This window comes from Lissotriton vulgaris, chromosome 1_1, assembly GCF_964263255.1.
Source record: "Lissotriton vulgaris chromosome 1_1, aLisVul1.2, whole genome shotgun sequence".
Taxonomy (NCBI): domain Eukaryota; kingdom Metazoa; phylum Chordata; class Amphibia; order Caudata; family Salamandridae; genus Lissotriton; species Lissotriton vulgaris.
In genome coordinates this window covers 1,008,712,929-1,009,001,286 of record NC_141685.1, presented here as the reverse complement: position 1 = coordinate 1,009,001,286, position 288,358 = coordinate 1,008,712,929, and positions in this window count along the sequence as shown.

Genomic DNA, 288,358 nt, shown 5'->3' with positions numbered 1-288,358 from the left:
TTGTTCTATGTTGTGTTGTGTTTTGTTATGCTATGCTATGTTGTGTTATACTATGCTTTGTTTTGTTTTGCTATGCTTTGTTATGTTATGCTATGCTATGTTTTGTTATGCTATGCTATGTTCTGTTGTGTTGTGTTATGCTATTGTATGCTTTGTTGTGTTTTGCTATGCTATGTTTTGTTTTGTTATGCTATGTTTTGTTTTGCTATCCTATGCTTTGTTTTGTTATGCTTTTGCTATCCTATGCTTTTTTTATTATGCTATGCTATGCTGTGTTTTGTTATGCTATGTATTGTTATGCTATGCTGGTGAAGGTGTGTGGGGGTGTTTGAGGGTGGGTGAGGGTGTGTGAGGGGGTGTGAGGGTGAGGGTGTGTGAGGGTGAGGGTGTGTGAGGGTGAGAGGGTTGTGAGGGTGAGGGTGTGTGAGGGTGTGAGGGTGAGTGAGGGTGTGTGAGGTTGAGGGCGAGGGGGTGTGAGGGTGAGGGTGTGAGGGGGTGTGAGGGTGAGGGGGTGTGAAGGGTGTGTGGGTGATTGAGGGTTGTGAGGGTGAGGGGGTGTGAGGGTGAGGGTGTGTGAGGGTGAGGGGGTGAGGTTAAGGTTGTGTGAGGGTGAGGGAGTGTGATGGTGAGGGGGTGTGAGGGTGAGGGGGGGTGAGGGGGTTTGAGGGTGTGTGAGGGTGAGGGTGAGGGGGTGTGAGGGTAAGAAAGAGTGAGGGTGAGGGGGGTGAGGGGGTGTGAGGGTGAGGGGGGTGTGAGGGTGAGGGGGGTGTGAGGGTGAGAGGGTGTGAGGGTGAGGGGGTGTGAGGGTGAGGGGGTGTGAGGGTGCGGGTGTGGAGTTGTGAAGGTGAGGGGGTGTGAGGGTGAGTGTGTGAGGGTGAGGGTGAGTGGGTGTGAGGGTGAGGGTGACGGGTGAGGGTGACGGGGGTGAGGGTGTATGAGGGTGTGAGGGTGAGGGGGTGTGAGGGTGAGGGTGTGTGAGGGTGTGAGGATGAAAGGGTGTGAGGGTGAGGGTGTATGAGGGTAAGGGTGTGTGAGGGGTGGGTGAGGGTGTGAGGGGGTGGGTGAGGGTGTAAGGGGGTGTGAGGGTGAGGGGGTGTGAGGGTGAGGGGGTGGGGGTAAGGGGGTTTGAGGGTGAGAGGGTGTGTGAGGGTGAGAGGGTGTGTTCTTAGTATAGGTTGCATGATTTCTGGCTGCGAGGTGGGTCGCCAACATTTTGAAAACTTTAGTTAAACTCGCCAAGATTTCAAAAACTGCAGTTAACCAGGCAGAATGTGCTTATGCCAGTTAAACTCGTTTTCATTTACAGCGATGACAGCCTACTTTGAGAAATGCATCGTAGCACATTTAGTTTCCCAGTTTCCAACATTGTACCATTTATTGCTCTGGAGCATGTTCATTTACAGAAATACTGCAAGCAATTATAGTGAGTATTCAATGACAGGCGTGTTACAAAATGTCTCTATTGACCCCCAATGTATACTTTTCGAGTATATTGGCTCTGACATTTCTTTTGCCCCTTCTGTTAGGTCTGAACAAGATATATGGCCTAGTGTGCGGAATTACTAGGACTCTGACATGCACTACAAACAATATTTTGCCTTTTGACCATTCAAATTTATTTATATCAATATTTTGAAACCAAAAGTTATATTACATTTCTATGTTGTACTTTAATATATTTCTTCATGCAAAATCAATGCCGTAGTTCATAACAAATAATGTCAATTAGTATCAAAAACAACAGTGTATCATCAACCCATGTGAGAAAAAAACGAAAAAAACCCAATGCATTTCGGGGCATATATTGCCCCTTCGTCAGGGGTCTAGAAGAAAAAGAAAGATACAAACAAGGAGTATGTTATTCAACTGTTCTGCATAACTCATAGTCATTTATCCTATACATGTGTTTTGTTACCATGGCTTACCTATAAAACGCGAGTTGATGTATAGCCTGTGAAGAGGTTTACTTAACCTATTTATTGGCTTTCTGAAACAACAAACCACGAAACGTCATGCTTAATTGTATATTTTAAAAGATTGTGTATTATCCTACTGCTTTAAGCTAAAGGTTGTTACCTGTGGGTATAGAAAAAATCGCATCTGAAAAATAAGGGAATAAGGCAATCTTAGCTACTTGCCAAGCGAATATCTCTAGTAAAATTCATCGTTGCGGAAAAAAATAGTGATGAAGGCTCACCTGTGTTTTACATGGGTCTCACGGGCATGACGGAGACCTATTGCGAAATAAATGGCCTTAATTAATGAACTGAAACCTATTCAAATACTGACGTTTTGTTTGGGGAAATCAAAAGCGCCCATTACCTGCGAGCCTAGTGTAGTGAACGTCGGTCTCGCCGAAGTGTCCGTTCACGATACTAAAACAATAAAGAAACGACGGCTGTTAAAACTGTCTTTCAGTCTTAACAAAATATTTTGTACTCTAGTGGGAAAACCATGTGTTTGGCTTACCTTAAACTAATCTGCGTTCTACACGAAAAAAGGTGCTCGCCATCTCCTTCACCAAACGAGGACCGTGGTGGGTGTGATGGTCCTATGCCTGTTTTTACTGGCGTGTTGTGATCAAAGAACAGCGACGGCGGACTAGTCACACGTTACATTCTGCATCCGCTTTTTTATGAACTTGACAAACTTTATTTGTCTTACAATTTGTAGGACAAATCAAGGTGGTTATTCACTTGCGCGCGAAACGGCGAGGGAAGCATTTATGTAACTAAAACCCTGAAACTTAGAGCCTTCATCACACAAAAGTGTTTAATTCGTAAAAAATAACGCATGTTGGTACTAGTCATAGAGTCTTTCATTGTGTATCATTTTTCTTCGTCTCTCTAAAAAATATAATATGTCTCTCTAAAAAATATAAATTGCCACATAAATAGCCATGACAATGAGATATTCTTATCTGCCTTCACGTTCAATAGCGGACATTTTGCATAGACCGCATATGACTCTGGAGTGTAAACGGAAGTTTAACATGACGCTCCTAAACGGTGGGCACTATTGTATGGGCGAGAATCAGCCCAGAGCTCCTGAAGTGATAAATATTAGTATTTGAGAATTCAAAAGCCATTGTTTGGTAAAATAAATGTCAAAATTCAAACAAGAGGGATAAAGTTTCTATCTTACTTGTAATTTGTACATATTTTCAGTGATCAAAACCAGCAACTTATAAGTAGATCACAAACTAATACTGTGGATAACCCTGCCTATATACAATCTACAACAGTCATTCCAAGTAGATTTCCAAACATGAATACCTAGAGTCCCATCTCACTAAGGTTAAACCCTTGGTAGTATATGTGAGCGTGAACTTAGTGTGTGGATCCCTAGTGAGAATCTAAATGTTTTACAAGAAACATGACATTTCTAATTTATCATTTAATCCGAAGGGAATCATCGTCTGCAATTTCCGAATCCAATAAGTTTCTCTTTGAAGTAGTATTTTTGCGTTATCCATTCCAAGTCTCTGTGGCACTAGTTCTATGATTTGAAAACGAAGTTGGGCTATGTTGTGGTTTTTCTCTATCCAGTGTTGTGCCAAAGGGGATGTTAAATTCTTATTGCGTATGCGACTCTTATGTTCGGAAAGTCTGATTTTCAGCTTCCTGTCGGTCTTGCCAATGTATAAGAGGCCGCACGGGCACTTTATTGAGTAGACAACATGTTCCGCATCACAGTTCGTGGTGTGTCTCAGTGTTATTTTCTCTCCAGTGCGCGGATGTTGTACTGTGTTCCCAGTAATTACATTGTTGCAATTCTTGCAATTGTAGCACTTCATGGTTCCTTTGAAAGTTTGTTCTTGCTGTAATGGTATGGATTTACAAAGCAACTCTTTGAGATTTTGAGCTCTCTTGTATGCGAATAGTGGTCGTTCTTTGAATAGTGTACCAAAATCTTTTTCTGCCAATAAAATCTCCCATCTCTTTGATATTGTTCTTTTTATATCCCTGGATGCGGTCGAATACTTGGATACAAAGACCATTCTGGTGTTGGGAGTTTTTGGTGCTTTAGTGAGGAGATCAGCTCTCGGAATAGTTTTGATTTTTTCTAGATGCGCTTCTAGCAATTTCTTAGGGTATCCCCTGTCAAGATATCTTTGTTTCTGCTCATCAAGACTTTTGTCACACTGTTCTGTGTCAGACGATATACGCTTAATCCTCATGAATTGCGATGCTGGTAAATTGTTTATCAAATTTGCTGGGTGGAAACTGCTGTATAGTAATGCAGTGTTTTTGTCTGTTTGCTTTTTAAACAATTTTGCATGGATGGATTCATCTTTAATTTCAACTAACACATCCAAGAATGGTAATGCTGTGCTACTGATATTATGCGTGAACTGAATCCTTGGATCTGCAAGATTCAAGCTTTTGATGACGTTGAGTAGTTCAATTACTGGACGTTTCCATATGATGAAGATATCATCTATATAGCGCTTATAGTAGATGAGGCCTTGCTGCCAAGATGGATCTTCTAAGATATAGTCCAGCTCAAATTTTTCCATATAGATATTGGCGTATATACAGGCCCCAGGAAAGCCCATTGCTGTGCCTGTCAGTTGAGTGTAGTACTTGTCTTGCCAGATGAAATAACTATTCATAAGACAAAATTCTAGTAGTTGCAGTATCAAAATTTTCAATTCATTTGGTTTGTCTGTCCTGAGGAGAGCCCACTCCATAGCTTCAATCCCCTGTTTATGCGGTATGGATGTGTACAGCGAAGTGACATCTATGGTACATAGAGTCCATTCCATGCATCCAGTCATGTCAATATTCGAGAGACTTCTGAGGAAGTCCGAAGTGTCCTGCAAGTAGGTTGGCCAATTTTGTATGAAAGGTTGCATATGCGTGTCAATGAAGATACCCAAGTTTTCAAAAATAGATGAGCAGCCCGACACTATAGGCCTGAAAGGTGGGTTGTTGACATTTTTATGCACTTTGGGCAAAAAATAGATTTTAGGTCTTCTTGGGTAGATTTGTTTGAGATATCTCTTTGTTGGGTTGTCTATCCAATGTAGTTCTTCAGCCTTATTCAATATCTCGTCCAAATTCTGTGTGATATTATTCGTTGGATCTTGAGGGAGCCAAGCATAGGTACTCATATTACCATTACCATAGAAGGCAGATGTTTTGGTGTTGGTTACCCCTCTGGCAAACCATGGGTACAGAAGATTTGCACTGTGAAAATCATTACTAGGCAGCTTATTTTCCTTGTTTTTTGTTTAGCCAAGACATGCTGTTACCAATTCTTCAAACTATACATAAGAGTGGGCTTTGGCTGAATCCTGAGGACAATTTCTCTCTCACTTCATGCTGTTGTCCATTTGATGTATCATTCCTCCTTCCAGGAACTTTTTTCATTCTAATGAATCAGAGACAATTTTCCCTGTGAATGATACACTCAGTTACGACACTGTTTATTCCATTCTGTTCTTTATCTCTTATACGTTTTCTATACATAACCCATACTGCCGCGTTTCTGTATGTTTTTGTGTGTATTCTGCTATCTCAAGTGGACAGGCAAAATGCAGCTTTTTTCCCTTTTCCATTTCCCAAACTTGGGACCAGTATTTTTGCTATCAATAAAGAATTTTACGAACTGACCTATGTACTAATAGGTCAGTTCTTAAAATTCCAAATCATAGTGGGTTGCAATCAGACCTACCTCATGAATTTTAATTAAAGGTCATTATTACATCAAGTGTTAACATTGTGATTTACTGTGATTCGATGCCATCCCATGTATGATGGCCTGTTGAGGTCAGCAGACTACCATGTCTGTGATGGCTTTTAAAAAAAGCTACTTTTTTAATGCAGCCCATTTTCTCTAAAAAAAACAAAACATTGAATGCAATCGTTTTTTTAAAGTATACACACTCAAATGTGGTAAGTGTCATGAGAACCATGGTCTCTTAGGACTGTGTTCAGTGGGTACCTTCTCTTAGATACTCTTTGTGATTAACCAACACATGATGTCTTATTGACCTGTGAGCAAACTGTAGCATGATCATTCCCCCCAACCCCGAAGATGGCCTAGATCAGGCGCTGTTTGAAGATGCAAAGTTTAATGGTCTGCAACTCCGCATACATTTTTTAAACTTCGCAAAATTCTAAGTTGACAAAGCTAAAAAAAATGGTGTCCAACGTGATAGTGGAAAAGTGTCTCCACTACTGCCCTTGGGTAAGAGAGCTTTACCAAAGGTGGCTGTTGCTTCCCTTGGGTACAGCCCAGTGGGCAACTAAATACCGCATCTTCCAGAAGGCTCACTCTTTAGGGCGGTTCTACCAGCTGCCAGGGAATAGATGGTGTGCAGGCACTGCAGCATTTCCGTACTGCTCTGTAGGGCCAAGAACAACTCTGATTGGTAGTGGGGCAAACTGGGGACTCAATTCCCAGCAGCCTGATTTTTTTACTTTTCTCAGACACGGCAACGAGTGCTGAGAATGAATGCCAGAATAATGTTACCTTCGCCTCATTGAGGTTGGGAATCGTCACCCAAACACCTCACATTGCGGCTGAAATTAAGACGTCACACAACCCAAGTCCAATCATACCAGAAATAGAAGTTCGAGTACACGCTCTGCCAGTGATCTGCGCCGGAATCCTTGGGACAGTTGACCCCATGCCATGCATCAAAGCATAGCCAGGAGATCTATATGTTTAGGAGCTGTCTGAGCAGCTTACTGCAAGAAATAGAAGCCTTTTTGGGATGGTGCCAGCATGAAGGACAAGTTGTCTATGTCTCAGTAGGAAGACCCATGAGAACGTATTATAGAGGCTCATCATATTAATCAAGAACACTCTCATCACAGCCCCACAGTACAGATTTAAAAGAAAATGGTGGTATTGGTCAATGATGAATTTCACAACCACCCCCTCCACTATACCCAAGTACTGCCCTACACTAGAATGGGGGTTGGGAGCACACTGCCCCACAGTACCAGCACAGTTCGCCCCTTTGCATCCTGGTAAATGCGGTACACAGTTCAAACTTACTTCAAAAATAGCTGGAGTTTTTCACCAAAGTTGGTGCAGACATTGCTGTATATCTCTAGACAAGTGTTTCTGGGTTGAGCCCTTCATCAGTAGAAAGCAGCAGTTTTAGAGCGCAAAGAAAAACCATCTAGGGTGGCTGGAAATGCTGCCAAGTTCCTCTCAGGTCACAGTACCACTCACAGGCACACAGGTGCATCTCCAAAGCTCGTCAGCTTGCTGGCTCAAGGGAGCCATTTAAACAGAACGGGGGTTGGGAGCACACTGCCTAACAGTCCCAGCACAGTTTGCCCCTTTGCATCCTGGTAAATGCAGTACACAGTTCAAACTTACTTAAAAAATAGCTGGAGTTTTTCATCAAAGTTAGTGCAAACATTGCTGTATATCTCTAGACACGTGTTTCTGAGTTGAGCCCTACATCAGTAGAGAGCAGCAGTTATAGAGAGCAAAGAAAAACCATCTGAGGTTGCTGGAAATGCTGCCAAGTTCCTCTCAGGTCACAGTACCACTCACAGGCACACAGGTGCATCTCCGAAGCTCGTCAGCTTGCTGACTCAAGTGAGCCTTTTAAACAGAATGGGGGTTGGGAGCACACTGCCTCACAGTCCCAGCACAGTTCGCCCCTTTGCATCCTGGTAAATGCAGTACACGGTTCAAACTTACTTCAAAAATGTAAATGTAAATGTATGTAAATGTATTGCGATTTAGATAGCGCACGTATCACCCGAAGGCATCAAGGCGCTTGCCTTGGGAACCCGTCCTGGTATTCCCCTGTGAGATAACCTCAGCAGGGTACCCACAAGGTGAAAGCCAGGCATCCCGCCGCGAGGGGCCATAGTGGAGATTAAGCAAGCTATTGCCCAGAGTCGCAGAGTGTGAACCCATGAGTCAAGTAGGCACCGGAACGAGAATTATCGAGTCTGTGGAATTTTTGAGCCCAAGACCCGCCGAGGTGGGGAATTGAACCCTGGTCCAGGACCGATCTCAGATTCCGGGTCTGCCGCCTCTAACCCCTGAGCCACACTTCTCCACTCCAGCTTCTCCTCTCCAGCTGGAGTTTTTCACCAAAGTTGGTGCAGACATTGCTGTATATCTCTAGACACGTATTTCTGGGTTGAGCCCTTCATCAGTAGAGAGCAGCAGTTTTAGAGAGCAAAGAAAAATCATCTGGGGTTGCTGGAAATGCTGCCAAGTTCCTCTCAGGTCACATGACCACTCACAGGCACACAGGTGCATCTCCAAAGCTCGTCAGCTTGCTGGCTCAAGGGAGCCTTTTAAACAGAATGGGGGTTGGGAGCACACTGCCTCACAGTCCCAGCACAGTTCGCCCCTTTGAATCCTGGTAAATGCAGTACACAGTTCAAACTTACTTCAAAAATAGCTGGAGTTTTTCACCAAAGTTGGTGCAGACATTGCTGTATATCTCTAGACACGTGTTTCTGGGTTGAGCCCTTCATCAGTAGAGAGCAGCAGTTTTAGAGAGAAGAAAGAAAAAGCATCTGGGGTTGCTGGAAATGCTGCTAAGTTCCTCTCAGGTTACAGTACCACTTACAGGCACACAGGTGCATCCCCAAACCTCGTCAGCTTGCTGGCTCAAGGGAGCCTTTTAAACAGAATGGGGGTTGGGAGCAAACTGCCTCACAGTTCGCCCCTTTGCATCCTGGTAAATGCAGTACACAGTTCAAACTTACTTCAAAAATAGCTGGAGCTTTTCACCAAAGTTGGTGCAGACATTGCTGTATATCTCTAGACACATGTTTCTGGGTTGAGACCTTCATCAGTAGAGAGCAGCAGTTTTAGAGTGCAAAGAACAACCATCTGGGGTTGCTGGAAATGCTGAAAAGTTCCTCTCGGGTCACAGTACCACTCACAGGCACACAGGTGCATCTCCAAACCTTGTCACCTTGCTGGCTCAAGGGAACCATTTAAACAGAATGGGGGTTGGGAGCACACTGCCTCACAGTCCCAGCACAGTTCGCCCCTTTGCATCCTGGTAAAGGCAGTACACAGTTCAAACTTACTTCAAAAATAGCTGGAGTTTTTCACCAAAGTTGGTGCAGACATTGCTGTATATCTCTAGGCACGTGTTTCTGGGTTGAGCCCTTCATCAGTAGAGAGCAGCAGTTTTAGAGAGCAAAGAAAAATCATCTGGGGTTGCTGGAAATGCTGCCAAGTTCCTCTCAGGTCACAGTTTGGTCTGCCCTGTTCCCATGAGGCACTGGGTCAGACTAATTTGCATATAGCCAGGTTCTGAACTGGGGTGATGCAGTGAGCTAAATAACGGTGATGGATCAAGCCCTGATCTCTTGACTGGGTAAGAGTGGTCTGCTTAATTCAGACACTCTGTTCATCACCACACCCTTTTTTGAATCGTTTTTGGCCACCACAAGTGTGGCAGGGTATACTCAGACATGAGTCCCTTGCTCACTGCACCATCAGGATTCAAGCAAGCCGGGCCGACGACGGCTGAAATGCCAGAAACCGGTCCCCGGAAGCTTGTCTCCTTTCCGGTGAAGGATTGGCTTGGTAGTTTGGTCTGCCCTGTTCCCATGAGGCACTGGGTCAGACTAATTTGCATATAGCCAGGTTCTGAACTGGGGTGATGCAGTGAGCTAAATAACGGTGATGGATCAAGCCCTGATCTCTTGACTGGGTAAGAGTGGTCTGCTTAATTCAGACACTCTGTTCATCACCACCCCCTTTTTTGAACAGTACCACTAACAGGCACACAGGTGCTTCTCCAAAGCTCGTCAGCTTGCTAGCTCAAGGGAGCCTTTTAAACAGAATGGGGGTTGGGAGCACACTGCCTCACAATCCCAGCACAGTTCGCCCCTTTGCATCCTGGTAAATGCAGTACACAGTTCAAACTTACTTCAAAAATAGCTGGAGTTTTTCACCAAAGTTGGTGCAGACATTGCTGTATATCTCTAGGCACGTGTTTCTGGGTTGAGCCCTTCATCAGTAGAGAGCAGCAGTTTTAGAGAGCAAAGAAAAATCATCTGGGGTTGCTGGAAATGCTGCCAAGTTCCTCTCAGGTCACAGTTTGGTCTGCCCTGTTCCCATGAGGCACTGGGTCAGACTAATTTGCATATAGCCAGGTTCTGAACTGGGGTGATGCAGTGAGCTAAATAACGGTGATGGATCAAGCCCTGATCTCTTGACTGGGTAAGAGTGGTCTGCTTAATTCAGACACTCTGTTCATCACCACCCCCTTTTTTTAGTCGTTTTTGGCCACCACAAGTGTGGCAGGGTATAGTCAGACATCAGTCCCTTGCTCACTGCACCATCAGGAATCAAGCAAGCCGGGCCGACGACGGCTGAAATGCCAGAAACCGGTCCCCGGAAGCTTGTCTCCTTTCCGGTGAAGAATTGGCTTGGTAGTTTGGTCTGCCCTGTTGCCATGAGGCACTGGGTCAGACTAATTTGCATATAGCCAGGTTCTGAACTGGGGTGATGCAGTGAGCTAAATAACGGTGATGGATCAAGCCCTGATCTCTTGACTGGGTAAGAGTGGTCTGCTTAATTCAGACACTCTGTTCATCACCACCCCCTTTTTTGAACAGTACCCCTCACAGGCACACAGGTGCATCTCCAAAGCTCGTCAGCTTGCTGGCTCAAGGGAGCCTTTTAAACAGAATGGGGGTTGGGAGCACACTGCCTCACAGTCCCAGCACAGTTCGCCCCTTTGCATCCTGGTAAATGCAGTACATAGTTCAAACTTACTTCACAAATAGCTGGAGTTTTTCACCAAAGTTGGTGCAGACATTGCTGTATATCTCTAGGCACTTGTTTCTGGGTTGAGCCCTTCATCAGTAGAGAGCAGCAGTTTTAGAGAGCAAAGAAAAATCATCTGGGGTTGCTGGAAATGCTGCCAAGTTCCTCTCAGGTCACAGTTTGGTCTGCCCTGTTCCCATGAGGCACTGGGTCAGACTAATTTGCATATAGCCAGGTTCTGAACTGGGGTGATGCAGTGAGCTAAATAACGGTGATGGATCAAGCCCTGATCTCTTGACTGGGTAAGAGTGGTCTGCTTAATTCAGACACTCTGTTCATCACCACCCCCTTTTCTTAGTCGTTTTTGGCCACCACAAGTGTGGCAGGGTATACTCAGACATGAGTCCCTTGCTCACTGCACCATCAGGATTCAAGCAAGCCGGGCCGACGACGGCTGAAATGCCAGAAACCGGTCCCTGGAAGCTTGTCTCCTTTCCGGTGAAGAATTGGCTTGGTAGTTTGGTCTGCCCTGTTCCCATGAGGCACTGGGTCAGACTAATTTGCATATAGCCAGGTTCTGAACTGGGGTGATGCAGTGAGCTAAATAACGGTGATGGATCAAGCCCTGATCTCTTGACTGGGTAAGAGTGGTCTGCTTAATTCAGACACTCTGTTCATCACCACCCCCTTTTTTGAACAGTACCACTCACAGGCACACAGGTGCATCTCCAAAGCTCGTCAGCTTAATGGCTCAAGGGAGCCTTTTAAACAGAATGGGGGTTGGGAGCACACTGCCTCACAGTCCCAGCACAGTTCGCCCCTTTGCATCCTGGTAAATGCAGTACATATTTCAAACTTACTTCACAAATAGCTGGAGTTTTTCACCAAAGTTGGTGCAGACATTGTTGTATATCTCTAGGCACTTGTTTCTCGGTTGAGCCCTTCATCAGTAGAGAGCAGCAGTTTTAGAGAGCAAAGAAAAATCATCTGGGGTTGCTGGAAATGCTGCCTAGTCTCTCTCAGGTCACAGTACTACTCACAGGCACCCAGGTGTGTGAAAAGCAGCGAGTCTCCTAAGACCCCCGAAGCTGCCCGGCGCAGGGTCACCTTTAATTCACTTTGGATTCTCTACCAAAATAATGAGGCAGGCGCTGGAAACTGGAAGGCAAGGAAAAGGTTTATTACTCTTAAAAGGAGACCACGTCTACTGCAGACACCTGATGTCTCAGGGAGGTGTTTAAGCATGGGTGAATTTTGCGAATCTGGCGTTCGCGAATTTTGCGAATTTGCGAACTTGCAATCCGCAAAATCCGCCAATTCTCGCGAATTTGCAGATTTTTAATTTTTTTTGTGTTCTCAAGAGTTTCTGCCAGTTCGCGAGGATTTTGTACCAGTTCGCGATTGTGAACTTACTTGTCGGCACGCAACGGTCGCGACTATGTTGTTTCTACGTCTTGTTCATCATCACAGGTTCACAGCACCCTCTGTTTCAACACTGCCACCCTCTGTTTCACCCATGCCACCCTCTGGTACATCAATGCCTCCCTCTGGTTCATCATCATCACTGTAGATTATGGGGGGAAAAAGCAAGCACACCTGCCCTGTTTCAACTGACATGAATTAATTTGGGGTTGATTTATTAATGTGTCACTGTTTTAAAATTCCAGTCTGCACCTGCTTCGTTATCCGTAATTTGCTTTCTGTTGCAGTGCAATTTTTTTTTCCAGGACCTTTGTGGCCTACTTGTAGCTATTCTATGATCTGGCTGTGAGGGTCAGAGCAGGGTCATACAATTGTTGCAACTAGCAACTGAACTCTGGAGGGGCCCCAGTCAGGAAGCACTACAGGGAATGGTTACTAATGATGAATTTGAACTTTTGCACCTGCTGCTGAGTGCTTTCAGTTTAGCAAAACTCGTTTTTCTGCAGAACAGCAAATGTAATGCCAACAAACTTACTTGTGAAAGTTTATTTCTAATCCAAAAGTGATCCAAAGAAAGTCAAAAGGCCTCAAATCCAAACAAGCATTGGAAATGCAAACGGTCTCGCACCATTAGAGTTAGTGCTTTTAGAATTGTTTATGGGTTTTTTTTGTAAATGTTTAGCATTTTTGTTTCCTGTAGCCAATGCTAAAGTATTACAAATAAAAAAAAGCCATAAACATTTCTAAAAGCTCTAACTGAAATGGTCTGAGAACTATTGCACTGTGTGAGGGTGAGGGTGAGTGTGAGTGAGGGTGAGTGAGGGTGAGGGTGAGGGTGAGTGTGAGTGAGGGTGAGGGGTTGAGGGTGAGGGTGAGTGAGGGTGAGTGAGGGTGAGTGAGGGTGAGTGAGGGTGGCAAGATATTTCTGAATGTGCCTGTAGTGGAAGTTCTTTTTCCTCCAAGTCCCAGTCCATGGTGGAATGTGGTTGAAAAAAAGCGAAAGAGAAAGCAGGGTAACCTGACCCAGGAGGGGGGAGGAGGGAGGAGAAATGCGTCTCGGCCGGAGCAGGGGGCGGAGCAGGGAGAGCGGGCTTTAGCACGGCGTCAGTGTTGGCATTGATGGGGGGTAGGGGGGAAGTGGGGATTTAAAAAAAATAAACAAACAAGATGGAGGGAAGAGAGGGGAGGGGGGAGGAGAAATGCGACACGGCGGGAAGGGGAGGGGGCGGAGCGGGTAAAATAAACAACCAAACAAGACGGAGGGAAGAGAGGGGAGGGGGGAGGAGAAATGCGACACGGCGGGAAGGGGAGGGGGCGGAGCGGGTAAAACAAGACTTCAACGAGAGTCGCTATAGTTCTTTCACAGGCCCGTCATTTCAGAACTTAAGCATTTTCCGCGTTATATACAACGAAGCAATAGTGTTTGCATATTTGTCTTATGCAACTAACAACCATTGATTAAGCCAATAGTCCATAGACCTGGCTTGCTGTAGGTGCAATGTTACGTGTTGTATTATACATCTGGATGCAATGACAGGAGCAGAAAAATACCAGTTGGGCGGCGCGCTATGCTGAGCACAGATTTTTAGCTTATGTGCTATTAACCTACACCCTTAATTACATCAGACACGCCCCTTTGAGCCCCCAGTTTATTCATCCCACGTAAAGCCGTGCCGACGGGCCGTATATGAATTCTGTCAGGCCTCTTAAGAGGCGTGGCTCCGGGAGCACAGGTATGTATGTGCCATCAAGTCAACCGTAGCACCCCACAAGCACGGTTGGCAAGGAACGACTGGCTCAAGCAACGCAAAGAAATGACGCCAAAGATTGCTTGAAATGCGCCAGTAATGAGTCGGTCTGCGGGGATCTGCCTGCCCCAGGACACGGTTTTCACACAGCAAACAAAAAAGGAAAACATGGTTTTAGCTTCTCAGAGGAAAGGGCTGTTACGGGATAATCAATCTCCTGGTGTCTTATAAAAGGCAAAAATGCAGAACAGCAGTACTCGCTGACTTAGTAAACCGATGTTGAAAAGGTTTTTAAATTTTGTGAAAACAGTCATTAAGTTCAGATAGTGAGAGAGAAAAAGACGACTAGCGTCTGCAGTTGTTTAGCAAACAGGGCCAACCCTTTGGCTCAATAGCCTGTATGACTATTGTTGGGTTGAATAACAAAGGGCGGGTGGGTGGAATCCGCACACATATAGATAACAAATCACGAAGATGAAAAACTGCAAGTCAAGGTAGCTATGTTTCTTGTTAGCTTGCTTATAAAAATTGGCAGAGAAATAAAATCTAGCCTTCTTAAAATCACTTGTAAGATTGTAAACCGCCTCGCTGTATAGGTATCTATTGTAGGTCTCTAGCACACTCACCTGTCCGTCGGTACCTCAACCCCCTACTGAGTCGAGGGGAAGGTAACTCGATGGACAGGGAGGTCCGTGTAAGTACAGGTTCGGCTGACCTGGTGGGGAACATCAATTAAACCGGGTCGTCCTCGGTATGGTAAACTCCAGGCACACTCTCGCGAACCGAGAGCAAAACATTGTGCGCGATGAGTCCGGTAAAAGTGAAGCGACCTATGATAGGGTTACAGCGCATGTAAGCAGTCATGATTGGCTAGAGCGCTGGCCAATGGGGATGAAGGATGAGTCTCATCCTCCAATGGAAACCCAGTTGCGCCGGCAAAGTCACGTTTTTATCGTGGTGTGTTTCTTGTTTAGTTTATGTGGTACCGAAGTCGGAATTACGAACAGAGTCGTAATCAAAACTGAGTGTAAAGAAAATTATTATTATATATACTCAATGGTCCACGGAGGCGCTGCGCAATGTTGATTGAGGCCATGGGGGACCAAATGGGAGAGAGCGATGATTAATTTATGCGATGTTCGCAAAAAGTCTGTCAGTTGTGAAACGACTCGTGATTGGTCTACAGTGTGTGTAAACCCGCGCTATTGGTTAAGGCGCTGGCAAATAAGAATGAAATGTTAGCCTTGTCGTACAATAGGAACGCCAAACCAGGAATACGTGCAAAGTCACATCCGAGTCTGAGGTCGTGGTTTATGATAACGAGTTAAACAAGACGGAGGGAAGAGAGGGGAGGGGGGAGGAGAAATGCGACACGGCGGGAAGGGGAGGGGGCGGAGCGGGTAAACCAAGACGGACGTGCACGCGCCTTTTAAACAGAATGGTGGTTGGGAGCACACTGCCTCACAGTCCCAGCACAGTTCGCCCCTTTGCATCCTGGTAAATGCAGAACACAGTTCAAACTTACTTCAAAAATAGCTGGAGTTTTTCACCAAAGTTCAATCAATCAATCAGGAGTTTGTTAAAGCGCAACTACTCACCCGTAAGGGTCTCAAGGCGCTAGGGGTGGGGGGGGAGTGCAGGTTCCATTCCATCACGGAGGGGGTCTGTCGAAGAGCCATGTTTTGAGGTTTCTTTCGAAGATGGGGAGCGATGTTGTCTGTCTGAGGTGGAGCTGAAGGGCGTTCCATGCTTTGGCTGCGAGGAAGGAGAAGGAGCGGCCTCCCGATCTGGTCTTTCTGGTGCGGGGGACCTCGGCGTAGGAGAGCTGGGCTGATCGTAGGGTCCTTTGGGGTGCGTGGAATTTGAGCCGGCTGTTCAGGTATGCTGGTCCGGTGCCGTGGAGGGCCTTGTGTGCGTGGGTGAGCATCTTAAAGGTGATTCTCGCCTCGACGGGGAGCCAGTGGAGTGTGCGCAGGTGCTGGGAGATGTGGCAGTGTTTTGGCAGGTTGAGGACCAGTCTTGCGGCGACATTCTGGATGTTCTGTAGCTTGCGGATGAGGTTTTTGTTTATTCCGGCGTAGAGTGCATTGCCGTAGTCGAGTCTGCTGGTGACCAGTGCGTGAGTGACTGTCTTTCGGTGTTCGAGGGGTATCCATTTGAAGGTCTTACGAAGGAGGCGGAGGGTGTGGAAGCAGGAAGATGAGATAGAGTTGATCTGGCGGTCCATTTTGAGCTTGGAGTACAGGATGATTTCCAGGTTGTGTGCGTGGTCTGTGGGGGTTGGCGGGTTTCCGAGGGCGGTGGGCCACCAGGTGTCGCTCCAGGCGTCGGGGTTTGGGCCTATGATGAATACTTCTGTTTTGTTAGTGTTTAGTTGTAGGCAGCTGTTTTTCATCCATTTGGCGACGGCTTCCATGCCTTCTCGAAAGTTGCATCTGGCGGTGTTGGGCTCGTTGGATAGGGAGAGGATGAGCTGGGTGTCGTCTGCGTATGACACGATGTTGAGTCCGTAGGTTCTGACGATGGGGGCAAGTGGAGCCATGTAGACGTTGAAGAGCCCTGGGGGACTCCGCAGGTGGTAGGTGTGGGGTCTGAGAGGAAAGGGGGGAGTCTGACCCGTTGCGTCCTGCCGGAGAGGAAGGAGCAGATCCAAACGAGGGCCTTGTCCAGGATTCCTGCGTCGTAGAGTCTGCGTATTAGGGTGCGGTGGGAGACTGTGTCGAACGCCGCTGATAGGTCTAGGAGGATGAGGGCTACTGTTTCTCCTTTGTCCAGTAGGGTGCGGATGTCATCTGTTGCGGCGAGGAGGGTGGTTTCCGTACTGTGGTTTTTTCTGAAGCCGGATTGGGAGGAGTCGAGGATGTTGTGTTCTTCAATGAATGTGGCGAGTTGGCTGTTGATGGCTTTCTCAATGACTTTCGCTGGGAAAGGGAGCAGGGAGATGGGTCTGTAATTTTTGAGGTCGGTGGGGTCCGCTGAGGGTTTCTTCAGGAGGGGGTTGACCTCAGCATGTTTCCAGTCGTTGGGGAACGAGTCGGTCGCCAGGGAGCAGTTGATGGTGTGGCAGAGCATGGGTGCGATGGTGTCAGCGGCTCTGTTGAAGATGTGGTGGGGGCAGGGGTCCGTGGGGGCCCCTGAGTGGATTGACTTCATTGTCTTCAGTGTGTCTTTGTTGGTGAGGGCTGTCCAGTCATCAATCGCTGGTTTCCGGGTGTCGGGGGTGGTTGGTGAGGGTTCAGTGTGTTGGTTGTCTTCGTCAAAGTTGTCATAGATGCTCTTGATTTTGTGGTGGAAAAAGGTGCTGAGTTTGTCGCAGAGGTCTTGTGAGGGAGGGATGTCGGTAGACTCGCTGGTGGGTTGGGCGAACTCCTTGATGATGCTGAAGAGTTCCTTGCTGTTGTGTGCGTGGGTGGAAATTCTGTCTTCAATCGCTTTTTTCCTCGTTTCTCTGATGAGTTGATGGTGAGCGTTGGTGGCGGCTCTGAAGTTGTTGTGGGCTTCTGTGGATTTGGTGTTTCTCCAGGCCTTTTTGAGGCGGCGGCATGTGCGCCTGGACTCTCGAAGTTCGGTGGTAAACCATCTGGCTTTCTTGGCACGGGTATTGTTTTTCTTGAGGGGAGCTATGGTGTTGGTGCTGTCCGAGATCCATCTATGCAGGGTTCGGGCTGCGGTGTTGGTGTCGTCGTTTTCCGCGATGGTTGGGGTGGAGTTGTTGAGTGAGGAGATGAGCTGGTCGTCGGTGATTTTGGTCCAGTTTCTTTGTGGAAGCAGGTGCTGGTGTCTGTGGATGGTGGGTGTTCTGAAGGTGAAGTGGACGCAACGATGGTCGGTCCATGGGAGTTCGGTGGTGTGGCTGAAGGTGATGGAGTTTCCTGTAGTGAAGAGGGGGTCGAGGGTGTGTCCTGCGGAGTTCGTGGGCTCGGTCATGATCTGGCAGAGTCCAATGTTGTGGAGGTTGTCCAGGAGGCATGTGGTGTTGGGGTCCAGTTGATTGTCGAGGTGGAAGTTGAGGTCTCCCAGCAGGGTGTAGTTGGTGGATGCGATGGCCTGCGGGGAGATAATGTCCGTGATGGAGTTGGCGAAGGGTCCGCAGGGTCCAGGGGGTCGGTAGATGAGGGTTCCTCGGAGGGCGGCAGTGGGGCTGGCCAGTATCTTGAAGTGAAGGTGTTCCATCAGTTCTGTGGACTCGTCAGGGAGTGTGCTCAGGCGGAGGCTGGATTTGTGGACGATGGCGATTCCTCCTCCTGGGTGGGTGGGACGGTCCTTCCTGTAGATCTTGTATCCTTGGGGGATGGCGATGGCGATGTCTGGTCCTGAGGTGGCGTTGGTCCAGGTTTCAGTGAAGAATGCTACGTCCGGGGTGGTGCTGTCGAGGAGGTCCCAGATTTCTGTGGCGTGTTTGTGGAGGGATCGGACGTTGAGGAGGATGCATTGCAGGGTCTTCGGTTCGGTTGTGTTCTTGTGGGCGGGTTGTGCTGGATCCGTGTTCTTGGCGGTGCTGCAGGTGTGCCAGCAGCGGTGACAGCTGAAGGGTCCATGGGTGTCGGCTGGTGATGCTAGCGTGCAGTTGTTGTTGCAGCCTGGGTTGAGTGCGTGGAGTGCTGCTGGGTGGTAGCGTTGGCGGGGCGGAGGTCCAGGGTTCCTGGTGCTGGTCGCGGACGGGTCGCAGACGGGTGCAGACGTGCTTGCCTTTGATGCGCCTTCGGTGCACCAGCGGCGCGCCCGCAGCCCGCGGCCGCCATTAAGTAGGGGTCGGGGAGGGCTGGACAGCTGGGAGGCGGGAGCGGGGAGAGGAGCTGGATTGGGCCGGTCGCGCTGGGGGGGGAGCGGCCGCGGGGCCAGCAGCGGCGGGGAAAGGTAAAGGGAGGAAAGAAGGGATAAAGAAAAAAGGGAAAATAAGCAGAAATAAGGCACAAAAGGGCAGAGATGCAGAAAAGGGCAGATAGGTGAAAGATGGGAAGGGTAGACAAGCATTGGAAATGCAATAGGTCTCGCATTAGAAAAGTAGGAGCTATTGGTCTTGTAAATGTTTTTTTTTTATTTGTGTTTATTTGTGAAATAGCTAAATTGATAGCTTTGTCATTCACAACGCCAATAGTTTTAACTTTTGTGAATGTGACACCTATAGCATTTGGAATGCAACATGATTTGTATTTATGTGACTTTGATGGCAGCTTTTGTTGTTATGCCACATCTCTAGAGAGCAGGAGAGTGCAGCAGGGGAGAGAAGCACAGCCCTGCAAGCTGAGAGTCCTCCCATCGCACACCCATCTGTGGCTTGAGTGGTGTGAGGGTGAGGGGTGTAAGGGTGAGGGGTGTGAGGGTGAGTGGTGTGAGCGTGAGGGGTGTGAGGGTGAGGTGGTGTGAGGGTGAGGGGGTGTGAGTGTGTGTGATGGTGAGGTTGAGTGAGGGGGTGTGATGTTGAGTGTGTGTGACGGTGTGTGATGGTGAGCGTGTGTGAGGGTGAGTGAGGGTGTTTGATGTTGAGTGAGGGAGTTTGAGTGTGTGGGTGTGTGATGGTGTGAGGGTGAGGATGTGTGAGGATGAGTTAGGGAGTGTGAGGGTGTCTGAGTGGGTGAGTCTGAGAGTTAGGGGGTGTGAGGATGAGTGAGGGTGAATGAGTGTGAGGGGATGAGGGTAAGGGTGTGTGAGGGTGAGGGGTGTTGATGGTGAGAGGTTGCGAGGCTGAGGGTGGCTGAGTGTGTGTGAGTGTGTTTGAGGTTGAGGGTGTGAGGTGTAGTGAGTGTTAGAGTGTTGTGAGGGGTGTGAGGGGAGTGAGGGTGTGTGAGTGTGAGGGGGTGTGAGGGTGAGGGGGTGTGGTGTGTGTGAGGGTGAGGGTGAGTGAGGGGGTGTGCAGCTGAGAGTGTGTGAGGTGTAGTGAGTGTGAGAGTGTTGTGAGGGTGTGAGGGGAGCCAGGGTGTGTGAGGATGATGGGCTGTGATGTTGAGGGGGTGTGTGTGAGGATGAGGGTGAGTGAGGGGGTGTGAGGCGTAGGGTGTGTGACGGTGTGTGAGGGTGAGGGTGTGGGAGGGTGAGTGAGGATGATAGAGGGGTTGTTATGCAGAGCGTGTGTGACAGTGTGTGAGGGTGAGGGTGTGTGAGGGTGAGTGTGAGTGAGTGTGAGTGAGTGTGAGTGAGGGTGAGTGAGGGTGTGTGAGGGGGTGTGAGGGGGTGTGAGGGTGTGGGTGTGTTACGTTGGGTGAGGGTGAGGGTGTGTAAGGGTGAGTGAGGGAGTGTGAGAGTGTGTGAGTGGGTGAGTGTTAGAGTTAGGGTGTGTGAGGGTGAGGGCGTGAGGGTGCCTGAGGGTGTGTGAGGGTGAGGGTATGAGGGTAAGGGTGTGTGAGGCTGAGGGGTGTTGATGTTGAGAGGGTGTGAGGGTGAGGGGGGTCAGTGTGTGAGGTGTAGTGAGTGTGAGATTGTTGTGAGGGGTGTGAGGGTGTGAGGGGAGCTAGGGTGTGTGAAGCTGAGGGGGTGTGAGGGTGAGGGGGTGTGAGTGTGTGTGAGGGTGAGGGTGAGTGAGGGTGTGTGAGGGTGAGGATGTGTGACGGTTTGTGAGGGTGAGTGAGGTTGAGTGAGGGCGTTTTAGGCTGAGGGTGTGTGACAGTGTGTGAGGGTGAGGGTGAGTGAGATTGACTGAGGGTGAGTGATTGTGAGTGAGGGTGAGTGTGGGGGTGTGAGGGTGTGGGTGTGTGACGGTGTGTGAGTGTGAGGGTGTGTGAGTGTGATTGAGGGAGTTTGTGGGTGTGTGAGGGTGAGATTTAGGGTGTGTGAGGGTGAGGGTGTGAGGGTGACTGAAGGTGTGTTAGGGTGAGGCTTTGAGGTTAAGGGTGTCTGCGGGTGAGGGCTGTTGATGGTGAGAGATTGCGAGGGTGAGGGGGGTGAGTGTGTGTGAGGGTGAGGGTGTGAGGTGTAGAGAGTGTGAGAGGGTTGTGATGGGTGTGAGAGGGGAGCGAGGGTGTGTGAGGGTGAGGCGGTGTGAGGGTGATTGTTTGTGAGTGTGTGTGAGGGTGAGTGAGGGTGTTTGAGGCTGAGGGCGTGTGATGTGTGAGTGTGAGTGAGGGGGTATGAGGTTGTGGGTGTGTGAGGGTGATGTTGTGTGAGGGTGATTGAGGGTGTGTGAAGGTGTTTGAGATTTTTGGGGTGTGCAGGTGAGGGTATGAGGGTGTGTGTGTTTAAAAGTCATGTTTTTTTTTTTAATATGTGTTGTTTTAAATAAAATGTGATAGAGCTTCCCTTTGTAGTTGTCCTGCCTTATGTGTATGTTTTTATGTTATGAAACTGTGTTTTTTTTAATTAATATGTGTAGTGTTATGTGTGTTTGAGTGTCTGTGGACTCCCGTATTAATTGTATTAAATTTAAAATGGCCGACGCAATGCGTCACCTTGACGCTACCTACGTCAGCGTTCTAGTTTTTTTGTGTGTTGTCACTGTTTAATTTTGATTGACGTTTATTTGTAGCCGATCGGAGCGCTACGTTTTTGACGTAGCGTTCCGATTTGCTTACGTCGACGGTGGAATTCCCCAGAAGATCGCGATTTGTGGTGCGCGGAAGACGTGTGCTTGTCCGGGTGATGTTGCAGCGTCGTTTGACAGGTAAGAATTAATTTCTAAGTGTTTTTTAATCTATTGTAATGTAGTATCTATAGTCTGTAGAAATTAATTCATGTTTAGGAGTGTATTTATGTAAATCGTGAAAATTTTTGTTAGCGATTGTACTATGTGTTCCTCTTTTGTGTTATGAAAATGTAAATATTTTTTTGACGTTGATATGTAATGTTTATGTTAGCACCAACTGTAATTTCATGTTTTTTAGCTGTTGTTTGTTATTCGACGTACATGAACTGTTTTTTGAACTTCTAAGGGCGATTTCGTCTCGAGTATATTTATGTAAGCGTTTTATTTCCTTTATTTGTTGGAAAACTTAAATGCATTGTTTAGATTAGTTTTGTTACTTTGAGTGGAAGACTTTGTTGTAGTTTTAGACGAATTTCAATTAGGCTGTGAAGTGTCGTGCTTTTGTGATTACGCACTTTGTTTGTGGTTTTGATTTTCTTTGCATTGTTTAATGGTTTTTGTTCCCTTACTTTAGTAAGTGCTTTATGTTGTGAATTTTTTTCCTTTAGCTCGCTTTGCCCACTTGTAAATCATTGTATTATTTGCTGTGTATTCAGATGTTTGCATTTTTGTGTGCATTTATGATCTTTGTGAAAGAAATGTTGTATTTTACAATCCTTTTTTTCACTTGTGTGTATTAATTTCTGCACTGTCCTTGCGTTGCATTACGTTTTATTTGTTGAATAGCTAAAAGTGTGTATCCCTATTTTTACGTATTAAAATAAATGTTGCCTAACGCTATTTGTGTGTGGAGTAGGATCGTGGAGTTGTAGTTGGAGGGTAGAGTTGTAGGGTGGTATTGTAGTTATAGGGTGTAGTTGGAGGGTGTCTTGGACGGTGTGAGTGTGAGGGTGAGTGGATGTTAGTGTTTGGGTGTTTGAGGGTGTGTGATGGTGTGTGAGAGTGATTGTGGGTGACCTTTTTAGTATGAGTGAGGGTGTGAGTGTTGTGAGTGTGTGTGTGAGGATGAGGGGGTGAGGGTAAATGTTGGCTAACACTATTTACGTGTTGAGTTGGAGGGTGGAGTTGTAGTTGGAGGGTAGAGTTGTAGGGTTGTATTGTAGTTATAGGGTGTAGTTGGAGGGTGGACTTGGACAGTGTGAGGGTGAGTGGATGTGAGTGTCTGGATTTTTGAGGGTGTGTGATGGTGTGTGAGTGATTGAGGGTGACTTTTTTAGTATGAGTGAGGGTGTGAGTTTTGTGAGTGTGTGTGAGGATGAGGGGGTGATGGTAAGGGTGTGTGAGAGTGTGGGATGATAGTTGTTGGTGAGTGAGGCTGAGAGTTTAAGGGTGAGTGTTGCGAGGGTGTGAAGGTGAGTGAGGGTGTGCGAGTTTGAAGGTTGAGTGTGTGACTGTGGGTGAGGGTGAGGGTGAGGGTGTGTAAGGGGGTGTGAGGGTGATGGGGTGAGGGGGAGATGTTGAGTGATGGTGTGTGAGGGTGTGTGAGGGTGAGGGTGTTGAGGTTTTGAGTGAGGCTGAGCGTGTGTTGGTGAGTGATGGTGTGTGAGGGTATGAGTGTGAATGAGGGTGTGAGGGTGTGTGAGGTTCTGAGAGTGTAAGGGTGTGATGTAGGGTGAGGATGAGTGAGGGTGTGTGAGGCTGAGGGTGAGGGTGTGAGTTGTTGTGATGATGCCTATAAGTGATCATTTTCCCTCAGTGAATATTGTGCACTTGAAATGTCTTAATGTTGTGAAGCGTTGTTTCCGATTCGAATCAATACCTATGTAATGGTGATTGATGTCTGAATGCCAAATCCAACACATCATTTTCTTTTTTTTATATTATGCATGTAAAAAGTTATAATTTTTTTTGTAAGGGACACATCAATTTGCACTTTAAAAGCTTGGCTTGCATTAACATAGATGCGCACTCATATTGTCTGTTTTTGCTCATTTGAGACAATGTTTACCTCCTTTTTAATTTTGTACTACAGATGTGTATTAATTGTGGCAAAGTATAAGTATGAAGCTACCTTTAAAGATTGTTTTTTTTTTGTTTTGTAGTTTGAGTGGAATACTGTATTGTATTTCTGGAAGAATTGCAATTAGGATGTGAGGTCTCGTGCTCTTGTGATTATGCACTGTATTTGTTTTGTGGATTCTTGCCGCCATTGTGTAATTCTTTATTTATGTTCCCTTACTTTAGTAACTGTTTTTTGTTGTGAATTTGTGTCCTTTAGATGTCTTTGTCCCCTTTTAAATTGGTCTATTACTCACTGTGTATTCAGATGTTTCCATATTTTGTTTGGATTTATTGTTTTTCTTAAAAAAAATTATATTTTACAATCCTTTTCAGCATTTTTATGTATTAATTGGTGCACTGTCCTCGCGATGCATTAAGTTTTCATTTTTGAATGCCTACAAGTGTGTATTCCGATGTTTAGTTATTGAATTAAATGTTGCCTAATGCTATTTACGTTTGGAGTTGGAGGCTGGATTAGTAGTTGGAGGGTGGATTAGTAGTTGTAGGGTGGAGTTGGAGGGTGGTGTTGTAGGGTGGAGTTGGAGGGTGGACTTGGACAGTGTGAGTGTGAGGGTGAGTGGATGTGAGGGTCAAGGGGTGTGAGGGTGTGTGATGGTGTGTAAGGGTGAGTGAGGGTGACTGTGTGAGTATGAGTGAGGGTTGTGAGGGTGAGGGTGTCTGAAGATGAGGGGGTGATGGTAATAGGGTGTGAGTGTGTGTGATGATAGGTGTGGGTGAGTGAGGGTGAGAGTTTGAGGGTGAGTGAGGGTGAGTGTTGTGAGGGTGTGAGTGTGTGAAGGTGAGTGAGGGTGTGCGAGTTTGAAGGTTGAGTGTGTGACTGTGGGTGAGGGTGTGTGAGGGTGAGGGTGTGTGAGGGGGTGTGAGGGGGCGTGAGTGGGTGTGAGGGTGAGGGGGTGATGTTGAGTGATGGTGTGTGAGGGTGAGTGGGTGAGGGTGATTGAGGGTATGTGAGGGTGAGGGTGTTGAGATTGTGGGTGAGGGTGTGTTGGTGAGTGATGGTGTGTGAGGGAGGGTGAGGATGAGTGAGGGTGTGTGAGGCTGAGGGTGGGTGAGGGTGTGAGTGGGTGTGAGTGTGAGTTGTTGTGATGATGCCTATAAGTGTTCATTTTTTCTCCGTGAATATTGTACACTTCAAATGTATTAATTTTGTGAAGCGTTGTTTGAGAAGCTAATAGAGACCTCTGTAATGTTGATTGATGCTGTTGTTAGCGCTGAATCCAAAAACAAACACATCAGTAACTTTTTTTATATTATCCATGTAAAAAGTTTTCTTTTTTTTTGTAAGGTACACATCAATTCGCACTGCAAAAGCTTTGCTTGCATTAACATAGATGCGCAGTCATATTGGAGGGTGGAGTTGTAGGGTGGAGTTGGAGGGTGGAGTTGGATGGTGTGAGTGTGAGTGGATGTGAGGGTCAGGGGGTGTGAGGGTGTGTGATGGTGTGTGAGGGTGAGTGAGGGTGACGGTGTGAGTATGAGTGAGGGTGTGAGAGTTGTGAGGGTGGAGTTGGACGGTGTGAGTGTGAGGGTGAGTGGATGTGAGGGTCAGGGGGTGTGAGGGTGTGTGATGGTGTGTAAGGGTGAGTGAGGGTGACTGTGTGAGTATGAGTGAGGGTGTGAGGGTTGTGAGGGTGAAATGGTGAGGGTGTGTGAGGGTGAAGGGGTGAGGGTGTGTGAACATGAGGGGGTGAGGCTAATGGGGTGTGAGAGTGTGTGACAGGTGTGGGTGAGTGAGGGTGAGAGTTTGAGGGTGAGTGAGGGTGAGTGTTGTGAGGGTGTGAGGGTGTGAAGGTGAGTGAGGGTGTGCGAGTTTGAAGGTTGAGTGTGTGACTGTGGGTGAGGGTGGGTGAGGGTGTGTGAGGGGGTGTGAGGGTGAGGGGGTGATGTTGAGTGATGGTGTGTGATGGTATGAGGGTGATTGAGGGTGTGTGAGGGTGTTGAGGTTGTGGGTGAGGGTGTGTTGGTGAGTGATGGTGTGTGAGGGTGTGAGTGTGATTGAGTGTGTGAGGTTGTGAGAGTGTGTGAAGGCGTCTGGGGAAGGGGAGGAGAAATGCGAGCCTGGCTGTGTGCGTGGAGAGAGAGGGGAGGCGCTTGCGGCTGGAGGCTGGGGAACAGATGGCGAAGGCTGGCGAATTGAGTTGTGCATGCTCGCTTGGAGTCGTGGAGTTTTGCAAGTTGCATCCCGTTCCTTTCTACTGCTACTCCGTTTGTATTGAGTGCCGAGGCTGCATAGTTAAGACCAGGGCTTCAAACTGAGCCTGCAAAGGGAAGCCGCATTGAAAGCCCCCTCAGCCCCCCACCCCATCAAGGCACACGAAACAGATAGAGGGCTGCCATTTTATTTTGATTTTGTTGTGCTCACAGTGCCGAAGCTGCATAGTTTAGACCAGGGCTTCAAACTGAGCCTGCAAAGGGAAGCCGCATTGAAAGCCCCCTCAGCCCCCCACCCCATCAAGACACACGAAACAGATAGAGGGCTGCCATTTTATTTTTGAACGCTGCCGTTCACTACCACACATCTAGGGTAGTGTATTTTTTGTTTTCGGTACAAGGCTAATTAATGTGTGTTAGTTAATACAAATTCTTTTAAGAACATGATGCTTCCAACATCTTTTAGTATTCAATGCGAAGATGTCAAATGCGGGTTTAAGACGAGACACGGCCGTGAAACTGCAGGGAGAGAGAGGGGAGGTGCTGGCGGCTGGGGAGGGGGAGGAGAAATGCGAGCCTGGCTGTGTGCAGGGAGAGAGAGGGGAGGTGCTGGAGAGGGGAGGTGCTGGTGTCTAGGGAGGGGGAGGAGAATTGCGAGCCTAGCTGTGTCCGGGGAAAGAGAGGGGAGGTGCTGGGGGCTGGGGAACAGATGGCGAAGGCTGGCGACTTTTGTTTAAAAAATAGTCTGTTTCAGTGTGCAAAAAATGAGTTGTGCAGGTTTACGGGAGAGAGAGGGGAGGAGCTGGTGGCTGGGGAGGGGGAGGAGAAATGCCAGCCTGTCTGTGGAGAAATGCGAGCCTGGCTGTGTGCTGGGAGTGAGAGGGGAGGTGCTGGCGGCTGGGGAGGGGGAGGAGAAATGCGAGCCTGGCTGTGTGCGGGGAGAGAGAGGGGAGGTGCTGGCGGCTGGGGGTGGGGATAGCCGTGGGAGGGAGCCTTGTCGCTTTCATGTGCACGCGCTTTTAATGTCAATGCGCTTGCGCATTGAGCTTCAATTTGACGGGCACTGCAAGGAATCGCCATGGAATCGCAAGTTGGTTAAAGTCTGTTTAAGCCCCCATAGTCTCGCAAGCTCAATGCGCATGCGCATTGACAGGCGAGACCTAAAAAACGAGTGAAAACGAGTGAAGGAGCAGAGGGAGAGAAAGGGAAAATGGGCAGAAATAAGGCACAAAAGAGCAGAGGTGCAGAAAGGTGAAAGATAGAAAGGGTAGACAAGCATTGGAAATGCAATAGGTCTCGCACTAGAAAAGTTGGAGCTATTGGTCTTGTAAATGACAATTATTTTATTTATGTGTTGGTTTTTAAAATAGCTAAATTGATAGCTTTGTCATTTACAATGCCAATAGTTATAACTTTCGCGAATGTGACACCTATAGCATTTGTAATGCAACATGTTTTGTATTTACGTGACTTAGATATATTGATATTACAAATAACAATGGCTTTTAATTTTTTCAAATAATTAATACTTAAATAGAAGTGATTGTAATTTATAATGGCAATAGCTTAAACTTTTGAAAATAACTTGTGTATTTTATTGTTATGAAAATTCAAGAACAGAAGTGAATTATTAAATTTTTTTTGTGACATTTGTAATAAAGCTTGAAACATTGAGAGAACATATTTGAACCAGTGATGCTGTGGTGGTGCTGAGTGATGCTGTGGTTGCGCTGAGTGATGCTGTGGTTGCGCTGAGTGGTGCTGTGGTTGCGCTGAGTGATGCTGTGGTTGCGCTGAGTGATGCTGTGGTTGCGCTGAGTGATGCTGTGGTTGCGCTGAGTGGTGCTGCGGAGTGATGCTGTGGTTGCGCTGAGTGGTGCTGTGGTGGTGCTGAGTGGTGCTGTGGTGGTGCTGTGGTGGTGCTGAGTGATGCTGTGGTGGTGCTGCTGAGTGGTGCTGTGGTGGTGGTGCTGAGTGGTGCTGAGGTGGTGCTGAGTGATAATGTGGTGGTGCTGAGTGATAATGTGGTGGTGCTGAGTGGTGCTGTGGTGGTGCTCAGTAATGCTGTGGTGGTGCTGAGTGATGCTGTGGTGGTGCTGAGTGATGCTGTGGTAGTGCATAGTGATGCTGTGGTGCCCCTGAGTGATGCTGTGGTGCTGCGATAGATAGATAGAGTGAGGGCGATAGATAGCTCGAGGGAGGGCGATAGATAGATAAGAGTGAGGGCTATAGATAGATAGCGTGAGGGCGATAGATAGATATTATTTTGTTTTATCTAGGAACCTGAATCAATATTGCTATTTTATGCCCTTGTACGGCTATAATCAATAATATCCCTATAATGGCATAAGGAATCAGATCCATATTTAAGTAAATAGCCCTTGCAGTCCAAAGCACGGCAGAAGCTACTTCCTTGGATTCCTAGAAAGCACAACTAGTTCGTTCGACACACCAAACCTCCAGCAACCTGGGAAATCCCCATTTGCTTTTGTTTTGATTTGTCATTAAACTCCTGCGAACACTAAAGGAACAGTCAGTTCTTAGTGACATCTTTATTGACGTCTTATGTCCAAACCATACGTCAAACTCCGCACCTTTCAGGTATAAATATACCAACGTTGCCTTAAGCAAACAGACGGTGGTGGTTTTGGAGCCAAGCAGCCATCTACTTGCCCGAGAGCCCAGCTGATGCGAGAGCCCACGGACGCTGCCCCTCCTCTTTGACGCACTGAGAGAGACGCTGTCTTTTCTCCTGCCGAGAAAATCCAGCTCCGGTGTTCTCAGCCGCCTTCGCGGGCTGCTGGGATATCGAGTCCTGAAAGAGAGATACCAGACCTCCTGCATTCTATTACCCAGGTACGGAGCTGACTAAACCCTTGAAGAGAATTCTTGAGTCAGATTCTTGGCAAAACCAACTTAACTTAAACTGCTACTTACTTACTCCTTCCCATGTATTAGGCTTAGGTCAGGTACACCGGGGTAGGCGTATCTAGAAGCACCAGTTGAGTACGTTAGTCAATGTATATATGTATGTATATATTTTATCCATTTTAAAGTATCTTATGGCTAAGAAACCATATCAATGCTTTTACAGTATTATTTCATAATACTCTTTTTACTGTACGCACTTTACTTTACATTAAGTATTGCAATAATGGCAATTCATTTCTCTTGCATGAGAAAGAAGACTGCTCAATAAATTACACCTTTTATTGAAAACGCCCGTCTCTCTTTTCTCTGCACTCTGGTGAAACTAAGAACACACAATGACTGAGTGAAATAGCTGTCTATTGTTTTCACACGACTCTAGAGATACACTCTTATTCTGAGGGAGCAAAGTTGTCATGTTATATGGTTGTCGGAAGCTAATCCCTTCTTGTCTATCCAGGGAGGTTAAACTCCTCCTTGTTTATTCGAGAAAGTTTCTAGTGACTTCTGAGCTAGCTGACAAACCTTAAGTCTAATATAGTCAGTAGAGACCTAGTCGACCTCAGTCCTACATCTACACTGCTGAATATATTATTCCAATGCGCAGAGCCTATTGGGAATATAGGAACTACACTACATGGTGCCCAACGTTTGGTAAGACGATAAAACTAACGCAAGACGTTAGAGTAACTCAGTCGTGCTTTTTCACACAGACCCTTTTTCCCGTAAATACTCCAAAAGACATCTGGAGTGGGTAAAAGGTTAAAAATCCGCCGGAACTTAGTAGGAAGAGATTCCTATGTATAGTTTTTGGTTTAGTCAACGTTGAAGGATACAGTGTTCCAAAATATTGTGTACCTAATCTTTGTTTCCTTGGAAACCTGCTCTGCAAACTTTCATTAAAACAATGTCAATTAACGGCGACAACAACGAAACCGGTGAGGCTGCAGTAGATGCGAATCAACGGAGTTTCGATGTTACAGGGTTTAATGAAAATGAACCGGTGCAATTATCATCCTGGCAAATATAAGAAGAACTATAACTCTTAAACTTATAGAAAACGGACTGACACCACGAGGTGGTACAGTCATATTCGTGGTAGAGGCCCATGAATATCGGCAGACAGAGGTATTCTATTCATGGATAAACTTTCCAGAAGCAAACGCTGCAACACACGAATTCCACTATTACAAAATAGAGGAACCTCCGGATGAATACACTCCTTTCGAGGACGTTGAAATCCCACTAAATTACCAAGAGCACCTACTCTGGTTTAAAGGTGCCCTAAAACATAATAATCACATGACCATGCTCGGTCCAATAGGTAGACCAGAAGCAACGGCTGGTCTTATGCGACTATGCAACACACCCAGACTACAAAACAATGTCAAGCGAATAGAGGGAGATAAGACTAGGAAAGTAAGGGGTCTGTTTTGGTATAACCTTTCAAAAGGCTATGACATCCTATTAGCTGAGAAAGACTGGCCACCAGAGTTTGTCAGGGAGTGCCCCCTTGGCGACGAAATGATTATGCCTGCCTTCTCAAATCATATTTCAATCCATAGTAAATACATATATGCAAGAAAATGGGCAGTAGCTCAAGCTCCTGCATTATACAAAAATCATGTAGGATGGGATGAGGACTCTCCTCCTCACAAAATCCAGTTAAAATGTCAACCAACTGCACAAAGGCAGTACCCAATTAAGCAAGAAGCTAAAATACAAGTCAGGGAGATCTTACATCAACTTGAATACCAAGGGGTGATCGAAACATGCACCTCTCAAATGAACAATCCTTTGTTTCCTGTCTCCAAACCAGACGATTCATATCGTCTAGTCTTGGACTATAGACACCTTAACTCATGTTGCAAGACATTTGCTGTACAAAACTCACACAGTGCAGCACTAATGAATAACATCGTTCGCAAAAAATACAAAACAACATTAGACATCTCTAATGGATTATTTGGTCAAAATATTGCACCTGAAAGCAGGTATTGAACCGCTTTCTCAATAATGGGGTCACAGAAAAATTTTCTGTCGACTCCCACAGGGATTCAAGAATAGCCCAGGATTATTCTCAGCAAGGGTAACAGAGTTACTACAAATATATGATATCTTATGTCGGTGACATCTATCTCACAGATGATGACCTGGATACTCACTTGAAAAGAGTGAACACCATAATACTTGGGTTTGCAGCAGAGGGTTACAAATTCAACTTTAAAAAGTCACGAATTGCCCATCTAACTGTCCTGTTTTTAGGATATGAAATATCAAGTGAAGGCAAAAGCCTAGCAGACAACTTCTTAGAGAAGTGTGCTGTACTCCAAGCATCAAAAACGCTGAAGAACTTACAATCAATACTAGGTTTCCAGAATTTCGGAAGAACTTACATTCTAAATTATGCAGAGAGGGTTAAAACTCTCTATGAATAATAAAACCTGATTTTAAACCAATCAATTGGACTCAGAAACACACAGAAATTTTGAGATCATTGCAAACAGACATGTTAGCAAAACAAAATTACAAACTCGCGACAACTCACGCAACCTTGTAATCAGAGTCATCCCAGGAAGATGCGGATTCACGTACCTGACCTCTAATGAGGGAGAAACGGTACCAATAGCTTACAAATCACATTTGTACACAAAACCTGAAAAAAAACATTCGGTCTTACAGAGAATATTGTAAATACGGTTCAAACTATTGTAGCAAAAGAAAGAGCCCAAGCCCAAAGCAAAAGAATAACTGTTTTTACAGCAGAATCAGCCCTTGAGGCGTTATTAACCCCAGTTAATCTAAAAACGGTGGCATTAGATCCAAAATGGATACAGTGGGAAAATTCTCTTGCTGCAAAAGACGTGACATACTATTTTGACCCGAACATGAAAAAACTGAAAGATCTAAAATATGAAGAAGAATATCCTCTGCCAATCGAAATTCTGCCTCTCCAACAGTACTCTTGTGTAATCTATATGGACAGACTTGCACAACATTACGATGTGGATAATAAATCCTACAATGCAGCATGCGCGATTGTTAAAGGTCGCTGGCGCTGTAGTAAATTCAGACCAAAAATAACAAAAACTGAATCACTGAGAAACTGTTCGGCTCAGCGAGCTGAAATCAGATCTTTAAAGATGGCGCTTGAAAATGCTGATCGTGAATTCCCAACACTAATAGCGTGCGATTCACATTTCTGCGTCAAATCTTACAATAAGGACTTGCAGAGCTGGGTTCAAAACGATTACAAGGATGATACAGGTACCACAATAAAGCATAAGAAGCTTTGGGAACAGGTAGTTCTTTTGCAGAAAGAACTACGAAAGACTCACGTGATACATACACTGAGGCATCAACGTGATGGCGTTCACGTTGCAGGGAATTCATTGGCTAATACAGCCTCAGCGGAAGCAACTAAACCGGCTTCCGTAGCCACAAAAAAGCGTTCAGGAAAATACATAGACGGGGAAACCATGCTGGCAGTAAAAACGTCTTAAAAAAGCGACTGTGCAGCACTACCCGTGAACTTTCCACTCAATTATACATACATAATTGATGCCAACTCCGTTCCTTTTGCTCGAATCCCTGGAGTGGGGGATAGAGTAATTCCAAACACGAACAGGAGAGTCTTCTTAATAGCGGACGCACACATGGGATTGTGTCTAAGGCACCAAGAGATCAAAGAATCTCTGAAAGAATTACAATTGGAATACTGGTGGCCGGGGATGAGCCTGCAACATTAAAAATTTGTAAAGAGCTGTCCAAACTGCAACAGAAATCGCAGTAGCGAACCGACCGGAGTATTGCCATGGTCATTCTTGTAGTTAGCATAAGGCTATCTATACGTAAAATCCAGCGTCCCATTAATTTCCTTTTAAGACTAGATACACTTAAAAATTTAGACCCCAGCGCTCGGCTGACACCAGAACTGTTATAAAAGATTTGCGAGTCTATATCAGCACATACGCAATTGGCATGCTTCATTCTGACCAGGGTCCTGCTTTTAGCTCTCGAGCTTATAAGGAGGCCATGACCAGCATGGGCATTGCATTGCGGTACGCTTGTCCCTTCCATCCTGAGGGAAATGGGATTGTGGAAAGAAAAAACCGGGACATAAAGCAATCTATAACGGCGAGGTTATTAGGTTGGGGGTGATGGGTGGGTCCAACATTTAACAAGTGTCCAACGTAGTCTTAACAATCTGCCAAAAAATTCTCTTAAATGTTTCAGTCCGTACGAACTATTGTTCGGAACTAGAATGCATATTCAGGACTTAGATAGTCAGACTTCAGTGGTAGAAAGACAATGCTTTGACATCAAAGATCGTTTGGCTGTTTTACAGGACTTAAATGAAACAAGAAAAGACCTGAGCAACATAAAGTTAAAACAGCAGCCAACAGCCACTGAAGATAAACCACCTGTCCCAGCAAGGCCTGTCTGGATTCCAAAGATTGGGGATCTGGTCAGAGAGAAGATCGCGGTGAAGAAGGAATTTGGGCCTTCTTACAGAAAAGCAGTACCTGTCTTAGCGGTCAGCGGAACAAGATCAGTAGTACTACCGCCCCTTGCTGGTAAAAAGGAGAACCGAGTTGTATCCATCGACCTGGTAAAACCACAATCATGTGGCCAATAATAAGTAGTAGGCCCAGTGGACTCCCAAGAAATAGCAGAATACCGAAATTTGCTACAATCCAAGAGGTTCAAACTGAGAGACTAATCACATTTGATAAACCTGCAGTGAATAAAAAAGGACTATGTAACAATGCCATGGAACTTGTGCCTCTGGAAACCCAAATAGAAACAGTTCGTCAAGAAACACCTGTCTACAATGATGTAGCCTCACACTATGCTAATGAAAGAAAAAAGGAAAAAGCAAAATAAAATTCTGAAGCAATTCCAACAATTGACAGAACTTCATCTGGCTACTTCATCAATTTCGATAACTTTTCTGAAGATCCAAGCGAACCTAAAGAAATGCCAATAACAACTTTCAAAGACAAATTAACTGAACTTTTTCATCAACTCAAAGAAACCTATCTGATTTCTCCATGGATTGAATTTTGGATTGTGTTGGGTGTACTTTTCATCCTGCTTTGGCTCATCAAGGTACTTCGTTTGGGAAGATTCATTGAGGGAAAATACAGTACAATGGACACAGCAAGTCAGAACATCAACTTGGTCCTAAAGCCACACAAGTCGTCTCACATCGAGAAAAGAGAACTATCATCAGTGAATGTCACAGCCATTCCAATACCCGGTGGGGTAGCTTGGGACAAAACGGATTAGGAAATCTATGGCCCGGTTGAACTCTTGAAATATCCACATCAGTTCAAGGTTTCATTAAGTGACTTTGTAAAACCAAGCACATTCTCTGATGATTGGGACTTTGAAAGCATAAATAATATGATGTCAGATTTAGTATTGTCAGCAAAATTTACAGAACATGATTATTTACAGGGTTCATCGAATTATGAACAAATGTACTGCTATAACCACTTTGCACATCACTATTTACATAAATCTGCTCAACCTAGAAATGTTTTTAAGTATAAACAATGGGAACATTGTGCAACTCCACCAAAAGCCAGTTCAAAAACATTTTATGAGAAATTCCCATACTTCTCAGGGTTTAACACAAGTGATGCAGAAACGTTTTATTTTAAAGTGTTAAATAAGACAGGGATGAAAACAATGTTGTCAAATACTAAATTGATTTATTCTGAAACATTTTATGAAAAAATGATTACATTTGGTTTTGATTTCTGGAAAGACAACATTGAAACAAAAACCATATGGGGTACAAAAAATTGGCAGGTCCAAGGTTTAGAAGCATTATTTAGAGCCTGCATGATCCCCGAACAAATAATATTTCTGAATGACACCATTCAACAGACTACTTGTCTTGGCCTAGCTAAGATTAAAGACTTAAACAAACCGTCTATTCCAAAGCCAATACCTGATAGTAATACCACTACAGATGTTGAGATAGACGTATCCCATAATTTACAGCAAAACAGAACACATCCTGATTGGAAAAAATGGCTGATCTGGCCAACAGACACAAATAACTGTCAAGATAGATTCCTGAATAAAATACAGGGGTTAAAAATGACCAGACCAGACCCTAGATACTCCCAGAGACAACATCCAGGGATAGTAACAACATACAGTGTAGGGAAACTATGCCTTGAATGGCTACAGACATCCACACTGGCTGAAATTAAGCAACACTTGACTTTACTTAAAGACGGTGCTGACTTGCGTGAGTTCATAATGGGACCACGCAAACAGCGTCAAAAACGTTTCATAGCAGCCGGTATATACGCTGCGTACAACGAAGCTTGGAAAGTAATGCAAATTGAGACAGCAGAAAAAATACGAGAAATTGATCGTATTAATTTGGAAAAATCACTTTCTGTCGTGGACAATGGGTTAATGACTCTGTCCTCCAGAATATATTCACTGAACAGTATTGTATCCCCTACGAAAAACCTTCACTAAACATTGGCATATTCTCAGGGCGGACAGAAGCATCCAAGACTTTATAGGAGAATATCCACAGCTAACTTTCAGGAGAGGTAGAACCCTGAAAAGCAGACTGAGCCCAACAATTCCTCGCAGTATTGCTACTGACACCTGGCTAACCAAACGCAACACAGGTTTTTTCAAATGCGGGTTTTGTTCTATGTGTCGGTGGGCTAAACACAAAACGAATGAATTTTATGATACAAATGGAGAAAAATATGTTATCAGGACAAACATCAATTGTACCACACGTTTTGTAGTATATATTATTGAATGTGTTTGCAAGAAATTTTATGTGGGCAGCACCATCCACCCTCTCAAGGAAAGAATAGCTGAACATATTAGGGCCATTCACAAGAAAGACCCGAGGTACCCAGTTGCTCTGAATGCGGCCGCATGTTTCGACCAAACTGTGGATAAACGTATTTCCTTCTTTGGGATTGATACTGTATCACAGGGAATACGGGGCGGAAACAGAGAGCTTAAATTGAGACGCTTAGAGGCTATGTGGATACTCCGCCTTTGCACGGTGGACCACGGTTTGAATTTTGATCAAGAGATGCAATATTTCTTAGGCGATTAGTCTTTGGTTATTCTCTTGTTATTCCCTTCAGACACACGAACCAAGTAAACACCGACTATAGTTTCCAATGTATATGTTAACATCTGTCATCCTTGGTAACTGCAAATCTTTTTCACCCTGTGAAACATTGATTGTAATACACAACTATAATCCTACCACATCTCTCATATTAATGTATACCCTCAATGAGGCACATATGATGTGATGTTGTTTTAAAACAAATAGAATGTCCTGTATGGACATTTTCTATAACATAGCATATATTTATTGTGAATATAATGGTACAGCATTCACTACCATGATTCTGAATGACAAACGTTTGCCAATGTGTTATGCCAATCACATGAATCGTTTCACAAGAACTGTTAATTCATAATGAATGATATTACGATAGATTTTAAAATGAACGGTATGTAACAAATTGTGTACTTGTGTACAGACTACTTATGTACTTTAATTGCGTAATTGATAACACTTCATCGCGTAGATCCGTGCATGACCTCACTCACTGTGGATCCGCATGCGATGTGCATCAAGCATGACTATGTGATTATTTATTTATTAATGCACGCTTTTATGCTCGTCTTCAAAACGATTTTGCTCGGGCATTGCTTGCATGTTTCGCCGATACATAACTAGAGGAAATGCACCCTCTTCCTGCAAATTCGCCGGTCTAGTCTTCCTCAATACGGGCCACTTCTAGTCTACTTAATCACTTCCGGGCCGACATCACGTGTCCGCACCCGGAACCATTGCAGGAGCACTCGTCCTGCTTGTTTTCCCCGCGAATCGGGTAAGAAACTTGTAATAGGATTTTCGATCAATTGGATGACTCTTTATCTTACACATAAACCAGACTAAATCAGCGCCCATCACAGGTCGATGTTCGCTATGGATATGCAATGTCCAAAGTTTTTAATTATCAGGATTTCTTTCAAGTTTACGCACCAATAACCCATCTGGTTTTGGACATTAGCGAGTATAAAATAACGGTCATTAGTGATCTACGTTGGAGTTAGAGATACTAATTTCCTTTTGACACCAACCAGAGCGGGTAAACTAATGCTCTTGCCCCCGTTTTTTTCTCTTTTTCATTCCTGGATTAACCAACCTTCATCCAGGAATCCCATTGATGAGCCTTCACAACTCTTACTTTTCGGCTAAAGTGGATGCTCCTACCTTCCCCAGTCATTTTGCTACAGAAGTGGACTGGAACTACCACATACCGTATTGTCAAGGTGAGAGTTCAGTTATTTACTTTGCAGAACATGTGGAGATTGGAACACCACTTAACAATGGTCTGCGCACTAGATACAGTCCATTGATCTAGAATCCATTATTTTTCTTCCCCATAGTTCCCAAATTATATCGAGCATAAATTCAGACTGGACTACTCGTCTTGACATTTTTAACCATTTACCTGGTCTCGAGCGGGGCCGGGTTGGAATTATCACCGGCACAGCGGTGAGCTCCATATTTTATTACTACTCACCTTGAAAGTACCTATGTTCTCTCTTTGATACTCTCTGCCTCTCAATACCTCTCAATACTGTGTAGTTCTTATTTCCCTTTCCTCTCTTTTTCCCTTCCTTTTGGTAATGCTACAGACCTGTGGTTAAATACTCACCTACTACAGGTAGGAAGCGCACCATTATTTTTGTATAGGATCTGTCCCCAACTATGTAATTCATCAAGACTTGACTCACTCGCACCTGCCGTACGATTCCGACCTTTTAAATCACTTAAGAAAGAAACGAGTGCTTGCATTTCTCTTTCACTCCACTTCACGCCACTCCGACAAGACTCTTTGTAATTATACACCGGGTTACCACCAAAATCTGTGGCACAAACGCACTCACTTGCGAACCACCATCCTGCCTGCGTCAATACTAGCGTTCACATCCTGCCTGCGTCAACACTAGCGTTCACGCTTTGCGACAACCATTGAGGTAAGCGGGGACGGTGTTGTGTGCTTCCACAAATTTGTCGCTGCACATTGTCACCATATTCACTTTCACTCTGTACTCGCACCAGTAGTAGCTACAAAAGAAACGTAATGCTCAATGAAATGTTACATTGTACTCCATCTTGTATTTTGTATCCTCCCCAGCCCTGAGGAGTCGCCAAAGTAGTGTATTACTTGGCGACGAAACACGTGTCGGCTGGCTATCCATAACAATAAAAGAGGAGCCGCACTACCCATCGTCCTCCTTTTTCTTCAAATGTGGATACTTGAACTTTTAAATGTCCATTGAGACATCATTTCTGTACTCTCTTTATTTGGTGTGCAACAGGTTTTTCTTCATTTACCTAGTGTGTGTCTCAGCACACAATTTTGGAGGGGTTTAGGGCATTTTCCCTTCACCTGCATGCACCCTTACCTATCTGTACTTTTGTTACTACCGTGAGCAGTGTGCCTAGTATTTCCCTCATCCAAAAACCCTGGTCTCATTTGTTTCACCATTCAACAGACTACTTGTCTTGGCCTAGCTAAGATTAAAGACTTAAACAAACCGTCTATTCCAAATCCAATACCTGATAGTAATACCACTACAGATGTTGAGATAGACGTATCCCATATTTTACAGCAAAACAGAACACATCCTGATTGGAAAAAATGGTTGATCTGGCCAACAGACACAAATAACTGTCAAGATAGATTCCTGAATAAAATACAGGGGTTAAAAATGACCAGACCAGACCCTAGATACTCCCAGAGACAACATCCAGGGATAGTAACAACATACAGTGTAGGGAAACTATGCCTTGAATGGCTACAGACATCCACACTGGCTGAAATTAAGCAACACTTGACTTTACTTAAAGACGGTGCTGACTTGCGTGATTTCATAATGGGACTACGCAAACAGCGTCAAAAACGTTTCATAGCGGCCGGTATATACGCTGCGTACAACAAAGCTTGGAAAGTAATGCAAATTGAGACAGCAGAAAAAATACGACAAATTGATCGTATTAATTTGGAAAAATCACTTTCTGTCGTGGACAATGGGTTAATGACTCTGTCCTCCAGAATATATTCACTGGACAGTATTGTATCATCTGCTATCGATATAATAGATCAGGACTTACTAATGTTACAACACGGTCAGTCCCAATTACGTTCTATTGTACAGCTAGGCTGGACGTTGCAAAATCTGCGTTCAGGCTACGTGCCATGGCGTTTGATAAACATAACGTCTTTATTCTCTATCTTTAACCTTACTGATAAACAAATCAGTTTGGCACAAAAAGGAGCAGACTATACGATTCTGAGCTTTGAAAAACTTGAGAGATTACCATTGACAATGTCAGAAAGACCTGTCATTGAATGGATAATACACGGAATAATTACAATTCCGATAACAACTTTCCAATTTAAATACTGCCAAGAGTATATACCAGCGGGCCAGTATGAAAGGTTGGGTAAAGGGTACATTAAGTCATCATGGAAATTGCCTTACACACACACATTATAATGAAAGGAAACAGAATGTATTTCTTAGTGGTAACAATTGTAAACATTCACTAAGCGGTATACTTCTGTGCCAAGGTATTAATTTACATGGGGCCTGTGAGGGGACTTCAAATAACCTTTCATGTCACCAGCACGGCACACCTGCAGCCCAGATAGAGCCATTCTCTAGACAGCTTTCTAACGGGAGCTATATTCTAATAATGGAACACAGCTGTTGTGGCATGGTGCCAGGGAAAGCCTATCTCGTAAGCGTTAGTTTCATGGTCGCTTGCTGTATGCAAGTATTGTATCCAAACAGCTCTCCAGATACGGAGGCGAAGATTTGGTCTTCTTTGAAAATCTCTTCTATACGAATTGATACTTTAAGCAGAATGAAGTCTGTTCTTTTACAGACAACAGTGCATTTAACGTCATCAAAAGAAATGTATGATCTCCTAGTTGCAAGGACAACAGCAGAGATACATACCCTTTTATCAACAAATTGCTCCGTGCATTTCGTAGAAATGCTAAGCCAAATCCTAAATATGTCTGATGCCAGTGGTAGCCCACATATATTTAAAACAATTTTTCGGGACTACTAACACCCTTCGAAGCAGTTCGGGGCATTTTTCCCAATTTTTTCCATTCTGTCTTTGGTGACCTACCACTACCTTTGGGACTCATAGCAGGAATTTTATTTTTGACCCTTCTGCTCCGATATGGCAAGCCATGTCGCAGACAAGACTCCAGCAACGATGGAAGAAACGATCCTAGCTATACGCTATCGGGACCGCATAACTAAAGTCCTTGGATTAGCCCGGCTAAGAGACCTGAATATGGCCTGGTTTCTTTCATCAGACCTATCTGGCAAAATTGCATCTTACCTGTGCTTTGATGTATGCTATGCGGAGTAGAATGCGTGCTGGACGTCTGTCTTACACTACCAGCAGTACCAGTGGATACAGATACCATGCTAAGTCCTGTAACGGCTCATGCATCGTGTTGTCCCCAGCGGCTACCCATTCTGATGACGGCATTCTTTGAGACTTCACAACTACGATTAGGTGGCAGTGAAGTACGAGGTGAGAGCAGCATCACCCAGGTACGACCTTCTGTGAGCATTGCTGATCCTAACATCGATGATAGCAAGCATTCTCACGACTGCACTGTCGCAGCACTTTCAAACTTGATCGAACTTGATCGAACTCTGAATTCGGCCTTCAACTTTGATAAAGAAAAGCTACTGAAAACATTTGGAACTATTTTTTTCCCCTGAAAGCAAAAATTTTTTTTTAAACTTCCAAAATATTTACCTTTTTCTGGCACATGTACTCTGCTTAAAGTAGAACTATTCTTAAAGAACAGAGCTTCTATTTTTAGGAAACTCTAGAGACAATATATTACCTCAGCCTCTAGCACATTTACAGCAACTGTATTTATATGTGATGGAATGGTCTCGACCTACTTTTCTGTATTAAGAGCCATTTCATGTGTTATTTTCGCAAATAGTTCAGCTAATATATATAAGCATGTTTAACTGAATGATTACACTGCTTGAAAAGTGTACAGTACCAATAATCCTTTTCGTGTATTCTGCATACACCATTTCAAATGCATAAAATGTATTTTGGGGTGGGTTAAAATACACATGCACATGGGGGAGAAAATCTTGCTGCTCGCTACACGGAGCCATTTGGAGACCATCTCACCGCCGGACGCCACCTCGCACCTGGGGCCCTGACGCTGTGGTCTCGCCGCTCCACGCCATTGAGGCGGCTGGAGACTACAGCTCCCAGAGGGCAGTGCGACGACTTCCGGCCGGCCACTTCCTGACGCTGTGCGCCCGGAGGCGCTACTTAAACAGGGAGTCCCCTCCGCGTCGCGGACGCGCGCGGACGGCGCCGGGCGAAGCCCGGGCAAAGGGCGGGCCCTCTGAGGCCCTCAGAGGTCATCAGTGGTCGGGCGGGCCACCCCTCTAATATTTTCCTCGAACGGTGAGCATTCCATTCGGATAATAAAATCGGCGATTGTAACGCTATTAGCAACATCACTGATGTATTCACCCAGGGCGTTGAAACCTCTGTATCTCTCATTACATCTTTTGAGACATTGATAGACACTGCATTTAATGAGATCGTTGAAACTGAGAGGAGGTTTTCAATGGGTTCACTTTCTACTAACCAATTAAGTGCAACAGGCACTTCAAATGGTAACATGCACATAATCCCTGAAGTCTTCGTGGTCAAACCATCACATCCTGCTGTTAGTGTGCCCATTGTCCTTGAAGACGAAAATACTGTCACATATATAGCCCCAGCCGCAGCTCCAGACCCTGCCCCTTTATTACCAACTACTGAGGTCACTACTGAGGTCACTGAGAACACAGGAGCTAAGCGAAAAAGGGGCCCAGTAAAATTAACTCATAACAAAAGGAAGCAGCCCCTTACGAGTGCTAACCAACCAACACCACAAAGCATGTGGAACAGGGGAAAGAAACAGAAACAAAATCAACAGACAGTATCCGTGCAGGACCAATCTCATCTGGGTGATGTCGTAGTTATAAATAACGACGGTTCAAATTCAATGTCTATCTCCACTCAGACTGAATTCCCCAATGCAAATAGTTATCATTCCAAATCAGAAGGGAATCTTATTGAGACCATTGCGGATACAATTTTTAAGCAACTTGAAGGTCAAATGATCAAACAATTTAATAATATTTTTAAAAGACTTGACAGACTGGAAAATTTAATTAAAAATGATGATGCCAAGAGAAAAGGTACAGTGTGTTTGGATAAATTAAGAGTTGAACGTCTGCTAAAAGACTTGGAATCCACCACCCGCGCGCTTACCAGTGGCGATCACATTACCAATAGGGCTAAGGAACCACAGGCTGCTACCAATCTACCCCCGACCATAACATCTGCGGTGACCAAAAGCATAAGAGGAAGTAATCCGCCTGACTCTTTAACTAAATCTACTTTGCCTTCCAATGCTGTTACCAGCGCCCCTGATTCCTTGACTAAATCTTCCTCCTCTCCCAATGTCGTCAATGGAGCCTCAAAGAAAAATCACAAAAGTAACCCTGTTACAGGCACTACAATGCAGAAGGCTTCTACGAATTCCAGCCAGCGTCATAATAAGACCCCACATGAAGACACCAGGCCTGTCAAACATCAAGGCCCTGCCTTACATCTTCCTCCTGAGGCGTGTCCTTATGTCTTAGTTCTGGCTGGCATCCCACCTCTCAGGGAAGGGCAAGGAGAATCGTGGGTCCAACTGCATAACAAGTGTATCGACTGGCTAACGAAGCACAAGGGGGTGGGTTACGACATTTCCAAAGAGATCATATCCACGCGTCGAGTAACTTGGGTAGGTCCTCTTTTTAAAAACATTAATGGGGACTGTATCGTAATCAACTTCAGGAACCCGGGCACTGTAAAATTTTTGTTGAATAAAAACTTTGTTCAACATGGCCCATCTACTGTGGTGACTCCTTTCCTTTACCATTAAATTACTTTTACCGTCCCCCACACAAAATGATGCAGCCCCCACCTGTATTCCCATTACATAACAGGTTCTCAATATTCCATGACATGGGAACACTGGATTGACTGTCCCCCACTATTGAAGAACCTGTTTCTGTGTGTTTTGCTATTGACCATACAGTGGAAATCTTATCTGAGGTACCTCCGCTAACACCCAAGACCTTTTCACCTAAAACACCATGTGAACAACAGGGGCATATTACAGCAACACTTTCCCCAGGAATTGACCAGGGCCCTTGCTTGAGGCTAGATAAGAATCTGTCAATCCTTAGCTGGAATATTGCCGGCCTGATGGCCAAGATGGAAATTACCTCCTGGAAGGACTGGGTCAATTGCCATGATGTATTAATGTTTCAAGAAACCTGGTGTATCGATGACTTGTTATTTGAGGGGTACAGCTGCCATAATAGGATTGTTTCGGCCCCCCCTTTAGGTCGCCCTAGTGGGGGACTATCTATCTGGGTCAAAATATCTGCAGAAGTTAAAGTTGACACAATCCAAACCAATTGTCCAAGTTTCATGGCATTATCATATACCCAAAGGACAAGGCTATGTTTGATCAATTTCTATAATAACGACTTTTTGTCCCAACCTAATCGCAATTTTATTCTTTTATTTGATTTTATTGATGGGATTATGGATGGACAGAAACACAGGAAATTTGACGGCATCTGTCTAGGAGGGGACTTTAATGCCCATATACATTCGAGAAATCCCTCATGTAGAAGAGGTACAGAACTGTAAAATCTCCTTGCAACTAGAGATCTTGTAAACTGCATGGAATATGTTGGTACGGAAACTAGTGCCGCTCCATTTCCCACTTTTATTGGCCATGGGGGCGGTACTACAATTGATTATGTTTTTGTTTCAACTCCTGTCACTAATGCCTTAACAAAGGCTGAAGTTGTATGTAAAATTTATAGAGATCATTACCCTATTGTTTTTCACCTACTACTTCCGAGGGGTAAGTGCTCACGAAATGAAATAGGTGCAAGAAACCACGAGGTTTCAACTGATAAATTAAGGGTAATTTGGAGGGGCGTGGATAACAGGGGAATCCTAGCAAAAATCATTAAAAAACACCCAGTTCTGATTGAAAACTGTCTCACTACTGATGACCACGGGGTTAATATAATTACATCATTTACTGAACTCTGCTCTGTAATAAAAGGTGAGATTTCCAGACCTGCTTCGAGTAAAGCTGAGGAAACACCTAGATGGTTTGATGCCTCTTGTTCAAAGGCAAATAGGAAGTTGAGAGCTGCCCTAAAAGCCGAACCTAGGGATATCCCCCAAATAAGGTTACTCAGAGCAGAGTACAAACTTACCCTACGCACTAGATCTAATGAACTGCTTAAGACCCACTGGGGTTCCTTGGCACGCTCGGCCGAATTGAAAGACACTACTGGGTTTTGGAGGGAGGTAAAGAAGATAAGATCTATAGGTTCAAATTTAATGGAAATCAACTGTAACATCACTGGACCTACGTGGGTTGAACATTTCGCTAAAATTTATGCCACACCAGACAACCCTGCTTCAACCCTCCTCCCCTTGAGCCCCCTTAATATCTCTGTGTCCGAGGTTGAGGATGCCATATCTGAAAGCGCAGGAAACAAAGCGCCCGGCCCTGACGGGCTCTGAATTGATCAGTTAAAGTGTGAGCTTGATTTTTGGGCTCCACTGCTATGTAATGTTTTTAATAATTTAACGAGTGAACATATTCCAAAAACATGGTCTTGTAGTACAATCGTCCCCATTTTCAAGAAAGGCGATAGACTGTACCCTGGGTGTTACCGCCCCATTTCGTTAATTGATAACACCTTGAAAGTCCTGGGGAGGGTTATCTTTAAAAGGATTAGAACCTGGGCGGATGAGAGTAAGATCCTACATCCCAGCCAGCTCGGTTTCCGTAGCAATGTTGGTACGGTAGAACAATGTTTGAACCGGAGTCTAATTATGGCAAAATATAATATTGCTAAGAAATCCCCTCTATATTTTGGTTTCATGGACTTAAGTTCTGCATTTGATTTTGTTAACCGTTCCCGCCTATGGTCCTCCCTTCTTGATTATGGTTTGGATGATTACTTGGTCCACTTTTTAGCTTTTTTACATAGTGATCTAAGAGCACGTTTGCGTATAAATCAATCTGGCGAAGTCTCTGACGACATTAGCATTGGTAGGGGGGTCAGACAGGGTTGTGTGCTGGCCCCCCTCCTCTTTATTCTTTATATTAATAACTTGAGCTGCTCACTGAGTATTTTAACAAAAGATGTACCCCATGTAAATGGAGTCCCCATACCTACCCTCCTGTACGCCGACGATGCGGTCCTGATGGGCCGCACACCAAAGGCACTTCGCACTTTAATCTCAGGCTTCGTCCTTTTTATGGCAGACTTAGGCCTGACCACTAATTTAAAAAAATCCCTAATCATGAGTTGTGGCCCCAAAAAATATAAAATTGCCGAGATTAAATCAGGGTCAAATGCTTTGAAAAGCACTTGCACTTTTCCCTATTTGGGGCTGCTTTTTTCAAATACTGGTTCGTGGCAAGCACATGTATCTTATGCTAGGAACAAGTTGGGTAAAGGCATAAACTGTGTCACCTCCTTGAGACAACCCAACTATGCTGATGTGATTACACCACTAGTTAAGATTTACCAAACCCAATGTATTCCAACTGGCACTTATGGCGCCGAGGTTTGGGGCTACACAAACTGCACCCATATCCAAACTGAAGAAAACAGGTTTTGTCGGAAGGTGCTGGGTGGGGTCATTTGCTCCCCTCACTATGTATGTCACAATGAACTAAATATCTCATATATAGAAGACTTTGTAAGATCTAGACCAACACTCTTCTGGCTAAAGATATGGATTAACCAGGCTGCCACTCTGACCCGAGATATAATACTGGACTGTTTAAAATGTGATAGGGCACACTGTATACCTTGGTTAAAAGCGGTAAAAGATTGCCTTGATAGCGTAGGACACGGGTTTTTGTTTACTTCACCCAGTTTAATAAATCGTTCTCACAAGACCATTATCCATAGGGCACTATATCATTTGTATAGAGAAGAGCGGGAAAGGAAGAACTTGTCTAAATGCACTGTTATGAAATACATGGGCTATTCTGAACCTCACATTAAACATCCAGGCCCTCCATACAGGTATTTATGTTTGCATCTTGGCAGATGGAATAGGAGCTTACTGTTTCGCTTCCGAGACGGGAGTATAGTAAACTTACTAAACTTCCCCTTGGGTTACAACAAACACTTAGAAACCCTAAATTGTCCATGTAACCCTAACATGAAACAGAGCCTTATGCACTTTTTGTTCTTCTGTGGTTTTTACAAAAAGCTTTCCGCCTATTATTTAATGCCTTACTGTAGAAAACATGAATTGACTAGCTTTAGAATAGCACTGAGGTCTTTTTTATCACTGGGATCAGATGAAGTAATATTCAGGGTGAGCTGCTTCCTCAAAGCTGCCGTTAGATCACGAGCCACTTTATATATCGATGTATAACTACCGCACTCTGCACTCTTTTTATGCACTTTAAAACTCCTTTTTTGCACAGTTTGCATCTTTGCACATCATTAATGTGGACCTATTAACGATGCTGATATTATTCATCCATTTTTTAACTATGTTTGTTAGAAACCATTTTTAATTGTATATAATGCTGTTTTTAGTAAGGAGGGACAATCTGTGTGTAATTGTGAGATTGAAATTGATCCATTGGTCTTTAATTTATTTGCGAGATGTCATATTATTGTACTGTATTTGTTCTGATTGTATTTTGTCTGTACTTTTATGGATGTTTTTATTCCGAATAAAGATCTTTTGACTTGACTTGACATGCACATTTAAATGTTTACTATTGCTTAGGTCTAGTAATGATGGACATTAGATCGTGGAGTGGGTATTGTGTTTTATATAGGAACCTGAATCAATATTGCTATTTTATGCCCTTGTACGGCTATAATCAATAATATCCCTATAATGGCATAAGGAATCAGATCCATATTTAAGTAAATAGCCCTTGCAGTCTAAAGCACGGCAGAAGCTACTTCCTTGGATTCCTAGAAAGCACAACGAGTTCTTTCGACACACCAAACCTCCAGCAACCTGGGAAATCCCCATTTGCTTTTGTTTTGATTTGTCATTAAACTCCTGCGAACACTAAAGGAACAGTCAGTTCTTAGTGACATCTTTATTGACGTCTTGTGTCCAAATCTTACGTCAAACTCGGCACCTTTCAGGTATAAATATACCAACGTTGCCTTAAGCAAACACACTGTGGTGGTTTTGGAGCCGAGCAGCCATCTACTTGCCCGAGAGCCCAGCTGATGCGAGATCCCACGGACGCTGCCCCTCCTCTTTGGCGCACTGAGAGAGACGCTGTCTTTTCTCCTGCCGAGAAAATCCAGCTCCGGTGTTTTCAGCCGCCTTCGCGGACTGTTGGGATATCGAGTCCTGAAAGAGAGATACCAGACCTCCTGCATTCTATTACCCAGGTACGGAGCTGACTAAACCCTTCAAGAGAATTCTTGAGTCAAATTCTTGGCAAAACAAACTTAACTTAAACTGCTACTTACTTACTCCTTCCCATGTATTAGGCTTAGGTCAGGTACACCGGGGTAGGCGTATCTAGAAGCACCAGTTGAGTACGTTAGTCAATGTATATATGTATGTATATATTTTATCCATTTTAAAGTATCTTATGGCTAAGAAACCATATCAATGCTTTTACAGTATTATTTCATAATACTCTTTTTACTGTACGCACTTTACTTTACATTAAGTATTGCAATAATGGCAATTCATTTCTCTTGCATGAGAAAGAAGACTGCTCAATAAATTACACCTTTTATTGAAAACGCCCGTCTCTCTTTTCTCTGCACTCTGGTGAAACTAAGTACGCACAATGACTGAGTGAAATAGCTGTCTATTGTTTTCACACGACTCTAGAGATACACTCCTATTCTGAGGGAGAAAAGTTGTCATGTTATATGGTTGTTGGAAGCTAATCCCTTCTTGTCTATCCAGGGAGGTTAAACTCCTCCTCGTTTATTCGAGAAAGTTTCTAGTGACCTCTGAGCTAGCTGGCAAACCTTAAGTCTAATATAGTCAGTAGAGACCTAGTCGACCTCAGTCCTACGTCTACACTGCTGAATATATTATTCCAATGCGCAGAGCCTATTGGGAATATAGGAACTACACTACAATATATTGAGGACGATAGATAGATAGAGTGGGGGCGATAGATAGATAGAGTGAGGGCGATAGATAGATAAAGTGAGGGCGATAGATAGATAGAGTGAGGGCGATAGATAGATAGAGTGAGGGCGATAGATAGAGTGAGGGCGATAGATAGATAGAGTGAGGGCGATAGATAGATAGAGTGAGGGCGATAGATAGATAGAGGGAGGGCGATAGATAGATAGAGGGAGGGCGATAGATAGAAGGAGGGCGATAGATAGAGGGAGGGCGGTAGAGTGAGTGAGGGCAGTAGAGTGAGTGAGGGCAGTAGAGTGAGTGAGGATGAGGGGGTGTGAGGGTGAGGGGGTGTGAGGGTGAGGAGGTGTCTGGGGGTGAGGGTGTGTGAGGGTGAGGGAATGTGGGGGTGAGCGGGTGTGTGAGGGTGAAGGGGTGGGTGTGAGGGTGTGTGAGGGTGAGATAGAAAAAATCCAGGTGGTAGATACCATGCGTAGCAAATGGTGAATGTAGCGAGTATTATCTACAATATGGGGAACAACCGTGAGTTCTAAGCAACCTGCTCTGAAAGCTGTCACTCGTAAGGGATGTCTCAAAAAATGAAATCTGAACAGACACTCCGTATTGAAAGATTAGCTGTACGGCATGGAAAAGCGGTGCCTGCAGTAATAAATAAACAGAATATTCTAAAAACAACAGAAAAAGTGTGACCACTGGTTATGTGGGTGTGGCATCCGGGGCAGTAGGAAAGGCTTTAGTCCATTGTCATCCTGATACAGTTGATGGATGCATCAGAAAGAATGGGCAAATGGCATAACAATGTGAAGTCTAAACTAGGAGACCAAGGCGCTGATGGTCCCCCCTTTCGTCATTTTCAGCGGCTATGGAAGACCTTGGTGCTCTGCCTGTTCATCCTGCTAAGGTTTCCCATGTGCTACTATCTTTCAGGGTCCCCAGGCGGCTGTGGAAGAGGTGTGCTAGCACTTGCACGTCGCATCAGTCCTGGTAGGGGCGGGCAAGTTAGAGCAGCAGGGAGGCGCCTGGCAGAGAAATGGCAGCAGAAGCGCTCACCAGGACGCTTGCAATACGGAAGGCTACCAAATTGCCTATTCTCCGGGGGAGTGCGCTAAATAACATTAAATACCTTTACATGGTGACATTTCCTTTACATGGTGACATTTCCTTTTGATGTTCCTCACTAAACTAATTAACGGAAGTACTGTAAAGGGTTTGTGGGTGAGACGCAATGGAAACTCTGATCAGCCACATCTCTGCAGCTTTAGAATGTCTTGAAGACACCCTCTGCCCAGCTGCCGCTTGTGCGTTAATTAAACTCGTGAGTGGCGAAAGCAGCTTTCTAAAACAAAGCATCTTTTCTAATACTGCCCACGTTTAAAACAAGGAAAACTCGGCCTTACACATTTGCAATTCCGTATTTTTCGGATATTAAGCCTTTCATGTATTATTCCAGAGCAAACACCATGGAACTTTGTGAACAATATTTCCACTGCAACGCTAATAAAGATTATTTAAAGCAAAACATAGAAACCTGATGAATATGCCGAAGAGCGCCTAGAGGTGGATGGGCTATAAAATGTGCACTACTATTAATCTGAACTAACATAAAAATCAATTCACAAAACATCAGGGGCTATATTATCAAAACCTGCACCAGTGCACGAGTTTGCGGTGTAGTACCTGTGTTCGTTTTTGTGCCTGTGCCCATGATGTTTTGGGATCGTTTTTTTAAATTTTTTTATTTAGATATATTTTATTTTTTCCGCTTTGGACACATAGTCGCAATTAAGTTTGGGAAAACACGCTTTTAGCAGGTATTTTAAGCGTTCTAATAATGCGCACATAGTGCAAGAGGCCCTTGAAGAAACACGCAGCTTGCATGCACGCATGCGCCATTGATACACAATGAATGACCCTTTCTCAATGAGAGTTCCACATTTGTTGACAACAATGTGGAAAATTAGCAGCACCAGTCACACAATGTATGCGATGAACTACGTAGATTGCACTTGTACCATAGCAGTTTGTAGCAACATTTTCAGAATCAGATGAGAAAGGCAAATGTTTTTTTGTATCATTGTTAACACACTTTACGAATTGAATAAACATTAAGCACAGCAGTGGGAAAGCTTCCAGACATACTGATAAAGCAAATCTACCCCGCTGCAGCAAGCAGTAATGGCCAGAGCGAAAGCAGATGGAAAGGGAGACAAGGTAAAGAGAAAACAAGCATGAAAAAAATAGGCATGGGCGGATTTTGCGGATTCGCAATCCGCGCATTTGCGGATTTGCGGATTGCGAAAATCCGCAAAATCCGCGAATCCTCGCGGATTTTGTGGATTTTTTTTTTGGGGTGTTCGCACGGGTTTCTGCAAGTTCGCGAGGGTTTTGTGCAATTTCGCAAATTGCGAACTTACTTGTCAGGTCGCCAGTTTTGCGAACTTGTTGTTTCTACGTGCTCAGCCTGTTTGCAAGCCTTTCTTCATCACTGCCACCCTCTGTCACCACTGGCACTCTCTTTGTTCACCCATGCCACCCTCTGGCTCACCCATGTCACCCTCTGTGTCATCACAGCACCCTCTGGTTCACCAGTGTACATTATTGGGGCAAACAAAGCACTGCCATCCTCTGTCAACACTGGCACTCTGGTTCACCCATGCCACCCTCTGGCTGTCACACCCATGCCACCCTCAGTGTCATCACAGCACCCTCTGGTTGACCAGTGAGTGTACATTATTGTGGCAAAGCAAAGCACACCTGCTAAGTGCCTTAAGTTTTGCATAATTAAATTACAACAACACCTGCCCTGCCCCAACTGACATTAATGAAGGCTGGCACCTGCTTGTCTGCTCCCTTTCCTTTCCTTTTCCTGTTTGTTGCAATGTAATTTTTTTTTAACAGGAACCTAACCGAATTCTGGAGGGCCCCTTCAGGAAGCACTACAGGGAATGGTTACAAATGATGAGGTTGAACTTTTGCACCTGCTCATAGCTTTTCCTTTTGCAACATAGCCAGCCCCCAACACCACCCCAAAAGTCGAAAAACACACACAAAAATCACCACAAACAACATCAACTTATCAACTTACTTGTGAAATCAAATTTTGAATCCAAAAGGCCTAAAATCCAAATATCCAGCAGCATCCACAAAAAGTAATCCTTCCCAGTCAAGATCGAATCCAAAATGGCCAGGAAAGGAAACAGGAACAGGAAGTTGGAGACTGGGGCACTTCCTTCACCCCTCCCCAATGGAGGAACTTGCTGGACAGGAACAGGAAGTTGGAGACTGGGCCACTTCCTTCCTTCACTCCTCCGCCATTTTTTTTGTTTTGTAATTTCGCGAGTGCGAGATTGTTGCTGCCCGCGCCGCGGGCCGCGAGCAGTGCGAACACAAGCAAAAAATCCGCAGCGCGCGGATTTGCGGATTTTGCGGGAAATCCGCGAATCTCGCGGATTGCGGATTTACCGAAAATCCGCAAAATCCGCGAGCGGAACGGATTTTACGCCCATGCCTAGAAAAAAACAAGCATGAAAAAATAATGGCCAGAGCGAAAGGGAGACAAGGTGAAGACAAGCATGAAAACAAGAATATTGAGAAAAGGAGAGGAGAGGACGGAGAGATGGGAAAAGAACGGAGAGAGAGGGATAGAGAGGAGGCGGTGAGGCAGCGAGGACTGGAAGTGTAGTTAGGACACTGGTGGGGGTGGGGCACTGGGGAGATTAAGTGACAGCAGCCTGGCGGCCGTGAAAGAAGTGTAATTAGGGGGAGGAGAAGTGAGGCCGGGTGTGCTGGGGAAGCAACAGATGGCTTAAGCGCGGTCACGAGAGCACATGCACTCGTGGAAATCCGCTTGGTTTAATTTGCTGGTTTCACCTCAATAGGTCTCTCTACGAGACCTAAAAAACGAGTGAAAACGAGTGAAGGAGCAGAGGGAGAGAAAGGGAAAATGGGCAGAAATAAGGCACAAAAGAGCAGAGATGCAGAAAGATGCAGAAGGGTGAAAGATAGAAAGGGTAGAAAAACGAGTGAAGGAGCAGAGTGAGAGAAAGGAGACAGAGGTCCACTGGACCACCAGGGATGGGGCGCAGAGAAACCTGCGGGTGGAGGAGGGCCTCGATCACTAACACTCAAGAGTGCAGGGGCAGGGGCACCTCACTTAATGGTGGAGCTGCGAGGGTGGGAGAGCAATTTCACTGACAATGAGTCAGTTGTCTTGCCAAAGTTGGTGCAGACATTGCTGTATATCTCTAGACATGTTTTTTTGGTTGAGCCCTTCATCAGTAGAGAGCAGCAGTTTTAGAGAGCAAAGAAAAATCATCTGGGGTTGCTGGAAATGCTGCCAAGCTCCTCTCAGGTCACAGTACCACTCACAGGCACACAGGTGCATCTCCAAAACTCGTCAGCTTCCTGGCTCAAGGGAGTCTTTTAAACAGAATGGGGGTTGGGAGCACACTGCCTCACAGTCCCGGCACAGTTCACCCCTTTGCATCCTGGTAAATGCAGTACACAGTTCAAACTTGCTTCAAAAATAGCTGGAGTTTTTCACCAAAGTTGGTGCAGACATTGCTGTATATCTCTAGACACGTGTTTCTGGGTTTAGCCCTTCATCAGTAAAGAGCAGCAGTTTTAGAGAGCAAAGAAAAATCATCTGAGGTTGCTGGACATGCTGCCAAGTTCCTCTCGGGTCACAGTACCACTCACAGGCACACAGGTGCATCTCCAAAGCTCGTCAGCTTGCTGGCTCAAGGGAGCCTTTTAAACAGAATGGGGGTTGGGAGCACACTGCCTCACAGTCCCAGCACAGTTCGCCCCTTTGCATCCTGGTAAATGCAGTACCCAGTTCAAACCTACTTCAAAAATAGCTGGAGTTTTTCACCAATTCTCACTCATTAGGGCGGTTCTTCCAGCTGCCAGGGAATAGATGGTGTGCAGGCACTGCAGCATTTCCGTACTGCTCTGTAGGGCCAAGAACAACTCTGATTGGTAGTAGGGCAAACTGGGGACTCAATTCCCAGCAGACTGATTTTTTACTTTTCTCAGACACGACAACGAGTGCTAAGAATGAATGCCAGAATAATGTGAACTTCGCCTCATTGAGGTTGGGAATCGTCACCCAAACACCTCACAATGTGGCTGAAATTAAGACGTCACACACCCCAAGTCCAATCATACCAGAAATAGAAGTTCGAGTTCACGCTCTGCCAGCGATCTGCGCCGGAATCCTTGGGACAGTTGACCCCATGCCATGCATCAAAGCATAGACACGAGATCTATATGTTTAGCAGCTGTCTGAGCAGCTTACTGCAAGAAATAGAAGCCTTTTTGGGATGGTGCCAGCATGAAGGACAAGTTGTCTATGTCTCAGTAGGAAGACCCATGAGAACGTATTATAGAGGATCATCATATTAATCAAGAACACTCTCATCACAGTCCCAAAGTACAGATTTAAAAGAAAATGGTGGTATTGGTCAATGATGAATTTCACAAACACCCCCTCCACTATACCCAACTACTGCCCTACACTAGCACACACTGCACAAACATACAGCACTCTTGCAGAAACATACAGCACTCTTCCCACACTGGCGCAGCAGGCTGAAACGCATCATTTGCCCACGCCACATGCATGCAACATTATTTGAAAGTGAATAAATCATAACAAAGAAGTACTGATGACTCCATTGTGCAGAAATGCCATAGTGAAGAAAGGTAATTAGAAAGAACAAAAAATAGAGAACAGTAAGACAATAAAGTTAAAAAATATATATTATAATAATGTATCATTCATTAAAAGGGAGTTAGTGTTGAAATTAGGGATTAAGGAAGGGTTCAAAATAGGTTTAGGATTTTGGGAAGATTAAAGGTTAGGTTTAGGATTAGTTTCATCATTAGGGATAGATTAAAATATACGAGGATTTAGGGATAGGGTTAGGGGTAGGGTTGCAGTAACAGTCCTTAATATGGGCTCTTTATCAGCTGTATTCTAATGGAAAAGTGAACCATCTATAGTCATGTTTTTTGAAAATGATATGTTTTTTTTATTTTGCCTTTCTTCTTTTTTGATAAGAGCCTTTGCACACATTACACTACAGCACACAAACCCTATAATGGACATGTTCCACACCTGTTTATACTCTGGCACCTACACAGACCAACACAATTTTTCATCACACACCAATATTACCTTACATTGGCCAATGCTTTGTGTATTTTAGACTGCCACTTTCTGCTCATTCCCAGCCAAGGTACACACCCCGATGACATACATTTCCAACCCCATCAGTGGCAAAAACACATGGCATCCCACCCCCCGGGAGTGCCGAGCACAGGGTAGACATGGGCAACGGTATTACCTGTTTGGACCTGTACGATCCTTGAAGGACCTTGGGCCAGCACCTCTGTGCCACTGTCACCAGAGCAAACATCTACAGGGTAACGTATACTCATTATGTTAGCCCAGCTCTCCATATTATCTGTCCCCACAATCACAGCCACATCTAGACCATACACTCACACAGGATTCTCACAATAAGTAGACTCAACCTCCTACACACCCCACTATTCGTCACATACCTCCAAACTATCAACATACATCTCACTACCGCAAGCGACATTTGTTGTTTCTTCCTCATCAGATTGTTATGTTATGTTATTGGCATTTATAAGGCACACAGCTTCTTCGAGGAGTGTCCTTGCACAAGCCTAAGTGGTAGACGGACATCATCTGCTAAGAAATATCTAAAGAGGAATGTCTTCAGGTGCTTCCTGAAAATACTCGGGGAGCGGACAACACGAAGTTCTATCGGACGCTTGATCCTGGCATTGTGCAGATTGAGAGCACTTGACTTGAATGATATAGGTTCCCACTTTCTGGAGACCAACCTTTCCTTTGTGTTTTTTTCAAGTGAGGCTTTTATTCTTTGTTCTCCTAAAGGCTGACTAATGATAGTGAAAGACACCCTTGGGATAGGATGGCATACTAACTGGCAGGCCCTTGTGTTCTCTCTTTTCTGTTGGTGGCTGGTAGAAGTAATGACTCCAGCCTACGCGTGTTGAACTAGCCTTGTCAGTTCTCTGTAATTACTGGTAACATCTGGGAGGTGTCCATGCCATGCATGTGTAAGCAGGCATCCCATTGACCAGCTCAGTTGAAGCATCTTGCCTCACATGCCCTGCACGAGGTTGTCCCTGGTCTTGAAGTGCCTGTGGCATTGGACTTGGCATAGATAAGAAGCACTCTTGGCATATATTATTTATAGAAAGTAGCCCCAGTGCAGATCTTTCATACATTGCTCCTCTGCCGGCACTGCGGCTGACTAGTTCACATCCAGCGTCTCATAATGTAACATTTGTCTGCCTATCTTGGGGATTATAAACTCCAAGGGAGGAGACTTCGGGTGCAAGGTCAAAAAGTGCTTTCTGACCACCATATTTACCAGAATCCCTTTCTGCAGAAGTATTATATATCACAATAGACACAATGTGGACCACTATTAACGATGGAGGGTGTAACAGTGAAATAATATGAAGTAGAAGGTTCCTAAATGGCCTATGTCAATCGGCTTGAAATGGAAAAATAAAAGTGCAGGTACTCTGTAGCAGAGTACCTGCTTGTTTCTGAGAAGTTCCGGTACACTCCAATTGAAAGTATAGTATTTCTTTTGAGAATTGCTGGTACTCTCCCTCCAAGAATGAAAAAGTGCAGGTACTCCGTACCGGACAGTACCGGCCCATTTAAAGCACTGCCTATGTCTTTGTGCAGATCATTTAGGAGTAAGCGGTTAAGATTATTTGTGACACTGGTTGAGTGATATGGGAGAATCCGATGCCAGATGTGCTACCAGGCCACCAACATTTGTACCAACAGAGTTTGTGCTGCACTTTTTAAGGTTCAGAAAAGGGGGTGGTGATGAACAGAGTGTCTGAATTAAGCAGACCACTCTTACCCAGTCCAAAGATCAGGACTTGATCCATCACTGTTATTTATCTCACTGCACCATCCCAGTTCAGAACCTGGCTATATGCAAATCAGTCTGTCCCTGGCCCAGTGCATCATGGGAACAGGGCAGACTAAACTACCAAGCCAATTCTTCACCAGAAAGGAGACAAGCTACCGGGGACCGGTTTCTGGCATTTCAGCCGTCGTCGGCCCGGCTTGCTTGAATCCTGATGGTGCAGTGAGAAAGGGACTCATGTCTGAGTATACCCTGCCACACCTATAGTGGCCAAAAATGATTCAGAAAAGGGGGTGGTGATGAACAGAGTGTCTGAATTAAGCAGACCACTCTTACCCAGTCCAAAGATCAGGGCTTGATCCATCACCGTTATTTATCTCAGTGCACCATCCCAGTTCAGAACCTGGCTATATGCAAATCAGTCTGTCCCTGGCCCAGTGCATCATGGGAACAGGGCAGACTAAACTACCAAGCCAATTCTTCACCAGAAAGGAGACAAGCTACCGGGGACCAGTTTCTGGCATTTCAGCCGTCGTCGGCCCGGCTTGCTTGAATCCTGATGGTGCAGTGAGAAAGGAACTCATGTCTGAGTATACCCTGCCACACCTATAGTGGCCAAAAACGATTCAGAAAAGGGGGTGGTGATGAACAATTTTTAAGGAGCAGAGGATAAACTTGGATTCATGAGTTCTTCCTGCAGGTCTGTCTTCTTGCTAGTCACAGGCCGACCCCGCACACGGCTTCATCTCAGCATCCCATGCTAAAAATCACCCTGACCTCTCATTAGCAGAATAAAAGCCAGGGGCCCTGGATCCCTTAGAAGGACAGATTAGGACTTCCTCAACAGTGTTCTGTTTAATGCTGAATCCTTTTCTGGCTGAAATGGTTGCATGGTCCTGGAACCGTGAAGAACCGAGGTTTAACCCAGCGGAGTCAGGGGCATGCCTAAGATCTTCGAGTTCACCTGTCTTGGTATACAGAGACACGGAATACTTCTGGATGGCATCAGAGACCAAGTTTATTAGCTGCAGCTAGTAACAGTGATCCTTGAAATACATCAGGGTGTAAATTCTCAGGAGACTGCTAATTTTACTAAGGCGAGACGTCTCCTTTTATACCCAATATTCACATTATAAATGTACACCCACTGCACAAAATTCTAGCCAATAAGGTACTGTTGGACAGGCCACATGAAGGGCTCGCTCCCCCCCCGCATGACAGAGCCAGGACCCGGCGCCTCAGATGCTACCCCCAGAAGCAACCCACACTCCGTCTCCTACGGGACGCCTACCCCCGGACATCTCGGTGTCCCGGGCCCGGGCCACCATCAGCACCATTGCCCAGCCCGGCCGCCATCTTGGATACTGCACCACGAGGCCGCATGGCCTCAGCTCGACCCCAACCCTGGGCCTGGCCAGGCCCCGACATCCCGGCACCACCATCCACCCAGGAGGTGAACGGCCCACTCGGCAGGTCAATGGGAGAGAAGAAGTGTCGATGGCTCTCCCCCGCCAGGTGCAGATCGCCCCCAGCTTCCCCGGGCGCTGGCTCCACCCCCCCTGCTGGGTGTCTGGACTCCCTCATCCCGGACCTCCCGACCTCCAAGTGCGAGGGTCCGGACATCAAAGGGCGCCAGACCTATAACTGAGGCAGCTCCAGAGCAGGAAGGCAGTTGTATCTTGGAGTTGAGCGACACCGTGAAGAACTCATCCTTGACGGACTGCTGGCGCTGCCGCAGCCCTGCCTTGTGAACTATCGTCCTGCCGCTGGCGCTGCCGCGGCCCTCTGGAACCTTCATCCTCGTCGGGACCTGCTGGCGCTGCCGTGGCCCATTGTAACTACCATCTTCGTCGGGACCTGCTGGCGCTGCCGCGGACCGTCACCACCTCGATCTACCCGGGACCTGCTGGCGCTGCCGCGGCCCGTCCTCCTAAGAACGCCGAGCTCGAGGATTGTGAGCTATCCATCATCTCATCGCATCTACCACATTGGTAATAAGACTGTCCCGCTGCCCCCTTTCCCATCCAAGAGACTAATATCGAGGGGACCCCTGAGTCCAGACCTCCTTGTACCATTCTACCGTACCTTACGATTGCTTATAAAGAACGTTAAATCTTATCCTTGTGTGGTGTCCATCTGTGGGGGGGAAGTTACTTGTCTGTACGATCGCTGGAGACGGCTCTCCCCGGAGACCTCTCCCCTTGTCCTCGGCCGACCCTCCAGGTCCCGTCTAACATTGGTGGCCAGCGGCGCGATCCGAACCAACGCGTAATCGTACAGAAAGCAACTCACCCCACGACTAAACCACAATGTCGACCCAAGAGAGCGGGTCTACGGAGAAATTCCAAATGGACAAGCTGGAGGAGTACAACCATCGAGAATTAAAACAATTTTGTATGGAACTGGGCATTGCTACCACCGGTCTGAGCACAAAAGATGACTTTAAACACGCCCTGGAATCGTGGGCAGAAGCAAATACCGCTGGTCCCCGGGACCAACGCATCGAAACACCAGAGACTAGCACCACTCCTTCCGAAGAAAGGAGAACGGGTCTCTCCCGGGAAGAGATCCAAGAGCGAGAAAAAAACAGACTGCATGAATTAGAGTTGGCACGGCTCAAAATGGATGGAGAACTAAAACTAGCGGAACAAAAATTGAACCTAGAACACTTACGGCTCCGAGAAGAGCGGGAAGAAAAACAAAGACAAAGAGAGCTCGAAGAAAAAAGACTGGCATACGAACACGAGCGCAAACTAGCAGAAATAGAACTACGTAAGCAAGGCAAAGACCTGGGGGTGCCCGAGCAACCACGCACCCCAGGAGCTACAGAACCAAAGGTCCACATCCCCAAAGATGTCGTCCGAGAATACTACCGGAACGACGACATACAGCAGTGGTTCAAGGCCTATGAGATCGCCATGTCCTCTCACCGGATCGATCGAAGTGACTGGGGAGCCGGCCTATGGGGGAGGTTCGTCAATGAGGGCTGTGATGCCTTGTTACAGCTCCCGGATCATCAAATGACGTCCTATGATCACATGAAGGCCGCCCTCCTCACTCGATATGGGCTGACACCCGAGATGTACCGTCAGAGGTTCCGCGACTGCACCCGAATCCCGGGTACAACTTGGGTGGAATATGTGAACTATTTCAGCCGAGCCCTTGAGGGATGGATCAAGGGGAGCAACGTAACAACCTACGAGCAGCTTTTTAACCTCGTTGTGTGGGAGCACCTCTCCAACAACTGCTTCGTCGAGCTCAGGCAGCACCTCCTCGACAGTAAATTGACTGATCCACGACAGCTCGCCGCCGAGGCTGACCGATGGGAAAGCACCCGAGTGGGCCGGGGTGGCCCGAACGAGCAGAACAGGAACAACCAAGGCCATCACCGTCCCCGAGGAGGAGGAGGAGGCCAAGGCCGGGGGAAAGACACCGTCCCGGCCGCTCCCGCTACCAGCACCCCACCCCCGGCCGGTCGGGGCAACCCCCCGATGCGCCCGGGGTTCAGAACCAACGTCACGTGTCATCGGTGCCAGCGAGTCGGTCACTACGCCAATGACCCGAACTGCCCACAGAACCAGACTCCAAGGCCCCGCCAAGTAGCTGCCGCCGCCCTAGGAGAAGAGCAAGTCTCCGAAGAACAGGAGGAATACGAACAAGAGCAACAAGAGTGGGAACCGGCCGCCATGGTCCTGGCGTGCCTAAGGGGAAGAGACATGATCCCGCGGGCTCCCCTACCCGCCAACACCAGAAAATACAGTCAGTGGGTGAACATAAATGGGCGCAAGGCTGAAGCCCTACGTGACACGGGGGCCAGTGTGACGGCCGTCCGCTGTCACCTGGTGACCCCAGATCAAATAATACCGAACATTCTCTGCCCCGTCCGTTCAGCCGACAATTCGGAAAGCATGTGTCGGATGGCCTGCGTCCCCTTCGAGTGGGGAGGAGTATCCGGCATGCTGAAAGTGACGGTCCGCGATGATGCCCCCGTGGACTGTCTCCTGGGGAACGATCTCGAGAGTTCCCAGTGGGCCGCCGTGGAAAGAAGAACTGACCGATGGGAAAGCACCCGAGTGGGCCGGGGTGGCCCGAACGAGCAGAACAGGAACAACCAAGGCCATCACCGTCCCCGAGGAGGAGGAGGAGGCCAAGGCCGGGGGAAAGACACCGTCCCGGCCGCTCCCGCTACCAGCACCCCACCCCCGGCCGGTCGGGGCAACCCCCCGATGCGCCCGGGGTTCAGAACCAACGTCACGTCTCATCGGTGCCAGCGAGTCGGTCACTACGCCAATGACCCGAACTGCCCACAGAACCAGACTCCAAGGCCCCGCCAAGTAGCTGCCGCCGCCCTAGGAGAAGAGCAAGTCTCCGAAGAACAGGAGGAATACGAACAAGAGCAACAAGAGTGGGAACCGGCCGCCATGGTCCTGGCGTGCCTAAGGGGAAGAGACATGATCCCGCGGGCTCCCCTACCCGCCAACACCAGAAAATACAGTCAGTGGGTGAACATAAATGGGCGCAAGGCTGAAGCCCTACGTGACACGGGGGCCAGTGTGACGGCCGTCCGCTGTCACCTGGTGACCCCAGATCAAATAATACCGAACATTCTCTGCCCCGTCCGTTCAGCCGACAATTCGGAAAGCATGTGTCGGATGGCCTGCGTCCCCTTCGAGTGGGGAGGAGTATCCGGCATGCTGAAAGTGACGGTCCGCGATGATGCCCCCGTGGACTGTCTCCTGGGGAACGATCTCGAGAGTTCCCAGTGGGCCGCCGTGGAAAGAAAAGAGCACCTGGGGATGTTGGGCCTCCCGGACTGGGCGTGCGTAACCACCCGGTCCATGGCGGCCCGCGCCATCCCCCGACCAGAAGAACCAGAATGGCCAGCACCTCCTCCCCCGATCGCTCCAGGGGGGGACGCCGACCCCCCGGAACCAACACAAGAGAAACTCGCTCAGCCCCAGGACCTCCCAGACCTGGCTAAGTGGCGACAAGAAGGGGGACCCACTCCAGAACAATTCCGTCAGGAGCAAGAGACATGTCCCTCCCTCGAAGGACTACGACAGCAAGCACTCGCCCAGAGCACGGGAGATACCTCCGGGGCCCACTGGATCTATTGGGACAATGGTCTATTGTATAGCGAACAAAGAATCGCCGAGCTGGGGGCCGGCCGAGTGTTGGTGGTGCCCCTCCGTTTTAGAGACTTCCTGTTGAACTTGGCCCACGACGTCCCCCTGGCCGGACACTTGGGTCAGGACAAAACCTATCAACGCCTAGTGACCCACTTTTACTGGCCCAAAATGAGAAATGATGTCCTCAATCACTGCCGGTCCTGCCCCACTTGTCAAGCCAGCGGGAAGAGCGGCCGGAAACTCAAGGCACCCCTGCAACCCTTCCCGGTGGTTACCACCCCGTTCGAAAAGGTGGGAATAGACATTGTGGGGCCCCTGGACCCCCAGACAGCGCAAGGGCATCGATTCATCCTGGTACTGGTGGACCATGCCACCCGCTATCCCGAGGCCATCCCCCTTTGAACTGTGACCGCCCCGGTGGTCGGCCGAGCCTTAATGGGGATCTTCTCCCGGGTGGGCTTCCCCCGGGAAGTCGTCAGCGACCGAGGCACGAACTTTATTTCAAAATACATGAAATCCCTCTGGCAGCAGTGCGGGGTCACCTACCGATTCACAACCCCCTATCACCCGCAAGGAAACGGACTGGTTGAGCGGTTCAACCGCACACTCAAGGGAATGATTATGGGGTTGGAAGAGCCCCTCCGCCGCCAGTGGGATGTGCTACTCCCGTGCCTCCTCTTCGCCTACCGAGAAGTCCCTCAGAAGTCCCTCGGCTTCAGCCCCTTCGAACTCTTGTACGGACACCCGGTTTGAGGGCCCCTCAGCCTAGTGAAGGAAGGTTGGGAGATGGCCCCCCTGAAAACCCCTCCAGACGTCTACAAGTACCTCCTGACCCTCCGCAATCAGACCAGACGATTCCGAGAAATCGCCAAAGCCAATCTTGAAGCCAGTCAGGAGGACATGAAGAAATGGTACGATCAGAACGCCTCCCCCATAGAGTTCGTACCTGGCCACCAAGTATGGGTGATGTCCCCCACCGAACCTTGTGCCTTGCAGGATAAGTGGACGGGGCCCTTCAAGGTGATCGAGCGCAAGAGCCCCGTCACCTATCTCATCGACATGGAATCTCCCCGGAACCCCCTCCGGGTCCTTTACGCCAACAGACTCAAACCCCACTTTGTGCGCTCAGAGCTCAGCCTACTGATGGCTACAGACAGTGGGGCAGAAGAAGACTCCGAGCCCCTCCCTGACCTACTGAGGACCGGGGAAAAAGATGATTCAGTAGACGGGGTCCGGCTGTCAGATGCACTAACCTCGGAGCAGCGCCAAGACTGTCGGGCCCTCCTGCTGCAATTCGCAGCCCTATTTTCCCTCACCCCAGGGGTCACCCCCTGGTGCTTGCACGATGTGGACACTGGGGACAGTCCCCCCATCAGACATCGGGCGTACCGTGTGCCAGATCGGGTACGTGCCTGCATTCAAGAAGAAGTATCAAAAATGCTCACACTCGGAGTCATCGAACCCTCGGACAGCCCCTGGGCCAGCCCAGTCGTGCTGGTCCCCAAAGCTGCTGCCCCCGGCACCACCCCTGAGCTCCGATTCTGCGTTGACTATAGGGGTCTGAACGCTGTCACCCGAACCGACGCTCACCCCATTCCCCGAGCCGATGAACTGATCGACCGCATGAGGGCTGCCCGCTACCTCAGCATCTTCGACCTGACAGCGGGCTACTGGCAGATCGGCCTCACCCCCAGGGCCCAAGAACGATCCACTTTCTCCACCCCGGATGGCCACTACCATTTCAAAGTGATGCCATTCGGCATGAAAAACGCTCCAGCAACCTTTCAACGCCTGGTAAACCAGGTATTGGCGGGCCTCGAAGAATTCAGCGCCGCCTACCTGGACGATATCGCGGTATACAGCCGTCACTGGTCAGACCACCTCCGCCACCTCCGAGAGGTCCTGCAGGCCCTCCAACAGGCCGGCCTCACAATCAAGGCCAGCAAATGCCAAATTGGCCAGGGGTCCGTGACCTACCTCGGACACCAAGTGGGGAGCGGTCTGGTGGCCCCCCTCCAACTCAAGATCGCTGCTATCCAGTCCTGGCAGCCCCCCGTAACGCAAACCGAGGTCCGGGCCTTCCTGGGGCTCACCGGGTACTACCGACGGTTTGTGAAGGACTATGGCAGCATTGTGGGGCCACTCACGGCACTTACATCTAAGAACCAGCCGAAAAGAATCGACTGGACTCCCGACTGTCAAGCGGCCTTCGAGAAGCTGAAGGCCGTAATGTGCACCGCCCCCGTGCTCCAGGCTCCCGACTACAGCCGGGAATTCATTGTCCAGACTGATGCCTCCGACCACGGCATTGGGGTCGTCCTCTCCCAGCTGAACCCAGAGGGAGTCGACCAACCAGTAGCCTTCATCAGCAGACGCCTACTGGCCCGAGAACAGTGCTGGAGCACCATCAAGCGGGAGGCCTTTACAGTCGTATGGGCCCTTAAGAAGCTCCGGCCCTACCTTTTCGGTACCCACTTTCGGGTGCAAACAGATCATCGCCCCCTGCAATGGCTAATGCAGATGCGGGGGGAAAATCCCAAGCTCTTGCGATGGTCCATGTCCCTGCAAGGGATGGACTTCACTGTGGAGCACCGCCCTGGCCAGGATCACGCCAACGCGGATGGCCTGTCACGCTTTTTCCGCCTCGACGAGGAGAGTCCCCAAGAGGATGGGTGACTCTCCCCGCCTTCAGCTGGGGGGGACGCATGTTGGACAGGCCACATGAAGGGCTCGCTCCCCCCCCGCATGACAGAGCCAGGACCCGGCGCCTCAGATGCTACCCCCAGAAGCAACCCACACTCCGTCTCCTACGGGACGCCTACCCCCGGACATCTCGGTGTCCCGGGCCCGGGCCACCATCAGCACCATTGCCCAGCCCGGCCGCCATCTTGGATACTGCACCACGAGGCCGCATGGCCTCAGCTCGACCCCAACCCTGGGCCTGGCCAGGCCCCGACATCCCGGCACCACCATCCACCCAGGAGGTGAACGGCCCACTCGGCAGGTCAATGGGAGAGAAGAAGTGTCGATGGCTCTCCCCCGCCAGGTGCCGATCGCCCCCAGCCTCCCCGGGCGCTGGCTCCACCCCCCTGCTGGGTGTCTGGACTCCCTCATCCCGGACCTCCCGACCTCCAAGTGCGAGGGTCCGGACATCAAAGGGCGCCAGACCTATAACGGAGGCAGCTCCAGAGCAGGAAGGCAGTTGTATCTTGGAGTCGAGCGACACCGTGAAGAACTCATCCTTGACGGACTGCTGGCGCTGCCGCAGCCCTGCCTTGTGAACTATCGTCCTGCCGCTGGCGCTGCCGCGGCCCTCTGCAACCTTCATCCTCGTCGGGACCTGCCAGCGCTGCCGCGGCCCGTTGTAACTACCATCTTCGTCGGGACCTGCTGGCGCTGCCGCGGACCGTTACCACCTCGATCTACCCGGGACCTGCTGGCGCTGCCGTGGCCCGTCCTCCTAAGAACGCCGAGCTCGAGGATTGTGAGCTATCCATCATCTCATCGCATCTACTACATTGGTAATAAGACTGTCCCGCTACCTCCTTTCCCATCCAAGAGACTAATATCGAGGGGACCCCTGAGTCCAGACCTCCTTGTACCATTCTACCGTACCTTACGATTGCTTATAAAGAACGTTAAATCTTATCCTTGTGTGGTGTCCATCTGTGGGGGGGAAGTTACTTGTCTGTACGATCGCTGGAGACGGCTCTCCCCGGAGACCTCTCCCCTTGTCCTCGGCCGACCCTCCAGGTCCCGTCTAACAGGTACATTTTCAAACAAAGTATCACATAACAAAAACTCAATTTACAGTATCCCAACCCAAAAGTTAATTATTAGGAATGTCCCAAATTGAATCTCCACAAGCCGGACAAACCTATAATTGAAAGCATAACCCATGTAATGAAGAAACATAAAAAAGAAACAGTAACCGATGCTGAACAAGATAAGGCATGTGCAAGGAAACTAAAAGTTAACGATGTCCTGAACATTGATTGGCAATGTCAGACAAAGATCGATCAGGGAAATTGGCTTTGCGAGGTCAGTTTCAGGTTAAGAGGTCAGTTTCTTACAGTTCATTTCAGAGTCAAAAAGAAACCTAGATAATGTATACATGAACTAAGAAGGCCAGGCAACTTTGTTCGCCAGGCTACCTTCACAGGCCTACGTGAGGGCAACACACAATGGTGGCACAGAACAAAATGGAGTCAGACTCGAGAATTACAGAACCTCAGACCCTCCTTTTGCTATTACATAGGCAATAACCTAAGACTCATGTTAATCTGAATCCAGGTCTATGTCGCTATTCATTAGGTCATCAAGGTGTTGCTGTAGCATCATCTTATTATTCTCTACTTCTCTCGGGACAGGTCTCAGAACACACATAGTAGCACAAAGACTACAAATGGCGGGACCACACTGGATGCAAAGACAACAAGAGAAAAGGATGGTTAAAACTATACCAAGGAATGTCAGAGACTTCCATCCACATTTGGACAGCAGTCCCCAAAACCATCCCGTCAATGACCAGTCTCCTTCGTCTACATGGATAGACTCAGAGATTTTCTACAACCTAGAGATGGCTTGGTACACTGTAGGGGCATTATCTGGTATGTAAACACAGCAACTAGATCCAATCAATTTACATACTCTTCCTTGATCTGCAAGTATGATGTCTAATACCATAAGGTTCTGCAAAGTCATAAGGGGGTCCGCTTGAAACTCAGCTGTAACATTACTAAGAGCCCCAGCTGTCTCATTCTTAGTAGCTTCAACAACGCGGACAAGCTGTCGAATATGCCTACTATTGATCATAGGACCCCAAAAGGGCAGGAAGCCCTTGATGAAATCTCCTACTTCGTGTGCTGCAGTATCTTCCTGATTGAAGACACCTCTACCATATCTCGTTCTATGATAGTCTGAAGTAGTAGTGTATGTAGGGGGAAGCAGAAACGCCACATAACCCGTTCCTGACAAATCAGGTGGCAACCATGTGTAGGCTCTGTCATGACAAACAAAATATGTGCCTTTAGATGGCACAAACGGTGGAGCAGTCCGAGATGAATGGACATAGGTTTGAGCACACACACTCTTACCTAGCTGAGCTTTCGGATTCCGACCATTTCCTTGCAAACAAAAATGGCCTCGGTGGGGTACAATCCAAATAGGAGGAGACCTTTTTCGGCTCTCCTTCTCTGTCAAGCTGGTACTATATCCAGTCACGTTCCAACCAACGTAAGCCTGCACCTCATCCTTAGGGATAGCATTATATGCATCAATATCTCGGATCATAGCTACTATTCCCCTTATCAAGGCACTATTGCTCGAGTTATCTTTAAGGAAACTTAAGGGGCGTACATCATTTGCATAGATAAACATGGTCTGAAAAGCCCACACAGACCCATTAAAAGAAAAAGGCAAAACCAAATATGGCATACCTTTATCTGTCGTATGAGGCATAAGACCACAAACCCAACAATTAGTGGTATTTACTACTAACTGATGCTGATGCAACAACTGTATGAACGAGTTGTTGACAAATTCTGATCTCCTTGTCTATTCATGTTCAGGCAACGTATAAAACTGGTGCAAAGAAACAGTGGTGAAAGAAAGCATAGGTTGGGAGGTGGGTGCAGATGTCTGTTGTGTAGCATAGACAGTCTAACCCACACAAGCTAATGTGATACTTATAAACATCAAAAAGCACAATATTATAAAACATTTGCTATGTATCAATGTACAAAAACTTGTCTTAAGATCTATTCTCTCAACATCTCTTTCAGTTACAACAGACTCCATCCTCTAACGTGCTGCTCGCTGCAATTTTCCTTCTTCACTCAAGTGTGCGTCCATGCGTCCTAGACGTCCCTAGAACCGCAGACCTTTCGTCAATACGCAGCCCACCTCTTAAGTCTTATACCGCGACCCTGCAGCTGAACCCGGATGGTGGTTCAAAAAAGAAAAAGAAAAATAGTCTCTTGTCTGAAAGAGTGTAATTCACAAAAAAAAATCAGATTTTATTTGTCCTTTTTAGACCTTAAGTTGTAGCGTTCTTTACCAGGCACAGTTTGTCTGAAAGAGTGTCTCTCAGTGCGTAGTATCAAGTCTCAAACACGGCGGCACAGCTTCTTGTAAGACTTCATCATCCGCACTTTCTGACTGAGTCCATTCCAGATGTGCATCGCTAAAAGGTACAAATCTCGAAACCCTTTCCCTCTCGGAATCGGCAACACCTTCCCGGACCCACTTATCGTACGGTAAGGGCAAAGGTATCTTCTTGCAATGGGTACCATGTACCCAGTTTTTCTTGCCGAACACCTTAATAGCAGTCCGAGTTGATAACAGGACTTGGTATGGACCGGTCCATCTTGGTTCCAAGTTCTTTGACCTCTGGAAATTCCTGGTTAGAATCCAGTCGCCAGGTTGAATCGTGTGGCCTGCGTCTACAGAAACTGAAGGCAAAGTGTCATGGACCTGTTGGTGAAGAACACTCAATTTAGCAGTCAAATCATGTAAGTAGTCAACCAACATAGGGTACTCAATGTCACTGTACTTCTTAGGCCTAGGCAGACCACAGACATTTGCCGGACGTCCAAAAACAATCTCATATGGGCTAAGTCCCACGCGAGAATGTACTGTCGTTCTCATGGACAAAAGTGCCAATGGTAAGGCATCGGGCCATGTAAGACCAGAGCTCGCTTGCACCTTGGCCAACTTCAGCTTCAGAGTGCCATTATAGCACTCGACCAGGCCTGCTGACTGGGGGTGATTCGCAGCATGGAAATTTCTGTTTGATACCCAGACCCGCACATACTTTCTTCATAATCTGACCCACAAATTCACTTCCATTATCACTCCATACCATCCTTGGCAAGCCATATCTAGGAAAGAATTCTTTGAGCAAAACCTTGGCTGTAGACAAGGCAGTATTATCCTTTAGGGGGGAGGTCTCTTTCCATCTGGAAAAGGCACAAACAGCCACAAGAACATACTTCAAGTTATTGCATCTCTCCATATGAATTTAGTCTATCTGCAGCACCTCGAACGGATACATTGGAGGAGCAAAATGGCACGCTGGAGTTGGGGTTCCCTTTCCTGGATTATGCATCAAGCAAATCATGCAGTGTTTAACCAAATTCTCAGCACACCTAGGAATTCCACCATTCTGCTATACCGGAGCCAACCACTTACATATCCCTTTTGAACTAATGTGAGCCAACCCATGAGCCATAGTAACCACCGGAAGCACATATGCATCCGGCAACAACCATCGCTGGTGCTCTGACAACTCAACCCAACAGCCTGTTGAATCCAAAATTCCCGTACTCTCTATCCACATACTCAATTCTTTCTCAGTAGCTTCTGCCTGAATCATCTTCACACTTTCTGTTGTATCTTCAGACATTCCTCCTTCCACAACCCATCTGGCAGGACCTGCAACATACATCCGACTCGTCACATCTTTCGCCGTTTCTCTCACTACTTCATCTGCAAACGCATTCCCTCGACCCACATCATCCGTAACCGTCCTATGCGCACTACACTTCACTATCGTAATTTGGGTCGGCAAAGTAAGTGATTCAAGAAGTTCACTCACTAATTGTCCATGCTGAATTTTCGTACCATGGGAAGTAAGAAATCCTCTCTCTTTCCACAAGCGACCAAAACTGTGAGCCACCCCAAATGCGTATTGGCTTTCAGTATAAACATTCACTCTCTTTCCTTTTGACAAAACACAAGCTCTAGTCAATGCTATCAACTCCGCTGCTTGCACTGAATTCTGTGCAATACGTGCTGTTTCAACATTCGTGTGCAAAGTTGTGACAGCATATGCTGCAGCCGTCTCTCCATTCCAAAGCTTAAAGCACGAATCATCTACCCATAGAGTAATATCAGGATTCGAAAGAGGAGTATCTTTCAGATCAACTCTACCCTTCGTTTCCTCCTCTGTCCGGAGAAAACAGTCATGCTGTTCCTGAGCATTTATCTCTACAAAAATCGGCAACAATTTAGCTGGATTCAATGTGTTGCACCACTTGATGTGCACATGGCTAGCCAAAAGCGTCAACTCATAACCTGACAAACGTGCACTGGTAAGATGTTGAGTCTTCGTTCTATTCAATAGGGTATCCACTCATGTGGGACCATCACAATCAATGTATTATCCAATACCAAACCAGCAGACTGTCGGATAGAAACAGCCGCTGCCGCTGTAGCTCTTAGACAAGTAGGCAACGCCCTAGCTACGGATCTAAAGTAGCTGAAAAATACGCACATGGGCGCTGCTTGTCTCCAAATTGTTGCGTCAACACTGACAACGCACAACCATCTCTCTCGTGTACATAAAGTGTAAAAGGTTTACTGTAGTCGGGGGTACCCAACACTGGAGCAGAACACAATGCATCACGCAATTCAGAAAAACTCTTCAGACATTCGTCAGACCAAGGAAGAGGGTGTGGTAAGTTCTTAAGAGTAAGTACCAACAAAGGTTTCGCTAGCAAAAAAAAATTCGGAATCCACTGTCTACAATACGAGGTGATACCTAAGAAGGCACGCACCTCTCTCTGTGTGCACGGCACGGTCATTTGGGCAATCGCTTGAATACGCTCTGGGGTCAATCGTCTTCCCTCCTTCGACAAGAGATGACCTAAGTAGGTCACTTCCTGGCGGCAATACTGCAACTTCGAAGGTGACACTTTATGATGAAGGTCAGACAGGTGTCGCAACAAAGAAAGAATAACTTCTTTACAAATCTCTTCATCATCAGCAGCAACCAACAGATCATCAACATACTGGATAAAAGTAGCACCAGAAGGCAATGCAAGAGTATCAAGCTGAGTTTTCAAAGCCTGACTATAAATGGAGGGACTCTCACAATAACCTTGAGGAGCGCGCTTAAACCGGAAACTGCGACCTCCTAAACAGAAGCCAAAAATATCCCTACTTTCCTCAGCAATCGGAATACTGAAGAAAGCGTTCTTCAGATCAATAACTGAAAACCAAGCAGCTGAGGCAGGGATCATAGTCAATAAAGCAGTAATGTCCGGGACAACAGGAAACTGTGGCACAACGATCTTATTGACCTCTCGAAGGTCGATCACAAACCGATACACAGGTGGCTGAGAAGAGTCAGTACGCTTAAGGACAGGCAGAACAGGACTGTTACACATATTACCTCTAGTTTCTTCAACCACACCTTTCTCAACCAAATCATAGATAATCGCTAGTAGAGCTCTTTCGCCATCACTGGAAATTTTGTACTGAGGAATGGGAGGTAATTTAGCATTCGACTTAAGGGTAACAACGTAGGGTGGAATCTGCAAGAGACCAACATCATTGGGACCTGTAGCCCAAAGTGTATCAGGGAGAGAACGCAGTTTCAGTAGAAGGCGATCCTTAGACAGATACATTGGGGAAATCACGTTCTTCCCCACCGTAAAGATGTACTCCAGAAGGAGAACAATGTTTTGTCGCATGCAATCTTTTCAACAAGTCCAAACCCAACAGATTCTCGCCACAGCCAGTCGTTAGAATAAGGGGAGCCTCCAATTCACAGGGACCAATAGAAAGGGGCAAAGGACAAGAAACCGGGTTACGAACTGGGGCGCCAGAAAATCCTACTGAAACATTGGTCAAGCCAGACAAAGGTGCGCCAGGGAGTTTAGCATGATAGAACTCTTTGCTGCACCAGTATCCAAAAGAAAAGGTTCTGCCACACCTGATTTAATCACTTCGACATAAGGTCCACTCTGGTCTACTGGAACTGACACTACTCCCTCCCTTTGCCCATGGCTGTCCTACCTATCATTAAAACCAGCACTCTCACATCCAACATAATAATCATCAGTGCTGTACTGAGCGGACTGGACGGTCGGAACATTCTTTTGGTCAAAATAATTCATAGAATTCTGAGGGGAAAAGGAACATTCATTCTGAGGGAAACGCACCACGCCCCCTACCCCTAGGTACTTGTTGGAAACCACCACGACCTCTCAGACCATACATACCATTCGCACGCTGTAGCAAGATCGGGCAACTATTCTTGAAGTGACCTTCTTCTTTACAATAAGCACACTGATTAGGGCCTAGCGGGAGTCGCGAAGCAAAAGACTCAGACTTCTGCAACAGTTTCTGAAACTGTGGGGGTTGCTGAAACTGGGAAGTTGCTGAAACTGACGCTGATTAGGGCGAGGCGGATAAGCCTGCTGTAGAAGAACTTTCGTTTTTAATTCTCTAGTCTTCTTCTCTACTTTATCCTTCTCATCTTTATCTCTATTCTCATAGTATTGTGCAGTAGCCAATATCTGGGCCGAAGAAGAAACAGCCCATGAACTCTCAGAGTCCTTTAACTTATTAGAAAGTTCAGGAAGTAAATTAAAAACAAACGTATCTACAAACAACCTCTGACCACCTTCTGTACTCATGTCCTGACCACTATGATCAATAAATCTTTCCTCAAACCTAGTGAAGAAATCAGACACACTCTCGTCTTTCTTTTATTTGCATGCTGCTAACTTGTCCCAATTCACCCGCAGAGGAGGCATCATAGTTTATATTAAATTAATAATCCTACAAGGTAGTTCTGCAACTAAGGGTTCAGGTTTGGCACCTCCTACCCGCCGACCATCTACAGCAGTAATATTAACCCACGTATCTCCTAACTCTGGCGCGTGATCCTCATGACGGATCTTCGCCCACAAGGGTTGAGGAACTACATTACCCATCAACATATCTACGTCAGCTAAATTCATAACACACGCATCAACTGTCTGAGACAACTCCTTGTAATAACCAGCAGGATTTGTACGGGGGTCAGGCAAGGTCTGCTTAAGAGCCAGGACCTCAGTCTCTTCCAAGGGACATGCACCCACACTCGCTGAAAATGAGCCGGTGCAGTCGCAATACCATGAGCGGCATCAGCCACAACTGCCTCTCTCCATACAGGGGGAACTTCTCTCATAGGATACTGCTTCACTTTTCTCCTAACAGAAGGGTCAGGTTCGAACAATGACTGAGGTGCTAGTCTAGACCTAAAAGTGAGTAGTGTCTCTACTGCTTCCTCAACATCGGAACCCACTATCATCCCTTTAGCAAATTCAGACTGAACATTAAGCAATTCCAGTGGAATTGAACCCAACTCATTATCTTCCCACTCCTGGCGAAGGAAGGTACACATGACATCAAAAACATACCTTTGTTTTGGTGCCTCCCACTGTAGAAAGATATCCATAGCCACTTGTGGACTGTACTTGGAGGTATTTGAAACCCATCTACGAGCAAGGAGATCTAACACTGCCCGCTCTTCAGGACCAGGGAGCTGACTACGTCTCTGCTTACGTTCAGAAACAGGGGTCATATTCAGTGACCCAAAGAAAGGAGACAAAAGACTAGTGACAGTCTCAGTCATTCGTTGCCGAGCAGAAGGAGAAGAAGTTGACATGAGGACAGGAGACAAAGTGTTTTGAGGCGACAGAGACGTAGGGACAGAAATAAGAGAAGTCGAAGATAAAGGTGTGTAAGGCAAAGGAGTTTGAGGCGAGACTGGTAGCAAGGCTGGCGGCCCTGGAGGGGGCTGTGCCGGGGGGAGGAAGAACCACCTGTGAAGCAACGGGTGGCTGAACAACAACAGGGGGTTGAACGACAACAAGGGGTGAAACAACTGGAGGTAACTGAGGTGCAGTAGCACCCTGCACATAAGGGGGTGGTAATCTCAGTAAATGTGACATCCAAGGATCCTTTTCAGGGTCTTTAGTCACATTTGAAAGGGGGGTAGCAAAGCCGGGTAACATTTGTCAATGGCCATGCAATGTTGTCTATCTGACACTTCAATCGCACGATCTTCTTCATCTTCCTTAAACTGCCTAGCAACTTGCATTACCGATATATTCCTTTCCTTCCTATCTCTCTTAGCTTGCTTAATTTCTCGCTGTTTGGCTTCCTTACGCCAAAGGCGGAAAGAGTCAAACATCGCCGGCCGGGCTTTCTTCTTAAATAGCGCAACTTCTAGGTTATCTAAAACATCTGATTCAAAACTACCATGTTGGGGCCATCGTAAAACATAATCTTTCCTCCTATTACGGACCCATACTTCATTAAAGGTAATGGGACCTACACCATGGTTTGAATAGAGCTCATAAGTTGGAGTTCCAACCGGAGGTATCGGACGCGAGTCCTCCAATCGGGAATCCCTATTACAACTACAACAAAGCCATTTCCTAAATTTGCTAAAACCAGGCATCTTTTAGCTCACTAGTCTTGCTTCCAACTTCAAGGGGTTATCAAAAATGATACATTCGCAAATATACGAACCCCTCGGCTTCGACTATTGCAATGGCCAAATCAAAACCAAGAAACAAAACAAAGTCGTGGGAGCGACCCACTTATACTTAACCAAAATGTCTGTCACGCCACTAGAAGACCGTCTAACGTCTCGCCTTACAAATCATCACAAGAGGGTCCCAGACAGGGAGACAGTCAGGGCAGCAGTCCTTCGCAGCCGTCGGAAAGGGGAAGCCTCGCAGAAAAAAAACTTCAGTCCCGTTGACATGCAGGGGTCGATGAAGTGGCGGCCGTCCTCCAGAATTTCCTCACGGGGCTCCTCACAGTCTTCGGGCTTGGACCAGTACCGCTGAAGTCGCCTAATGTTGGGCGCCAGTTGAAGAACCGGGGTTTAACCCAGCGGCGTCAGGGGCACGCCTAAGATCTTCGAGTTCACCTGTCTTGGTAAACAGAGACACAGAATACTTCTGGATGGAATCAGTGACCAAGTTTATTAGCTCCAGCTAGTAACAGTGATCCTAGAAATACATCACGGTTTAAATTCTCAGGAGACTGCTCATTTTACTAAGGCGAGACGTCTCCTTTTATACCCAATATTCACATTTTAAATGTACACCCACTGCACAAAATTCTAGCCAATAAGGTTCATTTTCAAACAAAGTATCACATAACAAAAACTCAATTTACAGTATCCCAACCCAAAAGTTAATTATTAGGAATGTCCCAAATTCAATCTCCACAAGCCGGACAAACCTATAATTGAAAGCATAACCCATGTAATGAAGAAACATAAAAAAGAAACAGTAACAGATGCTGAACAAGATAAGGCATGTGCAAGGAAACTAAAAGTTAACGATGTCCTGAACATTGATTGGCAATCTCAGACAAAGATCGATCGGAGAAATTGGCTTTGCGAGGTCAGTTTCAGGTGACGAGGTCAGTTTCTTACAGTTCATTTCAGAGTCAAAAAGAAACCTAGTTAATGTATATATGAACTAAGAAGGCCAGGCCACTTTGTTCGCCAGGCTACCTTCACAGACCTACGTGAGGGCAACACAAAATGGTGGCACAGAACAAAATGGAGTCAGACTCGAGAATTACAGAACCTCAACCGCAGTACCAAATGAGCAAATCTGAGGACAGACAGCTACACCTGCCCGGGCCCTCAGAGGGTCTAGAGTGGATGATCACAGTGCTAAATCCCAGGATTTGTCAGCGGAAGCAACCAACACCATCATTCTTGCTTACTACCGCCGAGGGAGTGCTGCGTGGCGGGGGAGGGTGGGGGGTTAGTGGACTCGGTCATACGACGGACAGGAGTAAGGTAAGTAATTAAATAAATAAAACTATTTACCTTGTGCTCGCTGCATCTCCAACTCTGCGAAGCAGCGAGCGCAAGGTAACTCGTTTTATTTATTTAATTACTTACTTTACTCCTGTCTGTCGTATGTCCGAGTCCTTTACCCCCCACCCTGCCCCTCCTCCGCCCTCCACCGCCCGCAGCACTCCCTCGGTGAGCCGCCACTGCTTAGTACAGTAATGTGTACCTGTGTATAGCCATTAGCGCAGTTTAATACCAAACCACCCCAAAGGACTAATGGGTTTAACACCTCATTCCCAAAATAAATAAGTCCAGACTGCTGCTTTAGTTGTAATTGTTCATAATAAAGAGATTAGACCTATGACATCTGTTATAATAATGCTTCTAATCAGGCCTATATCCCTTATCCCTGGATCGTCACCTTAACCAACTCAGACCCGTGTTTTTGCCAAGAATAGGGTTCTGTTCTGCATACATTTAATTGAGAATGTCAAAACAGCAAGATAATACACTCATAGATTGTGAGACACAAGGTTGTATATTTTGACTTTTACGGACGCATAATTTATTTAGCCAACCCTGCTGCATAATGTTGTCCCAGACCCCGCGTAAAATCATCTCTTTCCCACACAATAGCCATGGCAGCAGTCTTGCGAATTCCCGCAATAGGACTTGCTGCTCTTGTAGAGGGAGAGAAGTGTACACTCTCTCAAATCCTAATGATCATGTCAGCCTCAGAGCAGAGCAAGATTACCCGGGATGGAATGCCTCTCTGAAAGTCGAGCACCGTTAGTTGAAAGCTGCATTCAATGATCTGCCATTTTTCTGAACACATATAACATACACAAACAAGACTCACTGACACTGTAATACACCATTTTTAAACAATATATCTTTTAATTGGTTTTTCAATGGGATTGGAGGAGTAACTGTCATATTTGGATAAGGGTGCGTAGATGTAATACAACGACAGTCGCGAGACGCTACTTGGAACATATTTAACCACTTGCTCAATTCAGATTGAAAATAGAGAAAAACAATACAAAATTAACAAAGAGGTAAGGATAAAATGATTCCACAAAGAGAGAGAAATATTGAATTCATCATCTGAATGCTTTAGATCCAAGTGGAATGAATGACTATGCTAACAAAATTTCCTTTACTCTCAAGAGTGGGTCGAGGCTTTCTTTTTTCCCTATAATGCTAAATGTCTAAAATCCTCAATCTTAATGGGGGAACTTTTAGGGGAGCTGGCTTCATCAGTTGCTGTCCTCCAGGATGTGGCCCTACGGCTAGAGTGGTCAACCTCCAAGCTGGGGAAGCGGGTTCCCCAGACTGTGTGTAACGCAACTGGTGCTCATGCAAAGTGCTCTGATACCTTCGGGTTGAGTTTGTGCTATATAAAACTCTGAAAAGAAAGTAAGAAAGAAAGGTGAGCACTTGGTGGTAGTGGCTAAGGAGAAGCAGCAACCATAAAGTCAATAGAATGTATAACAAGCATTTGCAATGCAATAGGTCTCGCATTAGGAAAGCTTGAGTTATTGGTATTGTAAGTGACACATTTTTTATTTATGTGTTGGTTTTGAAAATAGCGAAATTATTAGCTTTGTCATTTACAAAGACAATACTTTTAACTTTCGCAAATGTGACACCTATAGCATTTGTAATGCAATATGTGTTGTATTTACGTGACTTGGATGTATTGCTATTACAAATAACAATTGCTTTACATTTTTTTAAATAATTAATACTTAAATAAAAGTTATTGTAATTTATAATGGCAATAGCTTAAACTTTTGCAAATAACTTTTGTGAAGATTATGTTCAGTGCATTTTATTGTGACAAATCCAAGAACAGAAGTGAAATATTAACATCTTTTTGTGCCATATGTAATAAAGCTTGAAACATTGAGAGAACATATTTGAACCAGTTGTTGTTGAATGGTTGCACAGATTGATGCTGTGGTGGCGCTGAGTTATGTTGTGGTGGCGATGAGTGATGTTGTGGCGTTCAGTGATGCTGTGGTAGCGCATAGTGATGTTGTGGTGCCCCTGAGTGATGCTGTGGTGGTGCTGAGTGATGCTGTGGTGATGAGATAGATAGATAGAGTGTAATTATGTGGCATGTAACTATGTGGCACTGAGTAGTATTTGGAGTGTATATTGCATTGAGTGCAGTGTAATTATGTGGCGTGTAATTATGTGGCACTGAGTGGTATTTGGAGTGTATGTTGCGTTGAACGCAGTGTAAATATGTAGCATATAATTATGTGGCACTGAGTGGTATTTGGAGTCTATGTTGCATTGAGTGCAGTGTAATTATGTGTCGTGTAATTATGTGGCACTGAGTATTTGGAGTGTATGTTGCGTTGAGCACAGCGTAATTATGTAGCATATAATTATGTGGCACTGAGTGGTTTTGTGTGGAGTGTATGTTGTATTCAGTAGAGTTATGTTATGTTATGTTAAAATTCTTGTAAAGCGCACTTACACCCAACGGTTTCATGGCGCTGTGAGCAAAAGAGGACGGACAGTCAGAAGTCAAGGCAACAGAGAGAAGGAGTTTTTATTCATAAGCTTTACAGAACAAGAAAGTTTTCAGGAGGGACCTAAAATGGGCGTAAGAAGTGGTAAGTCTGAGCTCCAGAGGGAGTGCATTCCAGCACGAGGGGGCGAGAAACGAAAATCTGAGGCCACCATGCTTTTTGCACTTAAAAGTGGGAGTCGTGAGGAGGGCGAGATGGGAGGAACAAAGGTGGCGCGATGGGAGGTAGTGGTGAAGTAGAGAAGAAATAAAAACTGGGCAAAGGCCGGCCAAGGCTTTAAAGGTGATGCAACCTAATTTCAATTCACAGCGTTTGGCCACCGGGAGCCAGTGAAGGGTTTTAAGCAGGGGACGAACATGGTGGTGTCTGGGCTGATGAAAAATTAATCTTGCAGCCTGGTTCTGTACCAGCTGCAAACGGTTCAGCTGGTATGCAGAAATTCCGACATAGAGGGAGTTAGGGTAATCGATCCTGGAGATTACGAGTGGCAGAAGGGCCAGGGTAAGGGCCTCTGTAGTGAGGAAGCGAGATATTTTGCGGATCTTTCGAAGGTAGAAAAAGCTAGAAGAGATCACAGAATTAATATGGGGCTTCATCGAGAGGTCATTACAAATAACAACTCCCAGACTCTTAGCAGAGTCGACAGGGGGAGGAGGAGAGCCAAGACACTGAGGCCAGAAGTTGGAACTCCAAGGATTGGAGGCGCCCCCGATCAAGACCAACTCGGTCTTGTCGGGGTTGAGCTTTAGATGATTTTCTCCCATCCAATCACTGATAAGGTACAAGGTTGACTGAAAGTTGTGAATGGATTGGTCAGAGGAATCAATGTCAAAAACCAACTGAATGTCATCCGCATAATTAAATGCGGTGACATTGCTACCACGTAAAAAACGAATAAGGGGAGTGAGGTACAAATTAAAAAGGAGGGGAGAAAGGGAAGAACCCTGAGGGACACCACATGTCAACTTAACTTTATCCGCTGAAAAGTGGGAGAGGCGAACTGCCTGGTGCCGATTGCTTAAAAAGGAGCAAACCCACTCAAGGGCTGGCCCCTGGATGCCGGCATCTCTGACACGACCGACCAGAATATCATGGTCGACCGTGTCAAAAGCAGCCGACAAATACAAAAGCACCAAGGCCTGGCTAATCTTAAGGTCCGCCCCTCTCCGCAGCTCCTCCATCACTGAGAGTATGACTGACTCAGTCGACTAGGCGGGTCTAAAACCAGCCTATTGGGAATCAAGGAACTGGGTATGTTCGATGAAGGAGCTCAAAAAGTTAGTGACATGGGTCTCCAGAACTTTACTAAGGAAAGGAAGGAGGGAGATAGGACGAAAGTTACTCATCAGAGACGGATCGGCATTAGGCTTCTTTAGGATTGGTACCACTTCGGCGATCTTAAAGGAGTCTGGGACCAGACCGAGTCAAAGGGAGTTGTTGAGAAGTGTCATGTGCGGCTATGGACAGACAGTAAAGGCCTCTCGCAGGACATGGGGGGCAGCAGTCTGTGGGGGAACCAGAGGCCACCTTTTTTTTTTCACAACAGGTTTTATTGATTGATTAGGCAAGGGATAATTACAGTTTTCCACAATCCGGAAGGCACTGTCAAGTAGCAAAGCACATGTCAATATTCATACAACCCAATCAATTGGAGGGAAAAAAGAAAAAGAAAAGGGACAAAGCCCCCCTATCACCCCCAGCCACCCCAACTACCCAGTGTCCCATCTACCCACCCCTTATCCCACCCTAACCCAATGCACGTGATCACAACAGCTCCATCAATTGACATATTACAACTATCATCGAGTGTCACTCTAGGCCTGGAGGTCCTCTACTGTAGGCAAGCCATCATCCGGGGCAGCCGGAAGCTCCAGAGTCAAACCCCTGTAATCTGCCCACCGTTTCCAGATTTTAAAGTGTTTCCGTGGGCATCCTCTGGCCTCAAACACGGGTCGCTCCAATCCCATAAAGTAATCAAGACCTGCCTTCTAGGCCCCCAGTGGAGGAGCCCGGTCACTCTTCCAAGCCCTCGCCAGGTCCCGCTTAGCCACCACCAGACCCAACAGCAGAAGGTGACGTTTGTAGATATTCCCACCCACATTCTCCAAAACGTGTAGAAGACCCAACCGGGGGGAGCGGGGGAGATCCCACCCCAGCACCTCCGACAGACAGCTCCAAACCCCGTTCCAGAACCGGGTCAGACCAACACAAGACCACACCGTGTGCAACAGCGTACCTCTCTCAGTCCTACAATGCAGGCACTCTGGGGATGCAATTAGGCCCGCCCTCCACAATCTCTCCCGGGTATAGTATGCCCTGTGCAGATATTTAAACTGGATCAGTCGGAGACGTACTGCGATTGCAGCCCCACGTGGGGACTCCAAGGCCTCCCTCCAATCGTCCTCATCTAAGGGGCCAACATCTTTTTCCCAGGAGTCTTTGAGCGGGAGCAAAGAAGCGGAGCAATGAGTGACTAGGGTTTGATAAATTCGGGACACCTTCTTGTCTCCCAGGTCTCCCATAAAGATTTTGGCTTCCACTGGACTGAATTCCGGCAGTTGCTCCAGGCCGACCAAGCTTGGAGCAAGCGCGTGGGGGAATTGTAAGTATTTAAAGAATTGGGATTTGGGCATATGAAATTCCGAGCTAAGGTCCTGGAAGGATTTAAGTGTAGTCCCAGTCAGAACATGTCCAAGGGAAGAGATTCCAATGGAATCCCAGCCCCCAAATCCTGGCAACGAGGACAATGCGGGAAGTAGTCCGTTCTTCCACAATGGGGTCTCCGCTGTCAATTTACCCCACCATCCCATGCGGCGCAGCGCCTGGCGCCAGATCATGAAGACCACCTGTGTGTCCCGAGGCAATTCTTTCCGCAGCCTGGCCGAATACAGTAGTGTGTGGAGTGTGGTGTCGCCCATCAACGAGCGCTCGAGGGCATATGCAGGGTCTCCTCTATCTCCGTACCACCATTCGTTAAGAACTAATAGGTGGGAGGCCTGATAGTAAGATAAGAGATCCAATGTGGCCAGCCCTCCACAGTAAGTGGACAGGAAGCATGCCCGCAGTGCCACCCTGGCAGCGCCCCCTGCCCATAGAAAGCGGCCCAGCACTGAATTGACCCGACGAAACCACTGTGGTCTATCTTATGTGGGTGGTTCTGTAATTGGTACAACATGCGCGGAAGTGCGACCATTTTGAAAATCGCAGACCTTCCAAAGATTGTAAGAGGCATCCGGGACCACGTCTTGATGTCTGCCTGAACCTTCTCCCATACCGGCAACACGTTGCGCTCCCATGCTATGTCAGCGGACTCGGACAGGAAGACTTCTAGATATTTCAGTCCCCCAGCAGCCACCTGTAATGCCGACGCCCAGGGGTAGACACCGGAACACCCACCCAGTACCCAAAGGGTGGACTTACGTGGATTGAGGAAGAGCCCCGACACCTCGCCGAATATGCGCATAATCTCCAAAGTACGGGGGCCGGACCGGTTGAGGTCTATAAGAAAGAAGAGGACATCATCCGCATAGAGTGCAATTCTATCGGAGAGTCCCCCACTCCACACAAAGCCGCGAAGCTGTGCATCAATACGCACCCAAGAAGCCAGGGGCTCCATGGCTAACGCAAAGAGGTAAGGGGATAATGGGCACCCTTCCTGGGTCCCCCGGCCTACCGAGAATCTCTCCGAGATCGCCCCGGACACCCGCACGGAAGCAGTTAAATCAGTGCACAGTAGTTTGACATAGGAAATAAACACCGGGCCTAGGTTAAGGCGTGGTAGGAGGGCGAATAGGTAGGTCCAGCTGACTGAGTCGAATGCCCTATCTATGTCCGCTAGCAATAAGGCCGCCCGCTCCCCAGAAGCCCCTATGGCGTCGATAGCCGTCTGCGCTCGCCTGATGTGGTGCCGTGTCGCCCTATGCGGCATGAAGCCCGCTTGATCCGGATGTACCAGGTCAGCCACGTATGGGAGGAGGCGATTAGCCAGAGCTTTTGCCAGTAATTTAGCCTCAAAGTTGAGTAGGGATATAGGGCGATACGATTCATGACGGTCCGGGGGCCTACCGGGCTTCTGAAAGACCACAACTTCGGCGTGGCGCCAGTCTGCTGGCATGCAACCCCGTTCCCTCGCCAACTCCAGCGCTTCCCTATAATGGGACCCCAGTTGAAGATGAAACTTTTTATAAAATTCACAGGGAAAGCCACTTGGTCCGGGCGCCTTCCCCGTGTTGAGTTGCCCCAAAGCCTCACCCAGCTCCTCTGCTGTGAGGGGAAGGTCCAGGGATTTCCTTGTGTCATCGGAAACAGCCCGGGGGGGCAGATCCGCAATACATTTGTCAATCGCATCAGCCGGGAGGCAGTCCCGTTGAGCATATTGGTCTGCGTAATAGTGGGCAAAACTCGCCGCCAGAGCTGCAGGGTCCGTGATGGAAACTCCCTCCCCATCCGTGAGACCCGGAAATGTAACTGGTTGCATGACGTGTTGACATAACCTATGGAGCATAGTACAGGACTTATCTCCCCCCTGATACACCCTGCTCCGCGTGGCCAGCCATGCCTGCCGAGCCTCGTCCATCAATATAGATGCGTAGGACTGTTGTGCCTGCAGGAGCAACCGAACCGCCACCCCGACCCCTCTCTCTGACACCGCTGTTCTAGGCGTTCAACCTGCGCCGCCGCCACGACGATAGCCTCCCGACGACGACGACGTGCGGCCGCGCACCACGCTATGTCTACGCCTCTCAGTGTAGGCTTCATAGCCTCCCAGACCGACGCTGCGTCGACGTCCTCGACCAGATTGTCCTGCCAGTAATGGGCAATCGCGCCGCGCATGTGTTGAACATAGTCTGCCTGTTTAAGATGCCACGAGGACATCCTCCATCGGAACGGCTGACGCTTCCTATGTAACTCTATATGTACTGCGACAGGAGAATGGTCGGACAGTCCCCTAGGCAGAATTTTGGCTTCTCTCACTCTGTCAAGGAATGCTCCCGGCATGAAAATATAATCCAGTCGAGAAAAGGAGCCATGCACAGCAGATACATACGTATATTCTCTCACCGTGGCATGCATATGTCTCCAGACATCCACCCAGCCCAGTCCTTCAACCGCCGCACTCTGGTAGGGACAGCCGCCACCACCGTGCCTTGCAGCCTCTTACGGTCCATGCAGACATCCATAACATCATTCCAGTCACCGCCCAGCACAGCCAGGGATTCCGGGATGTCCGCCCACACTTCAAACAGCCGTTCAGCCAGGGACCACTGCGGCGGGGGAGGAGCATACACACTCCCAAACACTTCCGGTTCAGCACCAATCATACCCTTAATAAAAACGTAGCGGCCCTGCGGGTCCCGCCATTGTCGCTCATGAATGTAGGCCAGTCTGCGGTGAACCAGAATAGCAACCCCCCTCGAACCCCTGGAGAACCCGGCATGAAATACCTGTTGGTAACCAAATCTCTGCAGGCTTAGCACCTTTGTCCCCATCATGTGCGTCTCTTGCAACAACAAAACATCAGCAGCCTCCCGCTTACCCCATCGCAAGACCGCTCCCCTCTTAATTTTGTCCAGCATCCCCCTGACATTCCAGCTTAATATTCTCATAGACTCCCTAGGGGGTCCCAAAGGCGGTAAATCAACCATAGTCAAGTTGGAAATGACCCCGAGGACCCCAGCACCCAGTCCAGACACTCCACTCAAGTAATAGTACGGCATTAGGAATCACGTGCAAACCCTCCTGACCACCCCAGAGCCCCCCTCTACCCCCCCAACACCCCCTCCCCAACATACCAACCCCTGGAGCCCACCCCCCACCCCTACGCTCCACGGAACTCTGAAGCATCTGTCGCGGCATGGGGAACCTCAGGCCCAAAACAGAGCGCCCAAGGCCAACCGTACCAATGGATCCCAACTATTCTCTCAAACGATGAACCTTCCCCTCAGGGCCACCCCCCACCCGTGGGGGATTAGGCAGCCCCATAAGACCAGCACCCCGAACCCACACCACCACCTCCCTCCAGCATTAGCCTATGACAACATGGCAATTTGGTGGCAATGTCACAAGCCAGGGTAGGCCCTGGCCATTATCCGTGGTGTGCCGCGGCACTATGCGCCCAATGAACAGATGACCAGGTAGTCACAACCCATCCTCGAGCCATCCCCTCGGTGAGTCCTCAAAATCCGTATAAGCACGCACACTCAAGATTTCAATTTTCTTTTCCAGACTGGTCAGTGTCAAGTTGTGTCTCATCAGGCTGGCCATTACGAGAGAAGGACCGCTTCCGTGACCTGGACTTCCTGTGTCGCTTACTCCTGGTAGCAGGGTCGCCCCTCTCCTGTGAGGATCCGCGCGACGGGCCAGAGCCCAAGCCCGGCTGGGCGTGCAGCCAGACCCTGACTGTCTCATCAGTCCACCTGAAAACCTCCTCCGGGGAATCAAAGAAGTGAGTTTTCGACTGGAAGATGACCCGGAGATGGGCCGGATAGAGCAAAGAGTACTGAATCTTCAAGCCACGCAGCTTACCTTTCGCTGCCATGAAAGAGTGGCGTTGCTGCTGTACAAGTTTAGTATAGTCAGGGAAGATCATAATTTTATGACTTTCAAACATAAGTGTATCCTTGGCTCTTGCTTCCCGTAAGATGACGTCCCTGTCGTGGAAGTTCAGCAATCGGGCTATGACCGGACGAGGTTGATCTCCGGCTGGCGGTTTTTGCGTCAGGGCTCTGTGGGCGCGTTCAATCATGAAGCATCGCGACAGGGCGTCCGGGGGGAGCCAGCTCTCCAGCCATTGTGTCAAGAAGCTATCCATGTGTCCCTTCTCGCAATCCTCCGGAAAGCCCACGAAGCGCAGGTTGTTTTTGCGCGCCCGCCCTACCGCGTCCTCCACTCGGAGCGCCAAGCCCTTTTGGATTCTTTCCATGGCCGCCACCTTCTGTTTCAGTGTCCCCACATCGCCCTCCACTCCAGTAATCCTAGTTTCTGCCTCCGTAATGCGGGCTACGGCATTGCGAAGATCTTGTCGCAACAGAGTGACATCTGCCCCCACCGCTCCTATTTTAGCGTCCAGCATGTCCCGAGATTGGGTAATCGCCGCCATCAACGCCGCGTTGTCGGGCCCCGCACCCTGGCCACCCCCGGAGGCACCAGGCCCTCCACTAGGCCCGGTAAATTTGTCGAAGGGTCCCTGCTTGGCAGACCCGCTCCCTCCACCGCCCCTGGTCATGGCTGGGTTACTCAGGGAGGGCAGTCCAACTTCAGCAGCCAGCAGAGCTCCTCTCGGTCAGCAGCAGGACAGGTCGGATGATGTCTTAGCCCCAGAGTAAGGTAATCCACAGGGGGGTTCCTCCACCAATAACCGGTTTGCACCAGACCCCAGTTCAGTCCCAAAGGCGCATCCAGGGGGCAGCAGCAGTCTCACCTGGTGCCACTATGCAGCTGACAACGTTTTGGTGCCAAGCAGGTCCCTCCCAAGTGTCCACTCCGGGTGCCAGGGGTCCACCACCTCACCAGTCAGTGCCCCAGAATGTTAAGGTCAGCCCAGGCCTTGACACACACTGTTAGAAGGCAATGGAAATCGGGACCCAGGCACCAGGCTCCTTCGGCTCCGGGGCAAGTCCCGACCGGAGGCGGCCAACCGCGTCCGCGGCTCCTCAGCGGGGGGGGGGGGGGGGGGGGGTTCTCAGCGCGCCACAGTTCCTGCCCCACTCCGTCTACCGGGTCTAGCATCCACCCCCACTGGGGCCGTATGTACTCACTGCTCGCTCCACGACGCAGCATCCGCCGTCCCACAGCTCCTTTAGGGGTCCAAATGGCACTCCGGCAGGGCCCACAGTCGGCTACTGGGCAGGAAGCACAACCAGGATGTCCGCGTCGCCCGAGATGGCAAGCGGGGCCGCCCAGGTCGCTGTTCAGACCGGCTCCGGGTCCCACCATCCGCGGCCGGGGAGCTCGAAAATCCAGGCCCCGGTCTCAAGGCCTATACTCAGGCCCCTGCCGTCTCTCCGTGCCCCCACTTCTCACTAGGCCACTTAGGAGGCGGGGGGGATGCAATGGGGTCTCCGACCCCCACTCCGACGCCAAGTCAGCCGAGCCAGGCGGCGTCGAAGATCGCCGCCGGAGGTCCGTTCCAGGGACACCCGTCCCGGTCACCGCCAAAATCGAGGCCCCGGCTGCGCACGCCGGACTAGGCCTCAAAGAGCTGCAGCTGTGTGTTCAGCTTCAGGCAGCGCAGGAGCTTAGTCTGGCATACCGATGGGTCCTCCACACCTTCCGCCACCAGTCTAGGTCGGTGTACCGCCTCGTGGGTCCGGGAGCCAGGATAAATGCTTCGGATTATTGTCGGGCCGGCGGGAGCTCTAACAAGCTACGTCCACCATCTTCGCCCGCTAGGCCACGCCCCCGAGGCCACCTTTTTTAATAGAACAAAAAATTCCTCCTCCGTGATCGGGGGTATCTGTACAGCTAAATGGGGACTCGGAGTGGCGGGGATAGTGGTGGAGATCAGTGTGGATAATGGCATACGGCGAGAAATACTATTTTTTATTTTAACAATTTTATCCACAAAAAAGGAGTTAAGGGAGTCACAAACTGCTTGGGAAGGAAGAGGTTTAATGGTCACCCTATCTGGGTGTGACAGTTCTTCCACAATGGAAAAAATATCTTTCGCCTTGGTGGCAGAATCTACAATTCTTTTAGAGAAATATAAGGTTTTAGCCTGAATAATGCTCTGCTTATAATCTTTAAGTAGGGCCGTAAATGCGAATTTTTTCTCGGGGTTATAGTCTCACCTCCAGCGACGCTCGGCCTGCCTAAGCGTACGTTTTTTTTTTCCTTTGAGTTCTTCTGAGAACCATCTTTGCGCATCATGGGGACGTTTTAATTTAACACGTTTGAGTGGTGCCACAATATCACTAGCTGATTCAAGCCAGTATCTCAGGTTCAAGGCCTGGGTGTTTGGGAGATCACACTCAGCAGGCGGGGAAGCACTGAGCAGAGTGCAAAATTCACTAATATCAGCCCTATTCCAATTCCTGGCCAAAAGATTTCCCTCAAGGGTTAGGCTAATGTGGGAGGCAGTGACAAGGGAGAATGAAATAATAGAGTGATCAGACCATGGACAGGGAAGAATAAGAGGTTGGGAGATGTCCAAATTAGAGGTCCAAACCTGGTCTAGGATATGGCCTTTGACATGCGTTGCTGATTGAATGTGTTGGGAACAATTCATACCGGCTAAAAGGTCAGTAAAGGTGGACGAGCAGATGCTCTCTCTATCATCAGAGGGCCAGTAGTTAAAATCGCCTATGATTAAAATTTTAGAGGTATTAATCACCTGCTTGGAAAGCATGTCACCAAACAATGACGGGAAACTGGGCATGGACTGAGGGGGCCGGTATACAAGAAGCCAAATGAGCGGAGACACAGAGGATTCAAGTCTTAGGATAAGGCAGTCCACCAGGGGGATACTAGCAGCATCTAGTGATGAGAACCTGATAGGGTGTTTGATGATAGTTGCGACCCCGCCACCCGGCTTGCCCGAAGCCCTGTTGGCCTGGAGAATGTAATAGCCCGGGGGGACTGCCGCCAGAATGTCAGGGGATGACTCCTCGTTAAGCCAGGTTTCTGTTACTAACAGTATGTCAGGTTTCTCTGCGTCCAAGAGTTGGAAGATCTCTAACTGGTGTTTAACCAGCGAGCGGGTGTTCAGATAACTAACCATGAGGGAGGAGTTAACAACTTTTTTAACAGTGGGTGGGAGAGCAGTCCGGGGGACATGCATGGGGGGAGGTGGCAATGCCGCGGCCAGAGGGGAAACAAATTCATGAAAGTCTGTTCGGGAACAGAGTATTCCAGAGAGTCTAGATGGGTTAGCGTGGTGGGATTGAGGAGCCAGTGGTCATGGAGACGAATCAAAGCTGGGGCTGGGTAAGAAATAAAATTGGCAGGGTTTCCTGCCCCTTGCCTCGGCCGGCCACAGACGGGCGCAGATGGGCTTCCCTTCGGCGCACCAGCGGCGCTCCCGCTTCGCTCGTCCGCTGCGCGTCCTGCTGGCCATTGCAATTTGTAACTTAGCCTCACCCCCAGCGAGACCGCAGCGAGCGGCCCCACCGGGATCCAGGTCCTCACCCAAGATGGCGCCTGCCCTCCACACCAATCGGCACGTCAGCCGCGGTGGAACGGGGCAGGGAGGCACACCCTGGAGCGATTGCAGGTATTAAATCATCCGCGATGTTGTCCCAAAACCAGTCAGGCAAATAGTACAAAGCAGTTACAAAATTAAAATAGTTCAGAAACGATGGTTATTTCAATTTAAAAATGCATCAGAGAAGTAAAGTGGTAAAAACGAGTGGCAGAAGAGCTCCACACCTCTAACAGGCTCGCAGTCTGCCCCCAAATGCTCGAGCGGGACCTCGTAAGTGCTGCCACCAACCTACGAGTACAGCAGAGCACCCCACACCTCTGGTCAATTTGTAACTTAGCCCCACCCCCAGATAGACCGCAGCGAGCGGCCCCACCGGGATCCGGGTCCTCACCCAAGATGGCGGCTGCCCTCCACAACAATCGGCACGTTAGCCGCGGTGGAACGGGGCAGGGAGGCACACCCTGGAGCGATTGCAGGTATTAAATCACCCGCGATGTTGTCCCAGAACCAGTCAGGCAAATAGTACAAGGCAGTTACAAAATTAAAATAGTTCAGAAACGATGGTTATTTCAATTTAAAAATGCATCAGAGAGGTAAAGTGGTAAAACCGAGTGGCAGAAGAGCTCCACACCTCTAACAGGTCCAACACCTTCTCCTTCGGAGACTGTGAAGAACTTAGGTGTCCTATTGGACTCTAGTCTATCCTTTAAACAACATGTTGGCAAGGTGACAGGAAGATGCTATGGTATCCTTAAAACATTACGCAAAGTGTTAGATCTCCTGCCTATCAGTGCCAGGAAAACTCTAATTCACGCTTTAGTTGCGCCCCATCTTGACTATTCCCTGCTCATAGGCCTAAGTAGAAAGAGCTTCATCAGCTGCAGTGTGTTTAAAATGCTGCTGCACGCCTGGTGCTGAACCTGCCTCAGAGCATCAGGGAAAGAGGCCCTGTCAATGCTCCATTGGCTCCCCATCAAGGAACGCATTAGGTTCAAAGCGTTGTGCATCACACATCGCATTGCCCAAGGGAAAGGCCCAGCGTATTTGCAAAAGCTTCTAACCATTCATTGTCCCGACGTAATTTGAGATCACTGGGAACTATGCTGTTCAGGGTGCCTCGCATCCGTAAGGCTAGAATGGGAGGCCGCTCATTCAGGTACCTGGCGGGTAAATACTGGAATGAGCTTCCCATCGAACTCCGTATGGAACCATCAGAAGTGAGATTCCGCCTTAAACTTAAAACCTACCTTTTTCCACATACTTAATTATCTTCAGCTAGAATTTGCAATGTCTCTTAGCCTTGTGTTAACAGCTACTTAGGGGGTAGACAGCAACCATTTTCGCTGGGACACACTGTGCTGAGTGTAACCAGGCGCTTTAGAAATGGTTTTATTATTATTATTATTATTAATAACGGCTCGCAGTCTGCCCCCAAATGCTCGAGCGGGACCTCGTGAGTGCTGCCACCAACCTACGAGTACCGCAGAGCACCCCACACCTCTGGTCAATTTGTAACTTAGCCCCACCCCCAGCTAGACAGCAGCGAGCGGCCCCACCGGGATCCGGGTCCTCACCCAAGATGGCGCCTGCCCTCCACAACAATCGGCACGTCAGCCGCGGTGGAACGGGGCAGGGAGGCACACCCTGGAGCGATTGCAGGTATTAAATCACCTGCAATGTTGTCCCAGAACCAGTCAGGCAAATAGTACAAGGCAGTTACAAAATTAAAATAGTTCAGAAATTATGGTTATTTCAATTTAAAAATGCACCAGAGAGGTAAAGTGGTAAAAACGAGTGGCAGAAGAGCTCCACACCTCTAACAGGCTGTCAGTCTGCCCCCAAATGCTCGAGCGGGACCTCGTAAGTGCTGCCACCAACCTACGAGTGTAATTGTGTGGCGTGTAATTATGTGACACTGAGTGGTATTGTTTGTAGTGTATGTTGCATTGAGTGCATTGTAATTATGCAGCATATAATTATGTGGCACTGAGTGGTATTGTGTGGAGTGTGTGTTGCATTCAGTAGAGGGTAATTATGTGGCACTGAGTGGTATTTGGATTGTATGTTGCATTGAGTGCAGTGTAATTATGTGGCGTGTAACTATGTGGCACTGAGTGGTATTTGGAGTGTATGTTCCATGGAGTGCAGTGTAATTATGTGGCATGTAATTATGTGGCACTGTGTGGTATTTGGAGTGTATGTTGCATTGAGGGCAATGTAATTATGTGGCATGTAACTATGTGGCACTGAGTTGTATTTGGAGTGTATGTTGCATTGAGTGCAGTGTAATTATATGGCATATAACTATGTGGCACTGAGTGGTAATTGGAGTGTATGTTGCATGGAGTGCAGTGTAATTATGTGGCGTGTAATTATGTGGACCTGAGTGGTATTTGGAGTGTATGTTGCATTTAGAGCAGTGTAATTATGCGGCGTGTAATTATGTGGCACTGAGTGGTATTTGCAGTGTATGTTGCGTTGAGCGCAGTGTAATTATGTGGCGTGTAATTATGTGGCGTGATATTTGGTGTGTATGTTGCATTGAGTGCAGTGTAATTATGTGGTGTGTAATTATGTGGCACTGAGTGGTATTTGGGGTGTATGTTGCATTGAGTGCAGTGTAATTATGTAGCATGTAATTATGTGGCACTGAGTGGTATTTGGAGTGTATGTTGCGTTGAGCGCAGTGTAAATATGTAGCATATAATTATGTGGCACTAAGTGGTATTATGAGGAATGTATGTTGTATTCAGTGGAGTGTAATTGTGTGGTGTGTAATTTATGTGGCACTGACTGGTATTGTTTGGAGTGTATGTTGCATTGTATTGCATTGTAATTATGTAGCATATAATTATGTGGCACTGAGGGGTATTGTGTGGAGTGTGTGTTGCATTCAGTAGTGTAATTATGTGGTGTGTAATTATGTGGCTCTGAGTGGTATTTGGAGTGTATGTTGCATTTGAGCGCAGTGTAATTATGTAGCATATAATTATGTTGCACTGAGTGGTATTGTGTGGAGTGTATGTTGTATTCAGTAGAGTGTAATTGTGTGGCGTGTAATTATGTGGCACTGAGTGGTATTGTTTGGAGTGTATGTTGCATTGAATGCAGTGTTGATGTAGCATATAATTATGTGGCACTGAGTGGTATTTGGAGTGTATGTTGCACTGAGTGCAGTGTAATTATGTGGCACTGAGTAGTATTTGGAGTATATGTTGCGTTGAGCGCAGTGTAATTATGTGACATGTAATTATGTGGCACTGATTGGTATTTGGATTGTATGTTGTATTGACTGTAGTGTAATTATGTGGAGTGTAATTATGTGGCAATGAGTGGTATTTGGAGTGTTAGTTGCATTGAGCGCAGTGTAAATATGTAGCATATAATTATGTGGAACTGAGTGGTATTGTCTGGAGTGTATGTTGTATTCAGTAGAGTGTAATTATGTGGTGTGTACTTATGTGGCACTGAGTGGTATTTGGAGTGTATTTTGCGTTGAGCGCAGTGTAAATATGTAGCATATACTTATGTGGCACTGAGTGGTATTTGGAGTCTATGTTGCGTTGAGCGCAGTGTAATTATGTGGCGTGTAATTATGTGGCACTGAGTGGTATTTGGAGTGTAAGTTGCGTTGAGCACAGTGTAATTATGTAGCATATAATTATGTGGCACTGAGTGGTTTGTGTGTGGAGTGTATGTTGTATTCAGTAGAGTGTAATTGTGCGGCGTGTGATTATGTGGCACTGAGTGGTATTGTTTAGAGTGTATGTTGCATTGAGTGCATTGTAATTATGTAGCATATAATTATGTTCTATAACATATGAGAGGGACCCCTAAGATAAACCAAGGGAATAGAGGTACCTCTACCTGAGAAGGAGAAAGTTTCCCTTGATACAATATTCTAGCTCAAAAAACGTTTTTTTTGTTTAAAAACTTATATCTTTATTGATAAGCCTTGGGCTTTTTTTTAGTTTAAAAGAATTTAAAAAGTTCATTCTTTATAAGAAAATGCAGTATATATACAACAATTGTTCAAAAAAGTGCATTTACATATTTTCATATCATATACAAACAGTTTAAAATCAATTTCCACAGTTTCAAATTTCAAATACAGACAACAAGATAATCAGTAAATCCACATTCCATATACACAAATTATGACCTGCATAATCTAGACAACAACAACACATGAAAGACTAAAACGTATCTAATTCAGTTGCACATTGATTAAGAAAGCCCTGGGTCAATATTTCAATTTTATATTTGCACCCTTTCCTTAGCCTTCGTGTTCAATTGTGCCTCCCCTTAGCGTTGACGCGTTTCGGCAGCTTATGTTAATTTGGTGCCACCTTTATCAAGACAGAAAATAGTTTTAGTTGTCCTCATTCTTTGTTCAAAGAACTTGGCTACCTGTGAACAAATAGATGCAGGTACAATCCATCAATATATGACATGTATGTTAATTGTTTACTTTATACAAACATTATATAATTCAAACTCTTCATTTTTACCCCCTCCAACTGCTGTTAGGGACATACCCGTTTTATTAAAAAAGGCCCTCATCATTTTAAGTGCCGAATTCCATAGTGTTTTCGGCCATTACATTTCATAGCTCCTTACTACCATTCACTCAGCTTGGATATGGACATGGGATTCCCCTTATTTTTTTAAATACTCAAAAGCGGGCCTGTTTCTTGTCTCATGGTTTAAAGTGTGATCCAATCCTGCTCTTACTTTCAACGGGGCCTCGTATTTATCTAGTATATTTGTCATGTTGAAATGCCTGCTCACCTCTTATATGGCAGATTAAGAATACCCGTTCTGGCTGTTAAAACATATTCCCATTATATCAATCTTATCGTTGTAGCGATTTTCCTGTTCCGTATGCCTTAGGATTGTGATCTCTAAAGAGAAGAATGCCTTTCCTCAATATTATTTATGGTTCCATATTATTCATTCGCAATCACTGCATTTTAAATAAGTGAGGTAAATAAGTACCTTCAAATTACAATCCCTTGGACTCGTTCCGATCTATCTTCTTGTTTATATTTGTTAAAAACTTCCAGAGTGTCTCCCCAGTCTTCAATTGTATATGGTCCTCAATATGCTATTAAAAAGGAGGAACCAAATTTACTCGGGCTGTTCCAATTCTCTTGACAATTACTCACCACCCCTGGGTTTATTACGTAGTTTACCTTGCTATTTTGCATGTATAACCGAAGTGCTGGTTATTCGTTGTAGGAGAGTAGGGTTTGCTTTCCTATGGTCACCCCACTTTTTGCTTTTTGCTTCACTGGTTTTCGACTTAATGTGGTTGTGGGCCTGCTAATCAGACCCACAGCCCAGCTGCTCTCTCTCTAAATTCACTACAATGCACTTTAGGTGCGTCACCAATTGGATACTGGATCACCTTATGAGCCCCTGTACAGTGTACTATAGGTACCCAGGGCATAGGTGCATCCAAGGCCTACCACGGGCTGCAGCATGTATTATGCCACCCCTGGCTGGCCTCTCACATTGACCCAACTGGCTGATCACTCAGCTGGGGAAAGGTTGTGTAATCTCCCCTTGCTTAGATATAGTATTCCTTTGTCTAACCCTATATCTAGACACATATATACCTAAAAGTCACTCCTATGGCAGGCCTTAGCAATCCTGGAGGCAGAGTGCTTGGTTTTATGTGAGTTGGTGCTCTAGCATGAGCTGAGCCTGTCTGCAGCTATCGGAACCATGTCCTTAAAGCTGTTCTAGGATATTGCCATACCATATACTCTTAAGTGCATTATGAACCTTGCGGTTAAATGGTAACTCTGGTTTGGCTTTATCAAAACATGTTGAGCATGTTGGAATACTACCCCCTCGCCAGTTCTGGCGATGGGGGTAGCATTCCACCCTTCTAGAGGGAGAAGACATGTTGTTCCTACTATTCCCGGTTAAAGTTAACCAGAGCCTCAGTATCACAAAATGGATGCTGCTGCCACAGACACAAGTCTGACCTCCTGTTGCTGGGAGTCCTTCCAGCGAGGGAGGCTTGGACAATAGGTTTCCTGTCTTGGGAGGTACTAGCACCACCCCAGACAGGCTCTTGTGTATTAGGGCAGGGAGGGCTGAAAGAAAGGAGACACTGCCTGGGGCACACAAGGTGTCCCATGCATAGTCCAGTTCAAACCGGTGCTGGGGCACTCCAGCCTCAGCTCTGGCGTGAAATTGGACAAAGGTAAAGGGGTGTAACCACCCCCTTCCCTGGTCCCACGCATAGGAGGGACCTAGTAGGTAACCCAGCCCCTAGATTTGGTATATAGGTAGGAGCTGTGTCCCAAGACTTTAGATTATCCTGACTAAAACTCTGAAATGAAACTCTGGACCTTCAACGATCTACTTGAAAGAAGACGACTGAAGAATCTCCCTTGTGGTCAAGCAGTGACCACCCTGCACAAGCAGGCACCATCCAAGCGATCAACGACTTGCTTTGTTGACGCTCCCGCCGGAGCCCGAGTCCAGAGCCTGACAAGAACCAGACTTCCAGACTTCCTTCAGCCCGATCCACAGCCCCAGCAAAGCTGAGACCCATTGGAGCCACGCGAGATGTGAGACCGGCAATCTTGAAAAGTCAGTAACTTGCTTACAGTGCAGCTTCTGAGGCCCCCTCGAAGCTGTGCATTGGGGATTGAGAAACCTCAGCCCCAAGCATCATCTGCACTGAAGATCAGCCCTGCACACTCCACGAGTTCTGCGTGGGGCCCTTCTGCATTTTCCTGCTTGACGCGTCTACCCAGTCACTTGCCTGTTGGCTAGTGGCCATCTTGGCGACGATCCTTTGAATTTCCACTGCTGGTCTGGTTGCTCCAGACTGGCCTCTGCTTCCCTCAAAAGAAGCAGCCCCTCAGACCTTGCTGGTCTGAGTAAGAAGCCAACTTTGTTTCCTGCGTGGGTTGTCTTTGCTAAGGCTTGTTGACTCCAATTCTGAAGCCGACACTGCCGACAGCGAGAACCTTTGTGGTACAGTCAGTGCCTGACTCCTGGTCATCGTCGACGCCTCCTGGTCCACGTGGCTGCAGAGACAAGCTTCCCATCAGCACCTGATTGCTTCGCGACATCGCCTGGTTCCTTCCTGGTCACTGGCTGGTGACCCAAACTCTGTCCCCTCTGCTTTCAGGTCATCTTCATCTTCGATCCACCTTTGGATCCACCCGGACACTTCTCTCCTGGTCGCCTGCATCATCTTTTCTCCAGGCTCCATAGGATTCGACGAAGAAACCCGACACACTTTGACACCTATGCACCCGCTTCCTGTGGGTGAGGTAACGCAAGAAATCCGGTGCTCCTGTGGGTATTAACTATCCGACTGTCTAGATTTCAAGTAACTTTCACCGAGTCCAGTTAGAAGTACCCTAAAAGAACTAGTTTCCATCTTTTACGTTCCCATTCATTCTCTATTGTAACACGCGTGTGTGTTTAGACACTGCACACGCATCCTGTGGGCCTCCTGATTCCTAACTCTTGGTAGCTCAGCGTAGCCCCAGCGATTCCCCAGGCCCTAGGCCTATTCACTTTCCGTGTAGTGGTCCTTATACCACTATTTTAGTATATGGTTTAGCGTGCCCCTAGGGCCCTACTGTATTTTGTGCAACTTATTGTATTTTAATTGAATATCTTGTATTGTGCTTGTGCCTCTGACCTCATAAATAGTTCAGAGGATTTGTCTAGTAATAAATAACATATCTATTTTATATATATCCTGTGTGGTGTCCTTTCATTTGGTATTAAAGGGGGATCACTGAAATAATATCGAGGGACAAAATATTGACTTGCAAAAATATCGTGGACAAAATATCGACAGACAAAATATCGAGTTTGCATCTACAAACAGGTAAGTACAAAAATATCGAGTAGTAAATATCGTTTACAAAAATATAGTTTTAAAAAATATTGACTTTATTAAAAACAGTGTTAAATTAAATTAATATTACAATTTAATTACTAAAATATACTTAAAAATACTTAAATTAACTTATAATAATTAAATAATGAATGAAATTAATAAAAAAAAAATTTACAATCATATTTGTTAAAACATATATATATAGTAACATACTATAATTAAATAAGATACTATTATATTACCGTACAATAGCAGAAGTGTAAAAAATACTATTCCCACTACAAAGAGTGCAAGCGTAGGGAATGCATTGGATAGCGTAGGGGTTAAAATTACTATTCCCACTCCAGTGGGTGCAACAGTAGGGAAAGCGTTGGATAGCGTAGGGGTTAAAATTACTATTCCCACTCCAGTGAGTGCAACAGTAGGGAAAGGGTTGGATAGCATAGGGGTTTAAATTACTATTCCCACTCCAGTGGGTGCAACAGTAGGGAAAGCGTTGGATAGCGTAGGGGTTAAAATTACTATTCCCACTCCAAAGAGTGCAACAGTAGGGTAAGCGTTGGATAGCGTAGGGGTTAAAATTACTATTCCCACTCCAGTGGGTGCAACAGTAGGGAAAGCGTTGGATAGCGTAGGGGTTAAAATTACTATTCCCACTCCAGTGAGTGCAACAGTAGGGAAAGGGTTGGATAGCATAGGGGTTTAAATTACTATTCCCACTCCAGTGGGTGCAACAGTAGGGAAAGCGTTGGATAGCGTAGGGGTTAAAATTACTATTCCCACTCCAAAGAGTGCAACAGTAGGGAAAGCGTTGGATAGCGTAGGGGTAAAAATTACTATTCCCACTCCAGTGGGTGCAACAGTCGGGAAAGCATTGGATAGCGTAGGGGTTAAAATTACTATTCCCACTCCAGTGGGTGCAACAGTAGGGAAAGCGTTGGATAGCGTAGGGGTTAAAATTACTATTCCCACTCCAGTGAGTGCAACAGTAGGGAAAGGGTTGGATAGCGTAGGGGTTTAAATTACTATTCCCACTCCAGTGGGTGCAACAGTAGGGAAAGCGTTGGATATCGTAGGGGTTAAAATTACTATTCCCACTCCAGTGGGTGCAACAGTAGGGAAAGCGTTGGATAGCGTAGGGGTAAAAATTACTATTCCCACTCCAGTGGGTGCAACAGTAGGGAAAGCGTTGGATAGCGTAGTGGTTAAAATTACTATTCCCACTCCAGTGGGTGCAACAGTAGGGAAAGCGTTGGATAGCGTAGGGGTTAAAATTACTATTCCCACTCCAGTGGGTGCAACAGTAGGGAAAAAGTTGGATAGCGTAGGGGTTAAAATTACTATTCCCACTCCAGAGAATACAACATTAGGGAAAGTAAATACTTCATAAATAAATATAAAATGTATTATTGAATATCTATTAATAATTAATTAAAAATAAATAATATTTGTATACAATTTAATAATTAATATATTAAATTTACTAATTAACAATAATTATTTCTATTGATCACCTATTAATACTAATTAATAAAAAATATTTACTATTAATTATTTAATAATGAAAAAGTATTTAACAATTATTTGAAATTAAATAAATATAAATAAATGTAATTATTTAATTATTTATAATTTAATCACTTCTCACCCAATTCTCCTATAAACTCACAACCCGCTACAAAAATAATTTATTAAATTTACATAATTACCAATTAATCAATTAATTATAATTAATTACCAATTAATATTTAATTATTAACTATTATAAATTAATTAACTATTAATTTAAATTTACTATCAATAAATACATTTACATATTTAATTAATTATAATTAAAATACTTCCCACCCTATTCCCCTATAAACCCACAACCCGCTACAGAATTAAATTACGCAATAATTATAAAAACAAAAATCATTAATAAAAATTAATCATAACATAAATACACACTTTTCACACATATTATACCATAAAAATACACTATAAAAAATTAGATATTATTAAAAAATCGATATTTTTTACAATCTATATTTTTAACAGTCGATATTATATCACTTACCTTAAAAACGATATTTTGGTCATCTATATTCTGTCCTGTCGATATTTTGTCCAGTCTACATTTAAAAGTCGATATTATGTCGAGTCGATATTTTGGTGTCAATATTATGTCTGTGCACCATTAAAGGGGTTACATATGGTAAAACAGCTGGCTTCACATGCCCTCTTGAGTTTAGCCTAAGACTGCTCTGTCCATGCTACCCCTAGGATAGCTGGTCTATAAGGTTGACTTTACAACCATCACCATAAGGGTTGTTTGGACTGGTGCAAGGTGCTCACTAAAATAGTGAACATCATATACCAGGCCAACATCTCACATTGGTGTGCAGCGTTTGGGATTTGAGCTTGCTGTTGTTTTACCAATTGTAATCTTTGCAATATAATTTGAAAGATCACATAGGTACCTTTAGGTACATATAAAACAAGATTTAGAATACTTAAGTTCTACTGAACTTAGCTGTTGTAGAGCAAAGGGCCTAGCACACACTGACTACAACTCCTAGAGAGGTTCAGTAGGAAAACACTTAGCGTAGGTAGGTGCATCACCTCCACCTCACTAGAGAATGTCTGGCACAGGTGAGTCCAGTGGACCTCTGCCTGTGGTGAGTGACCCTCCCAGGGCACCCTCCAGATTTTCTACCCTCAGTTTTAAGGAACTGAGACACTTGTGTACCACAAGAAACCTGAAACAAGGGGCTAACCCTATCCTTCAGCAACTCCTAGAGCTTTTAGATGAGTCTGAAGCTCTAAAATCTAAAAGCCTCAGGTACAGGCCCTACAGGGAATGCAGATGAGGTCCTTCCATCTTCAGATGAAGTCACTGACCCCCCTATCATAGATGATGAGGAGGAGGAGGTTGAGGAACAGTCTGAGGGAGAGGAAGGCAGCCAGGTCCAAGTTAGGAGACTTAGCCAGGCTAACCTAAGCCTACATGGGGCTATAGATGGGCTAGCCCAATACAGACCTTTAAGTAGACTTAACCAGAGATATAGGAGGGAAAGATCTTGCTCAGGTGACTCTATCCACTCCAATACCTCCAGGCATTCTCAGAGAGGAATGACTTCCCCTCAGAGGAGAGAGCATGAGGCTAGGATGAGGGAGGTCCAACTCAGAATAGAGAAGGAAGAGCTTGCCCTAGCCCAAGCTAAGCTTGCTCTTGCAAGAGAGCAAAAGTTAAGTGGATTAGATTCCACTGGTGGCAGCACTATCCCTAAGGATAAAGACAGACAGGTCCTATGATCATAGAAACCTGAGTAAGATTGTGCCCCCTTACCAAGTAGGGGATGATATCCACAAATGGATAACTGCTTTGGAGAGGGCCTGCAAAGTACAGCAGGTACCCCAAAGTCAGAAGGCAGCAATCTTGTGGCTCTCCTTTTCAGAAAAAGGTAGAGATAAGCTCCTCACAGTTAGTGATGGGGATGCTAACAATTACCCTGTCATGAAGAGTGCTCTGATTGATGGGTTTGGCTTAACCACTGAACAGTACAGGTTAATGTTCAGAGATACCCAGAAGACACAGACTCAGGACTGGACTGATTTTGTTGATTGTGCCACTAAGGCTCTGGAATGCTGGTTATTGGGAAGTAAAATTAAGGACTATACAGGATTGTATAATTTGATCATGAGAGAGCAAATACTTAACAATTGTCAGAACCAGTTGTTGCACCAACACCTGATTGACTCAGATCTGACCTCCCCCCAAGAATCAGGTAAGAAGGCGGACAAATGGGGCAGAACCAGGGTTAAGCAGATAAAACAGGACCAAGGTGGTGATCAGAAAAAGGCAGACCAGAAGGGTGGGGAGCAGAAATAAAAAGACCAGACGTCTTCTACAGGGCCCCAAAAGTCCAATGAGGGGGGTCCCAAACTTCCAAGAAGAAGAAGAAAGATGGCCAAAGAAAACCTTGGTGTAATGTATGTAAATCCACTAGTCACTGGACCAGTGACTGCACCAAGAAAGATTCAGCCCCTACCACTGCTGCCCCTATGGGTATGGCAACTGCACCCCCTAGTTCAGCTGGCAGTGATAGTTCTCAACCCAAGACTATAGTAGGGTTAACCCTGGGAACTGAGATGGATTCTGGCCTACTCAGAATACCAACTCCGGCTGTTCTTGTCTGTGATGTGGACATGGCTATGTCCTCTACTGTGAGTCCCAGTACCCTGGGCAAGTACAGACAGACACCTTTGATAAATGACAAAGTGGCTCAAGCATACAGGGACACATGTGCCAGTGTCACTATGGTGACATCTGACTTTGTGGACCCTGGACAAATTGTACTGGGTGATAATTATCTGGTGACCAATGCTAGCAATGTCACCACTACACATAGTGTGACAGTTGTTAATTTCTCCTGGGGAGGGGTAACTGGCCTCAGAAGAGTTGTGGTGAGTGCAGATCTCCCCGTTGAATGTCTGTTGGGGAATGACCTTGAATCCTCACTATGGTCAGAAGTGGAGTACAGGACTCATGCTGAGATGTTAGGTATATCATCACATGTCCTTGCTGTGACCAGGTCACAGGCCAAAAAGTGCCTCACTGAACAGGCCTTGGATCCTGGAACAATGGACCAAGTGCCACCCAAGAGAAAGAGCAGTAGGGTAAAGACAGTGCCTTCCCCCTTGCCGACAAGTGAAGATCAGCCTTCACAGGAAGCTGATTTTGAGACCTCTGAGGGAACTGTCCCCAGAAGAGCTTGAAACTGACCAGGTTGAGTTTCTTGGGACAGGGGGACCTTCAAGGGCAGACTTGAGGCAGGCACAGTTAGACTGTTCCTCTCTTGAACCCCTCAGACAGCAAGCTGCTTCTGAGGCTGCAGGGAATGCTACAAGTACCTACAAAGTATACTGGGATGAAGGACTCCTTTATTCTGAGGCTAGACACCCCAAGCTTGGTGCTTCCAGGAGGTTGGTCACACCTCAGTCCATTAGGGGGTTCCTTCTTACCGTAGCCAATGATATTCCCCTAGCAGGACACTTGGGCCAGAACAAGACTTGGGACAGGCTTGTCCCTCACTTTCACTGGCCCCATATGTCAGAAGATACTAAGGAGTTTTGTCGCTCCTGTGTAACCTGCCAAGCCAGTGGCAAAGCAGGTGGCACCACAAAGGCCCCCCTGATACCGCTACCTGTGGTGGGGGTACCCTTTGAAAGAGTTGGGATAGACATTGTTGCACCAATGGATCCCCAACAGCATCTGGGCACAGATTTATACTGGTGGTAGTGGATCATGCCACCAGGGACCCAGAAGCTATTCCCCTGAGGACCACAACAGCTCCTGTTGTGGCCAGAGCCCTCCTGGGAGTTTTCTCAAGAGTGGGCTTTCCGAAGGAGGTAGTATCCAACAGAGGTGCAAACTTTATGTCAGGATATTTGACTGCAATGTGGAAAGAGTGTGGTGTAAATTATAAATTCACTACTCCCTCCCATCCACAGTGCAATGGACTTGTTGAAAGATTCAACAAGACCTTAAAGGGTATGATCAAGGGTTTACCTGAAAAGCTTAGGCAAAGATGGGACATCCTTCTACCCTGCCTTCTGTTTGCTTACAGGGAGGTCCCACAGAAGGGGGTTGGCTACAGCCCTTTTGAACTTTTGTTTGGACATCCTGTAAGAGGACCCCTATGTCTGGTGAAGGAAGGATGGGAGTTACCTCTCAAAAAGCCTAAACAAGACATAGTGGACTCTTTACTTGGTCTCCGCTCCAGGATGACTGAGTATATGAAGAAGGCTTCTAAAAACCTTGAGGCTAGCCAAGAACTTCAAAAAGCTTGGCATGACCAAAAGGCTGTGCTGACTGAGTACCAGCCAGGACAGAATGTGTGGGTGGTGAAGCCAGTGGCACTCCAGGACAAATGGTCTGTACCCCATACCATTTTTGAGAAAAAGGGAGAGGTTACCTACTTGGTGGACCTAGGCACTCCCAGGAGCCCCCACAGGGTGCTCCATGTCAACAGACTTAAAGCATATGTTGACAGGGCAGACATGGGCTTGCTAATGGCTACAGATGAGGGGCAGGAGGAAGAGAGTGACCCTCTCCCAGACCTGTTAACTCAGAACCCTGACAATGGTTCAGTTGATGGTGTGGCCTTAGCTGGCAGCCTCACTGACCAGCAGCAACAGGACTGCAGACAAGTTCTACAGTTTTTTAGACATATGCTTTCACTAACACCTAGTCAGACTAACTGGTGCACCCATGAGGTGGACACTGGTGACAGACTGCTTGTGAAGAATAAGATCTACAGGCAACCTGACCATGTCAGGGATTGTATAAAGACTGAGGTGCAGACGATGCTGGAACTGGGAGTGATTGAGCCATCAGAGAGCCCATGGGCCAGCCCAGTAGTCCTTGTACCAAAACCTCGCACCCAAGATGGTAAGAGAGAGATGAGGTTCTGTGTGGACTATAGAGGTCTCAATGCTGTCACTAAGACAGATGCTCACCCAATTCCAAGAGCAGATGAGCTCATTGATAGATTGTAAGCATGGGCGAATTTTGCGTATCTAGCGTTCGTGAATTTTGCGAATTTGCGAACTCGCAATCCGCAAAATCCGTGAATTCTCGCGAATTTGCGGATTTTTTTTTTGTGTTCGCAAGGATTTCTGCCAGTTCGCAAGGATTTCTGCCAGTTCGCAGGGTTTTGTACCAGTTCGCAATTGCGAACTTACATGTCGGCTCGCAACGGTCACGGTGTTTCTACGTCTGGTTCATCATCACAGGTTTCCAGCACCCTCTGTTTCACCCCTGCCACTCTCTGTTTCACCCATGCCACCCTCTGGTCCATCAATGCCACCCTCTGGTTCATCATCACTGTAGATTATGGGGGGAAAAAGCAAGCACACCTGCCTGCTTCAACTGACATGAATTAATTTGGGGTTGATTTATTAATGTGTCACTGTTTTAAAATTCCAGTCTGGCACCTGCTTCCTTATCTGTAATTTGCTTTCTGTTGCAGTGCAATTTTTTTTTCAGGACCTTTGTGGCCTACTTGTAGCTATTCTATGAGCCTGCTGTGAGGGTCAGAGCAGGGTCATACAATTGTTGCAACTAGCAACTGAACTCTGGAGGGGCCCTTGTCAGGAAGCACTACAGGGAATGGTTACTAATGATGAGTTTGAACTTTTGAACCTGCTGAATGCTTTCACTTTTGCAAAACTCGTTTTTATGCAGAACAGCATTACAGCAACTGTAATGCCCCAAACAAGCTTATATGAGAAAGTTGATTTCTAATCCAAAAGTTATCCAAAGAAAATCAAAAGGCCTCAAATCCAAAAAAGTGCAGGCAAATGTCAACCTGAGGAGTTATTCTGATAAAAATCATCATTTTCAGAAGGTCTATGCTGCTTGCTAGTAGATTTCTTGTGCAGAATTGCAATTTTTGTAATTTCGCGAGTGCGAGATTTGTTGCTGCCCGCCACACCTACATGTTCGCAATTGCGAACTTACACCGCACGCCGCAAAATTGTATCACCAAGAAAAAAAAATCCGCTGCGTGCGAATTTGCGGATTTTCGGTAAATTCGCGAGCGTTCGCCCATCCTTAATAGATTGGCTTCTGCCAAGTTTCTGAACACATTTGATTTGACAGCTGGCTATTGGCAGATCAGGCTAGCTGAGGATGCCAAGGCCAAAACTGCTTTCTCAACCCCAGGAAGTCATTATCAATTTGTGGTGATGCCCTTTGGTATGAAGAATGCACCTGCCACTTTCCAAAGGTTGGTGAACCAAGTCCTCACTGAGTTGGATGACTTATGTGCAGCTTATCTAGATGATATTGCTGTCTTCAGCTCCACCTGGGAGGATCACCTGATCCACCTGAAGAAGGTTTCAGAGGCCCTGCAGAAGGCAGGCATAACTATCAAGGCCACAAAGTGCCAGATAGGGCAGAGTAAGGTTGTGTACCTGGGCCACCTGGTAGGTGGGGGTCAGGTTCAACCACTGGAGAGTAAGATCCAGACCATCAAGGACTGGGCTCCTCCAACCACCCAGACACAGGTCAGAGCTTTCTTGGGCCTGTCTGGGTACTACAGAAAGTTTGTTAATAACTATGGGTCATTGTGACCCCACCTAATGACTTGACTTCAAAGAAGATGCCAAAAAAGGTTCTGTGGACAGTAAGCTGTCAAAAGGCATTTGATGACCTGAAGAAGGCCATGTGCTCTGCACCTATCTTAAAGAGTCCTGACTACTCCAAAGAGTGTATTGTCCAAACAGATGCTTCTGAGTTGGGGGTGGGAGCTGTGCTTACCCCTAGGATAGCTGGCGTATAAGGTTGACTTTACAACCATCACCATAAGGGGTGTTTGGACTGGTGCAAGGTGCTCACTAGAATAGTGAACATCATATACCAGGCCAACCTCTCACATTCTTGCTCTTAGTCGCCTTCAATTCGCTCTGTACCGTTGTACCGGCTTGTTCTGTAACAAGAGCGAGAGCCCATAAGTATTCCTCCCCCTTAAAATCGAGGTGCATGGCTCCTCGCTTTCCTGCTGTGGCATTAGCCTACCTTATATTCAAGTCCGGTCCCTTCTCGGTACTCTGCACGTTGATTCACCCGTGTTTGTTTCTTTCGTGTTATACTGGGCGACCGAGTGCCGGTTCTTTATCTACGTGTGTTCTAATTGGTATTATCTGTCACGTGATTTCTCACGTAGTCATTACACCCCTTAACCTGTTTGTAACTCTGGATATTAGTGGTTCCCAACCTCGCTTCTACACCACGTGATGTAAATACAAAGTTTTGGGCTCCCCAATAGGTTCATACTGTTTGGTTTGTGTGTACGAGCCTGCCCGTCACACTATTTTCATCAAAAGCTTTATTGTTAATTATAGTCATAGCGACCCTAAGCACCAATTATAAAGTTACCGCTATGATGGATTTTTAACTCTCTATCATTAAATCACAACTAATTTTTCTACCATACTTGATACCTACTTGTCGCGTTTTACTAAATTCGGCATTTAGGTATTATCTTCCTATATGGAGAATATAACACTGCATCTGATATCTACCCTCCGAGTTCTTCTTTGGTTTGTTTATGATTTTTCATTATTTCTAACTTCCTTCGTCCATACGTTTTATTATGGTCTTAGGGTCAATGGTCCTGTTCTTAATAATTATTATTTTTAACCTTCTTAGCCCATGCATTTTATTTGGGCCTTATGGTCAATGGTCCTGTTCCACTGATTTACCTATTTCCTGATTTTGTTTTCAGAATTACTATAACTGCATAATTTTAACCCAGCCTCCGTGGAGTTCAAACCCTTCTCAACTGTATCCAAATGACATATATACCATTGTTCTTGCCTTTTTCTTTTTTGATCTATGTCTCCTCCACGTCTATCGATCAATATTTTTTCCAGAATGTACCAGGTGAGGTCATCACAATTATGATTTTCCTTTTTGAAATGCTCTGTTAGGGGCGCATTCATTTTGGAAGTCCGGATGGAGGATTTGTGTTCTAGGATACGTTGGCGCAACTCTCTACCCGTCTCACCCACCTAACCTAGTCCACATAGGCAGATTATTAGATACACAACATTTTTACTGCGACAATTGTTCAATGTGGTTGATATTAGTTTTCTACCTGAGAAAACCAATTCCTTTCCTTCCAGGCAGTGAGGACAAATGGAACAATTGCCGCATTTATAGTTGCCTTTTGCAGATCCACCATGTATGGTGTTTTGTCTGCTGGTTGTATTTTTGTACTTTCTCACTAGTGAGTTACGTATTGTTTTATTCCTCCTGAAGGAGAACAATTGTTTTTGTAATTTTATCTCATTGCCATGATTTAGTAAGTTCCAATTTCGGTTAACAATATTTTTAATTTGATTACTAATGTGTGAATATTGGGTCACAAAAACTAGTCTGTCTGGAAGTTTATATTCCTTCTTTTTATTAAGATCTAGGAGGCGCTCCCTATCGTAGAATCTCGCTCGTTTTATCGAGTTTTTGAACAGCTTGTTTGGATAGCCCCTGGCTTTTAATTTGGTTTTCATGATTTCTGCGTGGTGATAAAAGTCTGTTAAGGTGGTACAATTTCTACGTAGTCTTAAAAACTCCCCGAAGGGGATATTATCTTTCTGCGATCGGGGGTGATTGCTTGTATATTACAAAATGGAGTTTTTGTCTGTCGGTTTCATATGTAACTTCACCTGTAGTTCCCCTTCGCCACTTTTAATAATGATATCTAGAAATTCTACTCTATTGTTACTGTATTTTGCAGTAAATTTAAGATTGGGCTCCCCCAGGTTGATTCACTCAAGGAAGTCCCCTAGCTGTGTGCTGGTACCGTTCCAAATAAAGATGATATCGTCTATGAAAATGTGATGTCGCTCAGATTCGCCTACATAATGGCATGCCAGGCTGGGGGTACAAGAGGCCCCCATACTGGTCCCCTTTGTTTGGAGGTACAGTTTGTCCTTGAATAGAAATATATTTCATTTGAGGATCAATTTAATACATGCCATGATAAATTTCTTATTGCCCCCTCCAAGGTCTTCCCCCTCGAGAAGAGAGGAGATTACCTCAATGGTGTTATCCTGAGGAATATTTGTATATAGGGCTTCAATATCCAGGGTGACCAGCATCTGGGTCACCCTGTTGAAGCCCTGCCTTTCAAATACTGAAATGGCATGTGCCGTATCCTTAAGATATGATCTCTGTTTTCTAACTATAGGTTTTAAAATACAATCAACATATTTGCTGAGTGGTTCCAGTGTTGAGCCAATACTGCTGATTATAGGTCGCATTGGTGGCTCGGTGGTGTTTTTATGGATTTTCGGTAATCCGTATATCGCAGGGATCACTGGATGCCCATTCAGCAAAAATTTTAATTCATTTTCGCAAATACTACCTTCCTCCCTGCCCTTTGTTAACAGAGTTTCCACTTCTTTTTTAAGCTGGGTTCTTTCCTGAAACTTAATGCGTTGATAATGTTCTTTAACATCAAGTAATTCCCTCATCTTTTCTTCATATTTGGGGGTATCAAAAATTACAACCCCCCATGTCAGCCGGTTTGATCGTTAGAAGGTCATTATTTAGTAAGGATGAGAGTGCTTACCTTTGTTCTTTAGAAAGATTGTTATTGTAATGTTTGTGTACCGTTTTTTTCATATTCTTGATTTCTATTTCTACCACTTTTTCAAAGATTTCTATGTTTTTGTCTACTTGAGCCACATTTGGAGTAAATGTGGAAATGGGTTTAAGTCCTGAAATATTGGTGGGTGGAACATACACCTTGTTCTCAAAAAATCTGTTTAAACGTACTTTTCTAAAAAACTTTTTTAGATCCCGCTCCATTTCAAATGTACTATATTCATTAGTCGGGGCAAAGCTAAATCCCTTCTTAAGAACCTCCTCTTCTTCTCTGTTTAATGTTATTTGGGATAAGTTTATTATGGGGTATTCCATCATCTCCAGTACTGTTTGTTGCTGGTGGCCAAGTAATCCTGGCCCCCCTTCTGAGGTTGATGGTTCCGCCCTGTTCCCTGGCTATTGTAACCCCTGTATATTCTCTGTCCCCGGTTTTGGCGTCTCCCTAAAAAAGACTCGCGTTTAAACATTGGGCCCGCTCTATTTCCTTGTGCTGGCTCATGTTCTTCTTCACTGCTGGAGCCTGAAGTTTCCGAGAAGGTGATACGTTTGCTCCCTCCTCTGGAATATATGGGTTTTAGTTGTAACCGTTTTTCCCATCTTTGATCTTTTCTATTTTCAAAATACTCTTTATTGGTATACGCGTATCCTCCTTCAATACTGTATCTTTCTACATCCTTTTTAAATTTCTTAAGTTTTTTGTTAGAAAGGTACTCTCTGTAACTAACAGCTTCAAAATTCAGTTCTTCTATCTTTTTCTTGGCTTCTTCTAAGGCCGGACTCTGTTTGAATTGGTTTTCTAATCCTTCTATTTTTTGTGTTTCTAGCTCTAATAGTTCTTGTGCTGTTTCTATAATCAAGATGAGCCAGTCTCGGCTGCATCGATTTGCTATATGCATCCATGTTTCAATGAATTTTGGAATCTCTATAAACAGTCCTGGCTCATTTCTTACTTGGAGCCCAATAGGAATTACACCCGCTTTTAAGTAGTCTATCAAGAATTCTGCATGTAATTCCGTGCAAATTTGTTTTTTCTTTAAATTCAAAATCTTGATAAGTTGTTCTTTCTTTCTTTAATTCTTTATTTCGGTTAAAATAATCATAAAAGAGTACAATACAATTAAAAAACATCAACATATACATCATGTGCTAGCAATCCGAGTAAAAGCTATTTGAGACATTCATAGGTGCTTAAGCATTTTAGATCTATAAAAGGATTAGCTAAAAGGATCAGGTTTATAGAGGGTTTAAAATTCTAATACAATCAAAATATTTCATAATTAAAAATGGATTAGTACAATAAATATTTTCTTTTATAAAAATGTTAAAAAGTCAGGGAGCATTTTACAGGGGATAATTCGGACTAGAGTGTGTGTGGGCTACAGTAGTACCAGTGCATTTTATTTCGGTATGCTATAAGTTAATACAGAACCTAAGAATACTATTACATTTTTAGACCTTTTTTCTTCCTAACTATTGCTACTGCAAGAAGGAACCGGCTCAGACTAAATACTATGGTCTGTGAGGTGTCCCCTTTGAATACTCTTTCCCCCTCTTTAATTTTCCAAAAGCCTAGAAGGAGGCAGATAGGCTTAATCCACTTCCTCCTTGCTTGCAGATATGCAGAGCATATAAATATGACATGGGCCTCATCTTCTTTAACGCCCATATCACAAAGTTCACAATGATCAGTATCACATTTATTCGTAGGATCTGTCTTGCACACCCACTTAGAAGTTCTAGATTTTATTTGTAAAATGCCATAACGGTACTTTAAATACAGTGACTTTGCCATTGAGGGTAAAATTTAATCCATAAAACATTCAAATGTACATTTGCTTTTAACATCAAAGAATGTAAGTGTCAGTTTCCCGATTTTGGAGTTTTGAAGTGGGTGACTATGAATATGTTCCCAATATCGTGCCTTCAATAACTTTTTTGAACAATGGGGAAGAGAATCGGGATCGGTCCAAAAACTATATAAGCCTAATTTTAAAAACCATTTTTCAATATGCAGTAGCCAGCTTACTCTAACAATATTTTTTATCTGTAAGATTTCCTTTAATGCTGCTCTATAGTCCACTAGTTCATCAGTGGACCAAAGATGAACCCAAAAGAGCAGCGGACGTAAAGAGGCGTGATCGTCAGAACGTCGGATGTTTAAGTCCCAAAATAGGGGAATTAAAGGAGTACAACCTGGTACAGCTAAAAGTTGTCTAAAGAAGCTGTTTTCCTGTAATGAACAAGAGTCTCTGGCTACATGGCCCCACAGTTCTGCCCCATATAGGGCGGCAGATTGAGCTTTGTACTTGAATAGCTCAATTGCTGGTGATACTACCTTAAGGAAGCTGTTTTTATGCTTCCTTATTATAGGAGCTTGGCTTTGTATTAACATTAGCCTAGATTTTTCTATCTGCGATATCCAATTCATTTTAGAATCGAGGCTAATGCCCAAGTATTTAAAATTTTGGACCTGTTCAATATTCTCATTATTTACACTAAAAACTTTTTTGAAACCCTTGTGTGGACTGATGGACATAATCTTGGTTTTTGAGGAGTTCATTTCAAGATTTTTGTCCAAACAGTACGAATTAAATTTGTTTAATAAATTCTGTAATACTTTAGGGGCCTGGGAAATTAAAATCGTGTCATCCGCGAATAGTAATGCCAGAACGGCTTGACCACTCAACTTGGGAGAGTCATGCTCGCAGCCCAAGAGGGTGTCAGGGATTTCATTGACATAAAGAGAGAAGAGGGTTGGCGCCATAACACAGCCTTGCCTTACCCCTCTCCTTATGTCAATTTTTTCCGTCAGTTCCCCGTTAGGTCCCCACCTTACTCTTGCATAATTTCCCTCATGCAGCCTCATTAATTGGTGTAGTATGTCACCGGGGACTCCCATAACTCTTAGTGATTTCCATAATTTGCCTCTCGGGACCAAATCAAAGGCGGCCCTGAGGTCCACAAAGGCTACGTATAAATGAGAGTTCCTTATGTTAATATATTTCCATACTAAGCATAAAAATCTAAAAACTTGATCCACAGTACTAATTTTAGGTCTAAATCCTGCCTGGTATTTTGTTAAGATAGAATTATCCTCAACCCAGATGTTAAGCTTGTATAAAAGTTGACGTGCAAAAATCTTTTGGAGTACATCTAACAGACTGATTGGTCTACAGTGGGATGGATTAAGTCTGTCTCCTTTCTTGAAGATGGTTACGATTTCGGCACTCCGCCACGTCTCCGGTATTGGGGCCCCTCTTAGGATGTCATTACTAAGTAAATTAATGTACGGGGCCCAAAGGAGATTTTCGTGTTTCCAGAGATCGCCAGGTATTCTGTCTGGGCCCGGAGCTTTACCCTGTTTGACTGCATTGATAGCTAGTATGGTATCAGACAAACTAAATGTTAAGGGAGTAATACACGGGTTAAGTTGTAAATTCCCTAGTGTACACTCATCTTCGTCTTCCTCATCGCACGAGTACAGGGATGAGAAGTGCTTGACCCAGAGACTTTCTTCAAGGAATCTATCCCTTGATGGACTACTTTCTTTGGAACCACTCGCAATCAGCTTCCAGAATAAAGATTGGTCTTTTGTTTTACATGCTAAGAGCAGGCCCGACCAGACTCTACCATCCCACTCTCTTTTTGCAAGATCAAGTATATTTTTATACTGCATCCTTTTGTCTCTGATAGTGTTAATATGATTATCTTTTACAGATTGGATTAATTTGGTTTTAGCACGACGACAAGCTTTGTTATATCAGCGGCCTTCCTTCAAATAAAAAATGTTCTGGCCAGAATGTACTTGCTTAGTCCCATTTGAAAAGATCTCTCTAAGCTGTGACATCAAATTCTCATGCACCTCGACTTTAAGAAAATGCCCTCTCCATTGTTCTCGACTACTGGGGACATTAGAGTTACATAGGAATCATAAGTTTTCTTAGTAATACTTTTGTTGCCCATTACCGTAGGCCATTTTAAGGATCTGCGGTTATTGGATTCTAAGGGGTCCTCAGATCGAGAGTCTTTACAGGGATTTAGCTCCCTTAGGGGGGGCGAATAGCGTCCCACAGATTGTCAAAGTTAAGGGGAGGTGATCACTTTCTATACGATTGTCCACCTTTAGATCCTGAAGCATTGGCCATAGGCACATAGAGACCAGTATATAGTCGAAATGGCTGGCACAACGACCTCTTTTAAAGGTAGGATTGCTTGGGCAATCTGACAGAAGCCGCCCATTACAGGCGCGCAGACCGTATTCCATTGTTAATTTTAGTAGTTGCAAAGCCCCTTTAGAGCAAGCAACAGTACTATTTGTGTCAATACGGGGGATATTATTAACACTATCTTCCTCCCTGTAGATATCTTCTAGCCCCACAACTGGTTCAAACTTCCTATTGAAGTCTCCTCCAATGATCAGCTTGGTTTTGTGATCTAGGCTGGAGATAAGATTAGCTAGCTGAACTATTGTTTCCGAATCCTTATTAGGGGATTGTGGTCTGTTATAAATATTGATAATACAGACGGGCCAGCCTTTTCCATCCCGAAATTTTATCGCCAAAATGTCCGGACTATTAAAGTCTATTTGTTTGACATCAATACCTAATGTTGTTCTTGCTCAGATTATCAGGCCACCAGACGGTCTACCTTTATTCAGATTACTAGCCGGAATGTAAAATGATCTATACCCTACTTTAAAAAAAAATTCTATACCCCAGGTTTCCTGGAATAAGATAAAATCCCCCCTATTGATATAATCGTGCCAAGCTGGATCAGGAATATTTTTCCCTATGTCGGCTATGTTCCAAGAAATTATTAGCACCTTACACTTATCCTCGTCCTTAGTAAATGTGGCTATTGATTTATTAGTCACACTTATATTCTCTTCAGTTTTGGCGATTGACAAATTTAAATTTAGATTTCCACCCTTATTCTTTGAAATGGGATCTGTGAACTGATTAGCTACTTCTCTTGTATTACACCTGTGGTTATTTACATAGGTGTAGTCTGTTGTTAATGTAGATTCACCTATTTCGTGTGTATCTCCCAGTCAGTAGACTTCATCTAGCCCATAAAGTGGTGCAAATCGGTTATTTATAGCCACCCAAGGATAGGTTGCAAAACCATCTGACATCATTTTATGGATGGAGATCTGCTGGTTTCCATACTGCCGCATTGCCCTTGGGCTGTAAAAATGAGTGAGATCTTTCGTGCAAATTGAGCCCTTGTTCATATACTGATATTCTTCGCAAATTAGACTCACTACTTTGCTCTCTCTACAGTTAACAATAATTGCATCCCCCTCAATGTCTTTTGGTTTTCTGCCTATCCAGTTGACTCTTCTAACGAACATTACCTCTCCATTCAGATGTCTAGGGATTGGCCTATTATTATTCAACCAGAATGTCACCTTATTCTTTAGGTCTTGGTAAGATTCTGATTTCCCATTTTTTAATTCAGGGACACCCGTGAGTACAATGACATATGGTAATGACTCAGGTGGTAGGTCAACCGTGGCCAGGGGAGCTCTTACAGTGCTAACATCTTTCTCTTTATTGTTTCCTGCATCTTTTGGGCACGCAACTATTTTAGATGCATCATTTACTATACAGGGTGTGGTGTGCTGAGTAGTCTTTTCTGAGGACTTTTTGGTCTGTTTATTAGGCTGCTTATTAGTGCTAGGGCCCTTTGGCATTCCTGCCTCTGTAGTTTTATTAGTAGTTGGACCTGCTACGGATCCTATAGTGATTGTAGCAGGATCCATTGAGGGAGGAACCATATTCTTCATTCGTCCTCTGACTTCAAGTTTTACCAGATTTTTTAACGAGGTAAAATTATCTAAGGTTAGCTGTTCGAATTTCTCCAATTTATTATTAACCATTTTTATCCTTTCAAGGAGAGGGAGAATTAGTGATTTGACAACCTTTTCTATCTGTGCCCTTGACACTTCAGTCTCCTCTATGGGAGGCGAAGAGGACTTCCCTACATAATTGTCTCTGGTGTTTTTGGTAAGTTCCCTTGATGTAATATCAGATCTTGCTGATACTTTAACTACCTGTACACCTGGTTCAGAAAAGGCGGAATCCGTCGTTTTTAAGACTTTTTGTTGCCTCCCTTTCTGTGAGGTTTCGGTCTTTTTTCTTTTTGTGGTGTCTCTAGTAGTTGCATGATTTTGGGCTTGTTTACTGACCGATTCGGATGTAGCAATATCAGTAATTAGGGGGGTCTCCTGCGCCCTTGCTTGTTCAGCAGTACCTGACCGGCAGGGACCCTCACTAATGTAAGACACTACTGGTCCCACCTGTGCATTAGGGAAGTCAGCCTGGGGTACGGGCCCTGATAGAGAGGAGTTCAATGAGAGGGAGAAATCTGCACTTAGGTCAACAAACTGCAAATTTGGAGTTTGTGAAAGACTACTATCAATATGTTGTAACCCCAGGGAAGTATTTTGTGTGGATAAGTTATTAGGGTTATTATCAATCCTGGGGAGATCTATGTACGAGTCCACAAGTAGTGAAATATAATTATTTGCCTTTGTCAAAGTAGTGTCAGTTTGTAGTTGCTGCAGACACATATTTGGAGGTAGCGAAAGGCGTCTCTCCGTGTTCTCGATAGTAGAAACAACCACACCAATTGTCTTCTGTAGCATCCTATCAATCGCTGTAAGAGTGGGCAATGGGGTTGTAGCTTTCTTTTTGAGTCTGGAGCTAGATCTTGTTTGGACAGGAGTATTTACCCCCATATCTCAAGATAGAAACAATGCGCTATACAAAAGTACCTTTTGGTCCACGAAGGGAAGATAAGCAGATGAATCCAAGGGGGGTGGCCCAGCCTAGCCTCAGCCAGCCCCGGACGGCTTAGCCCGGACGCCGGCCCGCGACGCGGGTGGTGAGCACTATTTCAAGCGCCTCTAGGCGCGCTCTTGCTGATGACGGTGGGCCCAAGGCAGGCTGGGGGTTGTGGTCCTCTTTCGCTCGGCGGCCGCAGACTGCGGCGGCGGAAAGGCTGGGCAACTGCGGCAGGGGTCAACGGGAGCAGAAGCGTGGGGCACACAGCAACACTGAATCCCAAAAAAGTCACAAAGCGCTACACCCCACTCCGCCGGTGGTGAGCACTATTTCAAGCGCCTTCAGGCGCGCTCTTGCTGATGACGGTGGGCGCAAGGCAGGCTGGGGTTTGAGGTCCTCTTTTGCTCGGCGGCCGCGGAGTGCGGCGGCAGAAAGGCTGAGCAACTGCAGCAAGGGTCAACGGGAGCAGAAGCGTGGGGCACACAGCAACACTGAATCCCAAAAAGTCAGAAAACGCTACACCACGCTCCGCCGGTGGTGAGCACTATTTCAAGCACCTCCAGGCGCGCTCTTGCTGATGACGTTGGGCGCAAGGCAGGCTGGGGGTTGTGGTCCTCTTTCGCTCGGCGGCCGCGTACTGCGGCTGTGGAAAGGCTGGGCAACTGGCTCAGGGGTCAACGGGAGCAGAAGCGTGGGGCACACAGCAACACTGAATCCCAAAAAGTCACAAAGTTGTTCATGACTGCTATTGTTCAGTACCTTAGAATGACCATTACGTGGGTTTTGATTAATTAACCTGTTGAACTGGTCTTCTGAAAAACCGAATGTTTTTAATGTATCCATATTTTATAGCCCACTATCTCCTCTGTATGATTTTTAGGTAGACACAAGTGGTATTATATAATTATGTGGCACTGAGTGGTATTATGTGGAGTGTGTGTTGCATTCAGTAGAGTGTAATTATGTGGCACTGAGTAGTTTTTGGAGTGTATGTTGCATTGACTGCAGTGTAATTATGTGGCGTGTAACTATGTGGCTTTGTGTGGTATTTGGAGTGCATGTTGCATTGAGGGCAATGTAATTATGTGGCATGTAACTATGTGGTACTAAGTGGTATTTCGAGTGTATGTTGCATTGAGTGCAGTGTAATTATGTGGCATGTAACCATGTGGCACTGAGTGGGATATGGAGTGTATGTTGCATTGAGTGCAGTGTAATTATGTGGCGTTTAATTATGTGGCACTGAGTGGTATTTGGAGTGTATGTTGCGTTGAGCACAGTGTAACTATGTGGCGTTTAATTATGTGGCACGGAGTGGTATTTGGAGTGTATGTTGCATTGAGCGCAGTGTAATTATGTTGCGTTTAATTATGTGGCACTGAGTGGTATTTGGAGTGTATGTTGCGTTGAGCACAGTGCAATTATGTGGCACTGAGTGGTATTTGGAGTGTATGTTGCATTGAGTGCAGTGTAATTATGTGGCGTTTAATTATGTGGCACTGAGTGGTATTTGGAGTGTATGTTGCATTGAGTGCAGTGTAATTATGTGATGTGTAATTATGTGGCACTGAGTGGTATTTGGAGTGTATGTTGTGTTGAGCGCTGTGATATTATGTAGCATATAATTATGTGGCACTTAGTGGTATTTGGAGTGTATGTTGCATTGAGCGCAGTTTAATTTTGTAGCATATAATTATGTGGCACTGAGTGCTATTATGAGGAGTGTATGTTGTGTTCAGTAGAGTGTAATTGTGTGGTGTCTAATTATGTGGCACTGAGTGGTATTGTTTGGAGTGTATGTTGCATTGTAATTATGTAGCATTTAATTATGTGGCACTGAGTGGTATTGTTTGGAGTGTATGTTGCATTGAGTGCAGTGTAAGTATGTGGCACTGAGTGGTATTTGGAGTGTATGTTGCATTGAGAGCAGTGTAAGTATGTGGCACTGAGTGGTATTTGGACTGTATGTTGCGTTGAGTGCAGTGCAATTATGTGGCGTGTAATTATGTGGCACTGAGTGGTATTTGGATTGTATGTTGTATTGAGTGCAGTGTAATTATGTGGAGTGTAATTATGTGGCAATGAGTGGTATTTGGAGTGTATGTTGCATTGAGCACAGTGTAAACATATAGCATATAATTATGTGGAACTGAGTGGTATTGTCTGGAGTGTATGTTGTATTCAGTAGAGTGTAATTATGTGGCGTGTAATTATGTGGCACTGAGTGGTATTGTTTGGAGTGTATGTTGCATTGAGTGCAGTGTAAATATGAGGCGTGTAATTATGTGGCACTGAGTGGTATTTGGTGTGTATGTTGCATTGAGTGCAGTGTAATTATGTGGCATGTAGCGATGTGGCACTGAGTGGTATTTGGAGTGTATGTTGCATTGAGTGCAGTGTAATTATGTGGCGTGTAATTATGTGGCACTGAGTGGTATTTGGAGTGTATGTTGCATTGAGTGCAGTGTAATTACGTAGCATATAATTATGTGGCACTGAGTGGTATTGTGTAGAGTGTGTGTTGCATTCAGTAGAGTGTTATTATGTGGCATGTAATTATGTGGCACTGAGTGGTATTTGGAGTGTATGTTGCATTGAGTGCAGTGTAATTATGAGGCGTGTAACTATGTGGCACTGAGTTGTATTTGGAGTGTATGTTGCAATGAATGCAGTGTAATTATGTGGCGTGTAACTATGTGGCACTGAGTGGTATTGTGTGGAGTGTATGTTGTATTCAGTAGACTAAAAAAAAAAAAAATCATGTCACGCTTGCACACTGGTATTCATTAGAATTTAATCCGTTGTTGCGTGCTCTAGGGTGTACTCTCCGTCTAGGAGTACTGATAAACAAAGAATAAGTAAGCGTGACCCTAACTTGGGTGACGTCCCCTAGTCACAGCCGAGTCCCAAAAAAACTTGGGTTGTAAAGTTCTTTTGTTCAATTTCAATAATAGTCTTTCAAAATAAATTCAAAAAGTTTCTGTTTTCAGAATTCTTTATTCTTTCTCTTTGATTTTTTGTTCAAATCTTCAAATTAATTCAGAGAAAACGGTCATTGGCATCCAATATATATCCAGTATCATATTGTCCAATGCATTTCGGCTATAGCCTAGCCTTCACCGGGGACAGGATTTCTAGAAATTCAAAAATTATGATCATGTATGAGGATATCTCAGAGTGTATGCAATAAGCTAATATCATGGCAGTAAGGTGCTCTCTCTTAGTAATATCAGGTGACTTATAGAAAAAAACGGGTAAGGTGACGGAATGGTAAACATGTCTAAACTTCGTGGTAAAAGGCATTCAAGTGCAGCCCAAGGTTAAATGAAACTATCTAAATCGTTTGTATATAAAATCGTGACAAGAATCTGTGCGTCCGGGTGCAATAGAAAAGACCGATAAAGTAAAGCCCAAAGTTCAAAAGGAGAGTAAATGAAAGCGCCAACACGTGGTTATAATGCAATATAAAAACATAGTCGCCGGTTCTACTTGTTCAAAGTATCGTATTAGTCGGAAAGACGCCTGCCCATTCACCAAGATTAACCACAAGTAGTATGCACTTACGTTGGAAGCCACTCGTACGGGCGTTCATTACCGCCGGTCGGAAAAGCTGTTGACTACCGGGTTAGGGTGCTCGCATTCTATAAAATGCTGTGGAGTTAGTAGAAAGAAAAGATGGACTGTGGTCTAGGAGAATACATGGTCGCCATCTTGATTAAGTGTGAAGTAAAGGTATCAGGGTGAAGTAAACATGGAAACGCAAATAATCAGTCTGATATTAGAGCAAGAAATTCGGGCATAATGTTAGAAACATGAGTCAAGGCAATGTAAGAGGAAGCATGCACATCATATTAAATTAACTGTATCTTGACAATAATTAAAGGTAACAACTAAATTCTGTTCGATCATTCATCCCCATTGGTTTCAAAGTTTCCAATTTAAAAATCCAAAAGTTCTCTCGTTTTAATAAGTTCTTGTCCACCCCTTCTCTTTTAACCACAATTTCAAGAATGGTGAATCTCAATTGACTGACATTGTGGGAAGCTTCACAGAAGTGTGCTGCTACTGTAGATTTCATTTGTTTATTGCGAATGTTCGATTTATGTTCGTTCAGCCTGATTTTCATTTTTCTCTCTGTTTTCCCCACGTAACCACGTCCGCAGGGACATTTCAGCAAATAAATAACATTCATTGAGTCACAAGTGGCTGACACACGTAATTTGATATTATATCCCTTGCTAGGGTGAGTGATGATATTTCCTTTTATGATATTATTGCAGTGGTTGCAATTATGACATGGTAATGTACCATGAAAAGTTTCAGTCATTTCTATCTTTTTAGGTTTGATCATATTCCCCAAATTCTGTGCCCTTTGGTAGGCGAATAAAGGTGGCTCACAAAAAATGTTATTGAACTCAGTTTCTTGAGATAGTATTATCCAATTTCTTTTTATGATGCTTTTGAACGCTTTGCTTTTAGTGGAATATTTTGATACTATCACCACTCTGGTGTTATCTTTCTTGGTTGTTTTTGTTAGTAAGTCTTTTCTGTCTCTTTGAGCACATCTCTGTTTTGCATCATCCAATATGTTTTGGGGATATCCTCTATCCCTGAACCTCGATTCCATCTCATTGATTCTGATTTCTGATATCTCTGGTGTTGATACTATTCTTTTGACTCTTAGCATTTGCGAATATGGTAAATGTTTCTTTAAAGGATTGTTATGAAAGCTGTTATGGTGTAACAAGTTGTTCCTGTCAGTTGGTTTGCGATAGATATCAGTCTCAAAATGAGAACCTTCCTTGTGAACATGTACATCTAGAAATGTAATATTAGTGTAATTGATCTCTGATGTGAATTGAATACGTTCATCACGTGTATTAAGTTCAATAATGGCCTCCTTGAGTTGAGTTTCTGTACCAGTCCATATAATGAACATGTCATCTATGTATCTGAGTATCAACTTTGTTTCAGACTTCCATGGTTCTTGAGTTAAAATGTGCTCTGTTTCAAATTGTTCCATATACAAATTCGCGTAAACGGGAGCTGCCGAATTTCCCATGGCAGTTCCGGTTTGTTGTAAGTAGTATTGGTCTTTCCATTTAAAATAGCTCCCGTTTACGCGAATTTGTATATGGAACAATTTGAAACAGAGCACATTTTAACTCAAGAACCATGGAAGTCTGAAACAAAGTTGATACTCAGATACATAGATGACATGTTCATTATATGGACTGGTACATAAACTCAACTCAAGGAGGCCATTATTGAACTTAATACACGTGATGAACGTATTCAATTCACATCAGAGATCAATTACACTAATATTACATTTCTAGATGTACATGTTCACAAGGAAGGTTCTCATTTTGAGACTGATATCTATCGCAAACCAACCGACAGGAACAACTTGTTACACCATAACAGCTTTCATAACAATCCTTTAAAGAAACATTTACCATATTTGCAAATGCTAAGAGTCAAAAGAATAGTATCAACACCAGAGATATCAGAAATCAGAATCAATGAGATGGAATCGAGGTTCAGGGATAGAGGATATCCCCAAAACATATTGGATGATGCAAAACAGAGATGTGCTCAAAGAGACAGAAAAGACTTACTAACAAAAACAACCAAGAAAGATAACACCAGAGTGGTGATAGTATCAAAATATTCCACTAAAAGCAAAGCGTTCAAAAGCATCATAAAAAGAAATTGGATAATACTATCTCAAGAAACTGAGTTCAATAACATTTTTTTGTGAGCCACCTTTATTCGCCTACCAAAGGGCACAGAATTTGGGGAATATGATCAAACCTAAAAAGATAGAAATGACTGAAACCTTTCATGGTACATTACCATGTCATAATTGCAACCACTGCAATAATATCATAAAAGGAAATATCATCACTCACCCTAGCAAGGGATATAATATCAAATTACGTGTGTCAGCCACTTGTGACTCAATGAATGTTGTTTATTTGCTGAAATGTCCCTGCGGACGTGTTTACGTGGGGAAAACAGAGAGAAAAATGAAAATCAGGCTGAACGAACATAAATCGAACATTCGCAATAAACAAATGAAATCTACAGTAGCAGCACACTTCTGTGAAGCTTCCCACAATGTCAGTCAATTGAGATTCACCATTCTTGAAATTGTGGTTAAAAGAGAAGGGGTGGACAATAACAAGAACTTATTAAAACGAGAGAACTTTTGGATTTTTAAATTGGAAACTTTAAAACCAATGGGGATGAATGATCGAACAGAATTTAGTTGTTACCTTTAATTATTGTCAAGATACAGTTAATTTAATATGATGTGCATGCTTCCTCTTACATTGCCTTGACTCATGTTTCTAACATTATGCCCGAATTTCTTGCTCTAATATCAGACTGATTATTTGCGTTTCCGTGTTTACTTCACCCTGATACCTTTACTTCACACTTAATCAAGATGGCGACCATGTATCCTCCTAGACCACAGTCCATCTTTTCTTTCTACTAACTCCACGGCATTTTATAGAATGCGAGCACCCTAACCCGGTAGTCAACAGCTTTTCTGACCGGCGGTAAGGAACGCCCGGTACGAGTGGCTTCCAACGTAAGTGCATACTACTTGTGGTTAATCTTGGTGAATGGGCAGGCGTCTTTCCGACGAATACGATACTTTGAACAAGTAGAACCGGCGACTAAGTTTTTATATTGCATTATAACCACGTGTTGGCGCTTTCATTTACTCTCCTTTTGAACTTTGGGCTTTACTTTATCGGTCTTTTCTATTGCACCCGGACGCACAGATTCTTGTCACGATTTTATATACAAACGATTTAGATAGTTTCATTTAACCTTGGGCTGCACTTGAATGCCTTTTACCACGAAGTTTAGACATGTTTACCATTCCGTCACCTTACCCGTTTTTTTCTATAAGTCACCTGATATTACTAAGAGAGAGCACCTTACTGCTATGATATTAGCTTATTGCATACACTCTGAGATATCCTCATACATGATCATAATTTTTGAATTTCTAGAAATCCTGTCCCTGATGAAGGCTAGGCTATAGCCGAAATGCATTGGACAATATGATACTGGATATATATTGGATGCCAATGACCGTTTTCTCTGAATTAATTTGAAGATTTGAACAAAAAATCAAAGAGAAAGAATAAAGAATTCTGAAAACAAAAACTTTTTTAATTTATTTTGAAAGACTATTATTGAAATTGAACAAAAGAACTTTACAACCCAAGTTTTTTTGGGACTCGGCTGTGACTAGGGGACGTCACCCAAGTTAGGGTCACGCTTACCTATTCTCTGTATTCAGTAGACTGTAATTGTGTGTGAGGGTGCAGAGTGTGTGAGGGTGCAGAGTGTGTGAGGGTGCAGAGTGTGTGGCCTAAAGTAGTGTGAGGGTGCAGTGTGTGTGGCCTAAAATAGTGTGAGGGCGCAGTGTGTGTTGCCTAAAGTAGTGTGAGGGTGCAGTGTGTGTGGCCTAAAGTAGTGTGAGGGCACAGTGTGTGTGGACTAAAGTAGTGTCACGCATACACACATTCAAATACACATACACTGATGAAGGCTCGCAAACACACAGAAACAATATGTACATGCTCTCAGACATACACATCAGGTGCAACTTCCCCAAGCCAGTCCTTGACATGCCCTTGTTTGTGAGGTTTGTTGGTGTTTTGTTGCACCTAGTTCCGGGATGTAGTTGTAGGAGAACAGTGTACAGAATAGGGGTGTTGGGGCAGAATGAAGAGGCAGGACAAAATGGACGGGGTGAAAGTGAAGAGAGGGCAAAGAAGGGAGAATGGCTTGAGATGCAGATAGAGAACAGAATAAGGAGGGGGAAAAGAAGGAGAGAAGTAATCTGAATAGGTATAGAGGAAGAATAAGAGAAAGAGATAGGATGGGTGGAGGTGATTCAATAGAAAACCCGGGAGAACAAAGAGGGCAGAGTTAGGTGAGAAGAACAATGAAACAGAAGATGACAGGAAGCGTAACCGAATGTAAGAAGAATGGATGTGTTACTTCTAGCACTATTGAGAGTAAAATTATCGTTTGGTATTACGAGCTCAAAGGTTACTAAAACTCAAATTATTCCCATTGCGATTTCCAAGATATGTTTCTATCTATTTTTTTTTTTTTTTAGAATAATAAATAAGACTGCAGTTCATTTGGGAATCTTGATTTTCTTGGGAGCAAGTTGAGCGGCTGGAAAGCAACAAAAAAATGGTAGGAAAGGAGTAGTGGGGAAGATGTGTTGTGGCTGCCTGCTGTCCATATGGCGTCGCTGGTCTTTCCTGTGAAGCTTTGTGACAACGACTTGTTAATTTATGTTAGTAGGAGCGCCCAAGGGGATTCCTTTGAAGTGTTTGAAGTCTGATGCTGGCTGCAAGCAAACCAGCATGAGTGCTTAGAGAGGCTCAGAGGCTGCAAATGGTGTGCGATGTGCACGAGCCCACACACATGCACTGTAGGCAATCCACCTTTGGGAGCATTTCTGAGAGCCCACTTAATATCTCGGTCAAAGCATTGCTAAAGCAATGCCTTAGACAAGACCTAAAAATCACGTAGAACCATGTAAAAGTAGATGCTGATGTGGGAGACACATTTAAACTGACGCAGCTTGGGCTGTGACTATTACCTCTTCAGAATAACGGTTATGTCAATTTAATAACGCGCACACCACGCTGATCTAACCGTAATGTCCTGATTTTCTGAAATATGGGGGAATAAAGGATTTGAACACTGGTTTATGGATGGAGGGGGAGCGCCCTTGACCCTTCCAGGTAGGTCGCTCTCCCTCCGCACAGCACTGCCTGTGTGTCCCTGCCCCAGCCGCCACTGCTGAGGAAGTGCGAGGCCATCCTCCATCCGCAAGCTACCACCTGCGCCTCACCCCTGGTGGCCAGTGGTAGGCCGTAGGTTTTCTCATCCTCCATTGTATTGCCTGTATTTTCTTTCATTGCTCCCGTTGTAGTGACTGCTTTTTCATTGTTGTGTCTGTGACTGCTGTTGTCTGTCTCCCCTGCTGCCTGTACGTGGTCTGTGCCCGTTCTTTCCCTCTGTTCCCCTCGCTGCCCCGTGGCTCTCTGCCCATTTTCCCTTCTGCTCCCCTCGCTGCCCTGTGTCTCTCCGCCCATTTTTGCCTTCTGTTGCTTAGCTGCCCCTGCATTCCTGTGACCTTTCTGCCTTCTGTGTCACTCGTTTCCCCCCGATTTTTCTGACCTTTCTGCTCTTTCTTGTGACCTTTGTGCCTTCTGTACCACTTGTTCCCCCCATTTTTTCTGACTTTTCTGCCCTTTTTTGTTACCTTTGTGCCTCTGTGCCACTCGTTTCCCCCTGTTTTTTGGGACCTTTCTGCCCTTTCTTGGGACCTTTCTGCCTTCAGTGCCACTCGTTTCCCCCTGTTTTTTTTTTACCTTTATGCCCTTTCTTGTGACCTTTGTGCCTCTGTGCCACTCGTTTCCCCCCGTTTTTTGTGACCTTTCTGCCCTTTCTTGGGACCTTTCTGCCCTCGGTGCGACTCGTTTCCCCTGGTTTTTTCTGACCTTTCTGCCCTTTCCTGTGACCTTTGTGCCTCTGTGCCACTTGTTTCACCCCGTTTTTAGTGACCTTTCTGCCCTTTCTTGGGACTTCTCTGCCCTCTGTGCCACTCGTTTCCCCCCGTTTTTTCTGACCTTTCTGCCCTTTCTTGTGACCTTTGTGCCTCTTTGCCACCCGTTTCCCCCTGTTTTTTGCAACCTTTCTGCCCTTTCTTGTGACCTTTCTGCCTCTGTGCTACTCGTTTACCCCCATTTTTTGTGACTTTTCTGCCCTTTCTTGGGACCTCTGTGCCTCTGTGCCACTTGTTTCCCCTGTTTTTTCTGACCTTTCTGCCCTTTCTTGTGACCTTTCTGCCTCTGTGCTACTCGTTTACCCCCATTTTTTGTGACTTTTCTGCCCTTTCTTGGGACCTTTGTGCCTCTGTGCCACTCTTTTCCCCCATTTTTTCTGACCTTTCTGCCCTTTCTTGGGACCTTTCTGCCCTCTGTGCCACTCGATTCCCCCCATTTTTTCTGACCTTTCTGTCCTTTCTTGTGACCTTTCTGCCTCTGTGCTACTCGTTTACCCCCATTTTTTGTGACTTTTCTGCCCTTTCTTGGGACCTTTGTGCCTCTGTGCCACTTGTTTCCCCCCATTTTTTCTGACCTTTCTGCCCTTTCTTGTGACCTTTGTGCCTCTGTGCCACTCGTTTCCCCCGTTTTTGTGTGACCTTTCTGCCCTTTCTTGTGACCTTTCTGCCTTCTGTGCCACTCGTCCCCCCGTTTTTTCTGCCTTTTCTGCTCTTTCTTGTGACCTTTGTGCCACTCGTTTCCCCCCGTTTTTTGTGACCTTTCTGCCCTTTCTTGGGACCTTTCTGCCTTCTGTGCCACTCGTTTCCCCCGTTTTTTGTGACCTTTATGCCCTTTCTTGTGACCTTTGTGCCTCTGTGCCACTCGTTTCCCCCCATTTTTAGTGACCTTTCTGCCCTTTCTTGGGACCTATCTGCCCTCTGTGCCACTCGTTTCCCCCCATTTTTTCTGACCTTTCTGCCCTTTCTTGTGACCTTTATGGCACTGTGCCACCAGTTTCCCTCTGTTTTTTGCGACCTTTCTCCCCTTTCTTGGGACCTTTCTGCCCTCTGTGCCACTCGTTTCCCCCTGTTTTTTCTGACCTTTCAGCCCTTTCCTTGTGACCTTTCTGCCTCTGTGCTACTCGTTTACCCCCATTTTTGTGACTTTTCTGCCCTTTGTGCCTCTGTGCCACTCGTTTCCCCCCATTTTTTCTGACCTTTCTGCCCTTTCTTGTGACCTTTGTGCCTCTGTGCCACTCGTTTCCCCCCGTTTTTTGTGTGACCTTGCTGCCCTTTCTTGTGACCTTTCTGCCTTCTGTGCCACTCGTTCCCCCCATTTTTTCTGACTTTTCTGCCCTTTCTTGTGACCTTTGTGCCTCTGTGCCACTCGTTTCCCCCTGTTTTTTTGTGACCTTTCTGCCCTATCTTTGGACCTTTCTGCCTTCTGTGCCACTCGTTTCCCCCCGTTTTTTGTGACTTTTATGCCCTTTCTTGGGACTTTTCTGCCCTCTGTGCGACTCGTTTCTCCCATTTTTTCTGACCTTTCTGCCCTTTCCTGTGACCTTTGTGCCTCTATGCCACTCGTTCCCCCTATTTTTAGTGACCTTTCTGCCCTTTCTTGGGACCTCTCTGCCCTCTGTGCCACTCGTTTCCCCCCGTTTTTTCTGACCTTTCTGCCCTTTCTTGTGACCTTTGTGCGTCTGTGCCACCCGTTTCCCCCCGTTTTTTGCGACCTTTCTGCCCTTTCTTGGGACCTTTCTGCCCTCTGTGCCACTCGTTTCCCCACGTTTTTTCTGACCTTTCTGCCGTTTCTTGTGACCTTTCTGCCTCTGTGCCACTCGTTTCCCCCCATTTTTTGTGACCTTTCTGCCCTTTCTTGGGACCTTTTGAGGTTCTGTAAATTCTGAACCTGGGTCATAAAGGTCGTGGTTCTGTTACGAATTTGGTAACAGCGAACCGTAAACAGTGAGCTCAGCAAGTATGAGTGTTTTCGTCATGTTACACCGATCGATTCACTGTGTATTTGAAGATTTCATTCTGAACCCTTGGGTTCCATTTTGTGCATGGCAGCCCGATTACTTTAGCTGACTTTTGGATGACCTGAGTGAACTGACCCTGTTGCCTGAAGCTGACCTTGTTAGACCAGTTCCTTGCCCAGTAGCTGATCAAGATTAAGGATCAGAGCACAGGAGATTGTAAAGTTTGGTATGCACATACACACCCCTTATCCTACTTCTCATCTGTTTTTGTTCCTCCTTTTATGGCTTGTTTACGATATGGGTTGTGGTCTTTTATTATGGGTTTGTCCGGCTTGTGTAAGAAGGAATGTTGGGCTTTTTGCATGCTTGCAAAAGCTAGGACTGCCCCTTTCTTTTATGCTGAGTTTTGTAACCCTAAGCATATAAAAGGCCTCTGTTCTCTGTATTCCTCAGACTGCCTCATTCAGTTGCTAAGGCAGCTGGGTGACGTAGCCTAACTTATTGAAAGTTTAATAAAAATGTCTTTTCATATTTCAGCTTCTGTGCCAAGTTCTTTATTGATATTAGTAAGACCCCTGAGAATGAAGATTTTTGGATTTCCTCAAATGGCGCAGCCAACGCGGGGCTCATCAGAGAAGTGACTTTCTGTGGGAGTGATCTTGTCAGGAGACTGAAATCTACTGAGGAGGACAGAACAGGATTCTAGAAGGTACTCTGTGCACAGGGATTCTGGAGATTCTTTGTTTCTGCAGCCCAGTATATTTCTGATCTTCCTGATTTTGATCCTCCACATGATGTCACTCCTGACTGAGAACCTTTTTGGCGTGAGTATTTTAAAAAGACCGTTAGGTCATGTAGAACTTGACAGTTAGAATTTGAATAACCTTTTGATTAGTAAAAGTTAAGTATAAGTGGGTCGCTCCCAGTCCTTAGTTTTTGGTCTTTGATTTGGTTATTGCAATTACCAAAAGCCCAGGGGTTGGTTTCTGGGTTTTTGATTTGGTTATTGCAATTACCATAGCCGAGGGATTCGTATATTTGCGAGTGTATTGGTAGCGATAACCCCTTGAAGTTTGAAGCTAGATTAGTGAGCTATAAGATGCCTGATCTTAACAAATTTGGAAATGTAGCTTTGGAACTTTGGAATTTGTGTTGGCCAACTTTTGGTTTGTATAGGTTTGGATATGCGAATTGCAATTTGTGTAGACAGGTAATAAGGAGAATTTTCTCTATATGGTCCTTAGGAACGGTGCATGTACGAAAAGTACCTTAAGCACTACTTTGATTATAATACTTGCGTATTCCGCAGTATTTTTGGCATGCCTGTTTTAAGCTCACATGAAAAATGTGTTGCTTTTTTGAAAGGTACCATAGTATGATGTGAAGTAAATTAGCCGGCTTCCCCTAAAGGGAATATCTAAATAGGTTAGATTTAAAATCATATTTCTTCCTTGGTGATTTTGTATCCCCAGGGAATTAAAATATGACATAATACAAAACAAGGATCCTTTGTTCTGCGCAGTTTTATGAATGAAGACAGGCAGAACAATTTTGTTTGGTGTTCTGCTAGCCAAAGCTAGTGAATTGAGTGTATTTTCGCTTTTTGGACATACATCAGTCTGTTGGGCTGTTTTTGCAGTCTTTTGGAACACTATTGAGAAGCGTTTCTTGTAAATATGATTTACAACTAGTATTTGCAAATGGTTTGGTTCAAGTACAGTCTGTGGGCTGTTCTTTGTTTTTGTTCTGAGTATTGATTTGTGGGTCAAATGTGTGTTTAAATGTCTATGTGGTTTTCCCATTAGTGCAACTTCTGTACGTGAATAGCGATGGCGCAATTCACAAAAAGCATGGCTAAAGCGCGCTGTATTGTGTGTCCTGAGTGTTTTGACCCCTTTTCTGTTTATGTCTGAAACGAGCTCATAAGTGTGTTTTTTTATTTATGTTTTCAGTCTATTAAGCAAAATTTTGTAAGCATATTCGTGGGTCTGTCGCTAAATAAAAATTGTCCTTTTTTTTAGAAATAAAAAAAATGTGGCGCCAAATTTTGTCATGTTTTAAGTTAGGCTTCTGTGTTTAGGTTTATAAATGAGTGTGTCTTAAAATTATAGACAAGGGATGCAGCTTGCTTTTATATGTGGTATTATCAAAAATGATTGGGTTTATTAAAAATGATTATTAATTATGAAAAATAATTATTAAAAATAAGTGCTACAAAATTCGTTTTTTACTATTCATGAAGCTTAATGCTCATACTGTGACCTTCTAGCATTATAATTTAATTTAAGTTGTGTTACACAGCATAATAAGAACATTACCATATGGAATTTCACTTAGCGCAGGCGTACAAAACTCATTTTTCTAAGGATTTACATGAGATATGTCTAATGTCCAATCTCTGCAGTTTGTAAAGAACATTCTGAGGATGATTAATATGTAACACAATTATAGAATATTTATTTTTAAGTGCCCCTAATATCAAAGTTGAATTTGGGTAAAATAGACCATTTAAAACAGCATTCTTGCCATTTCTAATAGCTTTAAAGTGCTTTAGGCTTCAGTAAATGCATACATTTAGGTATAATACAAATTTTCAGGTTGCCCCCATTTGGGTTTACTTTTAAATAGCCCAGTGAGATCCATTTAATGAGTACCATTGCAACAAGCATTTGTTCTAAAAACTGGTATGTGTGTTATTGGGTTCTGTGAATTATTCACAGTAAATGTGGTTTAATAATCTGGGAACAGAGATAATTTTTTTAGCGCCTAAAAAGGAGATGTTTTTTTTTAAATAGAGTGAATTATTGCAGGTTAAAAAAATTAGGAAGGCTTTTTGACTTTGTCAGCCTCACAGTGAGCAGAAGCTGGGGGCTGGGAGAAGCTGCAGAGGCCAGCTCAAGTCACGCTGAGATGCTATCTTTAGTTTCCCTGTAAACAATGGAAGGAGGCTCTCATGTTGACATTTGTGACCTTTTAAATTAGGGCCTTGTCTCTGTGGAATGCAGAATGACCTGGCTAAACAGGCCTCTAAAAGGTGGGGATTCTGGTTTCTCCATAAGAACATTAATACAATTAAAGAACTTAATTCCAAAGGAAAAAATATAAAAAAGGTTTCTTTGAAAGTTCCAACATCATGTTAAATGCTCTGCAGAACTGATACATTTGTGTCTCTGCTCTGAAAAAAAATAATGTCTGCTAGTTGCTTTTTATTTGACAGAAGACGAAGTGTTGCATTAAGTCTTAGACAGAAAATAAGATGCAGCCCTTTTCTAAAATTTTGAAGGCTACATGCCTAAGTGAGAACGATTTGCCAATTAAGAATTATTTTTTACAGTGGCGATTGTGGCACAAGGCTAACATGGAGTGTCAGTGAAAGAATTTTACTTTTAGAAAGTTAAAAGGGCTTCATGTTGCAAGGTGACTGACAAGATGGTAACAGTTAAGTAATGGACATTTATTTTTGTGTTTGTTCATGTGTATCATGTTTTGTATTCTGATTAAAAGTTATAATTGATATTTGTTTGTTATGAGAAATGTCTCTCTTTTGTGTGTTGTGTATGTTTTTTTTGTTTCTGCCTACAGATCATTCATGGATTGTTCTGGGTGATTTTAAGGAAGTCAAGACACGTGAGTTTGGTTGGTTGAAAGGAGTTGTGTTTTTGCGTAACTCCTTTGGAAAGAAATGTTCATGTGTCTTTTATGTTTGTGTATTTGGTCCTATCATGAATTGTTCTTGCTGGTCCTGTATGTTAGAAAGTTGTATTTGACAGCAGATATCCACTAACTGGTGATCTACTGTCAAAAGGAGGGTAAGGATTTTAAACCTGACAAATTAAGCAGGCCCGAATTTCACAGTAACATAAAGTACATGACATGGTGTTGTGCTTCACCGCTCATTTATATATGCTTTTGTTTTGTCTATGCTTTTTGTGCTTGATATACAGCAAGTATATCCGATGGCTTGACATGTGCGTTTTTGTACGTTTTTTTTGCATGTTTTTGTTTTATGTTGCTGCTTTTGATACTATTACAAGTTTACCTATGTTGTGAAGGGATATACATGACGATGTGTATCCTGCACAACAGTTGGGTGGATTTGCTCTGACACAAAATTTCACAAATAGACAGACAACACTTCATCAGTGTATGTCAAATTTGGCCATAATGGTATTTGAAGAAAAATAAAAAAGATATACAGGATCAAAGTGTGTCACAGTCACTTACTGCCTCTTCCCTTAAAGGAACAGGCAGCCCTAAATGTATGTATCCTGATTGGACGTAAGGATAAATGATAGATTTGTGACTCTTGTACATGGTGACCTAATTTCTATATTGCATTAGTCAGTTTTGTTCTGCTTCCTAAGTAGTGTATGGCTTTGTACCATAAAGGAAACCAGGTTTCATTTTTTTCCCTGAAGAAGGAACTGGAACATTAGCTGAGGTTACCGTATATGGTTTAGCGGCCAGCGGTAGAGTTACAATTTTAAATTATTGTCATTTTTTTGTGTATCACTCACACTCTTGGTATTGTGTCACATGCTTGACTATTACCCAAGTAATTTCTTGTTCTTCCTATACATTTTTCTTTTGTCACTTCTCCCCCGACCGATGTCGCATCATGCCTAGTTATTGGGGATTTTAGCTGTGACCTAGTCCCATTTCTCTTTTCCATATTTCTTTCACTAGTCAGCTTTTATTATTGTTGATGTATTGTTCAGGTTCACACTTCCAGATTGCAGTAATGTACCAGAGACACCCATACCAGAGACACCATACTATGGGGATTCAACGCATTTTGGACGGCTTCCTTAACTTCTGCTCAGATCGGGGACTGGAAGTCAATCCCCAAAAAACAAAATTTATGATTTTAAATCCTACCTCCCGAAATAGAACCCCCCCCAAGCTCGGCACAGTTCAATTAGAACGGGTGCATAATATTGAGTACCTGGGAATCACTATAAATGAACGTCTAACTTGGTCAACTCACCAGGCCAAAGTGACCATCAAACTAGCACAGTTGGCGGGTGGCACTTTGCGTCTGGCAAATAAATCTAGCTATCGACCATTCACCCCAGTCATTCACATATACAAAACACAAGCCAGGGCAGGGGTCACCTATGGGGGAGAGTTGTGGGGACACATGCCGAACTCCAAGTTGCAGACTACGGAGAATAAGTTCTTAAGACAGGTAGCTGCCCTCCCCCAGAGTACCCCCTTACTACCATTAAGGTTGGATTTGGGAATTAGACCCATTACAGAGGAGTTAGGACTAAAACCCCTAAAATTCTGGAGGCGTTTGTGGACCAGTTCTGACCTCGCAAGCTATAGAGAAGAATTACAAGAATTCCTGGAACTACGGAGCACCAAGAAGATTCCCTGGTTGACCTACGTCAGAGGAACGTGCGAGGAATTGGGATTTCCGGAATTATGGATTGATCCGCTCAATTCTTGCACCAAGATCTCAAAAAAGGCACTCGCGAACACTTACTATGCCATGATGCTCGCTAGAGCCTCCAATGACACTCGCGAGGGGTCCTTGACAAACCTTTTCTTGAATATAAAAGATACCTATTTTCTTGAAAAAACCCTAGATGAGATCTCTCCTGCATTAACCAGGAAACTGTTTTTACAATGGCGCTATGGATGCCTTCCTTTAGCTGCGTTTACAGCATCCTGGTCACTTTGCTCCACTACATCAATCTGCCCAATGTGTGCACATCCTAAGGAGGACGACATGCATGCGGTCCTCTTTTGCAAGGGTTACGAGCGGAGCAGGAAATATTGGCTTGTTCCGATGCTCAGGAACCTGGGGTTCAGATCTCATCAAACTGCTTACAGAGTTCTAAAATCTGATCTCTCCCCTCCTATCGTTTTTGCATTGGCAAAATTTTTAACTTCATTGTGGTTTACCCGTAGCCGAATGATGAGAAGTCTGGTATAAAGGGACATGCCCAGGGCGCTCCGCAAATGTTTTATCCTTATCTTAATCAATTGGATCACGTCTTGTTTAATAACTTTTTAAATGTATGTATTGTTTCTTATCTTTTATGATCTGTGATCGAAATAAAGATTAAATGAATGAAATGGCTTGACTATTACCCAAGTAATTTCTTGTTCTTCCTATACATTTTTCTTTTGTCACTTCTCCCCCGACCGATGTCGCATCATGCCTAGTTATTGGGGATTTTAGCTGTGACCTAGTCCCATTTCTCTTTTCCATATTTCTTTCACTAGTCAGCTTTTATTATTGTTGATGTATTGTTCAGGTTCACACTTCCAGATTGCAGTAATGTACCAGAGACACCCATATTATGTATAATCCTATTTTGTATGACCAGACTGGTTTTTAAAGAATTTTCTTTAGACTTAATCATGTCGCTATCTACCCTTAGAGCCTAGAGGCACTGTTTTGCCTACTGCCTTTTTATTTATATATATATTTTTTAAATGACAGTGCATTTTAGACCAGAATTGTCCCATGGCGTGTGGCCACTCCTTTGAAGATCGCAGGCCAACTGTTTGCAGTCCCCTTGTTATACAATGAACTGTTTAAAGCATCGCACTTGCTCCATCAGACGGCATTGGACATCACAGAACCAGAATTTCAGTGCAAAAGAGCACCTGTCATGTGCTGGTAACCTCTGACAGTGTGTAGTCCCTGGAACCCCCTTAATTTCAGTGCAAAAGAGCGCCTGTCATGTGCTGGTATCCTCTGACAGTGTGCAGTCCCTTGAGCCCCTTGGCCTGAGTTTTGGCCACACGCACCCCCCTTTTCCTTTGCTCCAACGGAAGTGCAGTGCACCGGAGGATCCAAGATTGGCAAAAGGCACTACATTCTGGTGCCCATGAAAGAGCAGCCTGAGCGTCCTCTGACACTGAATGATGAGTGTTGGAGCCTGAGAATGGTCCCGGGTCTGCACAAGATGATCTGTGCCCATGACCAATAAAGAGCACAATATCTGTAGTGTCTGCCACAGAGGAGAGATACTGGTGCACTGCATTGAGACATTGAGACTTTTAAGTGAGCTATGAGTGTTTTCCAGGAGGGCACTCCAACGGATACTGAGAAGCATTTTTTCCATGGGAGGCCTGAATCAAGAGGCCCATGCAACAACAGGAGCAGATTTGATGGACAATAGAAGCCTGCCAGAGAGGCTTTTTGAACAGACTCTGGGCATAATTGGTTTCACAAGAGGTTTCCGTGTGATTGTATAGACTAGATGTTAGGAGACTTATTGTTTTGCTGGCATTATTTTAAAGTAGTATTCTGTTTAGTAAAAGCAGAATAAAGTCCATTTTCTGTGGAAGAATATCCCCTTTTTCACCTCAGAGCATTGATGAGGATCACCACTGTTTCACCTGATCATGTGATGGGTTACTGAAATGCATAGGAGCCATAAAAATGTTACTAGATAATTTTAGGATTTGCTTTCTGCTTAGGGTTGTGAAAAAAATTATAATCTTGTTCGTAATAGTGGTCACTACTTTTTCCTGTTGTCTATGTGTTTTTAATAACGTGTTTTCTAGTGTTTTTTTAAACATAACGTTGTCTTTTATGGGTGGGATTGTTTTTTCTACTCAATTGACTTCTGCACCCACTTCCCAACCTATGTCTTTTCCTACTACTGCTTCTTTGCATTCTTTTCACCCTTTTCCTGAACATGAGCAGGTTAGAAGATCAGAATTCGTAAACAATTCTTTTGTACAGCTTCTGCATCAACAACAGTTAGTAGTAAACATCACTAATTGTTGGGTGTGTGGTCTTATGCCACATACTACAGGTAGAGGTATTCCCTATTTGGTCCTGCCATATGTGGCCTTTGTGCTACTACGTGTGTAAGGAGACCTGTCCCGAGAGAGTTGCTAAGTAACAGGATTATGCTCCAGCAACATCTTGATGATCTGATGAATATAGACCTGAATTCAGATTGACGCGAGTTTAGGTTATTGCCTATGTAAGGGCAAAAGGAGGGTCTGAGGTTCTGTAAATTCTGAACCTGGGTCATAAAGGTTGTGGTTCTGTTACGAATTTGGTAACAGCGAACCGTAAACAGTGAGCTCAGCAAGTATGAGTGTTTTCGTCATGTTACACCAATGGATTCACGGTGTATTTGAGGATTTCGTTCTGAACCATGGGTTCCATTTTGTGCATGGCAGCCATTTTGTGGTTGCCCTCACATAGGCCGATGACGTTAGCTGACTTTTGGATGACCTGAGTGAACTGACCCTGTTGCCTGAAGCTGACCTTGTTAGACCAGTTCCTTGCCCAGTAGCTGATCACGATTAAGGATCAGAGCACAGGAGATTGTAAAGTTTGGTATGCACATACACACCCCTTATCCTACTTCTCATCTGTTTTTGTTCCTCCTTTTATGGCTTGTTTACGATATGGGATGTGGTCTTTTATTATGGGTTTGTCTGGCTTGTGTAAGAAGGAATGTTGGGCTTTTTGCATGCTTGCAAAAGCTAGGACTGCCCCTTTCTTTTATGCTGAGTTTTGTAACCCTAAGCATATAAAAGGCCTCTGTTCTCTGTATTCCTCAGACTGCCTCATTCAGTTGCTAAGGCAGCTGGGTAACGTAGCCTAACTTATTGAAAGTTTAATAAAGATGTCTTTTCATATTTCAGCTTCAGTGCCAAGTTCTTTATTGATATTAGTAAGACCCCTGAGAATGAAGATTTTTGGATTTCCTCACTTTGTGCCTCTGTGCCACTAGTTTCCCCCCACTTTTTGTGACCTTTTGTGCTTTTTGTGACCTTTCTGCCTTCTGTGCCACTCGTTTTCCCCTCAATTGTTGTGCCCTTTTGCCTTCTGGTTCCTTCATCGCCCCTCGCCACTGCGTCCCCTGGGGCCCCGCCCCCCTGACTGCCCATTCGCTGCCACCACCTCCCGCATCCCAGCTGCTCCTCCCTCTCACCTTCCCATAGAGGCTGGCCCCTGCGCGGTGAGGAGAGCGACCCTTAACCCTTCCAGGTAGGTGGTTCCCCTCCGCACAGCACCGCCTGTGTGTCCCTGCCCCAGCTCCCGCTGCTGAGGAAGTCCGAGGCCATCCTCCACCCGCAGGCTACCACCTGTGCCTCATCCCTGGTGGCCAGTGGTAGGTTCCACACCCTGATCGATAACCTCGCCAACCTCGGACTGAGACAACTCGTCACAACGCCCACCCACTCCGCCGGCCACACGCTTGACCCCGTCTTCTCCTCAAGCCTTCACGTCTCCGTCAGCCACACCACCGAACTCCTCTGGACCGACCACCGCTGCATCCACTTCACCTTCCAGAAACCCACCACACACCACCGCACCCAACAGATCACCCGCCGCCACTGGAGCAAAATCACCGAAGACCAACTACATGCAAACATTCCTCTCAGCCCACCCACCGAACCCTCCAACACTGACGTCGCTGCCCACAACCTCAGACGCTGGATCGAGGACTGCACCAACACCCTCGCCCCGCTGAAGAAACCCCCCCACAGAGACACCAGCAAGAGGGCCAGCTGGTTTACTGCAGAACTCCTAGATTCCAAGAAAGCCTGCCGGAAACTAGAAAAGAAATGGCACAGTGAACAAACTCCGGACAGCCACGCAGCACACAAGGATGCCGTCCGCGACTACCACCACCTCATCAGGGCTGCCAAGAAGACCTCCTTCAAAGACCGCCTCGACAACAACGCACACAACAGCAAGAAGCTCTTCAACATCGTGAGGGAACTCTCCAACCCCAGCTCCAACGACAACAACATCCCGCCGTTGCAAGCCCTGTGCGGCTCCCTCGCCACCTTCTTCCACCGCAAGATAGCAGACATCCATGATAGCTTCAACACTCAGACAGCCCCAACAGACAGCAACACAACAGACCCTCCACACACCATCGACCACGTCCCCTTGCTAGCCAGGACCAGCATGAGCGTCGATGACACCATCAAGACCATGTGCACAATCCACTCTGGCTCTTAATCAGACCCATTCCCGCACCACATCTTCAACAAAGCAAGCAGCTCCATCGCACCCCACCTACGCAACGTCATCAATCTTTCCCATGAGACTGCGACCTTCCCAGAGAGCTGGAAACATGCCGAGATCAACATCTTACTCAAAAAACCCAAGGCAGACCCAAGAGACCTCAAAAACTTCCGACCCATCTCACTGCTCCCCTTCCCGACCAAGGTCATCGAGAAAATCGTTAACAGACAGCTAACCCGATACCTCGAAGAGAACAGAATCCTGGACCCTTCCCAGTCAGGGTTCCGCAGCAGCCACAGCACAGAGACCGCCCTCATTGCATCAGGACCCTGCTAGACAACGGGGACACTGCAGCACTCATCCTCCTAGACCTCTCCCCCGCCTTCGACACCGTCTGCCACCGCACACTACGCACCCGCCTCCACACCGCAGGGATCTGAGACAAGGCTCTGGAATGGACCACCTCCTTCCTCTCCGGCAGAACCCAGAGCGTCCGCCTCCCCCATTCCGTTCCGAAGCCTCCGAGCTCATCTGAAGCGTACCCCAAGGATCTTCCCTCAGCCCAACACTGTTTAACATTTACATGGCCCGCTTGCACACGTCGCCCGACAGCATGACCTCAACACAATCTCCTACGCTGACGACACTCAACTGATCCTTTCCCTCACCAAGGACCCCATCACTGCCAAAGTCAACCTCCATGAAAGAATGAAGTCTGTCGCCGACTGGATGAAGATCAGCCGTCTGATGCTGAACTCGGACAAGATGGAGGTCCTCATCCTCGGCTCCAACCCGTCAGCCTGGGAGGACTCCTGGTGGCCAACGGCACTGGGGGCAGCCCCGACCCCCACCGACCACGCACGCAACTTGGGAATCATCCTCGACTCAATGCTCTAAATGACCAAGCAAGTCAAGGCTGTCTCCTCCTCCTGCTTCAACACCCTCCGTATGCTCCGCAAAATCTACAGATGGATCCCGACAGATACAAGAAAGCCAGTCACCCAGGCCCTAGTCAGCAGCAGACTCGACTACGGAAACGCCCTCCACGCGGTAGCCCCGACCAAGCTCATCAATCGACTACAATGCATCCAAAACGCCGCAGCACGACTGATCCTCGATGTACCACGACACGGCCACATCACCCCCACCTGAGAAACCTGCACTGGCTCCCCGTCAACAAGAGGATATCCTTCAAGCTTCTCATCCATGCACACAAGGCACTCCACAAGACGGGCCCAGCCTACCTCAACAGACGGCTCTCCTTCTACACCCCCAACCGCCAACTACGCTCTGCCGACCTCTCACTCGCCACCGTCCCGCGCATCCAAAGAACAACCACCGGCGGGAAATCCTTCTCCCACCTCGCCGCCAAGACATGGAACACCCTCCCACTGAGCCTACGACATACCCAAGACCTGCTGCCCTTCAGGAGGACACTAAAGACCTGGCTGTTCGATCAGTAGCGGCCCCCACCTCCCCCCCAGCGCCTTGAGACCATTGCGGGTATATAGTGCGCTTAACAAATGACTGATTGATTGATTGATCACTACTGTACAGGGGTTTTATTGTGGGTTTGGGAGACCAGCATCTGCAGATGTGGAATGTTCGCAAGATGCTTGTAATGTGAGGTCTGGGGAACCATTCCTGGTGAAGGCTGAAAATGTTCTCTCAAAGGGTTGACAAGACAAAGGGTGAGGCACGTCATGATTGACAATTTGATTTTTAGATTACAGAACGCTGAAGCATCAAGATAATATTCTGGACCTGAAGGTGGACTACTTTAAACGTTGACGTTTTGCTTTAAATACAAAGTACCAATGTGTCCTCTGATTGTGGGGATGAGGAAGGCTAATGATAGCTGTTGATGTGATCTGGTTACATTCCCTTTTCCCAATATTGGATTTCCCAAATGTAATTTAGGGACATGCATACATATTTTTATATTTTTGTATCACCGCTCTCTCTCTTTACATCTCTCTATATTTAAAGGGATTATGGAAGATTTGGCCAGCGCCCAAGCCCAATCACAGGTAGAAAGCTGCTTGTGAAACTTGGAGCCTGACACTGTGTAAGTATCATGTTTGCTGAAGAGATTGTTCCATTTGACATGATTAAGCTTTTTTTGTCAGGATTTTGCTCCTTACAATTGCTAGCTATCTGAAGTCTTGGTTAGCTTGCCGTTCTTCTGCTCATGATCTTTTCATGAGATGCATATCAAGAACATATGTAAATACACACAAACAGAGCTGTAGGCAGACAAGATGGTAAACTGAGGTCACCTTGATAGAGTTATGTTGAGAGCCCAAAATGGGCAGAGATAAGCCACCTGACAAAAACCCTTTACATTTAAGGATCTGATACTGGGTGCTGTGTCTGAATGAAGAGAAGGAGTTGCACAATGTTCTCCAAGGGATATATGGAGGACCCGCGACAGCTCCCCACATAGCACCTCAGACGCTCTTACTTTAGCTCTCTTGGAGTTGTAGATCGAGTCCATTCGCATGTCGGAGTCCTGTTCCGCCGAAGATCTTTACCATGACCTTCGGGCCAAGTGCAACCCGGGCTTTTTAGGTATAATCATTGACCATTGGACATCTGCACCCAATATGGATTGCCAACCTAGTTAAACAATGCTTAATCTTGAACATTTACACGTCAAAATGAGCACAAGAAAAACAAGCATTGAAAATGCAATAGGTCTCGCCCTCGTTTAAAGTTAAAGCAATTCTGTTTGTAATTAGGTGGCTTTTTAGCTTTGTTTTTTTTTAGTGTTTTTCAAACTTTCATGTATATAACATGCATATGTATGCATACATGTATATGTATGCATGCATTTATATTTGTATTTATATAGATATGCAGATGTATATATGTTTATATATGTATGTATATATATATACACATACATTACCTACTGGCGGTCGCCAGTAGGTATAGATAGTTAGGACCTAGTTACCATAGGAAATTCTGAACATTCTATTGGGAATAACTTTGGCGCCGATTGAGGGATCTGCCTGTAATTTTCCTTAAATTTGCCTCGCTGCACTTCGTTCTTTCCCTGAAAGTTTCGAGGGGATTCGTCAAGCGGGGCCGAGAAAAAAGGGGGGTCCCAAAACGTGTTTTCCCCATGTTGATTTCCATAGGGACATTCTGACAAGGCTACAGCTCGAACGGCTGAACCGAATTACACCAGATTTGGCAAAATGGTAGGGACTGTTATGCAGCAGTGCCTTTTGTATGTTTGGTGTAAATCCCTCCAGTAGTTTTTGAGAAAATTGAATTTGACATTTTTCAAATGGCATTTTCTATGGGACCATTAGACACGGCTACAGCCCGAACGGCTGAACGGAATTACACCAAACTTGGCAAAATGGTAGGGACAGGTATGCAGTAGTGCCTTTTCTTTATTTGGTGAAAATCCCTCCAGTAGTTGTTGAGAAAATTGAATTTAGCAAATTATATATCTATATGGCTCAACATTCTATTGGGAATAACTTTGGCGCCAATTGAGGAATCTGCGTGTAATTTTCTAGAATTTTGGCCAGCTCCGCTCCTTCCCTGAAAGTTTCGGGGGGATTCGTCAAGCGGGGGGCGAAAGGCGGGTCCCAAAACATGTTTTCCCCATGTTAATTTCCATAGGGACCTTTAGACACGGCTACAGCCCGAACGGCTGAATGGAATTACACCAAACTTGGCAAAATGGTAGGGCCTGGTATGCACATGTGCCTTTGCTATGTTTGGTGAAAATCCCTCCAGTAGTTCTTGAGAAAATTGAATTTGAAATTTTTCAAATGGCATTTTCTATGGGACCTTTAGACACGGCTACAGCCCGAACGGCTGAACGGAATTACACCAAACTTGGCAAAATGGTAGGGACAGGTATGCAGTAGTGCCTTCTCTATATTTGGTGAAAATCCCTCCAGTAGTTGTTGAGAAAATTGAATTTGAGCAAATTATATATCTATATGTGCTCACCGTACACGCACCGTACGCGTACCGTACGCGTACGTGCGCGTACCCTTACGTGCGCGAGCGAGTTTCTGATTGGCTGGCAGTCGACTGTCAACATTCCAAACTGTCCAAACCAGGAAGTGTTGGCCACCATCTTGTTTTTCAGGAAAACTGAGGCACAAGAGAGCCAAAAACAAGAGTGGAAAACACGAAAAGGTGGCAGGGTAGAGACCCCCCAACCCTCTAGCCCTTCTCAGGGGGTCCCAGAAGGACCCCCAAGGGCAAAATAAAAAGAAAAATTCGAAAAAATCGAGGGGTACGTACACCGTACGCGTACTGTGCGCGTACCCCGCGATTTCATTTTTTTTTTTTCGCGTTTTCCACTCTTGTTTTGTGCTCTCTTGTGCCTCACTTCTCCTGAGAAACAAGATGGCTGCTCAGGTGGTCCCAGAAGGATAATAACATATATAAACGTTATCCGCTAATAGAATTAGCATTTACAAAACCTTTGAAATTTATTGAAAAAAAATATAGGCTTCACGCCTGATATAGTTAGGAATTAGCATTTAAAAAACCTTGCAAATTCACTGAAAAAACCATAGGTTTCAGGCCTTATATAGTCAAGAATTAGCATTTAAAAAATCTTGCAAATTCACTTAAAAAACCATAGGTTTCAGGCCTTATATAGTTAGGAATTAGCATTTTAAAAACCTTGCAAATTCACTTAAAGAACCATAGGTTTCAGGCCTAATATAGTTAGGAATTAGCATTTAAAAAACCATTGAAATTGCTCCTATATACTTAGTTGTACTAACTATATTTCGGCCACCCGCAACCCACTGCTGATGATGTCACATATTACATCATTCATGACATGGTCAGTGACATCACTGATGACATCACTGATGACATCTCAAATGACATCACTGATGACATCACTGATGACATCTCATTTGACATCACTGATCACATCACTGATGATATCATTCATGTGATAATATGATGCACCTCCTCACACTCTAATATAACCTTTGATACACCCAGTGTTAAATACAGACTACCATTCTTTAAACCATTGACACACCAATACCAGTTACTACACATGCACTCACTGATTCCTAGGTCTACACACACACATTCACTCATTCACCCAAATAATCACTCATACATACAGTCACTCATCAATACAACACTATCATATGCATTCATACACCTATACAGACACTCACACACTGCTACTCGTCCATGGAGTTACTCACACACCTAGTCAGTCATGCAAAGAATCAATCGCACTTCCATTTCCTCAACTATACAGTTATACACACAACACCTTACTTATTCAAACATATACTAACACATACTTACTCTCTTATACATTCTCTGATACAAGTACACAATGATCCATACAGCCACTCGCACATTCACTGGCTCTCATGTATAGTCATTTATATATGCCAACTCTCACATGCACTGTGTTTTACATATGTACTTACTTGGACATGTAGCACTGAGATATCCATTCACTCACCAACACACCCGTGCACACAGTCAACCGCCCATATAGCTGTTTCCACATGCACTCTTGAACTCATACACCTAGTTAAACAACTGTTCACACATCTATGCACAGAGTCACACACCTCCCAGCCACCCACACACACACTCAGTCTCCCATTCAAATACTTGGGCAAATAATCAATAACCCATATAGCCACTCATATAGCTACTGATCAACACATGCAGCAGCTTACACAACAACAGACATCTGATGCACACATTCAGACATTTTAGTTACTAACCCATGCATTTAGTAAGACACATTTAATCACTCACTCATACAGTCAGTCACGCACCTACTAAATCCTTCATCCAGACACTTATACATCCATTCATTCTTCAATATGTAAAACATATTTAAACTTTACAGAAACACACAGTCACTGGATGATGTCATCAGTGATGTCAAATGAGATGTCATCAGTGATGTCATTTGAGATGTCATCAGTGATGTCATCAGTGATGTCACTGACCATGTCATGAATGATGTAATATGTGACATCATCAGCAGTGGATTGTGGGTGCGCGAAATATAGTTAGTACAACTAACTATATAGGAGCAATTTCAATGGTTTTTTAAATGCTAATTCCAAACTAAATAAGGCCTGAAACCTATGGTTTTTTAAGTGAATATATATATAAATGCATATATATACATATATATATATGTGCATATGTGTGCGCGTAGAGAGAGGTAGAGCAGTAGAGAGTAGAGAGCGAGTAGAGAGTGAGTAGTAGAGAGTAGTAGAGAGTGAGTAGTAGAGAGTGAGTAGTAGAGAGAGAGTAGTAGAGAGTAGTAGAGTAGTAGAGAGTGAGTAGTAGAGAATGAGTAGTAGAGAGTGAGTAGTAGAGAGTAGTAGAGTAGTAGAGAGTGAGTAGAAAAGCGTGAGGGGAGAGTGAGGAGTAGAGAGAGAGTAGTAGAGAGTGAGTAGTAGAGAGTAGTAGAGAGTGAGTAATAGAGAGTGAGTAGTAGAGAGTGAGTAGTAGAGAGTATTAGAGAGTGAGAGAGTATTAGAGAGTGAGTTGTAGAGAGTGAGTAGTAGAGAGTAGTAGAGAGTGATTAGTAGAGAGTAGTAGAGAGTGAGTAGTAGAGAGAGTAGTAGAGAGTGAGTAGTAGAGTATGAGAGAGTGAGTATGAGAGAGTGAGTATGAGAGAGTGAGTAGTAGAGAGAGTAGTAGAGAGAGTAGTAGAGAGTGAGTAGTAGAGAGTAGTAGAGAGCAAGTGGTAGAGAGTAGTATAGGGTGAGTAGTAGAGAGTGAGTAGTAGAGAGTGAATAGTAGAGAGTGGTAGAGAGTGAGTAGTAGAGAGTAGTAATGTAGTAGAGAGTGAGTAGTAGAGTATGAGAGAGTGAGTAGTAGAGAGTGAATAGTAGAGAGTAGTAGAGAGTGAGTAGAGAGTGAGTAGTAGAGAGTGAGTAGTAGAGAGAGAGTAGTAGAGAGTAGTAACATAGTAGAGAGTGAGTAGTAGAGAGAGAGTAGTAGAAAGTGAATAGTAGAGAGTGAGTAGTAGAGTGAGAGTAGTAAATAGTGAGTAGTAGAGAGTATTAGAGTAGTAGAGAGTGAGTAGGAGAGAGTAGTAGAGTAGTAGGGAGTGAGTAGTAGGGAGTGAATAGTAGGGAGTTAGTAGTAGGGAGTGAGTAGTAGAGAGTGAGTAGTAGAGAGTAGTAGAGTAGTAGAGAGTGAGTAGTAGAGAGTAGTAGAGAGTGAGTAGTAGAGAGAGTAGTAGAGTGTGAGTAGTAGAGTGTGAGTAGTAGAGAGTGAGTAGTAGAGAGTATGAGAGAGTGAGTATGAGAGAGTGAGTAGTAGAGAGAGTAGTAGAGAGAGTAGTAGAGAGTGAGTAGTAGAGAGTAGTAGAGAGCGAGTGGTAAAGAGTAGTAGAGGGTGAGTAGTAGAGAGTGAGTAGTAGAGAGTGAATAGTAGAGAGTAGTAGAGAGTGAGTAGAGAGTGAGTAGTAGAGAGTAGTAATGTAGTAGAGAGTGAGTAGTAGAGAGTATGAGAGAGTGAGTAGTAGAGAGTGAATAGTAGAGAGTAGTAGAGGGTGAGTAAAGAGTGAGTAGTAGAGAGTGAGTAGTAGAGAGAGAGTAGTAGAGAGTAGTAACATAGTAGAGAGTGAGTAGTAGAGAGAGAGTAGTAGAGAGTGAATAGTAGAGAGTGAGTAGTAGAGTGTGAGTAGTAAATAGTGAGTAGTAGAGAGTATTAGAGTAGTAGAGAGTGAGTAGGAGAGAGTAGTAGAGTAGTAGGGAGTGAGTAGTAGGGAGTTAATAGTAGGGAGTTAGTAGTAGGGAGTGAGTAGTAGAGAGTGAGTAGTAGAGAGTAGTAGAGTTGTAGAGAGTGAGTAGTAGAGAGAGAGAGTAGTAGAGAGGGAGTAGTAGAGGGAGAGAGTAGTAGAGAGTGAGTAGAGTGAGTAGTAGAGAGCAAGTAGTAGAGAGTGAGTAGAGAGTGAGTAGTAGAGGGAGAGTAGTAGAGTAGTAGAGAGTGAGTAGTAAAGAGTGAGTAGTAGTGAGTAGCAGAGAGTGAGTAGTAGAGAGTAAGTAGTAGAGAGAGAATAGTAGAGAGTAGTAGCGAGTAGCAGAGAGTGAGTAGTAGAGAGTAAGTAGTAGAGAATGTGTAGTAGAGAGAGAGTAGTCGAGAGTAGTAGAGAGTGAGTAGTAGAGAGTGAGTAGTAGAGAGAGAGTAGTAGAGAGAGAGTAGTAGAGAGAGAGTAGTAGAGAGTAATAGAGTAGTAGAGAGAGAGAGTACTAGAGAGTAGTAGAGTAGTAGAGATTGAGTAGTAGAGATTGAGTAGTAGAGAGAGTAATAGAGAGTAGTAGAGAGTATTAGAGTAGTAGAGAGTGAGTAGTAGAGAGTGAGTAGTAAGTGAGTAGTTGTGAGTAGTAGAGAGTGAGTAGTAGAGAGTGAGTAGTAGAGAGCGAGTATTTGGTTCCTGTCTGATTGTTTAACTTCTGTTGATTGGGTTAGGAATAAGTGGAAGGTAAAGGGGCATGCTGGGATTTGTGGCAGCCTCATTTTATGGTGCATCCGTCTTTTTAGTTTGTTGATTTTTTTTGTGAATCATGAGCTGTTGAAGTAGAGGCAGCCTTCAGTAATATTTTGGCAATAGACATAGCACCTGATCCCATGCAGAGGCGATCTCAACTCCAATGTATTATGTGCTGGAAGATACAAGCCAAAAATTACCCTATGCTTTACAGCCTGGAAAAAACGCGATCCCCCTGTTCATACGAATCAAAAAAGCAAAATATGGAAAACGTAGACAATCTGCGTACAAAATATCCTCAAAAATGCTAAATAGCTTTACCAATGGCAACATTCCGTTGCAAGACTAATGTCAGACCTGTGTAAGGAGCTTCAATATTTGTAAAAGGAGAAGACAGGCAATTTTGTCCAAGTTGCAATTCAAAATATCCTCTAAAATGCTAAATAGCTTTACCAATGGCAGCATTCCGCAGCATGACTAATGTCAGACCTGTTTAAGGAGCTTCAATATTTGTAAAAGGAGAAGACAGGCAATTTTGTCCACATTGCAATTAGCGCGCGCCTCGCGCTAAAAGCAAAAAGTGCGCTGCTTGTCATGAGATGGACCGAAGATGTACACCCGGGGACTGGCTTTACTGGCTGCGAGAAAAAAAAGTCCCCAGTGTATCATGCCACCAGTAAAGCATCCAATCCCCATGAGCACATCTTTTGTCTTGTTTGTCTCCCCGCGTGCACGCTGGAATCGTCTCGATTCCAAAAGTCCTCTGGCAGAGCAGCGCATGCCTGCTTTTCGCAAGGCCGAGACCTAAAAAAGGGCAAAACAGGCTAGAAATCCAAAAGCACACTGATTTCTGTACCACCAGATCTGTCTTAATCAGGAAAGATCTGGGACCAGTTAAGCATATGTGGAAATCTGAGGAATACTCACATCTGATTCGGACAACTTTCTACCATGAGAAATAAATTCATGTGGACAAACTCTACACTGGTATTGCTCTCCATGTACCCAGGTCAGTCTTGTTATTGTTCTAAGAAGAGAAAATGCTATTTTAGGAACTAGTCACATTGCTTTTGGTTCAAAGCAGTATAATTGGCCAAGCTGAACAGATCACAGGAGATTAACTCTGAATGATGGAATTTCATGGAAGTTGAGCCGGCATGTTGTCCATTCTCATAGATGTCTCAGTATCATCTGTTTTTAGGTCTCACCTATTAATCCCGCAAGGGATAATAGGCGAGAGTATAGAGGCCAAACCAAGGTCTGAAACCATCGTGGATTTCGGACAGTTTGTGTGGTGCACTCGTGCAGAAAGCGCGTCCACATCAAAGCCATCAGCCTCCCTCCCACAGGCATCTGTCACTTCCCCAGTGTGCGCAGTGCGCGCTCGGCCTCACTTCTCGTCCCCCCTAATTACATCCCGCTTTCTCTTTCACGGCCGCGAGGCCGTGAGCTTCTCTTCAAAGGGGCCACCAATGCTTTTTTTTGAATGGTGTGCCTTCAGAGGCATTCATTATGTGTACATTGTAGTCTTTGATTATTTTATTTACTCAGTAGCATCCTCGATTTTCAGGGTTTGTTTGTGTCATTTTCATTTTGCCCGAACATCCATAGATTACATAATTGTTTACATCCTTTGTGTTTTGTACATATTTTGAACTTGTCCCGTTACATTTAATCTCACATTATTGTTTGCCGTACATGTGGCTGATGAGAACACAGACTATTAGGTCTCCTTTGTCTACTTTTCTCATGCTACAAAGGGTTGAGGCATTTAAGGCACACACGTTTTACAAACGGTTAACCTAACATTATTTTTTGTGGATTACAACTTTGCGTGACCGTCGACTCTATCTCAAAGTAAGTTCACGATACACTCTGCTTGTAACTTTTTATTGATGTTGGCCGTACTAGATGTTAAGATTCGGTTCTTTGACACATAGGTGAGAGGGTCGTATATGCTGAGATTCTCATCGCAACACTCGTTATCGGGATTAACCATTGTGTTATTTACAGCTACTTGTTACTTTATGTAAGTGAGCATGCAGGTATTTTATCACATTGTGGCAACACACTCTAGCACTCGAGTCTTATTTAAATATCGTATTTTTCAACTTTTGCCAGGTGGCTATTCTCGCGACGTCAGATTTCACTAGGTATTCTGAACCTCGTGTGCATATATCCAGCCATGCAGCATTATGCAACTTGGAGGCTTCAGCTCTATGTTGTTTACACTAGAGCGACAGCATGCGGTTTCACTTTATGCACGCCTTAACCTTATCGCAAGTCTTCACTACTTTTAAGCATTTAAAAAATCTTTTATTGCATGATCTTTTTTTCAAGAGATTCACATACTTAATAGGCTGACTGTCTTTCACGTTCTGAAGGGGTTACACTCGGTAGTCGGTTCTGTGGACATCGCCACATGTCTGACTAAGAAACCGATGTTTAGTTTCTCTGCCATTGATCTTATTGTCTTTTTATCGTTCTCCATAATAGTATTCCACTGTCTTATTTTGCTTATTACACAATTATCTACTAGTAATATAATGTTGTTATTGATTAGTGATATAATGTCATACATACACATTGTTTTACAGATAACCTCGATGAAGGGTGACCAACACCCGAAACGCATTGGGTTTTGCTTATCAAACAAATGACTCCACAACAGCTTTGTCTTTTCTGGATGTCTCCGTAAGTAGATCATCAACATTAATTTTGAAATAGACTCGATGAATACATTTTTGTCTGTACATGAAAGGAAATCCATTGTTAAGTGACTTGAGCTGTTATTCTGCATTTCCTGATCTGTTTATAATTTAGTTGTTTTCATAAGCAAGGTGGTTCCCCTGCGTATCCGTGCTCCTTCTAAATATAAATGCAATCTTGTGCCTTGGGGAAAAAGCCTGTTTATGTTACACTGTAAATGAGGCAATGAATTTAACTTCAATGCACGACTTTCGGAATTTTTATAGCATTTTATGCAAACAAATGTCAGACTGATTTAATTTGCATTCCCAGTCTACTAATGGCGAACTGCTCATATCTCTCCAGCAGCCTTCCAATGCTTGTCTTCACATGTTCCACTTGCACTTTGAGATACAAGCAGTTGTGATCTACTTCATACTGTATTACCAGTGCCAGAGACATACTTTTGGGACGTGGCAAATATGGGAAATTACCCATCACATGCAGCACACTTGTGTAGTGTGAGACCGCCACCTATATACATAGGAAGTATTTTAAAGCAAAGCTGAAGGGCAGCACACTGTCTGCCTTTCAGTACCAGACCTCTGAACCCCAAAGCATTCTGGTAGATGCAGTCCCTAATAATGTTGATACTCAGAGTTAAACAAGTGTTTGCCACCATGTGCTGGCACAGCAAGTGCTGGACATCCTCGTAGACACAGAGACGTTTTGAGGCATTATGGGCAAGTCGGTTCAGGCCAGGGTCCAAGCGCGTCCACATCAAAGCCATCAGCCTCCCTCCCAAAGGCATCTGAAGCTTCCCCAGCGTGCGCTCGGCCTCAGGCATTCACCCCAGCGCGCGCTCGGCCTCACTTCTCCCCCCCCCCCTAATTCACCCCTGCTGTCACCATCAATGCATTTTCACACTTTCAACCCTTGCTTGACCGCACTGATGCGCCAACACTTTCTTCCTCCCTCTGCTCTGCCCTTTCGCCCTTTCACCCTCCCTTCTCCCTCCAGCCCTCCACAGGCGCGAACTCTCTCTCAGAGCCATTCCAAAGACGTGCTAACGGTATTAGCAGCCCCTCCATCCTACCCCAAGTGCACATTTAGTGAATACCCTGTGTCATTCTTGTTTTTCTGCCCTTCTGCCCTCTGTTAGACTCGTTTTTTTGTGCCCTTCTGCCATCTGTTAGACTTGTTTTTCCCTTGCTTTTCTGCCCTTCTGCCCTCTGTTAGACTCGTTTTTGTGCCCTTCTGCCCTCTGTTAGACTTGTTTTTCCCTTGTTTTTCTGCCCTTCTGCCCTCTGTTACACTCGCTTTTTGTGCCTTTCTGCCCTCTGCATCACCACATCATCACTCAGCGCTACCCCAGCATCACTCAGCACCACCACATTATCACTCAGCACCACCACATTATCACTCTGCACCACCACAGCATCACTCAGCACCACCACAGCACCACTCAGCACCAGCACAGCATCACTCAGCACCACTCAGCACCACTACAGCATCACTCAGCACCTCCACAGCATCACTCAGCACCACCACATTATTACTCAGCACCACCACAGCACAACTCAGCACCACCACAGCACCACTCAGCACCACCACAGCATCACTCAGCACCACCACAGCACAACTCAGCACCACCCCAGCATCACTTAGCACCACCCCAGTATCACTCAGCACCACTCAGCATCACCACAGCACCACTCAGCACCACCACAGCACCACTCAGCACCACCACAACATCACTCAGCGCCACACCAGCATCAATCTGCACAACCATTCAACAACAACTGGTTCAAATATGTTCTCTCAATGTTTCAAGCTTTATTACAAATGTCACAAAAAGATGTTAATATTTCACTTCTGTTCTTGGATTTTCGTCACAATAAAATACACTGAACATAATCTTCACAAAAGTTATTTACAAAAGTTTAAGCTATTGCCATTATAAATTACAATCACTTTTATTTAAGTATTAATTATTTTAAAAAAGATTGCAATTCTTTTAAGATTCCACACTTTACCATCGCTAGGAAGGACAGCATTGCGAAGAATCTTCTTAACCATAAGGGGTTCAGAAAATTGAGAATCCCCCTTACGGACTTTCCAGGGTTTCTTCACTTTAACCCACATACCAACATTAACATCTGCAGTGTTAGAGCAACATTTCTTATCAAAATTTCTTTTATACTCTAGGTGCTTATCAATGACATTAGTTCTAACTTTACTCATACATATGTCTAAACAGGATTTTTTGTGCAACCATTTGGGATTACATTTAGTTCTGGCAACACGACCTCTCATGATCTCAAAGGGTGACATTTTTAACGCATCATGAATATTTGTTCTATAGGACCAGACAGCTTTAAAAGCTGAAATTTCCCAATCCTCACCATTTTGCACAGCTATCTGTATGGCATTCTTCAGGACTCTGTTGAACCTTTCACAAAGTCCATTTCCACTAGGGTTGTAAAGAGAGGTAGTCTTATGAATGATACCAACTCGCTCAAAGTAAGATTTAGTTAATTTGGATGTAAATTGAACGCCATTATCACTAATGACCTGGTTGGGAAGGCCTTCTTCAATAAAAACCCTGTCAATAAAATTTAAAACAGATGAAGAATCAATCTTGTCCACAATAGTGATATTAGGCCATCTAGAAAATACATCAATCATAGAGATTATGAATTTGTGATCCTCTCCAATTGGTCCCATAATGTCGATGGCAACAGTATGCCAAGGACCCTCTGGTACCAAAGGTTCACACATGTCGGGTTTGAGCGTGTTGAGTACTTTATCAGAATTACAACAGGTGACGCATTCCCGAACAATTCTCTCTGTAAGCACATCAATACCTGGCCACCAATACCACTGTTTAACATTTTGTTTGATTTTTACAATGCCACAATGATCTTTGTGACACAATTCAATAATGCTATTTCTTAAAGATGAAGGAGGAATAGCTCTATCACCTCTAAAAATAGTGTTGTCACATACAGTCAATTCATTTCTAACCTCCCAATAGGGCTTAAAATCGGATGACAAATCTTTTTTTTCTGTCCGACCTTCCCGAATGAAAGCAATAACAGAAATTAAAATTTTATCTTTAAGATAATCATCCTTCCACAAATTTTTCTCAATACAAAAAGGGTTACTATCCAGAATATAAGCAACGTGAAGGGAATCCCACTCATTCACCTCACATTCTTGTAGGTCAGTGGGCATCCGGGAGAGAAAGTCAGCAATAACATTGCTTTTACCAGGTAGATATTCAATTTTGACGATAAAATCTTGTAACCGCATTGACATTCTCGCTATCCTAGCAGTAGCATTGTAAAGGCCTTCAGTAGAAAGGAGTTTGGTGAGGGGTTTATGGTCTGACCGCACTATACATTCCTTTCCCCATACGAAACTGCGAAAATGCTCAAGAGCCCAGACTACAGCTAAAGTTTCTTTCTCAATAACAGAGAACTTACTCTCCGGAACGGAAAGTGCTCTTGATGCAAATGCAACAATGCGTTCTTTACCTGAGCTGTCGATTTGAGACAAAACACTTCCTAGACCTTTGTTGCTAGCATCAACTGTGACCACAGAGTTTAGATCTAAATCAAAAGGGCATAACACAGGAGCATTAATGATATCTAGCTTGATACTGTTGAACTCATTCTCACAAGAGGGAGACCAATCAAATTTTACTTTGCTTTTTAAAAGTTGTCTAATGTTGAAAACCTTACTTGAGAAATTCTTAACAAATTTAGAATAGAATTCCACCATTCCCAGAAATGACCTTACATCATCTTTACTAGTGGGAGGGGGAGCATCTTTTATGGCATCAACTAATTTAGGTTTGGTTGAAACGCCATCACAACATAAAACATGTCCAAGATAAGTCACAGATTTGACTGCAAAATTGCATTTAGAAAATTCAATAGTTAAACCTTTTTTTTCAAGAATGCCTAAAACCTCTTCTAAAATGGCATTATGTTCATCTTTGTCTTTACCGTAAACCAAAATATCATCCTGAAAGAACTTAACTTTAGGATGTTTCCCGAATAGTTGGTGCATGATGCGCTGGAAGATGGCAGCAGCAGATGCCAAACCAAATGGCATGCGTTTAAATTGGAAACACCCCATGGGAGTGATAAACGCAGTAAGCTGTCTACTCTCGGTGTCTAGGGAAATCTGGTGGTATGCTGAGGATAAGTCTATTGTGGAAAAGAACATAGCATCGTTAACTAAAGACAACATTTCATTAATTTTAGGTAAGGGAAATTTGTCTACGACAATATTCTCATTCAAATGGCGGAGGTCAACGCAAAGATGGATTTTGCCATTGGCACGCCTTGCGATAACCACTGGCGAAATCCAATTAGAAGACTCTATTGGTTCAATAATGTCTTCTTTGACAAGTTTTTCTAGTTCTCTTTCAACATCGCCACGAACAAGAATGGGAATATTTCTGGCTTTAAAGGTTTTAGGGTTGGCATTATCTTTCAATACGATGTGGTGAGAAAAACCTTGAAAATTGCCAATTTTACCACTAAACACTCTAGGAAATTTTTTAAGCATAGAATCACCAATCTCAGTTCCTTCATTAATAACTAAAACAGGACCTGGACTGTTAGGGTTTAAAACGATGTCTAAATCCCACTGATCTCTCCATCCTAGAACAGAAGGTCCAAGTTTAGCAACATACAATTTTCCCAAGGATTCTCTACCTTTGAACTTAAATTTTAAAGGTTTGTAACCAATTACATCGATCTTACCACCGGAAAATCCTTCAGCAGAGATGTCAGGAGAATAAAGATCATTTCCTAAATAACGTACAAATTTAGAATTCCAAACATTTTCATTGATGATGGTATATGGGGAACCAGAGTCTGCATAAATATCAATAGGGACCTCACCAATAAGCATATTACAAATAGGCTTCTTAAGAACATTCCTTTTGCCTGAATCATTAATATTAAAAATGTAAACTTTCTCAAGAGGTTTAGATATGCAGATATCATTCATAGAACAAGGTGTAATACTCTTCACACAATCATCATCAACATAACAATGCATAACTTTGTTGCTTAAATCCTCTTCATCATCAGAAGATGAATCATAAACGATCTTAACTTTTTTACTTTTCAGTCTATTGCAAGCCCTGGAGTAATGTCCAATTAAACTGCAATTTGAACATTTTTCCTTCATTGCTGGACAAAGCTTGTAATTAGCTAAGTGCGAACTGCTCCCACAACGAAAACATTTTAAATTATCACTCTTTTTAAATTCAGTAGGTTTGTTTTTTGATTGGAGCTTTTGTTTATAGTTGGATTTGCCTTGAACTTTTGAAACAGTTTGATCACAAGTAGTTTTAAATTCGGAAATAGCCTTTTCTTCATTTTTAATCGCTTTTGCGCTGCGACCAGAAAGTTCTGCCTTTCTAACAATGGCTAAAATATCTTTGAGGTCTGAGTCTCCATTTATCCAAAGTCTGTCCTGAATGGAAGGATCAGAAGCATGCATAACAACTTGGTCTCTAATAAATTGCTCTTGGAGATGGTCGAATTTACAATCCTCAGCTATTTTTTTAAGTTCGGCAATATAAACATCAATGTTTTCTCCAGGACGTTGTTTTCTGTGAAAAAACTTATAACGAGTAATACCTATGCAAACCTTAGGAGAAAAATGACTGTCAAAGTCTTTCAAAATATCATCAAAAACATTAGAATCACCACTACAACCACTTTTAGGCATTTCTTCATAAACTTTAAGACCACCAGCACCTAATGAATGTAAAAATAGTTTTTTCTTTCTTTCCGGTTTCATTTTACCATCTTCATCAATAGTGTCGATAAAGTTCATGAAATAAGCTTTCCATTGAAGCCATTTCATACATGGTTCCAAACCATAAGGCCAAAAAGGTTGTGGTGATTGAATTGTGAAGTTTTGTGAAGTCATTTTGAGTAATAATAAGAATAAGGAATAAATAAAATCTTACTTGAAGATTCTAGTTGATGCAGAATGAAAACGAATGAACAAAATCAATCCGTTTAATAAACGAGCACAATATGTTGAAAAGCGCTCTTAAACGCGTTATGAAACGAAGCGTTGTTAAGGAGGAGTGTTGTCATGGAGATGATCCTTGTGCGTCAATACGTGGAAGACGCTCTGTTTGACGAACTGACGTCACAGCAAGAGAGTGGAGAAATGGAGAGCGAGGAAAATCGGAACGCGCTGGAATGAACAATGGCGCGCTGAAGGTAACGATCTCCTTTGATTTTCAAAAGACGCATGCACAACAAGGATAGTTAAAGTCTCTGATGATTACAACAAAATAAGGAAATAAAATGAATGGCACAAGCGGAATTAATTGTAGCCGCTGGGAGGTGCGCAGAGTAAACAAGGAAAGAATTACTCACGAAGTTCCTTGAGTTAAATCACGAAATGTTCATCAAGGTTATTTTAAACGACGAAGTTCGACTGGATACAGCTCGAAGCTTTGTGTTGAAAGCAGCGTTTCCTTAGAATTATCCTCGATGAATTTCCTTGAAGTTTCTTTTTTTTTTCAAAAAAAATAAACGGAAAATGTAGAAATGGGTTCTTTAGATTCCTGGTGTTCCTTGAAGCCAAGTCGCCAAAATTGTAAAGTTGGAAACTACACAAAATAAGTTGTAAGGTGTAGTTTATTAAAGGAACACAGGAGCAAGGTAGGGAACGACCTACACAGGACTTCTTCATCAGCAACTACCATAGTTGCTAGGGAGGGGAAACTAGGATACAATAGAACATAGGAAACATTCTGAAATAAATTAAAGGGACAACATAACAAAGCTGCTGCTTTTTTATACAACTTGTAGAGCCAAAGATATGGCTAAAGAAACACTGACTCTTTCTGAAATGAGTTAGAAAAAAATGGCAACTGAATAAGGAAATAGAAAGAAATGCATGGACATCAAGTGATAGTTTGAGCCCCTCAGAAGCAAAGAAGAGGGGACACCATATAGCCCATCAAAATCATTGAGAAGAGAGTAGGGGTCACCAGTGCACAAGCTAGGTGCTTCAGCTATTGACCACCTAGCCTGAAACAAGTTGCCAGTCTGCACTCTGCCCAATGTAAACCACAAGAATGAGGTAGTCTGAGGATAGCTTGGGTTTACCGGACATTGACGGTCTAGTAAACAAGAGTAGTATAGGGACTGTGTCATAATAACTGTGAAGCCCAACATTGCCAAATCCAAGGTTCTGCCATTGTCTAGGCCAACGAAGCCCACCAGTACCCTTCCTAGGCCACTCATTTCTCCCAGGTCTCCCTGTGACCTCACCTGGCTGTCTAGTCCTGCTGCGGGTTCATGGTCCTCCCTTAACTAGTATCTCCACCATATTCCACTGAGAAGGATCGCCTTGGCTCATAGGCCATACACCAGGGCGTGCCCCATCGCTGTGCTTCTTTGACTTACCTCCTTCAATGAAGGTTGACTTTCAGTCCTTCGGCCCTTCTGTCCCACTCCACCGTTTGATCCATAAAATAAAGACAGTTATACTCTAATCGGTGCAGTTTCTGTTCAAATTCTAAACAGTCGATAACTAAGAGACTGCGTCTTCTCCCAGTTCCTTAGGGGCTTTGTTAGGACAATAGCATCACCCACCCTAGCAAATATTTTCTCACACTATTCAAAACCTTTTAGCCTCCAATGACCCGAGTCAGGTCACTGCCCACATATACCTGATTTCAGCCTCTTCAGAGACGCAAACGGAGGAGAAATGGATTTGGTAGGGAGGCCTGCTCTGTTGAGTCCTAGCGAGAGGCGCTGGTCTTAGATTATTCCAGAGTCTCCTGTAGTGCCACCCTGCCCATCTATACAGGTATCCACTAGGGGATGCTCAACCAGTGGAGGAAGTTGTAAGGGCCCTGCTGGGGTGATGTACTGCAGGGGTATATTAGCAGTCAGCTGGCAGCCTGAATAGCTTGCCTTGACCTTGTGTTCATAACATTGATAGCAATAATGTTTTATCTTCTGCCAGATTTACCAGTCTAAGAACCCTTTCTAGTTAATCTTGTTTTTCATCTATCTATATCTATACTACTATTATAAAGAGAGAGCCCAAACTTTTGAGGCGGGTAAGCTCAAGAACTACAGCACCAATCGGAACACCCAATACAGCATTGCAAACTACAGTATCAGCAGATGGTCATAGGCTATACAGCAGCCCAACATATACATTAGAAGGGGAAAAGAACGTTTTGTGAAAAGCAGTCCGTTGTGGGCGTGTGCGTTGTGGGATTCGGCAAAAGAGAAGCTTTCTGTATGGGACTAGCGTTCCAATATGAGTGGGCTTGACCTTTAGCATTGTTGTGGGTGTTGGACGTTGATGCAATGTTGTGCGTCTAAGTGGCGTAGGCTGGAGCGGCCAAACACTTTTGAGGATGGAGCGAACACACACGCTCGCATATTGCAGTGGCGTAGGCTGGAGCGGCCAAACACGTTCGGGGATGGAGAGTGTTAAGGTACAGTGGCGTCGGATACAGCATTTTAACAACAACAGTATCTAGAGGTCACATAAAATACTCGCCTGTGGACACAAGCCCCAACAAAATACAAGCAAAAGTACCCAGAACAATATACCATGTGGTGAAAAACTCAAACAATGGGCAATTGTTCCCATCAGTAACCATGTGATACCGCCCTTTTTGACATCATTTGGGTTCTCCTTGCCCAGGAGGCAAGACAAAACAACATAGCCTAATGGTGTATTTCTAGGACTATGTATGATGTTAAATAAATGTGTCAATAAACAATAAGGGTTATATATCCAAAAGGAATGTCAAGTTTTGTGGTTACTGAATAAGCAGTGTGAGAAGTGAATCAAAACAATACAATAAGTGTGAGTGTATGGATAAAATTGGATCAGATGAGTAGATTATACATTTTAATGTTATCTCTCAAAAGCCCAAATGTTAAAATAATAGTGAAAATACAGATTTAACAAAATATCTGTCAGCAATATCGGTCGACATGTTTCAGCATTTGGATGGAATAGTTCCAATGCTTTCTTCAGGACCTGTTGTAAACTACTGCTTATGAAGTGAGATAAAAACAATCACCTGTAATTACAGGTTTCGTGATCAACCACATACCATTTGTAGTGGTGATGGCGCTTCACCCCACCTGGCTGCAGCTCAGGTTGATAGGAGCACCACTCTTTCCGTCGGTGTCTCCGCACTATCGTCTGTGCTGACTGGTTTAAACATGTCGACCGATATTGCTGACAGATATTTTGTTAAATCTGTATTTTCACTATTATTTTAACATTTGGGCTTTTGAGAGATAACATTAAAATTTATATTCTACTCATCTGATCCAATTTTATCCATACACTCACACTTATTGTATTGTTTTGATTCACTTCTCACACTGCTTATTCAGTAACCACAAAACTTGACATTCCTTTTGGATATACCACCCTTATTGTTTATTGACACATTTATTTAACATCATACATAGTCCTAGAAATACATCATTAGGCTATGTTGTTTTGTCTTGCCTCCTGGGCAAGGAGAACCCAAATGATGTCAAAAAGGGCGGTATCACATGGTTACTGATGGGAACAATTGCCCATTGTTTGAGTTTTTCACCACATGGTATATTGTTCTAGGTACTTTTGCTTGTATTTTGTTGGGGCTTGTGTCCACAGGCGAGTATTTTATGTGACCTCTAGATACTGTTGTTGTTAAAATGTTGAATTATTGGGGTATGTATCTAGTTTAGGTCGTTAAACCTACCCTCGGACCCTCTTCTAATTGTTTCGAGTTTGCGTCGGATACAGCATGCCCGGACAACGTCGGGACGGGATGCTAGTCTTTTTATAAATGGAGGCTTTTTATAAAAGATTTTCCGATTTACGCTGTCTCCCATTTTGCTGATTGTGCTGTTTTGTAAACAGGAAATGGCATCAGGGGAAGACAGGACTGGCCAGAATTCACATATGTTACAACACTGAAGGGGCAAAGTAAAGGGCTGCATTTCTCTTTCTTCCTTTTAGCAATTAAATATGACTTTTTACATTTCACGCTTGCTGTGATTATGGATCTCCACACAGCACTTCCTGTCCTCCTCTGATAGCACTTCCTGTGTCACAGGTCTAAGCCAGTTCACAAAATGGAACTCAGCCTTCATGGCACAAATGTTTCCAAAGTTAAGCATAATATTAATGGAAAGTCTATGAAATCATGTACAGGCTAAATATTAATAGTAATAAACCATACATGTTTTTTTTTTAAAGAAGGGTGTAGTGAAATGGCTTGAGGTTCAGGTGACAAGACAGGGTTGTGAGCAAGTATCAGAAGTATATGTGTGAGTGGATAGGGAACAATAGACATTTTTACTTCTTGCTTGATGGCGCAGCTGTCACCAAACGTAAAGTGGTCAACTTAAAAATGGGCTCCGCCAATATGTTGGTAGCCAGGAATACATGTTTTGATTGGGCAGAAGTTGTGTGCTGCCACAGAAAAAGTGCTTCCTTTCCACGAAGCTGTGATTATTTTGTTTGTTTGTTCGGCTGCCAGATCCAGCAGCCTTATATGGCTCCCTGAGTTGTCAGGAACACACATATGCCCTTGTAATGCTGTTAAAGTGCTTTAGATAAGTAGATTATTTAAAGTGTTTGTTTTTCTCTGGCAGCAGCGCAGAGGAGATGAGGGCAGTCATAAGGAATGTATTGTCACACCAGCACTCCACACTTTCACAAATAACATTTGATTTCAGAGAATAGCTTTGTGTTTGAGAGAAGCATGGGATGACCAGAGTTACACCAATCTACGTGGATTTTTAGGTCTGGCTTGAAGTGCAGCTGTTGGTGACCTTATGTGAGCAACAACAAATTGCCTTTTGAGTACTACTGAGTGGCAGGGGCCTTGGTTTCATCCACATGTTGATTCCCCTGAGTAAAGGATTTTATTGTTGCAAATTTGTTTGCTTCCTCTAACAGATTGCTTATATTGAACTTTTTGGCTGTACTCCATACAGCAGGACTGGGTTGGTCATGATGGCAACCTAAGGATCATGGCTACAGGCCTGCTCTATTTATTATGAAATGTTGTGATAAAGGCTTAGGCCTGACTTATTTCTTGTGAAAAGCATATGTTAAAGTCAATAGGCATTTAAGTGCTGATTGTTATTACATTATATTAAGGCCCAACAATAGGTATTTTGTTATGTGGAATTTCACAGATTAACGTAATAGACAAGGGTTTTAGTGTTTCGTACCCCATGTAACAAACCAATGAATATAGAAGGTTTGCTCTGTGATAACATGTTAACACCAATATGCTTTTAAAGATAGATTGTATTACACGGAGCCAAACTCTGTAGGCAGCTATTTTTGTTACAAGGAATCTTGCATTAAATTACCTTAGTAGCAAATGGTGTTGGTGACCTGCCCAAACAGACCATGTGGAAGACAAATGTGTTTTGTATATATTTGTCCTTTTATTATGGTATACCTGTTGTTTTTCTTGTGGGAAGGCTTTTGACCAACACAGTAGGTTATGTTGAGAAGTCAATGATAAAGATTATAGACCTGATTGTTTATAGTGAAAATATATGATTAAATCAGTAGACCTGACATATTGATTGTGAAAATCATATGTTAAAGTCGATAGACATTTAAGTGCAGATTGTTATAATCCTACAGGTATTCTGATACATGGAGTCTCATAGATTGCTTATGCAGTAGGATAACTGTAGTAAAGAAGGGTTTTGGTGCTGAGTACACCTCTGAAAAACCAGGGTTACAAAAGATTTGCACTGATAGAATCATTGTGAAGCCCTCTTGGGTGAGGTATTATTTTGCTTTGCAAACTGAAATTCTGTATACTATGTCATTTTATGACTGTATATTTGATGATTTTCTTGTGGAAAAGCTTAAACGCAGTACTGGAGGCTTCAGTTGGTTTTGGTGATAAGTCAATGATAACAGGAAGAGGCCTGATTGTTTCAGTAGGAAAAAAATAGTTCAGACGCCATAGGTCTGTTGTGTTCAATATAAAACAAGCACTGGTGTTGCCAATAGGTCTCGCAGTAGGAAAGTTTGAGCTATTGGTTTTCTAAATGACATTTTATTTTTTTGTTTTGTGATTTACAATGCCCATACTTTTAACTTTTCGCATTAGGAAAGTTTGAGCGATTGGTATTGTAAATGACACTTTTTTAATTTATGTGTTGGTTTTGAAAATAGCAAAATTAATAGCTTTGTCAGTTACAATGTCAATAGTTTTAACTTTCGCAAATGTGACACCTATAGCATTTGTAATGCAATGTGTGTTGTATTTACGTGATTTAGATGTATTGATATTACAAATAACAATGGCTTTTAATTTTGTAAATAATTAATACTTAAATAAAAGTTATTGTAATTTATAATGACAATAGCTTAAACGTTTGTAAATAAATTTTGTGAAGATTATGTTCAGTGTATTTTATTGTGACGAAAATCCTAGAACATTGCATTTGCACCTACACACACATATGTGTTGTAGCACTGAGTGGTGTGAGGGTGTGAGGGTGAGGGTGAGGGGGTGTGAGGGTGAGTAGGGTGAGTGAGGGGGTGTGAGGGTGAGAGTGTGTGAGGGTGAGGGTGTGAGGCTGAGTGAGGGTGAGAGGGTTGTGAAGGGGGGTGAGGATGAGGGGGTGAGTGAGGGTGTGAGGGTGAGGGGGTGTGAGAGTGGGTGAGGGTGGGTGAGGGTGTGACTGTGGGTGAGGGTGAGGGTTTGTGAGGGTGAGAGGATGTGAGGGTGTGTGATGAATAAAAAAAATATAAAATAAAATACATTTGTATGCGCTTGCACAATGGCAATACAAAAATGCTCAATGCATAATGGCACGATTGCATAAAGCAGAAAGTAAAGTCAGACATCAGCGAAGTAGCCTTCTTTAAAGACAAAAGTATAGCCTTCTGATAAACGTAGTAACAACCTAAACATGCAGTTTTAGGAGGAGGCCTGTAGGTCTACCCAACCTGAGCACAGTATGGAAACACATAGCAGAGAATTTTGAAGCCTATGAGACAGAGAGGTGGGGAGCTCATGAATGGTAGCTTGAACAGCAGTTTTGCTAGTGGAAATGAGAAGCAGAGGAATGATTTTATGAAGCATGCAAAGATAGAAGAAGCAGGAGAGGCCCAAATTGTCTCCCCTCCTGTAGTTCAGAGAAAAGATGAAGAAGCATCTCTTAAGGAGCATTACATCCACACTTAATAAAGCCCACTTGTTACTCACCCATTGTAAACGACAGTGGTGGTGGTTGATTTTGGAAAGAGGTGAGACGTAATACTTGCCCCAAATTCCAGGAAGCAGATAAAGTGACCCAGTCAGCTTTTTCTGGATGATATTGGGGTATACTCGGGTGTGGGGCCAAATAGTAAATTTTAATTCACAATTTTCACAAACAGTTGCTTGAAAGTCATAGGCTATGACAGGGCACTGTTTAAATAATCAAGTACTTTCATGGTATATAAATACTATGTAACCTGGTGCCTCCCAGAAGTTGACTCCATTATTGTGCAGGGGGTGTGCCTCCATATGTCCACTGCAGCAAAATCAGCATTTTGTCATAGTTGCCCCATTGACATGGGTTTCGCCTTATGCCAACAATGACATGTAATATGCCCGTGCCAGAGTGTTGCCTTTGATGCCACCTATAAATCACGGGTGACAAATGTCAAAATGTACCTCTGGTATGTCAAGGTCAGCATTTTCTGATGTTTACCATTCAACCCCCACTTCCCATAGTTGCCCTCCCTAATAATGCCAAGGATTACCTCCGGTATGTCACCACAGGTGCCTCGTATGCCAAGAATGATCTCTAGTGTGCTAGTGCCAGCACTTTGCCGTCGGTGCCCCGTATGCCATTGCTCCAGCTTAGCCAAGGTCGCTCCAACTGGCTTTGCCAGTGTTTGTTTGTAGTGCTTCTTTTGGTCAGCGCTCGAGTGAGGCCATCAAACCTATTTGCTTTGCCAATATGTTTTTATGTACCACTTATTTTCATTGCTAGTGTTGATTCTGTGCACCGTACACAACAGCTGTACTATAAACTAATTTGAGGATATTTTAGTTTAAGGACATCGAAAGGACGAAAAACTGAGTTGGCCTAGCTGGATATTTCGAAATCATCGCTTGCGGATTATCCAGATGCCGTCAGGGGGCACGAAAGTCACTCAGTCAACGCGTTTCTCTGAATTGTGCTCTCCTTAAACCGCCCTCGTGTGCTGTCAGCAGGTGGCTCACAGTTGGTTTGTGGCATTTGTTGATTAGCAACTGCCGCTGCTTAATGCTCGCAGTGACTCTATTGAAGCCCAGGCATCGGAGTCATTCATCATGGAACATACGCGCCTGGTGTTCACGAATGCACTCTGTAAGCCAAAGCCGCCAGCTGCAGCGCTGAACATGTGCAATATTCAAGGAGAAATCCGCCTCTATGTGCTCATTCGCCGCCGAGGCTCGGCTCCTCAGCTGTGACGCATCTTCAACTGGATGTGAGGGAGGCTGGGCCAGATGTGAAATAAATGGAATATTATATGACGAAGACCGGTTCATCTTCCCTGCTCTCTTGTGCTTTTCATAATATAGACCAATATTAGACTTGTATGTTTTATTTCTTTTTAATTCGCTGCTCTACAGTCATGCGCAGGCTGAATATTCAACAGGCCCGTACTGAAAAATATATGCTATGAGTTCTTTTTAATCTAGCAAATATAATAAAACAGAGGCTGGAAACGAGGGGCATATGAACAGGTAGTAGAGGAGACAATGGGATGAGAACTGGGTAAGGCAGGAATGGGGACGCAGAAAAAGAACACCAGGGAGAAAGCGGGAGAAGGAATATGTCGAGTATTGTTTACGTAAAGACATGAAAGGTGAGGGACTGCAAATGGACGGAATGAGGTAAACAAAGAACAAAAGCGGCCGGGAAACTGAAAGTACGGCCGGCCACTGGCCAGCCATGAATAATTAGGGGAGGAGAAGCCGCAGAGCACACGCTGGGAGAAGCCCTTTGATGTGGTGGCGTCCGTGAAAAAATGCAATTAGGAGGGAGGGAGGGAGGCTGATGTGCGTGCGTGTTGGTCACGTGATTCGCGTGAACTCAAAGAAAACCGCACGAAAAAACCCTTGGTTTCACGAGTATTTTGAGCACTTGAATTCTCGCCATTTCCCATTCCTTCGGAATGGAAAAGGCGAGACCTAAAAAAGCTACGATAATGCAGAAGGGATGAATTGGCATTTAATGGTGGATAGTTATTTTTTATGTATTAAAGCCTACAGATGGGTATTTTGTTAAATGAAATGTCATAGATTGCCTTTTTAGGGAAGGCTTTTCTTGTTGGTTACCGCCTTTGACAAACCATAAGGATACAAGATTTGCTCTTTAATAATTGTTGCTGTCCACCAGATCTTGTAATGGAAAAATCAATAGGACACACAGACACACACACATTCGATTTTTTCCTTTTATAGCTCCCCCTTCATCGCCTTGATTTTCCTTTTTTGTACATTAGTGTTTCTTAAGGCGTATTACAGCTCTCTATGCTAACAGGTCGCTTGCTTCTCGCTTTTTTCATCTCCGGTGCTCCGCATACCATGTGCCACTTCCGCCAAACCAGGAGACCATTATAGAAATGTTGTTTTCCATAGTGTATCACTGTTTACCATTCCAAGATGGCCAACATGTTCTTTCTAAATGTGTCCGCCTTGCGGGATCTTTAAAACAATGCTAGACTATTTATAGTACCTCAGCAAGATGGACACCCGCTGCTGTTTAGTTTCATTATTGCAAGCATATGCCCACCATGTTTAAAAGGCAGCATTTTTCCTTTTTCTACTTGTATTCTTTTCATTTATCTTGCATATGTTGTTTAGTGTGTGGGTTTTATTGAGGTTTTGTCAGAGGGTCAATGCAAGAATGAGTGAACTGGTGCATGAATGGGTGAGTTGGTGCATGAATGGATTCATAGGTGCAAAGATGAGTGTCAGGGTGCATACATGATAACTTATTCAGTGCCTAAACTCATCAATGACAGAAGTTACATTTATTCATAAATCAAACCTGTCAGCAGTGCCAGTGCTAATCTAGGCATGAAAATGTGACAATGTACTTTGTAACTCGAGACTGGAAACAAGTCTCGAGTTACACAACCACAAGTCAAAAACACCCTGATTGTTCCTTTCCCTGCTGTGGTAAGTGTCTGTGTATGTAAAAAGAATATATTAATCAAAATATTGTCTGTTCCATTTTTATTAACTAGGATTTTCATTACAGAAAGACAACCAGCAGACCATTATTGCAGATGACTTTTAATTCAAGTGGCAAGTTTGGAGAGTTGTGTTGCAGTATTTTTTTTTTTACATATAATGATTTTCTGGGTTTGGACCGTGCCCAATCCATTCTGTAGATTTTTTGTGTATATAAGTCTCAACACAACAAATACAATCTAACCAGCGGTTTTGAAAAGGTCATGTAATACTCAGGGCTAATTAATTCGTTAAATTTAGAATCAACATAGAAAGTCAACACTGTCTATGAGCACCCAGCTGAGTCTGTCTTTCAATTCTTTCGAGCAATGAACATGGTTGACATGGCACATACTGTTGAAGGCTGAGAAGGAGAGGTTTAATAAAATATGTATTGTAAGAGTGTACCTCCTTAGGCGATGGCTCATGAGAGCCCTAATAGGGCCACACTTGCCTTCAGAGGAGTGTCTAGTCATTTTCCAGCACCTTCAGTTGCATCCTTCACTTCAGACTCCTGTAGATCTGTGTTCCCATGAAGAGTGACGAGTCATGAAGAAGGATGTACTGACTGACACTGGTGAAATCATGTGTGCTGCTGGTCTCTTGATTGCCATGGAATGCAACAAACAGTGGTGTGAGCTTCCCCAGCCACAGGGCTGGCCAGGAGGCAAGGAACAGGCAACCGGTGGCTCCAGGAGAGGGGTTCAAGGCCCAGGGATCCTTACACCATGGGTGCCAGACGAGAGTTGTAAAATCTGAGACCGGGCTCATGTCGCCTCCCACAGGGAAGGGCCCTTGTTGTCCATAATCTTAAACCACGGTGATCACAGTGCCATTTACGGCCACAGCCACCCATGGTCCACTTTCCGGTTTACTCCTCAATATTCCACCAGGGTGGCAGTCGCGTTCCGGCACTTGATCTCTCCTGTTGATCACTGTGATACGACTCTGACTCACCCACAGGCTTTGTAACCCCAGTGCTTAGTTTTTGAAAGAATAAGCGCTGGTGTACAAAGCTCTCTTCCGAATCCCATGGCTGTTCCTATTAAACGTCAGTGAACCGAATAACAAATAGCTGTTTTGTTGAATCCACCTCATGCTTCTTTAATCCACTATCATACACTCCCTGCAACTTTTCATTGCTCTTGCGTTCTACCTTTGTGATGGTTTTTAAGTCTTTCTCTTCATCCTTCTTCCCCTGTGTTTAATTTTCCATCTTTTGCTCCCTGTCAATGTCTGGTGAGGGGAAATAAATGCTGGTCCACAAAAATTTGTGTCGGTACCAGCATATATTACACACTGTGTAACCTGCATTCCCACCTCACCACCATGGGAATAATGTCTCTGAATGTCAGACGGCATGGGAGTACATTTCGTTGGGCAATGAAGACTGTTCCTATATACCCTTAGAAAATATCCAATGGCCATATCTGACCTCTTGCTAATCCAGATCTAATCTGGTTGTGTTTTTCTTCAACATCTGGATACACCGTTCCATCTCCCCATTTGCTTGAGGCTACCTGGCCATCTTGTGCTCATGTTCACAGGCCTCCAGATAGACTTGAAAGTGAGTCTCTTTGAAAGGGAACCTTTCAGCAGTGTTCAATATTCTAACAAATTGAAAAACTAGAGACCAACGCACTCCTGTAAACAATCTAAAAGCAGTCAAATACACATATTTGTGATGCAGTCTGTATCAGACAAAGAAATGTTCCACACTACAAACTCCGATGTTGTTCAGATGATGTTTATGTATTTCTCTCAGATGGTAACAGCCGACACGTGTTTCGTCATGACAGTGACTTTTCCAAGGCTGTAATGTATACATATAAACATATCAGAGAAAAATTCCTGATATTAAGCGCAAGTGATATAACCGAATAACATGTTTGAAAAAATCAGAAATTCCTCTACTTGTGTTTTCGTGAGCAGAGAACAGAACGGCAAGAAAGACCGCACTGACTATAATCCTTGAAAAACCGCCAAAAATGGGGCTAACCTCGACATAGTGGCCCTTATAAGGAAAGTGATCAAGTCAAAACAAGAAGCTAGAGTCATGCTATGTGTTGATGTCCCACAGGTATGTGCACACCAATAGCCAAGTGATCCAGGAGTGTGACCAGATTTAACAAGAAAGAAGAAACAGAAAAGCCTACAACCTTCATTTATCTAACCAAAAAGTGCACAAGGAAAAAGAAAACGAAAGAGAAGGGACCACACCTTCCATGTATACATGGAAGGTGTGGTTCCTTGACTTTCTTTTGTTTACAAGGGTGCGTTGGTCTCTGTAACACTAGAGCCATCGCTCGAGTGGGTTTTGCATTCTGGGTAGTAGGATGCAAATGTACCTAACAGCACCCTGAAGAATACAAATGAAGCTAATATTTACTTAATTTGCACATGATGAAAGAGGTGCGATCAGTTTCCCATCACTACCCTGTTCTGTAGGTTTGATTATAACAAATTGGCACTTAATCAGAAACAAGAGAAAACCCAAAGTCTGTGGGTACTTGCAGTAAATATATTGAGGCCAGTGAAGGCCTTTTTTTCACCGGCACTCAGCACTTTGCCTGCATAGAGACCGTCACCTTAATTCCCAGATGTTCATGTCATGGTTCCTCCTAGTAGATTGATATCTACTTTTAATGAAGACCTTCCCGTCTATATTAAGGTTATTGATTGCCCTCACCTGGGTTCTCTCCTTTACCCATGGTTTCCCTATGCTCCATTTTGTATTCCCCCCCCTATACTTTTGGTTGCGGTTAGGCAATAGGCTGCCCAAAATCTTAGAATATCCTGCCCTATAATTTTTGATTCCAGCGACTACAGTGATTAGCACATGCCCCTGCATTGAAAACGCGCCAAGAACTCATTCTTCCACTCCTGGAAGGGGTCTTATCTTGTGATCTTGTTTCAATCTTACTATATGGCTCCTTTTATCAATTGCTGCTCAGTCTGATGATTCCATACGTAGAGAGGATCGTGACCTCACAAACCTACTAATGCAGAGGTTCTTAACCTTTTGACTTTTGTTGACCCCACTGAATCATTACTGGAACCCGAGGACCCCAATGAGACATTATTGGAAGTTGGGAAGCCTCGGCCTAAGCAATTTCTATGAATTAAATTTCAAACCAGTGCTCAAAAATACAAAAACAGGTATACACCAAACAAATGCTCAAATCTTTAAATATTTTGCTTAATTCACAATCAAATATTCAAAGAAATTCACATTTTCGAATGTGCTTCTTTATTTGTATACATTTTGTTAATTTTAATGTATTACTTTTAATAATATTAAATTTTGTAGCACAGTCGCAGATCCCTTGAGAAGGAAGGCCTCGTGGACACCGAGGGATCCTCACACCCTAGGTTAAGAACCACTGTACTAATGTATTATTTTGCATGCTTTGGTCGTATCTTAAAACGCTATGTAGTATGCACTGAAATGTTTTTTACCACAGTGTGCATCACTGAGCACTTTGTTCTCACTTATATGTTTTGAGAATAAAATGGATTTATGGGTTTCATATGTGGAATACATTTATCTTTAATTTTATCTCCTACATAAAGCAGTTGCTAAACTTTTTTTCAGTATATTTTTATATACGGTCCAGTGTTTTCTTTAACGACTTTGAAGCAAGTCGGCTAGTTTCTACTCGGCAGCCTCGGATGCTGTGGGTGATACCACTTCCACCACCGGCAACTTGGTGCACGAGTCCGTCATCAAGGGTGCAGAAATCTGACCTGCCTCGTGTGCAGAACGACGGGGCGGGCCGCTTCAGTGAGGGTGATGGCTGGCCGGTTAACACTGCCGGGAACCTGGCAGAGCTGACAATTACAGATGAGTTCTTCAATTGCATCACCCAGTCCGGCTGCCATATATTTCCCCTCAATCTGGCCTTGCTTGTCACAGCGCTTTGATGGCCTTGATGCGCGGGCTGCATGAGCTTGGCCCTTACCAGGATTCTGCTTGTTTCCGCGCAGCTACACCTCTCAAGTGTGGTGCAGGTCTCCACGACACTGAGGGCCAGATGAACGACTGTTTTTAGCGTGTGCAAACGGGTCTTAGACCCGTTTGCGCACGCTAAAAACCATGGGCCCATGTTCAAACAGTATTTGTGAGTCTCAAATAAATTGTTTGCAAAATACTGTTTTGCGACTCGGTATGTGGAAGGGGCGTCCCCTTCCAAATAGCTACTCCATATCCATGTACTAAGGTGCGGTCGCAAAATACCCGCAAATTACCACCTACTTGAAGTAGGTGGTAGGCATTTGCAAATGGGAAGCAGTCTCCAGGGTACCCCTTCCCCATGCAGGGACCACTGCCTGCCCTTAAAAAATAAAACGAAAAGGTTTCATATTCTTTTTCTTAAAATGTATCCTGTTTTCCTTTAAGGAAAACCGGCTGCTTTTAAAAAAAAAAGCTACTTTATTTAAAAGCAATCCCAGACATGGAGGTCTGCTGAGCCCAGCAGGCCACCATCCCTGGGAGGGCCAGCCATTCTAAAAGGGGTCGCAAAATTCAAGTGGCTCATTAATATTCATGAGCCTCGCATTTTGCGACCCCATTGGGAATTTCAAACAGTGTCCAAGACACTAGCATTTAGAAAGCAACTTAAAACGTGGATATTTGACAAGTAATCCTCCTCCCCTCCCTAAGCGCCTTGAGACCCTCTGGGTATGTAGTGCGCTATATAAATTCTCTGACTTGACTTGACTTGTACATGCCAAATAGCGAATTGCAAATTGCGAGTCGCAAATGCGACGCAGTTTGCGAGTCGCTATTTGGCAGGTCGTACATCTGGCCCAATGTGTCTCTGATGTGTCAGAGACCTTCCAGAACTTTCTTCAATGAGTTGGTTGAGCACGTTGGTATTTTGCGGAGCCTGGCTGTCAGGGGTTTGAGTTTGTTGAGGGATCTTGGCGCTTGAATGGTTCCTGTGGAGGGCTGGCCCTCCCTGGGACTAGGGGGAGCAAGCAGCGGTGCGCTCTTTTGGTCCCAGAAGTCGTGGCACACCGGCCTCCCGGGCCTGCCAGTGCTTCCAAGACACAGTGGAAACTTTTCTTTTCCCATCTATCAGTGTGAGGGAGTTCTTGGAAGTTGATCTGCCATCTCTGCTCATGAACAGGCAGAGCATTCACTCTTAAAAGGATTCCGGAATCTCTGGAAGTTCAAGTGCTGAACCAAGCTGTATTTGGAGGATTCATGGCTCACAGCACTGTCCAGAGTTCTCGTTTTATGGCTCTTTCCAGGTCTAGTGGTCCTTCAGTGACCTCTCTGTGGAGACACTGTGTGGCTTCCGGCTTGTCCACTTAACAGCGCTTGGCCTCTGAGCCCCTCTGCATGCCCACTCATCTGGGTGGAAGGTCCAAGGCTTAATTTGTAAACAAAAATAAGAACATGGCTCTAGTCTAGGGGTCACTTCCACTTGGGCTGCCCATTGCCGCTGTCAATTACAGTAAAAGCATAACTAATAAATCAGACTCCTATAAGTGAACAATTTCAGGACCCCAAAATTAAAAGAATGGCGTTGGCAGTCATTCTTAATGTATATTGAATTAAAAAAACAACAGTTGTTGTGCTAATCTCTGAATGAAAAAAAATAGTGCCACCATAAGGCAGACTGTCATAGGTACCGGTGTTGACAGTTAAGTGCTGGTGCTGAGCACCGGAAACCACTGGCTCAAATTAATCACTGGGAGTGTCCAACATGCTGCATCATCTATTTGCAACCACTGTGAGACCCTACCATCTACCTGCTCAGCTCCCAATAGGCGCCTTGTCCTCGTGCCCTGTGCACTACCTACTGAACCAAGACATCAGCTTTTCCCTGTGCGTCAACTCTGCACCAACCAGCTTCACCTTTAGGGGATACGTGCACTCTTAGGGCAGCCTGGTCCAGAGACTATGTTTGTGGCTTAGGGCCAGATGTAGGTGGCCATTTACCGACCGGTAAATGGTCATTCCTGACGTAGGGGGCCTATTTTACTGATTCGGTAAATTTACCGAATCGGTAAAATTACCGAATCGGTAAAATACCGATTCGGTATTTTTACCGATTCGGTATCATCCTTATGTAGGTGGGACTCTTCTGAGTCCCAAAGGCCTGTCAGATTCGGTATTTTACCACCCAATCCAATTGGGTGGTAAAATACCGAATCCAGGTGTGCATGCACATGTGTGCATGCACACCTATGCCATGTGACAGACAGACATGCCCTTAGGGCATGTCTGTGTGCCACATGGCACACATGTCTGAATTCGGGGCGCTAGAGGGTGTCAAAGTGACACCCCCTGCACCCTTGCAAAAATCGGTATTTACCGAATCGGTAAATACCGATTCGGTAATGACCATTGATTCCTATGGGCTTCAATGCCCATAGGAATCAATGGGCATTACCGATTCGGTATTTACAGAATCTGTAATTACCGAATCTTAACGATTCAGTATTTACCGATTCTGAATTACCTACATTTCCCCCCTTCTAATTTACCACTTCTTAAATACCGATTCGGTATGATTCGGTATTTTAGAAGTGGTAAATTAGAATTACCTACATCTGGCCCTTAGTGTTACAGAGTACTGTTAGTGCTCAATACGAAACCAGTTTACTCCTTTAGAGTGAAACACCATCTTTACTTATGCTTCCTGGTGGGCAGGGAGATATATGAATGTGAACTGTTTATATCTCACATTACATTACCCCACTGCTTCTGTCTAATAGGATTTACCGTCAACATATTTTCCTTAGATATCGGTCAGACGTTGAAACCCAAAACCTACTACTTTCCTATGATATGACTTCCAATCACCCTGATAAGATAAATAAACAGAAGATTCAGGTGGTCCCAATTAATGTCAACAGAATAATGCATACTAATCACAGAAGGCAAAACTCCAATAACCTGACAGAAATAACACTAATCCCAGAGGGTCAGGACTCTTACTCTAACCTACACAACCCTATAAATAAGATCTCATGCCTACTCATCAATTGCCGCTCAGCAATGAAACATGCTGCTGACATTGCCGAACTAACCGTGAACCAAGACATTGACGTTTCTATTTTAATGGAAACATGGCTATCTGAATCATCCTCCCCAAGCCTAGGCCTACTGGTGCCACCAAACTATAATATTATAAGACTAGACAAGCTAAACAAAATGATAGGAGGTGTGGCCTGTATTCACAAATCAAACATCACGATCTCTAAAGTTATCTCAGACCTTATTGATTCATGTGAATACCTGGGGCTCTCATTACGATTCACAGACAACCAAGTGTACACATTACAAACATTCTATCACCCCCCAGGCAATAAACCTAATTTTCATAGTACATCTAATGAAAATTATTACAGCTAACTCAGAACCTCACTCCAATGAAATTTTCTTAGGGGACTTCAATCTTCACTGGAACGACACCCAGGATAATCGGTCAACATTCTTAAAGAATTCCTAGCTGACCACTCACTAGTGCAATATTGTACCCTAACAACAAATTCCAAAGGAGCTACATTAGACTGGATCATCTCTAAAGAAGACATGATCCAATCTTTACCAATTGTTCCTTGTGAGTGGTCTGATCACCACATCATCACTTTCCAAATACCAAAAAAAAGAAAACAACCTCACAACCTATCAAACCTAAACATTTGGTGAGGGACACTAAAGATCTGAACTCTGAGAGTCTAAGAATACAAGGCGAGAATGAACTTCAACCCCCTTATGAACTGACGGACATCAGCGAGCTTAAGGATCATTACAATTGTACAATATCTAAAATAATTGGAATGTGTGACGTTACAATGCATACATTTACAATGCATGCCTTTACAACACAGTTTTTACATCGCAACATACTTTAAAACGCATTTTTTTACATAGCATGCCATTACATTGCATTTTCTGAAACTACCTTTACAACTCATTCCATTACATCACATTATACCTTTACAACGCATACCATTACAATGCATACCAGTACATTGTATTTAAGGTAAGTGTTGGGTAGTATAGGGGTAATAATTACTATTCTAACTCCAGTGAGTGCACCAGTAGGGTAAGTGTTGGATAGTGTAGGGGTACAAATTACTATTCTAACTCCAGTGAGTGCAACAGTAGGGTAAGTGTTGGATAGTATAGGGGTACAAATTACTATTCTAACTCCAGTGAGTGCAACAGTAGGGTAAGTGTTGGATAGTATAGGGGTACAAATTACTATGCTAACTCCAGTGAGTGCAACAGTAGGGTAAGTGTCAGATAGAGTAACGGTACTATGCATTGTAATGGTAGGCGTTGTAATGACTTGCGATATAATGCCTGCTTTGTAGTGACATGCATTGTACTGACATGCATTGTAGTGACATGCAATGTAATGGCTCTGATGTAATGACATGCGATGTAAAAGATGTTGCGATGTAATGACTGCTATGTAAAGGTAGTGCGATGTAATGACTGCATTGTAAAGGTTGTTTCCCAAATAATTGACAATATAGCCACTCTTAAACTTAAAAGAATACAGGTTAAAGATAAAAACCCATGGTTCAAGGGGTCTCTTAATGAAGAAAGACGTAAACTCAGACTAACAGAACGAAAATGGAGACAAAATCCTTCATCCCCCCACTTAAAGCAATTAAGAATGTCCAGAAACACCTTCAATAAAAGTGTACTTAAATCAAAAAAAATATTTCTTTAGGAATGACCTTGAAAAAGCAAAGAAGAAACTTAGGAAACTCTTTGATCTGCTAAAAGAACAATCGTACAAATTAGTCCTCCGTAATAACTTCTAAATCAGATCTGACCTGTGAAGAATTTTCAACATTATTTACCAATAAAGCCAGCTCCTTGGAGAGAGAACTCAAAAATACAGCTGAAAAAGCCTTAAATCTAAGGATAAACAGGTGGAGAATCCTGCCCTACCGGCAAGTAATGCCCAAAAATAATGCTCACTGGTCTACCTTCAAACTATATGATCAGCACGGCATTACCAAAATCTTACTATGTTTGAAACCAAATAACCATTATAATGACCCTCTGCCTGCAAAATGCTGGCCCACTCTCATTCACATGGTCATCCCCTATTGGACTAAGATAATTAAGGAATTGCTAGCCCAAGGATCTTTTCTGGACTGTCTAAAAACCAGCCAGGCCATCACTCTCCTAAAGACACCCACTGAAAACCAATCTGACCCAAACAACTTTCGACCGGTAACAATCATTCCCCTACTTGCCAAAGTACTAGAAAAATTTGCTCAACAACAACTAAGTCAACACATTACTGAATTTGAGCTACTAAATGACTGTCAATCAGGGATCAGATCGATCGGATCACAGTACGCAAACAGCAATTCTACACATAGTAGATGAAGCTCTGTTAGCTCTCAACTGTAATGAAGCCTCTCTTGATCCTTCTTGACTTATTGTCTGCATTTGACTCAGTAAACCATCCCAAACTATTAGAACTCCTAGAAAATAGGATGGGCTTCTCAGGGACAGTGCTAAATGCTTTCATCCTTCCTAGAGAACAGATCGCAAAGATTCCTTGTGAACAAGGTATCCCCGCCATCTCCGATTCAAATTGGGGTCCCACAAGGATCAACTCTATCCCCTTCACTATTCAATCTGTACATCGAACCATTAACAGAAGTATTACATCAGGCTAACATTTCCTTTCACATGTATGCAGATGACACCCAGCTGTATATGAAGATATCATCACCAGAAGAGATCAACAAAATGAACCAAGCTCTACAGAGAATAGTTGAATGTCCGGCTGACAATCCTCTTAAGCTCAACTCACAAAAAATCAATTCCTTCTGATCCCACCCGCCAGCCCCCCCCCCCCCCCCCCCCTGAAAGTTCAACCAGGTATAAGGAATGGAACAAGCTGATCACTGCACTAAACAGTACCCTGATTATAGTTTGTATGTATTTGAGCTGATTATAGTTGACTCAACCAAGTCTCTTGGAATCACGCTGGATAAAGAATTAAATATGCAAACCCACATCAACACAATGGCAAAAAGCACTCGTTTCCATCTGAGTTATCTCAGGAAATTGAAGCCATTCATCAATTCTGGTTATCTTAAAATGGCAGTCCAGGCACTGGTCATATAAAGAACAGGGCTTCCCTAAGATCTCTACAGCTTGTCTCAATGCAGCAACTAGACTTATAACGGGATCAAAAAAATTCGACCGCATCACTCCACATCTGAAAGCACTCAAATGACTACCGTAAGAGGCAAGAATAGAGCTAAAAATTGTATGTATTACACACAAGTCAATACATCACAATACTCCACATTACCTGGCCCATAAAATTATGCTGTCTGGAAGCAGTAAACCCTCGAGGGGATCTGCGGATTTTTTACTGAAACCAGTATTCTTCCATAAGAAAAGAACATACAATAGAGCATTCACTGGAGCTGCACCAAGGATTTGGAATTCGCTCCCACCGAATATTAGAAGAATTACAGATGTTCCACGATTCAAAAAGGAGACTAAGTCCTTTTCGATGGGTACATTTCTCCCATAACATTCAACAAGGGCTACTAAATCTTTTGAGAAATCTTCAGTCATCCTGGCGATCCTCTTCACTCAGCTGTTCAAGTAAGCTATTGTGAACAGGACTATTGTCCTCCTAATAGCAGAGCAAAGAATCTGATCACTTCATGAATCAATCTACTAGCATGGATTGAGCTCTAATGGCTATCTTCAGATAAAGGGTTACAGTTAGTCCCTCGACTACCAGCAGTGATGTTGTCTATGGACAGGTACCTCGGCCAATCCACAGTAATATTTGACTAATCAAGCAATACTATAACCAGTGTGGATATGAAAGACTGCAAGAGTGGTCTTATTTTAAATTTAACTACGATATGACATGCTTTACTATAATTTAATGATTTTATTATTATTCATTTTATGTTATTTATATGTAGGTAAGCACATGGCAATGTTATTGGAATACTTATACATGTTCTTGACGTAATGGAATTATATTTATGTGGATTTTGAAAATGATTGAAATGTAAAGCGCTCTGACACCCAAATCTTGGGTCTTGTTGGCGATATAGAAAACACTAAATAAATAAATAAACGTGGTGGTCTGAAGTTCACAAATCCCAGCATGGCAGACACAGTCTTTCAGACTTCGAGTGTCAGTAAATTGAGAACCATAATTTGGGTGGTGTCAAGATCTGCTATGTCCGGTTCTTCTCAGAAATGTCAGAAGTGTGGTATGACGTGAGATAGAAAGATACGTGACTAATATTATTACCAAACAGCAGAGGGAGAGGGCACAGCCATAGCCAGTGCAGGTAAGAGCGGTGGAGCTGGGTTGGGGGGGGGGGGTGGATTTCGATGAACAATGATGAGGGCAAATTAATTCATCCGTCTAAATCCCTCCCCCACCTGGCTTCCCCACCCCACCGCTCTTACCTGCGCGTGCCGTGGCTGAGAGGGCAGAGCCCTCATTGGATGGGGGTAGGGTAAGCAAGAAAGATTACGGATAGAGCTAGAATATCTTGCGGAAGAGATAGAGGGAAGAGGCAGATAGGAAGGTAGAGGTGATGGAGAGTAGTAATTGAACCAATGGTGAATGGAAGAGACTGAACACAGATATAAAGATAGGACAGAAGTGCTCGAAATCCTCCTTTTTACCACCAGCACCAAACAACCTCATGTTCAAGCCTGCCACTCTAACCTACACTTATCAGGATTTCCACATCAGCTGACAGACCATGCAAAATCTCTGGGATTCTTCCACACAGACCTCTCGTTCCAGCAACATATCACCAGGAATACCACGATAGCATGGTACCAATTCTCCTCTTGAAGACAATGAAGCCATTGCTCCCAGAAGACGACTTCAGAACTTAGCCCTCTCATGTCTGGGTGGAAGCATCACCTTACTCAGTCATACCCTAGCACCCCTAAAAAGTATCCAACAAGCAGCAGCACTGCTCATTGAGGCTTCTAAGAAATGAAACTGCATCACCTCACGTTATAAGACCTGCGCTTGCTTTCCCTTTTGGCCCAGATCATCTTCAAGTCTAGCTTCATCACTTATAAAGTTTTGAACAATAAGACCTCCTTGTTACCTGGTAAACAAACTAAAAATGTCTGGGGGAACAGTGCCCGACCAGGATCCTGATAGTGCAAGACTGGAGACAAAACATTGCAAGAAGGAAAGCACCAAGGGATAAGCCTTCGCATCATGCTCCCAAGATCTAGAACAGCCTCCCTGCCAACATCAGATCAGCCCCCACTCTCCTACAGGTCAGAAAAAAGGCAGGATACACACCTGTTCAAGAAGCAGTACCTCTGACTCGACAACCTCCCCCAGTTACTCTATCTTCCTGGGGACCATCCTCCTGTACAGCACTCCTTTGCTCTTGAACTAGGTTTATGCTCCACGAATACCTGCACATACATATATACATGGACAGAGTTTGAGAAAGGGTAGAGGTGTAAGTAGATTTGTTAGGTTGTGATTAAAAAAATCTTAGAGTAGAGGTAGAGGACAGAAGGATAGAGGTAGAAAAGGATAGAGGTGAATGTAAAGTTGTTGGGCAGAAGTAAAGAATCGTACTGTGGAGCCTGAGGGAAGATGGCAGGGAAAAGGACAGAGGTAGATAAAGGGTAGAGTTGAATACATTGTTGTTAGATAGAGCTAAAGGTTTTAACTGTACAGGCAGCAGATATTGAACAGAGGAAGCGGTAGGGTATGAGTAGAAGGATCATAGAGGTACAGTACAGAGGTAGATAATCCTACTTTGTACATAGAAGATAGTGGACCGAGGTAATGACAGGTAGAGGCGGTGGTCAGAGGCCAGGGATTCACACTCTGACATCCACTCAGAGGTGGCTCCTATGGTCCTAAATGCCTTGATGTCTGTAGGTGAGACCAGGGCCATTAATCATGGGCAGCTGTTGGAGCTCTGGGATGGACCTGAGCATCTTTCCATAAGTGCTGTTTCTAATCTGCAGTTTCCAAAGCTGACTTCATTGTCATTGGTTGAACCTTCTTGGGATCCTTGCCTCACCTGTCATATGCTACCAGAGACTGAGACCTTACTTCGCTGTACCAGAATCTGTTAACTGTCATCTCTATAGGTTTTGTAGACTACCACAGTTTTACATGTGCAGATGCTCTCCTCCCTGCAGTATTGCTTGATCTCACCCATCTCCTGCCTGTCTGTTTCTTGAGATCACTTATCAGCCCTTCTTTACCTCCTGCATACATAATCCTCACTAATGCCCCAGAACACTGTTTTGGTTAGGCCTCTTTACCTCTTCAGTTTTGGCCAAGTTACTATGGCCATCTGTGACAAATCTCTGTTTTACCTCCATTAACCTTTATAGTGCTTCATGCCCTTGCGTAGGCTTCTAACTACTTCAAGTAGGCAGCGTAGTTATTAATCAATCAAATGAGTCCATGTCAGTAACAGGTGTGCGAATATGGAAAATGTTTGTTCTGTCGAGTACAGAATTGATTCTAGGTTAGCTGAATAACAATACTCAAACCTTTCAGTAATAATCAATGATAAGCAAAGGGAAGAAAAGCCAAATACCATGAATCAAAGAAACAAGAGCAAAAACAAAAACACACCAAAATTAAATCAATCAAGGTCCGTATTTAAGGATATATCCATGTGTTCTTTACATTTTATGGTGTCGAAATGACATTAACAGGCTGTCAAGGTTCATGAACGTGTAATTTGTCCCAACGGGGCTAGTGTTATGGTGAAATAAGTGCGAAACAAAGTGCTGAATGTGAACAAGATATATACAGTGCTGTACACAAAGATGAAACTGGTCATTCATCCATGCATCCCTTGGTACACATAGCTCTGCGCTGCTAGGAGTTTTAAGTTTCCATTTCACGAGGGGCGGAGAAAGTAGGGTCAGGATTATCAAAGGCACGTTTACGTTCCGACCTGAAGGGGTGCGTGATTTACTGATCAGCACGGCGGGTCTTCCTCAGGACAAGGTGTTAAAAGGGTTAGCCAGGATTTGTGCAAGAATGGTCTTCCGGGAATTGTCCACCATGGGTTGGACTCCAATGACTGTGGAAGGCGACCTAGATGGTGATGAATCACATCAATAGGGTAGCGTCGTTCTGTAACTCTACAGGGTGGTTCAGGACCTGAACCATGCTAGAGAGTTGCAGAACGACGCCTTCCACAGTCATTGTGAGTCCAACCCATGGTGGACCCTTCCCGGAAGACCATTCTTGCATAAATCATGCTGTCCCTTTTATCACCTTGTCCTAAGGAAGACCCGCTGTGCCTATCAGTAAATCACGCACCCCATCCGGTCGAAACGTCGACGTGCCCTTGATAATCCTGACCCTTCTTTATTCCGGCCCTCGTGAAATGGAAACTTAAAACTCCATGCGGTGCAGAGCTTTGTATACCAAGGGATAGATGTCTTTTGAATGACCAGTTTCATCATTGCGTACAGCACTGTATATATCTTGTTCACAATCAGTACTTTGTTTCACACTTTTTTCACCATATCACTTAAGCCGTTGGGACAAATTACATGTTCATGAACCTTGACAGCCTGTTAATGTCATTTTTTTCTCAGAGGATTGTTGTGGCTTATGCCTTTATTTAATGATGGTTAGACTTAACTAATTCAGTTACCTCAGCATCCCTTAGAAGGATATCCGTACATTACATCTAGGCTTAAACACCATTGTGAGACTCATCTTTAACCTAAAAAAGGGTGAGAGTGAATCTTCTCATTTAGCTCATCTTCAATGACTGCCATCTCATAAAAGGATTATGTTTAAATCAATTTGCATGGATTATAAGATCTATAGTAACTTAGGTCCTTCATGTTCCGCAAAGAAACTTACAAATTACAGACCTATACTTGCTTTAAGATGTCAAAAGCTTAGCATCTTTGCCATTATTAAAATCAGGCTCCAAAGATGGGGTGGAAGAAATTTCAGGGTTCAGACCACTAGGCTGCCGAAAAGTACCCATCTCAGTTTCCTCTCAAAGAATACTCTTCTCCAATTTATGGAAACACTGACACTTGGCTATTCTCCCAGAAGGTTTAACTAATAGAACTAATCAAGCAGTACCTAGCAGTGTATGCCTTGAAATATTCTCAGAATAGGTGTCCTGGGGACCACATGTGAGTTAGTATACACGTTTACAAGAAACTAAAAATCAATATAAACATGAGCTGAATGCTCTGTAGTGTCCGTCCGCTGGTCCGCGCTGGTTATAGTCAGCAGGATATGTGCCCTACAGTACCTCTCAGGAACAACCCCCTGTGTATACTGGTTACAGGGAGCCTGTGTAAAGAGGGTCCACCCAGCAGCGACAGAGCAATGGTCACAAACATCTAGGGGCGTATATTGCAGAAGCAACCAGGATAAGTTCTCTCTGGTGCCAATCCTGATGGCAACAACATGGTGGAGCTCTCGCACTCCCAGGACAAGCAGTTCCGGTGGTAAGGGAGGGTCGGATATAAGAAGTAGATTAGACGACACAAAGCCCAGGCCGGATGCTCGGACTGGTCATGTTAAGTGGGAGGGTGGCTCCTAATCTCTGGGAAAGGGGAGGGCAGTGCAGAGGCCCAGTCACGTGACATGGGACTTTATCAGAGCAGCCAAGGACCACCGATCAGGTTCACAGACTGGAATGGCCAAGGAACTATGAAGGCAAGAAACCTGAACGGCAGAACTAGAAACAAAGTAATGTAGAGCATTTATTTGTGAGTTCTATCAGGTGGTGAAAGACCTAAGAAGGTGTGGAGTCCCTCTGTTCTTTGAAACGTAGTCCTGCGTTACACCCAGAAGTGAATTATAAGCAATTTGGGAAATTGCATGATCCGTAAGTATGTGTTTCTGTGTCCCCACCCAAGACTGGTTCGTCAGGAGGGTGTAGGAATGTTGTGTTTTACTTAGAACTGTGGCTCAGCTACCCTGATCGTGCTGCCCTTACTAAGGGTGTGGAACAGTGCTTAATTTGAGCCGGTGGTTTCCGGTGCTCAGCACTGGCACTAAATCAACACCGGCTCCTTTCATGAGCACCAGTTAAGGACACATTAATTTATGGTAGGCGGGGGGGGGGGGGAGATTAAGCAATTTGTCCAGAATCACAGGAATAGACCCGAGACTCGAACCTGATTTCCCAGCTCGGAAGTCGGTCATTGCGCCACATACTCTCCCCACTTTCTTGGTTAGTAGTTGGTTCTGTTTTAGGCGGCGCTAACAGGAGAAATGGGAGGTGCAAGCTGGCTCCTGACAAGAGCCCTGGCACTTATATTTTTTTACAAATTAACCTCTGGTGTAGAATGGTTGTGGTAGCCGTGTCTGCAGCATTATATTAAAGTAGAGGTCTTCAAACTTGCATCACGTGCCCCTCGGGGAGGCCAGAACCATGTCAGGAAGGACATAAAAAACTTATGGGTTTGCTAAATGCGGCTCCTGCTTCCTGTGAATGCCCAAGCTTCCGGCTTCAAAGCAGAGCACATGTGTTTACAACAATGGAGCGCCTCCCCCTCTTTAACTGCAGCCAGTGAGTGTCATCCACCACATGCAGCCAGCAAGGCATTCACACAGTCACAACTGAGAGCCACAAAAACCAGCAGGTAACCACCTTCTTCCCAAGCCACGTGTGTGTCCAAGCGGACAGAGTAGTGTGATGGGGTTCTGCGTAGCGCTGTGAGTCTGTGGCGGAGTCCTTCCAGTCATGCTCTCGCGAGCTGGCCTACACTGCACCATTGATGTCTGACAGGCAGCGTTGGTGAAACCTGACAGGGATGTAGGGTACACCAGAAATGAGGAGGGTTCTGTTTATGGCTTGGGCACTTTGGATCTTGTATGTATTTCATGCCTAGTGGCATGAGCCTGGCCCTGTGACTGTCCATCCCAGGACCGGAGGCCTTGATGAACCTGATCCTTTCTCTCGCTTCACAGCCTATGAAGTCACTTTTTAACAAGGTCTTCATCTTTTAAGTTTTGGTGGACACGCAGGGCCAAGTGCTACCTCAGAGGACACCAGGAGGAAGGGGCATCATTCACAAGATGAACCAAGTGAGAGACCACCTGTTTTGAGAATTCATGGTTGACTTGATTGACATCAGGCTTCTCTGGTTTAGGAATGTCTCCTCTGCATTACAGAAGGATAGAAGAGGGGCAGCAGCATGGCAGAAGTATTATCCTAGTGGTTGAACCCTTCCCTGTTAGGTGAGCTTGTGTATGTGTGTGCTTGGAGGTTCTGTTCCTAAGTTGGTGACCATGTATCTCAGAATAAGGGATGTTAGCCTCAGAGCACTTCTGATAGGATGGCTGATGCCACGTGCCACATCAGACGCTTCTATTATAAAGGCGCTGCCCTGAGGACACTTCTGTGGCCTGTGCTGTGCCTATCCAGTGTGTGCTGCTACTTCCTACTGATGTTTACCCTCCTGGATGCACTTTACATGTAATATTTGGAGAAATATGTGGGGAAATGCATCACTAAGTGTCATGTTTTTTTCTGATATTTTAGAGTTTAACCTCATAAAAGCCCTTTTGACAGTATTCGCAGCTAATCATTTGAGCAGGCTACATAACTTGAGAAATGGTCTAGTACCAAAATATGCTTGCCATAAAATTATTTTGCACAGACTGCTGTAAAGCATTTACAACTGCATTTGACTATGAACAAATGTGGACCAGGTAACTTTTGTAAAACATGTTGTAATTTACTAAACTAAGAAGTAGATAAGGACAGTTTTCTATGGATCTTGAAGATGGCGGCTCTTCTTTGTTCTTGCTTGGAGTGGAGTGACTGGCCATTGCATAAGCAGGAGTTCTGGTCCCAAGACGTTCCAGGCGCTAACAGACCCAAATAGGGAAGTTGCTTCAGTGAGACACCCTAGTCCTCCGATGCCAATCACAGCACTGTGCCCAGGTGGTGGTATGCCCTGGGCAGCCGCGGTGCGTCCATTGGGGCGTAGGGGCGTAGCCCCACTAAGCCTGGGACGCACCGTGGCAACTTGCAAGTGAAGCTAATGAACATGAACTAACACTCTACAGCACAGCGCGGGACACAGGGACAGGCGGGCGATGCTATCATCATGCTAATAAATATGCGGTCAGGTGGCGGTGCGGTCCCGGAATGCACAGGGGGTGGGGCAGGGCTGCTGGTCTGCTGCAGCTTGAGTGACAGTCTGCAGCAGGCCAGCAGCACTGTGCGCATGATGATTATCGGGCTGTGACTTGCCCGAGCATGCGCCGATGCGCCACACACAGTTCAGGCATTGAGAGAGGGTCCAAAAGGGTGCTGTTCAGCCGGGCCCCGGATTTTTAAAAGGCGTCCAGGGCGAGGACACAGTGTGCCCCCCTAGCCAATCCTGGTGCTGCATGCAGCGCCAGGATTGGCTTGTCCACCGCGCAACATCCATTATTGGATGCCGCGCGTGGGTGGGGGCAGAGTGCTGTGCTCAGCACTACATATATCTGGCCAATCATAATAAACGGCAATGTCCCCCCCTGTCTGACGGACATAGGCATTGGGCATCAACGCTCATGTTAAGCGGTTGATTTGGCATATGTACCTTTGGCAAAAGGCCCAGGACAGATGCGGTATAATCCCTGACTGTTGTAGGCGCAACTGGTGAATCTGCTGAACTACAGGATCACTGGTCAGTATTACACATCGCTGTTTATTGTTATTATTTTTCTTACACGTTTACACTGATTTGTTCATTCTTCAATTGCAGTAGCTTATATATGATCCTGATGAAGGCCGCAACACTTTTACAGGTTCAAAGGCCGAAACATGTTGATCATTTCTAAATGTAGCTGTCTCTAATCTCGGTAGTTACATTACACGCTATTTGTTTTTAATCCTGTCATAAGGTAGCATAATACGTTTGGTTCTGGCTAACCTTTAAGTCAGTTTTAAACCACTACACTATTCACCGCAGCACTGCACTCCCCATACAACACACCACGCTCACATAGGGTTTTAGGATAACTCTTGCTCTCAATAAAACATCCCTGAGCTTCTGTCTCGCAGTGAGGGGGTTGTAGCCCGCGTCACAACCAGGTTGTTGACACGAGGAGGTACCCCTATGATGAAGCATGACACATATGGTGTGTGAGGGGAACGTCCTAAAAAGGGATTTCCCCTTCCTAGCATGGTTGTTTCTTTCCACACGCACACTTGACCTACTTCTGGACCCGTGGGCTCCTTTTGTGACTAGTATTAGTAAGAGTGAGGAGTTTGCCCACACAGGACCTTAAACATCCTCATAGCCCCCTTGTGTGTATTCATCTACTGATGATACACACCATAAACCTTGCACTCCTGCGGCCAGCTTTAGATCATGTCTGCTAGGGTTAGCAGACTGGGTAGACAACATCTGTCTTAAACTGAATGCTGAAACATTTGAGGTCGTGGCTCTGGGGAAACAGCCTTCGATTGGATCCACTGCATGGTGGATAGATGCTTTGGGGCCAACACCAATTAAACTTCTAAACTGAAAGTTAAGGACCTTGCCAGCTGGTTTGACAATACTATTTCTTTTGACAGCCAGTTAGTCAGTCTTGCCGGAGTCTGCTTTGGCATTTTAAAAATGTTACGCAAGATCCTGGGTCTTCTCCCAGATGCGACCAGGAAGACAGTAGACCAAGCCCTGTTGAACTCTAGACTGGACTATTGTAATGTGATTAATCTCAGGGCCACCCAAGGTAGCTTAAGAATGCCCCAAAGAGTACAGAATGCTGCAGCACGGATGCTGCTGAACATTCCTAGATACTCTTCAAATAGCTCAGCCATCGTCAAACTTCATTGGCTTCCAATCAGGAAAAGGGTATCTTTTAAAGCTTTATGCTTCTGTCTCAAGATCCTGAACCTGAAAGGACCCCCATTTCTCCATCCCCTGATCAAGCCTTATCATCCGTATAGGTTTCTCTGGTCTACAGGAGCAGCGCTCATTGTGATCCCTAGACTGGAGAGAGCACAAATGAGAGTTCGCTTATTCCGTTTTCTGGCCGCCAAACTGTGGAACATCCTCCTGGCCGACCTGAGACAGGAACGCTCAGAAGTGGTCTTTCGGAGGAAACTTAAGACTTGGCTTTTTAGACAATCTGAAATAGGACTTAGTCATGTTTATTGGACCTCTATTGTTCTGGAATCCTAGTGCATGGACACTCGATTGGAGCAACCATGCGCTCTACAAACTTTTTAACATAGCATAAAAAATATTTAACATGAAGGATAGCTTGGCTGTCTGTAGCCTGTTACTCTAGTATATGTTTAACCTGAGTGGGTAGGTCTGGGGCCTGAGGTCTGGTACGCAATGTTTAACCCAAGGAATAGCTCTGCTGCCTGAAACCTAAAACTGCAAGAAATGTTTAACCAGAATAATAACTATTCTGTCTAAGACCGGGAACTCTAAGATATGTTTACCCCAAGGTATACCTCAGCCGTCTAAGGTCAGGTACTTTGTGATGCATCTAACCAGAGAGATAGTTATGTTGTCTTAGGCCTAGTACTCTGTTATATGTTATCTGAGGAATAGCTCTGCCATCTGAAGGGGGTACTCTAGGATATGTTTAACCTGGGGGATAGTTCTGCTGTCTGAGATCCATTTCTCTATAACATTTGAGGCCTGTGAGATAGCTCTAATCTCTGGTACCCGGTGATCTATGACATATTTAATCTGGATGACAGCTCTGCGGTCGGAAATCCGGTACTCTAAGACATTTTTGACCTGAGGGCTAGCTCTGCTATCTCAGGCCTGGTTCCCTAAGATATGCTGAACCCAAGGGATAGCTCTGCTGCCTGAAACCTGGCACTCTAAAATAGGTTTAACCCGAGGAAAATCCCGCTGTCTGTGGCCTTGTACTCAGTGGCGGCTGGTATTTAACGGCAGTCGGGGGGCGGGTCAGGGGGGGAGGGAATGAAAATATAATAATTAAACACTTACCTGTGTACTGCCGCCATTGCCTCTCAGTCCTCTTCATCCGCTTCCAGGACTCCGGGGCAAGAGGCAGGAAGCACCCAGCTACCAGACTGCCCATGGGCCAGCACACGTGGCAATGCAGCCTTGTGATTGGCCTGAGCGCCGTGGTGCGGCACTCAGCTGGGTTATGGGAACCTGGGCATGTCCTCCACCCAGGCTTTAATACAGCCTGGGTGGAGAACATGCAAAGTGCACTTGACGGTTTGGCTGACCCCAGAGGGCAGGCCCGCTAAAGCGTCATGCACACTTCGAGTGGCCAAACCACTCCTCCCCTGCCCTGCTCTGTGAGCAGAGCAGCCCCACCTCACCCCTACCCCGCTGAGTAAGGATTTAAAAATAAAACGATAATAACGAGTTATTAATATTATATTTTTCCTTTTTGACCTGCTCAGTGGGGCGAAGCTCATCCGCCTTAGTGGAGGAGCTGCCCCTGCTTGTACTTTAAGATATTGTTAATCTGAGGGATAGCTCTGCCGTCTGAGGCATGGTAATCTAAGGTATGGTTAGAGGGATAGTTCTGCTGTCTGAGGGCTGGCACTCTAAGAAATATTTAACATGAGGGATTCTGCTGTCTTGGTCCAGTACTTTAAGATATATTTAACCATCTGGATAGCTGTAGTGTCCGACACCTGATACTAAAGATTTGTTTAACTTGAGGGATAACTCCGCTGTCTCTGGTGCGAGGCTGTTCTAGCAGTGTAGCCTGGTAAGTAAGATAGGAAATTTGAAGATCCTGCTAACCAAAGGCCGACTCTGATATGAGTCCTGGGGCCTTATTTATGAAGGCCTTGCGCCACCGGTGCGTCACTTTTTCCCATGTTAAAAGTGACGCACCGGCGGCGCAAGGCCTTCATAAATAAGGTCCCTGATCTCTACGCTACCAGAGACAGTCCCGCTGTGGACGACCCCTACACCTTATGCGCGTTTTTGGTAAGGACTAATTCATCTCCAGTGGGGTCAGTTACACGCTCCTACAGAGTAAATAATTATCGAGAATTCAAAGCGGTTCCTGGAAAAAGCCAGTGGGAGGGGAGCTGAGATGTAAGTGGACCGTACATCATATGTAGTGTTGGGGGGTGGGGGGAGGGGGGGGGCGTCATGCAGAGTACCTGCCTCAGTTTAATGGCCAAAGGCCATAGAGCGCCGATCCCACGCTCAGGGCAATTATGGCCTCCATCCTGCTGGAATATCTTCTTACTGCGTCTCCGAGATGCTGCATGTATATTTCATAGAATCAATAAACACGGATTCCGCCCAGGAGACGCAAATTAGCTTCGTATTGATCCTGTCTCTTTTATAGACCACGGTGCATTAGCAGCACGGCTCCTTCCAACACTCGGGCCGCCGTAGCGCGTGCGCGGGGACGGCGCGCGCTCTGGTACAGCTGTGAGGGAGCTCGAGGAATTGAGCTCTGGGCGGACACTTACCAGTGTGCCCCCTCGTAGATGGGGCATGTCTTCTCTTTATTACAAGGGGGACATTTAGATATGCATTCAGCCAATCTGATGGGGAGGCAAGAGGCCTCGCCTCCTTCGGTCCAGCTGCAGTGGTGAATCTTAGAATACAACTGGTGTCTAAATGCCCAGGACCCACTTGTCATCTGTCATGCTCTGCTCGACCAAAGATGATGTTTGGCGTCTCCCCCTGCTGGGATGCTCGGATGTGGGACCAGGTCACCAAGTTATTTTTTCATTATTTCTGAGGATTTCTCACTCCCTGGTGAGGGGTGGGTTACTCTCTTGTCTTTGGTGTGGCATCCCTTTTTTGTAACCCTGGGCGTAGTTCGCAAAGTAGCGCTACGTGTAGCTACGCAAAGTGCACTTCGCACTACGTGAGATATGCGTAGCGCTACGCGAATTGCGTAGTGCGTTGTTCGCGATGATTGGACAGTGCCAGATGCTTGTCCGCACTGTGCAATCTTTGAAAACGGCATCTTGTACAGTGCGGGCTGTCGTTTTCTGCCGCTTGAGTAGATTTTTACTCGAGCGGCAGCTTTCTCAATGCGGACTGGTAGTTTCTCATCGCTAGCGGTCGCAAGCATATGCGACCACTAGCAATGAGAAACCTGACTTCCCCGCGTTGAGAATCTCGCCGGGAGGTTTATTTTCCGCGATCGGCAACTTGATGTTGCTGATCGAGAACGAGGAAAAAGTCTCGCCGGGATGTCATTTTGCTTGCTCGCGGTCGCCAACTTGACCATGAGGACCGCGAGCAAGCAAAAAATGACCGCTGCACTATGCTACGCTACACGTGTTTGCACTGTGCTACGTGCAATTCACGTAGTGCAAAGTAGCGCAAACTTCGCAAACTACTCAAGCGTAGTGTGTGTAGTGCTTTGCCCAGGGTTACTTTTGGACGGAAAAAGTGCTTTTACTGCTGCTGATGTTATCATTTTGTCAGGAGGGTGTTTTGCCCCTTGTTTGAACAATAGCTTGTAAATTCCTTTTTGCTTTCCATCCATCATGACTTAGGGTGCCCTCTCTTGCAGGGCCAGACCCGGGGCATCGGAAAACGAGGTGAAGCCATGAGGCACTTTTCAAAGAGTTTCCGTGGCCAGATATCACCTATGTCCTGGTTGTAGATAAAAATACATCTGTGCACCACTTGCTTAAATCTTTCACCACTGGGTGACAGTGGTGTAAACTGGTCTTTACACTCCTCTATTGGTAAAAAAAACTGTGTGTACGTCGCCATGTGTCTGCTCTCACTGCCAGGCAGAGCAGAGGAAGGCAACGAGGATAAAAGCATATTCCAGACATCTGTAAAAACAACTGAGCCAGGAAACAGAATAATCTTGGGAAATAAAGGGCCCTGGTCAAGCGCCCTGTATTCCTTCCTTGTAGGTTTATTGGAATTCTCAGAAGCAGGCATGGGGAATAACTACACTGTCCGATCCACGAGTCCCTACGCTACCTGAACAAGAAGCTATGATGGAGGATGAGGTTGCAGTGGTGTGAATATGTCGTCTCACGGTTTACACCCAGTATGTGTATTTTAGATTTCAGGCTACTCTAGTTGGTATCTCATTAAAATGGACATGTGATCCAATGGAGATATCATTGACTATAGGTTTCAGTGATATCAGGAAGTACCTGCTCCATCTTGAATTAGGAACAGTACTTGGAACACTCCTTGTAGGAGTTGTCGGACTGCCCAACCTGGCACTCTGGCATTTCCACAGTTAGCGGCAACCTTGTACGCCGCTTTCAGGGCAGCACTGCATGCCTTCACCTACCTATGCCACATGGCACCTTTCTAGTCACAACATCGTATTAGTATGAGCTGCACACCTTTAATTTCTCCTTGGTTTCTCCGAAATTCTAAACTTCAATTTTGTTATGGCGTGCTAAAATGTGTCGTGCCTAGCCCAAACTGCACGTATAAAACTAAACTCCAACATATATGGGACACATTTCTGACCCAAAACATAAGCACAGCCGGGATTGCGTTTGCAATATTATTTTCTTCAGTACATTTTCATCTTGTCCATTTTTACACCGTTATTTTAATCCATTAATAATCCACATGTTCACTTGAAATACTTTTAGTCTTCATGCAAGGAAACGCTATTTTTCCAAATTTCTAATGCTCCTGCTGGGCCATCCGAACCTCACTTCAAGAACACGACTGAAGCCAAATTCATCCAAAGCAGTTTAATAAAATCCAATGCATTTCGGGCCTCTGGGGCCCTTCGTCAGGGAATACTAAAAACAACAATAACACATGTTTTAATGTGACAACCAATATGTACACTTTTAACATTTCATGTTTAAAGTCGCCCGCTCTTCTTTATCTCAAACAGTTGCAGTTAACTAAAATACATTCTGCCTGATATCTCGATCCTCACCAAACCCCGTACAGTTTCACATAGGTGTCTTCCTGTCTCTCAATAACCTAATTACCATACTTTCCCACGGACTGCTACCCATCTCAATCTACTACTTTCCTTATTCCCAGTCGAGTGAAACATAACCCTCCCCCCTCCACATCATGCTCCCCAACCCTCCACGAACATTTTTAACAACCTTTGCTTTCCGAAATAACATTTATTCATATTATTCGTTCTCAGCTCCTACCTGCTAGGAAGTAATCGTCCTCCTCGCTCCATTCTGAATATTGTTTCTACTTTCCCAATCGCTCTCCTGCCTTTAACTCCAATCTAGCCTCTCCTTGCAAGCAGCCCTCCCCCTCATCCCTACGTAATTAACACCTGTGCCTTTTAAAAAAAACTCCCGGGCTTCCCTGGAAAACTACAATTCCCATACTGCTTCACAGTTTGACCAATGCAAAATTATTAAACACATTAGTGCAACTTTAAACATTTACAAAAAGAAGGCTGGCATAATCTTCATCTTGTGTTTTGTCCCAATTGTATTGCTGTAATGTCCTCTGACACCAATTAATAAACTTGCTTTGTGAACTCCGATGTTCCGCCTTGCATGAATGCAAGATGAAGATTATGCCAGCCTTCTTTTTGTAAATGTTTAAAGTTGCACTAATGTGTTTAATAATTTTGCATTGGTCAAACTGTGAAGCAGTATGGGAATTGTAGTTTTCCAGGGAAGCCCGGGAGTTTTTTTTAAAAGGCACAGGTGTTAATTACGTAGGGATGAGGGGGAGGGCTGCTTGCAAGGAGAGGCTAGATTGGAGTTAAAGGCAGGAGAGCGATTGGGAAAGTAGAAACATTATTCAGAATGGAGCGAGGAGGACGATTACTTCCTAGCAGGTAGGAGCTGAGAACGAATAATATGAATAAATGTTATTTCGGAAAGCAAAGGTTGTTAAAAATGTTCGTGGAGGGTTGGGGAGCATGATGTGGAGGGGGGAGGGTTATGTTTCACTCGACTGGGAATAAGGAAAGTAGTAGATTGAGATGGGTAGCAGTCCGTGGGAAAGTATGGTAATTAGGTTATTGAGAGACAGGAAGACACCTATGTGAAACTGTACGGGGTTTGGTGAGGATCGAGATATCAGGCAGAATGTATTTTAGTTAACTGCAACTGTTTGAGATAAAGAAGAGCGGGCGACTTTAAACATGAAATGTTAAAAGTGTACATATTGGTTGTCACATTAAAACATGTGTTATTGTTGTTTTTAGTATTCCCTGACGAAGGGCCCCAGAGGCCCGAAATGCATTGGATTTTATTAAACTGCTTTGGATGAATTTGGCTTCAGTCGTGTTCTTGAAGTGAGGTTCGGATGGCCCAGCAGGAGCATTAGAAATTTGGAAAAATAGCGTTTCCTTGCATGAAGACTAAAAGTATTTCAAGTGAACATGTGGATTATTAATGGATTAAAATAACGGTGTAAAAATGGACAAGATGAAAATGTACTGAAGAAAATAATATTGCAAACGCAATCCCGGCTGTGCTTATGTTTTGGGTCAGAAATGTGTCCCATATATGTTGGACCTTTCTAGTCACAGCCTTCTCCTGTATGTGTCTGGCTTGAACATTTTTAACAGGGCTCATTTTGGTTTCCAGTCCGGCTCTGATTCTCTTGCTTTGCTGTGGGGAATGTCTTTAATAGCCTTTGATTTTCTCACCGACCAGTTTTTATGAACTTTTCTCCCTTCTCTGGGACTAAGACATTCCTCAGGATTGAATGATTGCATGTCTTGGTGGACTGCCTCTCTCCTTTGAGTAGGAGCACTTGGAAAAAAACAGAACTTCAAAACCTGTCTCCTGCGTCTTTTTGGGCTCAGCTGTTGGTTTTTCATTTTTTAATTACTTGAGGATGTTGCCCTCATTTTGAGAATGCCCTGGTGTTAAAAATGGTGATTGGCACTGTTCTGGGGATGCATGTATGTATGTATAAGATTTATAAAGTTCAAGTTCAGGAATTTGTATGGCGCACTACTCACCCAGAGGGTCTCAAGGCGCTTGAGGGAGGGTGGGTGCATTACTTATCGAATAACCAGGTTTTTAGTTGCTTTCTGAAGGAGAGGTGGTTCTGTGTAAGTCGGAGGTAAGTGGGGAGAGAATTCTGGTTTTGGCCGCTAAGTAGGAGAAGGATCTTCCTCCAGAAGGAATCCCCTCCGGAGGGGTATCTCTACGCTATCGTAACGGGAAAGTCAGACGAACATGTGCAGATAGAAATTACACTCTGAATAATGCAGTTTTCAGGAGTTTCCTAAAGTGAGGAAGATTGGAGCAATTACGCAGGTCCACTGGTAGGGTGTTCCAAAATTTCGAGGCCAGATGGACAACAGTTTTGCCGCCTGATCTATGCGTTAACGCTGAACATCATGAAGGTTCTCGACTATAAAATAGGCTTTGTCATTACGCTTATCACCATTGAAGCCCTTGAGCAAGGTTGTCGTTTATGGCTGTAAAGTGCCTCACCTCTGAAGGAAAATTAGAAGTATCAGAATGGGTTCCATCAGGGTCCGTGCTGCAGGCATTGGCGCTTATATAGATCTGTCTTGATAGTGCAGCTGTCTCCAGACCCTATGTACTCAACCTCAAAAAGAGCTTTCAAGAGCACTACAGAGAGGAATGTTGGCTCCGCCCACATGTTGCTGGACAGGAGTGCATGTTTTGATTGGTCAGAACTTGTGCACTTCCAAAGAAAAAGTGATTCCCCTTCACGCATTTGTGATTATTTTGTTTGCTCTTCCGGCTGCATGAGTCAGCAGCTTTATGGCTGCCTTATGAAGGCTCACTAACAAGCATAAAGTATCAAGCATAAAAAAACCTATTAAAACAAAAAATATATATTAAAACAACTTTAAAGAAAATCAAATAAAAAAGAAGACTTACAGCCAGATTCATCAAAGGAAATTCGGCTCGCAAAGGGCCAGATTCTGAGAATCTGGCCCTTTGCAAGAGCTATTTTTGCATTTGGGATTCATCAACCCAAATGCAAAAGTCGCAATTATAGAAATCGCTAAATTGCGATGAATTGCATTTAAGGAATCTCAATTTGAGATTCCTTAAATGCAATTCATGAAGCATTTATAAATTGCGAATTCGCAATCTGGGGCCGCTATTTACCGCAAAGTCTAACTACGGGGTAAATACCGAAAACTTAGAAAAATGCACTTTAGTGCATTTTTCTAAGTTGTATGTTACACACACACATGCCCTTTGGACATGTGTGTGCGCAACACCAGTGTACATTACCATTTAAGGGTTGCTACAGGGTGTCCTTTGGACACCCTGGCACCCTTGAAATCGCTTCCTTATTTGCGATTCGCTATTTGCGAATCGCAAATAAGGAATGACTGCCCATTCATTCCTATGGGCCTTTAGGCCCATAGGAATGAATGGGGAGTCATTCCTTATTTGCGATTAGCAATTAGAGAATCGCAAATAAGGAAGCTGTAGGAATTGCAATAAATATTGCGATTTCTACATGAATCCCGTTTTGCGAGTCTTTAATAGCGATTCCTTAATAATCGCTATTAAGGACTCGCAAAACATGACAATGATGAATCTGGGGGTTAGAGAGGTAAAATTACCTACTTCTAATTCAACTTCAGTAAAGATAGGGAAAGTGTTGACATTTGGAGGAGTCAAAATTACTATTCCTACTCCAATTTAGGAAAATTAGGGAAGGTGCTGGACTCTGGAGGGCTCCGATTTACTATTGTCACTCCAATTTGAGCAACAGAAGGGAACGTTTTAAACTTTGGAGGGGGACATATTCACTATTTCTACTCTGACCTAAGCAAAAGTAGGGAAAGTAATTTTGGAGGGGCACAGTTATTATTCCCACTGCAAAGTAAGCAAGAGTCAGGAAAGTGTTGAACTTTGGAGGACTCAGATTTACTATTCCCACTCCAATCGATCCACCAGTAAGTAAAGTGTTGTACTTTGAAGTGATCAAATTTACTATTCCTACTCCAACCTAAGCAACAGTAGGGAAAGTGGTAGACTTTGCAAGGGTCAGATTTAACATTCGCACACCTACATTTTTAATATAAAACTTAAAGTTAGACCCACAAATGCAAAACATGATTAAAACAATCAACCGTTCAATTTAAAACATACACATTTTAAATTACAAGAAAGTAAAAGTGAAAGAATTAATAAAACTATTTTAAATGAAAACACGTCCCTCTCCACTACCCTAAAATCAAACACAGACAAATACTATGAATCAAAAAAATGATCTAAATGAAAATATTATTAATATTTAGAAAAATTAAAACTAAAACAATATATAAATATAATCTGTAATTATCACAAGTAATATGATTTAAATATTAAACTAGCAGCTGCAGGTGGTAAGGGACTGGGCCTTCTCTGAACAGCAGGAACGTGTCTATCGACTGGATAGGTATGCGATGAGCTAGGCACGATATGAGGAAATCCTGTACCGAAAGGTAACAGAACGAAGCCTGCCGACATATACTCGGACTGTGGTTCAGGCCTGGAGTTGGGAAATGCACTTTTTGGGGTGGACCACCAGGTTAACGTACCAAACTCCACTGTGGCAGAGTGATTTGCTGAGTGAGGTGGGCGGCATGATGAGGTTTGCTGGATGGGAACTATTGAGCTAGAGCACTTGGGAGATATAGGGAGAGGGTATGCCATGATGTCCTTTGCAAACCTTCACTAAGAATTCGACCTGGCAGACACAGGACATCTCAAATATATGCAATTGGGACATGCCCTCCAAAAGCATATTGTAGAAGCGATGCAGCTACCCGAGGCGTGCCCTTTAGAAGACCAGCTGCTGGCGGATCTTATGCCAGATAAGTGTATTCCTCTCATCTATAAAAACACTGCATAATAACTCCCCTGACCCGCTGGTGAAGTTAGGAGAAGTATGGGTGGAGGACCTGGGGGGAATAGAGGACGATTAATAGATCGACTCAATGCAAAGCCCGAGCGAAGTCACCATTATGACCCGTTTCCACCTGGTGCAGTTGCTCATTCTTCACAGATCCTACAGTCCTATGAAAGATGGAAAGGGTGGCGACACCGCTGAGCCTATGGGGGTGCAACCAGGAGGGTTCTTTTTCCATATTCAGTTGGAATGCCCGAAGATCCAAGAGTATTGGGCACAAATAGAAGACGTAATGACCCGTGTAACATCACATCGGTCCCACTGGGTGCCAAGAGGCTCCTCTTAAATATTAGTGGTGAGGAATCATGGCCTAAATTTCAGAACATTTGCTCACACTGGCAGCTGGGGTGGCCAAGCGAAATAGAGCAAGGGCGTGGGGCACAGTGGCTCCCGGCACAAGAGCGAATGGGAATCGGAGATGAATTGGTGTCAAAGAGCAGAACAGGTGATGTATCAAAGCAGAGAATGCCCCAAGAAATGGGAGAAGGTGTGGGGGAGCTGACGGGCTTTTCAAGGTTTTTCAGATGAGGGTTGTGAGAGGGCTTAGAGGATGAGGATGCATCTGGGACTCCCTCTCCCGCCCGCCACCTACCCCATCAGGGTGGGGACAGTTTAATAAAATGGTGAGTGGGCCATTAAAGTGCCTAAAAGTGAAAAGACATTACGTTCGAATGTATTGGACATTGTTACAAATTCCATCTGTGGAATGCTGATTGTAGCTAATGATGCCATATATGTTGTACGATACAAATGTTAATAAAAATAATTAAAACATAAATATGTATATATATATAAATATTAAACTAAAACTAAATAACAATGGATTAAAAAATGGAAAATATTTAAAATAACAATCAATTGAATTGAATAATGAATTATCAATAAGAAAATCAAATTACATAAAAAATAATTGCAAATGAAAAATATTTTTAAAAACTTTCCACTCTAATACCCTACAGACCCAACTATATATAAGCAAACAATATTAAATGAACATAAAGAGAATATTCTTACCGTTTTTATTCTGTCCCAGAATATTTTTTAAATCACAATATTTTTCACGCCAAATTTATGACCCACAATATTTTTTGTATAATCTTTTGTTGAAATATTGTTTACGTTTTTCTCCTTTTATAGTTCACCTTTGATTTACTTTCTGCTTTTCTATTTCTTTTTTTAACAGATTATTACTATTCTCTCTGCAGTGCTAATGGGTCACTTGCTTGCTGCTAATTTCATCTGTAGCCACAAAAGATAACTCTAAATATGGCATTTCTCAACAGAGGAATTTTCACTTCTTAAAATAGAGCTGGTGAGTGAGGCTTAAAAACTATTGAATTAAAATCTGATAAAAAAGAAAGGCCAAAAATGCATTCTATCACAAAAAAAAGTGACAAGAGTAAAGCAAAACTACTGCATGAAAATCAAGCTTTTAACTTGAAAATATGAAAGGAAAAACCCTGCTGTTCGTGGTTTTTTGCCCCACAGAGCAGGAAAATGAACTGAGCAGATACCGACACTCCCCTAAATTAAAGAATTCGTAAGCAGTTGGCTTCTATGAAGTAATTCTCATATTGCTCTATGCAGAGGCTTTTGCCCAGTTGTTTCTAGTATCGCAGCCATAGGTGTAGATATCCTAATCTTTATGAATTTTAAGGATTCAATCCTTCTCCAACAGTTTGTAAGAGCTTCGTAGTGGATGCTAAAGAGAAACCTAGTATGATTAGCCAATTAAAATTCCAAACTTTCACAGAGTTCACCAAACTAAATGAATTATCTGCTTGTGCTCAACTAAAGGTCTTTACTATTTACCAGATCACGATTCTCATTGTATTAAAACTTAGCTGGACAAGTCACAATCTGTACTTGTGTTCCATAGATCCAACAACAGGCACTTAACCCACTGATCTATTTCGGAATCTTATTAGCAGTGCACAGATTTAACAGCAGTTAAAGTGGACCGCTGAAACCAACGACACAGCCCACAACCTCACAAAGTGGATCACCAACTGCGCCGACGACCTCGCACCTCTGAAGAACCCCCCAGGCATGACCGGCTACAGGAAAACTCCATGGTTCACAAACGCCCTCAAAGATTCAAAGAAGTACTGCCGAACCCTCGAAAAAACCTGGCGCCACGAACAAACTACAGAAAACATGACAGCCCTCAAGACCGCCACCCGCAAACACCACCAGCTGATCCGCACCACCAAAAGGACATCATTCAAAGAGCGACTAGACAACAACACCCACAACAGCAAGGAACTCTTTAACATCGTCAAAGAACTCTCCAACCCCAGCGCCAGCAACAACGACATCACACCATCGCAAGAACTCTGCAACTCCCTTGCCACGTTCCTCCACCGAAAGATCGCAGATATACACGACAGCTTCGGACCCCAGACTCAGCCTCCAGTCACCGAACCAAAGACCCCCACCACCACCCTCAGCGCCTGGACCCCCATCAGCACTGAAGAAACCACCAACGTCATGAACTCCATCCACTCCGGCTCCCCCTCGGACCCATACCCCCATCATAACTTCAACAATGCCGACACCATCATCGCACCCCATCTCTGGAACATCATAAACATCTTGTTCGGTTCAGCCACCTTCCCCGAGAGCTGGAAGCACGCAGAAATCAACGCCCTTCTGAAGAAACCCACAGAAGACCCCAAAGAACTCAAGAACTTCCGCCCCATCTATCTTCTTCCCTTTCCGGCCAAGGTAATCGAGAAGACCGTCAATAAACAGCTGACTGCTTTTCTCGAGACAAACAACTCGCTCGACCCTTCCCAGTCCGGTTTTTGATCCAACCACAGCACCGAGACCACCCTCATCGCAGCCACCGACGACTTCAGGACCCTGATGGACAACGGAGAAACAACCGCCCTCATCCTCCTGGACCTCTTGGCAGCTTTCGACACCATATGCCATCACACCCTAATATCACGCCTCTTCAACACTGGGATCCAAGGAAAGGCACTGGACTGGATCACCTCGTTCCTCTCCGACAGAACCCAGAGAGTCCGCCTCCCTCCCTTCCGCTCAGAAGCCACCAAAATCATCTGCGGCGCATCCCAAGGATCCTCGCTCAGCCCAACGCTCTTCAATATCTACATGAGACCCCTCACCGCCATTGCACGCAAACACAACATCAACATCATTTCCTACGCCAACGACACCCAGCTGATACTCTCCCTCACCAAAGACCCAGCCACTGTCAAAACCAGCCTACAGGAAGGAATGAAAGACGTCGCAGAATGGATGAAGCTCAGCCGCCTGAAGCTGAACTCAGACAAGACGGAGGTCCTCATCCTCGGACAATCCCCCTCCGCCTGGGACAACTCCTGTTGGCCCTCAGCACTGGGCTCCGCACCAACACCCTCGGACCACACACGCAACCTGGGATTCACCTTGGACTCCACCCTCACGATGACCAAGCAAGTCAACGCCATCTCGTCATCATGCTTCAACACCCTGCGCATGCTCCGAAGGATATTCCAGTGGATCCCCACCGAAACCAGAAAGACGGTCACCCAGGCCCTCGTCACTAGCCGACTGGACTACAGAAATGCCCTATACGCAGGAACCACCGCCAAACTCCAGAAACGACTACAACGCATACAGAACGCCTCCGCACGACTCATCCTCGACCTCCCTCGCCATAGCCACATATCCGTCCACCTGAGAGACCTGCACTGGCTCCCCGTCAACAAGAGGATCACATTCAGGCTCCTTACCCACGCACACAAAGCTCTCCACGACATGGGCCCGAATACCTCAACAACGGCCTCACGTTCTACACTCCCACCCGCCGGCTCCGCTCCGCCAGCCTCGTCCTCGCCATCGTCCCACGGATACGCAGAACCACAACCGGAGGATGATCGTTCTCCTACCTGGCCGCCAAGACATGGAACTCCCTCCCCGCACACCTACGACTGATCCAGGACCATCTCACCTTCAGGAGGCACCTCAAGACCTGGCTATTCGAGCAGTAGCAGCACCCCCCTCCCTTCAGCGCCTTGAGACCCTCACGGGTGTGTAGCATGCTCTATAAATGTTTTGATTGATTGATTGATTGCTTGATTGATTGATCACACAGCGGATGAATATGGTGCTAATTGTGGTGAGCTGGTTTACATGGACGTATTACCCAATGTACCAAAGATCGGGACGTAACGCAAGCCCCTGCAGAGTAGGGTGGGCAGCGCTCCAGGCCCCCCTAACTACTTCAAGGAGGACCACATTCAGCCTTGGCGCTAGGAAAGCAGAGAGCATGGATGAAAGAAAACATAGTATCGGCATATGATCGTGACCTAAATAGAGAGCTTATCCTGACCCATTGAAAACTATATTGCATTAATTCATAGCTCAACCTAACACCAGCAGGATAGTGGTAACCTTCGCTTTTGGTACCTAAGTAATGCATACATCAATATTGTGCAACCACTTGGCAGGAATATTCTGAACACCCGTTGAGAGGCAATTAGAAGGAAGGAAGAAATACTGATATCATCTTGACAAGGTGTACCTGCAGCTGCATCGGATTGATATCTATGTAGTGGCACAAATAGAAGATTTAAAGAGAAGCCACCACATATCCAGGATAGAGACATTACATGTCTCAAATTACTCGAGGACAGTGCTACCTAGACACCTACGAGTAGCCAATGTGACAGAGCCCTGACGAAGGCCTAGCCGAAACGTGTTGTTTGTCAACAAGCCGCCAGTCTCTGTGTATAAAGTTTTACCTGATGTATGGGTTTTTATATACACTTCTTTTGATTAAAGTTGAAATAAGAGGGGAAAAATTATGTGTGTAGAATGAATTGAAATTATGACAATCTCGCTACTTGAAACACAGATTCTTGATAGCATATGAAATGTACAAACTGTCAAAGGAAGGGAACACATGTGGTTCATAATTTAGTATTAAGATTGTTAATATATTTATATTTGTCTGTACCTGCTTCCCCCAAAAAAATTCTATAAAAAAGATATAAGAATATTAATAAGAAAACAATAAACCGATTATACATATTCTGTATTAGTATTTGTGTTTTCACTGATTGAGAAATTAAGAGAGTCTAGAGTTGACATGCCAGCCTAATGTAAAATACACCGTGCAGTATTTTCCCTGTCTGGGTTCTTTCATCCTAATTGCAGGGGCCCGTCTTTTTTCCAGAAATCACATTCAGCCCAAGACCATGAAATATATGTAGACATGGAAGACTCGGGGGACCCTCATTACATTCTGCCACTCAACGGAGTGGTGCCACAGAATGCGCCAGCCCCATCAGTGAAAAAGTCCCCTCCTGAGTCCAGCGTCAGACGGTGACGTAGCAAAGCTACCTTCTGCTCTAATGCAAGCAAGGGAAATAGGCCCATCCCCTTTTCGGCAATAAAAAAAGCATCTATATTTGAGGAACGGTGGGCCTTTCACAGCCCTGGACACTGGTACCGCTACATTATTGGTGGTTATGCCCCTGGTGTCAGTGGCCACACTGTAGCTGTCAGTGGCCACCATGCAGCTATCAGTGGCCACACTGCAGCTGTGCCCTATTTCTTAAAATGACTCCTCCAAACAGGGGGAAAGCCTGAGCATAGAGTTGTGGCTGCTGTCAGTGTTTAGATGCCTATGAACGTGTAATTTGTAAAACTCATGCAGAATAAACATTGGGTAGTGGTGCAGTGCTCTCGCGCGTGAACAGATGCAGCTGTCACCTGGATTTATCTCGAAGCCAATATTCCTTCTCCTACATTGCACAAAGTCAGTGCTGAGAAGGCAGATGATTTTTAAAGTGACAGTGACACTTTGCTAGCTAGTGTAATATCTTAACGAATGACTTAATTATGCGAGCTGCCTTTATCTCGTTCTTTCAGCAGCCACTGTTTATTCCAGGCCACTGGCTCGGAATGTGGCGGAAAGATATCTGCTTAACCTCACCAGTTCTGCCTCTGTATGTAGACATCTAAAAACAAGTACCGGCAAAGCTGATAGGTCTCGCTCATGCACAAGCTACTGATTTTACCAATATGTTTCAGCCATGTCGTACACCAGCGTGACTGCTGTTCAGCATGGACAAAAGTTAGTGGGGTAAAGGAGAGAGGAGTGGAGGGAGTAGAGTGTCTTAGAGTGGAAGGGTGTAGAGTGGGTTGGAGTAGAGTAGCGTAGAGTGGTCTAGAGTGTAGTATAGTGTTGTGTCCCACATGATCTAGACTTGGGAAATGGACCTACATTATCCTTATGTAGATAGGTTACCCAGCTACCACTTAAGACGTGAGGTGCTAAAAGTGCGAATTGGGATAAATCCCTGTTACTCGCATAATGGGGTCAAAAACTTCATGATAGTATATAATGGGAAATGCACTTGCACTTTGGGTACCCGCTGCGATATTTTACATGTTTTACTTGACTGTACGACATTTTTAGATATACGAAAGGAGATCTTATGTCCAATATAAAAAAATATAGGATTACGAATAGGGCGCAAGCTGTCAACCTTCTAATGGGTTTGATAAACTTAGACATAGCATGTGCCATGGGGAAATTTATATGTAAAGTTAAAGTGTTCCTCAAGTGTACAGAGTAATTAACGTATGTGTTCACTGAAGTTAATATGAGATTGTGTAATTGAAGGATAACAGTATCGTACTTAATCTATTGAAATTATTGGGCGTATAGGGCTGAACTTTTGGTTTTATCAATTTTGGAATAATATGTAACTTTTATTTTTATGGTCATGGGGCATTTTTATGTGTGATGAACAGGTGCTATATTTTTAAAAAAATTGGCTTGCCTATGCTTTTAACAGAAGGAATAGATGTAAAGTGTATACTTTTATGGTTGTAACAAACTAAATAAAGTTTTATTGATTGATTGATTGAGTAGAGTGTTGTAAAGTGGAGTGGCATAGAGTGTTGTGGAGTCATGTAGAGCAGAGTGGAGTGGCATAGAGGGTGTTGCTTAGAGTGGAGTAGAGTGTTGTAGACTAGATTGACGTAGAGTGGAATAGATTGTTCTAAAGTGGAACGGCCTAGATGGTTGTAGAGTCGAGTGGCATAGAGTGTCAGAGTGGAGTGGCATGGAGTAGAGTTGAGTGTGTAGAGTGGTCTAGACTGTCAGAGTGTAGTAGACAGAGCGTTGTAGAGTGGAGAGGCGTAGAGTGTCATGGAGGGGTGTAGAGCACCGTGGAGTGGCATAGAGAATGTTGCTTTAAGTGGAGGAGAGTGCTGTAGAGTGGAATGGCCTAGGGTAGAGTGTTGTAGAGTCGAGTGGCATGGAGTGGAGAGGCGCAGAGTGTAGTAGTGTGCTGTGCAATATCATGGAGTACAGTGGCATGGAGTGGCATAGAGGGAGTTGCAAAGAGCATCTAGAGTGGATTAGGGTGTTGTAGAGTGGAATGGCATAGATTGGAATAGAGTTTAATGGAGTAGAGTGGAGTATTGCGAGTGAAGTGTTGTAGAGTGGAGTTCTGTAGAGCGGACTATATTGAAGTGACGTAGAGTTCATTGGCTTTGAGTAAAGTGGTGTGGATTCCACTGGTGCGGAGTAGAATGCAATGGCGTAGAGTGTAGTGGCGCAGTGAAGAGCGGAGTGGAGCAGGCTAGAATACAGAGGAGTTTTAGAGTGTAGTTGTGCAGAGTGCAGTGGCATAGAGTAGAGTGCTGTAGAGTGCACTGCAGTGGCGGCCAGCTCCAATATAGAAGATAGGAAGAGAGTAGACCAGAGGTAGAAGAGAGACAGAGCAAGAGAAACATGGTCAGGTGGAAAGAGATGGGAGTGATGGGTGGGCTAAGGACAGACAGAGAAAGAGAGAGGAGTGGTCCGGGGGTTGCAATGCCTCCCACAGGTAATTAACATTGTTTGCACTAATCTGTGCTCTTGTTATAGATTTGACAAGGAGCCAACCCTGCTATTCCCTCACTCCTCCCAGGCCTGCCCTTCCAGCAGGGCACATATTATTCCTGAGGTAAAGCCTCTTCGTGCCCCCTGTCTCTCCCCTTTCCAAATCTGCTGGACCGGAAGAGGGAGGGGTGCGACAGAACTCTACACCCCTCGTCGCATTCATATGCTGGCTGCTCTTCTGGAATTGCATGTCAGAGGATTAGTCCCAAATGATGGACGGGGATTCCAATGCAGCGACCTCCCTAATCCGGACTACCAGCGCTACCAGCCTGTGTGGGTCAGTCTCCTGCTGGGAGGCACTGGCGACCTGAAGGCAGCTATAGAAGGCCCAGGAAGGCGGGATGGGGTGTAAGAGTGGACTGAAAGGAAAGGGAAGACAGTTTAGTCTAGGTGACCAGAAGTACCGGATTTCCCCCGCAAATCCTTGCATGCGGCCGCGATTCTGCGCCTGTGCGGCAAAATCGCAAGTGGGCAGGTTCATGACGGCCCCAGCCGTCATCAGCACACGAGCACGCGGTGCATGACGGATGGGGGCCGTCATCAGCATGCAAGGGGTTAAGTCGCTGTCCCACCAGAAGTCTGCAACTTTCGCTCATGTCTCATTTTTTGGAGGGGTGCAGTCCGTGGATGAAAAATTGTAGTCCTTCCTCTAAGTTTCCAAAATGTACCGGTTTTTGGTTCTCAAAATCTGGTCACCAGGGTCAGATTGGTGCACGGGCACATAGGAAATGGCCGAAGGGCTGGTAGCCAAGTGCTAGCTGTGGGCTGCTTTTTTGGGTAGCCTAGAGGGTGGCTGTGTTGTTAGGATGCCACCAGTGGCCCAGTGGGTGCATGGGTGGCCTGTCTAGAGGCAGATGAGCAGAGGTATCTCTCCCTTTCTCTCGTTGGGCCGGCCCATTGAAGCATGCTGATTGAGCGGGGCAGCGAGCCTGAGCAGAAGTGCTTTCACTTGCATTCATGTGTGGATCAGCAGTGTGAACTAATCTGTGCAATTTTTTTTTGTCTAAGTGTAGTTAATAAAACATGCTCCCCACCCCCTTTCTTCTCATAAAACTTCACTGAAGCAGTGTTTTGCAAAAAGGCAATACGCAAATGTGGGCCACTTTTGTTTTGGTGTGCCCGGGTCGTTTTTTGATCCAATCCAACCCTGCTGGTCACCCTAAGACATCTGTAACAAAGAGAGTATCAATAGATGAGGAGCTTATGTGCAGTCTCATTAGGAGGGAGGCAGCGGCTGAGGCCCCGGGCCAAGAGCGCTTTCAGAAAAACTTAAAGAGTGAACGAAAGAACGTGTGTGTGTTACACATGTAGCACTTCAAGTGATTTTCCAACTACCCTTGTTTCCATACCTGGACAAGCAATATGGTAGTCAGACTATCCCGTTTTAATCCTAGGAGGCTGACATGGCAGACAGACAATTGGAAGTTTCATATCATGGTGCAATTAGGGAAGGGCTTGTTAAGACCATGCTAGGATCTTCCTGCCACGTGCTCTCTAGGGACTTCATTTTTGTTTTGGGCTGCATGGAGCAGCCATTTTGTTTTTCTCCTTTAGGTGTGCTCTGCTGTGTGGGCTAATTGTTGGCTTTCCAAATAAAGGCCTTGGCAGCCCGCTCGTTCACTTCAGATTGCAACCTGGCGGTGCTCTCAGTGAAGCCAACCTTTGATGTCGTGGCCTACTTAGACCTAAACGGGCCACCAATACCCTGTTTCCCCGGACACTGTGCAAACCAATCGCTTCATCTTGTACGCACTGTTTTTTTTTTTAAAGAAATTTTTATTGTATTTATTAATCGTCCAGAATCACAGTAAACTCTAACAGTAATTATGCATCACAGGAGATATACCTAAAATAGCAGAACATTCCGTTCAAAGATAGGGCGTAATCTCAACATCAACCTTGCATTAATGAAGCATATTACTGAGTCCAGACATATACAGCGTTGTCCTAAAGAGATAGATCATAACACTGAACAAGTCCACACCCCAGGGTCGCATGAAGAATACCATCCCATACCACGTACCATAAGTCGAACTGCATCTCACGATTGTTGTGTGTATACTGCGTTCCCGGTCTCTGGTCGGCTCCCGGATGTAACTACCACCCCAGAACCAGCGTGACCCGCCTGAGTCCCCTCAGTCACTTGGGAGGTGAGGACCCCTCTCATGGGGATGTCTATAATCATGGCGTTCCATGACCTTTCATCATCCTCAAGCTTTTCATCTCTCCGAACTTTTTTCATGTGGATTAGCTCCGCTGTTGCCCATTCCCATAATTCTTTGGTCCAACTCTCCGCCGTGGGGGGCGTCAAGCTCATCCACCTGATTGCTATTCTTCATTTGGCGAGTACCAACCCCAGCTGGAGATATTTCCTTGTAACTTTTTTCTCTTTAGGTCTGGGGAGGAGTCCCAGTAATATGTCCTTAACTGAGTGAGGCATCCTGCGGTATGGGGAACCTCTGGCAGCTTATCAAGGCTTGCTTGAACACATCGGGGCATCTCCATCGGACCACTGGCTAGAACAGTTTCTATTATTATTATTCTTGCTATTAGGTCCACTGACGCATATGGGATTCATGGATACCTGGTGATTTTAATGTGATGTTAAAGCAGCAAACTATTAAGTGACCTCTTTCTCACCAGTTATATATCCTACCGAGGTTAGTGCTTCGAGCCTTTTTATACCTTTACCAAAAGGGGCTATCAGTATTTACCCCAAGTTATATAGGAAATTGAATATCATATCGATTATTCTGCTGATATATCGCCAAACTGGCCTATACCAGACGTTGCCCATTGGCAGTCTTTGGGACATTCCATTAAACATATTACTCTTTCTGCCGTGACGAAGTTCCCTGGGTAGGAACGAAACGCGTTGGCTGTCTTGTGCACTTCTGAAATAGAAAAAGAAAATAAATTCTAATACAACTAGATGCTTCAACTGTCTACTATATAACAGCTTATGTGTGGTGTTTCGACCTGGGATAAACCCGGCCTGGCCCAGTTGAACCAGTCAGGTCACATATGGCAGGAGACATGCCGCCAGCACGCACTTAGTATTTTTTCATCGATATTCAGGAGAGAGATGGGGTGAGGAGATCTCTATCTGGCTTGAGGATTATGGACACCAGTGCTTCCTTCATGGTGTTAGGAAGTGCTCCATGGACCAGGGCTTTGTTAAACACCTCCAGAAGGTGGTCGGCCAGCTGTGGGGCAATTTTTATGAAACTCCGCTGGGAGTCCATCGCTCCTGGGGCACTTCTCTGATTTCAACTTCTTATTCAATGCTAGTACTTCCTCCCAGGAAATCGGCACCCCTAGGGCCTTGGCTTCGTCTTCCCCCAAAGTGGGAAGCGTTATCCCATCAAGAAAGTCCTGCAGTGCATGCGGCCTGACTCGGGTGGCGGTTGTGCATGTGTGTCTTAAATGAGTCGTACATTTTTAGGTCTCGCCTTTTCCATTGGAAAATGGCGAGAATTCAAGTGCTCGATCCACTAGTCAAACCACTGCAGTTTCGACTGCAGTTTCTTCACAGTGCATGTGAAAAACGGGAGAATCACGTGACCACAAGCCTCTCGTGAACGAGCCCAGCCAGCCCAGCCTCCCGCACACAGCTTCTCCCAGCCATATGGTCGTTCGAGTTGCCCACCCCCTCCCTCTCCAGCGCCTGCCTTCCTTGACTCGCATTAGATCATCAGAGGCAGCCCAGCCAAGCACACGCATTTCCCCACAGGCTTCCCCATTGCATCACCACATCAAAGCCAGCCATCTGTTGCTACCCCAGCGTGGTGCCGCCAGCAGCTTCACTTCAGGCATCCACTCCCCCCGCCCCCTACTTCACACTTCTCACGGTCACCAGGCTGTGTTTCGCAAAACTTCCTTCAAAATAGATATGATGTATGCTTCCCTACTTCGCCATTTAGAGTTCATTCTAACTACCAAAACATGGACAATTTCTACACATTGATTGATCACGCAGCGGTGGGTTTACAGCAGTCCCCCATCCGGCTTCCCTCCGCGCATCTGCCTGCCACACTTCTCCCCTCGCACGCATTCCCGCCCCCCCACCAGGCTCTCCCGCCCCCATCCGGCTTCCCTCCGGCCAAAGCTTCAGCATTACTCTCCCACTCTTTTCTCCATTCGTCTTGTTTTTCTAACCGGGTAACATGTTTTACAATATGAGTGGGCACAATTTTGACATCTTATTATGCACCCAAGGAAATAAAATAATTAAACGTGCACACTAGGCTTGCGTGGTACTTGCTATATTTGTCCGAGGTTTGTACAGTCTCGAAGGAGGACGTGTGTGTGTCACATAAACAGGCGGCAGATGCTGAAAGCTAGAAGCTTGCTCTCCAGGATAAAGGCCGGTTACGCATCTGCTGTTATCCACGGTGCTCATCTCCGGCCATCTAAAAGTGATTTCGAGCTCCTTCATTTTCAGAGGCATCAGATCTCCAAACATTCGAAACGGGTCTATTTTGTAAAGCACCGATCACAATGAATTGTCGAGTGTGAACAATGGGACAACCCCTTTCACTGTAACGAGGCGGAGAGAAGGGCTTCATGGCGCCTGGGTGTGCGCCTCGAAGGTCCATGGAGCTCGCACACGCACTCTGCTGCAAGCAACGTTCTTGCGCGGTATCAAAACGCATCCTTTCTCTTGACAGCATCTAAAAGTGATTTCGAGCTCCTTCATTTTCAGAGGCATCAGATCTCCAAACATTCTTAGTCAATCTCTACTTTCTTTCTCTCATGCTCTCTCTCTCGCTCTCTATCCCTCCTTCTGTCTTTCTCTTACTTCACCTCCCCCTCAGCCTCCCCACTCCCTTTACATCTGCATACATGCCAACATTTTAGAACGATAAAGTGGGAGATTTTGAGGTAAAAATAAGGTAAATATATTTTCCCAATTGACTTCTATAGAAGCAGAGACTTCACGAGGGAGACAGTTATAATAAAGCACACGTTTTGCTTTACAAATCGGGAGTCTCCCGCGTGAAACGGGTCTATTGTCTTGTAACCATCTGGGTCTCTATGCCTTTTCTATCTCTATCTGTCTTCAATTCCCTCTCCTCTTCTGTCACCCCTCTTACTCTTGCTTTGTCTGAACAGGCTCTGCCATAAGCTCACCGATCTAGGGGAGGAGATGTGGACACATGGCCATACTTTGGAAGTGCGAGAAACGCAGCATACCTTGGCAGTGAGGGGAGGCGGGTCGGGGACCAGGTTCCAGTTCCAGCATAAATCAACACAATGTAGTACTGAGCAATCATTTCATCTCCCAGTGTCTTCAAAAACATGAACCTGCCCTTCAAACGCTATCATATCAATGGAGCCAATGAGACAGGCCTATGAAAGACTGGCTTTGTGCTTCTATTACTTACCGATAATTGCATTACTCCGAGTTATGCTCTCGCTTATTAACACTCAAAACACCATACTTAATGTGTCTTGGTAGGGGAACTACTGGTTTTATATGGAAAAAGAAAGTGGATAATGTGTCCAGCTACACATTCTTTTAATTTGTCAGAACACATTTTAATCAAAATCCCAACCAGAAAATGCCTAGTGGGGGTGGCATTCGAATATGTGGGGGTATTCGTCCCACTTAACTGTAAAGGTAAATTGTAGCAAGAGTGAGCCGATACGGGTAGTTTTATCTTCCGAATGTCGGTCTACAGCTGATGACCTAATTTGGATTTTGGTGCCTTTTGTAAGGAGAAAAAACACTGCACCACTTCCTGTATCTGAGGAGTAGGATAAGGAACAATCTGAACCCTTTTGCACCCATCGCACAAATTGTAAAAAACATGTGTTGGCTCTCGATTACAATGAAGAGGACTGGCACACAGGCAACCACTACTCAGGAAAGGCAAAAGCAAGAAAAGCATACCAGTAATGTGTAAAAGCCTGCTTTAATGAGATAGGTGTGCATAATACAAAAAATCCTGGCCAGTGCCTTACACAACCTCTCTATACATAAATCACACCTAATAAAGCAACCATTAATCTTCCCCAAAACCTTTCCCATTAAATTCAATCAATTTAACATTCTATTCTCTTTAACTTCCCAAATTCCATCTACCCTTTCTACGGTCCTTTGTTCTCATACCAATCTTCCTGCTCTTCACATCCCCTTCAAGCTCATTTGCCCCATCAATAGCAAAACAATCACTGGCGTTGCCAATAGGTTTCGCATTTGGAAAGTTGGAGCTATTGGTTTTGTAAATGACAAAGCCCTTTATGTTTTTAAAATGAAAACAAAAATAAAAGGCATTGTTATTTGCAATTGTAATAGCTCCAACGTTCCTACTGCGAGACCTATTGGCAACGCCAGTGCTTGTTTAGAATTGCGTCCTGCATATATACCACGTTCCCTGCCCTGTTGTGAAAAAGTTGTATAGGTATGTGTACCGTCTCCGTCCTGATTAATCATGCTAGGAGCACTCCTGACCTGTCCCCCTCCATATGTAGCCTCTGCCTGTAGGTGGTAGCACCTCCCCTCGAACCACGTCCATTCGGTCATACCAGCCGGTATTCTGTAAAGAGTATCATCCAGGGTCTTTAGCTGATTTTCTAAGGATACGATGTCGGTACTGACTTGGTGTTGGACCCCTTATGTGGTTCTCATGCAAACCCCCCTAATGACCACCTTCATGGCCTCCCACTCTGTGGATCTATTAGCTGTCGATCCCAAATTCTCCCCGAAATAATGCTGCAAAGCCTCCACTACTGTCTGTGCGCAGTGGGGATCCGTGAGTGCCTCAGCCCGAAGTCGCCATAGTGGGATGGCCCGTCGTCCCGGTCCACTTGTCAGGGTCAGTAACAATGGTGCATGGTCAGATAGATATTGAGGTAAATAGGAAATGCCCTCCGTAGTGGCGGAAAGGCCGGCTGAGAGGGAGCAGTGGTCAATTTGAGTGAATGAGTTAGCTGCAGGAGTAAAACAAGAAAACTCTCTCTTGGTGGGATTGCGGTCCCTTCACTCATCTCTTATTTGCATGCCCTGAAGAATAGTATTAAGAAAACTCGACATGCAGGGTTTGGTACTCTCTCTAGGGGGTTCTCTATCCAATTCCGCATTGAAGATGCAGTTAAAGACTCAGAAGAGGAGCAATTCTGCACCCATATACGGTGTCGCTGCCTTTAGGACTGCTGGGAAACAATCCGGGTCGTCCCAGTTGGGCGCATACACATTCACAATGCACATTTCCCTGCCTTCCCACCTCCCAAATAAAATTATGTACCCTCCTTCAGGGTCAGGACATGGTGGAGATGTTGGGATGGGACCCTCGGTGCCACCCACACCAGTACCCCTGTGCAAAGCCAGCGTACGAGGCAGCATATATCGGGCAAAACACACAAGGTGATGGACGGAATGTTACACATTGGCAAAACATTCACCCCCAGTCACAGATCTGGGTTTAATCCATCGTTATTTTGCTCACCACGCCACCCCAGTTCAGACATGGCCATATGCAAATCAGTCTTGACCCTGTGCCTCATGGGAACAGTCCAGCCCGAACTGCCAAGCCATGTCTTCCCTGGACCGAAATCAAGCATCCTAGGACCGGTTTCTGGCTATCAGCCGTCATCAGCCAGGATAGCTTGACTCCAGTGGTGTAATGAGCACGGGACCCACCTCTGGGCATACCCTTCCCACATGGGCGAACAGCAAAACACACAAGGTGATGGACGGAATGTTGCACATTGGCAAAACATTCACCCTCAGTCACAGATCTGGGTTTAATCCATCGTTATTTTGCTCACCACGCCACCCCAGTTCAGACATGGCCATGTGCAAATCAGTCTTGACCCTGTGCCTCATGGGAACAGTCCAGCCCGAACTGCCAAGCCATGTCTTCCCTGGACCGAAATCAAGCATCTTAGGACCGCTTTCTGGCTATCAGCCATCATCAGCCAGGATAGCTTGACTCCAGTGGCGTAATGAGCACGGGACCCACGTCTTGGCATACCCTTTCCACATAGGGCTAACAGCAAAACACACAAGGCGATGGACGAAATGTTGCACATTGGCAAAACATTCACCCCCAGTCCCAGATCTGACTTTAATCCATCGTTATTTTGCTCAGCACGCCACCCCAGTGCAGACATGGCCATATGCAAATCAGTCTTGACCCTGTGCCTCATGGGAACAGTTCAGCCCGAACTGCCAAGCCATGTCTTCCCTGGACCGGAATCAAGCATCCTAGGACCGGTTTTTGGTTATCAGCCATCATCAGCCAGGATACCTTGACTCCAGTGGCGTAGTGAGCACAGAACCCACGTCTGGGCATACCCTTCCCACATAGGGTGAACAGCAAAACACACAAGGTGATGGACGGAATGTTGCACATTGGCAAAACATTCACCCCAGTCACAGATCTGGGTTTAATCTATTGTTATTTTGCTCACCATGCCACCCCAGTTCAGACATGGCCATATGCAAATCAGTCTTGACTCTGAGCCTCATGGGAACAGTCCAGCCTGAACTGCCAAGCCATGTCTTCCCTGGACATGAATCAAGCATCCGAGGACCGGTTTCTGGCTATCAGCCGTCATCAGCCAGGATAGCTTGACTCCAGTGGCGTAGTGAGTACGGGACCCACGTCTGGGCATACCCTTCCCACATTGGGCGAACAGCAAAACAAACAAGGTGATGTGCGGAGAAGGGTGCAAGGCAGAGGGGAGAAGTGTGCAAGGGGGTGGCCGAGAAGGGTGCAGGGCAGAGGGGAGAAGAGTGCAAGGGGGAGGGGAGATGGGTGCAAGGCAGAGAGGAGATGGGTGCAAGGCAGAGGGTAGAAGGGTGCAAGGCAGAGGGGAGAAGGGTGCAAGGTAGAGAGCAGAAGGGTGCAAGGTAGAGAGGAGAAGGGTGCAAGGCAGAGAGGAGAAGGGTGCAAGGCAGAGGGGTGAAGGGTGAAAGGCAGAGGGGAGAAGGGAGCAAGAGGGAGGGGAGAAGGGTGCAAGTGGGAGGGGAGAAGGGTGCAAGGCAGAGGGGAGAAGGGTGCAAGGGGGTGGCTGAGAAGGGTGCAAGGCAGAGAGGAGAAGGGTGAAAGGCAGAGGGGAGAAGGGTGCAAGGCAGAGAGGAGAAGGGTGCAAGGCAGAGAGGAGAAGGGCTCAGGGCAGAGAGGAGAAGGGCGCAAGGCAGAGAGGAGATGGGTGCAAGGCAGAGGGGAGAAGGGTGCAAGGCAGAGGGGAGAAGGGTGCAATGTAAAAAAGGGTGAAAAGCAGAGGGGGAGAAGGGTGCAAGGGGAGGGGGAGAAGGGTGCAAGGGTGAGGGGGAGAAGGGTGCAAGGGTAAGGGGAGAAGGGTGCAAGGCAGAGGGGAGAAGGGTGCAAGGCAGAGGATAAAAGGGTGCAAACCAGAGGGGAGAATGGTGCAAGGTAGAAAAGGGTGCAAGGCGGAGGGGGAGAAGCATGCAGGGGGAGGGGGAGAAGGGTGCAAGGGAAGGGGGAGAAGCATACAAGGGGGAGAAGGGTGCAAGGGGGAGGGCGGGAAGGGTGCAAGGGGGAGGGCGGGAAGGGTGCAAGGTAGAGGGGAGAAGGGTGCAAGGGGGGTGGTGATGAGGTTAAAAATGTGCCCCCCCTGGAAACATTTCTACGAACGCCCATAGGAAACGCACACTACTATGTGAGAGAGAGTGGGAGAGAGTGGAGAGAGAGTGGAGTGAGAGAGAGAGTGGAGAGAGAGAGAGAGAGTGGAGAGAGAGGGAGTGGAGAGAGAATGGAGAGAGACAGTGGAGAGAGAGACAGTGGGGAGAGAGTGGAGAGAGAGAGTGGAGGGAGACAGTGGAGAGAGAGTGGAGAGAGAGATAGTGGAGAGAGAGAGAGTAGAGAGAGAGTGGAGAGAGAGACAGTGGAGAGAGAGTGGGAGAGAGTAGAGAGAGAGGGTGGAGAGAGACAGTGGAGAGAGAGAGTGGAGAGAGAGAGTGGAGGGAGACAGTGGAGAGAGAGTGGAGTGAGAGATAGTGGAGAGAGAGAGAGTAGAGAGAGAGTGGAGAGAGAGACAGTGGAGAGACAGTGGAGAGAGAGTGGGAGAGAGTAGAGAGAGAGGGTGGAGAGAGAGACAGTGGAGAGAGAGTGGAGAGAGAGAGTGGAGGGAGAGTGTAGAGAGAGACAGTGGAAAGAGAGAGATTAGAGAGAGACTGGAGAGAGAGAGAGTGGAGAGAGAGTGGAGAGAGAGAGTGGAGAGAGAGTGGAGGGAGAGAGTGGAGGGAGAGAGTGGAGAGAGAAAAGGGAGAGAGAGAATGGAGAGAGAGAATGGAGAGAGAGTGGAGGGAGACAGTGGCGAGAGAGTGGAGAGAGAGAGATAGAGAGAGTGGAGAGAGAATAGAGATAGAGAAAGTGGGGAGAGAGAAACAATGGAGAGACAGTGGAGAGAGAGTGGAGAGAGAGACAGTGGAGATAGAGTGGACAGAGTTGAGAGAGAGAATGGAGAGAGAAAGTGGAGAGAGCGTAGAGGTTGACTGACTCAGAGACTGAATACTGACTGACAGAGAGACTGACTGGCTGAGAAACTGACTGAGAGAGAGAGAGACTGACTGACTGAGAGAGAGAGACTGACTGACTGACAGACTGACAGAAAGAGAAAGATAGAGAGACTGACAGAGAGAGAGAGCGAGACTGACAGACTGACTGACAGACTAACTGACTGAGAGAGACTGAATTACAGAGCGAGAGAGACTGACTGAGAGAGAGAGACTGAATTACTGAGAGAGAGAGAGAGAGAGAGAGAGAGAGGGAGAGAGAGAGAGAGAGAGAGAGAGAGAGAGAGAGACTGTGATGGATTGGGAAAACTTCCCCGGCCTACTGATGGCAGGGACCCTGTGATGAATGGACCACCACCTATGATAGCCTGCTGGCAGACTAAGCCCGACCTTTAACTCCACCATCCAGTGTTACTTATAACGGCTGTATTGGTGACAGTGGCGTAACAATCGCCCTGCATCACCTGCAGTATGGCGGGTCGCTGGCCTGAGACCTCTAGACTGGCACGGAGGATGGGAGGGGGCCCCCTCCATGGAGTTTGCAGGGGGGCCCCCTCAAGTTTCGTTACGCCACTGCACGGAGGCTCATGATTCAGCAGTCCTTTCCCAGTGATCGGGGATGGGGTAGTCACTGTCTTTTTAGGGCTCGCCTGCTGATGCGCTTCTGCGCATCGCTGGCGAAGCTCTATTATGGCTTATCCAGACTTTAACTACCACTGGCGATTCCACTGGCGATTTCTTGAAGTGCATGTGCTTTTTAGGTCATTGCGCAAGCGCAAGCCCTAAAAAGCGCGTGCACAATGTCCCCAGCCGCCTGCCTGCCTGCCTGGCATTACCACATCAAAGGCAGCCCTCCCAGCGCATTTCTCACCCCCTAATTATTCACGGCCAGCCGGCCGTACTTTCAGTCTCCTTTTACAACCTGTTTAACTTGTTTTCTCAATTGCTGACTCCCATCTTTCGCCACCAGGGCTTCAGTTTTACAGTCTGTGCCAGGGTTTCCCTGACTCGGTGCTTTATTATTCAGATGCTCAAAAACAGAGGTGGTCGTCTCCGCTCCCTCCCTTTATGTGCAAAGCAATTCAGGGCTTCGCCACCCTTCACGGCTTGCAGTTTGCCTAATCTAAAAATCCCAAGGCCCCCACACCATCTCCTGCACATTGCTGCTTACAAATTTCAGTGCTTTAGCAAAATATGACAGACTGATAATGTGCAGCGCAGACTTTGCTTGTTTTTTTCTACAATGGCTTCGATTGTTGGCTTGAAATGTACACTAAATACAGGCTTATATCTAAATGTGTTACAAATAAAAAACGACATATTTCCTCTATCACAAACCCTAATGGAACTCGCAGACTGTGTTGACGTGGCGATCTGTGAGTGTTGGGTAAGAGAGGCAGAGTGCTGTACTATCACAGAGGAGACATCAAAATGTATTTTCTTCAAATGTGTGCTCCTATTAGGTATAGGGCTAACAATTTGCCGTTCGAAAACTTCAGAACACTTAGACGTTCCAGAGCAGCAAGTACTCACTTTTTGGTATACTATATTATATTACTATTGTAGGTATCGGTGCTTGGTATAGCACCAACATGTAGCTTTCCGTAGTGCCTACATATTGCGTCTATACATTTTAGAGCTTTTTGACTCCCCGAAGGAGGAATGAGCCGGGCTTGATCTAGCCTGTAAGCTAAAGAGACTTTTTAAAAATGTTTTATTCGCTGGATATTAGTATAGGTCCTGTCCTTTGTATAGCGTCAACATGCCATCTTTCAGACACCTTATAGCACATTTTGATCCTAGAGTGCAAAATGGTAGTTGCTGTATATTCCCTGGTAGCTCCGTTTACCTGACTCCTTTACAAAATAGAAAGAAAATAACCGAGGCACCCACCACACAGCTCCACAGATGCACCCACCACACAGCTCCACAGATGCACCCACCACACAGCTCAACAGATGCACCCACCACACAGCTCCACCTACACAGCTCCACCGATGCACCCACCACCCAGCTCCACCGATGCACACAGCTCCAACGACACAGCTCCACCGATGCACCCACCACACAGCTCCACCGATGCACCCACCACACAGCTCCACAGATGCACCCACCACACAGCTCAACAGATGCACCCACCACACAGCTCCACCTACACAGCTCCACCGATGCACCCACCACCCAGCTCCACCGATGCACACAGCTCCAACGACACAGCTCCACCGATGCACCCACCACACAGCTCCACTGATGCACCCACCACATAGCTCCACCAATGCACCCACCACACAGCTCCACCAATGCTCCAACTAAGCTCCACCAATGCACCCACCACACAGCTCCACCAATGCACCCACTAAGCTCCACCAATGCACCCACCACACAGCTTCACTGATGCCACAGCTCCACCGATGCACCCACCACACAGCTCCACTGAATCACCCACCACACAGCTCCACCGATGCACCCACTAAGCTCCACCCGTGCACCCACCACACAGCTTCACCGATGCACCCGTCACAGAGCTCCACAGAGGCACCCACCACACAGCTCCACTGATGAACCCACCACACAGCTCCACCAATGCACCCACCACACAGCTCCACCGATGCACCCACCACACAGCTCCACCAATGCACCCACTAAGCTCCACCCGTGCACCCACCACACAGCTTCACCGATGCACCCGTCACAGAGCTCCACAGAGGCACCCACCACACAGCTCCACTGATGAACCCACCAAACAGCTCCACCAATGCACCCACCACACAGCTCCACCGATGCACCCACCACACAGCTCCACCGATGCACCCACCACACAACTCCACCGATGCACCCGCCACACAGCTCCTCCAATGCACCCACCACACAGCTCCACCGATGCTCCAACTAAGCTCCACCAATGCACCCACCACACAGCTCCACCAATGCACCCACTAAGCTCCACCGATGCACCCATCACACAGCTTCACCGATGCCACAGCTCCAACGATGCACCCACCACACAGCTCCACTGATGCACCCACCACACAGCTCCACCAAAGCACCCACCACACAGCTCCACCGATGCACCCACCACACAACTCCACTGAGGCACCCACCACACAGCTCCACCGAGGCACCCACCACACAGCTCCACCGAGGCACCCACCACACAGCTCCACCAAGGCACCCACCACACAGCTCCACCAAGGCACCCACCACACAACTCCACCGAGGCACCCACCACACAGCTCCACCGATGTACCTATCACACAGCTCCACAGATGCACCCACTACACAGCTCCACCGAAGCACCCACCACACAGCTCCACTGATGCAACCACCACACAGCTCCACTGATGCAACCACCACACAGCTCCGCCAACACAGCTCCACCGATGCACCCACCACCCAGCTCCACCGATGCACCCACCACACAGCTCCACCGATGCACCCAGCACACAGCTCCACTGAGGCACCCACCATACAGCTCCACCGATGCACCCACCACACAGCTCCACCGATGCACCCACCACACAGCTCCCCAGATGCACCCACCACACAGCTCCACCGATGCACCCACCACACAGCTCCACCGATGCAACCACCACACAGCTCCACCGATGCCCCCACCACACAGCTCCATCGATGCACCCACCACACAGCTCCATCGATGCACCCACCACACAGCTCCATCGATGCACCCACCGCACAGCTCCACCGATGCACCCACCGCACAGCTCCACCGAGGCACCCACCCCAAAGCTCCACCGAGGCACCCACCACACAGCTCCACCGATGCACCCACCACACAGCTCCACCGATGCACCCACCACACAGCTCCACCGATGCACCCACCACACAGCTCCACCAACACAGCTCCACCGATGCACCCACCACACAGCTCCACCGATGCCCCACCACACAGCTCCACCGATGCACCCACCACACAGCTCCACCAACACAGCTCCACCGATGCACCCACCACCCAGCTCCACCAATGCCCCACCACACAGCTCCACCGACACAGCTCCACTGATGCACCCACCACCCAGCTCCACCGATGCACCCAGCACACAGCTCCACAGATGCACCCACCGCACAGCTCCACCGATGCACCCACCGCACAGCTCCACCGATGCACCCACCACAAAGCTCCACCGAGGCACCCACCACAACTCCACCGAGGCACCCACCACACAGCTCCACTGATGCACCCACCACAAAGCTCCACCGAGGCACCCACCACACAGCTCCACTGATGCACCCACCACACAGCTCCACTGATGCACCCACCACACAGCTCCACTGATGCACCCACCACACAGCTCCACTGATGCAACGACCACACAGCTCCACCAAGACAGCTCCACCGATGCACCCACCACCCAGCTGCACCGATGCCCCACCACACAGCTCAACCGAAACAGCTCCACCGATGCACCCACCACACAGCTCCACCGATGCACCCACCACACAGCTCAACCGATGCACCCACCACACAGCTCAACCAATGCACCCACCACACAGCTCAACCGATGCACCCACCACACAGCTCCACCGATGCACCCACCACACAGCTCCACCGATGCATCCACCACACAGCTCCACCGATGCACCCACCACACAGCTCCACCGATGCATCCACCACCCAGCTCCACCGATGCCCCCACCACACAGCTCCACCGATGCCCCCACCGCACAGCTCCACCGATGCACCCACCGCACAGCTCCATGGATGCACACACCACACAGCTCCACCGAGGCACCCACCCCACAGCTCCACCGAGGCACCCACCACACAGCTCCACCGAGGCACCCACCACACAGCTCCACCGATGCACCCACCACACAGCTCCACCGATGCACCCACCACACAGCTCCACCGATGCACCCACCACACAGCTCCACCGATGCACCCACCACACAGCTCCACCGATGCAACCACCACACAGCTCCACCGATGCACCCACCACACAGCTCCACTGATGCAACCACCACACAGCTCCACCAACACAGCTCCACCGATGCACCCACCACCCAGCTCCACCGATGCCCCACCACACAGCTCCACCGACACAGCTCCACCGATGCCCCCACCACACAGCTCAACCGACACAGCTCCACCGATGCACCCACCACAAGCTCCACCGATGCACCCACCACACAGCTCCACCGATGCACCCACCACACAGCTCCACCGATGCACCCACCACACAGCTCCACCGATGCAACCACCACACAGCTCCACCGATGCAACCACCACACAGCTCCTCCGATGCAACCACCTCACAGCTCCACCGATGCAACCACCACACAGCTCCACCGATGCAACCACCACACAGCTCCACCGATGCCCCCACCACACAGCTCCACCGATGCACCCACCACACAGCTCCACCGATGCACCCACCACCCAGCTCCACCGATGCCCCCACCACACAGCTCCATCGATGCACCCACCACACAGCTCCACTGATGCAACCACCACACAGCTCCACCAACACAGCTCCACCGATGCACCCACCACCCAGCTCCACCGATGCACCCACCACCCAGCTCCACCGATGCCCCCACCACACAGCTCCACCGATGCACCCACCACACAGCTCCACTGATGCAACCACCACACAGCTCCACCAACACAGCTCCACCGATGCACCCACCACCCAGCTCCACCGATGCCCCACCACACAGCTCCACTGACACAGCTCCACCGATGCCCCCACCACACAGCTCAACCGACACAGCTCCACCGATGCACCCACCACAAGCTCCACCGATGCACCCACCACACAGCTCCACCGATGCACCCATCACACAGCTCCACCGATGCAACCACCACACAGCTCCACCGATGCAACCACCACACAGCTCCACCGATGCAACCATCACACAGCTCCACCGATGCCCCCACCTCACTGCTCCACCGATGCCCCCACCACACTGCTCCACCGATGCCCCCACCACACAGCTCCACCGATGCACCCACCACACAGCTCCACCGATGCCCCCACCGCACAGCTCCATCGATGCACCCACTGCACAGCTCCATCGATGCACCCACCGCACAGCTCCATCGATGCACCCACCACACAGCTCCACCGATGCACCCACCACACAGCTCCACCGATGCACCCACCACACAGCTCCACCGATGCTCCAACTAAGCTCCACCAATGCACCCACCACACAGCTCCACCAATGCACCCACTAAGCTCCACCGATGCACCCACCACACAGCTCCATCGATGCTCCAACTAAGCTCACCAATGCACACACCAAACATCTCCACCAATGCACCCACTAAGCTACACCGATGCAGACACCACTCAACGCAACCACAGCATGACTCAGCGCAACCACAGCATGACTCAGCGCAACCACAGCATGACTCAGCGCAACCACAGCATGACTCAGCGCAACCACAGCATGACTCAGCGTAACCACAGCATCACTGGTTCAAATATGTTCTTTCAATGTTTCAAGCTGTTTTCAAGCTTTCACGCTTTATTACAAATCACAAAAAATGTTAATATTTCACTTCTGTTCTTGGATTTTCGTCACAATAAAAAACACTGAACATAATCTTCACAAAAGTTATTTACAAAAGTTTAAGCTATTGCCATTACAAATTAAATAAATTATTTAAGTATTAATTATTTAAAAAAATTAAAAGCCATTGTTATTTGTAATATCAATACATCTAAGTCACGTAAATACAAAACATGTTGCATTACAAATGCTATAGGTGTCACATTTGCAAAAGTTATAACTATTGGCATTGTAAATGACCAAGCTAATAATTTAGCTATTTTAAAATATAACACATAAATAACAAAAAATCATTTATAAGACCAATAGCTCAAAATTTCCTAATGCGAGCCCTAATGCATTTCCAATGCTTGTTCTCTTGTGGAGCCTCAGGACTCCTACGACACAGAGCTTTTCTTTTCCTGCATGTGGGCAGCCTTGTCTCCGTGAGCCCACAGCAGCTTCTCTCTCCTATCGGGGTCTCTCAGCTCCACCAGGCCGAACGCCGTACCGCACCGCATGTGCCAGTCCTCACTCGCCTTCCAGCGTATTCTCAGCCAAAGTCCGTCCCTTGCTGGGGCTGTAGAGTGTTTGCGCTGCCTCGGCGGGGCCAGGGCTGGTCTCAAGGCCCAGCGTCTCAGCCCAGCCGCGCCTTCTGCAGCAAGATGGTACCAGCTCCCCTCCAAGACCGAGGCTCTGTGTCAGCGATCGCAGGGGTCCTAGTCGGCTGCAATGCCTTAGGGTGTGGTCACCTCTCGTTGACGGTGTTTGTTTTGCTCCCTGCATTCTTTTGGTGTTCTTTGGAAGCAGGCGAAAGGCTGGAGCTCTTTGGGGAAATAACAGCCTATATACGAACACCATACCAAGATTTTACACACCTACTGGTTTGCGAATGGGTGTCCAATTTGCAACCTGACATACGGTGGTACAGAGGATCTACCCTAGGTCGTTTGCTCAAAGTGAATCCAAAGAGTAAGCTGTTCCAGAAGGGCATCTTTCCATTTATAAATCAGTTACCAACCCAGGGGTCGTAACGAATCATTGATTCATGCCTTTGTAACACCTAAACAGAAGGAGGAGGATGTCCAGGGCACAAGTCCTAAAAAACAGAAGTGGGGAGACTACCCTAGTTAGGCAGTATGCAAGTGACATCACGGGGCGTGGCATCACTGCGCACAATATCATGGCACGTGACATTGCACATGACAACACAGGAATTGATATCACAGGAAGTGGCATCATAAGAAGTGACATAAGATCTTAAGCCCTCACATATATGTTTAACAGGTCTAGCATGAGTGCATTTGACTGCATTTCGAGTATACATGCAAATACTCCTGATTTAAGCAGAAGAGTCACACTTTAGTGAGCTAAACATAAAACAATGTTGCTTTTTGTCAGAGTAAAGCTTCCTTTACCCAAGGACCTAATAAACTAAATCTACCACCAGCCTACTCAACCAGGCATACTATTCAATATGCAGCACATTTGCATGTAGAAGTGATTGCTTTAGCTGCCTGTGCTCTCAGAGGTGAGACCACTTGTTGGACCCGGCCTCGTGGCGTGGTCCTCGCTGATCTCTGCAGCCCCGGATCTACGGGTGGAACTGGTTGCCGTCCACCCATAACTGTACATAATCCTCCTACACTGGACCTGAGATGATCCCCAGACCGCGTGCCTGCACCCGTGCACGTGACCATCAGACTCCATGTTTGGCCACCCCGGCCAGCCGCCTTCTTTCCTTTCGGCAGCCCTGGCCGCTCCTGACGGCCGCTGAGCCTGCGCGTCCGGCGCGGCCAGATCCACCCAGGGGGTGAACGACTCATCAAGTACCCGAAACCAAGACTTCCATCACACCTCCGGCCCCCTTCCGAGGAACGAACTGGTTTCCCTCACACCTCTGAACTATCCTTGGGGGCTGGTTTCGATTGCACCTTGGGCCTCCTAGTGAGCTGGCTCCAGGTCCTGATGGGCGTCTGGGATTCCATGGGCGCATGGTCCAAAGCATCAAAGAACTAACCGCCCAGACGATCAGGCGCCTGGCCCTCGGACCTCCGGCCCCCTGCCTATGAGGGTCCGGACATCAAAGAGCTTGACGACTATAAGACAGCCTGCCTTCCACCTAGTCGGCAGTTGTATCTTGGACAAGAAAGCCCTGCTGATCTGATCTCGGCTGACTTCGAGGAGACCAGACTCTGACCCACGGAGCCATGCTGACGACGTCGCGGCTCATCCTAGAACCTACGGAACTGAACCATCGGGGCCCTGCTGACGCTGTCGCGGCTCCCTCTTGAAGCACAAGACTTGAACATCGGAGCCCTGCTGACGCTGTCGCGGCCCCATCTACTTCCGAGTACGATGGAGTACTCCTGCCCAAGCCCTGCTGACGTCGTCGCGGCTTGACGAACTCTCTGGTCCGGCTGGACCATCGACGCTACCTTCACGAATAGCTTGAACTCAAAGTGAGTAGGACAGCAAGTCCCATCGCCAGCCCCGTACCCCCCAGTTCGAGGATTGAGAACTGTGCGCCGGGTACGTGGCGTGCCAGCTGGCCCTCTAAGACTGTCCCGCTTCCCTGTTCCCCTGTTACGAGACTTTCGCGATCCCTCGATCGCTGTGTATTGCTCTTTAATTAATCCTGATAAAGTCTTTCTTGATAAAGAATCACGGTGTGGTGTCTGCTCATAAGTGTGGTGTGTCGACAGTGTGTACGATCAGTCCTCCCCGGTGGGGACTACCCCCTCGATAAGACTCGGCAGTAATTGTGGGAGAGGAGGTCCCGGGTGGTTAGGAGAATCATTTTTGACCCCTGGGGTCACCGCCTTCCAACATTGGTGGCAGTGACGCGATACGAACCTACGTCTAAAGATCGTACCACTGACACACTACCTGAGCCTACACGCAGCAAACGCACAAGGAAAGAGCGACGATGACGACTACAGAAGCTGGTGTAAAGACAACCTTCGACAAGGACCTCCTGGAAGATTACACACATAAAGAGCTGAAGCAGTTTTGCAAAGAACTGAGTATCCCGAGTACCGGACTAAGTACTAAGGAAGATTTCCAGAAAGCGCTGACCGCCTGGGTAGAGTCCGGAGCATCTCTTCCCCCGATCGAAGACAAGGAAGGGAGGCCACAGACCGAACCCGGTACACCGACCGGTGAGAGGATCCAGCAATCAACCCGGAGCCCAGCAACCGGGAGAAAGCGGTCATCAGAGGAGATGACCGAGCGAGAACGTGACCGAAGCCATGAACTCGAACTAGCACGCCTCAAATTAGAGGGTGAACTCAAACTCGCAGAGAAAAAGTTGGCGGTGGAGCAATTGCGGCTCCAGGGAGAGCTAGAGGAGAAGAAGCTCCAGAGGGAGCATGAAGGACGGAAGCTCCAGCTCGAGCACGAGCGCAGCCTCAAGGAAATCGAATTAAAGGCCAGGAAAGAAGCCGCTGGATCACCGGGCCTCAGGGAGCAGATGGTCCCCAAAGAAACGAAGGTGCATATCCCCAAGGATGTGGTAAAGGAGTTCTACAAAGGAGACGATATCCAACAATGGTTCAAGGCATACGAGGTGGCCATGTGCGCCCACCGGGTCCCCGAGAAGGACTGGGGGGCCGGCCTGTGGAGCCGCTTCCTCAGCGAGGGGAGAGACACCCTGCTGGACCTACCGACGGCACACATGAACGCCTACCAACACATGAAAGACACTCTTCTATTCCGCTACGGCCTGACACCGGAAATGTATCGCCAGCGGTTTAGGGAGTGCAAGAAGCTTCCTGGCACCACCTGGGTGGACTATGTGAACTACTACACCCGGGCCCTAGATGGGTGGATCAAGGGCAGCAATGTGACCACCTTCGAGGGCCTAGTCGACCTAGTGGCTTACGAACACCTGTCCGCAAATTGCTTTGTGGAACTGAGACAGCATCTCCTGGACAGCAAGCTCGCCAACCCACGGAAACTGGCTGTGGAAGCCGATCGATGGGTGGCCACCCGAGTCCAGAAGGCGCCCGGGGGAGACCCCCCACGGAACGACCAAGGATCTTTCCGCCAGCGAGGTGGGGGAGGTCGAGGCAAGCAGCAAAATTCCCAGTCAGGGCCTCAGCGTAGTCCCCCCAGAAACCAGACCCCACGCTCTCCTCCCGCGACGAGAGCCGCCCCGAGTGCAGGACCCCCGGGGCTCCGCCCCAGCTCCACGTGCTTCAAGTGTCAGCAACCCGGGCACTATGCCGGTGACCCCCGATGTCCCCTGACCCCGAAACCCACTCCCACTGTGTATTGCTCTTTAATTAATCTTGATAAATTCTTTCTTGATAAAGAATCACGGTGTGGTGTCTGCTCATAAGTGTGGTGTGTCGACAGTGTGTATGATCAGTCCTCCCCGGTGGGGACTCCCCTCTCGATAAGACTCGGCAGTAATTGTGGGAGAGGAGGTCCCGGGTGGTTAGGAGAATCATTTTTGACCCCTGGGGTCACCGCCTTCCAACACCACTCTCCTATGCGAAGTATTCTCACTTAGCACTAATTTTAGGGGATTAGGGAATCATTTTTCGGCAGCAGACCATGACCCAACGCAAGAGAGAAAGTCAGAGAAGGAAAAAAGAAGAGAGCTAAGAAAACAATGATGAAGGCAGAAAATGGGATGAAAAACAACCTGCAAGAATAAGCAATTTTGGGTTAGTGAATGAAAAAGGTTATGGCAACCTTGGCATTCAGCAATAGGATTGGGGCCCTACGGTTATATTTTTACACAATACACACTGCCCCCCGCAATGTCACCTCCACATTTAGCAGCAGACATCTTTCATGTTCTTATTGTTGGCATAACTAGATCTAAACCACCCTCACATTTAACAGCGCAACCTAACAGCTCACCATGGAATCAGTACCCCCAGAATATCCACACAAAGAATGGACCATACATTTCAAAGTAAGAGGTTATCTGCTCCACATCAAAATATGTATAAGCTGCACAGTATTCAATGATAAAATGGAAACAGTGGCAAAGGTAATTTGCTAGAAAAAGGCACATGCAATTCCAGTCCCAATTAGCACTTTCAAGAAAATATTGGTCTTCCCAAGAAAATATTACTAGTTTGCATCAAAAAACTACCCAAGTGGGGAGATGTAAGAACTCCACAAACTATTGGCAGTAATCAGAATCTACACTAGACTTTGCTCGCTAATAAGACCTTTGCATATTCTGGTCATGTTACACTGCCAACATGGTCCACCAGAGACGACCTACTTGACCTACTTGTTTACAGTAGCGCAGACCTGTGGGCTCACCTATTCACTGTAACCTCATTGTGAAGGAGCCAGCCCTGGGTAAGCAAACATGATCCTTCATTTCATAGATAGCATAACTCTGAATTTCATCAGTCTTCCAGACCTAAGAACCTGTGTTATTGTGTTTTAATACAGTACACTGCAAACTTTGCAACATCTCAGGAGTAGGTAGGTGTGAGAAGGGCAAAAACCAAAACCAACCATACCTCTGCAGTGTAACAACCTGACAAGATTTACCACAGCCATAATGAGCGTTCTCAAATTTACAGTTACAAAAATGCAACTTGCCTTTCTCTCAAGGAAAACAGCTCTTCAACATTTAGTGATTGTAACTGGTAAAAAAAAAGCGTACAATTTCAAATGTTTGGAGGTATTTTTTTGTTGTGGTGTGATTGATTTAGATACTTCTGCACAAAACTGAAACATTTGGGTCACGGAGTAGCTAGCAGACTTCTGCAAGGCAGTCTTTATTTGAAGTGAAAAGTTCACAATTGTGGTATCTGCCCACCACCCACTCTTCAACCTAATTTGCCAAGAATTAAAGACAAAGCATTAACCTTTGATGTAAAACAGGAGAAATAGGAGGAATAAAGATATGTCCATTTAATGGCTCAAATGAACAATGTGAAAGCAGAAAACTTGGGATCCATCCTGGCTTCCCAGCTTGACCACATTCTGTGATCCTAGGAAAATTTCTCTTGTTTTGATTTAATAGTCTGTAATGTTGAACCATGTATTGTAAGAATCTAGGATGCTGGGAAAGGAGGAACCAAATAGGTTCACAGCCAGGAAGACATGTTTGATGACAGTTTGACAACAAGGTCCCTATGCCTCCTTACCCTCATGGAACTCTTAAAAAGGACCCTAATAAAGAAATGCTAACATAAAGACCGAATGGGTTGGTATGAATGGCATGTATGAATATGATGAATGGAAGTTTCACAACAGAATGCAAACAAATAGGATGTTAATGGGATTCTTGTGAGGTCCTGATGAAAGCCAACTAGCCCAGTGATGCATTGGTGTGATGGCTGAAACTTGTTGACCCCGGGTAACAAAGGATACTTATTTCCTTAGAGCATCCCCACCTATTTTTAACTCAGTCAGGGTGCCCTTTGAAAATAAAAGTAACCCCCAAGACATCCTAGACTATTGTAAATCTAGGATGCCACCCAATAGCCAAAGAGCTTTCTTGGCGACCACGGTTGAGCCCTCCCAGATACACTAGGTATCTGAACGAGGACTCTATGATGAAGCATGCCACTTGGAATTTCAGTAGATGGGAAGCCTTTTAATACCATAGAGCGATCCCCTTGAGCTGGTATGCAGAGATAGGCTAAGCACAGTAGGGATTTGCTCCTATTGTTTTTCTATGGTTAGGTGTTTGAGAAGTTGTGCAAACCTTGTATCACTTCTCACTCACTCCTTCTTGGAATATAGTAATAAGAATCTAAGTCACATATATAATCCATTTGACACTGGACTTTCATGTGGCTTCTACCTGCCAGCTACACTCTAACCTCATGCACCAAGAATTAAAGACAAAACAGTGACCTTTGATGTGAAATAGAAGAAATAAAGGAATGTCTATTTAGTGGCTGAGTTGCACAAAATGAATTCGGAAAACATGTGTGCTGCGCATGACCTCTGTATACCAGGTTGGGGCCGCAGTGATGATTGAAGACTGCCGTCCTGGTGCATTGCTCTATCGAGAAGAGGGCCTTAGAACTGTGCAAAGCTGTGACCTGAAGGCGGCATTTTCCTGTGTGCGCTGTCACAAACCCAGTATGCCAGGAGGGTGGCCATGGTGAAGTGAGAGGGCTGTCGCCCTGGAGCAGCGTGCAACTTTGAAGGAGAAGCAAGCCTTTACTTGTGGAGAAAGAGCACAATTCAGCTACCTAATAATCCAGGAGGACCCAAGATTCACTGGATTCAGGGAGGCTTACCACATAGGCGGAGGAGCGTGTGGATGCCTGCCACCTCTACCGTAGCATCCAGTTTTCTGCTCACCACCAGGCCGCAGATGTGTGACAGGGCACTTTGCCCCTCCACTCCAGCAAGAGCGGGTAAGACTGAATACGAGGCTTGCTCTGACTGACACACTAAAGCGCAGAGGCACTTTGACTTTCTTAAAGCCATCATGGAACTTCTAAGACTTGAACTCACTTGCAGGCCCCAGCTGAAACACTGCCTCACATAAATAAGAAATAACCTCAATCCCTTTACAGGGTAGTTGAACTCGAGACAGGATCCAAGGAAAGCTAGTGTGCCTGCCTTTAGAAGACTGCATATATTATTTGCACACAAAATACATGGGTGGAGGTTTGGGACTGTCAGTGCACCACCCATGTAAAACCTATCTGACGCACGGTAATGCAAGGCAGCGCAATGGGCTGCCTTGCGTATTTTTTTTGTTTTGTTTTTTCCCAAAGCCACGCAAAAACTATCCTATGAGGCTATTCCCTCTATGTATGTGTGCTGCAGAATGTACCATACATGCAAAGAGGAACTAACTCAGAGAAATTGATATATTTCTCCTTGTTCAACAGCCTCAGGTAGCCTCACCAGTCTGGTGCAAACCTAGGTTTACAAGTCTTTGTAAAAATGGGCTTGTGTCAAAATGATTCAATGGATGCACAGGAACACCCTAGCACCACCCATGTAATGCCTACCTGACGTGAGGTAATGCAAGGCAGGGTTATGTGCTGCCCTGCGTTAGGTTTTTGTTTTCTTTACAAACCCACACAAAAGGGATTTTATGTAGCACTGTATATCCCAAAATAGATTTTACATCAGGGTTGTGCCAGAAAAGTGACTCAAACCTGATGCAAAATCTGGGCCTCAGCTTATACATTTATCTTTTTTTAACCACATCGGTGCGATACGATTTACCGCCGGGTGCTGACCCCTAATGGAAATGGGTGTGGTCATGACGGAACGGTTCCGTCATGAGCACAGCTCAACCGATGCTCATGACGGAACCGTTCCGTCATGAGCATTGAAGGGGTTAAACGCTGCCACAAAGAAAGTGGCTACAAGGAGAAAACCAATAGTAAATCTGTTCTGCTTAATTGGATGCAAAGATTGTATTTTAAAATATCTTACGGGGTTAAGGCACCTACTGCAGAGATCTGTGTGTTTCCAGTAAATCTAAGTGAATAATAACAGAAAGATAACTCTGGAGGTTAATGCACTAGCTGGAAAGATCTGTGTTTGTCTAGCCTCGGTTTTGACTCAAAGTAGCATAGAGGGTTAATCTGTCTCCTGCAAAGCACATCATGTAACATGCAAATTACAGATTTTATTTTTTGAAGATAGGGAAGAGGGTTACTGTTTGAAAACAGAGATCCTTATGTTACTTGCAGTTGCATTGTAATCATTCTAATATAGCACAGTGAGCTATGAAAGATATGTGACTTCTGCACCTTGTAACCCCCCACTGTTTTATGTAACACATCCTGTACATTGATTTACAAACGTATATAATTTATTGTATATGTAATATGTACGTGCAATGTAAAGTGCTCTGACACCCTGCATTTGGGATGAGCGGCACTATACAAGGAAAAATAGTGGTACTTAAATTATTTCAACGCCTCCTCAGGGGTAGTAAGCGCTATATAAATGCTATTTATTTTGTGTAAATACTGGGACTGACCAACACATCTGACATTCTTACACTGCATGCATATCTCCTAAACAGGGACTGAACAAAGTGAAAAGCTGCCTCTCTTAAGTATGTGTGAAGTGCTAACAAGGTGTGAGTCTTTGTTTCCCCTCCCGCTGCATTTGCATCAGGTGTGAGGCTCCTGACTGCTCCTAGCCCTGAGAATCTAACAAAGGGAGGCCTGATGACCCTCCAGATTCAGCCTTTGTTATGGGCCCAGCAGCTTAAATAAGAGATCCCCCTCCCCGCCTGCTCGTTGTTGCGTATCGAAAGCAGACAACACAGGCGCTGCTGAATGTGTCCTGGTGTTTGAAAATGACACCGGGACGAGTTCAACACATTTTTCTGTGGGGCCCAACTTCTTTTGGCAGGGTGAACGACGTTCAACCTGTGAAAATAGTGGGTGGACGCCGTCCACCTGCGTGCACCTCCGACTCTTTCCCGGAAGATGTCCCTTTCATACCTTCTTCTATTTGCAATTCGGAAAGGGTCACCAAAGCTATTGTATGACTCAGGAAGACTTTTCCAACTATTAAAAGGGCTTCTCTGATTGTAAAGGCTATTTTTCAGTCATAATTCAGTGATGTTGCAAATCTCAACACTTGTGATTGCAAGGTATACTTTCTGCTCTTGTGTGGCAATGATTTTTAGGTCTCGCCTGTTGTCGATGCGCATGCGCATCGAGCAAAGCGAGACTATTGCGAGTTATCCACTCTTTATCCACACTGCAAGGAATCGTGGCGATTCCTTGCAGTGCACGATAAATTTAAGGTCAATGCGCATGCGCATTGAGCTTATGCGCATGCGCATTGACCTTAAAAGTCACGGGCGCGTGCACGTCCGTCTTTGTTTACCCCTCCGCCCCCTCCCGCCGTGTCGCATTTCTCCTCCCCCTCCCCTCTCTTCCTTTCGTCTTCCTGCCGTGTCGCACCTCTCCCCTCTCCGCCCCCTCCCCTGCCCGCCCCCTCCCGCCGTGTCGCATTTCTCCTCCCCCTCCCCTCTCTTCCTTGCGTCTTCCGGGCCGTGTCGCACCTCGCCTGCACGTTTTCGGCAAGGAACTTTGTCAGCGCTTGTCTCTTTTTGCCCACTGAAATAACCGTGTTTTATGTTCATCAGGCTACGTATGTGAGCGGAAAGAGCTGCTGGCAAATGGCTGCTGCAACATCAATGTGCCAAGTTCGCAGTTGCACAGCTGCAAGAGCTGCCTGCCAAATGGTTGTTGCAGTGTATATGAGTACTGTGTCTCCTGCTGTCTTCAACCCAATAAGGTTTGTGGGCTCCCGGCTTTTGATTGTTTTTCCCCTTTTCAAGGAGTTAGCTTGAATTAACTTGTGAGCACCTCTGCTCTTTGCCAGCAGGTTAGGTTGGAACAACATCTGAACCGGACATTTGTCATTCAGGTAGGTTAGGACTGGTTATGGCAGACTCTTCAGTAGGTTAAGTTAAAAATGTGTGTTCTTCCGACCAGCCTCAAGAGAAAGTGAGTCTACCATAGTTCTCTTTTGTCATCTAAGGGATTAGTTTAGAAACGTGTCTTGCTTTCTTTGTAACCGGCTAACTAGACCTGTGACTCTTTTATATATAAGATCTCACTGCACATAAGGAGAAAATCTCTTTTCTTTAAAATAAGGTTGGTGCAAACCCTTCTGCTGGCAATTATTAGTGTTCAGTTCTCTTCTCTTAATTGTTTTGTTTAAACAAAGTCTGATACAACACAGAGTAACTATTTCTCAATACCGACTAACGAATACTGAAAATTAATTTACGCCCGGGGAAAGTGGTGGCAGACCTCTCCGACTTACGTTTTCTCGATCTCCAGCTCCACTCAAGCTTCTGCTGCTACCTGTACTTCCCAGTAGGATAAACAGACAAAAGTCCGTGCGGTGCTGTCAATGCCGGTTCCGCTCATTGGCAATGACGGCATCCCAGAGCACTGAGCGTTGCCCTTTTGCAAAGAACCCTTTTTTTATCTACTTTATTTTCCATTAAATTCTGAATGGAAACTAGCCTTTTTGGTTCTTATTACCTCACTGTAATATATGCACTTTTTGTGAAGTGCCCCTCTTGTGTGAACATGTAAAGGATAGATTTTGGACTGAGAAGGACCCACATTTTAAAGGACGTTCAGTACCTGGACTGTGAATTTACCTGTAAAAAGCAAACTATAGGTTTTCTTAGAAACTGTTTTATGGTATTTTGTGGTCTTTCTCCAGGCACCAAGAGGCTTAAATTAATATGGCTGGGAGGACAGGTGCTTGCAGGTCGTGGACTAATAACCTTAGATGAGTTCGAGCTCCTCAGAGGGTTCATATTCATTCCTACAGAACAAAGACTTCACTGGTCACTTTCCTAAGACGTGCTTCCATTTCAAATATTTGTAAACCGCAAAGTATGCCACTTACATTTCTTGAAATGATTACTCTCAGGATACACTATTCAGGGCAGATGCTGCATTCATCCAGGATGTGTTTTGCTCAGTTTATTTGTTTGAAGGCTAGGCAAACATATGCGGTCTTGCTTTTTCCCAGTTTTTAAGTAGGAGTTGTCAGTTGTGAATTTCAACAAGTTAGAAGGAGAATGATCCATTCTTCCAGCCATCTCCGCCTACTGACACTGGAGCGCTTCAAAAAGCAGAGCAAAACCTCCAAATACAAGTTAATTTTTTCTTTCTTTTTGTGTTTTTCCACAAAATGCATGAAGCATTGCCGTCTGTTTAGACTGGGTAATATATCCCCCGCCCCCATCATAATCCTAATCAGCCCTTACTGTAAAATTGTACTGGTAACCAGCCCACGTTCAAATTTAGAATGAATTATTGGCAGTCTGGATTGTCTGCCTCTGAGGTGTTCTTCCTTTCACTCTCCCGTTCATGTAAAAGAGGCCTGTCTGGCAACAGTAAACATCCAAATACAGGTGTTAATTGTATAATATTTTGACCTGTGTGTAATTTAAATGTTATATTATTGGCGGTCATATAATCTAATTAAATATCTGAGTACAAAACAGCGGCTGTGATTAAGATTCCTAGTTTTCCATATTTTGTCACAAAAAGTGTAAATTCTAAAACTTTTTAAAGCTGAGATGGTAATTCATAGCCTGGCATGCCACGGTTCAATGCTAGAAGTGTTTGCAGTTCTAGCTTTGAATCTGGGTTATTCATCTAGCTTTGAATCGGGTTTAGCACAAGGGTTGTGCTTGCCAATGGCACTCTGTTCTGTGTTGGGATTACAAATGTGCAGCAGTTCACCAGTTGTTTCCCACGTCGAGTCTCTTTTCTGCCAGTGATCCATGCAGACTACACAGCCACACCATCAGTCCGATCCAGAACAGAAGGGTGCTCTGGGCTGACCTTGCCTTTACTCACAAGTCTTTAGTCTTCTGTCTTAGCGTGCAAGAGTAGATGGTGAATGTTTGGCCATGCCCTTGTAATCTTCCACTTAGTGTTCCATTTTTGTAATTCTAGAGGTGGAGGTAATCTGTGTGTGCGACAGTAAATCACTGCTAATAATCTTGGTAATATTCCCATACAGCAGTTGCGTATGTAAATCTGTTGTACACCTTTTAGACTTAGTGCCTCAGTGCCATTGGATGAGTTATCTCCTTTTATTAAAATCGAACACAGCTAGATATCAATGTTGTGCAGAAACTTTGCCTCACTCACCCTCACTCACCCTCACTCACCCTCACTCACCCTCACTCACCCTCACTCACCCTCACTCACCCTCACTCACCCTCACTCACCTCACCCTCACACAGTGCAATAGGTCTCGCAGGATTTTTAGTTAAAGCTTTTACATTTGCTTATTGCTTTTTTGATTTGTAATTCTTTTGCATTGCCTACAAAAAAATAAAATGCAAAAGATTTACAACAAAAAACCTATAAACAATTCTAAAAGCACTAACTCTAATGCTGCGAGACCTATTGCATTTCTAATGCTTGTTTTTCTTCACTGTGCCTTTCACACCTTTGCACGCTTTTTTTGTGGGGTCTGCCTGGGTGCCGGATCCCTGTTCATTTATGATTTTGTGCATCCTCTTGAGAGGAGGGTTTTTTATACTGTGCTCTTCTTTTGGCATGTCAAAGAGGACGAGCTTTGCTCCTTGGTTCTTCAGACTTCTTTTGCACCGGATACACCCGGCCTCCAGTGAGTAGCAATTCCAACCGGGAATGAGAGTCAGCTCTTTTCTCAGATTCCCTTTGTGCTTTTCAGAAATACTCCTGTGCAATGGAAGAGTGGGGTTTGAGTGCAGACGCCTCTTTTTTCCTCAGAAAAGAAAAGACCAAGGGAAGTGAAGAGGTGATACCAGCCTGTAACTGCTCTGTGGGCTAAAATGTTGTTTTTCTTTCTGTGAACAAGACACTTTTTGGACTTTGAGGACCGGACATTTTGTTTCGTGCATCATAAGGATCATGTGACTGGAGCTAAGATGCCAGAAGCTCCTGCTCATGTCCTAGGGAGATGAACATGGAGCTCCCACATTATGGGTGTGCTCAGCCTGTAACCATCTCTGCAGCACCACACCCAGAGGATCTGCTTTTTGATGAGGAAAGGACAATTATTTGTGGCTTACAAACATGCACATGGTGTAGGTCAGCTGTTAGAATTGGGGGTCTCTGGTTGGCACAGGTAAGTACTTGTGACAAACAGGGACCCTCTCCTCTAGTCAGAGCAAGGGACTTACTCCTAAAAATAACCCCCGCTCACCCTCTAGGTAGTGTGGCGCGAGCAGACCAGGCTAAACTTCAGGGCGTGTAGTAGTTAAGCATTTATGACCACATACAGTAACCCCTGAATACACCACTAATGGACACCAGGCGTTTTTATATGAAAATAGGTACTTTATATATATATTCTTAAGCAGGCTTAATACAATACCATAATAACCTTTAAATAAGGCCACAATACTCCTTTAGCAATTAAGTAAGCTCTTTTGTTGTCAAAGTTCTTAGCATTCGTGCGCTTGTGCGCACCCTTGTCCAACTCTCGCGGTAGTTACCGGTCACAAAGATAGTTATCAAGGTGTTGCGGGCTCCTGGCCCGGGTGTACGCACCGTAGTGCGCGTCGGACGACAGTACCTTTTTGAAGAGTGAGAGTCCGGCTTACAGGCGGTGTACGCGACGTAGGCGCGCTGATGCGGTGCGGCTCCTCTCCGAGGCGGGCCCCGGCTCTGGAATGTCTCCATGCGAGACGTAGAGCGGGGGGGCCTCGAGGAGCGGAGCAGGCGATCTGGGGTCTGGGGCGCTGCAGCGTTCACGGCGTACGAGCCATACCTTCGGGTCTGCGGGGGAAGCTGCGTTCAGATGCAGGTAGGCGCGGCACGGAGCCACCAGTACGGGACGTACGGGAGGCTCGCAGCGTGTGGCGCGGCCCTCAGGACTCAGGAGTGCAGAGCGGGGTGGCTTGGTACGTCCCGTACATACGGGCTATCCGGGGCTTTGGGCAGCACTCGGGTCCGCTTCCAGTGGGAGGGTTGAAATGCTCACAGTGCAGTTCGAAGAGGGCAAGGTGGCGGAGTGCGGGTGGCCCAGCGGGACGTACGGCGAGCGGCTCGAAGTCGATCGGGGCTCACACGAGGCAGGGGCGGCCAGGTACAAGCGTCACGGCCCAAGGAGGGGGCGAGGTGCAGTGAGGATCACGGCTCCAGCGAGGGGGGGAAGGCAAACAATCCGCAGCAGACAGCAAAGGCAGGATGAGAGCCCAATGGTTCTGGGGCTCAGTTCAGGGGGCAAGCTTGCTTCCAAGCCCTCGGAGATCGCTTCTTTTAGAAAATGCACAAGTTGAATAAAAAGTCTTTCTTAGTCTTTTCCTCTCCTTCTTGCAGCAAGGCACCCACCCCAGGCCAGTCTCCCAGGTCAGAGACAGTAGTCCTCCATGCAGTTTTCCCAGATCCTCTCTTCGGGCAGAGTTTCTTCTTGGCGCAAACAGGATATCATTTCTTAGGAGCAGGGCTCCTACTTTTATACACAAAATCCTTTGTTCTTTCAGGCCAGGGGGGCCCTTGCCTAATCCAGTCCAGTTCCAGAGCACTTTGTTTTGGGCAGCTCTGGCTTTTCTTTCAGTGAGCAGGGCAGGGACATCAGACGCTCCGCAGGAGGTGGAGCCAGCATTGTGGGGACAAGTACAGTCCAGGAGTACTCTGTTGACAGTCTTCCCCTCTCTCTTCACAAGGTGCAGGGCAGAGACATCAGACGCTCCCCAGGGGGCGGAGCCAGCATTGAGGTGGCAGAGCACAGCCCTATTCAGAGTCAAGGGGCACTCCCCCACCCATCCTGGTGTAATCTCCCTATTCACCACCTGTCAGCCTGTCTCCTGGAACTCCCCAGCCCTGTCACACACAGAAACCATACAGCAGATACACATCAGATCAGAGGCGGGCTGAAATGTTTAGGCAAGCAAATACTAACTTTCTAAAAGTAGTATTTGCAAACACAGGATATTAAAATAAACTTTACTAAAAGACGTAGTTTATTATTTTGAGTTCAGGCATACTAAACTTGACATTCTACCCTGTTCCCTGAGCCTGCTGGGATTATAGGGTGTAATAATTCCAGCAGCCCATTCTGGCCTCTGAGAACAGGTAGCCTTACAATAGTGAAAAACGAAAATGGCTATAATTCACTATTAGGACATGCCACACACATCAGGGCTTGTCCTACCTTATGCTTACAATGCACCCTGACCTTGGGCCTACCATAGGGGTGACTCACATGAAGTAAAGGGAAGGTTTAGGGGCTGCCAGGTGTGTGCACTTGCCCAGCCAGCATGACAGTACCAGACTGCTTGCAGGTTCTGCAATGGCAGACCCCAGACACATTTAACAAGGCTGCTTCTGTGGGTGGCACAACCAGTGCTGCAGGCCCACTAGCAGATTTTGGAGTTACAAGCCCTGGCACTCTTGGTGCACTCCTGATGCACTTTACTAGGGTCTGACAGTAAATCAAATAAGCCAATCATGGAAGCCAATCACATATAGCAATTTTACAGTAGGGAGAGCATATGCACTTTAGCACTGATCAGCAGTGGTAAAGTGCCCAGGGTCATTATACCAACAAAAACAGGTCAGAGATAATATAGGAGGAAGGCAAAAAGTTTAGGGATGACCCTGCAGAGAGGGCCAAGTCCAACATCAGCAGTTATTAACCTTTTCCCTTCTGTGAACTCCTACTGACTCACTCCTGGAATCTGGGGATCCCCACTGTATCATAACTGAAATACGTGGACCCCTGGCCTAAGTAATTTCTATGATTTGAGCCCCAAAACAATACACAGAAACCAAACAAATGGTCAAATATTGAAATATTTAGTTTAATTCACAATCAAAGTTAAAAAACTTTTCAATTTTTTAATTTTGCTCCTTTAATTGTATATACTTTATTCATTTTGATATTATTCAATTTTGTAAAACTGTTGCGAACCCCCTGAATAGGCCTTGCAGACCCCTGGGGCACCTCGGACCATAGATTAAGAACCACTGGTGTATGTGAATGAGTTTCTCTCCTGAGAAAATAGATTTCCACTTTGAGAAAGAAAAGGAAGTTACATGTGCTCATTTGTGGGCATATTACAAGCCCCTATCGCTACCCTAACAACACTTTTTCGACGTTGTGGTGGCAATACAGCTTCGCCTTATTTACAAGGTAGCATTAAGCCACTTAACGTGGCTTAACGCTGCCTTGTGAATAAGGCTCCCTTTCACGCTATGGTTAGCGTAAAAAGGGGTGGGCAGTGGGTATTGATTTTGATGCTTCCCCATGTTTACAAGTGTGCTGTAAATATGGGGCTTGCAAAAAACACAGTTGATGGACAGAATGCAGAACAATGTCTTACATTCACCCCAGTACAAAGATTTGGGCCTAAATCCATCGTTTTTTTGGTCTAGGAAAGACATGGCTTGGTAGTTCTGGCTGGACTGTTCCCATGAGGCACAGAGTCAAGGCTGATTTGCATATAGCCAGTGTCTGACCTAGGGTGGTGTGGAGTGCAAAAAAACGATGGATTTAGGCCCAGATCTTTGTACAGGGGTGAATGTAAGACATTGTTCTGCATTCTGTCCATCAGCTGTGTTTTTTGCAATTTTCACTCCGAGTGGGCTGGGTATGCTCAGACTTGAGTCCCAGGCTCTCCACATCACTGGAGTCCAGCTATCCAGGCTGAAGAAGGCTGATAGCCAGAAACCGGTCCTTGGATGCTTGATTCCGGTCTAGGAAAGACATGGCTTGGTAGTTCGGGCTGGACTGTTCCCATGAGGTACAGGGTCAAGGCTGATTTGCCTATAGCCAGTGTCTGACCTAGGGTGGTGTGGAGTGCAAATAAACGATGGATTTAGGCCCAGATCTTTGTACTGGGGTGAATGTAAGACATTGTTCTGCATTCTGTTCATGAACTGTGTTTTTTGCAATTTTTACCCCGAGTGGGCTGGGTATGCTCAGACGTGAGTCCCAGGCTCTCCACATCACTGGAGTCAAGCTATCCTGGCTGAAGAAGGCTGATAGCCAGAAACCGGTCCTTGGATGCTTGATTCCAGTCTAGGAAAGACATGGCTTGGTAGTTCGGGCTGGACTGTTCCCATGAGGCACAGGGTCAAGGCTGATTTGCATATAGCCATTGTCTGACCTAGGGTGGTGTGGAGTGCAAAAAAACGATGGATTTAGGTCCAGATCTTTGTACTGGGGTGAATGTAAGACATTGTTCTGCATTCTGTCCATCAACTGTGTTTTTTGCAATTTTCACCCCGAGTGGGCTGGGTATGCTCAGACGTGAGTCCCAGGCTCTCCGCATCACTGGAGTCAAGCTATCCAGGCTGAAGAAGGCTGATAGCCAGAAACCGGTCCTTGGATGCTTGATTACGGTCTAGGAAAGACATGGCTTGGTAGTTCGAGCTGGACTGTTCCCATGAGGCACAGGGTCAAGGCTGATTTGAATATAGCCAGTGTCTGACCTAGGGTGGTGTGGAGTGCAAAAAAACTATGGATTTAGGCCCAGATCTTTGTACTGGGGTGAATGTAAGACATTGTTCTGCATTCTGTCTATCAACTGTGTTTTTTGCAATTTTCACCCCGAGTGGGCTGGGTATGCTCAGACGTGAGTCCCAGGCTCTCCACATCACTGGAGTCAAGCTATCCAGGCTGAAGAAGGCTGATAGCCAGAAACCGGACCTTGGATGCTTGATTCCGGTCTAGGAAAGACATGGCTTGGTAGTTCGGGCTGGACTGTTCCCATGAGGCACAGGGTCAAGGCTGATTTGCATATAGCCCGTGTCTGACCTAGGGTGATGTGGAGTGCAAAAAAACGATGGATTTAGGCCCAGATCTTTGTACTGGGGTGAATGTAAGACATTGTTCTGCATTCTGTCCATCAACTGTATTTTTTGCAATTTTCACCCCGAGTGGGCTGGGTATGCTCAGACGTGAGTCCCAGGCTCTCCACATCACTGGAGTCAAGCTATCCAGGCTGAAGAAGGCTGATAGCCAGAAACCGGTCTTTGGATGCTTGATTCCGGTCTAGGAAAAACATGGCTTGGTAGTTCGGGCTGGACTGTTCCCATGAGGCACAGGGTCAAGGCTGATTTGCATATAGCCAGTGTCTGACCTAGGGTGGTGTGGAGTGCAAAAAAACGATGGATTTAGGCCCAGATCTTTGTACTGGGGTGAATGTAAGACATTGTTCTGCATTCTGTCCATCAACTGTGTTTTTTGCAATTTTCACCCCGAGTGGGCTGGGTATGATCAGACGTGAGTCCCAGGCTCTCCACATCACTGGAGTCAAGCTATCCAGGCTGAAGAAGGCTGATAGACAGAAACCGGTCCTTGGATGCTTGATTCCGGTCTAGGAAAGACATGGCTTGGTAGTTCGGGCTGGACTGTTCCCATGAAGCACAGGGTCAAGGCTGATTTGCATATAGGCAGTGTCTGACGTAGTGTGGTGTGGAGTGCAAAAAAACGATGGATTTAGGTGCAGATCTTTGTACTGGGGTGAATGTAAGACATTGTTCTGCATTCTGTCCATCAACTGTGTTTTTTGCAATTTTCACCCCGAGTGGGCTGGGTATGATCAAACGTGAGTCCCAGGCTCTCCACATCACTGGAGTCAAGCTATCCAGGCTGAAGAAGGCTGATAGCCAGAAACCGGTCTTTGGATGCTTGATTCCGGTCTAGGAAAGACATGGCTTGGTAGTTCGGGCTGGACTGTTCTCATGAGGCACAGGGTCAAGGCTGATTTGCATATAGCCAATGTCTGACCTAGGGTGGTGTGGAGTGCAAAACAACGATGGCTTTAGGTCCAGATCTTTGTACTGGGGTGAATGTAAGACATTGTTCTGCATTCTGTCCATCAACTGTGTTTTTTGTAATTTTTACCCCGAGTGGGCTGGGTATGCTCAGACGTGAGTCCCAGGCTCTCCACATCACTGGAGTCAAGCTATCCAGGCTGAAGAAGGCTGATAGCCAGAAACCGGTCATTGGATTCTTGATTCCGGTCTAGGAAAGACATGGCTTGGTAGTTCGGGCTGGACTGTTCCCATAAGGCACAGGGTCAAGGCTGATATGCATATAGCCAGTGTCTGTCCTAGGGTGGTGTGGAGTGCAAAAAAACGATGGATTTAGGCCCAGATCTTTGCACTGGGGTGAATGTAAGACATTGTTCTGCATTCTGTCCATCAACTGTGTTTTTTGCAATTTTCACCCCGAGTGGGCTGGGTATGCTCAGACGTGAGTCCCAGGCTCTCCACATCACTGGAGTCAAGCTATCCAGGCTGAAGAAGACTGATAGCCAGAAACCGGTCCTTGGATGCTTGATTCCGGTCTAGGAAAGACATGGCTTGGTAGTTCGGGCTGGACTGTTCCCATGAGGCACAGGGTCAAGGCTGATTTGCATATAGCCAGTGTCTGACCTAGGGTGGTGTGGAGTGCAAAAAAACGATGGATTTAGGGCCAGATCTTTGTACTGGGGTGAATGCAAAACATTGTTCTGCATTCTGTCCATCAACTGTGTTTTTTGCAATTTTCACCCGAGTGGGCTGGGTATGCTCAGACGTGAGTCCCAGGCTCTCCACATCACTGGAATCAAGCTATCCAGGCTGAAGAAGACTGATAGCCAGAAACCGGTCCTTGGATGCTTGATTCCGGTCTAGGAAAGACATGGCTTGGTAGTACGGGCTGGACTGTTCCCATGAGGCACAGGGTCAAGGCTGATTTGCATATAGCCAGTGTCTGACCTAGGGTGGTGTGGAGTGCAAAAAAACGATGGATTTAGGCCCAGATCTTTGTACTGGGGTGAATGTTAAACATTGTTCTGCATTTTGTCCATCAACTGTGTTTTTTGCAATTTTCACCCGAGTGGGCTGGGTATGATCAGACGTGAGTCCCAGGCTCTCCACATCACTGGAGTCAAGCTATCCAGGCGGAAGAAGGCTGATAGCCAGAAACCGGTCCTTGGATGCTTGATGCCGGTCTAGGAAAGACATGGCTTGGTAGTTCGGGCTGGACTGTTCCCATGAAGCACAGGGTCAAGGCTGATTTGCATATAGGCAGTGTCTGACCTAGGGTGGTGTGGAGTGCAAAAAAACGATGGATTTAGGTGCAGATCTTTGTACTGGGGTGAATGTAAGACATTGTTCTGCATTCTGTCTATCAACTGTGTTTTATGTAAATATGGGGCAGCGCCAAAATTAAGACCCCCGTAAAATTAGGGTAAATCCTTTATTTCTCCTTGTTGTTGCTGTTTCCATGTGTGCTGCACTGTGCAGCAGCGGCGTAGGAAGGGGGGTGCGGTGGGTGCAGGCCGCCCTGGGTGTCATCACTGAGGGGGGTGACAAAATCGCAAAAATATGTTTTTAAAATCAAAAAATGTTTGGGGCTAACAACACTTTTTGGGGAAAAAATAATATTATTTAAAACAAGTTTAATAACTTCGTCTGACAACATGAAACACTGCTGAACTCGACACGGGGGGGGGGACAATACATTTTCCGCACTGAGTACCACATGACCTTGCTACGCCACTGCTGTGCATCACACATAGAAACTGCAAAACACCATTGATTGTGTGCACATAAAAAGAAATGGCGAGTTGCAGCTTCTATGTGTGCTGCATTAATCAGCACACATAGAAGTTGCAAAATGCCATTACTGATTGTTTATGTTAGGAAGAGACACCTTCCTGCACATAAACAATCTTACCCTGCAACGCAGTCACCCTTGCACTATGGTGCAAGAGTACCTGCGTTGGTGTTTGGCAGCTAAATTTACCTCAGGGTGAAACGCAGGGCTTCCCCCTTTTATTGTAAATACAATGCAGCCCTGCTTTTTTGAAGTGGCGGCGCGCGTTTTTAAGCCAGGAAGGCTAACGCCGCACTACGTCACTTTCTTGTACATATACCCCTTGGTTTCTATTTGTACATGCAAAGATGTACACCTGGTTACAATATTGCACAGAAACCTGGTTCTACAAGTAACTTACATTTCTAAATCCACTCCTAGAACTGCTTGAGGATGCCCAAAAAGTTAGAAATGTACTCCAAACATATGAGCAGGTCTGCTGAAATACACTTCCACCAGTTCTCCTGTTCCAGTGCTTAATTTGAGCCAGAGATTTCCGGTGCTCGGCAACGGCACTTAATTAGTGGTAGCCAGCATTAGCAGGTCCATCCAGGACTTGCCCTTTGGTACTCATGCACTGCTCTTGCTGCCCCTAAATAAAGCGTGACAAATGAAAAAGCAATCAGTAGAAATAGAAAGTAAGCATGACGGTGAGAGCTCTGTTTACTTTCTGTTGCTGCCCTCGGTGCACGCAGTGGGCCCTGTAAAAAGGCAGCCCCATTAGTGCGGTATTATGCACCTCCCCGCACCTTGTTGCAGGTACCACCTACCCCGGGAGTCCCTCCAACGTCCGGTGCTTCCTGGTGTCATTATCAGTGTGCGGTGGGTTGGGGCCAGGTACTTATACCTGCCCCCACCCACTGGCCACCCTCTTTGTCCCCCGCTGGACGACTATTATTGCTAAGCGGGGGGGGGGGGGGGGCGTTGCCGCTATCGGCACTATGGGGCAGATTTACAAGCCCTTGCGCCACTTTTACGTCACTTTTCACATGTTAAAAGTGACGCAAAAGTGGCTCAAGGGGCATAAATCTGCTCCTATGCATTTTACACTCGTTGGCCTTTTCCAAGCCACCGAGCAGCAAAAAAAGAGGCTGTTGAGGAGACATGCGTGGTGCAAATATTACAATTGGTGAGGTCACTGGATGTAGAGGGCGGCTGGTGTCACCCTCCTATTTTGGCGAATCCGTGTCTAGGTGAATGGCTGTCTCCTGTGGTAAAGCCCTGAGTGACTCACACATGTCGAGGATTTCAGGATAAACCAAGCAGTGAAACAGAACACACACGAATATGTGGGGATTACAAGGAAAACAAAACAATAATTATGTCCAGATATAGACGTACTGACGTCTGTCGCTTCCAGCCACATCTGCTGAAACAAACAGCAGCAGAGTCAATTGGTCTGACGTTTAATTCTGTGCTGTTTATAGTAGTAGTTGATTACAGCTGAACACTATTGTAGGATAGTTTTATATTTTTGTACATTATATTTAAATGAGTTAAGACATATATACACAATACAGACCCCCCAGGAAATAGCGGCATGGATTAGCAAATTTAGCGGCCCAAATATGGAAATTTAGCGGCACAAATATGGAAATTTAGCAGCATTTTTGTGGCACTTTATTTTACTAATAATCATTTATTTTCAGCTTTAAAACAATGTAAACTGTTATAGCACAGTATTCCACTTTGAAATAGGCCCTAATGTGAAGTCATTTCCTTTGCTGTCCCTTCCACTACCCCTAGCATTTTAGTGAATTGACGCCCATGCTCTAGTTGGCCATGTTACCCCTTCACCTTCCATGCCCAATGTGCCTGTATTTAAAATATATCTTGATGCGTTGAGACAACCCATACTTTCATATATTAAAGCAACTTCTGAATTAGAAAGGGTTATTTTGTCCTACACGGAGAGACGGGCGGCTAAGCTTAGGTTCGCCTTACTGGATGTTGCCGAAATGGGATTACTGAAATGACAGTAAAAACCTGTATTTTGTTTTTAATTACACAACAAACAGCCACCTTTTGACTCGGGTTGGCGGATTTTCCACCCCAATGCTGGCAGACATACTCCCTCTGACAAGGCAGCTGTTGAAAATTCACCTTATGAAGGATTAACCAGCAGGGCACAGGAGGGTTGTCCACCAAAGTTGCAGCATCCGCCATGGGAAGAAATACTTTGGTGGGTTGCGGCCTTAATGTTTTATCACCAAAGTGGCTCCTCCCATGGGGGGTGCAGATACTCTGTTGAGTAGCATCCAACACTGAGGAGATTCCTCCAGTAACGTAGCATAAGTATTTGTAAAGCAAACGTTCACCCAAGGGCATCTTGATGCTGAATAACAGCTGTTTATTGTAACCCAACTCTGTGCTTTAATTTTATTGACCTCAGAAAGATGAAAGGCTGAGTGGACCCACCGGGATTTGAACCTGTGACTATGAGGACCCGGCTTAACCATGGCCACTGGGAAGGTCACGCAAAGTGGAAATACAAGGTATGCACCACAAATCAGCCTCGATTTGGCACAGATTTGGGGCGCCATGACTAGCTTTCCATGAAGGCCCACCACTTACTCCCTGCCTCATCCTCCCCAAACTGACCCACACATAGCTGCCAAGGTTTTAGATTGCGATGTGTGACATTTTCATAATTTCAGTGAAATTATGAGTGCCATTTCAATGACTATGAGTGACACTTTCTTAGTTGCAAAATCAAGCACCGAATTCAAGCAAATAAAATGAAGGAACATAAATACCATCAATTACACCCATTTGAGCAACAAGAAACTCATAGACGATCTTTCAACTTCTGAAAAGCACCGTAAATAGAAGGGCACCACCCACTCTGTCAATGCTGCCCACCCCACTGTGATGCATTATAGCAGGTATATCCATGCCACCCTTTTGCGCCCACAGGAGGGTCTGTACAGTGAACTGTAAATGTAAATTGATACTTGTATAGCGCACTACTCACCCGCAAGGGTCTCAAGGCGCTTGTACAAATACCGCTGTGGAACCCATCCTGGCTTTTCCTGTGAGGCGTCCACTCCTGGGTACCCCCAAGGTGGAGGCCAGGCATCCTTAGTGTTGTGGGGGCTGTTGTGGAGATTAAGCAAGCTATTGCCCAGAGTTGCAGAATGGGACTCCATGATTGAAATAGGTACCGAGGCGGGAATTATCAGGTCTGTGGAACTTTTGAGCCCAAGACCCGCCGAGGCGGGGAATTGAACCCTGGTCCCGGGCTAGACCTCTGCATCAGGGTCTGCCGCTCTAACCATTGAGCCACACTTCTCTACCGCTCTAACCATTGAGCCACCATCCCAGCAAGTGCTGGACTGCTGGAGTACTGCTCTTTCGGCAGCGTGTAACAGAATTTACACAGTTAAAACATGGCTCCTGTCAAAGAATAGAATAATGGAGGGCTTTCCATTTAAAGGAACAGTCTCCTGGTTCACAAAGCATTTGGGTGTAAAGTCAGAAATCTGCCCAAAGGGGTTGCTTTTCCATTTCGACGAAAATACCGACTTTTTACCCATTTCCACAACAAACCCAGTAGCTCGCCGGCAAATCTGACCATAATACATAAGTACAATTTGCTGATGGACATTTTCCAAAAGGTGGGAGATTCTGCATGAGAGAAAGTCATGCACACTCCTCTGCACTTTTTTTCTCTATGGAGAAATTCTTTCCCTCTGCAGAACCCTTCCACCCTAAACTTCCATTATATGGAGGTGTTACTTTCCCAGTCATACCCAGGAGACGGCCTTCCTTCTGTTTTTGGCAGAGGTAAATTTGTGTGCATTTTCAGAGTGGGAAGATGTTTGATCGAGTTGCGTGAATACCTAAAACAGAGGGATTTGGGGTGTTCACTGACTGTTGTTGAGTCCCACACGTGAAATTCCTCAAACCTGTTCCAGGCTATGAACTTGAGAATGTGGCACCTCGACTACAGTTGTGGTATTTCCGCATTCGTAGGTTCATTTTACACATGTAAAAATCAACCAGTCCTGATACTCTGAAAACAGAATATGGAATTACATTTGCAAACAGCAATGGTCCTTGAGGTAGTTCTAACTGCAAAACAACTGTTGGCAACTCACATCCTGCAGTAGATTTAAAATGTTTGGAAGCTGTGCGACCTGGTGTAATAATGCATCTCTTCTTTCCACATCCACAGACGTCCAGGCTTACTCATGGGCATACTTGGCATACTCATATGCCACTGCGTTGTGCAGTTCCTGGCATGTAGATTGTAAGAGTCTTGATGGCACACGAGTTGTGCTGACAAGCCATAATCTGCAAAGGAGGCCACACTCCCCACCTCCTTCATTTTTGCGGGCACTTATGTAAAAATTGCGGCATTTTTACAAACAGCAAAATAAAATCTTATTATTTTTCAAACCAATTATCACTTTAATCTCACGGTGGGTTTTGAAGGCCCATCTTGAAAGCAACAAAGCAAACACATACACGAATTCCATGGGGAATGCATTTAGTTCATGCTCCCTCTTTTTGCCATAAAGGCCCCAGTGAGGGTTGGGGGGGGGGGGGGTTACTCTCACAGAGCTGGGGTGAATATGTGTTTAATTGGTGGGGGCTGTAGATTTTGGGTGGTACTGGTGCAGTCTTAGGAGAGCAGAATTCTCCTTTGTCTGTTGACCATCATGCATGAGATTAGGCAGATTATATATCTGATTTGGACAGCAAAGGCACGTTCATGTTATATCACTGCATTAAACATTGATACAGTGATACCTGTTTAGATAGAGGTCCGTCTCGTGAACTCTCTTATTACGTACCACCGACTGGTGTCATCTTTAAGCATCTTCACCGTATATGCGTGTTGGTGATCCACAGAAAATTTGTGTATATGGTTGGTGCGCTACAAAGCCATCTCTGCAGCTGGTGCAGAACCCACAGATTTAAAGTGCTTCACAATAACTAATCTAGCACTTCGAATTGACTTCCATTTCTCTTCACTATAAATAACAACTGTGGCTGTTACCCAATGTAATGCTCCTCAATTTACCGTCCTCTAAGTGATGGATCGCTCAGTTGGCCTTGCTGGGATTCCAAGCTGTCCTGCCACAGCAGATGCAGTCTTAGAAAAAAACACCCTGATGGGTAAAATGCCTTAATCAATATCATCAACTATTAATTATTCAGAGCCACTTTTCTTTCCGTCATTTATTTGCTCAGTCCCACTGTAGACAGAGGCAAATCAGCCAAAACTTCCAGTCCATTTACCATCCAGATGGAAATGTTCCCCAAGTATTACTCGTTCAATGCATATAAGGGAAATAATTGACCAAACATATCTAATAAACTGCAGACGTATTAAGAGCTCAACGGTAGGGCTTGACCAATTGCACGAAATTGTAATGGATACGTTCCAGGAAATTTCAAGCAACGAAAGTACAGCAGTTAACACGTGGGAACGACTCATATGTTAAATTTATTTAAAGCATTCTAAATCAGTAAAACACAAAGGTAACAACAAAATAAATAAAGAAGCCGCTACTGCAAACCATGAAAACAGATTTTGGGAATATAAATCCAAAATTAACAAAGCACTGAGAATGCTTAGGAGTAAGCTGGGGGATTTCACTGCATGGTCCACAATAAATCAACTCCTGAATTCAGACAACAGAGGAATTCATTCTCTTATTTCAGATGCTACGTGGGTCCAATATTTATGAAACTACTTCAAAGATCCATCTGCAGAAAATTTACCAAAGAGTCTTCCGATAATTCCCTCAAAAATGCAGTACAAGGGCTCATCAGAGTCAAATATTGATATGATCAAACAACAGATAACAAAAGGACTGAAAGAGGGGGCCCCCGGCCAAAACTGTGTATCTCCTGTGGTCTTCAAACACAAGCCAGACCTTTGGACTGAAATCCTGGCACCAGTAATTACTGAGGTTAGGAGTATACAAATTATTCCTGAGTCTTGGAAGGGGTCAATTATATCTCCTATATTCAAAGGGGGGAATAGATCACTTCCGAGAAACTATTGGCTCATAACATTGATGGACGTTGAGGCTAAATACTTCATCGGAACTCTCCTGGAGGAGTTGACATAATGGTCCTCATGCAATAGCATAATTCCATACAATCAGACTGGGTTCATAAAACCGATCGGCACAATCACAAATATTTTGGCAATTTATTTACTCATGGATGCAGCTCGCGCATCAAAATTTAGTTTATGCTTGTGTTTTATTGACTCTAAATCAGCCTTTGATTGTGTCGACCAGGAGAACTTATGGCAGAAACTAGCTGTTAGAACCGGCTGTCTCTAGTTGGCAGAGGTATGCACTTCTGACAAATAGGGACACACCTTTTCTAGTCAGGGCAAGGGGATCACACCCTTTGATAACCCCTGCTCACCCCCTTGGTAGCTTGGCAGAGCAGACAGGCTTATCTCAGAGGCTATGTGTTAAGCATTTATGACCACATACAGTAATAAAGTGAATACACTACAAATGGACACGACACAGTAGTATTATAAAAATAAGTATTTTTATATAAGGCTTAGCACAAGACCAAATAACGAACAAAATATACCACAATCTTAATAAATACTCTTGGAAGGAAAAATAATAGTTCAAGTGTAGTTTCTTCTTAGCACAAAAGTCTTTAGTATCAAAAGCAGCTCTTCTTCTTGGAAACACAGTTCTTAGCAACAATGTAACCCACACGGGAGTCACACGACGTCGAGGTAAAGTTAATCCAAAGGTTCGGCTTCGACCGCGAGGAGCTCTACGTCGAGCCCGGAGTCACACGGACCCCCAACAACACAGTACCTTAGGAAAATGGAGCACACAATGATCAGCGGCGTCGAGCAATCCGGCGTCGCGTCTTCGGTGTCGATCAGGCCTCGGTAGTCGTCGAGGTCGATGATGCTGTTGCAATAGTGAGCAGCGCTCAAGGCGTCGAGAGGGCACGAAGTCGATGCGATCAGCGGCGGTGCAGACACGAGGTCCCTTGGAGCTGGAGCCGAACTCACTACTCACTGGCGTTGCTGCTGGCGTCGATCAGGCCCGGCGACCGGCGTCGAGGAAGCGGGACACTGGAGCTGTTACTCACGATGTTGAGCTGGATTCGGCGACGTCCGTCGGCGTCGAGATTGCTGGTTTCTTTCAGAGGTGCTGGATTCGCAGGTTCCAGCAAATAGCACTTTTAGCAGATGAAGTCCTTTAGCCCTGTGACTTCAGCAGGAGACTGGCACTCTTCCAGTCCTTGGAGATTTTCTTAGCAAAGCTTGAGAGTACACACACAGTTCCTCTCTCCTGGTTCCTTGGCAAAAATAAAGAAGCACTGCAGGATTCCCCCCAGCAAACAGCACACTGGCAGAAGGGATAGGCAAGTCCTTGGATCAGCAGGCTTCTTGTCCTTGGTTTCAGGGTTCCTTGTCAGAAGTGATCTAAATTCTTGGTTCAGGGGTCCTTCTCTTATACCCCTTTTTGGCTTTGATCCCTTTGTCCATGCAGGGGAATTTCCCAACATCCTGGGTCTGTTGTGGGTGTAGCCAGGCAGAGGCACCTGGCCTATTCACTGAGCAGGGCTGGGTCCTCAGACGCCCAGCAGGAGGTGGAGCCAGCATTGTCACTGGCAGGAGCAGAGCTATCGGCCTCCTGGTAGGAGGTGGGGCTAGAATCGTCCATGGCAGGCACAGAGCCATCAGTCGCCTGGCAGGAGGTGGAGCCAGCATTGTATCAGGCAGGGCAGGCTATCAGCAACTACTCTCCCCCTACTCTCAACGCAAATGTCCCACTCATCCCACACTGACTCATCAGATCTCTGGAGCCCCCAGCACCTGTCACACACACACCAAACCAGCAGAAACCAGAAATAGTTAGACAAGAAAATAGCCACTTTCTAAAAGTGCTATTTTCAAACCCAGAGTCCAAAAACCATCCACACAAACGGATGCGTAATTAAACCCCGAGTTCAGGGATACCAAACTCGACATTGCACCATGCTCCCCGAGCCAGCTAGGACTATAGCATTAATAATCCTGGCGGCCCATTCTAACTAATGGAGAGCAGGTTACCTCGCAATAGTGAAACACGAATATGGCTGTAATTCACTATTAGGACATGCCAACTTGGTCAGGCTTGTCCTACCTTATACTTACAATGCACCCTGCCCGTGGGCCTACCATAGGGGTGACTAACATGAAGTTAAGGGAAGGTTTAGGGACTGGCAAGTAGGTGTATTTGCGCTTTGGTGTTAGCCGAGAGGTACCGACGGAGAGAGCGGGGCCTCAATCTCCGAGCCGTTGCCGGGTGAGGTGAGGCTCGACTCCCACATACTGCTGGGATCACATCCTCTATCAACTACTGGTTCGAGAGGATACGGTAGGATGGTCTACATGACCACTCCAGTAGTTTGGACAGGTCGTTAACAAATAATTTGGTCTGTCCTTTTCATTTTTCACTTCACACAAAATATTTGAGTGTACCTTTGCAGTAGCAATATCTTTTGTATCTGGCCCTGAAGAATGCCGGTGTAGTTTCACCTTTGGCAGAAACATGTTGGCCTAATCCATAACACAGCAAAGCATCACAGTGATTTTTTCACACTGTTCTACACTTCTTTTTAACCTGGCGTCCTGGTGAATATCAATAAAAAAAAATTATTTTGCCTCGACCGTCATTTTAACATCACTTAGTTCACTCCCTGTTTTGCACTGCACTTTTTCAGCACCACTCTGTGGCATGGACACTTTGACAATATGAACCAGTAGTGTGTGTTGTCTGGCCAATTCATCTGGGCTTGGACTCACCACCCTGGTTAGACGTCCTACATGACGAGGCTCCGCCAAATGGGTGGGCTGATAGGATATCTATCATATACTTGTGTCATGTGACCACTTGGTCTGGTTTAGTGCAATTCAAAAGTGTGGTCTTCTAAATGGGACCTTATAGACTCAGCTCTGTTGGTTAACAGACCCTCCAACTCTTTGTGTTTGTTGTAGTATTTGCGCAGTCAGCATGACAGTACCAGACTGCACGTAGGTCTAGCAATGGCAGACCTTCGGACATACTTTTACGGGGCCGCTCTTGTGGGTGGCACAACACGTGCTGCAAGCCCACGAGCAGCATTTGTATTTACAAGCCCTGGCACTCCTGGTGCACTAGACTAGGGACTGACAGTAAACCAAAAAAGCCAAACATGGAATTCAATCAATACAGTAATTTACATAGGGAGCACTTGCACTGTGGCACTGATCAGCAGTGGAACGGTGCCCAAAGCATTATCCAGCAAAAACATCGTAAAACAGTGGAGGCAACCAGAAAAAATGGAGGAGAGACTCAAGCCAATGATGCCAGGTCTAACACGTGTCCCATCCAGCTGAAATGTGGGGAGAACTACCCTTGACCTAGGGAGTCCTCATCACTAAGGCGGAAAAATCTGGACAGACCATCAGCATTGGCGTGATCTGTACCAGGGCGGTGTTCCACCGTAAAGTCCATCCCCTGTAGGGAAATGGACCACCTCAACAGTTTTGGATTCTCACCCCTCATCTGCATCAACCATCTGAGGGGCCTGTGGTCTGTCTGAACCCGGAAGTGAGTCCCAAACAGGTAGGGTCTTAACTTCTTCAGCGCCCAGACCACAGCAAATGCTTCTCGCTCTTTTGCACTCCACCTCGTTTCCCTGGGAAGTAACCTCCGGCTGATGAAGGCTACAGGCAAGTCTTGGCCCTCTTCATTCACCTGAGCTAGAACAGCCCCCACGCCATGCTCTGAAGCGTCCGTCTGGACAATAAACTCTTTAGAAAAGTTGGGTGCCTGGAGTATAGGTGCTGTGCACATTGCAGCTTTCAGGGTGTCAAAGGCCGTTTGACAGGCGTCAGTCCAGATCACATTTCGTGGCTGCTTCCTGGAAGTCAGCGAAGTCAAGGGGTGCACAATGTTACCGTAATCCTTGACAAACCTCCTGTAATAACCCGTGAGACCTAAGAAGGCTCTCATCTGAGTTTGGGTTTTGGGCGGCGCCCAAGCCAGGATGGTATCGATCTTGGGTTGCAGGGGGGCCACCTTGCCGCTCCCTACTTGGTGCCCCAAGTACACCACAGAACCCTGCCCAATCTGGCACTTACTGGCTTTGATTGTGAGGCCTGCTCTGCGCAGGGCCAACAACACTTCCTGGAGGTGGCGCAAGTGTTCCTCCCAGCTGGCGCTGAACACAGCAATGTCGTCCAGGTAGGCGGCACTGAAATCCTCCAGTCCAAGACCTGGTTGACCAACCTCTGGAAGGTGGCAGGGGCATTCTTCATCCCAAAGGGCATCACCCGGAACTGGTAGAGCCCATCTGGTGTGGAGAATGCGGACCTCTCTTTTGCCCCATCGGTTAAGGCGATCTGCCAGTACCCAGACGTCAAATCAAACGTGCTAAGGTACTGTGTAGCCCCCAACCGATCTATGAGCTCATCAGCTCTGGGGATGGAGTGTCTTCGTGACTGAATTGAGTCCTCGGTAATCCACGCAGAACCGAAGTTCTGGTGAAGCACCAGGCACTGCAGCCTTCGGGCCCAAGACCACTGGGCTGGCCCAAGGACTGCTAGAGGACTCAACCACCCCTAAGGAAAACATTTTGGAGACCTCCTCCTTAATGTATGCTCTGACCTTGTCAGTCACCCTGTAAGCCTTGTGCTTCACAGGAGGGCTGTCTCCGGTGTCAACATCATGGACACACCAATGAGTGACACCCGGAACCAAGGAAAACAGATCAGGGAATTGTCCCAACAGTTGGCGACAATCCTGCTTCTGCTCAAGGGTCAGTGTGTCAGAGAGGACCACACCATCCACTGACCCATCTTGCTCTTTAGCACACAGGAGGTCAGGAAGAGGCTCACTCTCCTCCTCCATTCCAGCGTCTGTAGCTAGGAGCATGCCCACTTCGGACCTTTCTAAGTGGGGCTTCAAACGGTTGACATGCAGGACCCTCAAGGGGTTCCTGGGAGATTTTAAGTCCACCAAGTAGGTGACATCGCTCTTCTTCTCCACAACCTTAAACGGTCCAGTCCACCTGTCCTTGAGCGCACAAGGTTCCACAGGGGGCATGACCCAAACTTCCTGACCAGGCTGAAGCTCTACCAGAGTGGCATTCCGGTCGTACCAACGCTTCATCTCCTCCTGGCTGGCCTCCAGATTTGCCTGAGCAAGATCTCTGAAGCGCCGAGTCTGGTTCCTAAAGGCCAGCATGTAACTGTATACATCCTGGGGAGGTTTCCTGGGAGATTGCTCCCAGCCTTCTTTGACCAGACTCAAAGGTCCTCTTACCGGGTGACCATACAAAAGCTCAAAGGGGCTGAACCCTAGAGACTTCTGCGGCACCTCACAGTAAGCAAACAACAGGCATGGCAAGAGGACGTCCCATTTCGGCCTCATTGGTTCTTCAAGACCCATGATCATGCCTTTAAGGGTCCGGTTGAATCTCTCAACCAGCCCATTTCCTTGAGGGTGGTAAGGAGTGGTGAACTTGTAGGTTACCCCACACTCCTTCCACAGAGACTTTATGTAATTGGAAATGAAGTTGGTGCCCCGGTCTGACACCACCTCTCTGGGGAACCCCATTTGGGAGAAAACACCCATCAGGGCCCGTCCCACCACGGGGGCCGTCACTGTTCGGAGAGGGATGGCTTCCGGGTACCGTGTGGCATGGTCCACCAAGACCAGGATAAACCTGTTGCCCAGGGCTGTCTTGGGGTCCAGGGGCCCAACAATGTCAATCCCCACCCGGTCAAAGGAGGTACTGACCACTGGAAAAGGTTGGAGGGGTGCCTTCTGCTTCCTTCCGCTTTTCCCACTTGCCTGGCAAGTGTGACAAGTCTTACAATGGATGTCTACATCCCTGCACATCTGAGGCCAATACAAATGGGTGACAAGCCTGTCATAGGTCTTGTCCTGCCCCAGATGTCCAGCTAACGGAACGTCATGAGCCAAACCCAGTAGGAAGGCTCTAAAGCGCTGGGGTACCACCAGCACACGGGCTGACCCAGGCTCAGCAGCCTTAGGCTCGCTATACAGGAGGCCGTTCTCCCAGTAAACAAAATGCGACCCTGACTGATCACCTGAGGTTTGGGCTGAGGCCTGCTGCCTCATACCCACAAGAGAAGGGCACACTTTTTGTTCGGCACAAAATTCCTCCCTGGAGGGACCACCATCCTGCTGCCAATGGGTCAGCTCGGGCAGGTCTCCCAGTTCAGCAATTTGTTCCCCTGTGAGCTCCAGGGCATCCCCCTCAGGGTCTACCTCCTCCTGGACCACGGGAACTACGGGGGCCGGTTTCCCGCGCCTCCTGCCTCTTCTCTTCACAGCTGGGTCCTGGGCCATATTTTCAGGCTCCGGGACCCCATCAACACCCTTACTCGCTGTCATGGATCGAGTGGTTGCACACACCCACTCTGGCACACCCAACATTTTCAAATGTGTCTCCCTCTCCACCTTAGCCCAAGGGGAGTCTTCTAAATCGTTGCCCAGGAGACAATCAACAGGCATGGCGGGCCTCACAGCAACTTGAAGAGTACCTGAAACTCCCCCCCATTCAAAGGAAACTTGAGCTACCTCACACTCTTTCTGGGAGTTGTCAGCAGCTATCACGGGGTAGAATGCGTGGGGAACCACCTGCTCTCTGGACACCAAGTGACACTTGACAGCTGTCATACTCGCTCCGGTGTCTCTGAGAGCTTCCACTCTATGGCCATTAATGGTCACCCACTGCCTATATTTATTAATGTTACTAGGCAGAGGGGGTGGAGGGACCATTTGCATGTCTCCTAGTGAGACCAGGGACATTTCTGCGGGACCCCTCCCACCAGGGACAACCATCTCCTCCCCTCCCAGGGCTACACTCGCCAACTGATGGGGGGGGTGCACGCGGCGGTGCATTCGAATTCTTCATGGCACACTGGGGGTCATAATACCGGTGTCCCACCTGCCCACAAACGTAGCAGGTCAGGGGGCCCCTATGAACAGGTTTACCCGTCGGGCCCCTGGCTTCTTCTCAGGGGGAGGCTGGGAACCCTTCCCTTGGTTCCCTTGGGGATTACTTTGGGGCCCTTTCTGGGACTCCTTCTGTTTGCCCTTGTCCCCCCCACTCTTCTGCTGGGGACCCTGCCCACCTTTGGCTGAGTCTCCCACTGGACCCTTGTGGACCCTGGTACTGACCCAGCGGTCCGCCTCCTCAGCAAGTTTTCTAGGGTTAGATATCTTGCTATCAATAAGGTGCTGGCGCAGCTCTGGAAAACAGTTATTAGACACATGCTCCCAAGCAAACAAATCATAAAGAGCTTCATAACTTTCCACTTTGCTGCCCTTTACCCAACCATCCATGGCTCTGCAAAAATAAGACACATATTCAACCCACGTCGTACCAGGCAACTTCTTACATTCTCTAAAAGCTTGTCTGTACATACCGCAACATTAAAGCATCTTTCATATGAGCATACGACATCCTATCCTCAGCAGGCATGTCTAACAGGGTATCTCATCCCTCATTCACAAAGCGACCCCACAACCCCGCTCCCCAATCCTTCTCAGGGACCCGGTGGGCCAACAATGCTAACTCATATGCTTTAAACCACTGACCAATATCTTCATTCCTATGATAATCTTTTATCACATCTTTGGGAAAATAAAACCTACTTTCTGCAGGCCCAGATGGGATGCTGCCACCAGAGGGATTCAATTCTAACTTCTTAGCTTGGATGTCCAACTCCCTCAACTTGGTATCATGCTCCAAAGCTAACTTCTCTCTTTCAAAATCCAACCTTTTGGTCTCCAAATCAGCTTCTCTCCTACCTCTTGCATTTTCTAACTCCAACTGCCCATTTATCTTAAGCCTTGCCATTTCCATGTTGTATGCACGCTCCTTCGCCCTTTCTTCTCTTTCTTCAGGGGAAAGACCTTTGGAGGAAACACTGCTACCGGGAGAGGACACGGTTCCATTCACTGGCACCTCCTCAGCCCCTTCCACTGGCGGTACCACCACCGGATCAGTGGAATCTCTGGACTCTAACCAGGCCTGCAATGCTTTGAGATATTCCGTTTTGTTTTTGCAGCACGTGGTAGGAACTTTCAACTGCTTGCAAAAGGTTTTCAGCTCCTTTAAGCCGTAGTCATTTATTTTTGCTCTGTCAAATTCCTCCACAACAACAACAGGGGCAGTGACTCCGGTGTCACTCATGGTCAAAACTGGCAGTGTTCAAAAAATCAAGTTTCAGAAAAGCGGAGAACAAAAATAGAATCCTACCAAGTAGATTGTGGCTGCACTATGGTCTGTGGAACATAAATGCAAAGTTCAAATTCTCACCTCTGCGTCCAATGTTAGAACCGGCTGTCTCTAGTTGGCAGAGGTATGCACTTCTGACAAATAGGGACACACCTTTTCTAGTCAGGGCAAGGGGATCACACCCTTGGATAACCCCTGCTCACCCCCTTGGTAGCTTGGCAGAGCAGACAGGCTTATCTCAGAGGCTATGTGTTAAGCATTTATGACCACATACAGTAATAAAGTGAATACACTACAAATGGACACGACACAGTAGTATTATAAAAATAAGGATTTTTATATAAGGCTTAGCACAAGACCAAATAACGACAAAAATATACCACAATCTTAATAAATACTCTTGGAAGGAAAAATAATAGTTCAAGTGTAGTTTCTTCTTAGCACAAAAGTCTTTAGTATCAAAAGCAGCTCTTCTTCTTGGAAACACAGTTCTTAGCAACAATGTAACCCACACGGGAGTCACACGACGTCAAGGTAAAGTTAATCCAAAGGTTCGGCTTCGACTGCGAGGAGCGCTACGTCGAGCCGGGAGTCACACGGACCCCCAACAACACAGTACCTTAGGAAAATGGAGCACACGATGATCAGCGACGTCGAGCAATCCGGCGTCGCGTATTCGGTGTCGATCAGGCCTCGGTAGTCGTCGAGGTCGATGATGCTGTTGCAAGAGTGAGCAGCGCTCACGGCGTCGAGAGGGCACGAAGTCGATGCGATCAGCAGCGGTGCAGACACGAGGTCCCTTGGAGCTGGAGCCGAAATCACTACTCACTGGCGTTGCTGCTGGCGTCGATCAGGCCCGGCGGCCGGCGTCGAGGAAGCGGGACACTGGAGCCGTTACTCACGATGTTGAGCTGGATTCGGCGACGTCCGTCGGCATCTTGATTGCTGGTTTCTTTCAGAGGTGCTGGATTCGCAGGTTCCAGCAAATAGCACTTTTAGCAGATGAAGTCCTTTAGCCCTGTGACTTCAGCAGGAGACTGGCACTCTTCCAGTCCTTGGAGATTTTCTTAGCAAAGCTTGAGAGTACACACACAGTTCCTCTCTCCTGGTTCCTTGGCAAACATAAAGAAGCACTGCAGGATTCCCCCCAGCAAACAGCACACTGGCAGAAGGGATAGGCAAGTCCTTGGATCAGCAGGCTTCTTGTCCTTGGTTTCAGGGTTCCTGTCAGAAGTGATCTAAATTCTTGGTTCAGGGGTCCTTCTCTTATACCCCTTTTTGGCTTTGATCCCTTTGTCCATGCAGGGGAATTTCCCAACATCCTGGGTCTGTTGTGGGTGTAGCCAGGCAGAGGCACCTGGCCTATTCACTGAGCAGGGCTGGGTCCTCAGACGCCCAGCAGTAGGTGGAGCCAGCATTGTCACTGGCAGGAGCAGAGCTATCGGCCTCCTGGTAAGAGGTGGGGCTAGGATCGTCCATGGCAGGCACAGAGTCATCAGTCGCCTGGCAGGAGGTGGAGCCAGCATTGTATCAGGCAGGGCAGGCTATCGGCAACTACTCTCCCCCTACTCTCAACGCAAATGTCCCACTCATCCCACACTGACTCATCAGATCTCTGGAACCACCCAGCTCCTGTCACACACACACCAAACCAGCAGAAACCAGAAATAGTTAGACAAGAAAATAGCCACTTTCTAAAAGTGCTATTTTCAAACTCAGAGTCCAAAAACCATCCACACAAACGGATGCGTAATTAAACCCCGAGTTCAGGGATACCAAACTCGACATTGCACCATGCTCCCCGAGCCAGCTAGGATTATAGCATTTATAATCCTGGTGGCCCATTCTAACTAATGGAGAGCAGGTTACCTCGCAATAGTGAAACTCGAATATGGCTGTAATTCACTATCAGGACATGCCAACTTGGTCAGGCTTGTCCTACCTTATACTTACAATGCACCCTGCCCATGGGCCTACCATAGGGGTGACTAACATGAAGTTAAGGGAAGGTTTAGGGACTGGCAAGTAGGTGTACTTGCGCAGTCAGCGTGACAGTACCAGACTGCACGTAGGTCTAGCAATGGCAGACCTTCGGACATACTTTTACGGGGTCGCTCTTGTGGGTGGCACAACACGTGCTGCAAGCCCACGAGCAGCATTTGTATTTACAAGCCCTGGCACTCCTGGTGCACTAGACTAGGGACTGACAGTAAACCAAATAAGCCAAACATGGAATTCAATCAATACAGTAATTTACATAGGGAGCACTTGCACTGTGGCACTGATCAGCAGTGGCACAGTGCCCAAAGCATTATCCAGCAAAACATTGTAAAACAGTGGAGGCAACCAGAAAAAATGGAGGAGAGACTCAAGCCAATGATGCCAGGTCTAACACTAGCAAACCGGCGTATACCGCAGAATCTTTTACAAATGTTGATAATGCTCCATACTGATACATGGGTTCATGTTAAAATAGGAAAATTCAAACTACCCGAGGCCTAAAACAAGGCTGTGTTTTGGCGCCAACCTTATTTAACCTTTTCCTGGCGGACCTGACGGAAATGTTGCAATCATTCAACCCCCATCCCCCAAAGCTAGGGGCAAATTCAATATCATCTTTTCTTTGCGCCGATAATATGGTACTGGTGAGTCACACTCGGGTGTGGCACCACGACTTCTCAATACAATGTCTACTTACTCCCAAACCAATGGCCTGCAGATCAATTACGGGAAAACAATGTGTTATAACGTTAAGAAGACACAAGAACAGGCTTGGTTTATGGGTAAAGAGCAGTTGAAAAATACAGCCGAATACAAATATCTAGGAGTAATCATAGATAATAAAGGGAACTTTTTTGCACAGAAGGAGGCAATCAAAAAGAAAGGCCTGGTTTTAGCAACAGCTTTTAAACATTTGAAGAAATGGGTTGCAGGACCAGTTTTGTCGCCCCTACTGGAAGTCATAAGAGCAAAATTCCTTCCAAAAATTACATATGGAAGCAAGGCTTTAAGAGGGCAGGATGCAACCACGTTGGACAACGTAGTCTCCCAAGTTTATAGGATTATATTTTCCTTGCCAAGTTATACCTCCCCGGCTCAGATAACTCTTGAATTTGGACTTGTCAAGCAATCACTAGCCAGGCACCGCTCATATATAACATGCTGGAATAAAATTAGGAAAGTTGAATTGAATACATTAAATTATATGCTGTGGGATGAGTTACAGAATCGTCATATATCACCAGGCAGAGAGTATCTGCAAAAGTCTCTCGAACATACAGGTCTCGTCCAGCTTTGGGAAATGTCAATTGACCAACTGGTTTTTAAACCTTTAGTAAAGAAGTCTCTTAAAATTCAATCAGCAACAGAAGATAAAGCTACACTAGCTCAAAGGGCACATGGTTGGATGACACTAAACAATTATAAGTCGATCTCACCACAAGACTACTACGTCACAGGCTATCCAGTTTTTGTGAAGCAGCAGTTTTTAAGATATCCTTTGGGGTTACTAACAGCTAAAGAATATATGGCTCCCTGGCAACGTGGTAGTCTACCCGTCACTTGTCACCTCTGTGGGAGCAGCAAGGAGGATCTTTTGCATTTGGTTTGTTCCTGCAATACTGTAAGTGAAGAAAGAAAACAACTGTTAACAAAAGCTTTCAACCAAAGAGGAATACGAACAAGAAGACAGGCTATTTTAGCTTGCTTCGAACCATGGGCGAATTTTGCGAATTCGCGATCCGCGAATTTGCGGATTTGCCAATTCGTGATCCGCAAAATTCGTGAATTTGTGCGAATTTGCGGATTTTTGTTTTTATGCGTGTTCGCGGGGTTTTTTGCGTGTTCGCGGGTTTTTTTGCGTGTTCGCGGGGCTTTTTGCATCTTCGTGAGCCGCTAGCATAGCGAAGTTACCCATGCAGTCGTTTATGGGAGAGGGAGAGAGAGATAGATAGATAGATAGATAGATAGATAGAAAGTGAGAGAAAGAGAGAGAAAGAGAGAGGGAGAGAGAGAACGAGAGAAAGAAAGAGAGGCCGGATCTCTGAAGGGCCAGATTCCTGAGTTGCCCCTACAGAACATACAGCTTTTTATTTTTAGCAAAATGCATATGAAAATTGTGCTGTAAAGGTCTCTTTTAGTTTAACCCCTCCTGACAACTCAAAATGGGTGTATTTGCCATCCTCTCCCTTCTTCCTGTTTTTTATATCTGTAAGTGCTTCCTGATGAGGTTTAATTCCATGGACAGGTGCTTTGTTGCCTACTTGTAACTATTCTCTGACCCTGCTTCAAGGGTGAGGCAGGGTCAGAGAATAGCTGCAAGTAGGCAACGAGGCGCCAGGAAGCAATTAGCAGCAGGTGTCCAAGTTGAAGTTAATTTGTTTGTAACCCTTTTGTAAAAGGTTACAAAGAAATTAGGTTCAACTTTTGCACCTGCTGCTGTAACCCTTGCTTGGCTGAAAATGCGTTCCCGCTGATTCGCGGATTTTACCGCGATTTCACGAGATTCGCGGATCGCGAAATCGCGGAAAATCCGCAAATTCGCCCGCGAAGCGGATTTTACACCCACCCTTACTCTCAACTAAATTTCTGTTTTGTCACATTTCTACTGAAAGTGGAGCATAGACTAGAAGAACATGAAAGTCATTCAGTGTTTTTTGACATAAGAAGCAATTTAACTTTTATACCAAACTATTAGAAGCAAATCAGAGTCCCCAAAACATTACTAGGGGATGAACTATTGACAGTAACTGAATCCCATTAAGGACAACCAATGAATTTAAATGTTCTTGACCTACGTTTGCCTCCTACCATTTGAAATATTTGGGTACTACAGATTTTATTTTCAAACTTTGCCTCATTATGCATTTTGATTTTTATTATGTATATATAAGTTACTATCAAATGTCAATATTAAATTGGTAGGCCGCTAAGGGCGAATTTTAATCTATTGGCATATACACAATTTGATATGTTTCCGCGCATAAGTATTTTCAAATTTTAAGTTGATATTACTAGACTTATTTTTAATCTGTTATATTTGATAAACAAAGATTGTATTAATCATCTTTACTTACTATGTAAATATTTATTCTGTAAATTTTGCAAGGGTTTTAAGTAACCAAGCAATTGTTAGAATAAAACCTTCAAACCAACCTCCAGATGGGAAAACAAGCAGCCCCTGTCAGGTTTGGTCCTTTTGGGCATCGTCAGTTAAAGGCAGCTTGTGACTAATGGCACAACAAGCATGTGACCCACGTCTGAATATACCTGTTGCAAGTAGGGCATCTCACTTAAAAAATTTAAGAAAAGGGATGGGTAGCACTTTTGCATTTATCTCAGCCACTGCTAATTATGTGGCCATATTCCAGGCCATCATTTTTTGCCCACTGTGCTAACAGAGACAAGCCATGTCAAATCAGTCTTGGTTCAGTTCCAGTGCTAGCAGCATTAACCCATTGAGCCATCTTACTGGCCAGATGGGCTAGTTTGAGATGCCAGAGGCTCCTGCTGATGTCTCAGGGAGATAAACATGGAGCTCCCCCATTATGCGTGTGCTCAGCCTGTAACCATCTCTCCAACACCACACCCAGAGGATCTGCTTTTTGATGAGGAAAGGACAATTATTTGTGGGTTACAGGCATGCACATGGTGTAGGACAGCAGTTATTAACCATTTCCCTTCTGTGAACTCCTGCTGACTCACTACTTGAATCTGGGGATCCCCACTGTATCATTCCTTAACTACGTGGACCCCTAGCCAAAATAATTTCTATGATTTGAACCCCACAACAATGCACAGAAACCAAACAGTAAGGAAGAGGTACTTGGGCCATGCTCCATGGAAAGGACAAAGAGGAGGTGAAGCTGGCATCTGCTGACCACAGAGAAGCAAGGAAATGAAACCAACCAATAGTGTGAAATGTGCAGGCTCTAAGACCCCTGCACTTAAACATATTGGGCTGCTTGAGTTGAAATCAAATGACAGCTATTGTATCATTTTTAGAGCGCGGACATGACTGCTGCCTTTTGAACCCCCAACCAACAAATTAGGCTCTTTCTTTCTGCTGTGAATAATGAAAGCAATTTTCAGTTACGTCACTGCATGAAATATTGATAAATTATTGGCTGTTTTTGATAATACCCTCACATGAACTCTCTTATAACCCTCAAATGACAAGTGTCATCGTTAACAGGCTTCACTTTATCTCTTTTGATGATCTGCTAGGAATTCATTTATTTTGGCTGCATGTTAGATAATAATGTCTGCCACAGGTGCTCAACCTACAGAGTTATCTCAGCAAAGAAATCTGCAATGCGGCTGTAACATTTGATGTAGAGACCAAACTGAGATGTTGGCCCGTAGCCACTGCAGCTGTTAGCAGGTCTTTATACTTCTCTGTTAAGTTTGACAACATCGTATCCTGTAAAATATAAAAAGTCATGTTTCCCCAGTTTACTAAATGTGTCTAAACAATCCTAACGGGTCAATTTTGGAACAAAACATATAGAGCTAATATTTGTTACACATATACAATATTATTTAGAAATAGGACACAGTGAAAGCTACAATCATGGTTTAATGTGTCACCTTCAGTGGTATAAACAGAATATAATGAAAACATGAAAAGAATTAGGGCACATTGCGTCATTGCAAGTTTTACATTCCATTGCCAATCAAAATACACCATACCAGCCAAGGAGTAAGGCTTCTTTGGATTGAGGCAAAAAGTGATTAACACTGCACTGAGGCAACCGGGGAAGGTGGCATAGCCGAATACACTAGTGGCACAAGGGGGCAGACCCATAGCCCCTCGATGTGCATGCGTTTTTTGTTTGTTCAGATGAGATGTGGCACACCGCTGAGGCTCTCAGTAGCCAGACCTAAAAGCTTAAAGCCACAAGGTAGTTAAGGGGGTGGTGATGAACAGAGTGTCTGAATTAAGCAGACCACTCTTACCCAGTCCAAAGATCAGGGCTTGATCCATCACCGTTTTTTAGCTCACTGCACCATCCCAGCTCAGAACCTGGCTACATTCAAATTAGTCTGACCCTGGCCCAGTGCATCAAGGGAACAGGGCAGACTAAACTACCAAGCCAATTCTTATACTGGGAAGGAAACAAGCTTCCGGGGACCGGTTTCTGGCATTTCAGCCGTCTTCGGCCCGGCTTGCTTGAATCCTGATGGTGCAATGAGCAAGGGACTCACATCTGAGTATACCCTTCCACGCTTATGGTGGACAAAAACGATTCAGAAAAGGGGGTGGTGATGAACAGAGTGTCTGAATTAGGCAGACCACTCTTACCCAGTCCAAAGATCAGGGCTTGATCCATCACCGTTTTTTAGCTCACTGCACCATCCCAGCTCAGAGCCTGGCTACATGCAAATTAGTCTGACCCTGGCCCAGTGCATCATGGGAACAGGGCAGACCAAACTACCAAGCCAATTCTTATACTGGGAAGGAAACAAGCTTCTGGGGACCGGTTTCTGGCATTTCAGCCGTTTTCGGCCCGGCTTGCTTGAATCCTGATGGTGCAATGAGTAAGGGACTCACATCTGAGTATACCCTTCCATGCTTATGGTGGACAAAAACGATTCAGAAAAGGGGGTGGTGATGAACAGAGTGTCTGAATTAAGCAGACCACTCTTACCCAGTCCAAAGATCAGGGCTTGATCCATCACCGTTTTTTAGCTCACTGCACCATCCCAGCTCAGAACCTGGCTTTTCTGAATCGTTTTTGGCCATTATAGGTGTGGCAGGGTATACTCAGACATGAGTCCCTTGCTCACTGCACCATCAGGATTCAAGCAAGCCGGGCAGACGACGGCTGAAATGCCAGAAACCGGTCCCCGGAGGCTTGTCTCCTTTCCGGTGAAGAATTGGCTTGGTAGTTCGGTCTGCCCTGTTCCAATGATGCACTGGGCCAGGGACAGGCTAATTTGCATATAGCCAGGTTCTGAGCTGGGATGGTGCAGTGAGCTAAATAACGGTGATGGATCAAGCCCTGATCTTTGGACTGGGTGAGAGTGGTCTGCTTAATTCAGACACTCTGTTCATCACCACCCCCTTTTCTGAATCGTTTTTGGCCACTATAGGTGTGGCGGGGTATACTCAGACATGAGTCCCTTGCTCACTGAACCATCAGGATTCAAGCAAGCCGGGCTGATGACGGCTGAAATGCCAGAAACCGGTCCCCGGAGGCTTGTCTCCTTTCCGGTGAAGAATTGGCTTGGTAGTTTGGTCTGCCCTGTTCCCATGATGCACTGGGCCAGGGACAGACTAATTTGCATATAACCAGGTTCTGAGCTGGGATAGTGCAGTGAGCTAAATAACGGTGATGGATCAAGCCCTGATCTTTGGACTGGGTGAGAGTGGTCTGCTTAATTCAGACACTCTGTTCATCACCACCCCCTTTTCTGAATCACAAGGTAGTTAAGGCAGCTGAAACAAGCAGTGTGGCCCTTTAATGCTCGCCACAAGGCTATTCTTAATTGTGAAGTAGAGACAGTCAGGCAAGCAGGCTTTCAACTAATCAAGTGTATTACAAGGAAGGAAGATGAAAAAATAATGCTGAATACAACTCCTTCTCGGTTATATCTCGATTAACCTGTATTAATATTTAACCACAGTCCCCAGAAATAGCACAAACAACTTTCAGAAGAATAAATGTGGTTGGAACGTCTGTAGTGGGCTCCTCTTAATACTGATTTTTTGTAAACTGAGGGCTCAGAATTGTGTCCCATCAGATCTGTGCCAAAAGGGTAAGCTATGGGCTGACCTTTGCCTGGGTGCCACCTTTGATCCAAGGGCATCTGTTGTCATGACACTGGTGTCTGGGCAGTGCCGGAGGCAAGCAGGGCTCCCAATTCAAGGGTGTGGCTGGGTGGGGACTTGGATAAAAGAGCCCTGGACTGAAATATGACTCCTGTCATGAGATGCTTTGAATTGTCATTTAAAAGAAATAGTGGTTAGACTGGTTTGAGCACCCACAGAGCTTCCTGTCAGCCGCACGTGTAAATGTGAGGTAGAATACATAGAAACTCCTTGCCTCTGATGTATGCAGACAAACTGCATCAGAGAAGCTCCAAGCCTCTGAGGTATGCAGACACACTGCATCAGAGAAGCTCCCTGCCTCTGAGGTATGCAGACACACTGCATCAGAGAAGCTCCCTCTCTCTGAGGAATGCAGACACACAGCATCAGAGAAGCTCCCTCTCTCTGAGGTATGCAGACACACTGCATCTGAGAAGCTCCACGCCTCTGAGGTATGCAGACACACTGCATCAGAGAAGCTCCCTGCCTCTGAGGTATGCAGACAAACTGCATCAGAGAAGCTACAAGCCTCTGAGGTATGCAGACACACTGCATCAGAGAAGCTCCCTGCCTCTGAGGTATGCAGACACACTGCATCAGAGAAACTCCCTCTCTCTGAGGTATGCAGACACACTGCATCTGAGAAGCTCCAAGCCTCTGAGGTCTGCAGACACACTGCATCTGAGAAGCTCCCTCTCTCTGAGGTATGCAAACACACTGCATCAGAGAAGCTCCCTCTCTCTGAGGTATGCAGACACACTGCATCAGAGAAGCTCCCTCTCTCTGAGGTATGCAGACACACTGCATCTGAGAAGCTCCAAGCCTCTGAGGTATGCAGACACACTGATTCAGAGAAGCTCCCTGCCTCTGAGGTATGCAGACAAACTGCATCAGAGAAGCTCCAAGCCTCTGAGGTATGCAGACACACTGCATCAGAGAAGCTCCCTCTCTCTGAGGTATGCAGACACACTGCATCTGAGAAGCTCCAAGCCTCTGAGGTATGCAGACACACTGATTCAGAGAAGCTCCCTGCCTCTGAGGTATGCAGACAAACTGCATCAGAGAAGCTCCAAGCCTCTGAGGTATGCAGACACACTGCATCAGAGAAGCTCCCTGCCTCTGAGGTATGCAGACACACTGCATCAGAGAAGCTCCCTCTCTCTGAGGTATGCAGACACACTGCTTCTGAGAAGCTCCAAGCCTCTGAGGTCTGCAGACACACTGCATCTGAGAAGCTCCCTCTATCTGAGGTATGCAGACACACTGCATCTGAGAAGCTCCAAGCCTCTGAGGTATGCAGGCACACTGCATCAGAGAAGCTCCCTCTCTCTGAGGTATGCAGACATACTGCATCTGAGAAGCTCCAAGCCTCTGAGGTATGCAGACACACTGCATCAGAGAAGCTCCCTCTCTCTGAGGTATACAGACACACTGCATCAGAGAAGCTCCCTCTCTCTGAGGTATGCAGACACAGCGCATCAGAGAAGCTCCAAGCCTCTGAGGTATGCAGACACAGTGCATCAGAGAAGCTCCAAACCTCGAAGGTATGCAGACACACTGCATCAGAGAAGCTCCCTCTCTCTGAGGTATGCTGACACACTGCATAAGAGAAGCTCCCTCTCTCTGAGGTATGCAGACACAGTGCATCAGAGAAGCTCCCTCTCTCGCTCCCTCTCTCTGAGGTATGCAGACACAGTGCATCAGAGAAGCTCCCTCTCTCTGAGGTATGCAGACACACTGCATCAGAGAAGCTCCCTCTCTCTGAGGTATGCAGACACAGCGCATCAGAGAAGCTCAAAGCCTCTGAGGTATGCAGACACAGTGCATCAGAGAAGCTCCAAACCTCTGAGGTATGCAGACACACTCCATCAGAGAAGCTCCCTCTCCCTGAGGTATGCAGACACAGTGCCTCAGAGAAGCTCCAAGCCTCTGAAGTATGCAGACACACTGCATCAGAGAAGCTCCAAGCCTCTGAGGTATGCAGACACACTGCATCAAAGAAGCTCCCTCTCTCTGAGGTATGCAGAAACAGTGCATCAGAGAAGCTCCAAGCCTCTGAGGTATGCAGACACACTACAATAGAGAAGATCCCTGCCTCTGAGGTATGCAGACACACTACAATAGAGAAGCACCCTGCCTCTGAGGTATGCAGACACAGTGTTTTAGAGAAGCTCCCTGCCTCCGAGGTATGCAGACACACTACATTAGAGAAGCTCCCTGCTTCTAAGGAATGCATATACGCTGCATCAAAATAGCTCCCTGCCTCGTAGGTATGCAGACATACTGCAATAGAGAATAAACCTTCCTCTGGGGTATACAGTCACACTGCAATAGAGAATATACCTACCTCTGAGGTATGCAGACACTGTGCATTAGAGACGCTTCCTGTCTCTGAGGTATGCAGACACAGTGTATTAGAGATGGTCCCTGCCTCTGAGGTATGCAGACACAGTGTATTAGAGAAGCTCCCTGCTTCTGAGGTATGCAGACACATTGCACCAGAGAAGCTACCTGCTTCTGAAGTATGCAGACACCACATTAGAGAACTTCACTGCCTCTGAGCTATGCAGAGACACTGCATTTGAGAAGCTCCCTGCCTCTGAGGTATGTAGACACAGCGCATTAGAGAAGCTTCCTGCCTCTGAGGCATGCAGACACTGCATTAGAGAAACTCCCTGCCTATGAGGTATACAGACACACTGCATCAGAGAAGCTACCTGCTTCTGAAGTATGCAGACACACTACATTAGAGAACCTGCCTGCCTCTGAGATATGCATACACACTGCATTCAAGAAGCTCCCTGCCTCTGAGATATGCAGACACAGCGCATTAGAGAAGCTCCCTGCCTCTGAGGTATGCAGGCACTGCATTAGAACCGTTGTCGTGGAAGGTTTTTTAGGAAGAGGAGAGCCGTGCCTCTCAGTTATGCAGAGAGTTTGCAGTAAAACATAGAATGAAAAGGTATTGTAATAAAATAGTAGAGATTAAAAAAGTAGAGTAATACACTGCAAAAAGTAGAATATACAAAACAGTCATAGGAAGGTGGTTAAAGAATACATGGGGTTGTGTTTGGGTAAAAGATGGGGTCCAGGAGAGGTTTGGTGTTAGGTTTACCTTATGTGTAGGGTTTAGGGTAAGGGTGTGCAGCTGAGGGTAGTCGCAAGGTTCAGGCATTAGACGGAGACACGTGTTTGGCATGGGGTTGGGAATTAGGTTAGGGTTAGGTTAATTTATGGGTTGGGTTTGGGTAAAAAGTAAATTAAAGGTGTTTGTGATGGTATTAGGGAATTTGTTATGGTTATGACTTGAGTAGGGGGTAATGTTGGGATTGGGTAGGTTCTGTGTTTGGGGAAGGTATGGATTAAGGTTAGAGAAGGCTTAAGGGCTAGAATGGGATTGGAACAGATGGTGTAAGAAGAAGGTGTTAGAAAAGGTATGTAACTGTTACCACGCATCTTTTACCACGCATACCATTACCACGCATACTTTTACAACGCAGGTCATTTTACAACGAATACCTTTACAACGCATTACACTACAACGCACATACTATTACAACGCATACCATTACAACGTAAGTATAAGTATAGGTAAGTTTATCTTTTTTAAAATACATTTATTAGGGGTATTGTGTTATGGGGTACAGGGGTATTTTTAGGTTTCAGGGTTGGGATTGGGTTTTGGGGTACAGGGGTATTTTTAGGTTTCAGGGTTTGGATTGGGTTTTGGGGTACAGGGGTATTTTTAGGTTTCAGGGCTGGGTTTGGGTTTTGGGGTACAGGGGTATTTTTAGGTTTCAGGGCTGGGATTGGGTTTTGGGGTACAGGGGTATTTTTAGGTTTCAGGGCTGGGTTTGGGTTTTGGAGTACAGGGGTATTTTTAGGTTTCAGGGTTGGGTTTGGGTTTTGGGGTACAGGGGTATTTTTAGGGTTCAGGGTTGGGTTTGGGATTTGGGGTACTGGGGTATTTTTAGGTTTCAGGGCTGGGTTTGTATTTTTAGGGTTCAGGGTTGGGTTTGGGTTTTGGGGTACAGGGGTATTTTTAGGTTTCAGGGCTGGGTTTGGGTTTTGGGGTACAGGGGTATTTTTAGGTTTCAGGGTTGGGTTTGGGTTTTGGGGTACAGGGGTATTTTTAACATATATATTTACAAATAATATATTAAAATTAATATTATTAATTAAATTATTTAATAATAAAATAATAAATAATTAAATATTTTTTTAAAAAAAAATTATTATTTACATTATATATTAATATTATATACTTACCTATACTTACGTTGTAATGGTATGCATTGTAATAGTATCTGCGTTGTAGTGTAATGCGTTGTAAAGGTATTCGTTGTAAAATGACCTGCGTTGTAAAAAATGCGTGGTAATGGTATGCGTGCTAAAAGTATGCGTGCTAACATCATATATCCGTTAGAAAATGGTGGCAAAGGAGGTAGTAAATGGCCAACCCTGAAAATTGCAGAGACAATGTAGTGTGAGGGCAAACTTTTAGATTTACATTTAAGGAGGAAGTAAGAGTTAGGGATTTAAGTTGAGGTTCAATGTATGTCTATTTGCCACTTACAAATGAATTGATGAAAATGCAACTTTATTCACCTCCATAGTTCTTCATTTTCTAGAGACATATATTGTATAGGCATCTTGTTTATATCTAATTTTTCACTTCTACTGTTTTGAAATCTACTTTGTGTATACTATTTTTTACATATTATCATTAAGATACATTAAATTAGACTCTGGCGATCTGAATTAATTGTTAGTGACAGAGCATCCCCCTGCTTGTGGGGGATGCAAGGCACATTAGGTCCTGGTGCCATGGGTGGTGTTTTGGTGGGAGACGTTCTCTGAGAAGTGCAAGCACACTGCATAAGGCTCTGGTGTTCCAGAAAATCTACTAGCTTGTGGGGTGTTTAGACACTACACCTGGCTCATTCGTGAGGATAGTGAGGTTCCCTGTCTCTGACACGTGCAGACACCCTACATTAGGCTGTGGCCCTCGGTGGTGATAGAGAAGATTCCTACCTTTCGGAGACAGACACACTCCATTGAACTTTGAGGCTGAGGAGTGTTTGTTAGTGAGAGAAGCTCTCTGCCTTGGAGATGTGTGGACCCTGGCACTTGTTAGTTAATATGAGGAGCTCCTTACCGGTGAGGTGTGCAGACATGCTGTAGCAGACCCTGGCGCTAGTTAGTAAATGTGAAGAGTTCCTTGCGTGTAAGGTGTGCAGACACACTGTAGTAGGGTGTGCAGGCACGCTGTAGCAGACCCTGGCTCAAGTTTGTATAAGTGAGGAACTCCCTGCCTGTGAGATGTGCAGACGTGCTTGTAGTAGGATGCTCAGACATGCTGTAGCAGGCCCTGGTGCTGGTGAGTTAATGTGAGGAGCTCCCTGCCGGCAGCAGCAGCCGGTGCAGGTAAGCACAGTGGGGCGAGCAGGGGGATGTCAGCAGACCACGGAATAGGGAAAAAGAAATAAATAAATAAATCCTATTCAGTCGTCTGTTGACATAGAGTGGTGGTTTCTGCCTGGCTTTGGCACATGCCCTAGCCTACCACAAATCCCATTTCTAACATTGGTTGTCAGAGGTGAGGATAGGACTTGTGTTTGCACTTGACTTACAGTGATTGATGTGCACTACTACAATATAGCAGACCATTATGTGCTACATACTGGTTCTTTTTCCTTTTGGCCTATTTTTGATCTTGCCAGTTTGAACTTGCTACTTCATCTTGCCTGAATTAAGAGCATCATCTGTTGCATTCCTGGAAATTGCCTTTGAGGAGGATAGGTTGGAATCCTATAATGTTAGGGAATTGAAATCAATTTGCAAAAACCTAAAAGTCCAAGTCAGAGGCCTCAGGAGGAAGAAGGAGCTACAAAAGGTGCTGAGGGCCTGGGTACCAGCCAGAAATGCCAGAGAGCAGTCCGGATGATCTCAGTGGAGATGCGAAGGAGCCTATTCCTGGGGTGGATGTGCTTTTGGGAGGGGGAAACGTCCAGGCCAGGCAGCAGTGGTCTGTCCCCAGGACCGGCGGGAAGCAAGTAGAGTTGCAGTAGAACTGGAGAAGCTTAAGTTAGCCATGGAGGAGAAAAGGATGATGTTAGAGCATGAGCTCAGGATAAAGGAGCTGGATCAGAGGAGTATACCCAGCTCAGATGGTGCCAGCAACTCGTCAAGACAGGCAGACAGGATTGTGCACGTCACTAAGAATGTAGGCAAAGAATTCAAGAAGGGGATAACATACTAAGGTGGCTTCAGGGTTACGAGGCAATGATACACAGAATTGGGGAGCAGAATTGTGGCCTCTCTTCCCAGAAGAAGCAAGGGATACTTTAATAGCTTTGGGTAAGGGGTATCACTTCACCTATCCAGACATGAAGGGTGCCCTTCTCACTTTGTATGGTCTCACTCCTGAAAAGTACAGGAATCAGTTCAGGTCCAGTAAGCAGTCTGATGCCAACACTTGGTTGGAATGTGCAGATATGTTTTGCAGGTCACTGGATGGCTGTGTGAAGGGCAGTAATGTGACAGATTACCAGGGGCTCTATAATTTGATTGCATGGGAGCACTTGTCTAGTCTATGTTTTGCAGATCCGCGCCAGCACCAAGTTGATAGTAAGCTGACTGACCCCAGGAAGTCCACAGGAAAGCGTATTGGGGAGAGTCAGCCAAAGGTGGGCAGGGTCCCCAGCAGAAAAGTGGGGGGGGGGGGGGACAAGGGTAAAACACAGAAGTTCTCTACAGGGCCCCAAACTAACACCCAGGGTAAAGGTTTCCATCCCCCAAGAGATAAGAAACAAGGGGTCACGTCAGGAAAGCCTGCTGAGAGTGGCCCCCGCAAGTCTTTTGCATGTGACCAGGTGGGCCACATGAAGGGGAATCCCAAGCGCCCTAAGGGGGCACAGCTACCCACCGGTGGGCAGTCCAAGGTGTTTTCTAGTGTAGCTCTTAGGGAAGAGGAGTACCCACAGGAGGGTGGGGACCACGCAGAAATGACTCTCGTCTCACTAGGGGACAGTGAGATCGTCCCAGGAAACCTGGTGCCCCCCTAACACAAAGAGAAAAAGGGTAGAGGCTCTCAGAAATACTGGAGCCAGTGTGACCTCAGTCTGGTGTCACCTGTTCTCTGAGAAGCAGGTAGTCCCAGAGGTATTCCACCAAGTAACTGCGGGGGACAATTCAGAGCACCAGTGTCTGGTGGTGCAGGTTTCCTTAGAGTGAGGGTTCTCGGTCCTCCACGTGAACCGCCTCAAGCCCCGCTTCGAAAGGTCAGAAGTGAGCATGTCTTGGCGACAGATGATAGGGTGGAAGAGGAGAGTGAACTGCTCCCTGACCTCCTGCCTACCAAGGAGCGCGATGGGTCAGTGGAAGGTGTGATCCTCTCCCGTACACTGACTCCAGAGCAGCAGAGTGATTGTCACCAGTTGTTGTAACAGTTTGCCCCAATGTTCTCCCTGACCCCAGGTGTTACTCACTGATGTAACAATGACATGGACACCGGTGACAGCCCTACTGTGAAGCACAAGATTTACAGGTTTACTGACCGGGTCAAGGCCAGCATTAAAGAGGAGGTCTCTAAGATGTTGGCATTAGGGGTGATCAAGCCTTCCAACAGTCCGTGGGCCAGCCCAGTGGTCTTGGTCCCAAAGGCTGCTGCACCCAGTGCCACTCCAAAACTGCGGTTTTGTGTGGACTACCGCGGGCTCAATGCCGTCACCAGGACTGATGCACACCCCATCTCCAGAGATGATCAGCTCATTGATCGGTTGGGAGCCGCCAAGTTCCTCAGCACATTTGATTTAATGTCTGGGTCCTGAAAGGTTGCCTTAACTGATGGGGCCAAGGAGAGGTCAACATTTTCAACCCCAGTGGGACATTACCAGTTCCGGGTGATGCCCTTTTGGTTGAAGAATGCCCCTGCCACCTTTCAGAGGTTGGTCAACCAGGTATTGGCTGGGCTGGAGGATTTCAGTGTCGCCTACCTGGATGACATTGCAGTTTTCAGTTCCAGTTGGGAAGAACACTTGCAGGACCTTGGTGAAGTACTGAAGGCGTGGCAGAGGGCAGGCCTCACGATCAAGGCCAGTAAGTGCCAGATCGGGCAGGGTTCGGTGGTGCACTTGGGACACGTGGTAGGATGCGATAAATGGCGCCCCTACACCCCAAGATTGACACCATTCTGGCTTAGGAGCCCCCCAAGACCCATACAGAGGTGAGGGCCTTCTTAGGACTCGCCAGGTACTACAGGAGGTTTGTTAAGGGGTATGACACCATTGTTGCCCCCTTAACAGAGCTAACTACTAGGAAGCAGCCCAAGAAGGTGAACTGGACTGAGTCCTGCCAGAAGGCTTTTGATGCCCTGAAGGAAGCCATGTGCACGGCACCCGTGCTGAAGGCACCCGACTTCTCCAAGGAATTTGTTTTCCAGACTAACGCTTCAGAGCATGGAGTGGGAGCAGTGCTCCCACAACTGAATGGAAAGGGCCTAGACCAGCCTTAGGTCTTCCTTAGCTGGAGACTACTCCCCAGGAAACAGAGGTGGAGTGTCATAGAAAGGGAAGCTTTTGCTGTGGTCTGGGCACTAAAGAAGCTGAGACCATACCTGTTTGGGGCTCACTTTGGGGTTCAGACAGACCACAGACCCCTCAGATGGTTGATGCAAATGAGGGGTGAGAATTCAAAACTGCTGAGGTGGTCCATCTCCCTACAGGGAATGGACTTTACAGTGGAACACCGTCCTGGCACAGAACACGCCAATGCAGATGGTCTGTCTAGTTTCTTCTGCCTTAGTGAAGAGAACTCCGAGGAAGGTGGGTAGTTCTTCCTACTTTCAGATGGAGGGGACATGTGTTAGACTTGGCATCTCCTGGCATGTTTCCCTAAGTTATTGCTTTCTGACCTCCCAGTTTTGACTCTGTTTTTGCTGGCGTAGTGTTTCTGTTCACTTTTCTCACTGCTGATCAGTGGTAAAGTGCAAGAGGCCCTGTGGTAAATTGTGGTATGGATTGGTGTTTCCATGATTGGCTATTTGATTTACTTGTTAGTCCCTTGTTAAGTGCACTGAGTGTGCCAGGGCCTGTGAATAAAATGCTACAAGTGGGCCTGCAGCACTGATTGTGCCACCCACAAGAGTAGCCCTGAAAAGGTAATCCAAAAACACACAAGGTAGTGGTGGTCAAAAATAGTCGCACATCAAACCAAGTTTGTTCGACACAGGTATTGTCAGATTGAGTGTCAAAAAGGTGTCATTATACACCAAAGTGTCTATTAGGTGCCAATCGGAGGAAGATGCCCCTCTACCTAGGGTATCAATAATTACAAAACACCGAAGTGAGTTGTACAGTAATAAGATTTTTCTCCGACACCTATTTGTGAATAAATATTTGTAACAAATGAAGAACATTTGACTCTAGAAATAATTCCTGTGATAGAAAGTCTCATTCACCATTGCAGTGTTGTTTCTAGTTCAAATGACTAATCTTACTAAATTATAGAAGTAAATGGTTAGAGTGCCGGGGTATGTGCTTTGTGTATATCCATGAAAAGGTAACTCAGACCCGCCATTGCGGAGTCTGCGCGCAGTTTGTAACTGCCATGTCGACTTGGCCAGTTCACACACTGGCCAGTCCCTCACCTTCCCTTTTCTTACATGTCAGCCACTCCTAAGGTAGGCCCAAGGTACCCTTGTGAGCCGAGTGCAGTGTATGTGAAAGGTAGGACATGCCCTGGTGTGTGTGGCATGTCCTGATAGCGAATTATATCCAATTTTGTTTTTCGCCATTGCACCACCTGTTCGCCATAGAACAGAATGGGGAGTTTGTTTATAACATCTTATAGACATAACTGGCCTGGGGGATTAGGTAGGAAAATAAAGTTTAATATGCCTGAACTCAGAATCTAAATATGCATCTTTGAGTGAAGGGGATTTTTACATTCTATGGTTAAAAATACTACTTTTAGAAAGTAGGTATTTTCTTGCTCAGTCATCCCATGTGCTGGAATATGGATTGCCTGTCTGGGTTTTGGATGACACAAGGTTGGGGAGCAGGAGCGGCACCAGATAGTCTAGGTGAGTCAGGAAAGGGCTGAATAGGCCTGGGCTGCAATTGGGGAAGGGGGAGGAGATTTCCTCGCACCTCAAAGGGCCTGATCTGTCTCTGACTATGCCTTATCCAACTCCTGCCAGGAAGTCGCACCAGAGAAGGCAGAACTGGTTCTGACTGGACACAGACACTCTCGGCCCAAGAGATCAAAGGATTTTGGGATATAAATATTGGGGCCCAGACCCCTGAACTTTAGAACTCTTTTAGACCAAGAAGACTGCCAAGAAGAAGAGCTGGAGAAGCTGTGAGGAGGAACTACCACTATGCTGTGTTTAACTGCAGTGACTGCTTCTGTCTTGGGCAGTGAAAGGACTGGACTGAACTTTCTGCAATCTACTTTGTGAGTTTCTCCAAGGGCTTGAGGTAGAGCTTGCCCCCTGTTCAAGAAGTCTCAGGAACAGCAAAGACTTCAAGCTCTTCTACCCTCAGCACTGGGGACGGTGTGTTTGGTGCTGCAACAGAAGAAAATCAACCCAACTACTTCTACGACGCCGCTGCTGACTCTGTATCCTGAAGGCACTGCAGAGGGCACCGCCGCAATGCTGCACTGCTGCACTGTGACCCTGGCCTCACCGACGACGCCTGCTGATGCAGCCACCAAGCCACTGCTCGCACCGCGACCTCTGGGCATTGCACTCTTTACCGCCTTGCTTAACGACGCCGCCTTGGTATCCCCGACAATGCTGCTCCATGCCCAAATATACGCCACTGCTTGCACCGTGCTTCGAGGGCACAGCTCGTGAAGTTACATGATGCACCGCTCTCCTCTCGCACTGCAGCCTTGGCCAACCGACACCTGCGCCATCGACTCTAGTTCATCATCCGACGACAGCGCTTCGGCAACGCCGCTGCCGCTGCTTGCACAGTGATCTGCCAGCACCGCATTCACCCTGGTCTCACCAAAGATGCCATCTGATGCCGCCACCGAGCCGCTGATCGCACCGCGACCTGAGGGCACCGCACGCCGCACTGCTGCACTTCGCACCGCAGCACCCAACGCCTGCCGACGCTAGCACTCTTGACTCCAAAAGAGAGTAGATCGATCTGCAACGTGTGTGACTATGAGGGCCCCGATGACTCCTGCACTGACCTCTGGAACTGACGCCTGCGGACGCCGTGCTTTGGGAAGCTCCACGAGAGGTCGCTGACGCCCTGCATTTCTAAAAGGTACTGTTTGCAGGTCTTTTCGACACCGCAGCCGGCCCGCGACACCCCGGTCAGCCAGAAATGTTTGGATTTGTTTGATCACGAAGTCGTGATAGCCCCTGACGTAACTATCAACATGACATCAAGGAACTGTTTTACAAGCATATTTTCATAACTGAAGATTTTTAAGTGCTGTATTGTGGATTTTCTTCGTTTTTGGTCTTGTCTTAAGTATATAAAAATATTGGATATTTTTCTAAACTGTTGTGGTGTCCTTTTATAGTGCTTACACTGTATTACTGTTGGTTATGTACAAATACTTTACAAACTGCCTCTAAGATAAGCCTGACTGCTAGTGCCAAGCTACCAAGGGTGTGAGCAGGGGTTATTTTAGGAGTGTAACTCCCTTATACTGATTAGAGTGGTGGTTTCTACATGGCTTTGGCACAAGCCCTAGCCAAAACAAATCAATTTCTAACAAGTAGGCTCTGGCACTGCCAGTGAGGTGTGCGGACACGCTGTAGTAGCCTTTGGCACTGACGTTGAGGTGAGCAGACACTGCATTAGCCCCTTCCCCGGGGTTGGTGTGTTGGTCAAGGAAGTCCATGCCTATCTAGTGCAGACACATTGCTTTAGGTCTCGGTGTTGGGGATGGTTTGTTAGTAACAGAGATGCTGCCTCCTCAGAGGTATGTAGAGACGTTGCCTCTGGCTGCGTGCCAGGAGGTCCCAGCATCTGAGGTGTGCAAATGCAGTGCATTAGGCTTCAGTGCACAGAATGGTTTGTTAATGGGACAAGCTCCGTACACTGAAGGGTGCAGACTCACTGTGTGAATGTGCACAGTTTTTGTTAAAACATATCACAAATAAACAACTCTGTGTTGTTGAATCTGTAGTCATGTTGTAGGCCCTTGTTAAACAAACTGTTTGAGCACTGTCGCTTCTGACATGCACAGGCCTGGTTTTCGTGCTTGGCAGGACAAAATGAAAACCCTTAATTAAGCAAGATCATTGTCTGAAATTCCTGTGTTCTCTTTTCTTAAGATCTTTTTCACTCTTCTCACCAGAAAGTCATGCAGCAGTGTCTAGGATTTTGTAATATGTCATGTGTATTCTCGTTCAACTGCCTAGGTGAACAAAATGTAGAAAGGTTGGGGAAATTTGGGGGGAGCTTCAATGATATGCTCAACTATTTGGAGAAGTGAAGCTCTGTCTCTTGGCTGCAAAATCACTATTTGTACTTGCTTTGCATAAAGTATTCTTTAGACTTCAATTAGGCTCATGGCGTCTTTTCTTTGCATAAGACTCTGATGTCCAGGATGGTTTGTTAGTGGGGGCAGCCCCTGGTATCCGAGGTGTGATCTCACACTGCCTCAGGGGACAGTCGGTTATTGGGAGACGCTCCCTGCTTCTAAGGTGTGCAGACACACTGGCACTGGGGAGGGTTGGTTAGTGAGAAACGCTCACTGCTTTCGAGGTGTGCAGACACACTGGCTCAGGGGACAGTTGTTTAGTAAGAGATTGCCCCTGCCTCCGAGGTGTGCAGACACAATGGCTCAGGGGACGGTTGTTTAGTAAGAGTTTGTCCCTCCCTTCGAGGTGTGCAGACACACTGGCTCAGGGGATGGTTGTTTAGTAAGAGATTGTCCCTCCCTTCGAAGTGTGCAGACACAGTGGCTCAGGGGACGGTTGTCTAGTAAGAGATTGTCCCTCCCTTCGAAGTGTGCAGACACAGTGGCTCAGGGGACGGTTGTCTAGTAAGAGATTGCCCCTGCCTCCGAAGTGTGCAGAAACACTAGCTCTGGGGGAGGTTGTTTAGTAAAGACTGTCCCTTCCTTTGAGGTGTGCAGACACACTGGCTCAGGAGACGGTTGTTTAGTAAGAGATTGCCCCTGCCTCCGAGGTGTGCAGACACACTGGCTCAGGTGACGTTTGTTTAGTAAGAGATTGCCCCTGCTTCCGAGGTGTGCAGACACACTGGCTCATGGAATGGTTGTTTTGTAAGAGATTTCCCCTCCCTCCGAGGTGTGCGGACACACTGGCTCAGGGGATGGTTGTTTAGTAAGAGATTGTCCCTCCCTTCGAGGTGTGCAGACACACTGGCTATGGGGACTGTTGTTAAGTAAGAGATTGCCCCTGCCTCCGAGGTGTGCAGACACAATGGCTCAGGGGACCGTTGTTTAGTAAGAGTTTGTCCCTCCCTTCGAGGTGTGCAGACACACTGGCTCGGGGGACGGTTGATTAGTAAGAGATTGCCCCTGCCTCCGAGGTGTGCAGACACACTGGCTCAGGGGATGGTTGTTTAGTAAGAGATTGTCCCTCCCTTCGAAGTGTGCAGACACAGTGGCTCAGGGGACGGTTGTCTAGTAAGAGATTGCCCCTGCCTCCGTGACATGCAGACACACTGGCTCAGGGGACGGTTGTTTAGTAAGAGATTGCCCATGCCTCCGAAGTGTGCAGAAACACTAGCTCTGGGGGAGGTTGTTTAGTAAAGACTGTCCCTTCCTTTGAGGTGTGCAGACACACTGGCTCAGGAGACGGTTGTTTAGTAAGAGATTGCCCCTGCCTCCGAGGGGTGCAGACACACTGTGTTGGACAGGCCACATGAAGGGCCGCTCTCCCCCGGCCCAACCCGGTCCGAGCCCGGTCACACAGGTACCACACACCACCATTGCACGTCCTCCGTCCCCGCAGGGACCCCTGCCTTCGAACATATCGACCTCGTGGACCCGATCCACTGCTGGCCCGCGCGCCCATCCTGGGCGCCATCTTGGACACTCCACCACGAGGCCGCCTGGCCCCCGATCGACCTCAACCCTGGGCCTGGCCAGGCCTCAGACATCCCGGCACCACCATCCACCCAGGAGGTGAGCAGGCTACTTGGCAAGTCAATGGGAGAAAGAGGTGTCGATGGCTCTCCCCGCCAAGTGCCGCTCGCCCATCGCCTCCCCGGGCGCTGGCCCCACCCCCCTGCTGGGTGTCTGGACTCCCCCATCCCGGACCTCCCGACCTCCAAGTGCGAGGGTCCGGACATCAAAGAACACCAGCCCTATAACTGGGGCAGCTCCAGAGCAGGAAGGCAGTTGTATCTTGGAGTCGAGAGACGTAAAGAAGAACTCATCCTTGACGGACTACTGGCGCTGCCGTAGCTCTGCCTTGTGCACCATCGCCCTGCCTGCTGGTGCTGCCGCAACCTTCGTAACCTTCGGAATCCTTCATCGTCGTCGGGACCTGCTGGCGTGGCCGCGGACCGTTTGCAACCATCATCTTCATCGGGACCTGCTGGCTCCGCCGCGGACCGTCGCTTCCTTCGTCCATCTCGGGACCTGCTGGCTCCGCCGCGGCCCGATCATCTAGAACGCCGAGCTCGAGGATTGAGAGCTATTTCCATCTTTTGGTAACCAAGACTGTCCCGCTACCCTTTCCCCAAACCAGAGACCAGAATCGAGGGGACCCCTGAGTCCAGACCTCCTTGTACCATTTGATCGTACTTTAAGAATCGCCTATAAAATCTCGTTGAACCTTACCCTTGTGTGGTGTCCGTCTGTGGGGGGGAAGTTACTTGTCTGTACGGTCACTGGAGTCGGCTCTCCCTGGAGACCGCTCCCCTTATCCTCGGCCGACCCTCCCGGTCCGTCTAACATTGGTGGCCAGCGGCGCGATCCGAATCACCGCATAATCGTACAGACAGTAGCTCACCCCACGACGAAATCAAGATGTCAACTAAAGAAAGCGGATCCACCGAGAAATTCCAGATGGAGAAATTGGACGAGTACAACCATCGTGAACTAAAACAATTCTGCATCGAACTAGGTATCGCTACCACCGGACTAAGTACCAAAGACGATTTCAAGCATGCCCTAGAGTCTTGGGCAGAAACCGGGGTCGCCGGAACCCCCGATCGAAGCATCGCAGCAAAAACCACCATGGCTCCTGAAGAGCAAAGAACGGGTCTCTCGCAAGACGAGATCCAGGAACGAGAAAAAACCCGACTACAGGAGCTAGAAATGGCTCGGCTCAAAATGGACGTTGAACTTAAGTTGGCCGAACAGAAAATAAACTTAGAGCACCTGCGTCTCCGAGAAGAAAGAGAGGAGAAACAGAGACAAAGGGAGCTCGAGGAAAAGAAACTGGCATATGAACACGAGCGACGACTAGCTGAGATTGATTTACGCAAGCAGAATAAAGAAATAGGGGTGTCCGAGCAACCCCACACCCCAGGGACAACGGAGAAAAAGGTACACATCCCCAAGGATGTCGTTCGAGAATACTTCCGAGAGGACGACATCCAGCAATGGTTTAAAGCCTACGAAATCGCTATGACGGCACACCGGATCGATAGAAACGACTGGGGAGCCGGCCTATGGGGGAGATTCCTCAATGAGGGCCGCGACACCCTGCTACAGCTCCCGGACCACCAGATGACCTCCTATGATCATATGAAAGCTGCCCTCCTCACCCGCTATGGCCTCACACCCGAAATGTACCGTCAGAGGTTCCGAGACTGCACCCGCATCCCGGGTACAACTTGGGTGGACTATGTAACTTACTTTAGCCGAGCCTTCGAGGGCTGGATCAAAGGAAGCAAGGTTACAACCTACGAACAACTGTTCAATCTCATGGTATGGGAGCACCTATCGAACAATTGCTTTATTGAACTCCGCCAGCACCTCCTCGACAGCAAGTTAACCGATCCCCGGCAGCTCGCAGCCGAAGCTGACCGATGGGAAATCACCAGAGTGGGCCGGAATGGGTCCTACGAACAGAACCGGAACAACAATGGTCAGCACCGTCCCCGAGGAGGAGGAGGAGGCCAAGGACGCGGAAGAGACAACGCTCCGGTCGCCCCCGCGGTCAGCACCACCCCCCCGGCCAACCGGGGCAGCGCCCCGGCGCGACCGGGATACCGAGCCAATGTTACGTGCCATCGATGCCAACGAGTCGGCCACTATGCCAACGATCCAAATTGCCCACAGTACCAGAGCCCAAGACCCCGCCAGGTGGCTGCTGCTGCCCTGGGGGAAGAACAGATCTCCGAGGAGCAAGAAGAATATGAGCAAGAGCATCAGGAATGGGAGCCAGCCGCCATGGCTCTAGCCTGCTTAGGGGGGAAAGACATGGTCCCGCGGGTCCCCCTACCCGCTAACACCCAGAAGTACAGCCAATGGGTGAGCATCAATGGACGCCGGGCTGAAGCCCTTCGTGACACTGGGGCCAGTGTAACAGCCGTCCGCTGTCACCTGGTGACCCCGGAACAGTATCTACCGAACATTCTCTGCCCTGTACGTTCAGCCGATAACTCGGAAAGTCTGTGTCGGATGGCCTGCGTCCCTTTCGAATGGGGGGGGGGTCTCCGGCATGTTGAAAGTCACGGTCCGAGACGATGCCCCCGTAGACTGCCTCCTGGGGAATGACCTTGAAAGCTCCCCGTGGGCCGCCGTGGAACGAAGAGAACACCTGGGGATGTTAGGCGTCCCGGACTGGGCGTGTGTCACCACCCGGTCCATGGCCGCCCGTGCCAGCCCCCGCCCAGAGGAACCCGAATGGCCGGCGCCACCGCCTCCGGTCGCCCCAGCCGAAACCACCGACCGTGACGTCCCCCCAGAACAAGCTCAACCTCCAGACCTCACTAACCTCGACCAGTGGCCTCAAGAGGGGGGGCCACGCAAGAACAATTTCGCCAAGAACAGAAGACCTGTCCCTCCCTCGAGGGACTCCGCCAGCAAGCGCTTGCCCAAGGCGCAGGGGATACCTCCGGCACTCACTGGGTCTACTGGGACAATGACCTGCTGTACAGTGAGCAAAGAATCGCGGAGCTGGGGGCCAGCCGAGTACTGGTGGTGCCCCTCCGTTTTAGAGACTTTCTGCTAAACCTGGCCCACGATGTCCCCCTGGCGGGACACCTGGGTCAAGATATAACCTACAGTCGTCTGGTGACCCACTTCTTCTGGCCCAAAATGAGGAACGATGTACACCAGCATTGCCGATCTTGCCCCACGTGCCAAGCCAGTGGAAAGAGCGGCCGCAAACTAAAAGCCCCCCTGCAACCCTTTCCCGTGGTCACCACCCCGTTCGAGAGGGTCGGGATAGACATCGTGGGGCCCCTGGACCCGCGCACAAAACAAGGTCATCGGTTCATCCTGGTGCTAGTGGACCACGCCACCCGCTACCCCGAGGCTGTTCCCCTGCGAACTGTGACAGCCCCGGTAGTCGGCCGGGCTCTAATGGGGATCTTCTCCCGTGTGGGCTTCCCCCGAGAAGTCGTCAGCGACAGAGGCACGAACTTTATTTCCAAATATATGAAGTCCCTCTGGCAACAGTGCGGGGTTACCTACCGATTCACGACCCCCTATCACCCTCAAGGAAACGGACTCGTTGAGCGGTTCAACCGCACGCTCAAAGGGATGATCGGGGGTTGGAAGAACCCCTCCGTCGCCAGTGGGATGTACTGCTGCCGTGCCTCCTCTTCGCATATCGAGAGGTTCCCCAGAAGTCCCTGGGCTTCAGCCCGTTTGAACTGCTATATGGACATCCAGTGCGGGGGCCGCTCAGCCTAGTCAAAGAAGGCTGGGAGATGCCCCCTCTAAAGAACCCACCAGATGTCTTCCGGTACCTCCTAACACTCCGCAACCAGACCCGGCGGTTCAGAGAGCTGGCAAAAGCCAACCTAGAGGCCAGTCAAGAGGACATGAAAAAGTGGTATGACCGGAATGCCTCCTCCATCGAATTTGAACCTGGGCAACAGGTATGGGTGATGTCCCCCACCGAACCCTGCGCCCTGCAAGACAAGTGGACGGGGCCCTTCAAAGTAGTCGAGCGCACGGGTCCTGCCACCTATCTCATCGACATGGAATCTTCCCGGAACCCCCTCCGGGTCCTCCACGCTAACAGACTGAAACCCCACTTTGTGCGCTCCGAACTCGGCCTCCTGATGGCCACCGACAATGGGGTTGAAGAGGACTCCGAGCCCCTCCCTGACCTCCTACGGACTCAGGAGAAAGACGGCTCCGTGGATGGGGTCCGACTCTCGGAGGCCCTCACCCGAGAGCAACACCAGGAGTGTCGAGTCCTCCTGTCACAGTTCGCCAACCTGTTCTCCCTCACCCCAGGGGTCACTTCCTGGTGTGTGCACGATGTGGACACGGGGGACAGCCCCCCTATCCGCCACCGGGCCTACCGCGTGCCAGATCGGGTACGGGCCTGCATCCAGGAAGAGGTAGCCAAAATGCTCACACTCGGGGTCATCGAGCCCTCAGACAGCCCCTGGGCCAGCCCTGTAGTACTGGTCCCCAAAGCGGCCGCCCCTGGCACCCCACCGGAACTCCGGTTCTGCGTCGACTACCGGGGCTTGAATGCGGTCACCAGAACAGACGCACATCCCATCCCCCGGGCGGATGAACTAATCGACCGCATGGGAGTTGCCCGCTACCTCAGCATTTTCGACCTGACGGCGGGCTACTGGCAAATCGGCCTCACACCCCGGGCCCAAGAACGTTCTGCCTTTTCCACCCCCGATGGGCATTACCATTTCAAGGTCATGCCCTTCGGCATGAAAAATGCCCCAGCAACATTTCAGCGGCTCGTCAATCAGGTCCTGGCGGGGCTCGAAGGGTTCAGTGCCGCCTACCTAGACGACATCGCTGTATACAGCCACCATTGGTCCGAGCACCTCCACCACCTCCGAGCAGTGCTACAAGCCCTTCAGCGAGCTGGCCTCACGATCAAGGCCAGCAAATGTCAAATTGGGCAAGGATCTGTGACCTACCTCGGGCACCAGGTGGGAAGCGGCCTGGTGGCCCCTCTGCAGCTCAAAATTGCCGCCATCCAGTCCTGGTAGCCACCCATCACCCAGACCGAGGTACGAGCCTTCCTGGGCCTCACGGGCTATTACCGAAGGTTCGTGAAAGACTATGGTACTATCGTGGGGCCCCTCACAGAACTCACGTCAAAAAATCAACCCCAGGAAGTCAACTGGACCCCAGAGTGTCAAACAGCATTCGAACAATTGAAAGCCGCCATGTGTTCCGCCCCTGTGCTCCAGGCCCCTGACTACAGCCGGGAGTTCGTCGTCCAGACGGATGCCTCCGACCATGGCATTGGGGCAGTCCTGTCTCAAGTGAACACCGAAGGCCTTGATCAGCCAGTGGCCTTCATCAGCAGGCGCCTCCTACCACGGGAACAACGCTGGAGCACCATAGAGAGGGAGGCCTTCGCTGTGGTATGGGCCCTCAAGAAGCTCCGGCCCTACCTTTTTGGCACACACTTTCGGGTGCAGACCGATCACCGACCCCTGCAGTGGCTGATGCAGATGCGGGGGGAAAACCCGAAGTTACTACGTTGGTCCATCTCCCTACAAGGGATGGACTTCACAGTTGAACACCGGCCTGGGCCGGATCACGCCAACGCAGATGGCCTGTCCCGGTTCTTCCGCCTCGACGAGGAGAGTCCCCAAGAGGATGGGTAACTCTCCCCGCCTTCAGCTGGGGGGGACGCATGTTGGACAGGCCACATGAAGGGCCGCTCTCCCCCGGCCCAACCCGGTCCGAGCCCGGTCACACAGGTACCACACACCACCATTGCACGTCCTCCGTCCCCGCAGGGACCCCTGCCTTCGAACATATCGACCTCGTGGACCCGATCCACTGCTGGCCCGCGCGCCCATCCTGGGCGCCATCTTGGACACTCCACCACGAGGCCGCCTGGCCCCCGATCGACCTCAACCCTGGGCCTGGCCAGGCCTCAGACATCCCGGCACCACCATCCACCCAGGAGGTGAGCAGGCTACTTGGCAAGTCAATGGGAGAAAGAGGTGTCGATGGCTCTCCCCGCCAAGTGCCGCTCGCCCATCGCCTCCCCGGGCGCTGGCCCCACCCCCCTGCTGGGTGTCTGGACTCCCCCATCCCGGACCTCCCGACCTCCAAGTGCGAGGGTCCGGACATCAAAGAACACCAGCCCTATAACTGGGGCAGCTCCAGAGCAGGAAGGCAGTTGTATCTTGGAGTCGAGAGACGTAAAGAAGAACTCATCCTTGACGGACTACTGGCGCTGCCGTAGCTCTGCCTTGTGCACCATCGCCCTGCCTGCTGGTGCTGCCGCAACCTTCGTAACCTTCGGAATCCTTCATCGTCGTCGGGACCTGCTGGCGTGGCCGCGGACCGTTTGCAACCATCATCTTCATCGGGACCTGCTGGCTCCGCCGCGGACCGTCGCTTCCTTCGTCCATCTCGGGACCTGCTGGCTCCGCCGCGGCCCGATCATCTAGAACGCCGAGCTCGAGGATTGAGAGCTATTTCCATCTTTTGGTAACCAAGACTGTCCCGCTACCCTTTCCCCAAACCAGAGACCAGAATCGAGGGGACCCCTGAGTCCAGACCTCCTTGTACCATTTGATCGTACTTTAAGAATCGCCTATAAAATCTCGTTGAACCTTACCCTTCCTTGTGTGGTGTCCGTCTGTGGGGGGGAAGTTACTTGTCTGTACGGTCACTGGAGTCGGCTCTCCCTGGAGACCGCTCCCCTTATCCTTGGCCGACCCTCCCGGTCCGTCTAACACACTGGCACTGGGGAGGGTTGATTAGTGAGAAATGCTCACTGCTTTCGGGGTGTGCAGACACACTGGCTCAGGGGACGGTTCTTTAGTAAGAGATTGTCCCTCCCTTCGAGGTGTGCAGACACACTGGCTCAGGGGACGGTTGTTTAGCAGGAGATTGCCCCTGCCTCCGAGGTGTGCAGACTGTCTCAGGGGATGGTTGTTTAGTAAGAGATTGCCCCTGCCTCCGAGGTGTGCAGACACACTGGCTCAGGTGACGTTTGTTTAGTAAGAGATTGCCCCTGCTTCCGAGGTGTGCAGACACACTGGCTCATGGAATGGTTGTTTTGTAAGAGATTTCCCCTCCCTCCGAGGTGTGCGGACACACTGGCTCAGGGGATGGTTGTTTAGTAAGAGATTGTCCCTCCCTTCGAGGTGTGCAGACACACTGGCTATGGGGACTGTTGTTAAGTAAGAGATTGCCCCTGCCTCCAAGGTGTGCAGACACACTGGCTCAGGGGACGGTTGTTTAGTGAGAGATTTCCCCTCCCTTCGAGGTGTGCAAACACACTGGCTCAGGGGAAGTTTGTTTAATAAGACATTGTCCCTCCCTTTGAGGTGTGCAGACACACTGGCTCAGGGAACGGTTGTTTAGTAAGAGATTGTCCCTCCCTTCGAGGTGTGCAGACACACTGGCTCAGGCGACGGTTGCTTAGTAAGAGATTGCCCCTGCCTCTGAGGTGTGCAGACACACTGGCTCTGCGGGGGGTTGTTTAGTAAGAGATTGTCCCTCCCTTCGAGGTGTGCAGACACACTGGCTCAGGGGACAGTTGTTTAGTAAGAGATTGCCCCTGCCTCCGAGGTGTGCAAAAACACTGGCTCAGGGGACAATTGTTTAGTAAGAGATTGTCCCTGCCTCCGAGGTGTGCAGACACACTGGCTCAGGGGACGGTTGTTTAGCGAGAGATTGCCCTTGCCTCCGAGGTGTGCAGACACACTGGCTCAGCGGACAGTTGTTTAGTAAGAGATTGTACCTGCCTCCGAGGTGTGCAGACACACTGGCTCAGGGGACGGTTGTTTAGTAAGAGATTGCCCCTGCCTCTGAGGTGTGCAGACTGGCTCAGGGGATGGTTGTTTAGTAAGAGATTGTCCCTCCATTCGAGGTGTGCAGTCACACGAGCACTGGGGGCGGTTGTTTAGTGAATGACGCTCACTGCTTCCGAGGTGTGCAGACACACTGGCTCAGGGGATGGTTGTTTAGAAAGAGATTGTCCCTCCCTCGAGGTGTGCGGACACACTGGCTCAGGGGATGGTTGTTTAGTAAGAGATTGTCCCTGCCTCCGACGTGTGCAGACAAACTGGCTCAGGGGACCGTTGCTTTGTAAGAGATTGTCCCTCCCTCCAAGATGTGCAGACACACTGGCTCAGGGGACCTTTGTTTAGTAAGAGATTGTCCCTCCCTCCGAGGTGTGCAGACACACTGGCTCAGGGGATGGTTGTTTAGTAAGAGATTGCCCCTCCCTCCGAGGTGTGCAGACACACTGTCTCAGGGGACGGTTCTTTAGTAAGAGATTGTCCATCCCTCCGAGGTGTGGAGACACACTGGCTCAGGGGACGGTTGTTTAGTAAGAGACTGTCCCTCCCTTCGAGGTGTGCAGACACACTGGCTCAGGGGACGGTTGTTTAGTAAGAGATTGCCCCTGCCTCCAAGGTGTGCAGACACACTGGCTCAGGGGACGGTTGTTTAGTGAGAGATTTCCCCTCCCTTCGAGGGTGCAGACACACTGGCTCAGGGGACGGTTGTTTAGTAAGACATTGTCCCTCCCTTTGAGGTGTGCAGACACACTGGCTCAGGGAACGGTTGTTTAGTAAGAGATTGTCCCTCCCTTCGAGGTGTGCAGTCACACTAGCACTGGTGGCGGTTGTTTAGTGATTGACGCTCACTGTTTCCGAGGTGTGCAGACACACTGGCTCAGGGGATGGTTGCTTAGTAAGAGATTGCCCCTGCCTCTGAGGTGTGCAGACACACTGGCTATGCGGGAGGTTGTTTAGTAAGAGATTGTCCCTCCCTTTGAGGTGTGCAGACACACTGGCTCAGGGGACGGGTGTTTAGTAAGAGATTGCCCCTGCCTCCGAGGTGTACAGGCACACTGGCTCAGGGGATGTTTGTTTAGTAAGAGATTGTCCCTCCCTTCGAGGTGTGCAGTCACACTAGCACTGGGGGCGGTTGTTTACTGAGAGACTCTCACTGCTTCCAAGGTGTGCAGACACCCTGGCTCAGGGGACGTTCGTTTAGTAAGAGATTGTCCCTCCCTCCGAGGTGTGCAGACACACTGGCTCAGGAGACGGTTATTTAGTAAGAGAATGCCCCTCCCTTAGAGGGGTGCAGTCACACTAGCACTGGGGGCAGTTGTTTAGTGAGAGACGCTTACTGCTTCCGAGGTGTGTAGACAAACCGGCTCAGGGGACGGTTGTTTAGTAAGAGATTGTCCCTCCCTTCGAGGTGTGCAGACACACTGGCTCAGGGGACGGTTGTTTAGTAAGAGATTGCCCCTGCTTCCGAGACGAGCAGACACACTGGCTTAGGGGACGACTGTTTAGTAAGAGATTGTCCCTCCCTCGAGGTGTGCAGACACACTTGCTCAGGGGACGGTTGTTTAGTAAGAGATTGCCCCTGCCTCTGAGGTGTGCAGACACACTGGCTCAGGGGACGGTTGTTTAGTAAGAGATTGTCCCTCCCTCCAAGGTGTGCAGACACACTGACTCAGGGGACCTTTGTTTAGTAAGAGATTGTACCTTCCTCCAAGGTGTGCAGACACACTGGCTCAGGGGACGGTTGTTTAGTAAGAGATTGCCCCTCCCTCCGAGGTGTGCAGACACACTGGCTCAGGGGACGGTTCTTTAGTAAGAGATTGTCCATCCCTCCGAGGTGTGGAGACACACTGGCTCAAGGGACGGTTGTTTTGTAAGAGACTGTCCCTCCCTTCGAGGTGTGCAGACACACTGGCTCAGGGGACGGTTGTTTAGTAAGAGATTGCCCCTGCTTCCGAGACGTGCAGACACACTGGCTTAGGGGACGACTGTTTAGTAAGAGATTGTCCCTCCCTTCGAGGTGTGCAGACACACTGGCTCAGGGGACAGTTGTTTAGTAAGAGATTGCCCCTGCCTCCGAGGTGTGCAGGCACACTGGCTCAGGGGATGTTTGTTTAGTAAGAGATTGTCCCTCCCTTCGAGGTGTGAAGTCATATTAGCACTGGGGGGTGGGGGGTTGTTTACTGAGAGACTCTCACTGCTTCTAAGGTGCGCAGACACCCTGGCTCAATTGACGTTTGTTTAGTAAGAGATTGTCCCTCCCTTCGAGGTGTGCAGACACACTGGCTCAGGGGACGGTTGTTTAGTAAGAGATTTCCTCCTGCCTCCAAGGTGTGCAGACTGGCTCAGGGGATGGTTGTTTAGTAAGAGATTGCCCCTCCATTTGAGGGGTGCAGTCACACTAGCACTGGGGGCAGTTGTTTAGTGAGAGACGCTTACTGCTTCCGAGGTGTGTTAAAAGTTAGGCCGCAAACGTCAACATTATCGGCGCCATCTTGCCCTTTTTGAGCCCATTCGTGCGCGTAAGCGGCAGCCATTTTGAGCACCATGGCCTCCCTGCCCCTCGCTGATAGCCAGCGCGTCTCTCTCTCTCTCTCTCTTAACCTCGCAAGCATCCCCCGCACGCTGACAACCCCCGCTCTCACATGCCTTGGGTCATAAACCCCTCTTCAGCGCAGCTCTGCCTCGGAATCCCATCCTGTTCCCAGCGCGACACCTCCCTTCATTCCTTTCCTGGTCCCGGGTCCTCTGATACAACCCCCCCCTTTTCCTGTGTGCCCATTTGTCTTCCTCGTTCCCAGGCCGCCACCTGGCCCTGCGGATACTGTTTATTGCCTCCCGTACAGTAGGAAGCTTCCCCCATCAAAGGACCCTCGAGTTGATCAAAGCCCCCACCCTATGAGATCCGATCAACCCCACACATTCCGTGAATCGGCGGAATGTCCAGCTGCGCGATAATCATCACCTGTTGTGACCGGGGTGGGCACTTCAACTGTAAATGTGTGTGGGAACGGGCCTGAAGGGGGGATTCCGAGGATGTCCTTTCATACTTCAAAGCATTGCAAGAATGTGTTACATGCAATAAAGATCATAAACCTGTGTATAAGAGGCCAGGCCTCAGAGATGCGAGAGAGCACCTCGAGAGGATACCCTGTTGTCTGATATGATGTTTTCTGCTCCGTCGGAATAAAACTTCTGTTTCCTGCCTTCCAGTCTCCAGCGCCTGCCTCTTTGTTTGGTAACTTGAATGGGTATAGAGGCGGTTAACGCCGGGCAACTCTGAAAAAGGTCATCTGCCCGTACCTTTTTCTACAATTGGCGTCCCAAACGTGGGGCCCATCAGCGACTCGTGGATCCAGTGGGAGAGGTCCTGACGACAGAGTGAACGACTGCAACGATCGGGAGTGCACCTGTCCGATAGACCCTCGTCTGACAGCCGATCATCCGAACTTCACTGGTTCCGAACAGACCTCTCTCGAGTGATCTACGGTCCTGACTGGGAACCATCAGGAGTGCCGTGAGGACTATGAAGGATAGAGGACGATCGGGCGCTGGATTCGGAAGACAAGAAAACTGTCCATGCGGTCCGGGTAAGGTCGTGTAAACACGACTAATTGCGAAATGATTGTTTGATTGTTTGGAAAATACTAGTATTACTCTTTGTTGATTTGTTTGGAGATTCGCTGTCTGCAAACGGAGAAACAACAGGCTCTCTCTCTTTGCAAGCAGTGAAGGATAGGTAACGCAGCCGTCGTGCCTATCTTTCTCCCCCACTGATTGATTGTTTGAACCCAAACTACTGTTCGCGGATTGTTTTCTGGAGATTCTCTGTCTGCAAACAGGAAAGAACAGGTTTCCTCTTTGCAGATAGTGAAAGGGTAGGCGACGCAAACCTTTTGCGGGCCTACTTATTCTCCCCACTGATTGTTTGATTGACCGAACATTGACTGTTCGATATTGGTTCTTGAGGTATTCACTGCCTGCAAACAACGTAGAATAGAAATTGTTAGACGGACCGGGAGGGTCGGCCGAGGACAAGAGGAGAGGTCTCCGGGGAGAGCCGTCTCCAGCGATCGTACAGACGAGTAACTTCCCCCCCACAGACGGACACCACACAAAGATAAGGTTTACGTTCTTTATAAGCAAACTTAAGGTACGGTAGAATGGTACAAAGAGGTCTGGACTCAGGGGTCCCCTCGATTCTAGTCTCTCGGATGGGAAGGGGGTAGCGGGACAGTCTTGTTAACAATCTGGCAGAGGTGATGATATGATGGATAGCTCACAATCCTCGAGCTCGGCGTTCTAGATGGACGGGCCGCGGCAGCGCCGGCAGGTCCCGAGATGATCGTAGGTAACGACGGTCCGCGGCGGCGCCAGCAGGTCCCGGTGAAGATGGTAGTTACAACGGTCCGCGGCAGCGCCAGCTGGTCCCGACGAGGATGAAGGATTCAGAAGGTTGCGGCAGCGCCGGCAGGCAAGACGATAGTTCTCAAGGCAGGGTTACGGCAGCGCCAGTAGTCCGTCAAGGATGAGTTCTTCACGGTGTCTCTCGACTCCAGGATACAACTGCCTTCCTGCTCTGGAGCTGCCCCAGTTATAGGTCTGGCGCCCTTTGATGTCCGGACCCTCGCACTTGGAGGTCGGGAGGTCCGGGATGAGGGAGTCCAGACACCCAGCAGGGGGGTGGAGCCAGCGCCCGGGGGAGCTGGGGGCGATCGGCACCTGGCGGGGGAGAGCCATCGACACTTCTTTCTCCCATCAACCTGCCAAGTGGTCCGTTCACCTCCTGGGTGGATGGTGGTGCCGGGATGTCGGGGCCTGGCCAGTCCCAGGGTTAGGGTTGAGCTGAGGCCACGCGGCCTCGTGGTGCAGTGTCCAAGATGGCGGCCGGGCCGGGCGAGGGAGCCGGTAGTGGTTCGGCCCCATGATACAGAGATGTCCGGGGGCAGGAGTCCCGTATGAGACGGGGTGGGGATTGCTTCTGTGGGTAATACCTGGTGGGCCGGGGCTCGGGCCCTGTCATGCGGGGAGGGAGCAAGCCCTTCATGTGGCCTGTCCAACATGCGTCCCCCCCAGCTGAAGGCGGGGAGAGTCACCCATTCTCTTGGGGACTCTCCTCGTCGAGGCGGAAAAAGCGTGACAGGCCATCTGCGTTGGCGTGGTCTTGGCCAGGTCGATGTTCCACAGTGAAGTCCATCCCCTGCAGGGAGATGGATCAATGCAACAGTTTGGGATTTTCCCCCCGCATCTGCATTAGCCACTGCAGGGGCCGATGATCGGTCTGCACCCGGAAGTGGGTACCGAAGAGATAGGGCCGGAGCTTTTTGAGGGCCCACACCACTGCGAAGGCCTCCCTCTCGATGGTGCTCCAGCGCTGTTCTCGGGCCAGGAGACGTCTGCTGATGAAGGCCACTGGTTGGTCAAGTCCTTCGGGGTTCAACTGGGAGAGAACCGCCCCAATGCCATGGTCGGAGGCATCCGTTTGTACGATGAATTCCCGACTGTAGTCGGGGGCCTGAAGCACAGGGGCAGTGCACATGGCGGCCT